Source organism: Chelon labrosus (assembly GCF_963514085.1).
Source record: "Chelon labrosus genome assembly, chromosome: 21".
Classification (NCBI taxonomy): domain Eukaryota; kingdom Metazoa; phylum Chordata; class Actinopteri; order Mugiliformes; family Mugilidae; genus Chelon; species Chelon labrosus.
In genome coordinates this window covers 13,405,454-13,693,811 of record NC_140354.1, presented here as the reverse complement: position 1 = coordinate 13,693,811, position 288,358 = coordinate 13,405,454, and the positions used below count along the sequence as shown (strand labels likewise).

At 43.0% G+C, this 288,358-nt stretch overlaps 8 protein-coding genes across 10 annotated transcripts; 2 read left to right on the top strand and 6 right to left on the bottom strand.

The window, feature by feature from the left end:
* Positions 1-146,155: 146,155 nt before the first annotated feature.
* LOC311507250 (ADP-ribosylation factor-like protein 4D) lies at positions 146,156-149,454 on the bottom strand. Its single transcript, XM_084571524.1, has 3 exons — positions 149,317-149,454; positions 147,559-148,248; positions 146,156-147,132 (listed from the first exon to the last, which is right to left on the bottom strand). Exons 2-3 carry the CDS (start codon positions 148,000-148,002, stop codon positions 146,968-146,970), a joined length of 609 nt encoding a protein of 202 aa, XP_084427650.1. The 5' UTR covers positions 148,003-148,248; positions 149,317-149,454; the 3' UTR covers positions 146,156-146,967.
* A 10,285-nt stretch (positions 149,455-159,739) lies between these two features.
* LOC311506927 (transmembrane protein 106B-like) lies at positions 159,740-169,260 on the bottom strand. Its single transcript, XM_084571078.1, has 8 exons — positions 169,137-169,260; positions 166,918-167,100; positions 166,747-166,810; positions 166,490-166,643; positions 166,248-166,388; positions 165,912-165,955; positions 162,593-162,646; positions 159,740-160,801 (listed from the first exon to the last, which is right to left on the bottom strand). The coding sequence occupies exons 2-8, from the start codon at positions 167,096-167,098 to the stop codon at positions 160,681-160,683; spliced, it is 759 nt and encodes a 252-aa protein (XP_084427204.1). The 5' UTR covers positions 167,099-167,100; positions 169,137-169,260; the 3' UTR covers positions 159,740-160,680.
* Positions 169,261-170,320: 1,060 nt separating this feature from the next.
* nbr1b (NBR1 autophagy cargo receptor b) lies at positions 170,321-192,485 on the bottom strand. The gene is made up of 23 exons (XM_084571523.1): positions 192,261-192,485; positions 189,037-189,099; positions 188,245-188,263; positions 188,136-188,158; positions 187,701-187,889; positions 187,403-187,480; positions 187,049-187,317; positions 186,271-186,396; positions 183,707-183,913; positions 183,397-183,556; positions 183,199-183,282; positions 182,877-183,062; positions 182,680-182,796; positions 181,892-181,967; positions 181,326-181,436; positions 180,066-180,242; positions 179,595-179,870; positions 176,975-177,182; positions 176,617-176,868; positions 176,394-176,473; positions 176,210-176,288; positions 175,981-176,074; positions 170,321-174,951 (listed from the first exon to the last, which is right to left on the bottom strand). Exons 1-23 carry the CDS (start codon positions 192,360-192,362, stop codon positions 174,778-174,780), a joined length of 3,150 nt encoding a protein of 1,049 aa, XP_084427649.1. The 5' UTR covers positions 192,363-192,485; the 3' UTR covers positions 170,321-174,777.
* A 944-nt stretch (positions 192,486-193,429) lies between these two features.
* Positions 193,430-210,646, top strand: LOC311507041 (oxysterol-binding protein-related protein 6-like). Of its 3 annotated transcripts, XM_084571236.1 has the most exons (23): positions 193,430-193,572; positions 200,760-200,979; positions 201,471-201,614; positions 201,814-201,867; positions 202,002-202,115; positions 202,212-202,379; positions 202,626-202,767; positions 202,902-203,020; positions 203,165-203,254; positions 203,398-203,554; positions 203,692-203,825; positions 204,957-205,049; positions 205,459-205,642; positions 205,740-205,814; positions 206,590-206,804; positions 206,903-207,040; positions 207,121-207,184; positions 207,272-207,350; positions 207,507-207,651; positions 207,788-207,938; positions 208,096-208,222; positions 208,330-208,452; positions 209,483-210,646. In XM_084571236.1, exons 2-23 carry the CDS (start codon positions 200,812-200,814, stop codon positions 209,589-209,591), a joined length of 2,793 nt encoding a protein of 930 aa, XP_084427362.1. In that variant the 5' UTR covers positions 193,430-193,572; positions 200,760-200,811; the 3' UTR covers positions 209,592-210,646. The 3 variants fall into 3 exon arrangements, with proteins under 3 accessions (XP_084427362.1, XP_084427363.1, XP_084427364.1); XM_084571237.1 differs by lacking the exon at positions 204,957-205,049; XM_084571238.1 differs by lacking the exon at positions 200,760-200,979 and having other exon boundaries at positions 193,435-193,572.
* A 3,904-nt stretch (positions 210,647-214,550) lies between these two features.
* LOC311506019 (TANK-binding kinase 1-binding protein 1-like) lies at positions 214,551-228,174 on the bottom strand (the record flags this gene model as incomplete). Its single annotated transcript, XM_084569884.1, has 13 exons — positions 214,551-214,679; positions 215,058-215,285; positions 215,378-215,458; positions 215,533-215,817; positions 215,908-216,098; positions 216,653-216,759; positions 216,842-216,909; positions 217,640-217,833; positions 218,444-218,594; positions 218,682-218,786; positions 219,385-219,516; positions 219,632-219,872; positions 228,101-228,174. The coding sequence occupies 13 exons, from the start codon at positions 228,172-228,174 to the stop codon at positions 214,551-214,553; spliced, it is 1,986 nt and encodes a 661-aa protein (XP_084426010.1).
* A 9,265-nt stretch (positions 228,175-237,439) lies between these two features.
* Positions 237,440-244,639, top strand: aoc2 (amine oxidase copper containing 2). Its single transcript, XM_084571522.1, has 5 exons — positions 237,440-239,039; positions 240,575-240,693; positions 241,060-241,226; positions 242,047-242,179; positions 242,264-244,639. The coding sequence occupies exons 1-5, from the start codon at positions 237,467-237,469 to the stop codon at positions 242,543-242,545; spliced, it is 2,274 nt and encodes a 757-aa protein (XP_084427648.1). The 5' UTR covers positions 237,440-237,466; the 3' UTR covers positions 242,546-244,639.
* A 6,172-nt stretch (positions 244,640-250,811) lies between these two features.
* On the bottom strand, positions 250,812-257,183 carry ube2z (ubiquitin-conjugating enzyme E2Z). Its single transcript, XM_084570974.1, has 7 exons — positions 256,222-257,183; positions 255,542-255,614; positions 254,205-254,392; positions 253,959-254,070; positions 253,686-253,798; positions 253,483-253,573; positions 250,812-252,551 (listed from the first exon to the last, which is right to left on the bottom strand). The coding sequence occupies exons 1-7, from the start codon at positions 256,677-256,679 to the stop codon at positions 252,369-252,371; spliced, it is 1,218 nt and encodes a 405-aa protein (XP_084427100.1). The 5' UTR covers positions 256,680-257,183; the 3' UTR covers positions 250,812-252,368.
* Positions 257,184-258,558: 1,375 nt separating this feature from the next.
* Positions 258,559-264,243, bottom strand: atp5mc1 (ATP synthase membrane subunit c locus 1). The gene is made up of 5 exons (XM_084570725.1): positions 264,153-264,243; positions 262,665-262,713; positions 261,551-261,631; positions 260,538-260,716; positions 258,559-258,988 (listed from the first exon to the last, which is right to left on the bottom strand). The coding sequence occupies exons 2-5, from the start codon at positions 262,701-262,703 to the stop codon at positions 258,874-258,876; spliced, it is 414 nt and encodes a 137-aa protein (XP_084426851.1). The 5' UTR covers positions 262,704-262,713; positions 264,153-264,243; the 3' UTR covers positions 258,559-258,873.
* Between the last annotated feature and the right edge of the window lie 24,115 nt (positions 264,244-288,358).

Genomic DNA, 288,358 nt, shown 5'->3' with positions numbered 1-288,358 from the left:
TAGTTTGTAGCTTTACTGCTGGACTGGCAAGTTTATTCATGGCTACATTTCCCTGTCATTAAGCATTAGTCAGCCCTGAGAGTAGTGAGCAGTGCTGAGAGAAATGAATTCCTGATGGGTGAAAACATGTCAGAAAGCACCTCCTGGCAGAATGTCACTAAGAGAAGGTTGTAAATACAGTCAGAAATGCAGCCAGAAAAAATCATCCTGTCTGTTTCAAGAGCCCGGAGACAGCGTGAGCATGAGACTAATAAACAGGATGTGGAATTAGTCGTTTTTTTTGTTTGTTTGTTTTTTTAAATAAAATGCTTGGAGTATTTCAAGTTTACACAAGAAAAGGCCTCAAGGAGAAGACTAATCATTGGATAGTATCTCGGGCAAACTTTCCCCAACAAGATTCGGGTCTGTCTGATAAAGTGTTTCTTATCTTTGGAAAGTCTTTTGTTTTCTCGCAAAAACAGTTGTTGGTCATCTCACGATCAAGGTCATCTTATATTCCAGCCAATACAGTATGCTAGTCTGGACCGAGGCGGTGAACCTACAAAATGACTGATCTGACACTATTAGAGTCACGCTCTAAGCAGGTGCAGTTAAAAACTGAAGAATAAAAAAAAAAAAAAAGAAAAGAAGAAATTAATAAAATATCTGGATCAGCAATGAGAAGCAGCCAAAACTTCACTTTGTGTCTGAAGGCAGTTTGCTGGTTATCTCTGACAGAGGAAGAGAACACTTATGGCATGACTTTGAAAAAAAAAAACTAAAAAAAGCCTGATCCACACTGCTTCGGTCTCGCAACCCTGTATGGCTGCCAACTGATAAGACTGACCTGATACTCTGATTTTTGGCTGCGCAATGTATTCACAAAATCATGCCACGATATAGACGATATATTAAAGGTTTACAGATCCTGTCCTGTCCTTCTAATGCAGTTTTTACCGGGAACTCAAGGATAATGAAGCAAGTTAGTGAATTCACTAATTAAACTGTGATATCCAATCACATTTTTTATATGTATTTTGTTAGACTGCCTTTATTTATAATGGTAAATCGGATCCTGCAGTACATGGACTATGGCACTTTGTTACTACTTTAATTTGAGAAAAGATGTTCTACTATTATTTACACATAATTAATTTCAACTGTTCTTTGCTGGAGGGCTTTTGTTCTGCTACAGTACAATTTATAATAATCCAAAGGTATTTTATACACCAAACAGCCACAACATTAAAACCACTGATAGGTTAAAGGGGAATTACCATTTTTTACAACCTATTTCTGGCATAAAATACGATTGTTTACTCACCCATATAACTTTGGTGTCATTTGGGGTCGTTCTGACGATATTTAGATCCGCGTATATCCATAAAGTGGGAGTGACTGGGGCACCGTAATGCAGCCTCTTGTTTACCTGTAATTTGCTACTGCTAGTTTTTTGCAACATGGCTTAATATTTTTACGATTCTGAGGTTGTGGACGACAACTTTGTTTATGATGGACGTCCTTACCATTTTCAGACAGTGTATATGGATGAGGAGCTCGTTGAAAGGAGGATGCGGAGCCAGAGAGAGGAACAGTTGGCCAAAGAACAACAAATCACTGCACGTCTGCGAATAGATAACAGGTAACTCCGGACTCAATGGGGAATAGCACTAGCGTATCATAACAAAATATTGGTGAAATGAACGAGTTTTGCGGCAGATAATGCGTTATTTAGAGGCTGCGTTTCGGTGCCCCTGTCACTCCCACTATATGGATATATGCGGATCTACATATCGTCCGAATGACACCAAAGTTATATGGGTGAGTAAACAATCGTATTTTATGAAAGAAATAAGGTCCAGGTTGTAAAAAACAGTAATTCCCCTTTAATAGCATTAATCATCTTGTGACAATACAATGTTCTGCTGGGATACTTTTGGACTTGGCATTCGTGTGGATTTTACTTAGACATGTACCACGCACCTAGACCAGACCAGCCAATCCCACCCCATAGCAATGAAACTCCTTGATGGCAGCACCTGTCCCCAGAAATATGCAGCCTGACACAGGCACACACACAAAAACAGTTTAGGAACAACTCAAAAAACATGAAAAACTGCACAAGGTGTTGACCTGGCCTCCAAATTCAGTAGATCCCAAACTGAACAAGTATCGGTGGGATGCACTGGAACAAGCCTGAAATCACAGAGGCCATTTTGCAAACGTCCATTGTAATGTCCATTCAGGTGGACAGAGTGCACAACCATTTCCATGTAAGAGCCTTTTCACCAGCCATCAGCAGTACATTTATTAAATATTTATCTCACTTTGACCTGTTTTTAGGCAAATATCCAAGATTCGTGCTTAAAATATCTCGTAGGGCAGCGTGTATCCCTCTCCAGTAGTCTTTAATAATAGAGCAATCCCCAAAAAATAAGGGTTTGCATTCTGGTATCCACAATCTCTCCAGCCAATGGGATGGTTTCTATGGTAGTGGCATTTCTGAGAGGGAGTGATAAAATACCAACTCCCCATACTTCCATTGAAACCTCCATATTGGAGTACATGTTTTAATGGCATTCATTAAGAATGTATTATTGTAAAAGTCCAGCCCAGGACCACACCAAACATGCTGGACCCCATCTGGTTCCAACGCCAGGCTTCCTTTTGTGCTAACCTTAGCCTTGCAGTTGGGTATTTGTGCCAAGTCAGAGTCACTTTTTTCAGTTTAATGTTGTGTACATAGCAAATTGAGCCAGACCGGAGTATTTATTTTTCCTTTTAAAGAACACTAGCTGTCCCTTTCCAGAAAACAACACTCTCTTTTAAATGGACCGTGTCCCCAAACACAGAAGGGCACAACCTACATCACTGTTTGTAGAACATACACTAGAGTCTGCTACAGTGGCATAATTATTCAGTGTTATTGCTGTCTACCCCTTAAAAAAAGCTTTAACAGTTTTAAGCTTATATTCAAATGTAAAACACAAATTTTGTGCATTATTATAAACAGAAAACATGAATGTAAATGGGTGGTAGAGGAGCAGAGAGGGATAAAAGATAGGGTGGGGGCGGTGAGTAAAAAAAAAAAAAAAGTGAGAGTGAGTGGAGAGAACAAGAACTTCCTTCTCTAATTCCACACACCATTAAATTGTAATTTCACTGCTTGATATATTTATGCATTAAAACATTACTGCCTCCTACCCAACCAATTACTATGCATACTGAGCTCTTACTGTCCACACGCCCAGCCCCATGGGCAGGATGGGAAAAGGCCCTATGTATGAAATATACACGCTACCCCACACAATACCACTCAATGCATCAGTGAGGGATTTTTATTTTATTTTTACAGTTTGGAAGATGTGAGAAAGTTTACAATTCAACAGTGCCCTCCAAAACTGTTTGCAGTAGAGTGACATTTTCTGTTTTTTTGCATTCAGGTATTTTGGTTTGAGTAAAAAGATGGATATTGAATTAAAAAAACAATAATTTTTAATGACTGTCACATCTTCATGTTTCAGTAGAGGATGTGTTGTGCACATTACATAAAAACAGCTCTTCTGTAAGAACAGGTCATTGAAGTGGCCAGTTACGTAGTTAGCTTGTCAACTTAAGCGCAGTTTATACCTCTGCGGGACATGGACAATGTAACCTGAGCGTGTCGGTGCGAGCCATTTATACTTGTGTGCTTGTCAGTCCACTCGCTCTGTAAAAATTCCAACCAAACGCTCGTCGATGCTGTGTCTTTTTTGCCAGCCGGGTAAATTTTTGCTTCTACTTCCTGCTTCACTTTCTACTTCCTGCTTCACTTGCAACAATGGCGACTGAAACGTTCGCCGAAATTTCCACGAAGACCAGTCATGCAAATGCTTGTATCTCCGAATCTCCTCAGTTAACTTTTCCTCAATGTGTTCCATCTTCATTGATCCAAAACAATCAATGTGGAAATTGCGGAGATGGAGAAGCAGTCGTAAACCAGTAAACTGCACCACTACCAAGTGGACCAATCACAGTTCTTGCAGTCTGCGTCGCTGTGATACATAATTACATTTCTTGGGAGGTGCACATCAGGCTATAGCGTCAGGTTACTGCATAGTGTCTGCGTAGGGTCTGGGCTGACAACGTAGCTACGGCAAATTGACGTAGTAGATGAATAAACCACACATTGTATGTTTCTGAACTGTGTCACAGAACAAACTTATCACAAAAATGAACGATTGAACAAACATCAACATGATGAGGAGTACTATATTTGATAGGAGGTAACATATTTGGAGAAAATCGTGGCGTACTTTGATTAGATACAACTTGGATGGCGAGGGGTTTGTGACCTATACTGTCACCAGCCACCAGGGGGCAATCTACCTATTTTAGCTTCATTTTTAGGGAGCTGTTATGTCACCTATCTTCAAGTATCATCTATACTATAATCCAAAAATTACTTTTTACGGTTTTCTAGTTTTACAGGAATAGTATGTCTCTCTATTAGCATAGTGTCCTATGATTTTAGTTAATGGCTGTCAAAGGAACCATTCTAATACAATTGCGACGTTCACTTGGACCCCGAGGAAGCTGAAATGTTTCTGAATTACTCGTGTTCATAAAACGTCGACTCATTCCGCTCTAAATTTAATTTTGCAGTGCAGTCAGATAAAGTCACTGAACTTTATGACAAACTTAATATCATTTCGTTCAAAACCGAAAACTAAAAATGCAAATTTGTCATTAATCCTCTCCTGACGGTATTCAATTCTCTTCGTTGTTTCAGTATATTCTATATTTTCAGTGTTTAAAAACAAAGACTGCACATAAATATATATTTGAGTACAATTCTCATTCATTTCAAGGTAATTTTCATTTCCTCCAGATGCCATGAGGTCCAATGAGACTCATTGTGGCTGTGTGTGTGTGTGTGAGAGAGAGCGCTCTCAGTTCATGTCACACAATCCATCACTGGTAGCTCTTCTTGCGGGTGGATCACTGCAGGTTACGGTTGCGCTCCCTAAGCATTGTGGGAGCTTGATGTATGTGCTGTCGACTAGCAGTTAATGAAACAGCAGCTACAGCAGCCGGCCTGCCTTCCACCGCTACTCCCTCTCCCGACTCCTCTGTCCTCCTGCTAATCTCCACCTCTGTTTCCTCTCTGTCTCATTTGTCTCCTCCTTTTCTCTTCCCCTCCGTCTCCGCAAACTCAAGTCTTCCAGAAATCAGCAAGAATTGGAAATGTCTCCGGCGATTCTTATTGTTCTGACAGTTATTTGAGGAAAAGGTTGCGCGGCAAAACAAATTACTGACATTTCCGCGTTTCGCTTTGCTCCAGTGTACTGACCGACTTAAAAAGAGGTCAAAGGATGTCAGAGACTGACTGTGACATCAAAAGTCTGGTTCGTTTTTTCCTCTTTGCAAAATGGACATCTCCATTCAAAAATGGGAGATGAAACCAGTTAATGTAGCCATAGAAACCGCATCCATGACTTAACAGTAAAGGGTAACGTTTTGCATCTGAAAAGTTTGGTACAGGACTCCTTGCTGCTCTTCCGGTTGAACATAGTTCTTTAGAAGTGGGTCTTCAGGTTCAGGAATCTGGGACCAATAAGATGCCTCCATGATGGTTTTGCTGGATGGATAATAACCGAGCATCTAAAGCATCCATCTGTGTATGTTTTCCCCACTGGCGTAATCCTCTTCTCCACATATGCTGTAAAGTCCTTACGTTGTATTTGTGTATGTTATTTTATTATTCTCATTAATTTTCATACATGAAAGGGTGCTGGTTTCAGCTGGCCTCCACAGCTACGCCTGGCTGACTAATAATGTTCAGTTCTTGGTGAAAAAAAATAAATAAATTGAATATGTTCCCCTCTAACAAACATGTGGTATGATCCCAGAACGTAAACAATTCGATTTTAATCAGAGGCAAAAGTCAATAGCATATGTGGAAAAAATACACACCATAGAGCAAAGAGATGAATGCATCAGCCTAATTATCTTCAACAAACACTATGTAGCTACTAATGGCCACCAACCTGCAGCCAGGTTTCTGTGAAGTGACCAGAAACCTCAAGGTAGCAGCAAGGTACTCATAGTGCCGATCCAATAAAAAGTCCATTGCAAGCGCTTCATGAAACGTCGCCTTATCGTTTTACATTGAGGTATGCGTGTGGATTAAAACAGTATGCAACAATATTCATCAAAGAGCTTAGAAATGCAAAGTCAGGTGCAAGCCCTACATCGGGCTTAGCAACGCCCTACATCTGGCTTATGTGTGTCGTCGGGCATTGCTGGGCTTTTGATAAATGTTTCTACCGGTTGCACCGTCTAAAACTATGACTAGGCGCAGCTGCACCTGGCGTAGAAGATGCGCATCCACGCTGACACATCCTAGTGCAGTAACAGTGGCCGCAGATGTTACGTTGCTGTGTTTACTTCCCTTGTTTCAATTTAAACTAAAAAAGTACAAATACATTAAATGACTCAGATTGCAAAAGAAGAAATATATTGAAAACTTTAGACCTGCCTCTGACTAGGTGTAAGGATCAGATGTAGCACAATGCCTAGATGAGGCAATAGATATTAAATATTCTTCCGAGGCATTTTATGTCCAGTTTTCTCTTACGACCAGGTGTACGTCCAGCTGGTGCACCTGGCTCCTGGTAAGTTTCATTGAAACTGTATGTTTGATTTACAATTTTACCATCTCAAAATTAATCTATTATTTGAAGTGAAGTGGGATTTAAGTTGATTCTGTGTACAGTAAAATTATAAATAAACTGCTTAGACTGACTATGATAAAAATGCGGGTCCCCAAATTACATCTTTGATGCAAATTAATTATGTTTACTGGTGATCACTGCAGTAAAAGTGAAGAATTACTGCATGGACAAGGTTATATGGACATGACAGCTTTGTCAGTTTTGCATGAGTTGTGTCCCATGAAACATGGCTTAGGGTTAAGAAACACGGGTAGGCGGCTCTTCATGCCTTGGCATGTTACTCAAACAATGCGTTGATAGATGTTGACAGGCTGAAACAGGAGGACAGAGCTATGAGATAATCTGACATGTTTGACAAGATCTTTAGATCCCCGCACATGCGGCAGAAACTAATGTGGACATAAATTTAACTGATCTTTCCATGACGGCCACTGAACGCTGGCTATGGCTCTGCACTGTCTTTTCCTTTTTTCAAATAGTCTTCATGGTCTTAGTGGCTAAATGCTGTCTGTGTAAATAGGTTTGATGTTAGTCGTTGAAAATTACTACTTCATTAATCAGATTTGAAGGCTGAAGTGTGGCTGTTGCTTGACAGTTGTGCTATTCTTGGCTCCCAAACTCTCAGACACAATCTTTCAGTAAATGTTTAATGTTTGCTATTGACTATTACACCTGCCCCTTAAAGGGGAATTACCGTTTTTTACAACCTGGACCTTATTTCTGGCATAAAATACGATCGTTTACACACCCATATAACTTTGGTGTCATTTGGAGTCGTTCGAAAGATATTTAGATCCGCGTATATCCATATAGTGGGAGTGACTGGGGCACCGAAGCATAGCCTCTAAATAACGCATTATCTGCCGCGAAACTCGTTCATTTCACCAATATTTTGTTATGATACACTAGTGCTATTCCCCGTTGATTCCCCGAGCGACTCCAAATGACACCAAAGTTATATGGGTGAGTAAACGATCGTATTTTATGCCAGACATAAGGTCCAGGTTGTAAGAAATGGTAATTCCCCTTTAACCCTAGAACACTAACGTTGGGTGATTTTTCTCCTGAGCGATTGTTGTCACGTGATTTTCGTTGTGTTGCTGCTTTGTGATTTGGGTGGGTCCTTGGGTACCTTCAGGCTGCTTACTGACGTCATCGACGTTAGGAGTGTTTCCCGCTCAAATCCCTGTTGTTTTCTACAGGTATGTGTTCAGCTTGGATAATCTGGCATACCAACTAGCTAGCTAGCTACGCATATTTATTCTTTGATACTAGATCTAGCTACTTGGTCCCGGAACGTGTAATTCTAATTTAGTGTTATGCTTATGAATAAATATAATTTAGTGGCAATTTCCAAGGGAATTCATTTGATCAGAAACAGTTTCTAGCATGTATTGTTGTATTGTATTTTTTAACGGGTATATTAAATTGGGTAAAATATACCCAACGTTAGCGATCGTGTTACTAATTATAACGTTAGTGTTCTAGGGTTAAGGTTGTCTCCAAAAGCAAGTCAGTCCCCATAAACCTCCATGATGAAATGTCTATCTTTACAGTGGAAATAAACCGATTTGGACTGCACCTCTTTTCTCTCATTCTTGAATTTGGTCACTGCCAATTTGAATTCATTGCGCTTCAAAACCACTCTTCAGCCAACTTACAGGTGATGGCACAGAGAACTCGTAGATCTTTATATAAAGTCAGCAACTCAGGGTGGCTGGTAGATTCCCAGAGCTTGAAAGGCCCTGCATTTCTTACTTGGAATGTCCTGGTTCCAATTGAAAAGATGGTACCAAACATAAACTGTGCTTCATTTGTGCTTCAAATGAGCTCCATTGAGGTCTCAATGAAGGGTGAGAAAAACAAGTGAGGTGTGCTTTTCCTTCACTTGTCCCACTAATTAATACGAACCTAAATAAAGGCAGGCTGAGTGCTGGGAGGATGGGCCTTGTCAACTAATGGGTTGCCAGGGAATACGCCACCTGCCCCCCTCCCACCCATTCCGCCCATCCCCTTCTACCCCTCTGCCCCTGAGACTAGCAGATAACCACAAATACAGACAGAGACAGATGGAGAGTCGCGGGGAGAAGAAAAAAAAATAAAAAAATGAACACGTTGGGGTTGGAAGTTAGCGAGGTAGCTCAGCACTGCAAACAAAGTCTCAGTGGCTGGATTTGAGGAGGATAACGTAAAGACCTTTACAACACACATTTAACTGACGTCTGAGGCTGCTTTAAGCAAGATTCAAAGGAAACATCCGGTCGCTATTTGAACACTTTCATAAATCATCCAAGGAAAGAAAGTTTATGAGCATATATATCTATATATATATATATATATATATATATAAAATCTGCCTGGTGTGTGTAGAGGGGTGTGTGTTTGTTTGGTAACAACCCTAACCCCAATCCTGGAACCCTGGTGTCATTTGCGCATGATCAAACATGCTACTGCAACCAGATGTAGCTACTCTCAAACCAGAAGTTGCACATGTATCATCAGATATGCCCTGCTGCCTTCAGGTGGACATTTAATGAAAAGGCTAGAGTCTACTGGATTTATAAAAAAAATCCAAATTGAACGGTATTATTGGTTTATTTACATCACTGAAAGTGGTTGAACCAACATCTGATGCCGCCATTGGTGTGCTTTCAGGTTGATTACTCACATGTGAAATGGATTTAATGGTACAGTCAGAAAGTAATGAAAAGTCCTATTAGATCTACTATTTTCATCTACCCTGAAGAACATTCGCTCAGATTTTCCCTGCTCATATAACACTGGACTAACGGTTGTTAAAATATTTCTGCAAAGTAATGGCTTCACTGCATTATCGCATTGCAAAAGTAAAGCTATGCAAAATGTACTCGCACAGCATTCATGCCATTGTGAAGACATTCACCTCCTAAGTCCAAGAACCCTCTATACCTGCGTCTCTCACTGCTGCTTATTCGGGGGTGGAGGTGGGGGGTGGTGGTGGTGGTGGGGAGGTGTATTGTGAGGGATTATTGTGGTCAGTATACATTCATCAAGCTACTCAGGGGGAAAGCGAAAGAGTGACAGACAAATATATTACAGTGTCATTGGTATCACGAACGGCGTGCATAACAAGGCAGGACGTCTACTTAAGACAAAGTACTGCCGGGCGCTGCTCACGAGAACCGCAGCGTTTCAGAGAGTTGCTTTTGGGGGTCTAGGAGCTTGTTAATTCAGTCTGTCTGGGTATGATAGGCTGCAAGTTCCTGTTGTCAAACGTGGCAGCCAATTGTAGGAAAACTGTGAGGATTATTGGATAACCTATTTTTTTCTTGGGACTATGAAATCTGGGAGTGTGCATTGTGAGTTATACATCAAATTGTAGAACGTGGCGTTTATATGCATATGGTCCATCTAGCCATCCTAAAAGTCACACCACTTGTGCTTATACCTTTACCTTTCCTATCCCTTTCACTCTTTAATCTTGTCTTCAGTCTTTCCTTCCTCCTAAACAAAACTGAAAAGACATTTGCAGTCATGTTAATGAGTTAGGGATTCTCTTGGCAATTAGTAGCTTCTTGTTCAGTTTTTCACCGTAGTTTTCTAGAGACTAAACTAGAGAGCTGCCATCCTCTGGCGACTGTACAATCAAGGGACCCTTCTGTGAAACTCCTGAAGTTTGCAGACGACACCACCGTCATTGGACTCATCCGGGACGGCGACGAGTCTGCATACAGAAGGGAAGTGGAACAGCTGGTCCTCTGGTGCAGTCAGAACCACCTGGAGCTAAACTCGCTCAAAACTGTGGTGATGACCGTGGACTTCAGGAAGAGACCCCCATCAACATCTCCTCTCACCATACTCAACAGGACAGTCCCAACAGTTGACGCATTCAGGTTCCTCGGGTCCACAATTTCACGGGACCTGAAGTGGACCTCCCACATAGACACTCTAAGGAAGAAGGCCCAGCAGAGGCTGTATTTCCTGTGTCAGCTCAGGAAGTTCAACCTGCCTCAGGAGCTGCTGATCATCTTTTACACTGCAATAGTCCAGTCTGTCCTGACCACATCCATCACTGTCTGGTTTGGATCCGCCACCAGGCAAGACAGGGACAGACTGCAGAGAACTGTCAGGTCTGCAGAGAGGATCATCGGTACTGATCTTCCCTCCATCCAGGACCGGTCCAGGGTCAGGAAGCGGGCCAGGAAAATCACCACAGACCCCTCACACCCTGGTCACAATCTGTTTAGACTCCTCCCCTCAGGCCGGCGTTACAGAGCACTGTACGCCAAAACCACCCGTCACAAGGACAGTTTCTTTCCCCGGGCTGTCGCTCTGATGAACTCTGAGCAGTCACAGAGTGTGAGTCCATCCACATGAACAATAATCAATAACTCTGCAGTGTTGTATATACTCACTGTACAATAACCCTGGTTTGGTGTATATACTATCCTATATTTTATGTGTACAAATTGAGATTTATTTTATTTTTATCTTATTTTATTTTATTTTATTTCACTTATTTAAGACGCTTCTGTACTAGAGAGAAAAGTTGCCGGAGTCATATTCCTTGTATGTGTTCATACTTGGCCATTAAAGCTGATTCTGATTCTGATTCTGATCAAGTGGTAGACTGGTCTTTCTTGCCACACAGGTCCTTCTGGTCCAGTCCAGCTGTGGATAGGCCATGGAAAAATGATTTCCGGTCAATAAATAAAGGTTTGTTAAACACCCACAGCGAATGTCTCCGGTCGCTATAGCTACCCAGCAGGCTAACTAACAAGCTAGCTTCTGAAAACATTCCCAGTTAGCCTGTTAGCTAAAGCTGATGATATGTCGGTCAACACCAGGAAAACGGCTTAGGACTGCATGAATCTACAAGAGAGGTGAGCGATACAAATCTAGCCCCAACAAAACAAGTTTTTAATTGGAGGTACATCTGGCAGGTCTTCATGCGTGTCATACGGACACATGCGTACAGTTTGAGACAATTTAAAACTTCTGGATTATTTTAGGATTTGCATTTGCCACTCATCTAAAACCATTAGTGAGTTGGTGCAATCCGGACTAGTCAGCCAAATGGAAAGACTTTGTGAGAAACACCCACCTAGTCGGTGTTAGGAAATTACCAATACCTGGACCCTAATTTGGATGAATCAAACCAGTGGACAATGGTACACCTAAGGGTATAGGTTAAGACCTGCTAAAGGTTTCAACTTGAGAATGGGTAGTATAATTCAGAGTCTAGACATGGCTCAGAGTCTCTTAATCACCTTTTGACTACATACAGTAGTATCATCAGGAACCTTTAGACATCTCCAGACCACTTGAGCATCATAATAGAAGACTAATACTACGTCCCATCAGTCCACTAGTCTCTACGTGGACTGATGGTACAGCATGTGGGTAGTAAAATCCAGCGACCACACTTGTGCCGATGGGTAGCCTACACATCGTTAGAAATTCTGGAATGTGCCGTGTTCATGTAGGCCGCAGAGTCCAAACCATTATTGTCTTCGGTATTATGCTGACTGCCTCCTCCAGCAGTCACATTCTGCCTGTAATATGAGGCTCTTCCCGCTTCTTTCTCCTCCTCCATATCTCTCTGTGGCTTCCCTTTCATCTTCCTCCTCAAGTTTCTAAGCTCTTAATCAGCCTTTTCTCATCCTTTGATTTGTCTCCATGTCGTCACCGGTCTGTTGGCTGAGTGGGTGTGTGAGCATGCGCCCGTATGCATCGGTTTAGTTGGCGGAGTGGGTGTGCGAGCGTGTGCGCGCGTGCGTATAGATTTGCATGGCAGTTAAAAACAGAAACTCAATTAATTTAAGCCTTTTTAATTAGCCCAAGCCTTGGTTTTCCTGTTGTTTCCCCCCCCTCTCCTATCTCCTCTCGCACTTTCAAACAGCACTCATGTTTTAGCTTTGTTCTAATGAGCCTCTCTCCCTTTCTTGCTTTCTGTTTTCTGCAGCTGTCAGCATCTCAGCAAGGCTCTCCCTCACAATACAAAACCGAGCTAAAAAGAGGCTTTTCACGTGACATATGTGGGAGTCCTGCAGGGACAATGAGATTCTCTTACTGAATCCTAATTCATTCCAATTATTTTCAATACTGTAGGTCGCTTGTTATACTAACTTTATACAGTATTAGTCAAAAGTTTGACATACCTGGTCATCGGGTGTGGTCAAACAGGCCTGAATGTGTCTTTTCTGCTGCCGGGAAACAAATGATGATGCCACTAAACACAAACCAGATGGGATGGTGTATTGCTGCAGAATGTTGTGTAGTCATGCTGGTTAAGTGTTGCACTGAATTCTGAATAAATCAGGCAGCCCTGCCAAAAGAATAAATAAATAAATAAAACAACATACAATCATACACCGATCAGGCATAACATCCTAATATTGAATAGGTCTCCCTTGCGCCTCCAAAACAGTTGTGACTCATCAGAGAATGGACATGTGCCGTCTAAGGCTGTTGTGGATGGAGGACTTTGGGTCCTATGGGTGGGGTGGGGGGGAGGGGGGCTCTGTGGATCAGGCTTGTTCAAATGCATCCCACAGATACTTGATGAGTTTGGGATCTAGTGAATTTGGAGGCCAGGTCAACACCTTGTGTGGTTTTTCGTGTTTTTTTTTGTTGTTCCTAAACCATTTATGTATGTCAGGTTGCATCCTGCTTTGGAAGGCTGCTGCCATCGAGGAGTGTCGTTGCTAAGGGGTGGGGGTGCCTGGTCTGGTCTAGGTGGGGGGTACATGTCTAAGTAACATCCATGTGAATGCCATATCCAAAAGTTACCCAGCAGAACATTGCACTGTCACAAGATGGGTATTCGCTTCACCTGTCAGTGGTTATAATGTTATGCCCGATCGGTGTATTCGTAAGTTTATAGTTTGAGTTTAACAGTTTCGACACAGACGAGGATATACCTGGAGAATCTTGTGTGTGGGAAAGCTATGGAAAGATGCATCCCTGCAAGCCCTCCCCCTCCACCTTCTCCCCACTTCCTCCTCGCTTGCAACCCAGTTTCTCAACAAACCCCCAAACTGTCAAACTCAAAGCGGAGACAAAACAGAAAGAAGAAGAAGAAAAAAAAGAGAAGATAAATAATTGATGATGTGATGCAGTTAGGGATCAAGTTAATCTCTCTGTGGTGGATCAGTGTTTTTATTGCTGGGAGATGATGGGAAAGTTATTTCATCCCTGTGACCTCCTGCGGAAAATGAACAAAACACATCTTATGTCTTTTTTTTTTTCTTCTTTTCTTCTCTTTTATAAGGACAGATTTAGTGGTTCTGCCTCGAAACTTAATGTAGCTGTTTTCGAACCGAGAGGATTTTCTGTATTGATCCAAAAAAAATGTGACTAAAATCTAATTTCGGTGGAAATTGGTCGGAGTTTGCCCTTGATGGGAAGCTTTATTATTTCGTTTGCTTTCTGCTACACATTTTAAGGAGTGAAAATGCACAAAGAATTCAAATTTGAGTTTGTTAAAGGCAGACCCCACGTGTGGTGCAGCGGTTTTAATAGTGCAAACATCAGCAGTGTCCGACATTACTGCATCACAGGTAGATTCTGTACACTCTCTCTCTTTCTCTGTGTGTGTGTGTGTGTGTGTGTGTGTGGGGGTGTGTGTGTGTGTGTGTGCGCACGCGCATGCATTGCAGCATCCCTAATGATGTCACAACCTCAGTGATAACAAGCTGCTAAAAGTGACATGCCATCAGTTGGCATCGCTCTGATGACAGAATGGCTGATGAACACACACACATGTACACACACACACACGCACACACACACACGCACACAGAAAGACGGTGGAGTTGAGGCCTAATGGAGAGGGGTTGGACCTTCATCCCTGTGCTGGTAGCTTCAACACCCCCCGCCCTTCCTCCATCGACCATAACAGCCAGTGTTCACCTTTGATCAGGACCCAAAATGGCAGCGCTGGCTCAGCTGACATGTCAGACAGCTGCCAATTAGATCAGCTCAGCCTCAGGCGACTGGATACCAGCCTAGCTGTTTTCCATACAGGCAGTGGCTGTACAGAGGTTTCTCCTGCCCACTGCAATCACGGTCTCCGCTGTCGGGTTGAGCAGAATTTTTTCCCCCCCAAAAACTTTCTGAGAATTAATATTTATCATTGACAAGCGGGCTCGTCCGTGAACAAACCATCCTCTTCACTTGAGATGTGTCATTTTTCTGCCCTCCGATGCTCATAAATTATTTCGTCTGTATCACTCTTATGGGACAGATTTCCTCACGGAGGACTGGGTCAGTATATTACAGGAGCGCCACTGCAGCAAATGTGGCCATTGCCAGCAGCACCGTCAGAACAAATTGAAAGTACTTTGTATACCGAGATAGTCTGTGAACGTCTGCCGGATGCGGCATGTCTGCGTGATGCGGCATGTCTGCGTGATGTAATGTCCATTGTATCTTATTAAAATATATGAGTAATAGCACAACAAGGGCCAATGCAGATATATGGGTATTTCTCACACGGCACGACTGGAAAAGATATACATTCACTTTCTGCGAGCATCTCTGGCCTGGAGCTACATGAGTGTGATCCGTGGAGCTGCATGTTTCGGATACGAGGTCCTGGCCCCGCCAACTCGCCCAGAGTTCATTACTTACAGTTGTCCATGTCCATTCCTACAAAACTGTTGAGAATACTTTACTGAAAAGTCTTATATAAAGGAAGGACGCCATCCAACTCTCCTGTCATACAATAGACACCGATCAGGCATACCGTTATGACCACCTGGCTAATATTGTCTAGGTCTCCCTTGTGCCTCCAAAACAGTTTGGACTCATCAAAGAATGGACATGGGCTTCTGAGGGTGCCCTGTGGCGTCTGGCAACAGAATGTTGCTAGTGGGGGCCTTTGGTTCCTATGAGTTGAGGGAAGGGGCCCTTGTGGATCAGGCTTGCTCCAGTGAATCCAGGGAATCTATGGATTTAGGGAATTTGGAGGCCAGGTGTGTGTGCCTGTGCCAGGCTGCATCCTGCTGGGGATGGCTCATTGCTATGGGGTGGGGGTGCCTGGTCTGGTCTAGGTGGATGGTACATGTCTAAGTAACATCCACATGAATGTCAGGTCCAAAAGTTTCCCAGCAGAACATTGCATTGTCACAAGATCAATGTCAATGGTATTTACTTCTCCTGTCAGTGGTTTTAATGTTGTGGCTGATTGGTGTATCACATATAAGAATCATGCAGTCATGTTTTTATCACGTATATGTGCTGCATGTATGGTTCATCCATATGCACATACCAATGCATCTCTTCACCCGACTTCCTTAAGCCGATAGGTCTCCGAATGTGAAGTGTGTTTTGCACAAGGTCTCTTCCCGGTAAAGGGGAGCCTTTATTTATTTATTTTTTTTGCCATCATTGCGCTAGTGTTTGCACATGATGGGAGACTTTTCTAGATCATGTCTCGATATGAAAGAGAGAGATAATGGCTTCACTCGTTGTTCTGTTGTAGTAAAGACACTACAGATGTGCAATAAGAGGTCAATGACGCTGTGTGTCCTTGTTACTCGGGGCAGTATACTCATTGCAAGTCTGGCTGTAACCTGTTTAACCTAGTTTGGCTTGTATTTGCAATCGCTGCATCTGTCACCTCTAACCAAGTTATTGCAGCTGGGCACCACATCTGCTCTCTCTCCCCTGGAGTCCTGGCTTTTTACTCATTGTTAAGGGTTATCATTGGCTATAGAGGAGCCAATGCACACGGAGCCTTATTTTAAGTAGCTCATACCTTTCTACTTGTCTTTACATCTCCCACGAGACTTAAACTGGAGTGTTTCTGACACCAAAGAAGTCGTTTTTTGCCCATTCATAGTAATCTATACCGTCAGCCCTTAGCGCTTTAATTTCAGGCACGTGGGCACACTGCTGGCTCGCCAAATTGGTCAATGCTTTTCGCCGCAGGGTGCTAAAAGGAAGAGAAATGCTTGTTGTATTTGGGGTAATTAATGACAAAAGTGGAGATGATGTGAAGCCAAAGCACGTGGTATCTATTCAGAAGATTACAGCATCATGATAAATGTTGTACTTTGTGGTATCAACAAAGGAGGGCTACCTGTGGGAACCTCCACCTACTGACATGGCTTTACATACCAACATGAGATTAGAAAAAGCCATGCAGACAAAATTAAACGTATTCTACGGCATATGCATTAAAGATGCTTTAAGAGTAATATGGGTCTGCAGCAACAATAGTGTCTCTGTGCATTTCAACAAACTCTAATTTGTTTTTTAGTGGTAGTGGTAAAGCTCAATATATCCCTAGATTAGATAGTTATCCCTTGGCATCTCATAACTATATCCAAACAGGATTCTTATTTTTAATCATTTTTTTTGGTTTATGAACAAACACAGTCAGAAGACAGCGTGTGTTCTGTCCCGAAAAGTTCCCACAAAAACTTTTTTTCTGCACGCCAGCCTTGTTGTGACACAAAAGTCAGTAGGCATCCTTGTCTGGAAAGCATCTATGTGTGAACCAAACGTCAAGTAAATCTACCCAGTAGCTGCTGAGACATTTCTGTCTCGACCAAAGTGTTTGACAGGTGACAGGCTATAATGTTTGTGTTCATTTCTTGGAAATCCCTGTTTTTTCTGCTCAGTATTTTGTGGGAACAGTGACAACAGCAATCTTTAAGGACAGCCGTGCCATGGTCTTGTTCCTGTCTCAGTCATTGCTTTGTACTTTGTGTAAACTACATTGCTTTGTGTTCAGCTCACTCTGCGACTTAAAGTCAGAGGCTCTCTCTCTCTCTCTCCCTCCCTTCCTCCTATCTGATTCTGATGTTGCATTTCACACTGAACTTGACTTACTCGATCTTCCTGCAGCAACACCAGCTTTGGCGATTGCTACAGGTGTAGCATGAATCGTGCAGTGTGTTACTCCTGAAACATCATCAGGGTACCGTAATCCTAGCTGAGCAGCTTTTGCAATTGTTTAGAGTGCCAAAAGTCAAGATCCTGTAGAGGAAACAGGGCTGTCTTTGCCTGGAGGACAAAAAGACTCTTGATGGAACTGGACTGAGAGGGAGATTATCTGCACCCAAATAGCATGTTAGCTTGACCTTTCAAAGCCATTTGTAGCTAAAGAGCCTAAAGCTACAGTGGCGAAGTGAGCCACGGACAGGAATGCTATAAAGCCTTTTAATATCCTTGTCACAGAGTTAAGGTCTTTCCCCAGCCCTCATTGTGTCTCTTTTTGGCTGAATTTCAGAACCATGCGGCAAGCTGTGCTGACAAGGAGCACGCTGCCAAAACGCTGACGTCATTTCTCGGATATAGGTGTTTTTCAGTGTTGCCTTTACTCTGCCTTTTTATAATCAAACAGCGATCTGATTTTTTTGAATACAGACTAGTGCAGAAGAGATCCAGGGACCCTAATTAATTTCTTTACTGCATGCAGCCAGAGGAGTGGATCAGTCGCCGAACATCACAAGTAGAGTTTAACATACAACTACGGGTTTCACGAGCAAGAAAGTTTAAGCTTTAATCTAATGCTGCACTTTTCTCCACAGTTAATCAAGATTCATAATATTAGACTAAAATACCCGTAAGGCAAAAATGTACTTTTGCAGAGGACTACATGCAACTCCTAAGCACTGGCTTGGAAAATTCTCACAGTGGATTTTTACTGGGCCCTAGCAAATAGGTTGTTTCAGCCATATGTACAATATTGCCTACTTAAGTTCACTTTATACATCAGCTGGCATTGCATTGTTTTATTGTTTTAACTGAACCAGGAAGAGAAGGAAGAAGAAACAATACCATCAGCAATGCTTTGCTGGATTTATAACATAAATTCTTAATACCGGGTTTTTCTGCCATGACCATCATTAATCTACCTACCTTCTCTCGCTGAAACAGTTGTAATTTGTTAGAAATAAACAATGCACTCCAACTGGCAAGAAGCAGCCACAAAAATCAGAAATTGTATACCGTTTCTTCTGTTTTCTGTGGCTGGCTCGCTTGTGATTCCCCCCACACATGCCCACACAGTAGGAGGAGAGTTACTCGTTTTGGCATTTCAGCGTGAACAGAGATCCTTGCAGACACAAGTTGAAACACCTGCTGTGGATGCATCTCGCTTCTGCAGAAAAAACCCCCCAGCATTTTACATATATTTGGTCGGCTAAACGTACGTATTCGCAAGCCGAGTCTTGGGTAAGCCGCACCATGTTCGCAGCTATCTACGCCTTTCGTCGGTGCTAGTCATTTCCCAAAACATGCAGCTAAGGTACATTTTAGCATTTGCAAGATGCGTCTGTGCAAAATCTTATTGTGAACCTGCAAGTGAGCTCTGGAATCGGGAATCTGTACTACAAAGAGAGTTCATCCACTGCATCATTGTCTTGCTTTAATGGTATGTATGCACATTAGGCTCTCGGGATGTGTTTTGTACCTGATATACACATCTTTTACTCAGTTAAGCTTCTTAAAATAGCAGGAGTAGGAGGCCCTCTTAGTTGGGCACCATAGACCACTGCTTACCTTGCCAGTTGATTCAAGTCCATCCCTAAAAATACATAAAGCTTTAAAGAGAGACAGAGTGAATAGCGATGCCATGTATGCTTGGAGGTTCACCCACTTGATATGCGAACTCTGCGACTGCCGATGTGCTCCTTCCCACTCAGAGATCAATACATGACTGGGAGCAGAAGGCAAACTTTACCTCAGGCTAGGGCATAATCAATAGCCATGTGGGTTCTCGCTAATTAAACTGCCACATTAATATATCTCTCACTGAAAGCTACCTCTAGACAAGAAGGGCTGATGAGATCAGATGGGAAAGGAAAGAGAGGAGAAATGGCTAAAGGTGGACTTGAGTCCCGCAGTAAAGGGACGACTTTTTGTGTACAGGTTTATGACTGACAATGCTAATGAGTAGCTTGGTAATTTGAATGCCAACAGTTAGCAGCGAGGGCATAGGTCTGGTATTGGTTTCTGTCCATGTCCATGAGGCTGCAATGCTGTCTTGCCAAAGAACCTATCTTGTGTGATTGTTTTTAAGTGCAGTTTGAGCCACTGAGAATGCTCTCTCAGTGGACAGTTAACCAATTTCTAATGGCTGTTCCCGGGATGATCATACCTTGGGGATGTGGTAGACCAATCACCACCAATGAAGTTTTCCAAATTCTCGTGAAATGCATGACACTGCAAACTGATCAAAGGGAGGCCTAACCCCAGGGATTTGTAATCAATTGCTCAATGAATTTACGCTGTGAATACAATCTAATCTAAAGTTTTCCCACTTAATCGAAGAGGATGCTGGAAATAGTTCCTTACAGATGACTGTCATGAGGAACCAAGACCAGACCTGGGAACCAGAGTCAAGTCAGATCCACTTGTAATCAATCCCAGTCCAATACAGGCTTTTCGAAATATGTTTTTTTTATTTTTTTTGATATTGACATGAAACAAAAAAACTCCAGCTATTACACACTTCGCTGTGCAAAATGTACAAAATGTGCAGATGAAGTTGGGACACACAGATAAGTGACGTATTTAAGTCTAGGATGTAATCATACTGTCAAACTTTTTATATTGTTTTATTTTATTTTATCTATCTTTTATCCGTGGTTCTTAAGAGTATTACTGCTACTGTGACCAAGCAATTTCCCTTGTTAATGAATAAAGTTTATCTAAGTCTAAGTCTATGTCTAAACCATATGGAAAATGAACGTCTGACTCGTCTAAGCAAACCTGAGTGGTATATAGTTCCCTCAAAAATGATTGTGACCTTTGGTGAACATAAATATAAAACAGCCCCAGCCAGGAAGCTCCAAAAGGGACGTTGCTGAGCCCTGTAGCAGGACAATGAAACAACACACACCCTAAAATCTACAGAAAAAGGGTTCACCCACTGCAGAATAAAGATTTCACCCTGGCCACCACAGTTCCAGAGCCTAAGACTGTAATAACATCTACAAGATTTTTGACAAGCATCAACCTTTGAGTGTGAAGGTTCCAGAGAGATGCTCTCAACAGAATATTCTCATTTGAATGAGTAAACGATTGTGAAAATGAACAAGAAACGTTCTAACTTGGACTAAAACGTGTTAACTTCTAAAGTTTAACTCACGTCTCCATTAATTTGTCATTGTACCTATTGCAAAGGCGCCTATGAACTGCCTTGCCACGCCGCTCTAGACAAGCAAAAAAGAGGGAATATGCGGATTTGATATTCATGTAGTTCAAGTTAAGGTGAGTCTACTGGATCAAGAGATATCCTGAGTGATATGCAAATGAAAGCAAAAGAAAAAGGCAAGAGGAACGGAGGACAAAGATTACAAACTATGGCTGCAACATCCTCGCTAACAAGGAGAGAATAAGTGCTACACGGAAGGGGAGTAAGGAAGACACGGGGAGTAGGGCAGGCAAGAAGAAAAGAAAAAGGGGGAGACGAAGGGAAGGCAGCGCGAGAGCGAGGTTGGTGGATTAGTGTAGAGCAGGTGGGGTGGCGGAGGAGGCATTAATATGTAATTTATTGGTGATGGATAGAATATGCGGACGGAGCAGAGTAGAAGCGAGGCGAAGCCGGCGTGCCGTGGAAGTCCCTTACGCTAGCAGTATGCGCCTTTCCATTTACGTACTTCATACATACTAATACATTCACACACACACACACACACACGCGCACACACACACACACACAAAAACCAACTTCCATTCCCCCCAGCCATCCCTCTCTTCCTCTGCTTACCCCTTCCTTCAAGCACAGCGCTGGCAAGAGCTGATCTGAATCTTGGCCTGAAAACTGCATTTATCTTCCCTGTGCAGAGCATAAGATGAGAAGATTCATGTCATTCTTTGGTCTGGGTGTTAACTATAACATGAGGCAAATAAGCAAGCATGTAGACTCCACTCACTTTCTGTCCATAAATCACCATCAAAGCCTCTAAATCTCAGTATTTCAATTGACTATTTCTTACACAAGCAAAAAAAATGTTCATCTGCTGATCAAAATAGACCATTGTAGAGAAGGATCAATGATCAGAGAGGCTTCTGTTGACAGGTTAAAATTTAAATAACGCTGAAATCCATGTCTTGTGTGCAAGGAACGACAATCAGAGCAGGATTAGATGACTCAGCCACTAACAATGGGAACAACTGCATGGAGAGGTAATTATAGAATATAATTACATTGAGTGGTTATTGCTGAAACAAAATGCCAAGCGAAAATGGCATTTGATATTATGACAATTCTGAAGTCCCGGTGTATCAGTGTCAGGTTTGCAGTAAACGCAAAAGCTGTAGTAAAACTGGGTCAGTTCAACGGAGGACGAGTCTGACTTGTGACTTGTAAATGTAAAGCGTGTTTGATTACAATTTGGATTAATTTACAGACCACGGGGGCTTATCTTTCACCGCCAGACTGTATTGTCATCCAAAGTGCCAGAGAAGCACAGAAACTGTAATAATGATCGTGTTTGATTAAACACTCGGAGCAGAAGACAAAAAGAGGCGAAGAAAGGGAAGAAAAGGAGGAAGACGGCAGCGGGCGGCGAGAGGAGGAGGCTGCTAATTGATTAGCTACAGAAAGAAAGTCAGAATCTTCATTTGGCAAAATGGTGCTGGAGGTATAAACCCGACCCACCCTCCTCCTCCTCCCCCACAAACGGGATGGAGGCAAGACACAGGCAATTGATACACTCTGTTAGGCCTTATCAGCAGCACTGCGATCAGCCGCACCTCCAGGCTGTTCTGAGCAGTTTAACACCACCATAGAGACAGCTTGTGAGTGAGTGTGTATGCGTGTGTACAGAGGCTTGCACATGTCTTTAACAAAAGTATACTGCGTTAAACTGCGGCATGTGTACTGATGCTTTAAAGATGGAGAATGTATAGAGAGAGGTGCATGTGCATGCAAGGTACGATGCAGTGGTGTTCGTTCATGTTGTACGTATTTTAAACCGAGTTGGTATAGATGAAAATTAGAATAAGGTTTAAGGCTAGGTTAAAATAATGTCAAGTCTAGGATTGAGATAAAGTTATACCAAGGCTAGGATATGATTAAGTTTAGACTAAGGTTATGCCAAGGCAAAGATTGGGTCAATTGCAGGTTGAAATAAGGCCATGATTAGGATTAGGTCAATTTAGAATGAAGTTATGTCAAGGCTAGGATGAGATTAAGTTTAGATTTAAATTAGGTCAGGGCAAGGATATGATTAAATTTAGACTGAAGTTAGGTCAAGGCTAGGATAAATTAAATTTAGACTGAAGTTAGGTCAAGACCAGGATACAATTAAAGTTAGACTGAAGTTAAGTCAAGGCCAGGATAAAATTAAGTTTAGACTGAAGTTTGGACAAGGCAAGGATAAGATTAAGTTAGGTAGGTCGAGGCTAGGACTGGGTCAAGCAGAGGTTGCAGTCTGGCCAAGACTAGGATTAGGTTCAATTTAAAGTGAAGTTAGGTCAAGGCTAGGATGAGATTAAGTTTAGACTGAAGTTAGGTCAAGGCTAGGATAAAATAAAATTTAGACTGAAGTTAGGTCAATGCCAGGATAAAATTAAGTTTAGACTGAAGTTAGGACAAGGCAAGGATAAGACTAAATTAGGTAGGTCAAGGCTAGGATTGGGTCAGACAGAGGTTGCAGTCTGGCCAAGACTAGGATTAGGTTAAATTTAAAGTTAAATTAGGTCAAGGCTAGGATGAGATTAAAATCGGCCCAAAATTAGGTCTAGGCAAGGAATATATTAAATTCAGACTGAGGTTAGGTCAAGGCTAGGGGATTACGTTGACATTAAGGCTAGGATCAGATTAAATTTAAAGTGGAGCCAGGTTAATGCTAGGACTAGATTAAGTTCAGTCTGAAGCTAAGGCTGGGATACGAGTCAACACTGAAGTTATGTCAAGGCAAGGGTTAAGCCATGTTTAGGTTGAAATGAAGCGAAGGCTAGGATTAGGTCAAATTTAGCCTGAAGTCAGATCAAGGCAAGGATTACGTTGGGTTTAGGTTGAAGTTATGTCAAGGCTAGAATTAGGTTTAACTGAAGATGGAGTCAGATCAAGGCTATGATTACATTGGGTTTGGACTGAGGTTGGGTCAAAGATAGGATTAGGTAAAAAGCAGAGATGGATGAATGGGTGGGTGGGAAGGAAGAAAGAAAGAAGTAAGGACGGATGGATGGAAAGGTACTAATCTAAGGTATTTTGAAGTATTGGAAACAATGTGTGTGTGTTTGTGGTTTACTGTATGTGAACTGAAGAAGAAATGTAACCATTATTTTTTTTTTTCCCAAGTGGAAAATGACCTACCATTAACTGATAAACAGCAGCAATGGAACAGATACCGATGTGTTTGATTTTTTTTTTTGGCTTCCTTTTGCACCACAGTGACAGGAGCTGCATTATTATTCCCACCCACGCATGTTCCTCACAATAGCAACATTAATATGAACACCTTATGTAATGTTGGCTTTGAGCTCCATTTCCTTTCCAGATAAATGAAAGCTGCACGCTGCGCTTTTATTTATTATTTTTTTTTTTTTATGCGCTTCAAATGGCACACTTCAGAACGAGAAGATGCACACGATCATGCTGAGCTGCGAGACTGTCACTCGCATGACCCCAGAAAAGCAACGTTTGTGTAAACAATAAAGCCCCAGCTCGTGTGGGCTGGTGTTATAAACCAGACAATCCTCGCTGAAAAGAGATCATATATCACAGTCACAGTAAGCCACTTCGTGCACCTCAGGTGGATCATATCTGACATCCTATAATGCAAGTGTAAATGCAACCAAGAAGAGTTAGACCCAGTTTATACTTGTTATTTCAAAGAAAACACCCACACAATAAGACCGGATGAAAACACAAGCACATTCTTTCAACACATGTGTTCAGACCGTAAACAAAATTACAGGATTATGGTGAATTACACCAAGCATAACATTATGACCACCTTCGTAATATTGTGTAGGTCTCCATCGTGCCTCCAAAACAATGGACATGGGCCTTCTGAGGGTGTACTGTGGTGTACGGGAACATTATGTTGTTAGTGGGGGCTTTTGGGTCCTATGGGCTGAGGGGAGGGGCCTCTGTGGACCAGGCTTGTTGTAGTGCATCCCACAGATACTTGATCAGTTTGGGATCTTATGAATTTGGAGGCCAGGTCAACACCTTATGCTGTTTTTCATGTTTTTTTGAGTTGCTAAACCATTTTTGTGTGTATGTGCCTGTGTCAGGCTGCATCTTCCTGGGGATGGCTGCTACCATCAAGGAGTGTCATTGCTATGGGGTGGGGGTGCCTCTTCTGGTCTAGGTGGGGGGTACATGTCTAAGAAACATTCACATTAGTGCCAGGTCCAAAAGTTTCCCAGAAAAACACTGTATTGTCACAAGATCTTGGACATGAGCCATGTTCGACTTCTCCTGTCTGTGGTTTTAATGTTGTGGCTGATCGGTATATGTACATATTGTATGCCACACCTCAATTCACCGAAAGTGAAGAAATGAAGGGGTTGCATGGCCCAACAGTTCCATGAAACAGGAGCGGGGCTGGGGCAGCTGCAGGGTAGATCTTGGGGAGTCTTACAATGGCATAGGGGGTGGGCAGGAGGTAAGGGAGCCATGGGGGTCTTATTGTTGGTAAAGGATTGTGAGAAGGACGTCACCCGTGCAGGTCTAACCTGACGTTCCAAATCCAGATGAAAGGAAATATTCTTTAATTTACTACCAACTTCCAAAACAACGTTCTTTTCCCTGGTCTCCAGGATGCGGACCAAAATACGAAAAGGAGACTGCAGGTAGTTTGCCGACTGCAGACTTACATGGAAGTGACGCTATGGGGATAGCACATTTAAAATAACTATGTTCAACTTAAGTGTAGACCAATCCTAATATACCAAAAAACTGATCAGAAAAGTGGACAAATGTAAAATCATGGAAAATAATAATAATAAAAAGAACAAGAACAAGAACTGACACATCCAGTAATTACACCAAATAAGAGGTTGAATGGTTGGCAGGATCAGGTCCATGCGAAAACTAGAAATGTAAAATAAAATGAAAATCACAAAAGATGCAATTAGTTAGAGTGATAATATCACGACTGTCTGAGGCTTTATACAACTCCTGTACATAACACTGGTTTCAGATCTGTGTGTAAGATTAAAGCAAATGACCAAACAAACTGATAAGGTTCCAGACTAAAAGTGTCCTGGCTTTCATCACTTAATGAAATCAGTCAAAGAATAAAATGGCTGCTTTAGCTCAATGTGGCACAGCACTTAAATAAGGCTTAGTTACTGTGATGCATTTCGAAGCACATTAAATTCTTTAACGGTTGATCACAATACTTTTATGCAGATATCCATATGCCATCAATGTTCACCGTGAATAGATGGTGGGTGCGTCAGATCAAAAGACAAATAAGCTGGGGACACGCTACACAAGTTTCAGTCTTTGCAGATTCTGTGAAGATTAGGAGTACATACTAACAGACTTGCTTTAGCACACGTTGGTATGAATAATGAAAGACTGAAGGATCACACACTTAACAACTGCGCCTGAGGAGGGATCACAGACTACATGATTTGTCAAACCAACTAAAGCCAACTGAACGCATCAAACTCTCATGCAAACTCTTGCAAAGGCGACAGTTGTGGTATGCACTGCAACCAACATTGTGTAGACACTCATGCTCCTGCCACAACTCAGTTAATCTCTGCTCCATATCTGTGGTTTAGGTTCACTAGGTTCGCCACTCTCGCACTCTTGCTGTTCGCTAGGGGTTGTACCGACTAGCCGACTAGTCGACTTTACTGCTGTGCCATGACGCTCAGTGGGTCCTTGCAGCAAACTAGAAGCGGTACATCAAGTGCATGGAAATACTTCACTTAACCCGTAGAACACTAAGGTCGAGTGATTTCTACCCGAGCGATTATTGTCACGTGATTTTCATTGTGTTGTTGCTGTCTGATTTGCATGGGTCCTTGGGTACCTTCAGGCTGCTCACTGGCATCATCGAAAGTAAAAGGCATCGCTAATGCTAGCAGAGGAACGGTCCAAATCCTCTCAACCACAGTCAATTAACAACTTCACCAAACGTCCTGTGTTTATTATTATTTTTGGACTTTTAGCTGCAATACACGGAAAAGGCTTCGGAAATATACTGCATGTTTTTTATCCTATTATTCTATCTTACAACATGTTGTGACGTACTATTAAATGCTATTGACTGACTGGTACAGATTTAGATATGCTAAACCTATCTGCAGTGCACTGTATTGATAAGCTTGTGTTTATGTTCAGTTCTGTTGTGTTCTGTTAGTTGGCATTGTTGCTGTGGTGTTTTTTTGTCCTTGATGTCAGTGAATGCACCACGCAAGAGACAGAATATATGGTAGAGTTGAGAGTTTGCTGAGTGACAGCCACATATTAGAAGTGTCAAACAATTCAAAATACCCATGCCGACTGTCCCCAACTAGCGCAGACTGGTGCAGACTTTGCCCAACTGGGAATCATGAGTAAAATCTACTAATCTTGTAGTGTGTCTTCAGATTTAGGGACCACTTGATGTATGTTTAATTAGGAGGGCAGTTTTGTATTTTCTTAGGTTGAAATGGGATTACATGTGGGTTTGAGTTTGAGAGGCTTGAAGGACCGGCAACGTCATTTTCCAAAAAACAAAACAAACTAAAATAGACTGTCAGTTTTGCTTTCATCTAATTAAATGATTTTTGTGATGCACTGTGTGGTGCTCCCCATTAGAAGCAGAGAGTTGTTCTTCAACTAGCTCCTCAAAATGGAGAACGGAGAGAGGAGGGAGGATTTGTTTACTTTCAGCGAGGCTCGAACTCAAGAGTGTTGCCCCAAATTAATCTTCCTCTCCATACATGTATGTCTGCTGCTTACACAAACGCGCACGCCCACCCTCCATGCGCAGACAGAAGGGAAGGGAACAGACGGATCCCGCCTCACCACTCGGTGACCGTGGTTTCAACCCTAAAACACTCGGCGCTGTCAGATGGAGCAGCGAATTTGCCCCTTCTCATCTTCTTAGTGCCTAAAACCAATCTGAGCGCAGTGCTTACGCTGCAGTTGTAAATGGCGCCTGCATCTTATCGCAAATGACTGTTACGGGCAGCCAAATCTGTAAGTCCTGCTGTCCCCTCCTCAACCCATAGGATCCTGCACTGGTCGCGAGTATCATGTTTGATTGGCAACATAGACATGAGAGGAAATAGATACCACGCTGGAAAAATTGCAAATGTCACATACACCGATCAGCCACAACATTAAATCCAGTAAATATGTTCTGCTGGGAAACTTTTGGACCTGGCATTCATGTGGATGTCAGTTAGACATATACATCCCATCTAGACTAGATCAGGCACCCCCACCCCACAGCAATGACACTCCTTGATGACAGCCGCCATCCCCAGCAGGATGCAGCCTGACACACACAAAAGTGGTTTGGGAACAACACAAAAAACATGAAAAACATCACAAGGTGTTGACCTGGCCTCCAGATTCACTAGATCCCAAACTGATCAAGTATCTGTGGGATGCACTGGAACAAGCCTGATCCACAGAGACCCTCCCCTCAACCTATAGGACCCAAAGGCCCCCACTAACAACATCCTGTTGCCAGACACCAAAAGCTTTGAAGGCACAAGGGAGACCTACACAATATTAGGAAGGTGGTCATAATGCTATACCTACGTATAAGATATACCAGTGTATATCAAGACAGATGGGAAGGTGTGTTTGATCAGGATCGTCACAGCCAACAATTTATAACAGGTGATTTAGGACACAGTTTAAAGTTTTGTTTAAGAAAACAAAAAGCAAATTTGACACCCACACGTTACAAGAAACAATCACGTCCACAATAAATTACAACAAACTACTCAAGCAGCAACTGTGTGAAAACCCCAGCCGTGCGTTGGTGAAACACATTTTAGTCAAACTTAACAATTTTTTTATTTATTTTTTTTAATCACTGCACTCACTCTTGAGAGGATAAAAAGTTTCAGAAAGCTGTTTTTCAATGACAATGGAAATATTCTGCTAGCAGAGGAATGCATTGAATCTGGCCCTCAATCCATCTGTCTCAGACCCATGCGCAGACTTCCAATGCCATATCTCCCATATCTCACTTATGAGCAGTGGGATTAGCATACAGTTTTCAACATGTATACACTAGAAATGCACTCATCACAATACCAGTATCCAAAAACCTGACAACTCTTTACCGGTTTGCTCTGTAAAAAAAAAAACTGATTCTTCAATGCGAACAATTTAATTAAACTGAAAGTATTTCCAAAGCAGGCAGCAAAGAAGAGTAACTTTGCAGCAAATAATGGAGAAGCTAGTGAAAAAGTCAACTATTGGTCTGCCGACACCTTGTCCTTTATGACCGGCCATAGTCAGGTGCAAAAAATATACGTTTCTTCTCAGCGTAGTAGAGCCAAAATACTAGATTTGCAGCCATCAGCGAAACTGCTGCTGCACGATGCCGTCAAGAGAATCCAATCATCAACTTGTTGCAGCTTCACCACTAATATTTGGACTAGCGGCACCAGCCCAGTGTCTCTCATCAGTTTAATTGCGCAGCGGCTTGATGAGGACTTTACTCCGCCGAGGGTCGTTCTGCATGCAAAGCGGGGCCTGCGCGCTAGCCGAGCCGTAGCAGGTGCGTTTGATGACACGCTTCAGACGCCGGGGGCCTTCCGAAAAGTTCCGTTCGTGGCGTCGCGCTCTGGGACGATGCCAAAAGACACGGCCGAGGCCGCGAGCCGACGCCGGACTCCCCGCGTGTCGCTCGCACCTTGCAGCTGGCTGCTAACGAGGGCCTTTTGGCTCAGGAAGGAGCGTCGCTGATGATGCGGCGGCAGTCGCACGTAAAGCAGTCGGACGTTTTAAACACGCCGCAGAGGGCCGCTAGGCAGTGAATGGAACATTAGTTAAAGCCGTCAAGAGATGCTTCACTGACACAGACAGAAAAAACACTCCACTCTACCTTAGGTTGAGCGCAGATGCACAGCAGCAAAGTGTAAAAATGTGTGTGTGTTTCTGTGTTTGAAAGAGAGTAAACAAAATGAATTTGAAAATGTCAAATGAGCCAACAGAAATGCCATTGTTCAGCTTGTATTATTATTATTATTAAACACTCATGTGTGTACTCAGTATCAGAAAGTGCTCAAATGTAAGTACTTGTTCAGACAAAAAGTGATATCAGCGCAACCGCACAAAAATGCTCACATTCATCTTTGGAAATCATTTCTGTTACAGAACGAGGCTTCTGCAAAGGCACACAAATCCAAAATAGATGCTTATTAGTATATTTTTTCCCCCCACTGATAAATCTGAGCAGCCCTACCACAGATTCCCTCCACTAAGCCTCCCTTGTTCCTTCCCTCTAATTCTTGCCGCAGAAAGGGAGGCGCTGAGTGGTCATTTTACCCTGGCTCTTCTCCCAGAACACTGATTTGACTGATTGGATTCAGAGGCCAAAAAATCAAAAGAGGGCTTCCTGTAGTCCTGCTGCAGAGAGAGACACTCAGCTAGAATCGATCCGAGATGCTTTAGAGCTTAAAGTGGGAAGCGCGTGTTTCGCTCACTCTCGCAGAACTCTCGCTTTGGGCCGGAGCGTACCAAGCAACGTTCGTCAGTCATTTGCGTTCACATATTGTTAGTTGTGTGTGGGTTTAAATGTGAAGGGCAGGGGTCAGGACAAACGCTGAGAGGTCAAGAAGGTAGGCCAATGGACGTTTATAGGCAAGGACCAACACAATGACAAATGTCCATGGTTGAGGTTGCCATAGCAACATGTAAACCATGGCGTACAGTGGTGATGGTAAGAGATTAAACTGTATTCGTGTTCAGCTAATGGTAAGTTTCTTCACCGTGCGGAAAATCAAGCTTCCTGCATTCTGTAGTCTCCTAGGAACAACCGCGTGGCCCGGAAACGCCTCAGCACTGACGCCGTGAAACACAAACAGCAAGAAAGAACATTCAGCGACGTGAGAGGCATCTTGTGCTCAGCGGTCTGATGATTTAATATCATTATGGTTTTTACGTTCCGCGGTGCTTACTGTATGTGGTGTCACCAGATTCCTATCAGCTATGTTAAAACGCCAGTAAAGAGATTAAATTTGCATTCCTGAATAATTTGAAACGTCGTACTCGTCCCGCTTGCCGACAGAGACTTCCAACTTTACATGGGCGCTGAATAAAACGATCTGGTGAGATATGGACGCTAAAAAAAAACAACCAGAATACAAAACGTTTGACATGTGAAAAGTGGCTCTGCCCGCTGTGGAGCATCAAATCTGACGGAAATGTAAAAGAGGAAGCAGAAGAAGACATTTCTTCCCCATCTTTATTGATAACATAGAAGAAGATTAAGTGAATAAGCTTTTAGTTTTGCTATACACTGATCATTCATAACATTATGACCACCTTCCTAATATTGTGTAGGTCTCCCTTGTGCCTCCAAAACAGTTGTGACTCATCAGAGAATGGACATGGGTCTTCTGAGGGTGTCCTGTGGTGTCTGGTAACAGAATGTTGTTAGTGGGGGGCCTTGGGGTCCTATGGGTTGAGGGGAGGGGCCTCTGTGGATCATCCCACAGATACTTGAGCAGTTTAGAATCTAGTGAATTAGGCCAGGTCAACACCTTGTGCTGTTCTTCATGTTTTTTTTTGTTGTTTCTAAACCATTTTTGTGTGTGTGCCTGTGTCAGGATGCATCCGGCTAGGGATGGCTGCTGCCATCAAGGACTGTCATTGCTATGGGGTGGAGGTTCTTGGTCTGGTCTAGGTGGGTGGTACATGTCTAAGTAACATCCACACGAATGCCAGGTCCAAAAGTTTCCCAGCAGAACATTGCACAGTCACAAGATGGTCAATGTTATTGACTTCTGCTGTCAGTGGATTTAGTGTTGCGGCTGGTTTGTGTAAAACGCAAAAAGGTCGGGCTCCTACGTATCTCCGTGATCTCCTACAACCACATTAAGGTCACTCAGGTCTGCAGACCACTGTCTTATTGTTGTTGCCTATAACAAGGTTGAAGCACGGGGGAGATTGTGCATTCTCAGCATGCAGTGACCAAAGACTTTGAACAGTTTGCCTCTGCATATTAGGCAGGCCCGAGACACTGCCTTTTTATAAATCCCTTCTTAAAACAATCTTTTATTCTTTGGCATTTCATTCAGTTTGAGAACGGCTCTTTGCGTTGTGACTTTTTATTGTGTTTTAATCTCGTACACAGCCAATTAAAGGGTTTGATCCCAATAACTTCCTCCTACTCCATTCCACCCTACACTAAATCTTCTCCCAGATGTATGCATTTTGCACATGGATAATGGAAGAAGGACAACTCATCAATCAACTGTGCAAGTAAAGAATTAAGTTATCTAAATGTCTGTTTCTACTTTCTACTGCACACCAGTGCCGTAAAACCGCCATGAAACCTCAACACACCCTTCGGGAAACACTGCTTCTTCACCACAAACCCAAAGCTAAGCAGCCATAGCCAGCAACCCTCTGCACCCTCTGCAGCACGGCCAGCAATCAATACATGACTTCAGCATTTTTATAAATGACAAAATCAATAGTTTTGTTTTTTTTTTTTGTTTTTTTTTTAATATTTTGCTATTCTAATGAATTCTGCCGGGCACCTCCCAGGGCAGGGGAGCAGAAATATGTAGATGACGCCAGCATCTGGGGTCCAGAACATTCATATGCCAGGCCAACATCTTCCTTTCATTTCCAAGAGTAGGACTTTAAGCCAATTCATCACACGCTGGACAGAAATCAATAGCAGAAATGCAGCACATTTTCATAGAGGAAATAAAACATATCAAGCTTCCTTACGGACGGGCCTCGAGAAGTGGGTGTACTGTGGAAGGGCACCTTTAAGTACGAGAGTGTGATTTAAAGTGAGGGCATGGAATTCAAGCTGTGGATGTGTGTGCGTGCGTAGCGCATAAAGTTTTGATGTAAGAGCTCACACACACCGTCACAGACCTGCAATTAATATCCACCTTTGTGTTATTAACCATGGCCGCAAACTTTCCATAATTACTATCATACTGTGATTGCAGATGTTGCAGCGAGAGAGAAGGCTTTGACAATTGAGGAAAAAAATCAAAAAAATCTCACTGTTAGGAACTTGCAGAGTGAAGCATTCTTGTCTAGATGCTGTGCTGACCATATTCCCCTACCAGAAATCCGATCCAGGCTAAAAACGAATTTATTGAAATCCTCATTATCACTCTCAGTTTAGTTTTAGTTCTGTCTCAAAAAGACTGCTAAGGGCTGTCAAAGGTTCTAGCCTCCACAGCTCAGAAACCAGCCCGAACTTCCTCCACCCACCAAAGTTCTTTCAGGGAAAGTTGGGACGTTTATCTATACCATGTATGCAAAGTTCAGACTTTTGCACGTAGTGGTTCTGACTTGACAAGTTCGATTGTAGTAGTAGGGACTCTGGAGGACGGGAGGACACAAGACCTGTCTGCGCCAAGTGCACACATCCCGATTCATCCTCGATAAAACGTGCAGGGTAAGTACACATCCGAGTTTTTGGACTGGACTTGGAATGGAACCAGATCCGGCTCTAGTCGTTTTGGTGCCCTAGGCGTAATTATGGTTTGGCTTTCTGAAAGCCGCACTTGGGGACTTGGACGGCCTTTTCATGATGACAATACCTTCTTCTTTTTCTTTGCGGACGTCCGCCACCTGAGATGCGCACCGATAGCTCGCCCCACCCCCCACTTCCACAGTGCATCGTGCAGGACAGGTTAAGGGCTCGGTCCATCAGTAACAACATGCGACCGCCTAAATCGCCGATGACAAGAGGTGACTCTGAGTGGAACAGGACTTGGGCAGCGACTGATGAAATTTCACAAGAAGAGACAAGAACTTAGTAAACACCCTTGGGCTGGAGTATAGACTGTATATAAATATGGACAACATGTCGCCACTTCCTTGCATTGGCCAAACTACTACGCTATTTTCCCGGGGATACTGCAGCACCATCTTGTGAGTTTGGAGCCAGGGTCTGCAAAGTACGGTCCAACAGTGGAGCCACACGGAGCAGCGATATCGATGACCCATCAACACTTCCTCCAGACTTAGTTGCGTTTTCGTTTAATTAATAGTACACTCTGCTCTAGCTCCACCAGTTACAAGGAAATGTTGGATTATACACGGTACTTCTTATGTTTTATTTTATTTTTTTTTATAACTCTCATGGTCTCACGGGATGCTTTATGAGCGGTTGGCATGGCAACTTATAGTAGCCACTTTGTCACATCCTGTTTCTATAGCATCAAATAACTAAAATAAAACTTCTCCAAACACTTGAACATGCATCAACATTATATTAACTATCTAAAATGACAGAAACCATCCTTGAAAAAAATAATTATTTGATGTGTATTTTAGTGTTTTAGTTCGGCCCAAGTCCCATCCACTAACATGGAGGGGGTGGAGCTTATGACCTATACTGCGACCAGCCAACAGAGGGAGCTCTCTACTTGCTTTGGCTTCACTTTTGAGGAGCAGCTCCGCTGCCCATCTTTATATTGGTCTGGAGTCATTCTGTTGGGAACTTATCATGCCCTGGAAAAGATGTGCATCTGGGCATGGCTCCGATTGGTTGTAGGACTATCCAATTATGTGCAGAGGTATTTTATTCTCTGTTCTCTTTCTCTGAAACCCCAATGATGTGTTAGCAGACTCATATTATGGTAAGAACTGAGTCTGGCTACGGCAAGACTATAGCCTCCAAGATTTAAATACAAATACAGACTTGATGACAACATTGTCAACAAGAACAAAAGACAAAAAACTGGCACAAATGATGGCGCAAGCTAGGGGACTAGCTTATCGACTCTAAGCCGGGCTAGCCTGCTTGCACAGTCGCCAGCTAATGAGCCAATTCGTGCACTTTAGCATGAAGCAGTCACATTGCATTGGTGTGGCCTGACATGAAGATCTACATGAAAATCGTTCAACAATATCACTGAAAAAAAAAATATATATTCATAGATGCCACCATAAACCATCACCAGACGGCCATTCTTCTCTTTTATTTTCCCCTCATTCCGCTCTCTTTCACTTCAGATCTGAATCCTCGATGCAAAAAAAAAAAAAAAAAAAGCTCCATTGCGCCATTAAAGAGAGGAACAGCCAGTGCTTTTAATGCCACATTGTAAGACAGCGTGCCCTGTAGTCTGGTTGTGCCAACAGACGTGTTAAGGAAACTAAAAAGGGTCTGAATCTGTCTGCTGGCAAACTTTTCTCCGCAGCCATGGAGGAAATGAGAGTTTCTTTAATCATGTATCCTCCTAATAATCTCCTGGTCTCAGGCCGACAACTTGAGCATCCATAACCAGCACACTTCAAGGGGAATAGGCTTATGGAGGGAGACACGGATAAGGGGAAAAGAGTGAGGGAATAAAGAGAGCGAGGGAGTGGAGTAAAAATAAAAAAAAGAGAGCGAAAGAGAGGGAGAGAGAAAAAAAAAGAGGGGAGGCTTTTTAAAAGGAAAAAAAAAAAATGAAAAGATCTCCCTGCAGTATAATTTGCTGATACAGACGATACAGTGAAGACAGTGAGCGAGACACATGCACATAGAGGGAGGGAGAGAGAAAGAGAGGGAGAGAAATCCCCAATGGGAAGGCTAAGAGTAAAAAATAGGGAGAAAAACTAATTAACTGATGAAGTCCCTTTGTGGGCGCTCTCCCTCTCTCGCGCGCACCGACACACACGGATTGAAAACTGAAAACCTCCTGCCCCCTACTGGCCCCTCTCTATCTCCGTCACACACCCAGCCCCTCATAAGCGGTGAGCTACAGAGCGGTGACACCCTGGAAACATGACGATGACGGTTGGGTTTCTGGTTCATCAGCAAGAATCTGATAACTACTAAAAACCAGCATATGGTTTTGGTAGTTATCCACCAGACTGCATATGGTTCTGGTACAGTGTATGATTTGTAGCTTGTTTGCATCTAAGCAGATTAACAGCACTGTAGCCACCAGAGTGATCAATCTCCTAAGAAAACCTAGCATCTGGGTATAGACTCAGCTCTGATCCTGCATTACAGAATCCTGAAATATGGCCCGCGTCGCCCTGTCATGACCAGAACAGTTTGCTTCCTCCACATAATAGCGGCCATGCATATTTTATATTATGCTTCCTATTTTAAGGCACAACAACCTAGCGATAGAAAAATCATTTCAGTTTAGAGTGAATAGACGGATAGAGAGTTGTATAAAGAGGGTGCAGTGTGCATTACACACAAATATGATCATTTAATCAACCCAAAGTACATTCTTACTGACGGTTTGAAAAGTTTCAAACATTTCTAGCATAGTTTTTTGTATTTTTTGTATTTATTTTTCTACTTTATTTTTCTCTTATGTTATTTAGGCCGACTGGGGCCTTTCTGTGTGCCGTCTGCATGTTCTCCTTGCGTCTGCGTGGGTTCTCTCCAGGTACTCCGGCTTCCTCCCACCGTCCAAAGACATGCCTGAACCGTCCGTAGGTGTGCATGAGCGTGCGAATGGTTGTCTGTCTGTCTGTCTGTCTGTCTGTGTTAGCCCTGCAACAGACTGGTACCCCGCCTCTTGCCCGTTGACAGCTGGGACAGGCTCCAGCCTCCCTCGCGACCCTCCAGAGGACAAGCGCTTACAGAAGATGAATGAATGAATGAATGAAGTGAGTACAAATAAAGTCTACTGGGGACAAATAAAGTTTTCTGAACCTGAACCTGAACCTGAATTTCCTTAGTTATTGTAATGAGGGTCCTGTTTAAATAAGCTGGAGTTACATTACTTTAAATCACTTTTTTGCAATTCAAAAAAAGAGTTAATAATCTAAAAATCTTATTATAAAAGGCTAAAATTGCTTGCCTAATTGTCGTTCGGTACTCACTTTGAAAGACAAAAGGCAACAACTGTTCAATCATTTGCAAAAAGTAAAGCAAAGACTAGAGATTAAGACCTGAACACATTACTTGTAGGAGGATGAGCTGACTAAAAGCTCAACTGTTGGAGTACGGTATCACGGCAAAACATTTAATACTCTGGGTTGACTTGAGGACTGTGACTGTGTCAGTAGTAGAAGGAGGTTGATGTAACGCCATGTCAACGAATCAGGGGCTATTGTTGGGGTGGTGCTCACGAGGGTGCCTCAGGAATAACTAAAAAAAATGGAGGTTAACATCGTGAAAGGGTCTTTGTAAGCCTGACCTAAAACCTGACCCGTGTTTTTGTTGCCTAGACAGAGACTAAAAGCGGTGGGAAAAGCGCCACAATACAAAAGTAAGCCGAGGCCTGAAAATGAATGGAGTCAAATCCTTGTATCCAGGGTGAGAGTCCCGTGTGTGATGTACTCCAACCTCCTCAAATGTGTTTCCACCTGCTGATACTGTACCTTCATATATAAATGCTCTTTTTACGCCTGGGCAAAAGGCAAAACATGAAAACGGCATGTCTATTTGGAACGAAACCGGGTGGCAATGCTGCGTAAACCGGTTGTGAATCGACGAGCAGTCGAGCTGACAGTCCAGTGCGCGCGTCCTGGTCGTCCTGCTCTTCTGGCCCGAGATCTTCAGCACTGACTGATGGGCCCGAGGCCCCGTCTCGAGTCAACCCTCCATCCCAACAGGATGGAACGCACTTCAACCTGGAGTGGAGCCACCGAAGAAAACAATCTCCCGGCCCCTTCGTTTCGGTTGATCTTTATCATCCGTAATGGCTCCACCATCTATCATCCTCCTTTCTCCTGCTCGTACCTTATTTATTTATTTTTTTTTTTCCCCTCTCTCACTCGTGCGTGCATTACTCATGTTGTGGGGGCATTAATCTGTTTACACAGCCACATTGTGAGGATTCGCCTCCCTTATAAAGCCATTTACATATATCATTTCATTTCAGGGGTTGATGGTTTGGCTTGCTGTTCGAGCACGGCTTAGATGTGATAAGTCTCTGAAGCGACTGAGACGTAACCGCGCGTGTTTGCGTGCTTGCTGCTGGCGGGTAAAGTGCTCCACTTCTCAGCCGGCTCCCCGCTGATTCGCCTGCTATCCTTCCTCCAAAAGTTGCACGCTGTCCTCCGCATTAAGGGCCCCTCCAGCTCGGAGCGGAGCCGCGGCGAGCTGGAGGACGCGGCGCCGAGGTGAGTTTGTTTAGGCTATCAAAGCCAAAAGCTCCGGCCGGCCGCAATTATCTGAAGTTCAGCAATATCCCCGGGCAGCGTTCATAATCAAGCAGTGCGAATGAGAAAGACCTTTTCTCCCGCAGGTCCCCTAAGGCCCTGCCTGTAATATGGGTCATTTAAACAAAAGGTTCTCCACTTGAAGTGTTATTCTTTTCTTTTTGCTGTTTTTTTTTTTTTTATACTCTTAATACTGTGCCAGATTAACTGAGCGGAGAGTCTTTTCTTCTCCACACATCCCTTGTTTCTATTTATGTAAGCCGGGTAGCAGGCTCTTAAAGTAGCAGCTCGCTGATATTTTCTGCCCACCAGCAGCTCTAAAAGTAGCTGTTCGCTTCTCCCTCCAGAACCAGCTTGTACTCTCTTAGAGTGGTGTGTTAACCGCATAAAGGCCTGAAGCAGCACAGCACCCCCCGCAGGCTGCTACGTTCCCCACAAGAGCCGGAATTTTATTTATTATTTTTATTTTATTTTTTTTATCGCAGGCTTGTGTCATTACACTTATGTCTTTGCTTGACTGGTCATGGTTCTGGCTGCTTGAGTCTTTGTTTTTTTTTTTCCTCAAGGATGCCACCGAGGTATAGTCCTGATACGAGTTTATTCTGATTTTTGTAAAAAAGTCCCATTAGAATTAATTTGACACTCATTCTGCATTCTCTGTGCATGTTGAAACAAATCTGCTTTCAGTCTTTTTCTTTCTTTCTTTTTCCCCATTTTCTCTTTGGGATCAGTGCCGTCAAGCTTACATTTATGCAAGACCTATGCATACTGCGTTATGTTTAATGCCCTCTGCCGGCCCCTCGGACGTCAGTGCAAGGGAAAGTGCAGGATTGTGCAAGGGGTTTCTAAACACTGACAAATGGGACGGGTGCAGTCATGCAGGAATATTAAAAATAAATAAATAAATAAAAATTGAGATCATAATCTCACGCTGCCTGTCATTTCAGACTGAAATCACATACATAGTGCTGGTTAACAACTAGAAATCTCTTATTACTGTCTCCTTCCGTCTTCTTCTTTTATTTATAATGATGCTGTTTCGCTGTCATTCGTGTTGTGACACCGTATGATATGTTGTGGGTTACTCCCTTGGTGAATTGCAGAAATGGGGAAAATGGGCAGAGAACCCTTCACAGTTGAATTAACCTTCAGGTTATATATATATATGTTCATGTGTGGAAGAAAGGCCGCACCTTCTTCCTGTCCTTCTCTACTCTTCGGATCAAAGGAAAGAATAAAAATACACAATAAAAATACAGATTTCTTTTCCCCTTCCTGTGACAAGCTCAACATAAAGTATGCCACCACACTGTGCCACTGTAAATGCCTCTTGTGTTGACATGCTGGGTTGCGTTAGACAGCACTCTGGCTCCATCTAGTGGCCGAACGTTCAGCACCACGGAGAGCTCCTCGTGCCACAAATAACACATGGCCGGGCTGCTGAACGCTTTGTACAGGGTGGTAATGGATTGCAAATGAATTTATATTTACTGTAACCGCTATCACACCCAAATAAAATACAAACTTTTACCTTTAACCCTCCCAACTGAGCATTTTCTTTTTCATTCCAATCAACTTTCTGATGATCTGATGATCGAAGAGTGATGATTCTTTCTCGTCACCAGTAATTTTTGGGTCATGCCTGACAGAGAATCTGTTTAAAATCAGTGCCCACATGAGCATGCACGTGCAGTTACATGCACACACATGCAGGCTGATATTGTTGTAATTATTTCCTGGCCGTGACCGTCCTTTGAAAGCAAAGGTAAACGTTCATCTGTTTCCACCCTTTCAAGAGTTAAGAGTTGAATGGCATATTTGCAGACTTCCTGGTCTGTGCGCATTCCTCAAAAGCGAGAGCTCTCCAGAAAGAAAAGAAAAAGATGAGAGGAGAAAAGAAGAAAGACATGCAACCAGAGTCACAAATAACCATCCACAGCCACGAGGAGAAAAATAAGTCCTTCGACAGAAGGTCCCCCACAGAGACCAGATCTCACGCTCGTGAAGTCAGACTGGGGGCTTACGTGGCGAGAAAGGAGACACCGAGACTAAATCATCTGAAGAACTGGAGGAAGATACCGACATACTTGAAACAACATACCTGTCGAATAGCTTGGAAAAGTGCACGAAGGAGCACCAAGGAGTGCTGAGTTATTACTTATTCAGTTAGTGACCCCAGTCCTTTATTATTATTATTTGAGGCAAATTAACTGGTTCTAGAGACTGAGAAAATCTGTACTGTTATCGGCTGAAGATTATTAAAGCTGTTTTCTCGACTTAAAGTAGTTCAATGGGTGTTTATTTGATAGGGACAGTGCACATTAATGAACATCTATTCAGACAACAATAGACGTAAATATGCCGGATTATAGCAACAATGCTAATTTGCATCTGCAGTCCCTAGGCAGGTAACACAAAAACATGATAAGACACAGGACAGGGCAATATATCACAATAAGAGCACATGACCAGACAGTACATTACCAAGAAGATGAAAGTCAACGGTTACAAGACTGGTTTGCTCTCAACCACTGCTTGAGGTTAGTTTTGTGGGTTTGTAATGTGGGACACTCCCTTATGGAGAGTGGAAGACTGTTCCAGATCTTAGTGGCCTTTACAGAAAGAGCATTTTGTCCACAGGCTGTTTTTCTGTGTGGGACCTCACAGTCCCCTCTAGACAGTCAGACATGGGAGGTGGAGCAAGTCCATGTAACACCTTGTACATCAAACATGAGTGTAAACCTACCAACTTTTTTTAAAGGTAGCAATGGAACTAATGTTTTAGTCTGAACAGTCTTGAATTTACAGCCTTTTTACTACAAAATTGTTAATTTTTTTGAGTTGTGTGACTGGCACAGATGTAGTATCGAATATCATCAAGCTGTAATAAACCACACTCAGTTATGGGACACATTATGTTGGTCCTAATGCCCATATTTTATAGGTCTAGTAGTAGTCACGTAGTCTGAGCTTTCCATTAATGAGATATAATAAAAAAAAAAAAAAGAGGAAAAAGAAAAATCTGCGTCAGTGTTCAAACAGTATGTGCACCTGACTATTAAGACAGACACTAACCAGACAAATACGGGCCTGTATGAAAGAAGCGGAGGTTTGACCTTTCCCCTTAAGCCATTCTTTACATAGCTACTACGCTTTTCATGCGAAGAACTAAATGGAAAGAATACGTGAAAGTACAATACTGCGTAAAGTGTACCTTGCTTGAACACTTTGTCAAGTTTACGATTATAAAAAAATAAATCAATACCAGATGGGCCACAGGGAAACAATGGAATTTGTAATTCTGAACGAGGTGCTAATGTTTCAAACGTAATCTCCCCGTACTGGAATCAAAAGACTAAACTGACAAAAACACTTCAGCTGCCACGACTTCATTGCCAACTGAGAGCCGGGATGCTGTGATGGGCGAACATTCGCTCTTTGCTGGGCAAAATGAAAGCGCACAATTCCCTTTTCACTAACATGCAAAAACAATCAGAGTCTGAGTACTGGACTGAAACTAACTGGTGTGATTATCAGCGAGTAAACAAACAGCAGAGAGATCAAAAAAAAAAAAGAAAGAAAGTAAGTGGCATGGCTGTACTCACCGAGTTGCTTTCCTTATGTCTGGAGCTGCCACTCTCTGTTCTCAAGTGCTGTGAAAAAAAGAAAAAACACAGACTCTTAGCTTGACATAGTAAACATTGCACAGGTGCGACAAACCTGGCTTTGAACGTGCCAGCAATTACGCGGGGCCCAAACGTAATTTGAATTTGAAAAACACACTCGACGCCCGACGTAGAGATTGGATGGAAGCGGGCACACAATGGAGGCGCAAGTGTAAACAGCTGTCGTCTCGGTGCTCCCTCCTAGCAAAGGCTGTCTGGACCGCGGGGTGTTCAGCACATGAATGGACAAATTAATATCAACAATTTATTTACTTTATTTTTTTTAAAATCCTCACGAGTACGTGACTTACCTGCTGAAAGATTGTTAACTCAGGACTAAGGATAGTGGGGAACCATCGTCTTTTAGGAAGAAATGTGGTCGGAAAAAAATCCTGATTGATGGTGATCGGCGATCACTTAAACGTTTGTTGAAATCAAATCGAAGAAAAACCACAGTAGAACTCAGGGCTATGTTTAATAGTGAAAGTAAGAGCATTTCCACACGTACAATGCAAAGGGAACTCAAGGGACTGGGACTGAACAGCTGTGTAGCCTTAAGAAAACCACTAATCAGTGAGGCTAACTGGAAAAAAGGCTTCAATTTGCTAGGGAGCATAAAGATTGGACTCTGGAGCAATGGAAGAAGGTCATGTGGTCATGTGGTTCCAGAGTGATGGGGGCATCAGGGAAAGAAGAGAGGCAGATGAAGTGATGCACCCATCATGCCTAGTGTCTACTGTACAAGCCTGTGGGAGCAGTGCTATGATCTGGGGTTGCTGCAGTTGCTCAGGTCTCGGTTCAGCAACATTATGTGTCCAAAGAATTATTCCATCAATGGATTTTTTTCTTCCCTGATGTTCACGGGCATATTCCAAGATGACAACGCCACAGTTCAAATTGCGAAAGAGTGGTTCAGGGAGCATGAGACATCATTTTCACACATGGATTGGCCACCACAGAGTCCAGACCTTAACCCCGCTGAGAATCTTTGGGATGTGCTGGAGAAAGCTTTGCGCAGTGGTCAGACTCTCCCATCATCAATACAAGATCTTGGTGAAAAATGAATGCAACACTGGATGGAAATAAATCTTGTGACATTGCAGAAGCTTAGTTAGTGATTGGTGTACCCGTCCATCTGCCCCAGGTCCTCCTACCAGATAGCATTGGTGGTATAGTGGATAGCATAGCTGCTTGCCAAGCAGTTGACCCGGGTTCGATTCCCGGCCAATGCATGAACAAATTCCTGTGCACAACATCTGTTTTACAAGATTTATATTATTTATTCAACTCCCTTCTACTATACGAGTCACATTTTAATGAACTTAATATAATATACCAGAATGTTCAGTCCCCAGTACCGTAGCTTGTCTAGCTTGGGTCCAGTGTTTACATCACTAGTCGTCTCATATACTGTAGGTACATGGTTTTTGGCCCTTAATAATTACCACGTCATTGCCACTCTTCGGTTCACTGCCACCGTAAGCGACGGTTGACAAACTGATCCTGACAAAGCCGCCCAGCGGGAGCCACGTTACATTATTTCAATGGGCGGCCCAGCTGTCCCAGTACCGGGAGGTTGTGGGTTCAGTTCCCACTGCAGCTGACGTGAACCTTAGCGGAAAGATTATCCCGACAGCAGCATTGTCAGGATAACAGACTTTTATTTCCATCTCAAGAGGAAGCTGACGTGGCACAGCAGGCGCCTTCTACACTAATAAGCCAAAACATTATGATTATTTACCAGTATATGCAGCTTTTCTCCGTTTCTTGAGATTTGCTATGCTAGTTTCAGTCCGTTCCAGTTTATATATAATTAGAATATTAGAAAATGGTTAAAAAATTGGCAAGACATATCTAGCTGAGGAAGTGACTGATCCAGGACCTTGACTACAGATGCCAAGTTTTTGGTTTTCCATGAATATTTCAGAAAACAGCTTGCTCGCTGGGAAAAAAAGCGCACCTCACCCTGAATGTGAACCGATAGTGAGCAACTTCACCTAGAAAACATGATTCATTCGTAGTAACAACAGCAATCACCGACGCTTATCTCGGCTCAGAAGCTTTCTTAATACCTCGGTAAAAGCTGCTCTCAGGAGCTTAGCAGCTTCTTAGCCAGAACGCCTAGACAGCACCATTAAGGAGGTCTCCTAATTATACGACGTAACGATGAATGTGGCCCTTGATCTCTTCACTTTCCCCAGTCATATCAGTGCCCTCGGCGCACGCTGTGTACTGCTCCCACCAAGTTTACTGATGTTTAGGGTGATAATGAAACCGTATCTGACTTGATCTCTTGATCATTAAGTCATTTTTTTTCCCTAGCAGATGGCCTTATTAAACAGCCGTGTGTGTATGGGGCTGGGTTTATTAATGACATATACATACATCCCACGGATAGGAGATGCTGACACACGGGGACCAAAGCCACACAGCCCACTTAACGCTGATGGGTTAATGAGAAACACACCTTAGCGTTCGCGGAACTCATACTTTATCATTTGAGGTTTGACTCATCTTCCTTATCGGCTCGGTTTTTCTGCATGTACACAGGTAACCAGACCGTCACCATCTGCTGCCGCAAACACACACGCACACACACACACACAACACCCGAGCACCCACACAAACACCCGCATAGTTAAGCTTGGCAAGAACAGCATGTCTGCACCATGTTTGATTAGAAGCGGTGTGTGTGCGCGTGTGCGTTTTCACGTGCGCTCGACCGAGTGTGTTGATTTACAGCGTGTGTCAGGCCTTTCCCATCTGCCAGCGGACCCTCCCCGAAATCTGCCGTCCCTGAATCTCAGTCACACAACACTTGGAGTAGGTCCAGGGACTCGTGCCACTAGATTTATGCTGATGTGATGCTGGCATGTGTGGGGTATCACGGCTCCGTGGTCGGTGGTTTCTCTTCGCAGGAAGAAGGTCGTGGGTTAGATTCTCGCGGTTGGTTGGGATATTTCTGTCTGGAGTTTTTGTCTCCTCCTTTGTGTGTTGCTATGTCTTCTATCACTATGTAAAGACAAGCTGAAGCGGGTAGTCAGATCAAAAACAACCTTATTCAAACAGCTTAACCATGACCTTACCTCTAACCACTGCAAAGTCTACTTTATTCTTGTGTTTTAAAAATGATATCTGCGCACACCATCAGTGAAAGGGTGCAACATTTCTAAAGAAGCGACAAATTGTCAACTTACCGTAACCGTTTTATAAGCGTAGAGAGATGGGAACAGACAGGACTGAGGCGCTACAGACGGACTTTTGAATTCAGTCGGAGGCTGAGCCGTCATTTCCATGACATGGTTGGTTCCTCAATTGCCAACTAGTGTTCAACTCATGTGTGTGTTGATGCAGTTCACCATAACGGCCAGTCCAGATGGCCACTTCCAGTGTTTTTGTTCATTTCGTTCCAAGAAAAGAAACGAAAAGTTTGTTATTTTTGAATATTTTGCATGCCCGCTTTTATTTTTGATGGCACGCTGGATAGATGGCAGCGGTTTCGTTGCCGAACTTTAACTTAAAATACTCCCAAGGTGTTACTGGATTCCAGTCAGATGCACTGGGCATGAAAGCCCATGGTTTCAGTCTGTTTGGGATAATGCTCATGTTGGAAAATGTCTCTCCTTGCCAGGCTTCTTGAGACTGGGAGCCATCTTTTCATTCAATATTTGGTTATGCATTCATAGTGTCATTTTTTAATGGTACCTCCTCTACACATTTTGCTCCTTTCGACATGTATGGTTTGGTGTTGTGTTTGAATTTGAAGTGTAATTTTCAAATAATATCATATATACAAAGTTTCATCACGCCAATGCTGCAAAAGGCTGTCAGAGAAGGTTCTGGAAGCCAGTGAGTCTGGCAAGGGATTTAAAAAAGGTCTTCAAAAGAAATCATTCCAGCGTGAGGAAAATCATCTCTAATTGGTGTAGATTGCCAGTTTGTGGAGGACTGGCAACCAAAGGAAATTTAGCCCATGAGTCTCCAAGAACCACAAAATACCATCAGAACATGTAACTCCTGCAGCATTTGGAGTACAAGGGTTTACAATGAGAAACAGACTTTTACCTCCGTGGAGGCACACCGGGAAGAAGCCTCCGGACAAGCGAACCAAAGACGAAAGTTGTTTTGCCATAGCAACAGTAGACATGTTTGGCGCAGACCAGTGGCAGCTTTTCAGGAGACAAACACAACTTTTAGGCTTGGTGGCGGAAATGTTATGGTTCGGGATTACGGTCTTGTCTCAAGGACTGAACTCAGTTTGCAATTAATTCAACTAGGAATTCTACATTACGACATGTAGTGCTTAAAGATAATGTGAGGCCATTTGTGGGAAAGTTCAAATCTGATAAACCTGAATGATACATGGTTCAAAGAGAATCAAGTGCTTGTCCGTAATATTAAATAACAACTGTGGGATTTTGATATTTATATGCAAACTTTTTGGTACAACCTTCATATCTGCTTTAAAGGGGAACTACTGTTTTTTACACCCTGGACCTTATTTTTAGCATAAAATACAATCGTTTACTCACCCATATAACTTTTGTGTCATTTGCACTCGTTCAGGAGATAATTAGATCAGCATATATACATATAGCGGGAGTGAGTGCTAGTTTTTTGCAACATGGCTGAATACTTTTCCGATTCTGAGATTTTGGACGAACCACAGCAGTGGCAAATTACAGGTAAACAAGCTGACCATCGCGGGTGTGTGGCGCTCAGAGATGACATCATCCGGGTCAGAAGACATCATGACATGATGATAAAAGGTAACTCCGGACTCAACGGGGCATAGCACTAGCGTATCATAACAAAGTATTGGCAAAATGAACGAGTTTCGTGGCAGATAATGCGTTATTTAGAGGCTGCGTCTCGGTGCCCCAGTCAATCCCACTATATGGATATACACAGATCTAAATATCTCCTGAACGAGTGCAAATGACACAAAAGTTATATGGGTGAGTAAACGACCGTATTTTATGCTAGAAATAAGGTCCAGGTTGTAAAAAAACAGTAGTTCCCCTTTAAATCATCACAATCACAAATCAAGCGTATTTGGCCCCATTGCTAAAGATTGCTACACAAACAGCCGCACTTCGTATTTCCAGGATACCCATTTCATTTTGGGTGATTCCATCCAGACTATTTTTCCTTGCCTCAAAGGATATTTTCAGGTCTTAAAATTAGAAGGCAACAATAGTTCCTGATGAAGCTGAATAGAAAGTAAATTTGCACTCAACCTCTGTTGGCCAGCTGCCATTTACTAAGATGGTGTGCTGCAAATGAAATTAACAATTGACAAATACTGACAAAATGAAATAGCATCAGCTATATACGCATTGATTTGCAATGAGCTGTTTGTTAGTTGTAATCAAGGCCATCCACAGAGCATCTAAGCAAGCTGCACAAACACATTTAAGATGTCAAAAAGCATGACAAATATCTGAAAAAAAACAAAAAACACTCTGTATCATAGCATCAAGCTAGCTGTTTCTTAGCTGGATCCTGGGTCCCGTGAACATGAGGTATTACTTTTCATGTGACTCCTATCACGGTATATTCCAGCTTCAATCGGACATAAATGGCGAGATTTCTGTCTCGCCAGCTAAATAATCAATGGTCCCGAGAGCATGATTTTGATTAATGAGTTCCACGACACACTGTCAAAATGAAAAGTAACTCAGCTAGGCAGAGAAACTGTACAACTTCATACAGAAGATAATAGCACTGCTTCTAATCTCTCGATATCTGCTTACTTGGGGTTTGTGTGTTTGTCTGAGTAATGGCAAGAAAGCAGGTCAGTGTTCGGAAGCCGTTTGTGGTCCAACTTTGTGTCCTGAGTCTGACTGAGGGGGCAGATGGCACAGGCCTGAAGACACATACATACGCAGTCGAGTTTACGAGTTACGGATCGTCTGGGACTGAGCCTTGCTTTAACTTGAGCGCATAATCATCTCAAAGGAATCAAAAAGGTGGGCTTTTAACTTCTTTTCTTCTGTCTGGACTGACTGTACATGCACCGTTACTACTTTACCTCAGGTAACTAACGACAACTTAACTCTGAGTGTGTTGGAGGAATGCAAAAGACGAATGGTGTTGCCAAGGCACTCCTCTATAGGAGCACTGTTTAGCCCTCGAATAATAATGGAAGAGATTAAAGTGCCTGACTGAGCACCAGAGTGTAGGATATTGCCGGCAGAGCCCAGCAGACATTCAGGCAAACACAAAGACAACTTTATAGGTGATGTCCTCCATACCTTGTGATATAAATCACCTTTGTAGCAGACCACGAAACTGAGAAAGGTATTATTTGATGACCCACGAGGCCCAGAAATGGCGCTGTGGCACTGCTTACAAAAAGTAAGAGCGGTTCAAGTATGCAAATGGTATGTCCACAATCTGGAATGAACAGCTTGAGCAAATCTGTCTGCACTCTGACCAGATAACAAACAAGAACTGGTATTTCTAATTTAAAACACTTAAACCTTTCTTAGAGGAGACAGGAACTCAGGATGTGATTAATAAGTGACTGCTAATAACCCTGGAACCTGTGTTTGAAATTGCCCTCGGCTTCCTCGACAGCGGGGGGGGAAGTGAAATCCCGCTGTGCACCGCAGTTAACCTCAAGAACTCATCTTCAACATACACACGACTCACTTAGAGGAGCGGCATATTCCTTTGACGTGGTATTAAATATACCTCTGATTAAAATACAACTTTTACTTGTTAACGTGGCGTTTCTTACATGCTAGAATATCTTGGGGAAAATAAGTAATCGACACCATGGCTAAGGAGTTCCAATTTGAAGCTAACAGAGCACCTAAAATAAAGTAAGTGGAATTGCTCATCCAAGTGTGGATTTCCCAGTTCTAAAAAGACTATAAGACCTGGAACCTGGAAAGACTGAGGAACATTTTGGATGGGAGTGGACGCATCACAGCTTTGTTTGAAATATTTAGCGTACAAATAACTTCACTTAGGATTGGTTCCTTAGCTTTGTTACACACAAAACCCCCAGTGTCAGCTTGAGGAGTGGTGCTTTTTATCCAGGCTACATATTGGTATTCTGAAAACTAAATTGCACTCGAGATGTGTCCAGTTTTTTTTTCAGTTTAAGTTTAGGGACTGCATCCAAAGACAGAAGATAGGATATCTGCCCGACAGTCAACACCAGCAGATCCTGGATTAGACTTTGTACTGCTTAGTCTAATCAGCTGCCAGGCCTAAATCATATTCATAATTAGCTCAACATTATTGTGTGCCCACTTTTTGGTGGCGCGGAGTTGTCTACATGAACACACAGTGATGAGTTTTGAAAGATCCCATAATGAAAACCTTGCCATACACCAATCAGCCTTCCTAATATTGTGTCGGTCTCCTTGTCCCTCCAAAACAGTTGTGAGCCATCAGAGAATGGACATGGGCCTTCTGAGGGTGTCTTGTGGTGTCTGGCAACACAATGTTGTTAGTGGGGACCTTTGGGTCCTCTGGGTTGAGAGGAGGGGTCTCTGTGGATCATCCCCCAGATACTTGATCAGTTTGGGATCTAGTGAATTTGGAGGCCAGGTCAACACTTTGTGCTATTTTTGATGTTTTTTTAGTAGTTCCTAAACTGCTTTTTGTGTGTGTTCCTGTATCAGGCTGCATCCTGCTGGGGATTGCTGCTGCCATCAAGGAGTGTCGTTGCTATGGGGTGGTGGTCCCTGGTCTGGTCTAGGTGGGTGGACCACATGAATGCCAGGTCCAAATGTTTCCAGCAGAACATTGTATTGTCACAAGATGGTCAATGTTATTGACCTCACCTGTCAGTGGTCATAATGTTGTGGCTGATCAGTGTATACTTCCCAAGTAAGTAAGATGTGGCTCAAAGATTCACAAAGAGAACTTAATAAGCAGCTCTTTAGAGGTAATATTATTCTGTTAAACAACAGTAGCGTTTTAACCTTCTGAGAGGTTTAAGTACATTCAGCTAAACGGAGACAATGAGGTCATACAACAAGGGGACATTAGCAAAAAGATGGTCCAAAAAAAAATAAATAAATAAAAAAAAAAAACTCCAAGATACTCATATTATTGTCCTCTCTCCTTGTGCTTTCTTTCCCTCTCTGATGCTTTCTGACAGACATGGCGCTGGCCTTGATTGGACCGATCTGTGCAATCAACAACATTTATCAAACTTTAGGCCCCTTAATTCAGTCATTTATCACTCTGGTCATGCAGCATGATTATAATTAAAAACTCTCATCAGTCAGACTGCCTCTGAATTAGTACTCTAATTGAACAAGTAGCAGCGCTACACAGACTGATGACTTCTCCTTTCTTCTCAAGACATTCAAAGACTTTCTCTCGTAAATTATTCCCTCCCCGGGGTGGGCCGCGAAGTCAAGGAAAAAGCAACAAGGCTTATTTGACGGATATGTAATCAGTTGCATTTTGTGTGCAAAAAAAAAATAAATAAAAATTTTTAAAAAATGGGCACCTCATTGAGAGTTAATAGGTGTCAGGCTGTGTGAGGCTTGTTTGAATGCGTATCCCATTTCCCGACACCTACCGTACGACAATACCCAGAAATCACATTACAACACACCCACAATGAAACACTTGTGCGGTGAATTAGGCCTGAATTGTCAGTGTGAACGGGTTCGCCGTGCGCGTTCGGTTAGAGCCTCGAGCTTATGTAACACGCAGCCTTTTTGATCTGCTTACCTTCTGTTTGCTTCCTCCCATTTCACAGTTGACATGAGAGTTTTATCATGATTCGCTCCGCTTGGAGCCAATCTCGTGGAACAGATGTGGCGACAGTAACATGAGTGATTCGCCGGCGTGGTTCGAACATTGTGATAGCAATGCAGAACGTCTCGGCTAATGCCAATGCTGACATGAAACACGCCGATAAACCAGCTACACATATGAAGTGTGCTGGTAACACTGCTGTGATGACAGTGTTTTTTGATGCTAAGAGTTCTGCTCTGTGACTCAACGGGGTTCTCACCTACACAAGCACACACACTTGTGCTTCTATCTGTGGGAAGAGTCTCATGAAACATAATGCAGTCCTTCTTTTCGCTCATCGTGACCTTAACCATGACAACGAAATACCAAAACTAGGGATGTCCCGATTGGTATCAGGGCCGATGCAGTGATTTTTAAAATTATGAGATTGGCTACAGCCCGATCTTTTGTAGTTTAGGTCTGCCATAAACCAAAACCACATCCCTGTAGTGTGAAAACCTCTTCTTCTTCTGTTTTAGCGGTTGTTGGCTATGTTCAAAGCTGCCAAAAAACAAAGAAGAGGAACCAAAATCACATGACTAAATGTGTGGAAGCATTTTTCTGTTTGGCAAGGTGGTAGCAGGAGACCGTCATTCAGTACTAATAATCTGATTCAGAAAGTTTACTTGAGACAAAATATACAAAGAAGGTCACGGAGTTTATGCCGTTGGATGACCGGCCCATTTTTGTAGTTTTTCCTCTGTCTGTTGGCGCTCCTGGAGCCAAGGTACAAGCGACTCTCTCAACACTACATTAGTTTTGACAGTCCAATTTATTGTACTTAATAGGAGTAATACAAGTAAGATAAGAAAAGCCTCAAGGAATCACTAAGGGAGAAAAGGTTGTTCATTTAACATCGGGTCGGGACTCAGATCAGCCAATACTCAATAATATTAAATGATAGGGATCGGATCAGGGGAATCTAACCTATACCCAAAAACACCTCTTAAGCCTTGTTGTGAATTTCCCCGAGCTGTCTCAGTGTCAGCTCCTGACGGCCGGAATACCCTGTACAATTATCTGACCTACTTCTTTCACCTGCTTGAAATCGCAGACAGGTGACAAATTAAAGGCAAGCCATGAATAAACGAGAGAGGAGAAACAAAACCGAGGTGCATTCTTCCACGCAGGTGCTCCGCATGGTACAAATAACCAATTAACATTAAATTACTCGGCATGAATAAAATGCTGCAGAGGCCCTAACTACCTTCTGTCTGATAAGTTTGATTCAAGATGCCAAGAGAACCAGATATATCTTGAAGAAAAAAAGGGGGGGGGGGGGGGGGTATTGTTGAGAAACAGATGGCAAGTGGATCAGTCGCAAAGATTCCTCAACTGGCAACTGGCTGCTTTCAATATGGGCTAAAGCAACGTCTGCATTTAGATCCGTGGGAAGGAAATTGGTAAACAAGAGTCAGACACTGTGGTCAGCAGCTTGTATTTTGTGGAATATCTTCCTTAGGTGACTGAGAATGTCCCTGAGGATGTGATCAGACTTAAAGGGGACAATTTTCTGGCGTGGTTGGCGTCCGCTTATCTCCTTGGAAGTAAGGGTCACCGCAAAGTTGTTGTGAGTGTTCACAATGGTCGACGAAACATTTGTAACCTGATGGACACCATCTTCCACAAGGCACAAAGGGTCCCTGAATGGGTCGAGCATGTGTTCATGATGTGAATCCTTTGCTACGGCCTTCACAGTCACCAGATGTCTACCCAGCTGAAGACATATGAGAGATGTTGGACATAAAGGGATGCCCTGTATAAGAACCATCTAAAAACTGTCCTATCCTTTCCGTAGAGTTCCAGAGACGTGTCAAGGCGCACCGAAGATGGTCTGCACATGGTGGCCCAATGTCTTACTGAAATTATTTCCATACAAACATAAACTCTCGGCAATGTCTAAAGCCTCAGGTTAGGAAATTGTATGGAGTTGCATGGAGCTAGTCCCTGAAGGCCTTACTGGATGTTATTACCAATAGTAATTGTTCAAAATGACAGACTTTGGATGTTCTAATAAAATACAAAAGTAAAACCAGGAACCGAGAACACATAGAACAGGTCAGGAGTTATTTTAATGTCTCTTTATGATCTATTGTCTTATGTAGTCCTAAACCCATTCTATGTTAAATCATAGGTCTAATTTGCCTAATTTGTAATCTAACCGATAATCTAACATGATCTGTTATCTGCTCGTGTTTACTCTTCGCTCAGTAACCTTTGTTTTCCCCACTGCCAATCTTTCCTTATACAGCTTTAAGACATTTTATGGATTTTTTTTTTTTTTTTTTTTTTTTCAGTTAGAGGAGACAGTTTGTTCTAACCCCACACTGCTCCACCCAAGGGCAATGTAGCAGCAGCAGTAGCAGCAGCAGCAGCCTCCAGAAGAAGAACAGATAAATGCAGAGGAAGATTATCTCCAATCTATACCCTCCATCGTCCTATCCCTCCATCCCTCCATTTCAGTCTATTCCTTCTTCTGTCAGCTCTTTATATACTATATATATATATATATATATATTTTACGTCTTGAAGCAGAAACTACTTTCTGCAAAAAGAAAAAAAAAAAAAAAAAAAAGGTCAGTGTCTGTTTTACATTTTACATAATACAACCATCTCTTTTTGTGTTATACATCAGCGACAGCCTCTTTAAGCTGACGACAGTCTTGCAAAACTTTCACGGCGCACACTGCCTGGAGAGACAAGCTGTGTATGTGTGTGTGTGTGTGTGTGTGTGTGTGTGTGCGCAGTAGAAAGTATATACCGTTTGCAGCGTGGGATGGGCTCTCATCTCCAAGAACTAAATCCCACTGAAGAGTAGATGATTGCCTCCGGGCCAGACAGAGCTAACGGCGTCTCTTAAACACTCCCTCTCACCCACATCTCCTAAATCTTTCACTTTCACATATTCACAGGGCAGACAGTCTTAATGGGTATAATCCGGGCTGCAGTTCCTCCATCAGACGCCATAAACTGGTCAATGTGCTTCAAACCAGAGCACCTGACGTGCCACGACGCTGTTTGATATGGAGAATGCGAATAGCAACAACAGCACACACGTTCTGACAGTTTCTCCTCAAAGACAGTAATGAGTTTGCACAGCTAAAGCCGTGCCTACTATGACAAATAAACACACCTGGTGAGTAACAATGTGAATTTGGCAAGGCTGTCTTTTGGAAAGTACATGTTTTTTTCCTCTATTTTGGAAGATCCCTTCAGACGTGACTTCATTTACACATTACTAATACTCGCAATACCAGATTATATGTGTCTGATGTGTCTTTACCAAGTAGATATATAAATAAATATTAAGAATTCATAAAAGTAAAATCCTTTAAATGGATGATAACTGCAGATTTTTCAGATTTATTTTATTTTTTTTACTTGCAGAATACAAATTTGTCTTCTGTGAAAGCATACTGGATTCGCCGAACAACAATTATGTCCTAATTGTGACTTGTAAATGTGAATATTTATGAGAATATAACACAGGAAACAGCATCAGTAGGTTACGGCAAGATTTTAGGCTACTTTTTTTCTTTAATTTGACAGTATAATTAATTGGGTTGGGTTGTTCTTTATACTATTAATACAATTTATCTATAAGAAAATGAACTATTTTCCATAACTATAGACTAAGTGTATAGGAGAAAGGAAAAGACAGTTTTAATCAGAATACATGGACATTTAACTGATCCATTTTTAGATTTGTAGAGCCTTGCTCTCCCATTATCATTTGTTTAGAATGAAAGTAATTCAGTGATAGTTTGTACATCCACTGCTATACGGAGAGGAGAAACTGTTGGCTAATGCTTTTAGAAAACAAAACAGATTTAGGCTAAAAATAAATGTCGTTTCAACTTTATGCTCTTAAAACCATGGCAACATCATACTTTCTGTTTTATAATTACAAGATCAGACTCATATTCATTAGGCCCTTTCCCAGTACGCCAGTCATAATTATGTGATGTGGAAATTGCACATTAAGGCCTAAATTGTCTTATTTAGTGAATGCAATGCACTCCCACATTTTCCTACTTTACTGGAAGATCCATTCAGTTGTACTTAAAATGCTACAGCACTTTCAGTTGAATGCTGGACCATGACTGGGTCCATACTGATTGTAGTGACATAAAGTATAGCCCTGAGATACTTTAGCAAACTACGCAAACTCCGCATTTTACTCAAATTAACTATACATAGTTAAGTCTCTGCTACTTTCCGCTGCATGTCAGAGGACATTTTGACACAATCTGGCAGTACTGAATATTTCCCCAGGTAAAAATAGTCCCATGCAAATTGGGTTTATGCTGGTAGGCCCAATTGTTGAACTGAAACTTAATTTGCAGATTAAAGGGGAACTACTGTTTTTTACAACCTGGACCTTATTTCTGGCGTAAAATACGATCGTTTACTCACCCATATAACTTAATTATATTAGTTATATTTTAGCATTATGTAGAGGCTGCGTTTCGGTGCCCCATTCACTCCCACTATATGGATGTACGCAGATGCAAATATCGTCTGAATGACTCTAAATTACACAAAAGTTATGTGGGTAAGTAAACAATCGTATTCTATGCCAGAAATAAGGTCCAGGTTGTGTAAAACGGTAGTTCCCTTTGATGTGGAAACCCGTTTTCCACAGCGACACTCAAACACAAACCTGAAGGAACACAAAACAAAGGGCGCCTTTGAACGATGGACCGATCCTGATTTTTATAATTTTATATTGAGTATCGCTGATTGGGACATGCTTAGTGCTTTCATTGGCTAAATTAGAGATGTACGTTGTATGTAAAAGGCAGAAAAGCCTTAAATCCTCATTTTTGAATCCGGTCGAACACTAATAAAATTCCCAGTGTTTGTAATGAGTCATAAAGACTACAGATTTGTGTTTGCTTTGGAAACAGACAGGATTTCTTAATACTGGTTTACTTGAGGGCTTTTTTTTTTTAACCTGTGATGTCTAAATATAGGAATGCACAGAGGTCGGAGTCACTGCTCTGACAACCCACTTCATCAATCCTTCATTCATCTACCACTGGGCCACGATACTATATGCACAGCCCAGAGTTTAATTTGGCTGGGATGCCAGAGCCTGGTCATCATTAATGAACTACTTCAGATGCCATTTGTGTAATAATGACATTTAACATAATGCAGCAACATCTAACACGGACATCCGTCTATTAATGTACCATCAAAACAGAAGTTTAGGAATGAGCGTGTTCCGCGTTGACCCTGTATTGTTTTCATGCACGAACACCTCGTATTGCTACAGAAAGGACCAGATTTCACCTTATTTGATTAAAATGCAGACGGTGTACTATTCTAGAGGCAAATGAGAATCTGAAGGGCAGAATATGCTGGAGAAGAAGGCCATCGGCTGGAGCAGATGGAGGGGTGAAATCAAAGGAAACCTTTGTTTGAGTTGAGCGGACTCAACCGTCAAGCAGGCGGCTTTGTGTTGGTTCGATCTATTTTGTCATGTAGCATGTAGTGTATGTGTGTGCGTGTCCCTTGCACAAATAGTGTGGCTTCACTGCGTTCCAATGTGTGTATACATGTGTAAATAGATGCAGCTTTTGATTGCAGCCTGCAGCTATTTTCTAAAGTACAGTTGTGCAGGAGCAGTAATTATTTTTTGGCCTTGAGTGGCTAATATACATTTAATTGGTTGCCATTTCCAAAGGAAGGGTTTTTATCTCCCCTGACGTGATGCCAGAATTGTTAATCATTTGGCCAAGGTGAAAATGCCAAGGGGATTTTACAGTGAAACCTTTCAGTGCGCTGTGCAAAATACAAGTAGCCATCTTTGATGAGTTCCTCAATTATGCGAATCCATCATCACAAGACCCGGAGGAACTGAGGCTCATGTTGCACTATCAGGCGATTTCAAATACCATCTTCCGCTTTATCTAAAAATACTACAAAAAGTCTTTGGTTCAGAATTACCCAACAGCGATAACAGATGCAGTTTTTAAAAAGGACTTTCAATCAGTCTGTTGAAAAAGTATGGTGATCTTACCAAGCTCTTGTTCTCATCAATGTCACCAGTGAAAGTGTAGATATGGGCGAAGGATTGGAGACTTATACTTAGGATGGAGCGCTAGATCAGATGTTCTCTCGACATTCTTTAAAGCCAGACATATCAGTTCAAAATACTTCTCAACGTTTACCGGTCTAGGGCCGAATGAGTCGGACTGCTCCTTATACTATCAGTTCTGGATCTGCACTGAAGTGGTAAACATCTTCAATACGTGGAACGTGAACCTGATGAAGCAAATTGCGAAACGCGTTGTTCACGCCAAATAAAGTCAGCAAAATACTCTCCAGTGTGCGATGTATACTACTTTTTGATCTTCAATATGATATTCAGATGTATCTCCACCGATTATCACGCCGATTTTCCACTCTATCTCCATCTGTTGGTAGAGTACGGTCATTCCCTGAAAGAAGAGGGGCCATTCTATAAAAATTGAGATCAACTACCGCAACAACTCTCAGTGTGCCGTGTTATATCTTAATTACTTTGATCTGTTGCCTTTTCCCCCATCTTCACATTCATGAATTTGTGTATGTGGCGGATTTTGTAATGTTGTGTGGAAATGAACCCTGCTCTGTTCAGAGATCACACAATTATCCAATAGCTAAATGTATCCACCTATTTAAGTAGCGGCTCAATATTTTAACTTATCACAGGTCTGTCGAAGTGAATGATAATTGACCATCTCATTGCAATGCAACTTTCTTCTGGGACTTTGGATCCCTGTAGATGTTACCTAGACACAAACCGTCCACTTTAATATTGTTGCAGACCAAGCAAACCCCTTCATGCCCTTCACTCCTCAACGGCAGCACCTCCCATCAGGACAATGATTTACCATCTCATCGACCATTGACCATCTCATCGTAATGCAACTTTCTTCTGGGACCCTGGATCCCTGTAGATGTTACCTAGACACAGCCCACCCACTTTAATATTGTTGCAGACCAAGCAAACCCCTTCATGCCCTTCACTCCCCAACAGCAGCACCTCCCATCAGGACAATGAGCCCTGGCACCCCCGGTTGAGGTCCCGCTTCCCAAATAACCCCCTACCAATACACCAGTGCCAGACACCATAGGATGTCCCCATAGGTGCTATGTCCATTCCCCGACAGGCAGATAATTTGGCTGCACTAGAGGAAGCTTCACGGTGTTAGGCATGTGCATTTAATGATGGCTGATGGCAGTGAAGAAATGCCAAAAAAAAAAAATGCCCCAGCAATACTGCAACACACCTAGATATCACTGCCCTGAACAAAGTCACCCCTACAAATTTGACTTCTTCTAAACTAACAGTCAACAGCCATTTGAAAAAGGGAACGCCATGAATCCACCCATTCCCCTAGCAGAGAGAACATTCTGTATCCCCTCCACTCCATCCCTCTCTTGTTTGTCTCTCACTCAAACTCCCTGTCTCTGCCTTACCGTGGTTTTGATTTCTCTTGTATGTATTGTTTGACCCATCTCCCTCTCAATCACGGCTTTCTCTCTCTCTCTCCAATCCATTCTTCCTACACCCTTCCACCTGCTCGTCCCTTTGCGTCTATCCATCTCGCTGAAGGAGTGCATGTGCGCCTCTGATTAAGTTTGGATTAGATAGGCCAGAGAATAGGTGGCTTACATGTGAAGCTTCGGGGAAGGGTGGTGGGAGAATAATGATGAGGCTGGAGAGACGGGGGACTAGAGTGGGAGGAAAAGAGGATGAAGTGCAGAAACAAGGGGAGCCGTCTTGATTCAGTGCATATTTAAAAAGTACAAAACATCTACAACAAATACTGGGAAGGGAAGTCACATACTTTCAAAATACTGCGAAGAACAAACAATAGGGGTACGACACTAGTAAATGTAAAGACTGTATTGAAATCATAGCTACCACGGTATAAACAGTCAAGAGAGTTTCCATTTTATAATTTCCTACATTGAATAAAATAACCTGGTTATCATTGGTTTATAGTTAACAGGCGAGCCTTGTCAAAAGTTAAAGGGGAACTACTGTTTTTTTACAACCTGGATCTTATTTCTGGCATAAAATACGACCGTTTACTCACCCATATAACTTTTACACATTTGTAGTCATTCGGGAGATATTTAGATCAGCGTATATCCATATAGTGGGAGTGACTGGGTCACCCAAATGCAACCTCTAAATAACACATTATCTGCCGCGAAACTCATTCATTTCGCCAATATTTTGTTATCGTACGCTAGTGCTATTCCCCGTTGAGTCCGGAGTTACCTGTTATCATCATCCGGGGTCTGTAGTTTGACCTACAGATCCCGGATGATGTCTTCTGAGTTTTTTGCAACATGGCTGAATATTTTTCCTATTCTGAGGTTGTGGACGAACCAATAACCTCTGACTGCAGGGGAGAATGTTCATTGGATTCACTAGTGTCAAATGAATAGCAACTTGGACCAAAGCTCACATCAATGCTTCGTAGAGTTCAAGCAGCAGACATCTCAGCATGAATTGTTTCTGAGATGGTTTAGGACAAGCTGGACCGCAGAGTGAAGGGAAAGCATCCAACAAGTGCTCAGCATTGGTGGGTGTTAAGAAAAGTTAGTCATCTCATACTTAGTACTTGGACATACTGTACCAGTCATAATATGTGCTGTACCAGTTTGGATGTATCTAGTCATTTGAGGGTTTTTCAAAATTCTATGATATTTTTTAGAGTGTAGATTCATATAGTAGGAATTACAGAAGTCTTGTATTGCTGTCAACCAGCTTCATGAGGTCTTGGCCCCTAGCTATTGTCAGTGCAACACTTGCTACTGGGTATGTCCCAATGGGCATCAGGAGACTGGTTTCAGGCACAATTCAGGCATTTTTAAGATGATCAGATCAGCATCGGGCTTCAGCCAAACCTCTTCTGTTTTAATGGCACTTCGCTACGCGACAAAGAAGACTGCTTCGTCTTCCTCGACTCAGGGAAAGATTGCATCAAAACGCCGAATGCTGTGTTTAAAAGAAGAGAAAAGCTTCCTGGAGACGTCTTGAAGGTGAAAAATATTACAGAGAGGCCTACACAGTTTATGGCGTTGGGTGACCAGCTCATTTCTGTACCAGAGAACATATGTTTTCGCCATCTGTTGAAGGGTTACGAGCTACCCTCTTGACACTACATTAACTTTGAAAGCCCTATTTATTGTACTAATACAGTCGCGGCTTGCACACATGATTTGGGAGAATACAAGTAATGAAAGAGAAAGCTTTATAAATCTCCAGGGGAGGGAACTTCGTTTATTCAAGATGGGAACGGGACTTGGATCGGCTGATACTCAGTATTAAAGGATCGGTATTGAATCGGGGGTGCCAAAAAACAGACCCAGAACATCCCTACAGGCAACTTAAGCTTTGAGAAATCATCAATCCACCACTTCAATCCAGCTCGTCAAACATCACGTGTTTTTTGCGTGGCACAGACATACCAAATGTATGTTCAGAGAACAGTTCAAAGACACGAAAGATGTCTCACAGTACTGGCAGTAATGTACTGACAAAAAGCTGATTGTATTTGTTAAACAGCAAAAGTTAAATGACACATGAGGCTTGGTTTACCAAAAAATTACACAACCCTCTTCAACTCAATATAGGTAGTATATAAAAATTGCATAATAATAATAATAATCATCATATTTTATACAGCCCCTTAGTGCTTTGGAATACTTACCTTGTTTTTAAAAGGGACGTACTTTACATAGAAATCCTTGACCCTTCACTTTTGCCCCATTCTGCTTCCACTGACTATCTATTTATATTCTTGTACACGACACCTCCGTACTGGCCTCTCCTTCACTTCCCTAGATTTTTCTCCATCTTTTGATGTCTCCTACTCTCCGAGTTCGGTGCTCGCTTTCCCTCGTGTTCCTGTCCAATTTGAATATCAAATACGCCGTCACATCGCCCCTCTCTATTATTGTCTCAGGTAGACTGCAAGTGACTCTTGATGTCACCAACAAACAGCTCTTCGCTTTTGAGTATAAATACCACTGTGGCATCAACGCGGACCACCGGTGGAGGTGCCTGTAATTAGAAGGCCTCCAGGGTATTTGGTGACAGTCTGGATGGAAAACTGGGCGATCGTGATGAGAAATGAAATGATGATTTAGGCGACAAAAGCATTACTGATCATTACCGTAGACAATTTTTCACAGATGAGATCGCTTTCGAGTACTTTATTTTTATTGCAGCGCCCAATTTTATTGCAGAATGACCAACGTGGTCTTCCCAATTCCTTTCTAATTTGGTCCAAAGTGTGGCAGATTTCGCCTGCCCACGTTGGCAAAGGCAACGCATGAAATAACAACTCCCCACTGTGCTCTGAACACTAACAGGCAGCATTTTCGTGATCGCAGAGAAGCGGCTTATTCCCAAGACGGCACACATTGAACAAATTGTGTCTGTTCTAACAGGGTTAATGCCTGGTTAAAAATAAAAATCCTTGTTTATTTTTTAATAGCCGCAGCATGTGCAGACTACCAAACATGTCAAAATATTTCCACAGCCTTATGCAAAATCAACGGGTGGTATAGTTTTCTAAGGTTATTCTGTTTGGATTTGGATTCATACCAGAAGTTGGCCAAGTCTATACTAGAAGATACTATAAAAGACGTAACATTTTTCTGAAGATTAAGTTTGAAGAAGTAGGCATTCCCTTATATTTGAGGACTCGACTATCCAAAAAAGGTTCAAAAAAGGCAACTGGACTTGTAGAGTTTTTTGAGAAGACGTTTCACCACTCATCTGAGTGTTCTCAAGTCTTCTCAAAAAACTCTACAAGTCCAGTTGCCTTTTTTGAACCTTTTTTGGATATACCATGACCTGGATGACTGAGAGCCTTCACAGACATCTTGAGGACTCGACAATTAAATACTGACAATATCAGATTGCTTTATTGTTTTTAGACCATCTACAGTGAGTCTTTCAGAGTCAGTGAGCCCTTAAACTGTTGGGGTAGTCCAGTTTAATCTGGAGAAGTTTCTGAAAAAGAAGGAAGCAGGGAGAAAACACGTCAAAAAGCCAAAAATTAAGCTCAGATGATGAGCTCAAAAATGCAGTTTTAGACGTAAAATGTGCACCATAAATAGCCACGGTGCATTAGCAACTTCCAGTTCCTTCATGGATATGCAGGCAATAATCACTGGATTAATGTCAACGCTGAGGAAAAGATCAGGCAAACCGGCGCAAAACTGAATCATCACTCAATCATAACGGTCCCAATTAGACACTGTGTCAATTTGACAAGCGTTTCACCATGAATGCGAAAACACAGACATGAAATAACGGCGGCAAGCTTTTCCTCCAGCCTCATATCCAAGCGGCTGCTTGATGCCGCAAGAGTTTGTTTGGGAGAGCGCGTATGCTACCTGGTCATTTCTTCAGATGGGAAACAGCACCCGGCGACTGTGCCCATCTATCAGGCCCAAATGAGATGTCAAGGGTCAACTGCAACGCAGCGCATCGCCCTTTCTCCACAGGCTGCCTATTTGTCACCACAAATGAGGAAAACAACGTTCTCTGGGGGGGTTTGACACACACACTAATTAGGCAGCCCACACGTTGCGGAGTGTCTGCTATGGCGGCACACACACACACACACCTAGGTCTTTAGATGGAATGTGTGGAAGACAGAATGCACATTGTTGTTTTATTTGTTTTCAGCTCCCAGCTCTTGCTGCTACATGTGTTACGATATCAAACTGCCATTAATAAATGTTCACATGCCCATTAGCAAATTTTGTCAATACATGATGCCGCTTCCCAATCACGCTTCCAGCCTCACACCAGCACGGTGACGTCTAGCAGCTGCAGTGTCATTTATCCATGTTATTCTTTACACCACAATACTACGCATTGATTATCTGAAACAGTTGTGGTTTCGCCTGTCAATGTGCAGGTATTTCCAATAGTTTCTTAGAGATTTAGGGGAAATAAATGAGTTGGTATTCTGTAATCATACATCCGCCTTCCAATAATGAGCGGCGGAAGGATGACCCGGAGAGGTGGCCTCCGATAACAGATGGTACCAGACGCGCTGATGAGCGAAAACATTATGAGGAAGCGCACTTAGAGTTAGATGAGAAGATTTACACCTCCAGCAGCCAACTAATAGCTTAGCTCATTGAGTGGAAATGGGGAAAGAGCAAGCCCGGCTCTGCCAATGCGACAGAAATCGGTTAGCCCAGCACACCTGATGTGTATCATTAACTCTCATAGATGCTATTTCTGGGAAAGGGGGGATAACTGCACATTATTCACACAAGGTATTAGGTGGATAGATTAAAAAGTTAAACTGTTGGAAATGTTTAAAGAACAGGAGCCTCAAATAAAAACACAAAGGAGAGGTGGACTTACCCAGACTATAAGTGCTCACTGGTAAATGTAGCAGAATGGACATTTTCAGCTCTATTAAGCCACATTCAATGAAACATAAAAAACTTCTTAAAAAGCCTACCACAGCAAGAGGAATTTAGGGCGACTTTTAATGTGAAACGATGCATGATACAAGTCAAAATGCAGTCATTAAATAAAACTTCATCTTTGGGGCTTTATTCCTTTCCATACTGTGTAACGCAATCAATAGCAAGGTGCTATGAAAACTGAAAAGTGGGGAACAGAGGATTAAAGGGGAACTACTGTTTTTTACAACCTGGACCTTATTTCTGGCATAAAATACGATCGTTAACTCACCCATATAACTTTTGTGTAATTTGAATGCCTTTTGGAGATAATTAGATCAGCGTATATCCATATAGTGGGAGTGACTGGGGCACCGAAACGCAGCCCCTAAATAATGCATTATCTGCCACGAAACTCGTTCATTTCAACAATATTTTGTTATCGTACGCCAGTGCTATTCCCCGTTGAGTCCGGAGTAAGCTGTTATCATCATCATTCGGGGTCTGTAGATTGACCTACAGAGCCCGGATGATGTCTTCTGACCTGGATGATGTCATCTCTGAGTGCCATGCGCACCCGCAACGGTCTTCTCATTTACCTGTAATTTGCTACTGCTATGGTTCATCCACAACCTCAGAATCGGAAAAATATTTAGCCATGTTGTACCTAGCGCATCATGACAAAATATTGGTGAAATGAACTCGGCAGATAATGCGTTATTTAGAGCGTTTCGGTGCCCCAGTCACTCCCATTATATGGATATACGCTGATCTAATTATCTCCTGAAGGAATACAAATTACACAAAAGTTATATGGGTGAGTAAACGATCGTATTTTATGCCAGAAATAAGGTCCAGGTTGTAAAAAACAGTAGTTCCCCTTTAACACAGATTTCTGACGGTGAGAACGTAATACAGAGGTTTATACACGGATGAATACAAAGATATCACTAATAGATTCTATATGCTGGATTTCTGTTACGTTATTAACAGAAGACAATAATTTCTTCAACAATGACAGGTTGCTTCTATGAAGAAAGTGTGAAAAACTTGGAGAAGGCCAACGTGGTGAGCAATTATCCCTGAACAAAACATGGCTCTGAAAACGTCCTCAGAATCTGGTACAAAGATTTGGGAGCAGAGATGTGAGAATGGGGGAAAGCAGGAAAAAGCCAAGCTCAGGGCGACAGATGTGAAAGCTGCTTTCCCTCACTCGACAGTGAAGTGAAGTGAACGGCTGCGTGCGGTAATAAGCTTCTGGCTCATACTTGGTAAAGATAAACACAAGCGGTCCAGGGCACTAAGTAGTCATAGTAAGCCACTGAGCACACACGCACCACATACGAGTACAGCCGGTGCAACACACAAGCGAAAGCTCACATCGCCGCGGTCCAAAATGACTCATAGTTTAGTCACCCAGTTTAGCACCAATTGCTAATTGGTTGCCACAACAGTGATTATGTCAGCGCAGCTCATGTTTGGCCTTTTCTGCACAGCAGTCAAGAAAGCCAAAGCAGTCCATTTGCAACACGGACTCAGCAGAGATTTCACACAATGGCTCGGCCATGATTTATCTTTGCTGACTAACCCGCACATTTGTGGCAGTAAATGAATTAAAGGACCGAGCTAAAACACGGCGATCAATATTTGACAGCGTGCAGACGTCGATTTGTAAAAACAAAATTAGATTTGTGAGAGCGAGGACATCTGGACGTGGAAAACAAGTGCTCAGCTCTGTATTATTATGAGTTATGAGTGCCCAAAGTTGACAGTCCATAATTTGCGCTCGGTGACCTACATACATTCCAGATCATTCACTTCACATGAAGATAACTGGAAAAGTTTCCTTAGTTCTGTGAGCAGCTTGGCCAGAACTGTACTCCATATAGTATCGTGGTTGCTCTGAAAGGGTGCAGATTGTCCAACTGTACATGTGACATGCGAGACAGTAAGCGATTTCCTTTGACGGCATATAGCAATATCATTATTTCTCATCACGTCAAATGATTTGCTGACTTATTGCTCAAAATCAACGTCCGGGTTACTGCTGAATGTAGTGAAAGTCTGAGACGCTCAATGAGATCAATGCAGTAAGTTATTGATACCGATGGGGACCGGGTGCTCTTGGTAGCAAAGTCGATAATCCCGGATAAGTTGAAAAATGCCACAAGGAGAAAAACAAATCTTGTAGTTTATGCATCCATTTTGGCCTGGGCAGAGGTCATGGCAAGTTCCACCAGTTTCACTAATATGGCTTCATACGAAGTTCATTTTTACTAGTCCAATTATGGGAACCACCTAACATCTCTTAAACATTCAAGTTGAAGATCTGTTGGGATCAAGTTAATTCTGGAACTATATATACTTTGCATGTAACACATGTCACAAAATGACAGCAAGGGGAGATTTTAGATGATGTAGGTAAGATTTTTGTATGTACAGTATAGGACCACATTCCTAATATTATGTAGATATCCCTTGTGCCTCCAAGACAGTTCTGACTCATTAGAGCATGGACTGTTTTGAGGGTGTCCTGTGGTGTCTGGCAACAGAATGTTGTTGGGTCCTATGGGTTGAGGGGAGGGGCCTCTGTGGATCATCCCAGATACTTGATCAGTTTGGGATCGAGTGAATTTGGAGGCCAGGTCGACACCTTGTGCTGTTCTTCATGTTTTTTTTAGTTGTTCCTAAACTGTTTTTGTGTGTGTGCCTGTGTCAGGCTGCATCCTGCTGGGGATGGCTGCTGCCATCAAGGAGTGTCATTGCTATGGGGTGGAGGTGCCTGGTCTGGTCTAGGTGGGTGCTACATGTCTAAGCAACATCCACACCAATGAATGCCAGGTCCAGAAGTTTCCCAGCAGCATTGTCACAAGATGGTCAATGTATTTACTTCACCGGTCAGTGGTCATTACGTTATGCCAGTGTGTGTACACTGTGCAGGACCCAACATTACTACTGTATGTGAGCTCATTTTTGGAAAGTCTTCTGCATTAATTGGCTAAAACAGTCAGCCAGAGCATGCCACTCAACAGTGATGCTCAGAATAATCACTAAAAACAGAATAAAAATGTTGCAACTCCACAGAGGCCAGGCTAGGCCCATAAAGACGTGTGCATGCAAAATAAAAGAAAGGTGTCCCAGAGGATGCTCTCTCTGCTAAACACTGGCAGTCTTGTAGAAAACCAAGATTGGTCCGCTAATTATCCCCGTTCACCACCACAGCTGTGTCATATGCGTCCCCGCGTCACGTCGGCAGACCCAGGAGGCAAGAAACAGAAAGAGTGCAGGTGATTAAGGCAAGCTGTACCAAATTGAAGCATTATACTAAAATTAAACACCATCCCGATTTACCCCGCACACTACATTCTCAAAAAACATGTTTAGCGAAATGTAAGTGAAAATAAAGTACCTGGACAAAAAAAAAAAAGACAAATTACACCCAGTTCCCATTTTCAAAACATCTTTTCCGCTTTAAAGTGGATTTGCACTGTTCTTCCTGTTGAACCATTTATTCCATACTTTTGTTGTCTGCATACTGTCATACTCATTTCTAAGTTTCTCAACAATGCTGTCATACCATAAACGCGTATCACACCTCATATGATTCCAACAATAGTTCCCCAACATGACAGAAGGCCCATTTACAAGTAAACTCGCACATTCATAAAAACCATAAACATGTTTTCATTGTTTTAGTAACTTGAGTGATAAAATGCTTTCTTTTAGCACATTACCCTGCCAAATCAACAAAAACCTTCACTGCGCATTTTTCTCACCGGACAGATGGTCACACACACACACAAAAAAAAAAAAAAAAAAAGAAAAGTCACAGGCACACATACACACACACCTGAGCTATGGGGACACAATTTGTACAGTAGGAGCAAAGTGTGACACTATACAAGCTGTGCTCCGGATGTTGGTTAACCAGCTAAATAAAACATAATTAGTTATCACAGTGTTGTGCTGTTAGCGTCCCAATTGGTACACAGTGTGTGATGTCCCTGTGATGTCCCCTGTATATTATCCCCTAGGATGAATTCATCAAGTCCATCTCAAGCTCACGGAGCCTCTCTGTGTTAAATAATTACTACACGGAACCTTTACAGAGTCTGCTCGACTTAAAATGCTTCCCAGCGTGTTTCGAATGCAGTCGGCCTGCTTCAAAGAGCCTGTTGGATTGTCAGACTAGGTCTGAAAATATTTCTCAACCCCTTTCCAACAACGGAAATGAGAAACATCTCTTTGAAGTCGTCATTTTTTATTCTTCAAACAACTAACTGAAGACGTCCTGAGCACAAGATCACACCGAGGACAACTTGGGCAAATTTTAATGGACTGCCACTAGGGAAAATAACAGTCGTCCCATTACTGCACTGTGTCTGCCCAATTCTATGCGCTTCTCTAATTTGCGAATGCCTAACATTGCAAGCGCTTGCTCCATATGCGAGCAAGTGGTGAAAAATTACTTGGGCACATTTATGGAAGCGACTCCGCATTCCTACATCAATAATAAAAAAAAATTTGCTCAGTTCCCACACTAACTAATCTGCTCAGATCTTTTATCAGTCGTCACTCTTTCTTATTAGCAAAGCACAAAACATTCTGGAGGCAGCTCCTTATTTTTAGCCAGTGCCGACTGTCACTTGCACCAGATAAATCGACTAAGAGCTCAGTTATGCTCAGTGTCACGTCACAAAGCTCCCTGTAAAAGAGAGAGGACTTTGGCTTAAAGAGTGTTATTCATGCATAACTTTTCCCTTCAGATATGGCTGGATAACAGATTGTGCAAACAAGTTTAATCATACCGTGGCCCTTGTGATCTGTAAACATCACTTAGAAACACATTTCGGTTAATTAATGTACAAAACAGATATAAGAATAAGCCAAAACAATATGGCCCTTAGATAAATCTGATTATCGGATTACGAAGGTCTAAACATAGATCAGGCATAATAGATCATAAATGAAGAGTTTTTTGTCATCAGCATTTGGATGTGGAAATGGTGGATTGTTCCCACTGGGATGGGGGCCAGTTCTTGCCCCAAGCAATGTTGAGTTAAAGTATTTCGGAACGCTGTTCACAAGTGATGGCACGGAGGCCTCCAGACTGTTTGGTGCAGTGGCTGCAGTAATGTGGGTGCTGTATTGGATTGTCATGGGGAAGAGGGAGCTGAGCCGTAAGGCAAAGCTTTTGATTTACCAGTCCATCTTCGTTCCGGCTGTCAACTATGGTCATAAACTTTGGGTAGTGACCAAAAGAAAGGGATTGCGGTTCCAAGCAGTTGGAATGAGGTTCCTCCGTAGGGTGGCTGGGCTCTGCCTTAGAGATAGGGAGAGAAGTTCGGACATTCGGAGGGAGCTCTTAGTAGAGCTGCTGTTCCTTCGCGTCAAAAGGAGCTAGTTGAGGTGGTTTGGGCATCTGCGAAACATGTCTCCTGGGCGCCTCCCTTTGGAGGTTTACTGGTCAAGGCCAGCTGGGAGGAGACCCCAGGGTAGACCCAAAACTCGCTGGAGGGATTACGTATGTCGCCTGGCCTGGGAACACCTCTGGATCCCCAAGGAAGATCTGGAATGTGTTGCTGTGGAGAGGGACATCTGGAATTCCTTACATAGCTTGTTCAATCAGCTTGTCAATGGACAATGAGTGTATACCGGAAAAAATCTCAATGACGGAAGCAACTCTCAAATTGAGGCATCTGCCAGTCATGTCTTTGTTAGAAGATACCAAGGAGTCTATGCCTTGGCAGGTCTAAGCTGTTTTGATGTCACATCAAAACTGAGCGAAAATATTTAAGTCATTGGTAGTCATAACGTTTCATTAGGTAGATGCAGACGTTATCAATCATTAGCTGCCGATACCCGCAAGATGACAGCTGATGTTTCACTCACATTTCAAATTTGTATGCGAGAAACACATACTGCAAAAAAACAGTTGATTTCAGTACATTTAAGAAAATATTTTTGCCTCTTTTTAGTAATCTTTGCTGAACTTTCACAAACAAATTTGCATCATTGACCAATGTGAGTGCCCCGGATGACTTCCTGCCAACTCCCTGCACACATGAAAGGCAATCAAAGCAATTTACTCCCTTTTCAGTTCACTGCAACCTAAAAGAAACTCTGCAAGTGACAGCTGATGCTTCAGAGTGTGCTGAACGGCCTGCGTAACACACCATGTTTGTTTACAAGTCCGTCAGCGCCGCTTGCCTGATTTGCAAATGTAGATGCCTGTGATCAGATGTCTGATAGAGCTCACCGTTTAATACCCGCTGGAAATTGGGTCCATTATTTGCGACGGAGCGAGCTCTCTTCGCCATCGCTCTGATGTGAACATGCTTTGTGACGGACTGGCATTTCAGTTTTCTTTGCATTACATCTTAATGTGTTTGTACTCAAACTGAAATGCTTAAATCATTGGTGGATTCCACACTGACCGATTTGAATTTTGAAGTCTGAGCTAAAGGTATAGGTTTAATCAAATGCTAGGTACCGTTACACCTTCATTATTTAAAATTTGTGATCTGGTACAAGTGTATAACTAAGTGTAGAAAATACTTCCCCCTCGATGATGCAGTTTTTGTGAGTCCTGCTTGTTCCCATGGTTACTATGAAATCCTCCTCCCTCCTGCATTTATAAGGCCTTACTTTACACCACATAAAATCCAGTTCTGATCCCATTTTCATTCCAGGTGGAGAGGTGGTTCCACGCTGGATTATCTTCAGACTGATTTTTAACCAGAACACATCCTTCTTTATGCAGCATCATATCCCGTGTCCAGGGTGGCTGCAAGTAAACCCGTCCTCACACAGATCGAAGAATGCGAGTGTGTGTACAGTGCAGTAGCCATCGTTCCGTGGAAATATAGCCGGCACTGACAGCTGTGGCAGTTACAGTTATTGAGTCGATGGGTAATTGGTCTCACAGGAGATAAATGAGGCAGCTTGTGTGTGTGTGGGTGGGTGTGCACTCGTGTGCCTACGTGTATCTCGCATGTCTACATGAATGTACCGTGCAGGCGTGCATCCGTCAGCACCGGGAGGAAGACGCTGCGCCATCCTGGAGATTACCCAAGAGGAGACAATCACAAGTGAACACTTGGATGCTTGAGCACCGTTTGTCATCCGTTTAGGAGACACATAATGCGTGCGTTCTTCCTCACGTGCCATGAAATATGCTTGCTGCTTAGTTATCGTCTTCTATTAAAAAGGTAGAGTCGCATAGAGAGCCAAACCCGACTTGTAATACACTGTAGAAATAACTGAAAATGCAGTGGTTGAGCCAACATTTATGATAAATGTTCAGGGGCTTAGCACCTGTTAGAGGTCTCAACCTTGGACACTTGACTGCAAAGGTTTATGCCTTTGCAGTCAAGTGTCCAAGGTTAGTTCATGTGTGGCTGATAGGAGCAGGACAATCCAGCACTTTTATTTTTAGCTAAGTGTTAGTAATATCAAGATAATCAGGCTTCTCATTTTTCTAGGACACCGGGACACAGATGTCTCAACTCATCACAGAAAACCAGAAAAATGGCGGGAAACACCACATAGAATTTTACACGGAGTCGGTCCAACGAAGGCCGATTGTGCAGCGTCACCTGTGACCGGACCAAAGCTGCTACAGTTAACAGGCATCTAGCACACAGGTTCTGCACCTGCATCAGAGGATTTCTCTCCATAACAGCAGGTGGCAGTAGTAAGTATTCCTCAGTCAAAAGGGGAAACCTGAAGAACCGGATCAGCTGGGATGCTAGGAAGCTACGTTCAGCTGGCCTTTCCCGAATCATGCCATTTTGTTAGTCTGCATTATTTTCATTGCAGATGACCATATGCTTGTGAAAATGTAGCTGCACAATGGAATGTCCAGATGAGATTTGGATCAAAAATTAGACCCGCCTTCGTTAAATTTTGTCACTTCTTTTTTCTTTTTTTCCACCAATTCAAGTGAGCTTTCTCAGTACCCCACATAGTCGCCAATCTAGGGTTATTTAGACATCTCAAGAACTTAGAACTAACCACAAATCATTCCACAACTGCACATAGCGTCCAACACATACCAGTCAAGGTTGTTGAACGGCACATATTACCCAAAATGTGGATTTTTCCAGCATTGGTCATTTTTTGGGCCCATGTAGCATGCAGAATTAAGAGTTCTTCATGTCAAGAAAGCTGAATGAATTTGCACGTGAGACTCCTGCAAATTAGCAGACTTCCTGTACCCTCACAATACATGTATCAACAGGCAAACAGGTAAATCTACAGACTTAATGAAGACAAATATCTATGCAGAGTAATTTATGGAGGTAGAATTTGGCTTTCTCGGGTCGTCACAAATCCCAAACACAGTTGGATCTGACCTTCCTTGTTTTAACTATTCTAAAATGTGTTTGTCAGCAAATCGTGAAATGTTCTACTTCAGAATAAGATGAAGACACTGGTTTCCAGCAAAGAAATCATATTGCTCTTGGGTTGACATAGCCAAGCAGGAATAGGTATTCTATTCTTAACTTCCGGACAGAAGCATGGCACTGATACCAGGGATGCACCGAGAATTTTTGGCCGAAAACCGAAAATGCACTTTCGGGCCATTTTCAGCTGAAAACTGCCACGGTTGTTGCTTGCACGTGTTGTTTCGGCGAGAAAAGTCCGAAATTTTTCATCCGAAAACCGAAACTGCACTTCCAGGTTATTTTCAGCCGAAAACTTGTCGCCGAAACAACGCGGCTGAAACAGGATGTTGTGATGATGCAAGCAACAACCGAAGCAATTTTCGGTTGCATCCCTAACCGATACTCAAGAGCTCTGTACATTCCATGTGAGTGTTTAAGCATGCACACTAGTGTATGAATTCTGGGCGTATCACATGGATGAACTGACTAAACGGTTGTCTGCTTGAAGATGGCTCAGTTATTTACTGGGTGGATTTCAAGGTGTCAGCCTTCAGGCTAGCTGAGAAAGAGTCTTAGGAAGATCAGGCACTCAAACGCACACATATGCACACATCTACGCGCACACACAGAGTCTTGTATTATCAGTGGTCTCCGCTGGCAGAGACACAGAGCTTCTGTTTGTATCACAGCCGAGCCTTTTTGATGTGCAGGACCATTTTGCATGCTGCTGTTACTTTTCCCCTTTCTGTCTTCTCTCCTCGCATACCCAGTGCCAGTTTAGGGAAACGTCCAAGTTATCTAATGTGTTCAGTGCATGTTGTGCTGCCAGACTCCATCTGGACAGAACCAATCCCTATCCGGGGACTAGCCAGGATGCAACATCAAACGGCATATAAAACCCTCTTACTGGATGCCTGGGAGTGTGTGTGTGTGTGTGTGTACATGCAGAGATTTGCAAGTCATGTTGGGTAGATATTTCTAGAAAACATTCCACAATTTATATTGTCTGTATCGCTATGACAGCTCATCGGCCTCCACTGTATTTTGAGGTCGTAAAAATCACTTTGTATTATTTAACTGACAGCGTCCCTTGACTGATGTGTTAAATTAAAGCGAAAGCCAAAAATGACTAAAGACCTGCTGGCAGGTGCACTGGGATTTTGGCATACCGAATAAAGTCAGACTTTGATGTCAGTGTAATGTGTATTGAACTCTTTTTTGATGAACAGACTTTAAGAAGTACACGCTGAAATGACTGAATGATAGTTTGGCATAGGCTTATTAGCCAAATTAGATTTCCATTTGGGTAAATGCATAATACCAACAAAAAAGAGTGCATTCAGTTTTGCTGTGGAAAAAGCTGCCATCAAAATCCAGTCCAGCACCATTGGAGTAGCATCTGATTGTCCTTCATTCATGAAGACCGAGGAGTCCTGCAGCAGACGGTCTGGCCACGGAGACAATCTGCCCTAAGTCGTCCACTGATAATCGGAGTAATAGCATGACCGGAACAAAAATGGGTCGTAAAACCACCTCAGTCAGAACTGACCCAATCTGACCTAATACGAAGCATCCTTACCCAACATGGGGAACACGATAACGTTCTTGGAGGGACAGAAACATGGTGATACCTAAAAGGCATAAGAAAAACAACAAGTTGTTCAATGAAGAGTTCGAAAGAATGGACACAGCCAGTCTTCTTCTTCTAGTATATTTCCAGAAGACTTAATACTCCATCACAGACTGAACCATTTTGCTCAAGACTGAGGAAAGTTCCTATTTGAGTGTTTGGACCAACCTACCTGCAAAGTACCTTAATAAATAATATGTACAAGTGTATTTATAATGACTGGCAATGAATGTATTAAAAGGCAATCGGTTTTACTGTTTTCGTCTTTACTTCCAATGCTTGCCTATTGATGTATACCCACCGATGAGTGACCTCTCTTCCAGTCTTCCCACGTGTGAGTAAAAGGCTAATAGGAAATTAACCGATTTCAGATGTGGTAATTACGTTGCAAATGCGACGTGTCCTCTGCGTCAATCACTTTCTTTTTTAAACCGCTCGGCCCTGAACAAAGGGGCTCAAGTGGTGACGCCTGCCCGTTTCTCCAACATCCAACATGCTAAGAGAACTGATTGTTTATTCACCTTCTAATAGTGGATGTTACTTAGACATATACCACCCACCTAGACCAGACCAGGCAGCCCACACCCTATAGCAATGACACTCCTTGATGGCAGCAGCCATCCCCAGCAGGATGCAGCCTGACACAGGAACACACACAAAAACAATTCAGGAACAACTCAAAAACATGAAAAACAGCATGAGGTGTTGACCTGGCCTCCAAAGATCCCAAACTGATCATTTATCTGTGGGTTGCACTGGAACAAGCCTGATCCACAGAGGTCCCTTCCCCTCAACCCACAGGACCCAAAGGCCCCCACTAACAACATTCTGTTGCCAGACACCACAGGACACCCTCAGAAGGCCCATGTCCATTCTCTGATGAGTCACAACTGTTTTGGAGGCACAAGAGAGACCAAAACAATATTAGGAAGGTGGTCATAATGTTATGAATAATACAATTATGAATGGTCTTCATGTTTTGGTTAAATCAAGGGTTCAACTAATAGTCAGACCCTCATCCTACCACTGTAGGACATTAAACTGCAAATACAAATCATGTCAGTTTTTGCACATTCTGGAGTACACTCCACTCCACCGCGTTCCAAAAATGCATCCACCTACTCATATTTCATTCCCGGTGTCCCTTTACATTCTCTCCTCTTAAAGCTCTCACTTAAAACGATAGAACGTTTGAGGGTGCCGTGCAATATTCACTCGGCTCCAGTGCCCCTCACCTCCAACAACAGCGCCTGCATCAGAATGAAAAATGCGCCACAAGCTCCACCTGAGCATCTGGTAATCCTGCCGGGGAGACGGTGCCACTTTTACGCGATGAAACAGGCGGATGTTTAAAAATGCACTCTTCTTCTTTTTTTTTTTTTTTTCTCCCAGCCTCCTTTACTCAGGAAGACTAATGTTTCCTTTCAAATGCATTAGCATTTTGATAAGCCCAGCTGAAGACCTCTCCCCGTCTTCCCTCTCCTGCCGGAGCGATAAGGAGATGCGGTCCGGCTTTATGACAGTATGAAGTAATTGGAACGCAGCATGGAAGAAGTCAGCTTTTAGAGAGGAGGAGGGTGGGTGGGCCTCTTTCAGGTGGATAAAGTTTGCTGATTCAGTAAGTGAGGAAATTAAGAGACTGAATGAAAGGAGTCAGAGTTTCGGCGTGAAAGTGTAGGCAAAAGAGTGGCAGGATGAGAGGTGTATAAGTAAAGGTGGATGATTCAGTCACCGGCTGATGCAGAGAGTTCACTGACGGTAGCATTCAAGCCCTCAGGCTACGTTTGTCTGCAGAGAGCTTTCCACCCATTTGGAGGTGGCTCTGCACTAATTATGCAAAGATGCGTGAAAGGTGAGCATCAGCTCTAGGTTTTTTTTGTTGTTTTTTTTTGCCCCTCTGGTGTCAGGTCTTGATACCTGAAATCCCCCGCACACACCAAACCTCCGTTATACCCTCTGACAAGCTTGTGTTTATGCAGCGCAAGAGCATGTAACACAAGGCGCACCTGCCCAGGCTGCACAGCTCTGTGACCTAGATGGAAAAAAATGGAAAATTATATTCGGATCCGTCATTTCCCAAACGTCAATGATAGATTATTAACTTCTCTACAAAACTCCCTTGACGTCCGACGCACAAAAATGTCCAAGAGTTGTCACTGTTCTAATTTTAGATGGTCATCAAGAAATATATATATTCACGTTTTGGTTGAATTAAGGGTTCAACCGATTGGCAAACCCTCATATTCAGTTGGGGTGTACGTAGCTACCGTCATGATGCTTCGTTTAGATGTTCACTATAGTTTTTAATAATTTAATTTTACCACTGTAGGACATTAAACTGCATCACGTGACCAGCCGATATATTATCCTACTTCTACTTATTGCAAAGAGGTTGCATACATAATCCATCCCAAATGTTCCATAGAGAAATTCTGGTGCACCCTGGTGGCATACACTCAACCCAACTAGAAACTGAATCTAAATGACTTTGGTGGTCCTATGGCGTCACCATGACGTCGATATTTGACGATGAATCGATCCTAAATATAGTTGACAGTTCATTCTCTTGATTGACGTACTCATTCAACCAATTAGTCGGCTTTGGATTGTTTGCAGAGATTTCCAGAAATTATACAACACAGCATCCTACATTGCTGTTGTACCTTGAAGAGATTTCTTGACACCGACGTTTGAACACACTTTTCAAACTCTTCCCTGCAGCTTTTGAGGCAACAGCGACCCACGTCTACATTTAAATCCCGTTAAAACAATTGTCCCAACCACCTGCCTCAACCTCAACACGAAGAAAAACTAAAATAACAAATGCCTCATGAATATGTACATGCACTAAGAAAATGACCCCAAAGTGACAAAAAAAATCATCGTCAGCCGTGGAGATAGACTACGGTGATGGCTGCACACTGCATTCATCATAAGGTGATGGCTGCGTCAGATGCCGCTTTTTTCCCGGCGCCGTGGAGCCCATGAAGATTAGTCTAATGCCTGTTTATCAATGCAAACCGTGTCTGGATTCAAAAGCCCAGATCTGAGAGCAAATCCATCATCACATGAAAGGTTGCTCCACCTCTGCTGGAGATACTGATACCAGCGCTCGGCTCTCTCTCACTCACGCTCACTCACACATTCTTGTTAACATTCTCTTCTGTTTCCCACCTACTGACATTGCTATTGATTACAGTGGGGGACCTTAATGACCCTGCACAATGAGAAACCACCATAAATGCACAATTTCTTCTTCCCTAACCGCAGGGTAGACTATCTGCCCCTGTGGGAGAGTGTCAGAGGCTTATCGAGCTGGAGAATGCAATTTTTCAAGGTTTGACACACAGATATTTTACATTTCTGTTCCTGCAGGGTTTACCCAAGATGGGAACTATACAAGAGCGGAAATAAAGATAAATGCAAAACAGGTTTGTATCGATTGGTGATCAGATCTGTGACTGAAGATGAGAGTTTTTTTCCTTGCCTGTGTTGGGGAACAGGGACAATGATTAGCAAAAACTGCTCTGCATCTTCTGCATCTTCACATGGCCAACACAGGACCCAAGTTGGACCAGATTCAAATTTTTCTCAGGCTGTTCAGATCTTGTTTTACAGTCCCCGGTCTATGTGTCAATATATCCAATACTTGAGAGAGATCCGTACGGACCTGGATGCTATGATCCTCGTGTAATACGAGGCAATCGCTTCAGGAAGGAACGGCGTGTATCGAGTGGAAACAGGACATGTCTTTGAAACACAAAGACAAATTGTTTCAATGACTCTTCTTGTATTGCTGCTCTTTTCTCACCGCAGCTGCTTGTTAACTTGTGAAACTACCCGATTTGCATCGTGCTGTCATCTTCACGTTCACTTTCTTTTTAATCTGGATAAATCCTATTTGGATATGTCTATTCAAATCGGGTCCGTGGTCAGGCTCCCCTCTGATGGGGTCTCCAAAATTGCAACTTGTCTGCAGTCCCTTTACTGTGCACCTGCATTGTGAAATATGACAAAAAAAAAAAAAAAACACATATCTTCATTTTCCATATGCATGCTCACCCAAGTTTTGTTCTCCATAGCGGGGATCTTGCAGTAATTCGCCTGGTACAATATTAATTATTCTCCTGATTATTGGAACCAGTTTCTTATCTGATTGCCATGTGCTCGTTTGGCTCTCATGTACTCACTTGTCTTGTAGCACATGTAATAAATGCTTGTACTGCTTAAGACAAACCACCACCATGCAAGGCCAGGCATTTTTCTAACTGTATGAAACTAACGGGCACATCGAATTCACGCAGCAAACATGTATACTTCACTCAACTACTGTACCGGTTAGCTTTCATGGGAACATCCATCAGCAATGCCATCACAAAAAGGGAGCAGTCATACATACTGTACAATGATCAGCCACGACAATGAAAACACTGCCGGGAGAAGTAAATGACATTGACCATCTTGTGACAATGCAATGTTCTGCAGAGAAACGACTTAGACTAGACCAGGCACCCCCACCCCATAGCAATGACACTCCTAGATGGCAGCAGCCATCCCCAGGAGGATGCAGTCCAACACAGGAACATGCAAAAAAAAAATTTTTTAAAAAAAGTTTTAGAAACAATAAAAATTTTTTTGGAAAAACAGCGTAAGGTGTTGACCTGGCCTCCAAATTCACTAGATCCCAAACTAATCAAGTATCTGTGGGATGCACTGGAACAGGACCCAATTCATAGGACCCAAAGGTCCCCACTAACAACATTCTGTTGCCAGATACCCTCAGAAGGCCCACGTCCATTCTGATGAGTCACAACTGTTTTGGAGGCACAAGGGAGACCTTCACAATATTAGGAAGATAATCATAATGTTATGCCTGATCAGTGTATTTGTCCAACTAATTGCTTCCTGTCCGTCACCCTGCTTTGAGTAGGTTTGTTCAAAATAGGTATAACCACTTTCGTAATTAGACCTTGCTAGAGAGCAAACCAAGCTCTTCACAGACTGATTCCTTCAACATTTTTCTCCTGAAAAGGTGCCAGATTGTCTTTGGCAAATAAAAAGTTAGTTAACTAAATGTTTACGTGGCCTGACCCTTCTCTACACGAAATGGTTTGTCGGAAAAAGGAAATGCAACATGGATACCTAGAGTTTCCAAGGTTTTTAATCCATATTCAGCTCATCAGCATGTAACAAAGGTCTTCATCTTCTGGGCTCAGCTGCTGCCGTCTCTGCCAGTGGGTTCCTCTGTGGCAGCGGCAGGCACATTTTAATCACTTGCTGGCAGACAAAAAAAAAAAAAGAAAAAAATAGATGGGGTGGGGTGCTGTGGCGGTGGTGGTGGGGGTGGGGGTGGAGGTGGAGGGGGGGGGATTAGGTGGGAAAGAAGATGAGAAATATCTGCGGCTTCCTGAGAGAGTGACAAAGAGGGGAGAAAGCCCCTTTAGGCTGAGTGGAGAGAGGAGAGAGAACCGAGAGTGTGCTCTTGTTGACTCTCCAGCAACAAATATTGAGATGAAAGATATTATTCACCTTGTCGAGTGAGGAGTAGGGGCCACTGGACATTTATTGCCTCTGCCAAACATAGTGGCATGTGAGAGAGGCTTTGTGTTGAGGCAACACCTTTGACTCACCATTGCAGAGGCTTATTCAGATTATAATACACAGAACGGACCTTTACACAACTCACTAATGTAAGGTTTAAGAGTTGTACACAATACCGACGTAATATCTCTGACACACAAATAACAATTCATAGGATTCAATTAGGCCATGCATCAGCACGCAATCTTGTCTGGAACATTAAGAACATAGGAGCGCAGGTGTAAATGCTCTGGGTTCAGAGAAGCCAGATTAAATCTGAAGGTCTGGGTCTGGCTTGCGTAATGGTCAGATCTCAGTCAGGTGTGAAAAAACAATTTGAACCTCATTCTCGAAGAAAAAGTAAGAATTCCAGCAACATGACACTGACCAAAATGTAAGTAAGGGGTACTGGAACACAGCTTAACAGCTGCTCATGCAACAATCACAAAATCATCAGCATCATATGTGCCTTAGCGTAACTATCTAAGATATAGAAGATTCCCAGGGATTAGCCGGCTCATATCATTAACGAGTACAACAGCAAAAAGGCCAGCTTTGCAATCATCTTGCAGCAAGTCTGTGAAGGTTCTCAGTCATCCAGGTCATGGTATATCCAAAAAAGGTTTGAAAATTGGACAACTGGACTCTACAAGCCCAGTTGTCTTTTTCATCCCGCAACCTTTTTCGGGATACATCTTGTAGCAAGTTATTTTGCAAACCCTAACCAACTAACTAAAAGATTTACTCTTACTTGGTCACTCTGTCTTGTGCTCATCTTAGCTTCCTTCATAAATGTCCTAGTCTGTCCTTTTGCCCCTACCACGATGTCCGCACAGAGAATACCCTAGGCCTAGCTTCTTCTTTCAGGTAGCTGAAGGCCAGTAATTGGCGTTGTGTGACGTGGCAGTGCAGAGCAACGCATGCTATACCTGGGGAGCTGTACCCGCTCGAACAAATGCCGAACAAGGTGCCACTGTATCATAAGTCAGTGTCCTATCAAAATTATATGAAAAAGGCAATCTTGAAGATGTCATTATACCGAAACAGGCAAAACATATTACAGAGAGGGTTACAGACTTCATACCTTTGGATGACCATCCCATTTTTTTTTTCCCCACGATCCGATATCGATCTTTTAATATTCAGTATCGGATGTTCCGGATCTCGATCCGAAATTTTGGCGCGGCAGGGACATGATTTGGTTTATGGCAGACCTAAAATAAATAACTACAAATGATCGGGACATCCCCAGAACACAGCTTTTCACCATCTGATGGAGCTTCTGGAGCCAAAGTACGAGCTACCCTCTCAACACCACATTAGCATCGACAGCCCTATTTATTGGACTTAATGCAGCCACATGGCGCATACCTGATGAATACAAGTAAGATAAGAAAGGCCTTTAGCAATCTCCAGGGAAGGACATTTTGGATCAGATTGGGGTTCGGCGGATACTCAATATTAAATGATCAGGATCGATCAGGGAGCAAAATAACTTAATCAGGACATTGCTACTTGGTATTATTTTGTTGTTTTCAGCAGCTGCAGCTGCCATTACTCCACCTTGTTGTCCAGGGGCAACACTCAGACGTGTCAAAAACTATAAGGAAACGTCACCACCTCAATATATTGAACTGCCAGCATGTGTGTGATAAGAGAAATGAAAATGTCGATTTTGGCTTTTTACACATCGTTCAAAACAAACAATTTTACTGATCAAATTCATTTAATATATTGACTGGCCCTAATTGTAATTGTCATGTAAGGCATCAGACTGAACACCTTTCCTATTCAACAAAGATGGAAAAACGCAATGTTCATGCTTTGCATTGTTTTTAATAGTTTTTAAGTAATAATGAACAGTGGCGCTGCAATAGTTGCACACTTTCTCTTGGTATTTTTCTCTACAATGATTATAATATGTAAATGATGTCTTATAGAATCTGTGTGGATAGCATGTCCTCAGTTATGTATGCAGAGTACATAGCCTGGATTCTTCAGAAACTCATCTGCTTACATAAAAAGATTCTGATTTTTAACTTTTTATGTTTCAAGTGTGACGGAATGTTCCAACACAGCCTCAATAAGGGCCTCCCCGCTGACAGATTTCCACTGATTTCCACATTGATTACCATCAATGGATCAAGTGTTTCAGTGTCAGCAGGTGGACATGTTTTGCTTCAGCTCCTCCAATATTAACTCAAACCTTGTAAACAGTTTCAGTAGCTTGTAAATCCTCTCCCCGGGACTCACTGTGTACTGCTCAATTATAGCCCGCGCAGCCTGTCAGCATGTGATAGTTCTTTCGACAGCAATACAATTTCACGAGGCAATCAATACATGGTCCCGGTCTACATGACAGCCAGCTTGTTGCGAGCCAAACAGCAGATGCTTCTCTGCCTCGTTTTGCATATTCACCGCATGAAAGATCGCTGCAAAGTAAAGCCTTCTCTCTACAAGGTTCAAATAAGTTAAGGCACAGCGTTTAGTTGTTCTGAATCATTTAATTTGTCCGTGTTTTCTCAACATGATCATTCTCACAAGCGTAATTGCATGCTTTACAATGCTATAGTCATCAAGACACTTTTGGTGCACCACACCATATCTTTGCAACAGAATTTCAATCGCATGGCAATGGGCATGCGTGGAGCATATTCACAGTCTGCAGAGGATGATTCCTAATTATTAGGTGACCTTTAATGTAGCACCACAATAAGACCAAAATTTCCACAAGCCGAAATGTCAAATCTTAAAATAATAGGCATCGAATTTGCTGTGCAGATAAATGATAGAACCCTTCTGATCCTAATGACCCCATTATCTTTTTCCCCTAGCCTCTTTGTCACCGCAAACAAATAACATAAATGATTAACTCGGCTGACTCCGATTGTGAGTGCGTTGTGTGTTCAGAAACAAACCATCTCTGCAAAGAATACCACTGCCTCTAGTGGGGATTTCGTCTCCTGCGCTAAATTTCAAGGCTAAAATAGGAAAATGCAAAGAAATTAACAAATAAGCCGGTTCCTCTGGTACACCAAGCCAAACTATTCCTTTTAGAGACGTTATTTTTATATATGCAAATGCTTCGCAACAGTTATACTGAGCCTCATTTGTATGCACAACAGAGAAATGGTATTTTACAACGAGTCACAAACCAGACTCATGCAGCACAGCGTATAATGCAACTCTCAACAAATGATTTAGTCAGCTCACATACAGTACAGTAACTTATTATACAAATGATGGCCTGCCATTTTAGATGAACTACTTAGAATGCAAACACACACAATAGAACTTGAGTCAGCCAAAAGTTTCCTCTTTTGCAACTACTAACTAATGGTGTGCAGGTGCATTCATAAAGGAAGGTCTACACAGTAAAAACCTAAGCTCCAGAAACTAAATTACGGCAGTGAGGCCACCGAGCACATGTTAAACAGTCCATCCACGCTAAAACCAACAATCCGTCAGTCTGTCTCTTGATACTTTGTGACTTCTCTACAATCTCCATTGCAAGCCCATGGTTTTCCAGCTAGAATGCTAAAGCTAATGGTCGACAACTGGTGCATTGGTGCAAAAAAATATTAAAGGTGGAGACTGTACTCTAGAAATTTTGTTGTGGGAGTGCAGGTATACATAAATAGATTTCTCGATGGTAGATATGTCATACCAAACATTGCATACCAAACGCACAGCCTTTTGATTATTATACTATTATTATTATTATTATTACATTATACTGGTAAATAATATTAAGAGGTCAAAGAGGCATTACGTTAACGACAGGTATTTGCATCAAAAAGTTTCGGTCAATCTGTTTACCGAGCTTCAGCATTAGCTATTTTCGCAATGGGCCAGATGTTGTTGTATGCCTTTTAATACTTCCTGACTTTTCCCAAGTCGACTGGTTTGAGGGATTACAAAATTGGCTTGGTATTAACATTCACTGCGAGAGCCACATGAAAAGAGAACTTGTGACCACATACAACGGCAAAACTCAAACTCAATTGTTGTTTGAGTCAACACGTTGTACGTGTTGAATCAAACAAGTATATGTGCAAGTATATGCTGTACATTAATAAAAAGCGACACTTGATCAGACCACAAAGACTACAGCCTTAAAGCCAAAAGAAATTAGAAGAGATACCATTAGCTTGGAGGCTACATGCTGGCCTCTCAGTTCAGAGGCTCAGAACTAGCTTCTCCCATTAGCTCCACATGGTAGTGGGTTCACCGACTCATAAAGTGTGAAAAGATAAGTAGATCTGGCTATGTAGTGCAAGCGACCACATTGTACACGTTTAACAGAATTTGCAGCATCTGTCGAGGCTACATAGCTAACCCTGCTGCCATGCTATAGCTAATGGACTGGTGAACAAAATGTTCAGGGTAGAGGTTGGCTCCAGGGGTTCACAGAGATTTTTGGGTAGTATATATCATACTAAACATTGCGTACCAAATATTTTGGGACAAATATACACGCTGTACATCCCTCTAAACATGAAAATCATTGTAATGAACAAATACGTTCAGTAAAGATCACGCTACCAGTACCCTAGCCATGTTACATCACACGCATTTGTATCAAAAAGTTTCGGTGTCTTGATTCGGAACTTGATTTCAAATCCGAGTTTTGACCTTTTACAGCTTTTGCAAAGGGCCAGATGTTGTTGTCCGCCTCTCAATACTTTTTTCAATTTCTCTAGACTTCCTAGGGCCTTCAGTTCCCTTCATTGGTTCAACCGATGACAACTCCTTTTTAACAACATTTTTGATATTTTCATCAACTCATTACACTTTGTAGTAAATTTCCACCGACTGATTAATCATGTGTTGATGCCCTCTTCAGTATAGCAAGAGGACAAGTGTGGGACTCAGATAAATGTGCTTGTGATAAAGAGGGTAGGCCGCATGTCAGCTGGTGCAACAGAGAGGCTCAAATGATGGATCTTCTCTGTGGTGCAGTAAACATTTCCACAGTTCCTCTCTCTACAGGAGGCAGACAGAGACCTGAACATAACCGCACAACAAATTCTGCATTTAATTGTGTTTTCAAAGAGATATTTATGGACGACATTTGAAAAAAAAAAAAAAAGAATTCTTAATTCTGCAAATCCGAGAACCCATGTGTATGCAAAGAAGACATTATCATATGTGGGATTGTTTTTGAATGTGGTGCCACCATGCCTATCCCTGAAGGTCCACTCCACCACACTGAAAACTCTGCAGTCACATCTCCAGTAACTACGCAAAATAAGTCAAGGTGAGGTGACTGACAGAGATCAATGTCTTCCCTTCAAGCTGATGGAATAAAAACAACTTCACCACAAATCTTGCATCGCACGTGAAGCCCTTCCTTCACCATCGCCTGCTCCCCTGAACCAGAATACACTCCGGGCAACTTCGTCTAAAACAATGCATCATGGTGGAGACGCAGCGGCCACGGCCAACGCGCTGCAGCTGACAAAGTAACATCGGATTTCCCTCCGGTGGCGGCGACCAGACAGTTGGACAGGTAGGAAGCGACCTGCGCCTGTCAAACACCTCACCTTCTTACTTCATCGCCAAGCTTCACGATCGCGAAGAAGTGTGAATGAACTGGGGGCCAGCACTAGAACCAGGAGAGAGGGGGGAGGACGTCGCAGGTTTCGTCCCCGACTTTTCGCACCGCGATCGCCGCTTCACTCACCTGGCTGCGTGCTTCTGGAGGCTCCGCGGTGAAGACAGCTTCTGGGAGCCGCGCTCTCTTTCTCTCCTCTTATCCTTTCTCAGTGAATCTCGCAGCGCCAGCTGAGGCGGTGAAGCTTGTCTCACTGAGCAACGCACACCGGAAGCTGGGAGGTTTTTCTTCGGAATAAAAGTGGGATTTCGAGGGGGCAAAAATGACAAATAGGAGGTTTTACATATGGTTATACACCTATCAGGCATAACATTATGACCACTGACGGGTGAAGTGAATAACACTGATTATCTCTTCACCACGGCACCTGTTAGTGATATATAAGCGGTAAGGGAACATTTTGTCCTCAAAGTTGATGTGTTAGAAGCAGGAAAAAAATTGGGAAGCGTAAGGATTTGACCAAGGGTCAAATAGTGATGGTTGGACGACTGGGTCAGAGCATCTCCAAAACTGCAGCTCTTGTGGGGTGTTCCAGGTCTGCAGAGGTCCAAGGAAGGAACAGGGGTGAACCAGCGACAGGGTCATGGCCAAGACCCACTGATGCACGTGGGGAGCGAAGGCTGATCCAACGTATGAGTTACTGAACGAGTTAATGCTGGTTCTGATAGAAAGGTGTCGGAATACACAGTGCATCGCCTGACCACAGCCGAAAACGCCAACAATGGGCACATGAGCCTCTTTTACATCACGTGGATGGTCGTTTACACGGGGAACACATATCACCAGGATTCACTATTGGATGAAGGCAAGCAGGAGGACGCAGCGTGATGCTTTGGACAATGTTCTGACAGAAAACATTCATGTGGATGTCACCAAACCACCTAGCATTGTTGCAGACCATGTACATGTATTCCCTGAAGGTTGTGGCCTCTTTCAGCAGGATAAAAAAAAAAAAAAAAAGTTTGGGAATGGTTTGAGGCGCACAATAACGAGTTTGAGGTGTTGACCTGGCCTCTAAATTCCCCAGATCTCAACCCACATCTGTGTGATGTGCGTGAAGTTCTGTCTGTTTAGTATACATGTGTATGTACATGTGTACCAAAAAGGCAGTGCAGTTTAAGCCACTTGCAGAACTTAATTTAAAAGTTTCCTCCGAGCAACTTTTGCAAAGGCTCTGGTGTTGTCCTCACAAATCTTGCACGCCTAATTATGCTGAACACAGATAAACCAGAGCTTTGGGAGCATTACAGTTTCTCAGTTAACTACAATAACAATGGAAAAAGACAGGATAATCAGATGAAAGCTATACTCCCTCAGTCATCTGACATGGCATCACCTGCAAGTAAAAAAACAGAGTGGCTCCCAAAAGGCATTTAAGCAAATTGGCAGAGGAGTTAATTGAGGTCCTTGGACACCTAAAAATTCTCAAAACATTTAATGGTGACGCCACATCATCAGTTTCCAGGATCCTGTTTCTAAAATGAATCAGCAGAATAAAAAGCTAAAGATAGCCTGACTGTGGGGAGAACCTGATGGACACATAACCTGACCCTGCTCTTAAGGACTTCCGTCATATATGCACAGGTCTGCATCTGAAGATGTAGGCCTGTTCTTATGTGGACAACGCCATCACTGAAAGAATCCACAACAGCCTCTTAAATGTATTTTACCCGTGTATAGATATTTTTATTGCAATTGAAGTTTTGTGAGTACTTCAAGACTGACGCGGGAAACAAGCCAATATTGCAGCTGATGATGAAAGAAGATTCCTCATACGTAACGATGGGCAGCACCTCTCTGGATTCTGAGCAACTTGCATGGTGTAGAACAAGCCCAAATATCCTCAGGTTGTCATGCACAAATGATGCAGCCCTGGCTGGGATAGAAAATCAGTATGGTACAGAATATATATTTGCAAGTGTCTATGCATTTTGTAAGAAATCCAGGGTAAAAAATAGCTGTAAGGAAGAAACAAATGAGTACTCTTGGGGCTATCTAATGCAGCCATCGTGATCTCCTTAGTGATGACATGTTGTCATTCCACATTTGCAGAATAGATATGACTCCGCTTATATTACCTTGTAATATATTCTGTTTAATATCATACAAAGCAGCTTCTTCGGAGAAGGCAAGGTGCTTGAGATTTGCATTTCAGTTTCTATTTAAATATCTGCTTGCAATCCCCTGGATCAATTCTCTGATGGTGCGAGTGTAGAATTAGATCAAGCTTGCAATAAGTTCACTGGCCTACATGCTTTGCCCCTGAGCTCGCCTAGTCAGAGTTACAGATGAGGAAGTGCGCACATATGCCAAAAATTTGGCAAAATTTGGGGATTCTTGGAGATGTATACCTTCAGGCGTACTTCAGTTTGGTCTTTAGGAATATCTATCCCCCATAACTTTCGCTAGGCATGAAGAATAGTCCCTATATTAACCAAAGTTCTGAATTGTTTGGGTAGGACTATGGGTAGGCTATCATTTTTATCGGAATCGTCAAATAGAACAAAAATAAAATGTTGTGTACAGTGTCGCATTCAGTCGTCAGATGCTTTATCACTTATTTGTCTGTTTAAATTTGACATTGAGAACACATAACCATCAATTTTCAAGAATAGCATGCAACGCTATGCAACGTTCCCAACTGTCCGCCGTTGTTTTTCACTATGCCAGGCGTAGATCAATGGCACTTTGCGTCGTGACAAGGCCCTTGAGATATTTTTTTTTCTTCCTCCGAATGTAACTGAACCGAAACCAACACATCTGCTGCTAATGACATGTTTACTGACACTGGTACCGGGATGCGGTTGCAGCTATTTCTACTCCTTCTTTAATCCGCTGGAGATGTGACGAGACGTGGCTCTCTTTCCCATGGAAGTCAAATGCAAGATGCTTTGAACAAAAGTGCCCGCAATGTGACAATGATGAAATTTATTTGTGAGCTGACATTTGCTGCCTGTTTCTTATAATGATGTTAAAGGCCAGGAGGTGTTGAGGGCTAGGTGGGAAACCCTTTCCAAATATAGTTCCTCATAGAGAGAGCTTTATTGGCATGCTGCCTGATAACTCTGTAGGCTGTCTCGAAGCAATTTAATGCTTGGATGATTATTGACTGCTGTAGGCCCTAAAGACTACACTCGCATTAGGATTCCCTGGAATATAAATTAGAAAAAGATGGGTACATGCGAGTACATATAAGATTAGCTTCATGTGGCTTCGCAGTCTCCTCCGTTGTATTATTTTAAGAGAAAGTAAAGTGCAAAAAGCAGTCTCTTATACACATAAATCAGTTATACGACTCCTCTTATGGGAGTCCTCCACGAAGGGAACAACTTGTGTGTGATAGATAATCTGTATGAAGCAGCAAGTAGTGTTACATAAGTGCAGCAGTGCCCTTGAGTTGTCTTCCTTAACCTTGAAGGCTTTACTGCATCCATGGGCATTCAACCGAAATACAGTTCATTTTAACTTTTTGTTAAGAAATAATACAGCTATTGCGACCTTTTAAGGCACAAGTCACGGAAAACATCACATTTTATGTGTCATCCAGTTCATTTACCACTATGTTTGAAGCCTAATTATTTGACCCCCTGTCGTTTCCTTCAACATTTTCATTTGTACAGTCAATTAGCTTCACATCTACTACATGCGTCAGCACAGAATTCAGTACACGTTTCCCATGGGATGAATTGTAACAACTATCATGTTTATCTAGCATTACAATTCTGTGATCATTAATACTGAAGTGCAGAACAACTGAATATCCATTTGCCTCTGGCTACGTCCATACCAGTACATTCTAAAACAGCATGTTAAACTGAAATCAGCCTTCATCGAGATGAGCTTTTTAACATTATACTATGTCAGAAATAGTCTCCGGAGGAACCTGATGAAGGCCAGGAGCAAAAACGCTACCAGTGAAACCATCAAAGGAATGAGCAGACGTTGACACAGGCGGGAAGCAAACACGAACAGGAGGTAAAACTAAATATGACACACAAGGAAAGGGATTCAATCTAAATAAACAGGTTACCTACTACAACCAAGGAACTAGCATGTTAGAGCATGCATTTCTTCTTTTCTCTCTCCTTAGAAACGTACCATGTGACTTTTGCAGACCCTAACGCCGTAGCGTGACGTGCACCTCCCCAGAAAAGTAACTACGCATCACTGCGACGCAGACCGCAATTTTGATTGAATTGATTGTTTTGGATCAATAAAGATGGAACATCGAGAACATCGAGGACTCACAGTGAAGTCTATGTGCGTAAGCTACGTTCGTAGGTCACATCGTCTAAAAAGCTAGTCGCCGCTGTGTCTTTTTTGCCAGTTGGGTTCATTTTTGTTTCTACTTCCTGCTTCACTTTCGAACACACGTACACGTGCTGTATGAATGTGAGTCATACAAATATCTGTATCTCCAAACCTCCTCGGATAACCTTACAGATTCTTCATTGATCCAAAACAATCAATTTGAAAATTGCGGAGATGGAGAAGCAGCCGGAAATACTAGAGCAGAAACATGCTAGTACTATAAGTGGACCAATCACAGCTCTTGCTGTGTTGTTACATTTCTGGGGAGGTGCACGTCAGCTATGGCGAAGGTTGTGCGTAGGTGGCTGCGTAACAGTCACCATCACCTGTAGTCTTGGACTGACTCTGGTGCAATCCTTCATTTAAGATGAAAAGAAAGCGACTGGTTTTAAATTCAAACCGTGCAAAGTACACGGAGAGCAGTTTTGAGCATTTTCATTCTCCTTGCTTCAAAGGGGAAAAAATTTTTGATTTCACGCTGCGAGCAGGGTTCGAACCTGCGCGGGGAAACCCCATTGGATTTCAAGTCCAACGCCTTAACCACTCGGCCATCGCAGCTGTGACGTCGCACGATTCTGTTACGATTCACACTGGCCTGCCGCATACCATACAGAAGACCAGGGGAGGGTGAGGTGAGAGAGTGCTGAAATGAATGATCCTGTGTCAGGTTTCATTTGTTTTAATGTACGTAGGTGCGGCACGTGTGTGTCTTGTTAAGTGAATGGCAATCCATTAGTTGTATTGTGCGCAAAGGTGACATAAATCACAGTGGACAGGCCAAACGAGGTGTGTCGTGGCTTCACCATGCAACTACATGTCTAAGATACAGCTATATGTTCCATAGATTCTCAACCGGGGGTCCGCGGACCCCTAGTGGCCCGTGGTGTAAGTGCAAGGGGTCCGTGAAAATAAAATATCTTTTCAAAAAGATCCTATGACATTTATAGAAATAGCATTATTTTTATTCAAATGTGACTGAGACACAACTGAAAGCTCATGTTTGCCTCAAAGAGTGAATAAATGCCATAATGCAATTTAAAATGCAGTTTCTGCTGTTTCTATCAAATTGCACTGCCACCCCCCAGATCGGATGGGGGTTCCTCAGGGCCGATCAAAAATATGCAGGGGGTCCAGGACCCCAAAAAGGTTGAGAACCACTTACGCTATATATACTCTAATTTATTTGCTTCCAATTGCAATCCATCTTATCTGCTGTCTACTATATATGATTTTATGATGTGATGCAAAGTAACAGTGCATAGTATAGTGTGTGATTATAGTTTTTTATTTAAATCCTGTTCTGGTTCTTTTTTACACCAAAAAAATAAAAATAAAAAATGTGATTGGGATCACAAGGGAAGGTGGTGAAGCAGGGATCACCTTCACTGAAGTGAGCAAGGAGTGACAGATTTACGACGTGCGGTTGTATCTTTATTCGTACGGGTGTATTTAAAAGCGAAAGCACGCGTACGGATGTTTTATGAGGCTGCCACCCTTGCACAGCGAGAGGGTGAGAGAGAAATGATGCATGGGACGCGCTCGGGGTGCACGAGTAATAGGATGCATTTGGCGAAATGGTGTCATCATTGGCTTGACAGCAAGGGATGAGTGAGGGACATTTACCTCCCAGCCGTACGCACAATCACATCCCACGCACACACACGCAGTTTACGATTCCAAAAACTTCATTTTTTTTTTTCTTTTTTCAGCCCAGTTCCGCACTGCTGCGTGCAGGTTATACACGGCGCATGCATGAAATGAATACTGAAATGTCTACCTTCATTTTGACAGGAAAGGATTTCATGAGTTTACAGTTGGGGTTCAGGGACTCCTTGGTGCAAAGAAGAACAGCACTGAGCAGGAAGAATATAGTGAAATATGCATGCACACGTAGCGTAATTCAAAAAAAAATGCAGGGATTGAGTATGTTGTGTTGTATGTATGTTGTGTTGTATGTATTCTGGTAACTACAAAAGATACTGTTACATTTAAACTTCAAACTCGACCGTTCTTCCTCAGCACCTGCACTCCTGACTCCTGAAACGCCCCATCTCCTTTACAGCAGTTGCCAGAAATGTAAAATTAACTGAACTGTCCAGACTTATTGGCGTATATAATAGTGATATTATGCTTAAAAATGAATTATTATTATTATTATGCGTATACGTGAGTTGCTAAGTAGGTGAACCCTCGTTTTCAGCATCTGGTGAGACTCGCTTGCGCAGCAATAACAGCAACAAATCATTTCCGGTAACTGCTGAACAGTCACCTGGCGTGGCTTAGAGGGATTTTTAGTCCGTTCCTCACTACAGAGCCACAGAAGTTCTAAGATGTTTGTGGGTTTCCTCACATGAACTGCTATACATTGATGGATTTATTGAATTTGGAGGCCAGGTCAACACATTTTCACGAGTTGTTTTTGTGTGTGTGCCTGTGTCAGGATGTGTCCTGCTGGGGATGGCTGCTGCCATCAAGGAGTGTCATTGCTATGGGGTGGGGGTGCCTGGTCTGGTCTAGGTGGGTGGCAAATTAAACGTCACTGTATATTAGAGAGTATCAGATTATATATCAATAGTAGGCCTCTAATATGCTGGACACAGGATCAGCAACAAAGTGAGGGTCAATAGTCAGGGAAGAGACAAAACAGCACAAGTCAGACCAGCTGAAGGATAAGAACTGACCTCACTTGTTGTCTGCTGGCAAAGCTACTGTCCCATGTTAGTAGCTGATGCAGACTGCTGCCAGTTGATTTAAAAATAAAAATTAAAAACTCAAATCTCACATTTACAACGCAGTACTTTGTGGATTTGTGGCAGCAATTTCAACTCTGTGTCCCCCCTGGTAAGTCTCCACAAGCTTTGGACACCTGGATTTGGGCAGTTCATCCCGTTCTTTCTCTCAGATCCTCTCAAGCTGTGTCGGATTGGACGGGAAATATCTGTTAACTGCCATCTTCTGCTCTCTAAAGTCTGGGCCATGAAGAGATTTCTCTCTCTCTCTTTCTCTCTCTCTCTCTCTCTCTCTCTCTCTGCTTGTTCCGCTCTGCTGGTATTTCTGGCTCCTGAGCTGCCCGTTTTCTGACCTCTATTTACTGACCCCACCAACCTGCTCAGTGTTTATTGTTTTTCAACGCTCATCTTCTCTCTCTCTCTGCTCTCCTCTCGCCTCAGCCGGTCGAGGCAGACGGCCGCCCACCCCGAGTCTTCTTCTCTCAGAGGCTTCTTGCTCTAAAAAGGGAGTTTTTCATTGATTGCTGAAGGGAGAATTGTTCTCTCAGTATTATTTACGATTATCAAACTCACTGCGGCCTGTTCCCCAAAAAAGTTGTCACTCTAGGTATAAAAACTATTCAAATCTGTGTTGAAACTGAGAAATTATGTCATTTTTAATATATGTTTCATTTGAATATGATGCCAGATTATACTTCTGATTGTTCTGTCATCTAATAAATAAATAGTTTGATCTGTAAATGTCACTATATTTAAAAAAAAAATGTGTAAAATAATTTGTAAAGCAGGTGTCCATAGAGAACAGTGTTCCTGATTCATTTGCTTGTAATAACACTAATGGGACACTAGAGGTCTCTCTTTGACCACATTATTTTCAAGTTGTTTCTGGAATGAGCCAGGTCTGCACCAGGGTCAGCTGATCTTCTTTAATGTATTGCCGATTAAAGCACTGGATTACCTGACATATAATAAAAAAATATGTATATATGTCTGAAAATGTCTTAAATTGTAACCAGTTTTTGTAAATTCACATACATAGAAACAAGAATGTACATAGCTGCTGATCACGCCCAGGTAAAAGAGCTCTTGGTGTGCATATTTTATTTTAACTTTTAATTTTCTTTGCTCTGTCTGAACAAACACTCTTACCTGGGATTGCAGTGTTTTAAAGAATCTTAAATAGTTTTCAATATATATTAATATTTTTTTACATGGTTTGTTATGGGCCCCTGGGCTACTACTTTACTGTGGCCGCATCCTGAAAACAAATCCCCCACCTGCAAACGGCCAAGTTCTCTTGAAGTCTTGTGCAACCAGACCTCCTGTGCTGAGGCAACACTTCCCTTGGTCTGTGGTAACTGTGTTTAACTGTATGCATAGGTTCTACTACAATAACAGTATATATTAGCACACACCTGTTACAGTGCAAGATTGTTAACTAGTAACTAATTGATGACGCATAATGTGACGTATTGTATTAAAAAAATGCCTACTGATAGCATGCAGTGAAACTTTGCATGTCACTTGTGTTCTGTTGAATGATGACTGGCTTAGTTAAGAACAGGACAGTATCTTTAACCGGTATAAATTTGCAATAAAACAAACGAAATAAAATATTCCCAAGTAACGAGTGAGAAGAAGCAGCACTGCCGGCTGCTATCATTAATTGTCCGACGGCGTGAGAGTTCAACCACTTCCCCCCCAGATGATGTAATGCAGCAAAGTGTCCAGGAAGTGAATGTTAAGTAGCAGTCCTCTGAAGGGGGTGAAAACACGTCCGTGTGTGCATGACATCAGTGCCTTCTTGTTAATGACTATGGATACATGCACGCGATCCCCTCAGAAACTCAAAGGTCAGTTATTGATCCCGGCTGATTTGCTGTCCACAGCTGATCGGTTGATGACTTATTGACTATGGAGAAAGTAATGATGATGATCCCCGCTACTGACGCCAGTTGAAAAGATGTAACGGATTGCTTATAATCTCCTAACACCAGATGCAGATGGGACTCATTTCTCATGGGTGTGGGGATGATCGTGGTCAGTGATAGGAAGCACATCCGCATTTTTTCTCCCAGCCGGCTTGTCCACGATGATATCATGCAGTCTTATCTTATGCTAATGCATGATAGCAGGTGTAGCATGGTCTATATCACATTGTGCACAAGCCCTAAAACTCCCAATAATTAAAAAATAAAGTACTTGAAAAGAGACAACTAATTTTATTACCTCGACAAAATGATTTTCTTACTTTCGCAAAGTCTCTATTTTTTATTTTTTTTTGGTCTGAGGTCATTAGGAGATCCTGATATGATGATGGAAAGCAAGCTAGCGGAGAAAACCCCCCGCTGCAAGACAATCGCTGTCCCCTGAGAGACAACGATGGTGGTGGTAGTGTCACCGTGTGTGCGTGTGTGTGTGCCTGCTCTCAATCCATTATGGATGAACGTATCTCCGGCTCTCTCCGCCAGCGTCAGATGCGCTCTGGTTCTCTCGGCCGCTCCGATTAAAAATCCCAAGCCCAGATCATATCTGATGCTAATGTGGCGTAAATGCTACAGTCTGAGTCAGGGAAGAGGCCAGGGATGAGTCAAACTTTCGGATGACTCATGCAGGCTATATCTCGCACGATTGCATTTGATCCTAAACGCAATTCTGGGCTAGACCACAATATGTATAATTCACTCAGTTAAGCCCTCAACTCTCTGGTAGCTTGGGGTATGTAATAACATAAACTTTTTTCGCTGTTGATGATATCCTGGATAAAACTTCTCAAACTTCTCTCGGTGCTTCCCTTGGATGACTTCCCCCTGGAGGGAAAAAAAAAAAGTGATTTCCTCTTTTCCCTATAGGAGGCGATATCAGTGGCCCTCTCAGACACAAAGCAGGTCCCTGCAGTGTCCTCTGTACGCGTCACTTAGTCCACTGGGCCACAGGCTGTGTTTGGTGCGCTCGTGTGTGTGTGTGTGTGTGGGATATGGAGAGAGACGTTATGCATGTCCTTACGTAACAGGCCAATGAGCAGTGTCACAGAAAGTCAGTGGAAAATTTGGGTCTGCAACGTCGCACGCATCCACACATTCGGTCACGCACGCATGCACAATCTAGCAAAACAACATATTGGGGGAAGCTTTCCAAATGAACGGGACGTGTCACACAAATCATTTTCAATTGCCTGCCTCTTGGGTAAACACAAATATCAGAGCCTTGCATTAGCCCGTGCGGGCCAACGTGGAGGGAAATCAAACCGCTGCCTCTTCATCTGCGCACAATGGTTTGGGTGCGATTCAAGATGCGTCATACACGCGGTAAAAACAGCAGCTTAGAGAATGCAGTGAAAGAAATATAAAAACCAGCAGACAAAAACAGGGTGCAGGAGACGTCAGTTAATGAAAAGCTTAAAAGCCTGAGTTTGAGAAAGTGCAGTGTGCCTTGTGCTACAGCTCCTGTCAGTGTGAGCGATGTTGAAGCGAGGCAGTGTTGTACGAACTGTTCAGGACTCGGATGGCCTTAGGGCAGAGCCTGTTTGTGAGTCTCGTTGTCCTTGATTTTCCCCCTCCTGTGGCGTCTCCCCGGCGGCAGGAGTGTGAAGAGGTTGTGTTGTGGGTGGGTATTGTCCCTGGCGGTGTTGTGGGCTCTACTGATAACCCTGGTATCTGTAAATGTCCCATAGTGATGGGAAGGCTGCTCAAGAAATGAAATGGCCTGAGCAGTGCCGGGTCGTTGGTGAATAAGCTCTCCACTGTGCTTCGGTAAAATCTGCTGAGGATTGTTTACATGCTCATTAATGCGTCTTTCCCGTCTAAACAGGAGGTATTCAAGTGTTTTGGCATGTAATAAATCACTTTATTTACATGCATAAAGCACAAGAACTGCATGCAGAGATGCTCAAACCTCCGTGAAGACTCCCATGACTTTTCCGAAGACCAGTTTGGAACCTCAGTGTGGCAGCCGTCAAGGTGAAGCGTCAGTTGCCACCTAGCCAGACAGCAAGCCACCTGTGATGGCGCCCACCTAGCCCCAGATTTAATACAAGTGAAGTTGTCACAAACAGGAAATGTAGCTAAAGAGATCACTTTTTACGCCATGCTGTCTTCATTGCTGTCGTAGGAATAGGCATTTTAGCAGGAAAGTCTATGTGGATTGACTCATTTTTGATCTAGCCCCCCAGTGGCCATTGATGGAACTGCAGTATTTGACATGGGACGTAACCTAAAGCAAAAATAAATAAGCTTTAGGTTACATCCATTGCGTGATTTGGGATTGCACGTGTCTGTGATCATATCTACTCCATCAGACAGGCATAAAAAAACAAGACTAAAGTACTATTAAACTGTTCAGGGAGAGGTGTTTGTTTTTATTGAGAATTATACAATTCTGTAATACTGTGTCTAAACGCATTTTATTTGAGATTATTTCCTTGCATCTGAGTGAGTGGCAAGATAAGTTCTATTCTACACCATGTCAATAGTGTTCACTGGGCCATGGCGTGCCTCTGTGTGTCTCATCCCTCTCCTAGTTCTTTTATGTTTTTTTCCCCCCTCTCCTCCATCACACTGCATTCATCTCTCCCCCGCCAAGCCTCATTACCATCACTGGACAGATGAACTGGTTAAATGTGGAGATGGATGAAGGCGAGTAAACGCAATCGATAAAGGAATGGGAAGAGGCAGCTGACCTGTTTCCTCACAACAATTAAAGAAGAATCTGAGGAAAGAGGAATGGTTCCGGCGCTCCATTAATCATCTCTCTCCCTCCGCCACTTTCTCATTGTTAACTCCGCGTTCCCTTCCTCTCTTCATTTCCTGCCCCTCAGTGAGCCCGTTCATACGTGAAAGGACACGAGTGTCCTGGTTGGCAGACATGCTCGCAGGTCAGCCATTCATTCAAACGGCATCAGTGGAATTGCGTAAGCAATGCCCTGAGCTTGGTCTAGTTCTTTATTGCCCGCTCTCAGTGTTTTTCTTACTCTTTCTGTTTTTTGGGTTTTATTTTTATTTTTTGCATAGCATCTTTCAGTGTCACTTTTGGTTGATCCTCCTCTGTGGTTCAGTCCAAAATATCTCAAGAAGCATGCATTGCTCATGCATTGCTCATGATCCCCAGAGGTCCATTGTAATGAGATTGACCCTTTGACTTGAGCACTATCATTAAGTTAAAATTGTAAACTGCCCAATAATTCTACAGCTGAAGTCCAGCTTCAGAGTAGTAATGCAATTAGTTTTTAGTGACTAACCACAAATTGAAGCAATTAAAATCTCTCAAAACCAGCTCTTTTTTGCAAAGATACCATTAGTGGGGTCAAGTAATAAGAGCTAACCTCTAAAAAAATGTCTACTTGCTCTTCTGCTTGTTGGATCTGTACAGGCTTCTTCAAATGACAGACCTTGTCGTACTGCGATGACGCCCAGTACATAATATGCACATACAGATGATACTACCATGCTGTCTCGCAAATGTTTTTGCATAACGGTTGTCCAGGTGATTTTGTTGTGGGGTGTTTTGATGGGTCAAAGAAGTGATTGGCGTCTAAACCACACAAGTGGTTCCGCAAGGTTCTTTGCCCCAACTGTTTTCTTCCACAGCACAACAGCGCTTTATGCTGTCTCCATGACCATGGCTGAGTCACTGCTACGCTGAAGACACACAGCTATTCATGTTATTAGCCCATGTGGCACTTAATCTTATTCTATGGTCGCCCATCATCTCTAGGGCGTAGCTACAGCGTAACTCTACACCCTACAACGTAGTCCATGGTATAACCTGACGTCCAAAATGCACTTCCTTGTTCAGGTGTCTCTATCGGCTGTACAAGAATAGAAAGTTCTCAGATGTTAAGCTTCCTACACACCATCTACTCAGATGTCTCAACCCAGACCGGTTGCAGGAGTATGAACCAAGCTCATGTCTCGTATATGGTTTTGCATGAAAGTTGTTCAGGTATTTTTGGTGGTGATGTTCTGATGGGTCACTTCTATCAGGTGACAAGAAAATGACTGGCATCTGAACCAAACAGATTGAAAACGGGCCTTCCGGGACTCTCCTTGACCCACCCCCCTTCTTCCACGACACAAGGACGCTTAATGCTATCCCAATGTACATGGCTTTATCACTGCTATGCTGATGACACTCAACTATTCCTATTATACATCTGACACCTAGGACGAGATATGCATTGCTGCATGCCCACTTGACATGCTGAGGCAATGCTTATCTTCCACCAGGAGAAAATGTTTGCATCACTATTGGCAATACCATAGTGGTGTATTCTTGGCAAACTTCTTTGGAAGATCGGGAACATTCAACATTTTCTCACCTGGAAGGCAGCTCTGGTGCTCTTCCAAGTATTTGTCTCCTGCCTGGAGTGTTGCAACTCCGAGCCAGCTGTAGCCCCAGAGTCTGCTGACTGACCCTTGCAGCTAAACCAGGCTGCTGGAGCTCACCTGATATGCAACCCTCCAAAGGCTTTCTTTGAAACTCCTCTCATCCATTCGAAAAAAAAAAAAGAAAAAAAAAAGCTTATTTTTTTTGGACCACATTTTAGAATCAAACCATTAAATAAAACAAGAATAGGCAACAAATGTATTTGGTTTAGTGGTTTCAACAAATCTCCCACACACTGGCATGTCCTGATGGAACCTCAAACCAACCATATCATCAGATGTGAGGGACTGCAGTTCATAAACATGAAATCCATGCAGAAACCCACTCACTGCCCTCAGCTCAGCCTCAACATCCATCAATCCCTGTGCACGTGCACATAAAGGAGGCAGAGCGAGTTAGAATGCATGCGTGCGAGTTTGGAGGGGTGTATGTTTGTAAGAGTGTGGGTGGAGGTCACAGAAAAACACAGCAGAAAAGGCTCCTTGAAATCTAAATTAGTCTTGAAAGTGAAACTCAAAGGAGTGCTCCTTTCAATGCTGACCAAGTTCAAAGTTGCGGTTAACTCTCTTCAAGGCCTTCGTGTCCTCAAACAAACCAAGTCATTTTGAGGGTTGGGTTGCTGCGGGCAAAAAGTCTAAGTGACAACAGTAAGCACTCTTGATCTTCTGGCACACATTTCGGTGCATTAAAAAACACATTGTCGGGTTTCGTCTGAAGGAGTTTGGAATGACAGTCATACTTAAATTGCCGCAAACGGCAAATATTTGCATTTTTTATAATGAACTGATTATTTTCTAGGAGGCATAGTGAAGAGATGACGAAGAGATGACGAGTACCCTCACCTAACCTGTAGAAGCTGGCACCATATCCGAGTGGTTATTGATCGGGGCCTTTTTGAGCCTTCACATGTGGTAGCGTGGCCGAGCGGTCTAAGGCGCTGGATTAAGGCTCCAGTCTCTTCGGAGGCGTGGGTTCGAATCCCACCGCTGCCAGGGATCCCTTTTCTGGGGTCAGCTATGACCAAGGGGTCAGCAAAGCAGGCTTTTTTCTGGACTTAAGAATTCACAGCTGAAATGCCATTGGGAAAGGGACCTCACCCAAAAACTGCTTCGAGTGTGCTGTCTAGTGTGTGTCGATAAAATGCAATGGCAACAATTTTCTAATGTGCAGAAACATGTGGACCAAGAAGATAAAGATCCTTCACTATACTGCAGAAGTTAGGCTCAAACGGCCAAGAAATACAGCTGCTGCACATGATGAGCTTAAAAAGACCAGCTGCCTGTGACTGATAATGTGGATTTGCGGTCCACTTTCAGTAAACCTCATCTGAATGGAAATCTTAATCACCTCTGGGGTACATTAATTACATAACTTTAAGCGTGTTATTAATAATGTATGCTTCTGTTTATATTATGTGCAAAAGTTAGGTCATGAAAATGTAACATAACACTGTTATTAATCACGTATAAATGAGGTGCTATTATCGTGAGGACAATTATTCCTGCTTCTTTTATCTTCCGCCCTTACATCTTTGATCTCCTTACTCATGACGTGCATTATGTCTCTTTTCATATGCTCAGGTCACCTTTGGTATCAGATATCAAGCCTCCCAGGCTCTTTGCCAGAGTACACTAATTAGAAACCTATTTGCATAAATGTTTCTGCCTCTGGGATTAGATCTTCCATTGTTCTTCATCTTCATGTTCTCTAGTGTCTTAACATGATGTACGATATGTTGCTACCCAAGCATGAACATGAAAGAGCTGCTCAGCGTGACTGAGAGCATGTGACGATCTCAGCTTTTTTTTTTAAACGCTCAGAGTATTCCCTCCTTTTTCACATTTTTTAGATCTAAAATGGAGAAGATATTTGTTTGTCTGTTTGGCCTTCACATCCCTCATACATTACATGCAGGGCTTCTTTCTCTCTCCACTCAATCTTTTATAAATATGCAGAATCTTTGGCATTGGAAAAATTCTTGTATCCTTGCGTTGAAGTGCCTCCAGTAGTAGTGTCAAACAATCAGGTTTGAACAGCTATCTGAAGAGCAATTATATTTCGCACGCATATGTCTTTAAGCCGGTCTGGTGGCTTTGAATTGTTACCTGAAAGGATGTGACATGGGTTTAGAAAGGCACGTATGTATGTGCAATTCACACTGCATGTCATGGCACAAAACCTAGCCACCAAGCCCTAGGAACTCCCTGTAGACCTTTGTGAAACAGTTGTGACAATGCAAAGTTTAGGGAAAACCCATTTCTAAAGATTCTGGTGTTCCCAGAAACACAGTGGCCTCAGTAATTGTGGCTTGAAAGAAGTTTTTAATCACTGGTACTCTTCACAGAGCCGGCCATCTGGCTAAACTGAGTAAGCATGGAGGATCTTGGTCAGAGAGACCAACAGTGACCAAAAACCCAACGGTGACCAAAAACCCAACAGTAACTTCGGAAGTCTTCCGCAGAGATGGGATACCCTTCCAGAAGTTCGGACATCTCAGCAGCACTCCATCAGTCAGACCTTTGTGGTTGAGCTGCAAGAAGTCACTCTGAGTAAAAGGCACGTCAGCCTCTTGGAGTCTGACAAAAAGCTTTTAAAGGAGCACGAGGTCCAACTCATGTTTCTGTGAATGCACTGGTGCATTGATGTGAATTCTGGTCATTAATCACATTATTGAGAAGTTGCGGCTCCAGCAGCAAAATAAGTCATTCTGTTGAGACACATGTCATTAATTATTTTTAATTACAGTCCATAATGTTTGTGGACATGCTTCAGAAGCCGGTTTCAGTGCAGCTGGGATATTTTTCAGTCAGAGGTTCCTGGATTACAGAGTGGTGTTTAAGTGGCTACTGGAGTTTGAGGCCACCTTCCAAACCACAGAGCAGCAGTCCAGCGCAAAACTGCACGTACGCCTCTGAAAATGATTAAGAAGTTGAATCAGCACTCTGGTTTACGTGGATAATTCCTGCTCTGCTTTACATGTGAGTTTAACTCCCTCTGTGTTAATTTATGTGGTAGGGAGCATACACTGATCTGGCATAACATTATGACCACCTTCTTAATACTGTATAGGTATCCCCTTGTGCCTCATCAGAGAATGGACATGGGCCTTCTAAGGGTGTCCTGTGGTGTCTGGCAACAGAATGTTGGTTGGGGCCTTTGGGTCCTATGAGTTGAGGGGAGGGGCCTCTGTAGATCAGGTTTGTTCTAGTGCATCCCACAGATACTTGATCAGTTTGGGATCTAGGGAATTTGGAGGTCTGTGCCTGTGTCAGGCTGCATCTTGCTGTAGATGGCTGCTGACGCCAAGGAGTGTCATCGCTGGTCTAGGTGGGTGGTACATGTCTAAGTAGCATCCAGACAAATGCCAGGAGCAAAAGCAGAACACCGAATTGTCACAAGATGGCCAATGTTATTTACTTCTCCTGTCAGTGGTCATAACGTTGAGGCTGATGGGTGCATATGTAAATATGTTGAAGGGATTTTCTTCTAAAAAAGGTAAAGAGTTCAACTTGGATTGTTTCAGATTCCAAGTGAAGCGCAATGAAAGTGAAGACCAAACCTCCAGACTTATATGGGGTTAAAGAACCAATGATGTACCTCATAAAAACCCATTCAGCTGGAGAAAAGGTTTCCTCTTGGTTTTTACAACCAGTGTGTTAGGAACAAATTAAGAAATATATATATATATATATATTATTTTTATTGTTATTTTTACAAGAATGCATTTCAACCAGTATGGTTAGGGTTAGCTTTTTTTTGTTTGATAGACTTTTATTTTCTGTGCCTCTAATATTCTCGGACTTATTAGTAATGCTTGCTATAGGTAATTTTTTTTTCTCCTCTCGAACATACAAGAGGAGAATTTTACTCGACTATTTGACACACATGCACACACACACACACAGTGCCTGTCACGTCTATGTCCACAGCCGTCCCAGAGGATGTATGTTCATCTCACAGCCCATAAGCCACAGCTCATTAGAAATTCTTAGGCGAATGAATAAGCCTTTCAGCTTCCTGTGCAGAGGGGCATATGGATGAGCTTGATGTATATTTAATCCTGTTTTCCAGAAGCAGGTTTTTTGGTCCTCTGAATCAAAGCTAATTATATGCTTTAGGGTTCAGAACGGAGGAGGAGCAGGAAGGAGCATTCAGAACCACGGCACAGACCAGAAACTGGAGATAGGTCTGATGGACAAGTCTGATATCAAAAGATGATAAACAACGCAGAAGATATCAGTTAATGTTGTAGCTGAAACTAAACCATTCAGTTGGGTTTTGCAGAGGCAGTGATAATATACAGCAAACAGCACTGTTGGACTACTGCAGTATTCTATATTATGGATAGAACAATTCAGTTAAGTAATAAGCATCATTACCTTAAGACACAGCGTGTGTGTCTTAAGAGAGGCAGAGGTAAAGGTGAAGGGACGGTAATAGCTGTGATGGAGTTAAACATTCATGAAAAAATACTGCCTGACATTATCAACAGAACTGCACAAAGAATCAGGCCTTTATCTGAAGCGGGCTTACACCAATCAGGCATAACATTATGACCACCTTCCTAATATTGTGTAGGTTGCATCCTGCTGGTGATGGATGCTGCCGTCAAAAACTGTCATTGCTGTGGGGTGGGGGTGCCTGGTCTGATCTGGTGGGTGGTACCTGTTGGTTTTAATGTTGTGGTAGATCAATGTATTTTCTTGTCTGTTTCAGTAAGAAGTTTGCATGTTCAGTTATTTATCCGCTGACTGTTTCCGTTCTCTTTCAGGTTGCGATCTTTTTCGGTTGCTGTTAAAAAGTGAAATAAAGCTCAACACACCAGACATTTGTGTCACATTGAAATGCTTACAGTGGTATAATAATATCTGGCAGGCTATTAACTTGAGTAAAAGACAAACGGAAGCAAGATTTAAAATGTGAAACGTTCAAAACATCTCCAGTGACCATACCAGATAAAAGAAAAAAAGACGAAAGCAATGTGTACTGAATTCCCACAGTGGTGAGTATCCCGTGAAATGTTGCTCAAATCCCCCTGATATCACTTTGGGGGAGAGACATCGGAAGAAAGCATAAATCATCAGAGTGGAAAGCACCAACAGACTGAATCCCCAAAGGATGACATGAAGTACCACCAGTGTTGCCAGATCGGGGGGCTTCAAATGTTAACTAAACGAGAACTGTTGTGGCATTCATTAATACTTCTCAGTTCTTCTTAGGTAAGATCAAAACGCGCAAGTATTTATTTACTTTCAATAAACATATACTTCATTGAGAGTGTCATTAATTTGTGAATAAGCAAATGAAATAAGATGGAGAGTCTCTCTTATTAAATTAATTGAATTACTTTTAAATTTGAAGATTTAAAAATGGTCTTCTTATGCTGCTGGGATGTTTCTTACATGGGATAGTTGCAGTCAGTTCAACTGTTTCCTGGTCTCACCCTGTGACTTCAATAGCTTGCCTGTGAGCACTGGCATCCATTTTCAGATTAAATAGATTTTAGAACAAATTCATACATCGACGCAGATAGTTCCGAAAGGTGTACGTTTTCATGTCACCATACGAAAACTGAGCAAGCGAACAAAGATGACGTTTGATTGAATGGAGATGAGGTAAGGCAGGTTCCCCCCTGAGAGAGTGAAGTAAACCAGATTATCCCTGTGCATGGTTAACAATGACATCAGAGGGAAAGAGAGGAGGGAAGGGAGTAACCATATGACTGTGTGAGTGATTGAATAGGCCAGTGAGTAATGTGGGTGACCTTGGGGAAATTGACAGCAAGGCAACACAGATTTATCAATCACAGACTTTATAAATTACCTTTACATTAAAAAAACTGTAAGTCTTTGTAACATTAATGTCTTGATTGAAAAACAAAACATATCAGGATGTTCAGGATCTTATGGATCTTACTGAATTTGTTGCAAAAAAAGGTGCAGTTCCTCAAGTGACCACTGGAGGCAGACCCAAGAAGCAAGTCAATCCCCATGGAGCTCCATTTGCATTAATTAGTTGAGTGGCTACCTCAGCTTCACCCACGCTCCGCCTCTTTGACCATTTTTGAATTAGCCAGGAGTTTGGCATGTTGTGTTCTCACTACCAGTGAGAAAGAGAAAAGCCGGCCACATGAGGCGACAGGCACATGAGACATCCAACACTTGTCGCTACACGTCGCCGCTAACTTGAAAGTTTAGCTGGCTTTAACTTTGGCTGGCTTCATCATCTGTCACACCTCAACTGATCGTAAGTGTTTGCTTCACCCATTGTCATGATATATATACAATCAATTCCTGCTGCAACAACTTCGGTGACACGAGTAACGTCACTGACCGAGTTGTAGCTTTAGCCACTCGTAGTGTGAACGTCTGCATCAGGCTCTGGCAAGATGTCAACCACACTGACATTCACACTCTCACTCTCACTCTTAACGAATCATACAGGTCATACAGGTTTATATGCACTTAGTGCTTCCTTGAATCATCCTCTCATTATTGATCCTTACTAATCTGTCAACCGAACCCAACCAAACTTTAGGCCTGGGTTTGGTCATGTACAGTCTTTATCCTGCATAAGCATTCCCCAACAAAGACTGCACCGATTAATCAAAAATACGTGAACATTCACATTGCTGGCAGATTAATTTGTCACAAACATGCAATATTTTAAGTGCTTACCCTGTAACTCTCTCTTCCACCAAAGTTTAGCTGACTCTGAGCAGATTAAAGCGACTTACAACGGCTGCAACAACACGGCGGATTCAAAGAAAAGGCTAGGGATATTTATTTAAATTGTCCACAAATCTCATGAAAAAGCCAAAACCAACCATGTTGGCTCTAGTCTGTCGTTCTCATCTAGTGGGCCACTGGTTCCCAGTGAAGACATAAATACATCTCACAGATGTATTTGTAATTTATGATTTAGTTTTATTTTAACAATCAAATTTAATGGAACAGCTGGGCACTTTGATGTTTAGCAAATGTCACTTGAACAAAAGGAAATTGTACTCTTTCTGGAGACTATATTCTCATGCTCCCTTACCACATGTGCATGTGTCATCCGTCGGGCATCTTCTAAACTGATCTAAAAACAAGAAAACCATCTGTTTATTGAAATGTGAACCTCATTTACGGGCCTTTATGAATCATTATTGAGCAGCAGAAGCTGCAGACGGCCTGCAGACTGATATTCCTGCTGCTCTCGTGGAAACAAAAATATCTTGCAGTGCAGGAAAAATTTGAATAAAGAGAGTATGTCCTTCAGGGCTTGAGTTTTTAAAATGTGGTTTGGGGATCATAATGGGGTTGCTGGCCTAATTGTGGTTTGCTCTGGAGTCTGAGCCTCGAGGAAAGATTCTTCCTGTTTTTGTTAGACCCACTTAGGGCTTACAGTCTCCGGTTCATAACCAAAAATACGTCATTAAAAGTGTACTAAACTTTAATGTGATCTTGGTTAAATCTGGATTTAAATAAAGAAAAAAGAAGATGAATATAAAGAATGTCTGGCTGCAGAAAATGCATTCATGTATCTTCTATTATAAGATTGGGTTTCAGCTCACAACTAGTCCACTTGTATAATAATAATAATAAGTGATAATAATATAATACGTGCTGTTCTTGAGTTCTGCAGTTTGCCATGGCTGGCTGCCTTCTGGATGAATATTTAGTGTACTTGTTTCACTGTGAGTGTCTGCTTAATGCAGCTTTGCCTTCATTTTAAGTGGGCTGGCTCTCACACACTCGCTGTCTAGGCAGTTGCACCTCTGTTCATGCAGGACAGGCTGTGGTGAGGCGTCTCTTTCACAGTGTGACGACTGTCTTGTCTCTACATTTTTTTTTATTTTTATCTATGGTTTTGTCTGTTAACTGTTAATTGTGTGTGTTCTTTGTTAACCACAGATGACCATGGTGGTGTTGATGCTTGACCATGGTGGTGTTGATGCAGCCCAGTGTGGCGCTGGAGCCGTTAGTGCTCATGTATTCATTAAACAACTCTCAAACGCCGCTTTACGACAACATGCCATGCCTTTACTCACAGAACCCGGGGTTACAACTTGTAACCAATTCCAATAAGCGTAAGAGAATGTGAAGAAAGTATGTGGCATCAGGCAGGTTAGCTGGCTCAGCTGAAATGATGCCAAAGCAATACTTGATGTATGTATGATGTCTGATGTTACCTTAAAGAATACAGCCAATGCCTGCTAGCACATGCTAGATGTCCTTGCACCTGGGTGAGAGGAAATAACTCCTCAGCCTGAACACTATTCATCAAGGAAAAGCCATTACAAATCTTGAAACCTCTTGTTATATGTTTACTCAGATGTTTGTCATTTGCAGAAATTGCAACCAGGTAATACTGTATGAGGTGACAATAGGTCACTGTGTTACACTGTATTTTTAGCAACCAACACCCACACGTGCAACCACAAAAGCATGACCTGAGCTAAAAATGGAACGGTTCCAGTGGAGCAATGGAAAGGTGACATCAAATGAACTAGGAAATGATTAATGGGAGAAAACGATAAACACATTAGCACATCCATTGGGCTATCTGTGTTTTTCCAGTCTCCACAGATTCTCTTCCTGGAAGGAAAATTCTGCTTTCCCACTTTTCATACAAGGCCATTTGCATTTGTGAAGTAATAATGGCTGTAGGAAAGTGTGAAATGCAAAGTAGCTGGTTATGGCTACACCGGCTGATTTGCATACCCACACTGCGTCTGCAGCTGATTTATGCTCACCAGCTAACAGCTATTGTCTTGTCAACACAGTTGTGGGTGATATAACCATCTTTCGCTTATATGGTTTGATAGAGAAGTTTTTATTCTGCCTTGTTGTGTGTAAAAGGTATGGAGAAGGATTTTTTTTGCCGTTGTTGGGGTGGAAGGAAGAAAGGGAGCCACTCACTTCTAAACTCTCTACACTACAGAAACCGCATATCTATATATCTTCTTTATCAATGCATAGCCAAAAACAGAGTCTTTGAACCACACTCAGAGTTTATACACTTGGCTGCTTCTCTATTAGCTCTGTGCGTTAGCTGTAAAGGTGGAAACCAGTTAGCAGGGGCTATCCTAGGTTCTGGAGGGCCCTGGGCAAAGACGTACAAGTTCTACATAAGTATCTCTCTTAGAGTAGACATAAGGGAACCCCCACAGGGAGTTGTGTAGTATCGATGATGCACAGTTTTAAGAGGGTTTATGCTTGATATTGCAAAATATGCCAAAAGGTAGATATCTGGAGGCCCCTTCATCAATTTTCTTTCATCGGGCCCCAGACAACTTACCTAAATTGTATTAATATTTGGCATTGGCGTATCCATGGTGACTGCTCATAAATGAAGTGATTAATGTCAATTATCTTGCAAGCGTGGCACATGTCAAGATGTTGGTGAAAAAAATCCATTTTAAATCTCGCCTTCAGTCCACAATCTGCTTTCTCAATCAGACAAACATCGGAGTCTTGGTGCCAAATGCCACAGGAGAAATTTGGAGGCCTTTAAGAGCCAAGGCTCCAGCAGCAGTGGCCATAATGTTTTGGCTCATTAATGGGCAGTAGTTGTTTCTGATTTTGATATATGAACACATTTCACAACAGCTAGTGTGCAACAAGCATACAGACTTGTGTGTATACAATTAGTAATCTCTTGGGGCAGAAGAACAAAAACAGACTCTTATTGGAAGCATTGGGCTCAAAAACTGGATCTGATTAACTTAATGATTTAGTGTTACTTTTAAACATTTAATAAATAAATAAAAATAAACTAAACAAATTCTTCTCAAAAATCTCATGCTTGTTTACCGCCTGTCTTTGGTGGCAAGAGGGTTGACTTACTCAGATCATTATAATTGAATCCTGCCCGTTTGTGAATGATATCCTTGCTATTTCACTGACATGCTCCTCCTAAATGTATGTAAAGCAAATCTCTCATATAAATACTTACCTTGTCTGAAATCTGAGTTAATGGTTATGATAAATCCAATCTAACGTTGTGTTTCTGGAATAGCTGCCCAGTCAGGGGAAAACATAGATCAGGTTGGCATGAATTACACCGAGCAGTGGAGCACAGCCAACAGAGATGCCAAGCAAGATTGATTCACTCCTACCAACTCCCATGCTCTCACACACACACGGATGGAAAATATGGATTGCCAGAAAGTGAACAGTAATGGCTCATCATTAGGCAGTTGACTTGTAAATGGTGTCAGTTTCCCCAACAAAGCAATTAGGGCGGCAATTCTAACGAAGATCATCAACAAGCAAAAAGTGCTCCTGGCAGCCGCGTAGCTTAGCATTTCTTCTTGTTGACACGGTGAGGTTGTATCCAGGGTGTGAGTTGTAGCAAAATATGCTGGATTATAAAAAGAAAGACTATAGGAAGAAGCAACCGTAAAACAATAGAAAACCTATCTGCGTCTTTCACTGCCAAGGTATGCTCTAGCCTAGGCCACCAAGGGGTTCAAAGGGCCTTGGGCCAGTGCATGTTGGGCCTGTTCCATGTTAAGGGATTTCATTTAGGCTGGTCTTCTCTTACAGTTGCTGTCACAAACATAGACAACAAAATCTGAAGCCACATATTTCTCCCAAAAAGAATAATTTATGATGAATAAAATACAGGCTTAAAGGTACACTCGATTGCTACAGCCAAAAACCAGGATGGAAAGCTGGCAGAAGATTGCAGACTGTGCGAATGTTAATAGGCTTATTAATATCACTGCCACCTCATTAGGGCCCAAGACGATCAGGCTATAATTACAATCACGTATTCCATTAAATTCATGAGCTGTTTAGATGTGTTCTTGTTGCGTGTATAGCAATTTTAGGCTCACCCTTTCAGTTTCAGCCCTGGCAGTGTTAAACAAATAGACTGTAAGAACATCATTCAAAGCGGTAAGTAGGTTTAAATGCAAATCTTACAGGGTCAACAAGTACACGGCTTTGATGCTTTAATCAGTCACTCTTTTAGGATTATAACAAAGGCCTATAAAACAATGAAATGGCTTTGATGTGAACTGAAGCCAAGAGATTTTTTTTTTTTTTTAATAAAGAAGTCATGAGGGGGGGCCTCCTCCACAGGACATTTCTGCTAAGGAGCTGGAATCTCCAAAGTTTCCTGCACAGTCTTATGGTAGTCTGTGAAATAGTAATGATTAAAGGGATATGTGTTTTAAACACAAATTTTTTTTCTCGTCTTAATATATTTTGCACTAAACCTGAACGGTTCTCACTATTAGTGGCTTGACTGGCTGCAAGTCATTTTTGATTTAAATGGACGCCAACCACACGGAGCGATCAACTCATTCACTTATGTGTTTGTTGCCGTGTGACAAGAGTCACACGCTACAAATCAAAGCTAAGCTGGCTGCAGCTTTTTTTTCCGAAGCTCAAGTGATGCATGTGTCAACTAATCACATGTGTTTGTTTTAACCGGTTCATTTCTAAATGAACGATGACTTAATGCCAACGAGAGTTTGAGCAACATTTCAATGAGGACTCTGCAACAACAGGGCTGGCCATGCTTGGCCATTTTGCAACTTTGTCATTTGTGAACGTAGCTCAGCACTTTGTTAGTTTTGGTCTTGTCATGGGATGATGTTTGAGGACAATGAGAAAATATCACCAGCCATACAATATAAGGTATGTCATCATAATGTTATGCCTGTCTTTAAAAACACAATATCCTACTTTCAACACACAGATACACCCATTCACACACACAAGTTTTATTTTTATCTTCAGTACAGTCTATCTAACAATCTATCTTTACAGTGAAGTCTAACTATAGCAGCAATCCTCCGTGGGCAGGACCAAACCCGCTGTACTTCTTGTTTTTGTAGAGGATAAAGATCGAGATAAAGCTGAAGCATGACAAGTTAGAGGCTCTGCTTGTGTTTTTGTATGCATGTGCAGGTGGGATACCAAGGGTTCTGAAGCAAGGAACATGTGGCTAAACAAAACAAAGACAAGGCAGGACGGGGCATGATGAGAGGCTCTTTGTGCTGAAACCAGTTTTGGGTGGATTTGGGATCGTGCCTTTGACACAAACACACCAAAATATGTTTTTCCAACATTTTTGCACCATGATAAAAAAAACAACAACAAAAAAAAACAATAACATTTTGCAGGGAATAGTGTAACAATGCTAGAACTTGTTGGCTGAGTTGTGTGGTATAAGGTTTCCCACAAACAACTACCTCCTCGCCAAAAACAGCAATAAGTGCAACCTACTAACAAACAGGTATTAGGTGTGTCAAACCATGATATATCTTACATCTATGTGTCATACAGCTTGTTGTCCAAAAACTATTGAACTCCCACAGACACCGCCCATGCAAAAGGGAGGCCAGGGAAGGCACTCAGACCAGTCTACAATGCTGTGGGATCAGGTGTTTACAATTTAACTTAAAATATCAAACTTTAACCTATAACGTCATCAGTCACTGTTTGACATAAGCATCTGACCAAGTACGGTCCAAATGCCCAGATGTGTTTTTGACCCACCCGTTTTATCGAGGATGCATCAGGAGATGACTCGTGTGGACATGGGGCAGCCAGGAATCCCAGAATGCATTTTGCAGACGTCATCAAGTTTGTCAATCCTGTAATGACTGTACTGCATCTTCCCGTAATCCGGATTCTGAATTTCAAAGTCAAACTTGTTAAGTTTGAGCTGCCAAGTACCCAAGTCCAAAGTCTGTGTACTTCTATGGATAGACAAAAGATCCTTTACAGACTGACCTACAGAACCCGGATGATGTCTTCTGATCTGGATGATGTCATCTCGCGTACCCTACTGCTATGGTTCATCCACAATCTCAGAATCGGAAAAATATTTAGCCATGTTGAAAAAAAACTAGCAGTATGCGTTATTTAGAGGCTGCGTTTCGGTGCCCCATTCACTCCCACTACATGGATATATGCAGATCTAAATATCTCCCAAAGAAATATACAAATTACACAAAAGTTATATGGGTGAGTGAACGACCGTATTTTATGCCAGAGATAAGGCCCAGGTTGTAAAAAAAAACAGTAGTTCCCCTTTAATGTCTGCCGTGCATTTTGAAAGTCAACCCAGTTTGGTGGTAGCTTGTGAAATAATCCAGAGATTATGCATTTTTTTGTTTACATGGACATAAATTTCATTTTTTTTTGTGACACAGATAACAACTTGCATGAAGGTTCATTACTGGCAGGTAGAAAGACAAACAGGAAATGTCCAAACTCTATCTTTTGGCGACTGGAGAGGAGGAAATGGTTCCAGTCATTCAGTGTTCTTACACTGAAGAGGCTAGGGTTATAGTCTTGTATGGCAGCATTTTTCAGCGTCACACAAGCAAAACAAAACATTTGGTGACTATTCCACAAACTTCCACGTGACTGGGCTGGACAGGAAGCCAACAACCCCTTACCTGCATGACCCTTTACTTGTTGTAATTATATCGTCTGCCGCTAACAACTGTGCACAGTTCCCTTGGCACAATCCGCTCTTCTGTACTAGAGTCAAACTCTCAGAGGTGTACTAACAGTGCGCGCATTGTTATTGTCTGCCAAAGGAATGCGACTGTCTCCACCACAAATCAAACGTGCGCTACTCACACTGCGGCAAATAGCAGTTATTACTGCTGTTGTTGCAGACAGCAGAGAGAGGACCTGTGGTCAGGAGGTGGATGGCGGCGAGGACAGAGCACAAAAACAACACACATGCGTTCGCTCACACATACGCGAGCATGCACAAACGGGAAAAAATAAATACAATGAATCATGAAGAAATCTTTTTTCAGCCCGTCTCCAGAGGCAGACAGCAGCCAGAAAACCGAACAAGGATCTAAACAAGGACTGACATGTTTAAGGAAGTGTGTATGTGTTTAGCATATTCCTATTGTTTATGGTGGATGTTTTGTGGTGTGTGTGTGTGCGCGTCTGCTTCTGCACACGTGTACACTGGTGTGTTTTTATTGTCTTCCTATTGTTTCGGCAGTCGTTATATTTAGCCATAATGGCTGAGTTACTGCATCTGTGCGGTTTGGACATTGCAAACACAGAGCAGCCGATACAAAGTCTTACTGTAGTCCAGTAGGCAGATATTTCTTATGAACTGTTTTTTGTTTTTCGGTTCGTCGTAACAATTGGCAGGAATGAGTCTAAATCTAGATTGCTCTCTGTTGAGTTCAGTTTTGTTTTTCGTCATGCATTTTGTGGGCATAATATTTTCCAAACTGTCAAAAAAAAGTGGTTCACAATGGATTTCACTGCATCACCATTTACTGTGATAAGTTCCAAGCCACTCCTGGTTCCTTATGACCATGCGTGTAGTGACCTCACCAAGAGCTCTGCTAAGCTCCATCTGATGCTAACACTAGGGATAACCCTTGATGAGATTTATTAAATTTCGCATGTTTTCACACGAGCAGTACAGCTCCCCAATACCTTGAAATTCAGTTTACACTCTATGCTCTCCAGCTACTAACCACATGTCAGATTGGTCGAAGAGTTGCAGCCCACGCACTCCTTTCTGAAATCAGAATTGGTTTCGAGTTTCTGGAACTTTTTCAAAACCAACAATTCAACATTCACTCCCACTTGGTAAGTTGTAAGCTGAATATGAACTTCTATCTCCATGAATTCTTATGTGCATTATGAACTACCGCAAAACTGAGGTGTACCAGCCTCAAGACTTCCTGTTTGGGCCGTCCCGTATAGGTGGACCGTAAACAGTCTTAGAGATAAATCAGGAAGTTCATCACACGATGGTGCTGCTGGAGGAATCTCATTCACCTGGTTTTTGGTTTAGTTGTTTTCTGTTTTTCCGATGTCAACCACGTGACATTTCTACTCATTCAAGCACACACTACACATCTGATAGTACTTGATGTAGACACAGATAACACCTTCTGTCTTAGGTGTCCGTAAAAGAAGATGAGCAGCAGCTACAGCATAAAACTTAGACAGACTTTAATCATCTGCAAGGGAAATTGCTTGGTCACAGCAGCTTGAGAACCACAAGTAAAAAGAAAATAAGATTAAAATAAAATATAAGTAAACTCTAGTAAAGAGTCAGAGCAGAGTCCACCTCCTCTGTATTTTCCAGTAGCTGAAATGCTGAGTTTTGGAAGTTAGCACTGGGAATAGTCATTTTGAGTAGGGGGGTTGTGCTAAGTTGGAGTGAAAAGAGGTGCCCTTCTCTCTCAATGTACCGTCAAAAAGATTTTGAGTTACATGGTATGTTGTCCTTCAACAGAGCTGTGACTAAGGTTCTCTGGGAGTTAGCTAGATTTGGGGGCCTTCGCATTCCCAAGGGTTCCACTATATTCCTGCATGTGCCTGCATGGAAAAAGCATCCAGGAGGCTGCAGAATGCCTTCCACTGCAGCGGCATCCAAGTGGGAAAAATCACTGTCTGACCTGGAATACATTACCTATGAAATGCACATACCATCTGGCGGGCGGACGTCTCAGGGTCCCCGGGTAGCTTCGGAGAGGAACTTGATGGCTTCTTTAATCAGCCTGCTAACACCAACACCTAGGCCCAGATGAGTGGAAGGTGGAGACAGTAGAAACTCTAGTGCAGTGCCAGCAAACTGGTGCACTCGGTCTCTTAATATGGAAGTAGGCCAGCATGACTGGCAGCTGAGCTTATTGTGCAACCGAGATGTATTTAAATTGATGTACAAAAGAAGTGATTCTAAAGATTCATGGCAAAAACTACTTCTGATATATTTACATCCATCCATCGGGATTATTTGGGGCATGTAAACTGAGAAAGGAATATGTTTCTTGACTCATCAGGCTTTGTATTAGGAATGTTCTATGCGAAACTGGATTTTCCTTGAAGAAGGTAGGTGAATTAAGGAGGCGGTGGAGTGGTGGTCCTTGTTTGTGTTTTGGATCCTTGCTCAGTAAAAAAAAAAAAAAAAACCTGTTGCCATGAAGATCATCTGCAGGCGAGTCTGGATTTAAAGGGACTTCCTCTTCCTGCCTGCTGGCTTCAAACAGCATAATCCCACAAAGGCAACTTTTATTCGTGAGAACTTAATGAAGGTTCAGTGCATCCCGCACGCCGGGAGAGGAACATAGAGGGAGGCGGCAGGAGAAGGCCGACATATGGGAATAGAAATCCAAGGGGACTCCTGAGAGGAAAGGACAGAGTGATGGGGGGCACAGTTAAGCATGTGGGGCAGAGGTCATGGGCCGTAACTGCAGCGAGGGGGAACAGAAGGTTTGAGGGTAAGGGAGCTATTGTGGGGTAGGAGGAGAGGCAGGGGTATCTGTGTGAAGTGTGTGTGTGTGTAAAAGGAGTCAAACTGCATCATGCATTAATTAGCCACTTAAAAAACAAAGGCTAGATGGTCACCTTGAGCTTCCTAATGGCACTTATATGTGTGTTTGTGTCTATTGTACCACCCTTTAACCCCTGTGTCTCTGTCTGTCACTCATAATTAGTCCAGCAGTGCTTAGCATTTAGGCTCAGCTGGTGTGCGCTCGACACAAAGACACTAAAGACCTCTGTCTGCCTGTCTGCTGCGCACATCCAGCCCTATTGTGAAACATAGCATCTGTGACAATGCATTGTACAACATGAAACTGGCCTGCATTTTGTACTGATCTTTCGCAAAAAGTCACAGAAAGGGTTGGACACAGGCCTGGTTCCGATGTCAGAAGGGTTTGGAGCAAGTTCTCTGCAGCGCTGCAAAAAAAAAAAAAAGTTAATTTGTACATTAATCTTTTTGCATGCTTGTCCTCTGGCTGAAATAAACACCAAAATTAACTGCCCGGAACAGCCATTTCGCTAACTGCATTAGGGGCTGTCATCCAGCAATAGTTGCCAGTCTGACCTAATCACCTACCATATTCATTCACACATAATTTGTTTACTTATTGCCCCATTAAGTTCGCTTTTGCACAACCCATTGTCTCCGTGAATTGGAAACAGAGCCGGAAATGGGTAAAGCAGCAGTGTGTGTGTGTTTGAGACGTTAAGTTACCCAGTAAAACCAGAAAGATGCCATTAAAGGAAAATACATAAGGTTGAAATGAGGCGGAATAATCCTTCGACCATAACCCCCAACCTAATTGTCTGAACGTCTGTAAATGTGACGTTAAAAACTCCGCTTCCCTTGTTTGCATGTGTGCTGCATCCCTTCGCAGAATACCACAATTTATAGGAGAGAAAAACAGAGACACTACTTAGCTGCGACTATGACATCATTGCAGGACCGCCAATTTGTGTGTTTCCCATGGGGCCCGCTGAGTGTCTTCTTCCTGCATCTGTCTCCGCTAACTACGTCCAGGGATTTACGTTGGAGACCGAACAAAATGATAGAGTGCAGCCGTGGCAAACTGTGTCTCAGACTGCTTCACTCGGAAGCAGTGAAAAGTGAAGCAAATGGTTGAAATTGCGTTGAGATTGTGCGGCTGAACATAAGCAACGATACTGATGGGCGGAACTCTTTTTGATGACTTGATTTCTCAAAGAGCAACGTCACCAAGCAAGTACCTCATAAATACGCTAATGATTACACTTCTGCGTCAATTCGTCGCTAGCTACCGCATCAGCCCAGACCCTTTGTAGACCCTAAAGCCATAGCCTGACGTGTACTTCCCCAGAAATGTAACTACGCGTCATGTCATGGCAACACCGACCGCAAGAGCTGCGATTGGTCCGCTTGGCAGTATCGTGTTACCACTTTAGTATTTCCGGCTGCTTCTTCATCTCCACAATTTTCAAATTGATTGTTTTGGATCAATAAAGATGGAACACCTCGACGAAGTTCCGGAGAATGTTACAGTCGCCATTGTTGAAAGTGAAACAAAAATTAACCCAACTGACAAATGGCTCGCACCAGCGTAGGCTACGTGCGTCCGGTCTCGTATGTAGGGACGTTGCATCTACCTGAACTCCTTGGTATCTCTTTCCCTCTGGCTAGCTCTAATGTGATCTGCCACAAGGTCTCACAGCGAGGGGGCCCGAAACCTCACACACACACAAATGCTGCAATATAACCCGGCCATTACTTGCAGCAGCGGAGCCTCGGTGTGGTCTAATCACAGGGAGACATGGGTGACTTCCCCGCCCCGGCCCAAGCACTGCAGGGAAATGACGGATATTTTTGGAATGTGTGTCAGAGTTGAAGGTAGGGACAATCTCGTAGTCCGTGCCACGCGCACGCAAACACACCACTTAAGAGTTATTTTTCGCTCACTACGCAAAGGTTCAAGAGTAAGCATGATGCACTGACTGTTACTTCAAGCCAAGGGTGTTGGTGGTACTGAATTTACTTTGTTGTGTTGCCTGAGTGTTGTGGAAAGGCTATTCCTGTACTCCTTTGGTAAATACTGGCAACAAATCCGTCATTTCTGGTTAAATCTCCTTGACCATACTGCCTGAATGCTATCTTGGTAAATGTTACAGATGTAAGTGCTAAGAAAAGCGTTGACAACAGCTATGGCCTGCACAGGCATAGCAATAACTATTGCTCCGTAGTTGAGTTGAGACCTCTGACCATATCACATACACTGATGAGGCATAACATTATGAACATCTTCCCAATATTGTGTAGGTCTCCCTTGTGCCTCCAAAACAGTTTGTACTCATCAGAGAATGGACATGGGCCTTCTGAGGGTGTCCTGTGGTGTCTGGCAACAGAATGTTGTTAGGGGGGGGGTCTTTGGGTCCTATGGGTGGAGAAGAAGGGCCTCCGTGGATCAGGTTTGCTCCAGTGCATCCCATACTTGATCAGTTTGGAATCAAGGGAATTTGGAGGTCAGGTCAACACCTCGTGTCGTGTTTCATGTTTTTTGAGTTGTTCCTAAACCGTTTTTGTATGTTATCCTGTGGCAGGCTGCATCCTGCTGGGGATGGCTGCTGCCATCAATGAGTGTCATTGCTATGGGGTGGGGGTGCCTGGTCTGGTCTAGGTGGGTGGTACATGTCTAAGTAACATCTACAAGAATACCAGGTCCAAAGGTTTCCCAGCAGAACATTGAATTGTCACAAGATGGTCAATGTTACTTACTTCTCCTTCCATTGGTTTCAATGTTGTGGCTGATTGGTGTATGTCAGTGCACCATTATCAGATGGTAAGAGTTCACACTAGTTTGTTGCAGAAAACTCTTCTAAAAGCTCTGAAAGCTCAGTTATAATGACTGCAAATTATATATTTAACATTTGAAAACATAAAAAAATTTTCCTGACTTCAGATGTTCCCTTAGTACCTGGTAGAATTTGGCTAAACTGAGGTTTAGAAAACTCATTTGTGTGGGTAGTTTAGTAAACACCTTCAGAGTGAACTCTTATTTTTTATGTTTTTTTACAGTGTAACTCTCAGAGCTCTCGGCCATCTTCAACTGCAGCTCAACTCTCTGGAACATCCTGGATATCTGTGCCATCTCAGCCATCTGCCCGGCCTGTTCTCACAGGTCATATCAGCAAAATCTCCCCCCTACCCCGTGTTCCACTGCTTTTATCACCTCCATAAATAGACTCTCGCGTCCCTCCGCATCTCCCTTGCTTCGTCTCCCCCCTTTCCCCGCTCGGTGAGCGCAACTCGCTACGCTTTATCTCATCTCGTCTGCCTCTCCCCACTACGCCGTTTTCCTTCCCTCGCTCTCTCGCTCTCTGTATTTAGCTCCCCCCCTCCTCTCCGGTGCCCTCCTTTCTCTTATCACTCTATCAACTGTATATTTTACTCTCCTCCTCCCTCCCCTTTCTTCTCTCTTTCTCTCTCCCCCTACTTTCTGTTCTTGACGTTTCCTCTTCCTAATTGCTGTATTAGCTATTCTTGGCGTCTTGCTCTCCTCCTAATTACCCCCGCCTCTCTCGTATTCCTGCACAGAAAGAAGAGCTCGCTGAAAATATGAACATAAGTGCCACTGCCTGGAGCTAAACAACCTAAGAGTCTTCTCTCTTAGATTCATGATTTATCTCTGCAAGGCTTTCCTGTTCTGTGTAGGTGCTCTGCCACAGTGAGATGTGGATGCGTCGAAGCCACAGAAGTGTTGTCTTCACACGATAAAATCACAGACCTTTGATAAGCTGCAACAGGCTACACGACGGCCTTTGTGCGCATGCCAGTGTGCAAACGCGTCCTTTGGAGGAGTCATTGTCTTGGTGCAAAAATGCTAATCAGCATTAACACTGTGTGTAAAAAATATCCAACACATCCAAATATGCTACCACGCATGTCATCCATCTCATCGTCCTTTGCGATTTTGTTTAGATGGTTCGTGCTTTTGTGTGAAACGGTCCGTATGCTACGCAACAACATCTTGACTTTGTACCCAAACAACTGTCCAAACTTTGATTTATAACGCAGCCTTCGAAGTTCTTGAATCGAAATGGGAAGAAACAAAACTGCAGGACTAAGATCCCAGATGACCTCTGCAATTGTTACAAATGACCAAAGGTCCACAGTCGTCGCTGAAGCCAGCATAAAACATTTTCTAGATGATACATAGTTGTCATTGAAATTATGTGTTAACAGTGGGAATTGTTGGACAGGAACGCAACATCTTCAGACATGATAAAGGCGGTTTTGGACATCCCGAATGTAACAAGAAAATGGTTGAGGAGGACTCAAATGCACAAGTCAAAGACGGAGTCCAATAAAAACACAAGGAAGAGAAAAGGTTCCAGGAACAGACAGGAACACTTCTCAAGCGAAGCACGAAGACAAACTGGCAAAGCGGGAAGGAAACACAGAGACTAAATACAGTGGCAACAATGAGGCACAGGTGAAGTGCATCAGGGCGGGGCTAACAATCAGGGGCAGCAAATACTACGGGGAAGTGAAGACATCTGAATTGACAGAGAGTTAGGAACTTCCAAAATAAAACAGGAAATGCCCCTAACAAATAAATACAGTTATTCATGACCAGTCACCGCAGAGCTGGATGTGACACCGGATCTGTCCGTGAGAGCGGTACGCTACTTCTTCTCTGGAAGTCAGTTTACTTACCCTTCTTTACACACAGACATTGGAATCCCCAAATCTTTCGGTCAACAGCCTGTAACAGGTAAATATGGGACAGTCACCTCTACTGTGTTGCCGCCTTTGTTTCCTTCCTCGGCTGTTGAGTGCGGTAACGACTGACAAATGCTCAACTCATACTATATATGTGTATGACAAGCCAAGAGCAATAGAACCGGCCTTCTTCAAGTTGAGTGTTGATGTAAATGACGAGCCTTGTGGAAGCCAGAATCTCCCTCTAGACTCATTAAGCCACCTTAACCAAAGAAGCACAAACAGAAATTGTTCCAAGGCACACCCTCAAAGAGTCCCGGGTGTCCTCAGACCCCTTGTGACAGAGATCGGGAGAAGGACATGGATGCTGCCACTGAGAACTGACCAAAAGTAGCAGTAGTTCAGATTTAAAGTAGTGTCTATCAGTCACATACTCACCACAGAGTACTGTTATATTCCTATTATCCTATTATATTGTCCTTTTGCAAGGAAATGTCAATACCATACATACAGACATACAACAGGGACATTCTATGACATTTAGTTCTTCACACTCTCTGATTTGTATGATTTTTTGCCTGGAAATCAATCTCTGCCGAACAGAACCCCCTTTGTTTTGACACACCTGTAGCAGAAGCATTAACCGTCAGCGCTCTGTTCCACAGACATACGCTCCATTGTCCTCCACCGTAGCATGTCAGAGTTTCAGGACCAATTATGTTCCAAAATGACCTTCCCTGTAATCACATCATTATTGTGCGCTGTTCCTTGAAGCCGTTACGGCGTTTTTTGTGGCTTTGCACTCACCGAGACGCCCGTGTGTCGAAGAAGAAGAGCGTGGCATCCGCACACCTGCTTGTCTGACATGAATAGCTGCTGTGTTTCAGGGCCCGGGATGGATGAGAGGCGAAGGGTGGCATGTACAGAGCTGCTTAAAAGTATTTGCACCGCTCCGAATGACTCAAAAAACAAAAGGATGTTTAAAGAACAAAATGTATGTTTGGGAATGGCCAAGTCAAATTCCTGTCCTTAAACCAATAAAAAATGTTGTGGATGGACCTGAAGCAAGCAGCATATGTGAGGAAACCCACTAGTATGCCAGAACTGAAGCTGTTATGTACTGAGGAATTGGCTAAAATTCCTCCAATGAATTGGAGATTACAGATCAGCAGTTGCCGAATATATGAATTGGAGATGACAGATCAGCAGTTACCGAAAATACGAATTGGAGATGACAGATCAGCAGTTACCGGAAATCTTCAGAGCTCAAAGCCTGTTATCAGCATGGTGAATTTGGAGGTGGGAGCCAAAGCTGTGGACAGTGTTTACCTTGCGGTTAGCATTTGCCGAACACTGTGCTGGCGTCAAAAGTCAGTCATCCTGATCAGATGCTCCCATTGATGCTCATTTGCATCACCTCAAAGGCGTGATCATTTCTGACCGCTTGGCATCGTCAAAGGTTATTTCACCTGCAATGGCGACAACCCATTGAATTTCTCTAATGGTCCATCGCCTCTTGTCATTTCCTGCTCTCTTTATAGCAATAATTCAGGGTTTGATTGCCACAGCCTCTCTGAGTATTGCAGCTCACCATATGCACCCCTTTGCTTTTGGCATGATAATGCACCACGTCATAAAGCAAAAGTTACCTTTAACTGGTTTCATGAGCCTGACGATGAGTTTAATGGATTGGAATGGTCTCAACAGTCAACAGATATAGTCCCGTAAAATGTGTGAGTGGAAATACAAATGCGCAGCTGGCCAACTGAATGACTTCGAGGACTGAGCTTGAGATAACACAGAACCCGTAGGGTTGTACGTATATTTGAACGTGTTTTGGACTTACGTCTCTTTCTCAAAGACGGTTGCAATTGAAAGCAATGATATGAGAAACCGGACAAACCTTTCCATGCCGGATTTTAGCGTGACCTGTAAGGATGTTAGAGAGGTTACCAAACACATTATTAATTTTGTAAAACTAGGATTTCAAACTTGTTTTCATGTGCAAAGATCTGAGGATTAAATTTAAAAAATCCAAATGAAATATAGCCAGAGGCAGCCTGTGAAATCATCAAACAAAAAAAAAGGACTCATGCAGCCTACATCATGATTTATATCCTCCAGCGCAGAGCCTTTGGTCTTTTTCACCTCGAGGCTGTAAATCTAGAGTTTGGCTTTCCGACATGAAGATTGCATTGATTTCAGTCTGATTAAATCTCATATTTCCTTTAAATAATGCGAGAGTAGAATCATTTATGCATCTGACCTTACCTATTATAAACCGACATTCATTTGATGAGTTTATTTATCAGAATGCAAGAGGTGTTGTACTTCACCTTTCACCATGTCTCACCATGGCAACACAACAGCTCCCGTATGTGTTCTCCGCTGAACTGAAAGCCATTGTGGAAGCAAATAAGGGACTCTTACAAACTGCCTTTTTCTTTCATTGACTTCGGCGGGTTTTTGTTCAGTAATGGGAGTAAACTGATCCCGTCTAATGTTGCTTTTCACGTTTGACTCCGTATCATATGACCGAAGCTCAAAGCCAAACACAGGCCAGCGGATGAGTGACACCGCTACACCAGATCCTGCGAGTCACATGGGGCTGCTTGTTTTTTTTTGGCAAAGCACAAAGTCTGTTTGTTCTTGTCGCAGACAGGAAATACAAAGGTGCAAAGGTGCGGAGGCGAAAAGTCTTGTTGCCGTGTCGTGTATTTGAAGCGAAAAGTTGTTGGAGATGCTGCAGTCGCATTGTGTTCCTCTGTGTCGTCGTGTGGAAATATGTTTTTTTAATCTTTGCGTGTGTGCTCATCTGCCAGTTAAATCAAGGGTAAATATATCAGCGACAGTCTAGACTGCTTTGGACAACCGGGGCTCATTTTCCACTCTACTGATGTCCAAACCAGACTGCGACTAAGCCAACAGGAAAAAGGCATTAATCTGCAACAGAGGCGTCGCACTTTAGCATCCGTAGCTCTCCTTTTTTACGTCTAGAGTCGACGTGCCACATTAGGTCGGGCGACGGCAATTTTAGGGAAATGAAATTCCCATGTGACGAGACTCTAAGGCTCACCAGGCATGTGGTAGAGAAATGGCTTTAGTATTGCAGAATGACTATTCTTAGAAGAGCTACGTTACTGATGAGCCAAATAATTATGCCCTGCTTAGTGTGCAGTTTGTCCTTTGTGTGCCTGCAACATGACTGGCCAAGGAACATTTCGCAGCGCACCATTTAATTATTTATGAACCCTCACAATTTGTGCACCAAATTACCCAAATTAAAGATGAGTCTTGACACTTTAATCCGTGATTTTGTCTGTGAGCGTTCCCAGGCATCCAGGTCATTGTATACCCAAAAGGACGCCATTGTTTCAGCTTGCTTTTTGGACCAATCCATGATTTTATTTTTAATTTAATGCTGAGAACCACGGAGCCTAAAGTTTCTGTAGTTTACCAGTCAACCACCGCAGTCATTGCTACAAGACACCAGAAGTGATTTTTATCGTTCCAAATACTTTAAAGCAACCGTAGTGGAGGTTTTATTTAACCCTAACCCTAACCCTAACCCCAAGTCTAAAACAAAACTGCACTCTTAGCCCCTGCTTTCAACGAATGATTGCGACGTGCAAAAGTCGTTGCAAAAATCAGACGGAGTGAGCTGAACTTCCCTCGTTGCTGGCTGTTGCTGAGCAGATTCCGCTGCACGCTATTCTGGTGCTCCCATACCAATCATGAATGATTGATAAACAAAGCCATCACGTCTCACTGCATTACGGAAGACAGAAAATCGTGCATGCCGGGATCAGCTAAAAGAACTCTTGTTATCTGGTTGCGTGCAGCCGAGGCTGATGGGACTGGTCACTGACAGGTATTCTTATGAGTAGAAACTGAGATAAGTACACCACGCGAAATGCCAAAGCGACAAAAAAGCTGATGGTATATGTTGTTAGATGATACCAGGATGACCAGTCTAACTAGAAGAATATCTCGCATTCTTTGTTATTATGCATTTATAGGGGAATTACCGTTTTTTACAACCTGGACCTTATTTCTAGCATAAAATATGATCATTTACTCACCCATATAACTTTGGTGTCATTTGGAGTTGTTTGGATGATATTTAGATCTGTGTATATCCATATAGTGGGAGTGACTGGGGCACCGAAACACAGCCTCTAAATAGCGCATTATCTGCTGCAAAACTCCTTCATTTCACTAGTATTTTGTTATGATACGCTAGTGCTATTCCCCATTGAGTCAGGAGTTACCTGTTATCTATTCGCGGGCGTGTAGCAGTTTGTTGTCCACTAGTTATATGGGTGAGTAAACGACCGTATTTTATGCGAGAAATAAGGTCCAGGTTGTAAAAAATGTAACTACTACTGACCTGCTTTTCTTTTCATTTCATGTGCACAGATTTAATGCTACAATACTATGAACTGCCTGAGTGGTTGTATATATGCACATGCACCAGCTCTTGTTGTTCCTCATGTGAGCATTCGTGATTTATCACACCTCTGATCCCCGCATTCTCTTCAGTGCTGAGCGGAGCCGGAGCACGTGGGAGCTGGATTCCCCGTGACTGCCTACTCCCGTGGCATCCTTTTCAGCGAAATGGAGCCATTTACACACCGGCTCGCAATACCGTGGGCGTCTGTGCGTGTGCGCGCGCTCCAAGGCCGCGTTGTGTTGATGGCGGCAGAGCGATCGCCCCATCTGAGAGCCGTTACAGATAATTGTGCGCGGTGCGTGAGGTCGTCCGACACTTTGTAAAGTGCGTACACGTGCCACTGCTGTGGAGGGGACGTGGTGTAGAGAGAGAGAGAAAGGGGAAAAGAGAAACTTCACAGGCATGAAACACATGGATGTGTGTCATTTGAAAGGTGTTCAGATGTATGCTCTGCAGCAGCTGCAGGTGTAGTGCTGCTGTCATTGTACTTACGGTCTTACCTGAGGAAATCTAGCGATCTGTGGTAATTGCAGAGTTCGTCGGTGATCTCAAAGCAGTGCAAATCTTGCGTGGTTCTCTTAAATCATCTCCTGTGAAGATAGAAGCCACCTGGTTATACCAAACCTGTGATAATGACTCATATTAGATGCACATTTGCCCAGCTCCTTACGCTGACCACCTGAAGAGGAAGTCTTCGGTTCCATTTTTTTTGTCTTTGGGGAAAGCAGTAATCATCATGTGATCAGTTAATCTGCATAAACAGATGTCACAATATCACATTCATAAACATTCATTGTTCGTTTTATTCAATTTTAGCTTACATTCTAATTTAAAAGGTGAAGTGGTTTCTACGAATTGCGGTATCTACCATCCTCCAACACAAAAAGTAAAGTGCTGGGAATTTTTTGATACACGTCGCAGACCTTTAGAAAGTCCCGGCCAGGGAACAAAAACCCTTGAGGACGAACTTGCCAGTGTTTCAACTGGCAAACCTCAGCTGTCTCCCTGAAGAGACACCAGACAATAAACGTATTGTTGAACTGACTCACACTGAGCCTAACAATTTTCAGTGATTCATTACATTCAATGTTCTTCTCAGTTTACCACTTGCTTTATCTTGTTTTTACATCTGGAGTAGAAAGGACTTTGGTTTGTTTTACACTGTATATATATTTTTGTTGTTCTGTGTTCTGTGCATAGCAGAGGAGAAGAACAAGTTCAAAGTAACTTGTACTTGAAAGCATTTGAAAATGGTATGAAAACCAAACTGCAACTTCCGTGGCTGAAGCCAACGCAAAAATGCTCAAAAAAAACAAACCTGCAGTTCCTCAGATGACCACTTGAGGGACGCTCCACAAGCACGTCAATCCCCGTAGACTGGGTTAGCGTTAGGGTTGCTAGGACAGGTTGCTAGGGTAAGGGACAGTTGGTTGCTAGGACATTCCTTGCAGTGGTTACCTAGCTAACACTCTTGTATATTTTTTCCCAGCCCAAATGTTTCAAGCAAAACATAATAAAAATAAAAATATAAATGGCCTAGTACTTCTTTTTTATTTTAGACTGACATGAAGTGTCTCCAAGAACCACCTTCTGCTTGAGAAAGACCTCATCCATCACTCCTAGCCTGCTATAGGCATAATACATTGTTGTTGTGTTTAAGTGTTGACTTAAACGATGAGAGAAGCCACATCCTGTATGTACAGTACGTAATCCTACCACAGCAAACAGATCGCTGCTAGAAATGTCACATGAATGCGTGTGTGCAGTATCTGGTTTACACGCCAGTCACTCAGTCCGCCTGTGGAATGTCAAACAACACAAGGAAGTAGACATACCAACAGGGTACAGTTGCACTTCACGCTTACTACAACACATAATTACTTTTCCTTGACGCTTCTGTCATTCGCTGATGAGACGTCCTTTCTTTAGATGAACAGCGCTTCTGTCTGCTCTCTGGCCCTATCTGCAGGTATCTGTGTCTGCCCCAGACACCTTTTCAGTCCGGTTTCGTTTAAAGTTTCTTCTGGTTAAAAGGGAGTTTTTACCCCACACTGTCCAAATATGGTGAGGTTAAGTTTCTCCCAGTGCCTTTGTATTTAGTTAATAAACTCATAGAGACAAATACTAAAAATTTATGGGGTGTTCATCGCAGAAAGTCTATAAAATCTGCCATTTTTTTGGTTGTGTTTCTTTCTTTGTCTGTTCATAAAGGGTTAAGCAACCTCACAGGTGTAACAGGAGCCTCTTAGTAACACTCTGCCCTCAGACAGCTGATTTAGACAATACCACGCATTGTGCTGCAAAGTCACTGATGAGCTGTCACATGGCAGGCTAGCATGGTGATGGTGTGGAGAAATGAAACGGAAAGATTAATGTCTACTTTTGGACAGCGTTTTCAGATTTGTTCTTTAGGTTTTACCTTCATTTTTTTTTTCTTTTCTTTTTTTCTAATCCCTACTCTACACGGCATGAGAAAGAAAATATCCTAAACTGTTACAGCTGCAGAGTTCCTACTGGAATCGGACCAAAGTGTGACTGTGCCAATGTGTCACTCAGCTCCACTCTATCATTTACTAGACAACCAGTTGTTACGCGTTGACATATGATGACATATGAAATCACAAAGCACAATAGAGTCGTAAAAAGTTTTGTTTTTTTTTCCTTTTTGTAGACTCAGCATTCTACTACATAATAAACTCTGACTTTGACTTAACCTTGACATTTGTGAACCTGTGTTGTAAGCAATTAGTGCAAATGACTGATGGGATTCATAGCAATTCATCCGAAAGTTAAGATGATTCATCCTAGACAAAAGTGCTGCTATTGTCGAAGCGCGTTCTTAAACTATTGCTACAAACATGGCTCTGCGAGTGTTTCCCAACCATTGTTATTTTTTTTGTGCATTTCCATTGTTATGGAAAAAAAAATACACAGAAACGTGACATACAAATCACTACTTATTTATATGTCCTTAAAGGGGAACTACTGTTTTTTACAACCTGGACCTTATTTCTGGCATAAAATACGGCCGTTTACTCACCCATATAACTTTTGTGTAATTTGTATTCCTTTGGGAGATAATTAGATCAGCGTATATCCATATAGTGGGAGTGACTGGGGCACCGAAAGGCAGTCTGCTAGTTTTTTTGCAACATGGCTGAATATTTTGATGATGATAACAGCTAACTCCGGACTCAAAGGGGAATAGCACTAGCGTACAATAACAAAATATTGGTGAAATGAACGAGTTTCGCGGCAGATAATGCATTATTTAGAGGCTGCATTTCGGTGCCCCAGTCACTCCCACTATTTGGATATACGCAGATCTAAATATCTCCCAAAGGAATACAAATTACACAAAAGTTATATGGGTGAGTAAATGACCATATTTTATGCCAGAAATAAGGTCCAGGTTGTAAATAAACAGTAGTTCCCCTTTAATGTGAAGATTGGAGCACGGAAACAGCTTTCCACTGTCAAATTCTGCATTCAACTTGCTTGTGTAGGCCAAATGTAAAAATGAAGCGAAACCCTTAGTTTGAGAGGAGGTTGTTTCCAAAATGCTGCAGCGGCGAGCTTTTACTGTAAGTAATTAATGAGCCTCGAAGGGACCGGGGCTGACTTCTGTACAAGGCCTAGAAGACACCTCCTGATTTTGCACATTTCTTCTCACAAGACAAAATTAGTATTTCTCGTTAAATGTATGCTGCTGTAAATTGCATACACGTAGTATGCAGTTGCTGTTTTTTTCAGTCCCTACCATGTAAACACATACAATCATGTTCTCCCTGATAACTTTTTGTTTCATTTCTCACTGCCTCCGTGTTTGCATCCTCTGTTTTGTTCCCTTTGTCTCTTTCTATCCGCCCTTGTTGTGCCACAGCGTCAAGGCTGTCAGCCCTTGTTTTGGCTGGACCACATCTTGACTGCGGACACTTGACAGCCTGTTTCTAAATCCGACACAAAGTCTATTGTGCTGGGAAACATACACAGGAAAGAAGTCACACAAAGTCACGCTTCTGGCACAGTGTGCAGTTTGATTACCTCAGTTCTAGTACGTTTAAACGGAGATCTTGTGCTTGAGATGTAGTACTCTTTTTGATTGAATAAGAAGATAAAATTTAATGTAATTAACAAAATAACTCCTAAAAAAGTCCTAAAACTCCTTTCGAAGGTTCATTAGATGCAGCATCTGTAGGCTTGTGTTGTCCAGACTCACTCACCCACTCAAGCACTTTTAAAGAAGCACTGGAAATGTTGCACACTACCTTCACACTGCCTTCACATTCTGCACCTTTCCTCACGTTGTCGCTTCTCTTTCCTCCTCTACATTCTCCTCTTAATCCACCCCCTCTCTCCCCTCCCCCTCATGTGCCACACAGAGGCTGGCTACCTCTTGCTGAGACGGCAATTGCTGCAGGAAATTAATTAAGATACGGAGAAGGAGGGGGCACTGGAGTGTATAAAACACACACAAACAGAAAGGGCAAACATCTGTGAAAAATTGCTCTCCACATAGAAAACACATCCATTTTAGGTCTCTCAAAGCTCTTCAGCCCCTCCCTCCCAGTATTTCCCGGACTAAATTGAGGCTAAACTAACGCTGTAAAAAGTCTGCTCCCTTCCGCACAATGCAGGTCGAAGTGTTTATGAGCGGGCCCTTTTAAATGTCAGGGCTCTAATTGCAACACCAACAGAAGAGCAAGACAAAGAACACAGAGCGGCAGAGGAGAATAGGAGGTGTTACCTCTCAGTGAGTGGCTGTAAAAGTACGGCATCGGGGTCCCTCACTTTATGACCTGTGGGATTTGAAGGATTTGCGTGCACGTCTGTCACAGGAGAATGACTGATGTCACGTTTTCACCTTCCTGGGTTTATCAGAGGTCACGGGGACCTCTAAAGAGGATGAAGCCAGCAAGCGCAACCTTTTGTGCACGTCGTCGTTAGCGGGCCGTGTTGTCTGTGCGGAAACCACACTAATTACTTCCACAGGAGACAGGATGTCTCAGGGAACAGCAGCAACAGAGTCTGTTGGAGAGTAGAGACAACTCCACCGTGAGTGGGATTTCGGCTCGCGTGGGGAATCCCCATTGGATTTCAAAGCCGACATCTGAAACACTCATCACAGCCTGGAAGCAGAAACTCAGCTTGATGTTGTGCTGTTCAGATCCTGCTCCTGGCGGGGGTAACTACTGTATGTTGACATAGATTTCATGGTGTTCTCTAGATGAATTCTGCGCAATCCCTGCTCAATTATCTTCTCACATCTGAAGATCCTGGAGGCCGTACATGACCAGTTACTATCTGCAATATGGGAAGCAAAAAACGTTGCATCATTGACAAGTGTTGAGTCGGCCACTTCTGACAGTGACTCACGCGCACAATGTTCAGTTCCTCAGTCGCTTTAACAAGGAAACACTTCCTTGGCTCTTCTTCATTTTCCCTGATTCTCAGAGAGGGTAAATTCATAGAAACGTAGTTACATTGGTAACTTTGATTTCTCCACCATAGGCTCTGCCTAGCTGCTGTAGCCGTACTGCATCTTCGTCCCTTTTCAACTCTGGGAAACAATCGTCCTTGCCTGGTAATGGACATGGTACTTTGCAAGTAAAAATATACAGCCTTAAGTGCGATTTGTGCCTCTGCGGGACTAGACGCTGTAACCTAGGCTGGTGTGAGCCATTTATACTTGCGCGCTCGTTGGTCTGGCTCGCTCTGCATAAACACCATCCAAACACTAGGTGGCACTGTGTCTTTTTGCCAGTCAGGTAAATTTTTCTTTCTACTTCCTGCTTCACAATGGCGACTGAAACGTTCGCCTAAATCTTGTCTAAATGTCACCGAAGATGAGTCAGTTTTTGTATCTCGGAACCTCCTCAGTTAACTATTCCATCTTTATTGATCCAAAACAAACAGTATGAAAATTGCGGAGGTGGAGAAGCAGGAAATACTAGTGGAAATACACTACTCCTAAGCCGTCTAACTCTCCTACTTTCTCCTTCACACGATCTTCTCAAAATCTTTGCTTTGGCTAGATTACTGGCCAGTTAGCGGCGTAATTACAGAACGATGCCGACACACCAGCGCACAGGATTAAACAAATACAATGTGTGTAGGTTACGCGCTTAGGCTACAATGTACAGTTTCAGGACTGACTTACATATTGTGCGAGTCACGGTAGTATGGGCTTCATCTTTAGTGAAGTATTTCCACTCGCTTGAGGAACTGCTGCTAGTTTTCCGCAATGGCCCACTGGGCTCCTCACTTGTCTTCTCGGAGGCGGCCATTTTGTTATTGCCATGTGACCAGCAATGTTCCCTCTAAGCTGCGCGCTTGCGCAATCGCGCACTGCTCGCACGTTCTCCGCGCACAAGAAAATCAATGCAGCGCATAAAAAAATCCAACATCAACTGTAAATAAATTAAACAAGTAAATTGTTATTTGTTTATGTACCATTTTGCAATGTAACTCAGTGAGTGACAGCTGTCCAGCCAATGATATGATGCGGTTCACTTACGCTGCCAATCATGACAGTACGTGCCCCCCCCATATCCACCGCGGCGCCGGTGTTTTGCAGGTTAGCTGGGTAACAGTGCGGCGGAGTTAAGGCAGTGGCGCATCCACTCACCAAGACAAAGTAAACATTAAATGTAGTTCTTTTAAGATGGAATGGCTGTCGGAGTGTGTGCAAACAGAAGAACCAGCGGTGAAACTGGGTAAGATTTTTCTTTTTTGAGAGAGAAAGGTCTGCTCTGCAAAACTTGGCGTTGCCAACAGTCCCTTGAAAAACAGAATCGTTCCCTTGAAAAACAGAATCGTTCCGTATTTAGAAACAAAAGTACGCGTCCCGTATTGAGCTGAAACAGGACGCACTTTGTCCCGTGTTACCGTGAGAATCAAAAGTAGCGTGTAAAATGTCAATGTAATTAACGAGTAACAAGGCGCTTTATATGAACATTTACGGTAAACTGTGACCAATAAGCTGACAGCGGGAATCCTGCTCATCTCATTGGTCGAGGTACTGTTGCTTGAGAAGAAGATACCGGAAGACAACAAAGCTACAACTTTTCCTCAAACTTTCTGTTTGAACTTTTCTTATTGCACTATTACAAGAGGAATGTTCTGCTTTCTATTGTTTTATATTCATTTATACAGTTAGACTTAGACTTCGTTAATGTCCATAAAACTTACATAAAATGGAAAATTGTCTTTGACAGTGGCATAAAGACATACAAGCAACACACACACATCACAGACAGCACTATGCACAATAAATAGATGAATATAATATATAGGTAAAAAGAAAAACTTTTAAGTTAAGCAGGACAGGTTTCTGCTTAAGAAAGATATTTATTTTAATCTGTTAATATTAATATTTTTTTAATACAGGGTTTATTTTATCTCTGAAAGGTGTACATGTGTCAGTTCTTCCAGAGCAGGACTCTTCCTCACCCAGACAAGAGCAGGACCCTCACACTGACATATAACATACTACACAGCTCATGAACAACAAGATTTTTGTCCTTTTTATGTTAAGTGGGCCAAATCACTTATATTAAAAGTAATGGAAATTACTGCTATAATGGGATTCTTTTGATAAACTATGTAACTTGCTATGATCTCAGGTTTTGGACAGGTGTGATACTGGTGTGTGGCCCCAGTGTGCACGTGTGATGTTGCTCACAGTGGTCCACAGTGTACTCACAGAGTTTTTGTGTATGCCCAGACACATGAAAAATTAGAGGGAACATTGGTGACCAGTGACTAGTCGACTTGATGCAGGGTCACCAGCTTGTCACATGATAGAAAGGATCACATTTCCATCAGATTGCAGACAAAAACAAAACATTAAATACATGCAAATAAGAGCCGATAAGCTACACTTTAAACCCATATTCTTTATATATCTGTAACTTGAATCTAAAATAACACAAAAAATGTGTTAATGGACCTAACTAAAGAGTTAATTACCAGTAAAAGAATCCTAAATTTTTTTCAAGTGTACGCACATTACACAGAAGTGGCTATAAATACACAGCTGACATATTGCCGCTTTTAAATTATGGCTCAGTGCACAGACAATATAATTAGCTTAGAGGTCCCATGCTGGGATTTGCTCCACCCCCACTATGTCTCTAGGGACCCCCAAATCCTCTCTGCCCCCTCCCACCGTCACATAAACTGCTTCGTCCAGCAGTTTGGTCCCGGTGCAACCTCTCATTAGAGTTGATTTGAAAAGGGTTCAGCGTGATGTGGATTTTTCTGAAACGCTTTGTTTGAATTTGGGGGGTGACGAATATCAGATTGCCACGCTGCAGTTGTAATCACAGAAGATTTTTTTTTTCTTTCTATTTCTGCTTTTGTGTTTGCCTTCACTTTGAATGGTTAATGCGCCGGGCTTGGATCTGTAGTGGGAAGTTCCCTGGACAAATCCAAGTGTAGCAAAGTGCTAGTTTGGAGTTAAGGGTAAAATTAAATCTCTCAGTGAACTGTAACGCTTCAGACCTCGTAAAAACTATGCTCTGAAACTAAAAGGCTTTGCTGCGAGCGTGTATGCGCCTAATGCAAACAGCCATGCCTTGCATCACGTAGTGCGCACATGAAATAGTGCAACAGCGTGAGAGTATCTGTGGCCAAATGGTTTATAAGAATGGGAGCAAATCTGCATAAATATGTAGAGCAAAAGGAGAGGAAAGAGAAAGAAGAAGAAGAAGAGTGTATTAAGACGACGGGAAGAAGATAAAAGGGTGAGATGTGGAAGAGAAAAAGGGGTCAGAGAGAAGCGAAACAAAGTGTGAAATCAAAAGGCAGCGAGACAGAATGAGACTGTTGATGGCGCACCATAAAACAGAAGGCAGGCTCTCGCTGGTGTTTACTGTGGGTAGCAGCAAGGTAGTGTGCCTTTGATCTCCAACAAATCGATCCATCTTACCTTTCATCCTGCTTTCATCCAGCCAGTTCTTCCATTCTCGGGCTCTGAAAGCTGAGTTTCTCCTTGTTCATATATAACCTTGGCGGAATAAAGATCAGGCTGCACAGGCACAAAAGACCTGCCAGCAAAGTTTCTGCTGCGATTCCGACTCGCTGTTTCAGACGTGGTACGCTAGATGCACACAATGCACTTCTGTTTGCAGGCATGCAGACAAATGCATGGTTAAATAAGATTCAAGTTTGCGAGAAAGTGACTGTAAACAGAAATCCTTGTGTTCAAAACAAGTAGGAACAATCTCAACTTAAACTGTAAGCTAGTGCAATACCGCTAAGAATTTGGTTGGCTCCAAAAAAAAAAGAATAAAATGAAGAAAAACGGTTTAAACGGTTTTGCTCTTCACTTGTTTTTGTTTCTTCATAATTACAGTTTGGTCTTTGGCTAATTGCGAAACAGACCTTAAAGGGATTCTGATTTCCATTTCTTTCATTGTCTGTGAAGGTTCTCAGTCATCCAGGTCATGGTATATCCAAAAATCGTTTAAATAAAAAAAAACGTTTTAAAAGTCCAGTTGCCTTTTTTTGGCCATTTCATTCATTAAATAATGTTCTTAATGGTTTCCAATTCGATATGCTGATTATAACTCTAAGTAGAATGTGTTGTAAACTATAGCTTTGCTCTCCAGTCAGGTGTTGCCCCACTGCTCCACCCTGCTTCCCATGTTTGGAAGGTCCCCGCTCCAACCAGAATAGACGGCATTGATTCACCACCAATCTTGTGGAAAACAATTAAGAGTATTCTGTCTACGTTCAGATTTGTCATTATGGTTTCAATTATAAAAGGTAAGACAAGGTAAGACAACACAATTTACCTGACCTTCTTAATTGCTCCCATCACAATTACTGCAGTCACTAGAGACTAAACAAATAAGGCTTTGGGTCATGTGCTGAAACAATAGATCCACCAAGTGACAGCTAAAGGTTGTAATACAAGGACCAATTGTACAAATACCTCATCCCTTGACGTCATATTGTTTTGGCTTATTCAACCTTGCAGAGCTTGGTACCGTAAACTTTAAAACAACCTCCGCTGCCGTTACTTGCCTGCTGATGGTACCAAAGCTTTTTTTTTAAGGTTCTTATCAAGAACCTTCTTATCTGCCTGAAGAGCTAAACACAAATTTGGAAACAGCTCCATGGCTTTGAGGCCAAAACTTAATGACCTTTGCCTCAGTTGATGGGATACACCTTGGATTTTGGATTTTGAAATGACAGGCTTAAAACAACAAATGAAACACAGCAACACTGCATTCATTTTAAGCACGGTATTACCAGATCATTGTATCCATACTCAGCATAGAGCAGCCAGAAATATCACTCCATGTTATTTTACGTTCAACGTCTGTGTGCTCCTTTATTGATATACAATATACATGAGTACACAATTATGTCACCTGCTGTGTACAGGGTACACATATTACATCAGCCTTTCTGAAAGGTGAATAGCACGTGTATACACGTGCTGCTCTTTTCTTTACCCTCATACGTTTTAGTTGAGTAAATATTGTGGATAGACAAGACTGTGCAATGAGTGAATCTTTGGACAGAGTACCAGGAGTACTCCACACAGAAAGGCCCAGTGGGCCCATGGATCCAAACCCGGAACCTTGTTGCTGTGAGGCATCAGTGCTAACCACCGTTTATTTATCATTTCTGTCATTCTTATCTTATATTAAATAGTTTTAGCATCGAGACCAGGCTTTATCTTTACAATGAAACGCAAGCTGCAGTCATTTATTTTGTAGTTTTGACTGAATGGAAGCTACCTTCTATTGAATCTAAATTTGGAATATGCTGTTTATGGGATTGGCGTCCAAATACGGCGTGTCATTTCTCCTTTGAAATACTAATGTCTTTACAATTGTTGTCACATAACACTTTAATGTGTTTCCACGCTGAGGTAATGTTTTTTGTTTTACCTGGATACACTGGCCCATTCACCGGCCCGACATCCTCGCACTATGTTTCAGTACGTTAAATGTGGCGTTGTCATGCTTTGTCACTGCTAGGCTGGCACCCAGCATGAATTGTCGGCTGCTGAATCACTCAGCAAAAACAAGTAAAGCATACTTGGCCGTGAAAGGGCTGAGAAACAAAGCAGAGTGTGCGAGGGAGAGTTTTATTTTGTCGAGGTATGCGGACGTATACACCAGACATGCTGCATTCCTTGAATACCAGGCACACTCAAGCTGGTGGAGCCTGTTACTGGACAAGCAAAGCCGAAACTACATGTCTATTTACCACATGTGAATAAAATAAAGCAATATATACACATACACAAATGCTGAGCACTTGCCTAGCTTTTTATGACTGTGCAATTCGTCTTATCCCAAATCTTCTCCGTTGGGTGAGTTACGTCAATGATTGTGGCGGCCAGGTCATCATTACTCTGCTACTTGGTCAGGCAGAGATTGCTGAACCTGGAGGAGTGTTTTGGTCCATTGACCTGTGGAAAAACAAACCGGTATCTAACATTAATCTCAAAAGATGAGAACCGACAACGAAGGCTGACTGCGACTCCTCCTTACGTTGCAGGAGGAAGCCTGCAGCAGGAAATACTGCACCTAAAGAAACAACTACCATTATATTTTGTGTTTGCACGAGAGCAAGGGCCTGTTCAGATCTTGCATTAAGATCCGATATGGGCAATCCGATCTCGTAAAAGACAGGTGTGAACACCCGCAGGACACACTGAGATTTGAGAGATCCTTCCTTTGGTAGTGTGAACGAAGGTAGTGCAAAGACTGCCTGTACTCAGCCGGGGTGAGATCGGATCTGGAGACGCATGTTAATGCCAAGTGTGAACACAGGTACCCAAAGCTGGTCACTTGCCCAGATCGGATCTTAATGCCGGATCTTCACGCAAGGTCAGGCGGCGGCACTCAGTGAACTGGGGCAAACTGGAAGATCAAGGATTACCTGAGAAGCTAGTACAGATAAGATGAAGAGGAAAAATAAGTAGCGCATCCTGAGTGTGCCCTTGTTACTCTGCTGCATGCTCACTTTCACAACATCCATTTCTCGTGTTGTGGTCTCATTCTCCGGGCTGATGAGCGAATCAGGGTAATCTCTTTCACCGATGCATGTCAGCACTGGTTCGACATGCTCAATCAGCTGAAACGTTGCCAGTAGGCCCCTTGAAGTAATGACAAGCCATCACATGTCTTTACTTGGGCTATTTAATATAGATGAGTCCATTCAACAGTAGCTGAGCAGGGCTGTCAGACGTATACTACCTTGATACAAAACAACCGATGGTCTCAGACACATGAAGAGGGCAAGATAGTCCATCAGTTAACCTTTGACAAGCAACACTATTCTCATAAAGTCATATAAATAATATGACAATAAAGAGAAATTAGAGTAGACTGAGCTCAGAGGATCCTCCCGTGCTACACTTCAGCTGACACTGGTTTTAACATTTACCGAGTGACTGGCATTTTTCATCTGAAAGAGCCACACACTTGTACACACTGTGGTTTTATATCTGCGCGATCTCCCGTTCTTACAAGACTGGAGCCATTTGTTTTGTTCTCTTGTTCTCGTCTGTGCCCCTGACTCATCTTTTCCTTGAAAAACAGACCTGCTGCCTTTACCACCAAGGTCTGCACGTGCACCAGAAGCACACACGCACTCGCTCGCAAATGCCATGTACACCAAAAGCCAACACAAACACAGACACGGATGAAAATATCTCAGTATGATGAGTTGTCAGTGCAGAGTTTGTTTTTTGTTTTCTGAAAGTGCTCACGCATTGCACATATGCGCAAACACATTTACAGCTTGAGCACACTGCCGCGGGGCTATCGGCAGAAAAACAAATCATCAGTCTACCTGGCCAAACGATCAAGTGCGTACACACACACACACAAACACAGACACACACACACACACACACGTTTCGATTTAATTCTGCAGTTTTTGGCATTACATCATCACTCAGAGGCCTCAACAGCTGTTTCCCACATGAGAATCTCAGACTGTGTGTGCAGTGCTGACCATCTTTTTCCAGACAGCTGGTACACAGAGATTAAGCCGTTCAGTTTTGCTTTAACGCTTACTGAAATACTTTTGTACGGGCGCCTTCCAGTCACAGCTATAAATCCAACCGTTCTTAAGTGAGAAATTAGATGTTTTGTGCAGAATGACTTCCTCCGCCTTCCATGAAATCTAAATAAGCATTTTTTTTTTTTTTTGGCTGACTGTAGGTACTGATACTCCAATCAGACATAACATTATGACCACCTTCCCAGTATTGTCTAGGTCTCTCTTGGGCCTCCAAAACAGTTGTGACTCATCAGAAAATGGACATGGGCCTTCTGAGGGTGTCCTGTGGCGTCTGACAACAGGATGTTGTTAGTGGGGGGCCTTTGGGTCCATTTTTAATCCCTGTTTTTCTCCAGACTCGTGGATGAATCACAATTTCAAGGATATTTTTTCCTCTGCACACGTGCCGACTTAAAATGAAACTTGTGAGCGTGCGGTTACAACATGCTTGGCAATAAAGTCTTTTCTGATTCTGATTCTGAACATTCAAGTGGAAACTGCCATACCTTGTCAGAGCTTGAAAGCTAAGTGACGTAAACAAGCGGGTAATGTAATGTAGAAACTGGAAGCAAGATCATCACGTGCGCTGTTTTTCATGTTTTTGCGCTGGGGATGGCTGCTGCCACCAAGGGGTGTCATTGCTATGGGGTGGGGGTGCCTGGTCTGGTCTAGATGGGTGGTACATGTCTAAGTAACATCCGCACACTGCCACGAGGTGGTCAGTGTTAGTTACTAATTTGGCGAGTAGCACACAGTACCTGGGTTAGGTGCCAACGACTATCCCGACGCTTCCCCAAAAGACCTTGTTGGATGCTGTGAACATGATTCGAACCTGTGTGGAGAACCCCATTGGATTTCAAGTTCAACGCCTTAGCCAATCACCAAATAAAAGTTATTATAAGCTGTGCGTGTGATAGATGGTGAATGTGGAGGATGTTACAGACGAGCAGACAGATCTGTGGATTTGCGTACTGATTTTAAATACAGTCAGATACACAGTCTTCTATGCTGACCTTGGAAAGCTCACCGGAGTTCTACCTTCTTGAGCTACAGACCACTCTGAGTAAACCTTTAAATGCAGTGCCATCAATATAATTACTATACGACATAGTGTCATTTTCATGTGATGTAGCACTCTGTACTTTTTCCTCTAAAGAGGATCCCGGACAGAAGCACGGGCTGCGACAATACATTCGTTTCAGTTTGAGGGTCTCCTCTGTGGCCTTCTGTTCCGGCAGTGACTGAACTGAACGGACTGGCAGCGCTCCGTCCCTCACCCCTGCTCCCTCCCTGTCCATCCTGGCACTCATCTCCGCTGTTAGGTAATCATCACATGCCTATGTGTTCTCCCCCAGAGGGCAAAGAGACGGGAGGGGGGGGGGCCAGAGTGATGGGAGTGTCCACTTGATCTCTTCAAATGATCTGAGTAAAACTCAAATGCATCTAACAGTATGTCCATGCAAGCAGGGTAAATATATCCTCTTGTATGCACAGAGCAGCTCTTTGGGTTATCTCTGCATACATAACACCTGCTTTTTATTTATTTTTCTAGTTCACAAACCATGTTTCCTTCTCCCTCAGCGCACACTGTTTGTCTCTGCCTCTCAGTCTCATACACAAACACGTTGAGCTGACTCATTCTTTCTGAGAGTTCCAGAGAATACCCCCCCATCCCCTCCCAACAGACACTCACACATGCTGGTCTGTCACCACAAGCCTGAGCCACCACCTCCATTAATTTAATAGCTGTTGTCATGGAGATTCTCAGGAATAACCTGGACAGAAGTCTGAGACGGCTTGATGAGAAAGAGAGCCGACGGAGAGAGGACTAACCCTTTCGAATGTGTAACGCTGCAGCCACATCGAGCCTTCAAAGGGACAGTTTTTTCATCTGGACGTTAATTAAAGACCCATAAGCCTTTGCATGTATAGCCAATGCAAAGGGTTCCATCCAGTCGCTTTCAAACAAGTCAGAAGATGCGTGATGAATTGAGCTTGGAGGATCCTCTCTGCAGGAGATGTCGGCCACACCATGGACACGTCTTTCAAGCTGTGATGGCCGAGTGGTTAAGGCGTTGGACTTGAAATCCAATGGGGTTTCCCCGCGCAGGTTCAAATCCTGCTCACAGCGTTGTTTCTTTTCCCAAATGATCTTGCAACATCTCAGTCAGGATAGTTTTCATCCCACTATCCTTCTAGGGCTCCCTTGTGCCTCCAAACCATAGTGACTCATCAGAGAATGGACACGTGCCTTCTGAGGGTGTCCTGTGGTGTCTGGCAACAGCATGTTTTTAGGGGGGGGGGGGCCTTTGGGTCCATTTTAACCACAGTTTCCCTCCATATTCATGGATGAATCACAATTTTTATCTTTTCTTTTTCTCTGTACACATGCTGGCTTAACATTAAACTTGAGAGCATGAGGTTGTGACATGGGAAGTTGTGTACAGAAATGACTGGAATTCAAATGATAACATCATACGTACTTTGTCAGAGCTTGACTGCTAAGTCATAGTAATGTAATGTAGAAACTTAAAAGGTATAATGAAGTAATAGGGTGGTTTGCAAATATCAACATGTTCCTCAACCATGTGGACTCCTCTCAACTCCTTTTGACAGCAGCGGCACAGCTACAGCAAGATTTGTCCTTTTTCTTTTACGCCCCTATATGTTGTGAAATTCTCTTGACAGTAGACCGACAAGAAAATGCTTTAGTGGTACAACATGTTGCCCAGATTATAACAACCCTAAATCCATTTTACGGCCCATGCAGTGTGTATTTCTGATTTAATAATCATAGTACTTTGGTACTGGTACTTTCTCACTGAGGATCAGCTTAGGATCAGCTTGTTGGTTGTCTCTGACTCTGACCACTTGGCAGACTGGTTCTGGATATAGTTCCAGCCTCTACCATTTTGTGATTTAAAACAAACAAACAGGTACAACAGGATCATGTAAAAGGTGGTGGGTTGTCAAGACACCTTTATGATCAGCTGAAGCATGTCAAAGTCTCTTTCGCCATTCACTTTAGGAATTTTCTGGAGCAGATTTTTTGCCGTGTTACCCGTGCGGCAACAGCTGTGATGGCCGAGTGGTTAAGGCGTTGGGCTTGAAATCCAATGGGGGTTCCCCGCACAGGTTCAAATCCTGTTCACAGCGCAGTATCAAAGCAATTAACTGGTTTATTTCTTGGCCTCCCAGGTTCCCTCAGTGCTAAGTTGACGTTAAATGTCCATACATGGCTTTGAGGCGAATGTTGTATTTTTGTGGGAAAAAAACTGCAAAAGTCTTAATGAGGTGGTTATTGCTTAAGCTCATGACATTTCCAGAGCTGGCGAATCCTTTTACCCTCAAAGACATTGGACTCCTCTAGGCAAGTATCTGAAAATGTAGCTAACAGATGCCTACAAAGAGGAGAAAGCTACAAAAACATATGAAGCCACTTCCAGCTCGCTGTTTCCACTGTCTGGAATCTCTTCAAGAGCAAGAAAACATTCAGCCCAGAGCTAAACCATTGCTCCAATGTGTAGGACTAATGCGGAAACAGGACCTACATGAAAGAGTTAACAGAAGGAGTATCTATCTATCCATCTATCCTGAGGTGACTGGAAAGGGTGCTTGTGAGAACTCCCGGTGAATTCGTTGAAAGGACTACATGTTGCAATCCCTCGTGTAGCACCACTTATAATTCATGGGAAGATCTTTACCATAAGACCAGGTACGAAAATTAAAAAGTACTACATAACAGAGAATGCTGTCCCACCCACTAGCTGCTCATCAGTAGCATATTTCTGAGAAACCTCAAAAACACAATAAAAACAAAACAACAAAATCAATTCTACTAGGCCAAAGTGCAACTCATCTAAGACTAACAAATGTGCAGATCCCCAGAGTTTGTTTTGCTTTCATTGCCTGTAGGGATGGGGTTGGATATCTAGCTCGGCCTGTTTCCAACACCTGCATTCAGCTGACAGTTGGGTGTGGCGCTGCAGGGCTGGGATGGTGGAATGGCCCTTTGACGTCAGTCCGGTTCTCCTTCCTGCCGTGACGTGCCAGCTGTGTACAGCCAGAGGAGTGAATGACAATAGGGAATAAGATGAATCACAGAGGAGGGAAGAGCTGTCGTACCAGCTTAGCGTTATCTGAGTAGCTTCGAAGTGGAACCGGACGTGCTGGGATGTGGGCTATCTGTCAAGATTGCATGTATTTTCCAAATAGTTTCTATGATTGCTTGTTTGGGAAGTGATCCAGTTGTTTATACTAGAGGAATGTTGACACCACACTGACTTTAACCTGCCCTGAAATCACAGGTTTGCTCAATATAACGTGGGTCTACATAGTTTGATCAGTTACTCATTTGCACGAGGCCTGCTGTAGCAGGAACTATGATGGAGTCTTCATCTGCTAGTGTACTCCCTTGACTCTTGTTTACAATCTAGTTTTATAGTGTCAGCATATATATATGCCACACAAAAGATCCTGGATGGTAAAACTGTAAGGATGCAACTGTCTTTGTATTGATTAGCAATACACTTGACAATTATTCTTTATTTTTAGTTACAGAAAATGAATGAATGAATGAATGAGTAACTGACCAATCCTTTCTAGCTTATGTCTCCTGGTTGTTTTCTGGGGAATTGGAGAAAGAATGAAAAGTACAGTGAACGTCAGTGTGCAGGACCCTGAAGGTTGGTGTGAAGGTCCAGTCTCATATAATTTCTGTTACTTCTAACAGCTTAGCTTAACACAAAGCCAAAGCAGGGGGGAAACAGCCACACTGGCTTGGTCCAGGGGTAACTTAATCCATCTGTTAACCCTTTACATGTTGTTTATCATGTACAAAAATCCAAGTTTCAAAGAAACATAAGCTTTGCTTAGCCGGATGCTGGTCGTAGCTGGTTTTCTGAACCAAGGTGGAAGATGGACAACCTCAAACTGTTAATAGTCTATTTCAGAAGTGAACATTTTTGACTAAATTCAGCTCATCAGTTCATGCAGCTCTAAATGATGTGTATTAAACCTGAACGCTTTTTGGGGCCCATGGTGGCATGGAGACCATTTGCAGCTGGTTGTTTAGGGATCCTTAACTTTATGACTGCACTGCAACTTAGCTTGTGGAAACCAGACAGAGCAGGTTGTCTTACAATAAATAAAAAAAAAAGAATAGCAAGTACACTGCAAAATAAGAATACATCCGGCAACAAATGAGTGGCGGCTTTTCTCGGCCTGTCCCGGGATGTCCTTTATCCACAACTTCTCAGTTGCGGCCAGTTATGGCAAATTAAGTACCCAAAGACATTTAAGTGGGTAAGTAGGCCATTTGAGGCCTTGCATTACAAAATTAGATTTAAAAGTTGGTTTTCATAATACATCAATTGAAAAATGTCAATGTTTTTCATAGTAGGTTTAATAGAATGAGTTGTAGAGGTAGCCTTGCGGCGTTTGTGTCTTTTTAAGTCACGTGAAGCTGTAATACCTGAGAAAATAAAGTGCTGACACCGAACAAGTGGCCTTCTAAGATGAGCTGCTATAGGTGGCTCCCTGCAGGCATGTGGTATGAACGGTGTCAGAGAGCACATAGCTGAAATCACTGACATGCTTGACATTCTGGGGAGCAGCCTGCAACACTGAGGACACTCCCTGGGATAACCTTTTCTTATTTATAACCTGTGGATTAACACGGCAGGTCAGACCTGAAGACTCAGAGGAGGATTCCTTCCATACGCATCATTCCAGCTCATTGCCAACGTGGGCTGAATGTAAGGGAAATAAATGCTTGTACATGGATGGTTGCTAAGCTAAACATCAGCATGCAGCAAACCAAAATGATGTATTTGAATGAAATGGAAAACTACATTGTGTGATTTTCCATCAAAAAACATAGTTGGCAGCGATTCAGCACACATTGAAAATGTGGCCTTGGTGTGGAGATTGGAGGGTTTTAGCGCAATGGTTTAACTCCCCAATTAGCGGTAACATTAAGTTTTGGACGATGTTCTATTTTGGTAGGCATGTCTCATCTGAAATTGTGCGTAAAGCTGGAGCCTCCCTTTAACTGGCCTGGCCTTGGACTGACAGACTTTGGAGATACTCATCAAAAACCGCAGAGCTGTCTAGAATTACCGTGCTGCTGCTGCTGCTGCTGCTGCTGCCGAGGAGGAAAACGTGGCCGGCAGAAACGCTGGGAGAGAGGAGAAGCGGGGAAGAAACGGGAAGCGGCAAATCAAAAGTGTCTCCGCACGAGGGTATGTGAATGCGGGTGATGCTTCCCTGATTTGACGTCTCCGTCTCTGTGAAGTGCTGGCCACCGAGACGGCACATCTATAGCACGCGGCTCCCGGCGTCTCTTTAGGGGAAGCAAAAAGGAGAAGTTAGGCAGAGTTGGACGTGTGGATGCGTTCAGACCACATTCTAAAGTTAGATATTGCGTCAATCTCACACACACACAGAGAGAGAGAGAGAGAGATAGCCCTTACTGGAGACTATGTGAACTCAGCCTGCAGTCTGTACTGTAATTATGCAGGGTAAGAAGGGTTCCTCCCTAAAAAATTGCAAAGATTAAATGTTAAAAGCAACAAACAAACTATAAAGTTTCCACCTCTGTGCCCCTCGAATGCCAGGTCAAAGGAAAATGAAAATAAAGAAACCTATTTTTAATTCTCGCCGGCCCCGAGTGGCCTCCAGACGTCTCAGAGACGGCAAAGCGAGCCAGGTAAATAAAGCTGACATGAAGACAGATAGCCCGAAAGAGGCAGACAGGACCCAGACCGTAAGAGAAAAAAAAGATAGCGAGGGCGCACACATGAAAGGAGAGAGGTGAGCGAAACGGCTTTATTGACCGCGGAGTGAGGGGGAAAGAGACGGGAAGGTGCCGAGTGGAGGGGAAAGGAAGCGGAGCGAGGGGGGGAAAGAAAACGTCCGGCGGAGTGACTGACGCTTTGTGGAACGCAGCCTAACCAAAGAAAGTGAAAGATTTAATAATCAAGCCTGGCCAAACAGAAGTCGCATGCAGAGGGTTCCCCTGTCCGTTCTGCTGACTCACTAATCCTGCTACTTACTTACTTACTGCTTCAACAGCTGAGTCGCAGCAGGAGGGAGCCTCCAATCAGGATAATTGGATTGACTGAGCAGAAGCCGAAGTGGGCGCGGGGAGGGTTTGGACCAGTGATTTAAAGACCATAGGGGGATGGGAAAGAGGATCTAAGCAGGATTTATGCTCTCTCTCCGACGTACATGTTGGTTGGATAAACATTAGTAACCTAATTGGGATCTGCATGCTCGGCAGTTTTAGTAACTTCCCAATACAGGTGATCAGGTATTGGCAACTCAAGGGGGTAGTTGTGCATGAGGGAGCTGAGACAGGGAAACAAGTTAGAACCAAAGCTGAAGGCCCGGTCTTCGCTGGTGTAAGATTTTCAATTAATTCACTCCTTCCTGACTCATCAGAGAATGGGCATGGGTCCTCTGAGGGTGTCCTGTGGTGTCTGGCAACAGAATGTTGTTAGTAGGGGCCTTTGGGTCCTATGGGCTTGTTCCAATGCATCCCATGCTTTGGTATGTCTGAAAGCACGCCATTAAATTCAGCATTATTAATAATTCGCATGGGAATACATTGCACTGCACCTATTTCCTTGAGTCACCCTTAAATTACGTTGCTGTGGGAACTGCTTCTTTCTCTGGGAGAATGTAGTCCTGCTTGTTGGTAGGATTAAATTAATTGGTGTTTGCTTTTATTAGGGTGTCAACACGTTAGAAAGGAAGACAGGGCAGGCAGAGTCATGTCGATTTACACTCTGGTCGTATTGCATTTCCGATTTGAGACTGCAAAAATGCCGTTCAACAGATTTCCAAAGCTACACTCTTGCTTTCACGAAAGCGTATAAATGCGCCCTAGTTGTAAGGGTTAGGGTTGGGACAACAGTGTAGGTGGCCCCAGGTCTTGAAGGATCACATGTATGGGATGATAGTATCACTGTCAAGGGATGGAAGTCAAACAAGAGGAGGGGGGCTTTGGGGTTTGGTATCAGAGGATAAACCCAAGCCGGTCATGTGGGTGGGGGCAGGGCTTTCGCATTCCTGTGTGACTGAGCTCCACCGGCTGAATTCCAGAGGAAAGACCAATAGAACCAGACAGGACTGATAACGGAGATAAACGACTGAATGGTACCAGGAGCTTCATTAGACTAATGGCGTCGGTGTGAATTTAGCTGTACAGTATTATGTCAAGAGTTTTTCCCGAGCCCATTGTGTAGCTTTTTACATTTCAGACACAGGTTCAGTAGCCTTGGTGTCTTGACCCAAGGACCGGGCCGTCAGTAAGCATCTGTGACCTTACCTCTTTGTGGTGTGGTGTTGCACAGAACATTGGCGATAGCTGGCCATTGGCTGTAGTCTTTTGCGTTGCATTTAAGTGCAACTTTCCAGTCCAGACCTCCTCAACCAACTGAGTTTGTCAGGTTGGTTTGTACGGGCCTTGACATGGGATTGTTTGAAACCTACTACCAACCTACCAACTCTTGGTGCTGTGGAAAAAAATAGTACGTCCGGCACGACTTCACCCGCTACCAAGGAAAAGAAATTGATGATGGATCAAGACTGAAGCAGCACTTGTAGCAAATGGAACAACTTTATTAGAGCACACCTTGCAGATGCACTATTGGCTTATATGTATACATCGATCAGCCACATCATTATGACCACTGGCAGGAGAAGCAGATAACATTCATCATCTTGTGACAATACAATGTTCTGCTGGGAAACTTCTGGACCTGGCATTAGTGTGGATGCTACTTAGACATGTATCACCCACCACCCCCACCCCATATCAATGACACTCCTTGGTGTACAAGGAGGATGCAGCCTGACACAGGAACATACAAAAACGGTTTAGGAACAACTCAAAAAAAAAAAACATGAAGAACAGCACAAGGTGTTGACCTGGCCTCCAAATTCACTAGATCCCAAACTGATCAAGTATCTGTTGGATGCACTGGAAAAATCCTGATCCACGGAGGCCCCTCCCCTCAACCCATAGGACCCAAAGGCCCCCCCACTGACAACATTCTGTTGCCAGACACCACAGGACACCCTCAGAAGGCCCATGTCCATTCTCTGATGAGTCTGAACTGTTTTGGAGGCACAAGGGAGACCTACACATTATTAGGAAGGTGGTCATGTTACGCCAACTGGTGTATGTACATGATTGGTTGTTTCCATTTAAAATTGCACTTTTTTCTTCATGCATTAACGTAATAAAGACTCCCGAAATAGTTTCCTGAGGAATTATTTTGTGGTGCAGGATACCCTGTGCAGCAAAAACACCGACTTACTACAGCGCTCTAGCACAGATTGGAATCCCACATTTATTGATTTCTGTTGTGCCAGCCCGTGTGTGTGCACAGAATGCTTGTTTGAAGTCCACCCTGCACACAGCCTCGCTTTTATTTCTCCTTCAATTATTCAAGAAAGGCCAGACCTCTCATGTATTATTCTTGGTAGTAACAAATATTACCATAAACCCACACACTGCAACCGTCTCCATGGGAGAGATGCGGCACACGCAGATGAAATGGTTTCAGGTACGACTGCTCACCACTGACGTCACGGAAACTGAAGCAGAAGCAGGCCGTGGGTTTCACGCTGGGGGGTAAGGACCCCACCTGAATAGACTCTGAAGGGAACAGCCTCCTCAAAAGAGGTCAGTGATATGAGCCACAGCACTTGATACTATTATATGGCAGAGGGAGGCGAGAGGGAGGCGGGTTGCTGAAAGAGAGAAGCGTGATAAAAGAGATGTGTGTGGGAGACATAATGGAATGACCTTCTGATGAAACTCTAGCCCGAGGACGCTGACATGAAACCCGTTTGATCCAGGCGGGGTACTGCCCGTACACCCACCAAACCTCGGCACAGTGCACCCACTTCCAAGTTTTCTTAGTCACTTCGCCTATAGCTACGTATCTGTGGGTATGTGGTTTTTCTACTTCGAACCCTACATGGTACGTGCAACAACCTGCAAGTATGAATCACTTGACGCTCATTGTTCCCCAGGACCATTTAACTTCCAGATAACTGCAGAACGTGATGTCTCTTTCAGGACATGTTTTTACAACGCTGACGAGCTCAGTTATTTGCACCTGACAGAAATTATTATGTCCTCACATTTTCCCACGTCCTGACGATTAATCACAACTCAGGTTAGCCAAATTCTCAGCAGTAAAACACAGAGTAGCGCAAAGTCAGTTGTGTGTGTGTGTGTGTGTGTGTGTGAACGTGGCACCTGAAAATAAAGACTCAAGCTTCCATAAAGTAATGCCAAAGTTGCTCAATAATTTATTAAGTTGACATTTTACAAAACAATATGTACACAATGTAAAAACAACTCATTTCTTGTTTGAACTTCACCAACCACGTTTAGCCACCCCTGAAATACACCGAGCTGTGACGAGCAAACCGCTTTGGTGAAAAAGTGAAAAAAAAAAATATTTCAACTTGTTTGGCTGGACTCAGCAGCTTCAGTGTTTCAGTATTTCGTAAGTGTTAAGTTGGTGGCACGTCTCGCTATAAGTCCCAGTGGCGTACCTAACTGAACACTGGGCGGTTCCCCTAACCTAGAATACTTTGAGAAGTCTTCTTTTTGGTCAACACAAGTGTCGCTTAACATTCCCAGGCAGGGTGAACATCATGCAACATTAAGATTTTGGAGTAAAGTGTAACATTAAAACTTTGTGGAGGAGAACAGGAAGTAGGCTCGGGCCCAGGCCTGCAGGTCTTTGTTGGCACTACAAGTTCCTGTGAGTAGTAATACAAAATATCCTTCAATATTGGAGTGAGTGTTCATCGTATATTGCACTGCTGTCGATCCCTTCGCCGCGCTCCTCCTAAGGGTGAGAGATGAGGAGGACGAGAAACAATCCCAAAGGAAGCGGGACTGTCTAAAATGTCTCGAGGATGAGAGAGAGAGGGCGTTAACGTTGGACAGAACAAGGTCTGAACTCGACTGGAAATGTTCCAACTCGAGAGGGCTCAAGGACCCACGGGCTCCATTCGGCTTGCAAAAGTGTCACAGATTATGACTACTGAGAAGTTCCTCAGACGGGGGGGAAAGCCCGTGAGGTTCCTTCATCTCTTCTTCTTGCTGTGTCTGAGCATCTTCTTCCTCTTCAGGATCATCTCGTAGAGCTTCTCGAGGCCTGCCTGCAGACCCTGGCCGTCCAGCGCCGAGCAGCCTTGCGTGTGATGCAGCGTGGACGAGCTCATCTCGTGAAGTGACAGGACCTTCTCCACCTGAAACACAGAGACAAGTGAGAGGTCAAAAATCTGTATAAACATAGACCAATCTTATTAGATTATGTGCAAAGCTCCCCGAAGGCTGGTGGGAGTATTTTTGTTGCGCTTAATCGAGTGAAAACCCTTTGTCTGAAACTAATTCTTCACTCACTTAACACTCTTCACTAATGGAGGAGGTTTCTCTCTCCAATGTGATTGTCAACTATCATGTGAGAGGTTTTGGACAAGCATTATATTTTGGGAAGACACAATAAGGGAGAAAAACCATTCCTGATGGCATGGTTCACCCAGATGTTAAACCCAGTAATGGTAATAATATGTGGTATACCCATCCCCAACCTTAAAATTGTTTTGTTGTGTCCGATCATCAACCAAAAAGGGAAGGTGGACAAACCCAAGCTATTTTTACATTACAATAATTACCTCTGAAGCCGACATGGCTCCGTCCAGGTCCTGCTTGTTCGCCAGGACCAGCACGGGCACCCCCTGGTTCTCCGCCGACCGGGTGATCCGGTGGAGCTCCACCTTGGCCTCCTCCATGCGCTCCGCCTCGGCCGCGTCCACCACGAACACCAGGCCGTCCGTCCTCCTGGTGTACGACTTCCAGAGCGGCCTCAGCTTCTCCTGGCCGCCGACGTCCCACACCTGGAAGGTGGTGGTGTTGGCCTTGGAGTTCCCCATTGGCACCTTAATCCGCTCCATGTTGAACCCCTTGGTGGGAATGGTCTCGACGAACTCCCACAGCTTGAGTCTGTAGAGCAGGGATGTTTTTCCCGCCGAGTCCAGGCCAATCACTACAACGTGCAGTGACTGGAAGCTGGGGAGGAACGGGGTGTTGGGGGCGATCTCTGTTAGCTGGTTCCCCATGTTAAACGTAACCCGATAGAAGGTTTTAGGAATAAACGGAGCTCCCCTCTGCTCCTTTACAATCCCACTTTCTTGTTGTTTTGCACTTGCTTCCTGTGTCCTTAGTAGTCAAAACTCAAGCGAGTGTGTGTCAGGGGAGGTTTTGATGGCGGCTGGAGGGACGGGAGAAGTCCGTTCACACTCCTGGCCTCACTTCAAAGGCTGGTATAGGAAGATACAGACCACCTGGCTGCAGTCACAGAGGACCTGGAGAGAAGAGAGGGGGGGAGGAAAAAAATGAGTCAGCTATTTTAACAAGGGCACCGGGCTGTCAGTAATTAGACTTGCTCTGACTTTGTGCAGCTCCGAACCACTGCCTCGTGTGAAATGAGCAGACGGATTTTTCTTTTTATCTGATTGTAGGTTGAAGCAGTTAACCAGGGCTAATAGGAAACTGTTGATTTGATAAAGCTTTAATTTTGTGCCAGGGAACGAGCAGAGCTGCAGCTTCTGCACACTGCTGGCAAGCTTTTGTCCTGACTCACGGTGACCGTACAGTGAATGGTGGGCAGGAGGCACTGTCAGCAGCTGCAGTGTTTTTTTTTTTTTGTGTTTTTTTTTTTCTTCTGTTTCTAGCTGGATCACGCACAGAGCTGGAAAAACTGGGATCAAAAAGAGCTGCTGAGAGTAAAGGAATCCTGTCGTGCCTGTTCTTTTGATCAGACTCAGGCACTGATCCAAACATGTGCAAACTATTTTCAGACAAACAAAACATTAGTTGGATGGGTAGATTGTTAGTTACTTTGTCGTGGTATTAAAAGGAACTTGATTTATGATAACTAGAAATGCCCCAAAAATAGCAGTGGTTCAGATTTTTAACATTTTAGTTCACATTTTTGCGTAATTTATTACATATAATTCTAATTTAGCTACTTAACATAACATTTTATCTTACAATTTTTTTTATTTTAAGAATTTTTTAGTTTTTTATATATTTCTATTTTTGGCCAAAATGGGCTTCTGTAGTCCTATCCCGTTTGGAAACAAGCGTAAAACAAGCAAAACACATAAACAGGATTATAAAAATGCACATTTTAAAAACGAATAAATAAAAATAAAGTTACGTGCTTTACATGATTTATGTGTAAAATAAAGTTACAGTTTGGCTTGTTATCGTTTTAAACGTTTCTAAACCGTGAAAGGTCTGTCGTCGCCGATACTCCTGCAAAAGCGGAATCTTCAAAGGACTGGGGTTAACAGCACATTCGAGCTGCAACAAAGTCAACAAAACCTTTGTTGCGTGGATTTGGGGGCGAAATTGTGAAAATGTCTCACCTGTCAGCAGTTCCACCTTGCACAAACTAGCCAGCATAGTTGCCGGGCGGCGAATTTCACAGTAATATCCGAGTTAAATCCCGACTGAGTCGCTTTTTTTTTTTCGAAGCCGCTGCCACACGGAGCTGAGTGCTTCTCTGCCTGTTGTCCGGAGAAGAGTGGAGGCAGGAGGGAGGCAGCGCCGGGGAAAAGCTTCACCAACCCCCAAGCTCCTGACGTAACGCCAGCGGGAGGGACAAAGATGGGAATCGATGAAACCTGTGAGTCCTAGAAACTTTTCGAGACAGACGTCTGATTTTAAAGATAGTTTGTCTGTTTTTTTGTTACTATCATTGTCATATTTATCTTTTATTCCATTTCGTAGTTAGTAACTAAACGTCGACTTCCCCGAAAGACGAAGAGTAGCGTAGTGGAGAATGTTCGAGAAGCGTCAGGTTTTTCTGTGGTTTCATAATTTTTCAAAATGAACACAGTTTATTATTTTTTTAATTAATATAAACAGATTATAGTTCTAAATTAAACTTTATGGGTAACAGTGTCTATATACACTACATGTGTAATGTGCAATAAGTTATATCAACAAGTGCAATAACTTCATAGCAGTTGTTATGTCATGCCAGTGTTTATAGTCTTATAGTTTTGTACATATTCTTTTTCATTTCTTACCTTATTTATATTTTTATTTTATTTTTTACTGCACGTAAAAGGGGACCTCTGGCCACAATGACAAATAAAGACATTCTATATATCCTTTTATATATCATTGCATATATCTCCTCTTATCCTTTTTCTCTCATTTTATTTTTTGTGTACAGTTTGATATTTTTAATTTTTTTTATATACTTATTTAAGTTCTCTGTGTTTCTGTACAAGAGAGCAAAAGTTACCAGAGTCAAATTCCCTGTATGTGCACACATACTTGGCCAATAAAGCTGATTCTATACGTAATTTCTGATACTATTTGAATGAGACCTAAAGCTGTGTTACATCTTTTGAAGGAGACATTAAACAGCAAATATTGATCAAGACTATTGCGTTGACAAAATGACGTAAGTGTGTGCAAACCATTTCCTATTTTTGAACCTATTTGTATAAGCATTTATTCATAAATGTCTGCCTATGAACACAGTGAAACAGTCTCCTTGTATAGGTTATAGATAACCTATGAGTCAAATGTCCCAATAACATTTATGTGAGGAAATCACCTTAAGGGGGTGTGTGAAAATGGTTTGCGTGGGTGCAAAGAAATATAAGTGGGTCATGTGGCACAAATTGGCGTTGTCTTACAGTGAGATATCAAAGGAAGGGTGTCCCATCTTTTCAGAATTGACATTTTAAAATGTCAAGATGGCCCGAGTGAAACCAGAACTGTCCAGAAGTGAAAAGGGCAAATCTCAATGGTCGTGTTTACTCCAGAGTTTTATCTTGTTTGTGATGATATTCAAGATATGGCTTGCCCAAAGGAATGTGGTAAACATGGTTGTTTGGGTTATGAAGCAATCGTTTCGAGTAAGTTGCAACTGTCGTGATTTGTCACCTTCCCTGCCACTGTACAAACAACGAATATTGGGAAACCTAGATCAGGTCTTTAAATGCCATGGGTGCTGCAGGTTGTGTCTTCATGTTACTCAAAGCCGGTGTAGAGGCTTATTCAGGTTTCCGAAACCAAGATGTTCACATGTGTAGCAACCAGGATACTTGAAAAACCTGACTACAACCAGAGCACAGTGTTCCCGTAAACTCATTAGCATTTATACTTAAGCGTTTGTTTCTATCTTAGACGGATCCGGGAACCTAAATCTAGTTTTGAGAATCATTGTGGTGTTTGGTTAACAAAATTATGCACAGAGCAATTAAAAGCACGGAAGATATGAAGACAAGTAATCTTACTGCCAGGTGGCAAGCTTACAAAACAACATTTTTGGCAGCGTAAATAACCATATCTGTAATCACAGCCAGATAAATAAGACTGAACGTTCGTAGGAGCTTTCAGCTAGGAGAGGTTAGATGTAGGAAAGGTTTAATAATTTTTTTGTCAGCTTTAGAAGTAACACAGATTGTGATGAAGCCAGGCCATACGGGAAGTGATGTCTTGGGCTGTCAATTATTTTCACACACTCCCTAATAAATACTGCAAAACTTGTTAAATTAACAATTATATTAAAAGATCAATACTACCCCCTTATGTCAAAGCAACTGTTCTCAAATTACAAGGGGCCTTGTGTAACAGCTATCTATTTTGGCTACAGCAGGTCAGCGTGTCGTCATGGGTCACTACGGGCCATCCATGACATAATGGGTCATCTGTATTGTTTTGCATGATAATGGCCAGCACGGTTCTTGCCCTGATACCCAGCACTCATTATGATAACGACGTGGGTGTGGGCATATGTATGTCAGGGGGATGTGTGTGGGACCGGAGCCTGGCTGACTGACCGCCTGCAGCAGACATCTGACGTTTAGTAGAAGGGTTTTGACGGGACAGATATGTTATGACGCCAAATGACTCTTTGACGGCAGCAAGAAAGGTGTTTGGATGCTGGGTGTCTACGCGCACACACACCCAGAGCTAAAATGAAAGTTCAAAGGACCGTTACAGATTGGTTGTACCTTGTCTGCATACCTAACAAGCCTCATTCTGTTTCTTTTTCTCAAGAAAAAAGTCCCAGAGGGATTTTGGTCTTGGGCAGGGCTTGGTAGTGAATAGCAATACTCTTGGATACTGGATCTGGCAGAGGTATATCTGGATGACATAAATATAATTTAACTAATATACCTTCCGGCTCATGTTGGTCATTTATATAGCTGATAAGGCCAAGAAAGCATTTCTAAAAAGGCAACTGGACTTGTAGAGTTTTTTGAGAAGACGTTTCTCCACTCATCCGAGTAGCTTCTTCAGTTCTAGGGGACTGGTGGGAAGTTTGAGGTTTAAAATGGAAACTTCTTCTGGAACTTTGTTTGTTTGTGTAAACAACCAGTAAAAGTTTCCTACTTAAACCTTAATCTTCCCACCAGTCCCCTTGAACTGAAGAAGCTATTTTTGGATATACCATGACCTGGATGACTGCGAACCTTCACAGACATATAGCTAAGGCCTTAGTAAAGTCATAACCCTGCCTTTATTTAGTGCAGTAAATTTCTGTGCTTCAGGGCGTAAGGGTAGAGGGAGGTAATGACATGCAACAAAGGTCGGACCATGGAGTACGCAGTAGTCTGGTAAGGGCCTTAACTTTTAGGTTAGGTGTTCATATACTGTTCATCCATGTAAGATATCAATACAATGAATCACATTATTGATATCAGTACTAAAACTGTAGTATTACAGTATGGTACTTTTATTATAAACGATGTTCGAAAGAGTTTAGAGGAGGTCCGTTCACATTAAATCATTTTAGAGCATCATTTCAATAAGTTATTGGGAAATATTAGCTTGACAGCTTCACTTACTGGTATTTTCTGGAACTTCCAAGCACGTCTCAAAGACTTCATCAGCAATATGGTACAGCTTTGTTCCCATAGAGATTGCTGAGTTCAGTCCATACATGACAAGTCGAGAACAGTCAGCCGTACAGCAAATGCCATAGATCCTCATTACACAGGGCAGCAGCGCACCCTGTTGTTGGCAGGAGGAAGAGCAGCCCCCGACTGACATTGAAACACCCAAAGAGCCGCCACAGTAATAAATAAGTAAAATATAATATGAAGTGTTACGTGAAATATTTGCGGTGCTTTGAATGATTTAAAAGAAAAGCAGCAGCATAATCTGAGATGGATGAGCAGTAAAATTAGGCTTGGTTGTGGGACACTGGTTGTTTTGAGGTCATAGAGGGCTGATCTGGCCTTCAAGTTGCCACGGAAGCCTAGGTTGCCCTAGTCCCAATAGACTTTGATGTTTTGAGGGTTTACTTGGGCTTAACCTCAGGTTTAGACTGTGACATTTAACAAATTGTAGGTGGTAGATTTTACTAGATTATAGACATTTGTACCAAATATTTGCAGGTCTTTAATCCCGGTCTGGACATTGACTCCCATTTTAAATTAAATGAAACTCTACATGGTTAGGGTTACCCTGCTGATAAACGACATTTGAGTAGAAATTTTACTTCTGGCTCTTGATCAGTTTACTTGACCAAGGCTCTAATGAGTAGATGCAGTCCACCAGAATTTCATCTTAACTCTGCCTCAGTGGAAAGATGTAACCCAAGGAAATCTTTCAAGGGCATTGACATGGTCACTACTCCACTATGTCCAAAACTTTTTGTTCTTAAATCTTAAATTTTGAGATTCCAAGTTTCCATTAAAATATGGCTGAATGTTGTTGTAGTCTAACTGTCGGCAATTGCCGAAGTTGCAAGGAGTTCACTATCTTCTATCCTAATATCAGAGAGAATACTGTGGATAAGGCCACAGGCACGCAGGGAAACGCAGACACGTGGGCGCGGGACCATTGTTAGTGAGCCACAGGAGGTAAAAGGCAATGATTTATCCACCCCGTCCCTTTCTGTTTCCCTCTAACAAAGCAGCCCGGGAGAGCGTTATGTTGCCTGGAAACTCCTCTTAACAAGGTCAGAGATGGGAGACTGACACCTACCTCAGCCTTCACCGGTCCTCGACTGAGGCTGCCGCATTCTTTCCAGGGCTCAGTTCAGGTGAGTAACCGCTCTCTTTTTCTTGCTCATTAGTTCTCAGACGCCACTCTGCCCGGTCGTATCGCCTGCTCTAAGAAACACATGTCAATCCATGTTGTTGTTTCATCGCATTTTATGCTACTATTATGCAGCTCGCATGAATATGTTAACATTACACACTAGGTGCATCTTTTTCATGCATATCAAATAAAAACCCTGAACTATATACATACGCAATGTTTATTCTGACTCGGACACTTTTAGCTTTAGCAACAAAACATCCAACGTAGAAACTACAGTGTGATACTTACTGCTGTCGTTTGAAAATGCATTCAGTTCTGCAAACAGCTGCAGGTTGGACATGCACGCACTTCAATAAAATGGATCAAACTAGCCATTAGTTGTGACAGATATTGAGCGCATGCTAGAGGACATAAGTTGCACCGAGAGCAGGTAGTACAGGAAAGATCTGGTAATCAGAGTAGCTGATGGCAGTGGTTGGGCTTTAGAGCGTATCGGGTAACTATTGTCAGATTGACAGATGTAATAGAGAGCAGTTAAGAGAGGGAATAAGCATATTCTTGTGTTGCGAAAAGCGTATGCCTTGTATTGTAACTGTAAAGACAGATGCTGCTCTTGGATAACCTGCCCAGAAGTTTTGAGTTCTCAGTATTAAGCGGTAATTTAACACCAGGCCCATCAAAGTGGGTTGCACCTTCCAACTGGGCTCTGGGTGACCTCCAAAAAAAATCCAGCGGCAGAGTGCCCGTTTGAACCAGGTGGGCGTAATACGGGCTTCAGGTCAGTGTAGCAAACAAAACAGCACGTGCTTCTTGTGCCAACTTGACTCACGCTGTAGGCAATAACAGCTGCAAGGTTAAAGGTCGGAGGCGGCCGGAAGCCTCTTCTAAGGTGCTCAACAAAATAGACGTTCGACAGCACAAAGAACATTCATTCATTCCTCTTGGAGGAGTTCAAGTTGTGGTATATTTTCCTCTGGCTGTGCATGAAACATGACTTCAGGACAGCTTCTCTTTTTAAGAAATCCTGACTTTTATGCCACGTTGTCGTACGGGATAGAAGGTCACGATGTGGGAAGATTTGCATGGAAATGTCAGTTTTTACATGGTGTCCCCTCTAGCTGCTTCACATCAAGATGTCTGCTATGCACTGGGAGGCCAGACGGCGTCAGAATGCCCTGGACCGCCGCATGGCCCGAAACAAACAGCAGGTAAAATGCCCATTTAGTTTCAAAGGCCACCTATATGAGAGGAAATAAAACCGCCCTCTTCTTTTGATATTTACTGCTTACGGTGGATCAGTGATGTCTTACGCCACCTTTAAACTTGTAGACATTTGCACTCCAACCAGAGCCACATTGACAGGTCTGGTACACTCTGGTTTGCTTTGTTATTGGACGAGAGAATGGAAAACCCGGTCTGGAAACTGAGCAGGGACATGCGACACCCGTGCATTGGGTTAGACCTGTTTCCTGCATGAATCCGACAGCTTGTATCTTGTTTCTGATTTCCAGGTCGCATTCAGAGCCACACACAAATATTTCAATTTATTTTTTTCTCCCCCAGTTTATTTTATTTCCTACATTATATTATTTTAAAGTAAAGCAGCATTAACTTTAAATTAGTAAGGCTTCTTTTCCACATAAGACACCACTTGCATCACTTACAGGTATATTATATTCTTCAACTATTCAGTTAATCAAAATGGCAATATATGTCTCGTGACGGGTCCCCGTTTGACTGATTTACTCTCTTTACCTACAACAAAATGTGGCTTATTCTTTTGAAATGTTCTCTTTTACTAAATTTTCTGTGTGTGCTGTTGATTTAAGTTCCCCTCTCTCTTTACAGCTGCTGCAAAAGGACTCTGAAACCAGCTGCAGTGCAACCGAATCAAACACAACGCAAGAGCAACCAGGTATCCTGACGCTTGACGTGAAATAATTAATATCCTCTTGCGAGGCTAATGCAGCTGCAGCCTTGGCCTCTCTCCGCTGCACAAATTAGAAGACAATGAAGCAAAAAGCCATCTTTGCGTGCAGTACACAAAAGGTGCAGCAGCATGTCAGCGGAGCAGAGGCTCTGAACACCTCATGTGTAACGCAGGAAGTGTTTAGGTAAAGTTTTAAGCTGCCGGTCAAGCTTTTCTTTCGAAGCACAATAAGCGGTGGTTATATATGTAAAACACATGAACACAGACTTTAACTTGGACCCTTCATGACTACAACTCCTGATCGCGGAGGAAGCCAATTTTCTGCATGAGAAACAGCTGTTTGCATTTAATCATCCACTGAATCATGTTCAAACATGTCTACTGTACTTCTGTCCACACTCACTTTCCATATGCAAATGTCCCCCGCTTTAACAAAAGGACAGGATAATGGTGCCTTTGTTCCGTCTCTGGTTGAGGCGAATCTCTTTGACACTTGAGCGGTCTCCTCGGTCAAACAAGAAACAGAGCTTGCGCCGCGTTAGCAGCTCATCCACGCGTGAATTTAACTCGAGGAGATCCATGTACACAACGCAAAGATGAGTCACCGCCGTGGCAACGACTGCGCGGCGCACAGTGTGCTCAACCAGATCAACGGGGTCTCGCATTTTATGCTCGAGCCAAATACTGCACACACAGCAGATAGGCCGTCACGGTCCAGAGTGTTCTCATTAGAATAAGGACTGCTGAAAGATTCATGAAGGGCCACGCGGGCCCGCTCTCACATATCACCAACCACAGATTTGTGACCTGGTAAGGATTGATGGGAAAGTAGTGTGACGATATAGACAGGTGTTATGTTAATGCATAAATATTTTTTAAATATGTAGACAATTGGAAGAGATTTGCCTGATGAACGTGTATATAAGCTCCCATATGGTCTAGCGGTCAGGATTCCTGGTTTTCACCCAGGCGGCCCGGGTTCAACTCCCGGTATGGGAAACTAGATATTTAGGCATCATATGCAGCATTTTCACTGGCTGAGTCTGAAGCACAGTAAACTTAAATCCACATATAATCCGAATATAAATACCTCATTAGGATTTTTCAAATCGGATTCATAGGGGAGGACGTAAACCTTCAATAATCCATTCGCTAGCAAAATACTAACGCCTCTAAAACCCATGATCCAGTTTCTCTCTGGTTGAAAGGAATGCCTTCTCTGTGTACACATCTCCACTAAACTCATTCCTAATTTGACGACAAGGGCTTAAAAGTGAGCGTCACATCTCCATATAAACTCACCGATGAGTTTAGCAGCTTCAGCACGAGGAAGATTAAACATGCGTCCTGTATCTGATGTGTCGTTTTCAGCTGGGAGTCAGTGTCCGCACTGCAAAAGCGACCTGGAGGCGGCGGTCCGCGACAGCAGCAAGGTCCCCAACAGGTACTCGGTAGGTATCAGCACGTTCCCGCCACGTGACACCTAGAGTGGATCACAACTTCTGCAGGTTTAGGAGAATGACATATCTCAGCAGCTTGTCTCTAACTATAAAGCGTTTCATGTTAAGTATTTGCTTTTTTCCCCAGTCCTTACAGTACACCCAGCAGTGGTGAGGATCACTGGACCACATCTGGGAGCCCTGAATAGCACATCTGTACTGTGTTTAGTCCTATTTGTGTGAGTGTGAGTTTATCACACTGTAATAAATGAACACAAACCCAAAACCGATGTCAGATCGCCTGGAAAATGTGTCTTTCTTTAAGCTGTGTGGCTTTTGTTTGAATCAATGACCAATGACAAAACAACTACTCACTGTTTTAGTCAGCCGCAACATCTGACTCTATGTGTGCAGATGTCAAGTAATGAATACACAGCACAATGATGCCACCTACTGACTAAATGAGGTTACTGCATCTCCTAAAACCAAGGACATGCTCAAGACGTTTTGAGGGCCGACAATGGTGTCCCCCAGTAGAGGGTGAAAACCATTGTCATGTATGGAAAGTATGTTGGCTAATGATGAAAGAGCAAGCAAAGTAGAAAAGACACATTACAGTGGGTTAAAGGGTATACCAAGGAATCTATATTGAGATAAATCATGACAAACACCTAATGTGTTCCAGGACAATAAGAGAAAACATCATGTTGACACCAGGAAAACAGGAAAACAGTGGTTTCTCCACTTTTCCCCAGAGCCTGTGAAAAGATTTTGTAGTGCACGGGTGTCGCATGTCCCTCAATGGAAATACCTATGTCAATATGTTATTTCAGTTCATCATTTATAGTAAATACATTTGATGCTGTAAAAAAAATCATTTAAAGTATTTTACTCTCAGATATGGAATATGCACCAGAAACACAAGTCATACAGGGTCTGTAATGCACAAATCTGAAATCCCCAAACCATCGGTTTGATTAAAAAAGAACTGATACTAGAGGGTGCTTTTAGCAAGTGAGGCAAACAAACGAACTGGAATTACAGGTTTTCGATATTTTTGAATGGATTTAATGATGCACATTTTGACAAAATGGATTGAGAATTTGTGAGGAAAACATGACACTTAAACCACCCAAGATTAGATTCACAAATTCAGATCCAATTTTAAATATAGCCCCAATCTCCCAGTTGGGTGATTGTGGAGATCACTACCATTGGAGGTAGGCATTTCATAGCATTAAGATAATACTTTACCAAACCATTAATAAACCTCAACAACAGAAAGACAACATAAGACCGTATAGACAAATGTGTGTAGGCTTCTTCCTGTCATTTCTGGTACATTGCAATTTAAGTCCATGTACATTATACAACTGTAACTGTAACATGTTTTGATAATGGCTAAAATTGTCTCCAAGCATACATGGCCTCAATTGTACATACGCACAACCTAAAATCATGACAACATTAACACACCAGTCAAAATATCCCAACACCAACAATTAGCCACGAAGCTCCATATGGCTCCATCCAGTGACACTGTTCACACTACATACGTGATCCAGAATTAGTATAAGCGTTTCTGCTCTTTGATGTCCTGGTAACTTGCTTAGACGCAACCACACGTTGATACAGTATGAATCATTAAGGCAACAAACATGCATATATATATTGTATATATGTATAAGTACAGTACAGTAAAGTTACTGAACTGCGATTGTCATAGCATGAATCAGCAGCAGCATTGGATTTTAATGGGTTTTAATTGCAGATCTGGTTTGTGTTCACACTGATAAAGCAGTGTGTTGAACCCCATTAGGATAAAAAAATAAATAAAGAAATCCAACGTACGACAAGTTAGTAAACATTTTGTATTGGTTAAGTTTATGTTGTGGCACAAAGAAGAACAGTATATAGTATATAACTACATCCATGTATCCTCTAGAACAGAGGTCTTCAACAGGGGGTCCGCGACCCCTAGGGGGTCCGCGGAGGTACTGCAGGGGGGTCGCGAAAATGTTTTGATTGATTAGACATTTTTTTATATTCACCTCCACAATTTTTTTTAAACACACATGAAGTTCTTTTTAAATGTTATACAGCTTGGGGATTATGGGGAAAAGAATCAAGGCTCTAACTATTATATAACATATATTTATGGGCGATTTCCTGATAGTAGTGATCATAAACGGCAACAGAGTCAACCATCTTGATGTAAATAAACGATCTATGCTGCTGTGCCACTCACGAGGCCGTATGTGACACACTCTGTCAGGTTCCCCGTGAGCTCATTCATGCTAGTAGCTGGCAGCTGTTTTGAAGAGAGAAATGAAAAAATGGATCGATTTTTAACACGCCAAAAAAAAGATATCACAAGCACAGCAACAGCCTCCACCTCATGAATATATTAACCTGTTTGTTATTTTAATATCTTAGTATTGAATGCAGAACAACAAGGTACATTTCTACAAGGCACTATAGGACCGGTTTAATATAAAACACAATTTTATACAATATATATATATAAGTAGGGGGTCCCCGCTCCATCTCTCCATCAGATTGGGGGTCCTTGGCCTGGAAAACGTTGAAGACCCCTGCTCTAGAAGGTTACAGCCACATTAGATTCAGAGCATAACCTAACATACAGTAGGTACCTTGTACAGCAATAATCTGGACCGTGGAGTCTTTCTGATGTACTTAAAGGCCCAGTACACTGGATTAAGTGACATCTAGTGGCGGGATTGCACACTGCAACTAAATAAAAACCCCTCAGTTCACACCATAGGAGAACATACGGTGGCGGCTAAAAATTAAAAAAATGCCCTCTCAAAAAGCCAGTGTTTGGTTTGCCCATCAAGGGCTAATGGCAGGCTCTATGAAAAAGGATATTTCTTGTGTACAACACATATAAAGGGCTCGTATTTATGTAGAGTTGTATTTTTAAGGCAATACAAAGAGATACCCTGTGGATTAAATGCATTTACGTATCAGTGTAAAATCCCTGCACTCACATGACGACATGCATATTTTACAACGGTTGCCACATGATTCAAATTATTGTAAAACTGAAAGCATTTAAAAAGATGGTCTCGCCGGATTAAACACGAGGTTTCATTTGTCACGTGTTGGTCGTGACGAAAACCAAATCTAAAACCACTCTTCAGTCGTTCAGATTCATTTTCCCTTTGCAGATGTCTTCATCCACCTATCATCTTATTCAACATTTTACACAGTTCATGAACACAAAAATCCAGGTCAAACTGCTCCAGCTCACAAACAGACGGTGTGTCCGACGTATTTCTTCATCTGTCCCGCCACCATCCACGCATCCATTCATCCGTCCATCAGGTGGGCGGAAGCTGAACGCTGTGCGGTTTGGTGCTGTTTGCTCCACAGTCTATGTATTCAAACGTCTCCACGGAGAGCTGCTCATAGTGGGCCAGGTAGTAGACTGTCATTGACATTCTGCAGTAAAATCAAGGCAAAACGCGGTTGTGTGTTAGACATGAGTTACAGGAAACTTCTCACTCCTTTCTTTGGGAGAAAGAGGAAAAGTTGGATATCGATCTGCGAGTTAAGTATGGATCTGGACTCAGGATGTGGGTTTTTTTTTTTTGTGTCAGGTGTTGATCTGCAGCCTTATGTTCAACTAGCTGGCTTTGTGCGGCAGCATGTGTCTGAGTTTCACTTGCAACCGATCTCCACCAAATGCACTGAGTAACAAAATGGATCTTTGAAAGCAAATCAAGGTAAACACAGTGATGTTTTTTTTTTTTTGCTCTTTCCCACCCTGGAGTGTGTGACTGAGACGGATTCACCCAGGAGTCACGAGTTTTGTTTTCACAGAACAAAGTGGGGCAGAAGTCACCACATATACTGTACATAGTTCTCCTCTGTCCTCACCCATTAATCACTTAACGGTGGTAATAGTGAAACTATTCTCAGAATGCTACTGGATAACTTCTGTTTATAGACCTAAGAAGAGAGAACAATTTGTGCAGGGATATACACAGAGAGGCAGAAGTGTGGACAGCTTAAACCATTCTTCACTTAATGTATTAACAATCAGTCGCTTAGTTAAAAGTCCCACATTATAACCCTCTTTAACAGCTTCTCGTAACTGCATTGTATATATGTATTTTCAGCTTAAATTTCAGCTCAAATACTGTACGGATTTTTCTTTTTCCGCCATGTCTGCAAAGCTGGTTCAGCCGCGTTTAGCTGTTTCATTGTGTGCTGCACATATCCCTTTGTGGAAGAAGACACTCAGCAGAGCTCGGGGAGTTGCTCAAAATTAAGCTGACACAAACATATATGTGTGTGAGAGTCATAATTTTATGCTCATCAAGTTCTCTGATAAAGAAATGTAAAAAATTTTTTAGCTTTTACATAAAATTTTGTTTGTTTTTCTTTTATGTTTGTTTTTCAATGTCTATTTTTCTGTAAATCAAAGCCATGCAGGATGAGAGCGAGCAACCAACCAATATATATACCAGCGGCTATTACTCACTGAGAACTAAAAGAAAGTCAAAAGTAGCTCCATCTTGAGCAGCTAACTGTAAAACTGCTTATACACTGATGCACTGTTATTAAAAATCTATGCCTTTTAATAATGGCGCAAAATAATGTCTTTGACCCACTACTTTTGCTGCAGAACAAGAACTTTACACTGGTGTAGTGGTACTTTGTGTTACAGCTCATTCCTGTAGTGAAGGAAACCAGTCTGTTCTGTTAATCTTGCTGTGTCTTGAGGTTTGATATTAAACTAAAGATGTTAAATATCTGGTAAGATATGCAGGTGCCAGTAGTTTCCAAGTTCATTAAGGAAGTTTGATAAGGAAGTTCAATAAGGAATATTTCCCACATGTTTCATCTCTACTTATCTGCAGCCAATGTACATGATTTCTGATGCTTTGTTCCCTATGTTACTTCTGCTTTTTTTATGCCGTCATATTAGTTCTAATAATCTACTAATCCGTCACTAGTCCTTTTTCTTTTAAATTCATTGTTATGTTGTCACGCTGCATAAAATGAGTGTTTGCACGCTATACTATCAGATTTCTTTCAATGAAATCCAAAGCTGTGTTTACCCTTTTGAGGAACGAGGGCAAAAGTTAATCGCCAGTACTTTTCACTTCCTCTGGGCTAGTAATGATGTGTGCAGTTTTCGGTTTGTCAGGTAGTTTGAGATTATTCGATTACACACAACTTTATTTTAACATACTGTATGTGTTGGGATCTTAACCGTATACTCACTGCAGGTGCAGAAACAGGATGTGGACAGGTATCGAAGGTTTCTTGCAGTAATCGCTGCAGAGAAAAAGGGCGTAAAAAACAAGCAATTTTAGAAAAATGCCAACAACAGTGTTTACCTATATCACACTGATCATCTTTGATTAGAAACACAGAGAGAACAGATGGTGATTTTAAAAAGAAGAGAAGCATGTCCGGGGGCGAAAAAAGCTTTCTATTACCAGCTCAGCTGGTCTAACAGGGTGTACCAGTGTGCAGCTTCCAGTAATTCAAAACCAGCAGCTTCATCAGATCTTGAACACAGAGGTTTAATGAGGAGCTTTTCAACCAAACAACTTTCTCTGTTTCTTCTTCAAGACCTGATTCAGTTTTTCTTGAAAAGCCTCAAAGAAACTCTTATGTAATTTAATTCAATGTAACTAGAAGACCGTATTTCACATCCATCATCAAAAGTCAGAAATAAGCATCACGATACTTCAATGAAATTGCTAAAGACTCTGCGTTGGCCGGGAATCGAACCCGGGTCAACTGCTTGGAAGGCAGCTATGCTAACCACTATACCACCAACGCTGTGTGCAAAGAAACCACACTCTCAAAACACATCAGCGCTCAGTGGAAAATATAAAACACGCTGGATTCCTATACTGATATGGACTTAGTAACATGTTAGGAACAAAAGGATGCCACATCATTTAATGGAAATGAAAAAGCTCAACCTACAGAGGGCTGAATTAAAAGAGACCCAAAAATTATGCGGCAGGCTTTTCCATTTTGATAAAATGTCATTGTAGCAACTCAAAATGGTACTCAGTAGAGTTGTATGACCCTGACGTTGTCAGGCTGCAAAGCTAGGTTAGGGAAGCTCCTAATGAGACGACGGATGGTGTCCTGGGGCATCTCCTCCCAGACTTGTACAAGGGAATCACTGAGCTCCCAGAAAGTCTGAGGTGCAACCTGGTTGCATTGGATGGACTGAAACATAATGTCCCAGAGGTGCTCTACTGGATTTAGGTGAGGCGAGCATGGGGGCCAGTCCATGGTATCAATTCCTTCATCCTCCAGGAACAGCCTGCATACTCTTGCCACATGAGGCCGGGCGTTGTCGTGTACCAGGAGGAACCCAGGACCCACTACACCAGCACAGGGTCTGACAATGGGCCCAGTGATTTTATCCCGACACCTAATGGCAGTCTGGGTGCTGTTGTCTAGACTGCAGGGGTCTGATGGGTTAAGGGCCTTCTAGGGCCGTATCCAGCTCTCTGAGAGGAACTGCCTGTCTCCTCTTTGCTCTTGAGGCTGTGCTGGCAGACAAAGCAAACCTGGGAATGGCATGTATTGATGTGCCACCCTGGAGGAGTTGGACCCAACCTCTGTAGGGTCAAGGTATCGCTTCATGCCACCAGTAGTTACACTGACCCCTAGCCAAATGCAAAACTAGTGGGGAAAGATTAAAAAAATATATCAGTGGCCTCCACCTGTAAAACCATTCCTGGTTTGGGTGTAGTCTCATTTTTGCCGCTCTAGTGCACCTGTTGTTAATTTCATTAACGCCAAAGCAGCTGAAACTGGTTAACAACCCCCTCTGCTACATAACTGACCAGGGGCCGTATTCCTAAAGGTTCTTAGAGATGTTCCTAGTGGTCAAAATTTAAGAAAATTCTTAGAACCATGTTTTCTAAGAATTTCCCCTCAAAGTTAAGAGTAGATCCTGGTAAAGATAAAAGGTATTCCTAAAGAATCTCAGCTCTTAAGAGAGCTCCAAAGGTGGCCTACCTAAGAATTGTCTTAGATTTTGGCCACTAGGAACATCTCTAAGAACCTTAAAGAGCAGGGAGGAGGACCTTTAAGAGGCTTAGGAGTTTCTTAAGCTGAGGAGAAAATGGCGGAAAGGAGGCATATTTTCCCATGTCTGCTTCTTGGCTTGTAGTGTGACACTGGGGCCAAATCCACCTCTCAAAACACCTTTATTCTCATTGACCAGTTGATCCTCTGTCCAGTTGGGTTTCCTACTTCTTTTCTTCTCCATTGCTGTTCGGTTTGTGGAAGATTTGAACGCCAACCAACACTGGTTCTTATAGGACGGTTAGCAATCACAGAAACTGATGAGCATGTCAGCATGTGAATACTGTGCAAGAGGGCTTGAGTTTTCACGCATTGTGTAGGATAATTGTAAGGTATAGCTTACTATTTATTTATTTCTTATTTTTTTATGTAAAATATTATTTATAATTACACAGTCTTCATAGATATTAGATTCTATGATTGAGTCTATGGATTGATCAACCAATTACACCTTTTGAAATAATGACTCATACCCAGAAACGGGGTCAGCCACACCTCCTCACCAAGATAAGAGTTCTCTGTCCAATCCTTGCTCAAAGTTCTCTGACAATGTTCTTTAATCACTCCTAAGATAAGACTCCTTGCTAGGATTTTTTAGGCAAAGTTAGGAGCTCTCTGCGAGGACTCTCATTGACTTGATGCTCTACTCTGATTGAAACGTGTTGCTTTAATTCTTTTGCGCAGTGTGTAACATTTTCGCAGTTAATAATAATTTTAGTTGAACTTCACACTGACCTAGGTCAAGTTTTATATTAACCAAGCAGCTCGGTAAACACCTCTCATTACAAAATAACTTGGACCTCGGAAAACCTCGGAACACAGCAAAGTACTCAATGGGTTCCTCCACTAACTCTCGGAGGGGTGGATTCTGGGACAACTTCTGAGCCCAACTTAAGACACCATGACACTGTGGTGTTCGTAACAACGGCTCTGTTCACATTTAGTTTTCTACACGGCAAAGCTGGTCTTTTTATTCCCCGCCTTTGTTGTGTGAACTGCTGCATATCTTGGCACGTTATACCGCAGGGGCGTGCATTACATTGCCCAAGTGCGTGCCTAAGGCAAACAAAAAGGACTCTTTCTCTAACCCGAAACAGGAAGTTTAACACAACCTCCACTAATAAAAGCCATTGAGTAAGTATTGAGTGTCATTTACAGCAGCTTAACCAGAAAATTAAAAGTAAAAGAAAGAAGTTTCTTTAGTTAGTTAACCACTTAGTTACAGAGCAAACCTAATAGTTTCGAAGTGAATGACACCTTCGGTGCTTAGATAGATAGATAGATAGATAGATAGATAGATACTTTATTAATCCCGAGGGAAATTCAAGCATCCAGTAGCAGTTACATACATTGAACATAAAATACAAAAGCTATATAAAAAATAGAAAGTGACTAGAAATAAAATGTTTATACAACTATAAACTATGTTAAAAATATAAAGGAGAGCTTAGGAGAACTGTAAGTAATGCCGCCAACTCACCACATGGCAGGATCTGTCACGTTGATGGGTATCACGTAGGTGAACTGTGGAGAAGGAAAGATTTCTTTTATGTGTTCAGTATGTGGAGTCACAGTGGAATGAGATCCGACTTGTGTCTATTGCTAGTCTGGGGTAATGCTGATGACTATGTAGGTAGGTTAAATATTCTAATTATTCCTCAATACAGTGTAGTATAATATATTTCCTAGGCAAATTACATATTTTATTGTTGGATTTTTTTTTGGGGTGTCATAAATAAAATTTTTGAATTTTCTTCAAGCGTTTACTAAGGCACTTGCTGACACCATGTATTCTTGTGCGGTTGGAATATCTCACCGTATGCATGGACAAAGGTTTGATGGAGGCGACATTTTTGATGGACACCGATCCCACAACGGAGTGATAGTTGAGGGCCTGCACCGTCAGATTGTAGGCCTGCACTTCGGCAAAGTTGTCGTTGGTAATATTCAACACGTTCTACAGAAAACAAACATACAGGAAGAAAAAAATAATTAGGACGTATCGTGTCCGTCCATCCCTCCTTCATTTTCATCAGCCCTCCCCCTCACTTTACGCACCGTGATGTTAATTGCGATACTCTTGTTGGCGATATAAACAAAGGACGACTGGACGGCTACGGGAGACAGGACGACGGCGCGCGGAAACAGGAAGAACAGGACCAGGGCGCTGATCAGGAGGCACAGGCCGACAGACAAGGCGACGTAGAGCTTCCTGAGAGGAAAGAAGATATCAGAAACGGCGTCAGTGCTCGTCTGTGCAATGGAAGTTTTTTTGTTTTGAGAAATCACGGCGCTTCCTGTGTTAGCTGTCTTACGTGTGCCTTGGTTTCAGCCGCTGGTCATTACAGGGGATGACAGCCACCAGCTTGCCTTCCTGACCTGTAACACAAATGCACCATAGCATAAACTATATCAAGGAACACAGACAGAAAGAGGCGAGTCTGTAGTTTTGACACGGTTTGTGTATTTGTGCGTGCATTCCCTACCTCTGGGTATACGTCCAGTGCCCTGGCAGGTGGGACAGTTGACAGACTCTCCTGAGCTGTCGGACCTGCTGGGCCTTTGCTTCCTAATGTCATCATTTTCAATTATACGCTCCTGGTCATTGACTTGTCCGCTCTCACTGCGCTGGAAACGACTATAGCTCTTGCCGACAACAGACCCCATCTCTAAAGAACAAAAAGAACAGTCACACATGTAAATAAATAAAATGCATATAAAATATAACTGCAAATTAACTAAACGATTCATTAAACTCTACATTTTTATTTTGAAGAGTTAAACTATTGTAATTTATGTTTACTCCCAACATGTTGGTTACTACCACAACAGTAGATGCACACGTTACAGAGCGATAACCGACGTTAAGACTAAAAATTTAACCAAACCAAAACGGGAACTTTGCGCATCTGCAGGTGGTAAGAGAGCCTAAGTTGCTTAACTGGATGAAAGAGGAAGGAGGACGTTTAAATATAAAAGTTATAGCGGGTGTTTATTGTGACCAGGTTTAGATGTCGTGCTGTTGGCGCGAGTGCGCGGGAAAGGTTCCTGTTTAATAAACGCAGATGCGCTGGACACACCTCGCAACCTAATGATAGCTTTCAGACAAGGAAACGGGAAATCTGTCTGACGAAAAGTAAACCACAGAGTAAAAATGGCCGCATTTAAGGAAAACATGTGCCATTGATATTTTTTGTCTAAAACTGCACTTACAGGTGGCCACTTGCGATCTGTTGGTTCCGACAGCAAATGCAATGTAATATAATGCCTAACTTTACAGTAGAAATTAGCATGTTCAAAGCCTGATACATTAAAAAAAAGGTTAGGTCTCAGTTTAAATTTTTAAAAATCAGTTTTAATGCTAGCTGCCTGCCACCAGGCTCTGTCTGCGCTGCAGTAACTTCTTTAAGAAAACAGGCCACCACGGGCAGCGCACTACATCACGGCAAAACTCGATTAACCGCGCGACGTCTTCCAACTTCCCCGGTGAACTCACTTCGTCACTTCGGGCAGGACTGACGACTGCTTTCGAGCTGGAGGATAAAGAGTCAGAAACGTCGGGACGTGAAGACGACCCTCTTTGTCACCGACTTTACCTGGGGCATCGGTGCATGTGATAATGCAAAACGCCATCGACACACGAATGTGCGTCTCCTTGCCAGGAGTCAAAGCAGGCACAGCGTGAGCAGTTGCAACCTACAATACTTCTGCAGCGTGAACGTCATTTGGTAGACGACACTGGTCTACCGACCCGTGAAAACCTCAAAAAACACGCTATGTTGGCTGTTGCCCTCCCCCCGGGCCACTTCCTGCTTCAAACCATTTACACCGACATCACTTCTTCTTGGCGTACATTGTGTGCACACAAGCCGAGATAGCCCAAATGGGGCCACAGATAAAAAATATAGAATAAACAATGGATCGTAAAAATCCAGTCCGGAGCCATAAGTCGATTAAACTGCGAGGCAGCTGGTGTATCCCGTGAGTCGTTGGCATCAAGATATCAACTGGTTGAATACAGTCTCGATTGAAAGAATGAATATGATATATATGATAAAGTTATGACAATTGTCAATACCACCAAACTGCCTGGAGAGACAGCTATGGGTTGATAATCATCAGGTCTTCTTGCGGTTACATCACTTCAGAAAGTGTCATAATAGGAAGTGTCTGTCAGTTCTTACAAACTACTAATTAAATTAAGTTTTGTTATATATATAAAACAGTAGTATGGTATTAGTTTCTTGATAAATGATAGATAGATAGATAGATAGATAGATAGATAGATAAAACCACTTTGAGGTTCTTTTTAATGTTTTTAGAATGAGCTTTTAACGATTCTGTAAAAGATCTTTCACCTATAAACGTGTGTTTATTCTTCACAGCTCAACAACGTGCAATTGCCCCGGTGCAATAAATAGGTAATATGCGTTATCTTATCTGGCAAGTCTTAACTGCGCACTTTATTTTCTCTTATTTTTTTTTCTTTGCACAAACTTTACAGTACAGTATGCCTGGGCAACAAGATATAAGATATAAGAAGAATCATTTCTGGTAGCCTCTGTGGTTAGCTAGCTACCCTGTCCAGTGTTGCAGACTCATCACTATTAGCCTCTTCATGTCGCACTTTCATTTCCTCCAAAACCTCGCCTTGCATACGTTTCTCCGCAACAACGATTAAAACCGGACTGTGCTGACAACTCACCTCGTCGGAGAACTTTTGTTTGTTTTGTTTTTTTTCCTTAAGAAGTAGGCAGCGTCTTCATTTTCAGTCCTGCTGAGAGCCGAGCAAGTCTCCTCGGGCGCCTGCCAGTGTTTGTGTGGTGGTGGGAGGAGTGACACGGCCAGCGGTGCACGCACGCACACAGCACGCGCGGCATTCAATCACTTCCCGTCGGAGCTTTCAAAGTAAAAGTCATGACGTCTTCTTTAAGTGTCCGCAGCACTTGGGGTCTGAAATGATTTCTGTCAAAATCACCCCCAACGTGCTGAGTTAAAAACACAGACAGGTTGTGCGCCACTGATCAGATTCAGTGATATTTTGGAGGTAAACTACGAGACCTTGACGCTGACCAGCCACAACATTAAATTCACTGACACAAGAAGTGAATAATATTGACCATCTTGTGACCTTTGGACCTGGCATTAGTGTGGATGTCACTTCAACACATACCAGCCACCTAGACCAGACCAGGCACCCCCCGCCCCATAGCCAGGGTCAAGGTTTTGATCTGGCCTCCAAATTCCCTAGATTCCAAACTGATCGAGTATCTGCGGGATGATCCACAGAGGCAACTCCCCTCAACCCATAGGACCAAAAGGGCCCCTACTAAGAACATCCTGGTCCCAGACACCACAGGACACCCTCAGAAGGCCAATGCCCTTTCGTTGAAGAGTTAGAACAGCTTTGGAGGAACTACACAATATTAGGAAGTCGGTCATAATGTTATGCCTGGTTGGTGTAAGCGGCATCCTCTCTCTGCTGGTGTAAAGTGTGCACAGGAAGTTGCATAAATATGGAAACAAATCAAATCAAAGTGAATACTGGGTCATCAGTAGGTCAGGTCAGGAGCCATAGGTGAAGTCATTTGCAGCTGGTCTATGAAGGGACGACTGTGTGACAAATTAACTGCTATTAAATAATTAAACGGCTCGTAACGTTTAATTAACATTAAATTCTATATCTGGGATTTGTGTGAATGCAAAGATACTGACACAGACAACTGATTGACTAACTGTTAAGGTTGGAGCTCAGCCCCTTTTCCCAGTCTGATACTATGCCGTGGATTTAGTGTGCCTATGGGAGTGTGGCTTTAACCTTTTCACGTAACTCTCTGCAGAAAATGCAAATGCTCATAAGCATAACCCCCAAAAAAGGCCGATGTCCAGTTGCATCTCTAACAGACATTTTTATTTGAATTTGCAGCAGTGGTGTTAGGTAACATACATAATTCATCGTAATCCTACAACAAGTGCCGTTTTTATTAAATTATTTCTTCAACTCCAAACCCAAATCCTTCAAGTTCTCTCATGTGCAAACGAAAAAAGACAACCTTAAATCAATCCGGTAACATTTCTTACCAAAAAACAAACAAACAAACAAAAGAAAAACACTAACACTTACACAGCAGAGCAGTTTCAACCACCACACAATAAGCCTAAAAGTACAACATACACAGCTCATTATTATATATATAATTTTTTTTTTTTTACATTTCCAAACAGCCTTCAAGCATTCAAAGCAAAAACACATTTTCAATTCTTAACTGCGACTAACCAAGTCAACAGAGGCTCTGTATATATTCATACGTCTGTGAAGGAAAAACAACACACATTTCACACCGTTAACACACATTCCAGTTAAAGAGTTCGGAATGACCTTACTTTATACACTCTTAATGCACCCTGCCAAAGGAAGTACACACCCTGGCGGAGTGTCGGCCGCGACACCCAAAGAAGCATAAAACAGCTAACAAAATGATATGAACACATATCACACTGAAAGGATTCAACTCAGCTTAAGACGTCTGAAGATGTGCCCTATTTAAGTGAACAGTCCCTTTAACAGGCCTTTAGTGTCGGCTCTTGGTCACGGAGAAACGCATGTCAAATGTTTTAACTTTTGCGGTGTTACCTTGCATCGTGAGCACCCTTTGAATAATGACAAACGTGTAGAAAAAGGATGTAAAAGAGGCACATTTTACTGCAGTGTTACAGTCGCTACTTTTTTAATAAGGAATCGCCAAAGTAGGACATGTGCTCAACACACCTCGGTTTAACTTGTTTTTTTAATAATGTTTCCGTAAAAATCTACAAACTCATGTGTTGAAGAACTTATGTGTTTCCATCTTTGCAAATGACTTGCTTCATGCTGAAACCCACTGTCTACCCACTGTGGTTGGTTTGTTTTATTAGACACTTTGCACCTGCCCACAAACAAACCAAACACACCAGACTTTGGATTCAGACCTTTCACATCTCCTTTTTACCTATGTAACTAAAACGAGTGTTCTATGTTGGATTCTGAGTGCTTCCAAAATGCAGGTGACCTATGGCTGAATACTGTGCCAGAGTGGTCACCAAAGCTGCTGCTGCTCTGCATACATGCTGCTCATGCTACACTTCCTGTGGAGACAACATTAAATGAATGTTTCTACGGCAGAATTGACCTAATGTGATCGCCAAATTGGGGCCACCCGGAAAAGCTAGGGACACTTGACATCAGAATAGGTATTGTCTGAGCCAGCTACCATGTTTGGGACAACAAAGACATTGTGCAATGTCAAGAGGATGTGTGCAAGAGGGGAAAGTCAATGGTATGAGGAAGATTTAATGCTGAATGAATGGTCCCGTTGCTAGTAGGCTTTTATGTGCAAATACTACAAATCCAAAGTAACACAGGGCTGAACTGAAGAAGGTTGTGACTGATAAACTTTATGACTCAACCAATCAGGCAATCTAATATACTCGTCCAAATTAGGGTCCGGCCAGTTGAAATGCACCTTCAAATGGGGTCACCTGGAAAAGCTAGGGACACTTCACATTTTAAGAACAGCAAGACTTTCAGAATACATATTGTCTGAGTCAGCTAACATGTTCAGGACAACAAAGACACTGTGCAATGTCAAGAAAATGTCAGCAAGAGGGGAAAGTCAATGGTAAGAGAAAGATTTAAAGCTGAATGAATGGTCCCTGTGTCTGGTAGTCTTTTAAGTGCAAATACTACAAATCCAAAGTAACATTGGGCAGAATTAAAGAAGGTTGTGTCTGATAAACTGTGTAATTCAACAAATCCAGCAATCTAATGAGATCGTCAAAATTAGGATCTGGCTAGGTGAAATGTATCTTCAAATGGGGCCACCCAGAAAAGACAGGGACACTTGACATTTAAAGAATAGCAAGACCTTCAGAATACATATTGTCTGAGCCAAATACCATGTTCTGTTCAGGACAACAAAGACATTGTGCAATGTCAAGAAGATGTCAGCAAGAGGGGAAAGTCAATGGTAAGAGGGAGATTTAAAGCTGAATGAATGGTCTCTGTGTCTGGTAGTCTTTTAAGTGCAAATACTACAAATCCAAATTAAATTTGGGGAGAATTGAAGAAGGTTGCGTCTGATAAACTGTGTAACTCAACCAATCGAGTGATCTAATGAGATCGTCAAAATTAGGATCTGGCTAGGTGAAATGTATCTTCAAATGGGGCCACTCAGAAAAGCTAGGGACACTTGACATTTAAAGAATAGCAAGACCTTCAGAATACATATTGTCTGAGCCAGCTACCATGTTCGGGACAACAAAGACACTGTGCAATGTCAAGAAGATGTCAGCAAGAGGGGAAAGTCAATGGTAAGAGGAAGATTTAAAGCTGAATGAATGGTCCCTGTGTCTGGTAGGCTTTTAAGTGCAAATACTACAAATCCAAAGCAACACTGGGCAGAATTGAAGAAGGCTGTGTCTGATAAACTGTGTAACTCAAGCAACTGAGCAATCTAATGTGATCATCAAAATTAGGATCTGGCTAGGTGAAATTCATCTTCAAATGGGGCCACCCAGAAAAGCCAGGGACACTTGACATTTAAAGAATAGCAAGACCTTCAGAATACATATTGTCTGAGCCAGCTACCATGTTCGGGACAACAAAGACATTGTGTAATGTCAAGAGGATGTGTGCAAGAGGGGGAAGTCAATAGTAAGAGGAAGATTCAATGCTGAATGAATGGTCCCTGTGTCTGGTAAGCTTTTAAGTGCAAATACTACAAATCCAAAGTAACCTAGAGGAATGTTTTGCAGTTTTCAGTGGTAACCTAATCATCTATTGCAGGCTGTCCATTCAGAATAGCAATAGACGGGTGAGATTACTTTAAAGCCTCCAGTGATTGACAAAAGTTATAAAACAAAAATAGTTTTAAGACAGACATCAGGCAAAATATACGATTCTTCAACCACAGCGGCTACAGATAATCAACTTTACACCAAGCTCCCAAGGATCATGATGTACTTTTTTTTTTTTTTTACCAGCATGAATGTGTAGCCTGTCAACCAAATGTGATTAAGGTTCATGAGGCAAAGTGGATGATCTCTTCTTGCGTTGGCAAATGTAATTCTTTGAGTAATGCAATATATTCAAATTGATTTGACTAAAACTAGCTGGTAAAAGAAAAAAAAAAACCCAAAAGGAATGTCTGTTTTTGAATAACACTGATTTAAATACCTGACAAATCAAGATTTCCTGCTTATTTGATTGCCACCCTGCCCACAATGAAAGTAGACATAATAAAAGTTACCTTTGTAAAGTCTCTAACTGGTTTCATCATCTTCAGGTTTAGCGAATAATTTCGCCCAATAAAATCTGAATCTGCTTAGTGTTTGGTGTAGCGTTGACTCAATTGACCTGAACCCACCTCGTAGTCCAGACGAGACTCAACAGGCATTGCCAATTTTTGCGAGAGAGACTGTCAGTGATTCCAAATGTCTCTTTCGAATCTTTTGAACAGAATGCGCAAACTCACCGCTAGCTTGGAAAGCTACTGTGACAGCCATTAGCTAACAAGCTACTGTAGTTCATCAACTACCCAGTACAGTCAAGGAACATCATTGGAGCGAGTCAGTTAAATGTAACCAGTGAGCACACGCAAATGTTGCGTTTAAAGCAAGAACATGAGCGTGATAAGTTGCTTGGTGTTTTGGCAAAAGCAGATGACAAATTCTCAGTGGAGTGTCAGTCTACGTCCGACTAACTTGTGTGCACAGTCCTATCATGTGGACATCCTAAGTGCAGATGTGACTACTTGATATCTCACTGCGTTGTATTTCCTTATCGTGCCACAAAAGGGAAAGAAGGTGCTAAATGTAGCATTATATATTTTTTTATATATTACGTTTACTTTTTGCCGCCAACACAACTTAAACTCGCGTCATTACGTTAAATTTGAGGTTTCACTACCCTTCTAAGCTTATACACTTTCAAAACAAAGAAACCAATGTGGTCTTAACTTTTTGAAATGCTACACATAGCTCCTTTTGATACCTAAAATGGATCTATCTTCCTCTCTTGGAGTGGTATGCAAGGAAACCTGGCACAATCAAGATCTACGCTGAGAGAAATACGACAAGACCGTGGGGGTTTAGATGGTCTAGTAAAGGATTCCAAAGAGTTTGGTAGAATGTTCCGTTATATGTCACAGAATGCGGCACTCCATCCAGTTGCAGAGGAGAGACGGACAGTCGGAGGAAGAAAAGGCAGACAAACACAAATGAATCTCTCTTCTCCAGTCTCCCTTTAACCTCCTTGTGTTTCATCTCCTTCTCCGTTTCTGTTCTTCCTCCACTTCTTCCTCCCTCCGTTAGTAGCGCGTGGAGTACCAGTCATTGTCGGTCATCTGAACAAGCTCGTTGACCACGTCCAGCAGGTTGTAGTTGTGCTTGTTCAGCAGCCGCTGGTTCAGCGGCCGGTCCCCGAATCCCATCTCCACCAACACGGCCATCATGGTCTCCTGTGTGGACGCGTCCACTGGAGGCTATATGGAAACAAAATCTGATCAGTCCAGGAAACCTACTACGTATTACTTATAAACCAATCGGGCATAACATTATGACCATGTTCCTAATATTGTGTAGGTCTCCCTTGAGCCTCCAAAACAGTTGGGACTTATCAGAGAATGAGGGTGCCCTGTGGAGTCTGGAAACATAAAGTTTTTGGTGGGGACCTTTGGGTCCTATGGGTTGAGGGGAGGGACCTCTGTGGATCATCCCACGGATGCTTGAGATACTTGGGGATGGCTGCTGCCATCAAGGAGTGTCATTGCTATGGGGTGGAGGTGCCTGGTCTGGTCTAGGTGGGTGCTACATGTCTAAATAACATCCACATGAATGAACACCAGGTCCAAAAGTTTCCCAGCAGAACATTGTATTGTCACAAGATGGTCAATGTTATTTACTTCTCCTGTCAGCGGTGATAATGTTGCATCTGATGGGTGTAGGTTTAAATATTGGGTATTTTTATCTGAAAACATTTCAAAAAGCAAGGAGTATCTTGTATTCAAGGACTAGATAAACTGCAGCGCACCATCGTAACACTGTTACTCTACTCTTCTGTAGAGAATGTTGCTTTATGGGTTGTTTGTTGCCTTATTGTGGCTAGCAAGTATTTTCAGTCCATATCAGAGAATTTGTCAATCAGTCCTGAAAGGGTTTGTACTTAAACCTGCAGGAGAAACATGTGTTTTTTTTATATTTGACATTTTTCACTTATGTTGGATAAGAGGAGACGCTGTACGTTCCCCCTTTTCAGACAAGTTCAGCTCAGAGTTCGGACTAACTTTAGCAGCTGTGTCTTGGTCTGTGGGATTTGGGTGGTATGTGCATACCCCAGCAACCACAGCATATGTGGTTATTCAAAGTGACAGTCACCAAACAACCTACAGATCTAAGTCCGCTTTTAGTCTTCCTTCCTGTGATTGATGTTCTATGATAGCATATCAGAAAAGTATGAACTTTGACTTGAATTGATATGATTGATATGCACATAAAACTGAGCGCTTGCTGACCTGTGTGGGGCCTTGGCCAGTGAACAAGGCCTTGTAGGCAGAGGCAGCTACTGACAAAGCTCCTTTAACCAAGCCACTGGTGATTCCTGGGTGCCTACAGAGAGGAGATGTTTGCAAAATCAGCATTGTAGCAATGACAAAATGTACATTTTTCAATGAAATGTCTCATAAGAGGCACTAAAGAACACACGCTTTTTTATTTTTTGTTTAACCTGAGTGTGTTTCTGACCTGGGGTCCTCAGGGGCATCCTCCTCTGCGTTCTCAGTAGCTTCAGTATCACCAGCATCAGTTTGTTCAGGACCAGAGGCTGTGAGATAACAAACAATCAGATTACGCCAGACTTCCTCTCAAATCGGTCGAGTTTTTTAAGAAACATTAGAAGTTACTGGCAGTGACACGGCAATGTGCTTACCCTCCTCGTTTTGGTACAGTTCAGAGCCCTCTGCTTCTTCACCGGAAGCATCGACGTCTGCTTCTCCACTGCTCTCTGGACTGTACAGTGTAAGAACATGTTAACAATTGTGTCACATTTTCAGTCGTTTAACCAGCGCAACAGCCAATAGGAATCCCAAAATGATCCCAAACATGATATATTTTGCTATTGCTGACCAGTTACGCAACTGCTGCTTACTGACCTTGGTGTGATGATGGCTTTAGGTGGTGCCACCACTTCAGGTGTCAGTGGCTCATCGTCTAGCGTCTGAGACGTACAGAGCATGTCGTTGGCGCTGCTGGTTCCCAGCAACTCCGCCCCTAGGGCTGCAGCAGCTTCTCCCGCCTCGTCCAGCTCTGGCTCTGCACTGGCACTACCCGCATGGTCAGAAGATGGGGTGTCTGGGTCTGTGGGGGTCTTGGCTGGGATGTCACCGGGCTGGGACAGAGCAGAGCTGCAACAGGACGAACAATGGGGATTGAAAAGGAAGGCAGTGGTGCATCTTTTAATGACAACACACAGTGCTTGCGTGGTTGCTCCAAAGACGCTGGGGCTCCTACCTGTACATGGACTCCCCCAGCGGCCGACTCGTGTCGAAGCAATCTGGGAGGATGATTATGTAATCCTCCGAGGAGGTGGAGGAGGAGCGGCTCCTCCCTTCTCTCTTCTCCCCTCCCTCTTTCCCCTTCGCCTCCTCTGGCTCCTTCTCTCGCTCCTCCGCCCCGGACTCCTCGCAGATGCTCTCTATGTGGGACTCTTCGACTTCACCTGGGGCGAGAAAACAAGCAGCGTTGGAGATGGCCGTTTAAAACAGGCCTAGCAAGTGTACGATTGACCGCTTCAGTACAATCAAACAACACAGGACTGGATGAACTGTGAGTCACTAAGACCAGTTCAATAACATGTTGGGAAAGAGGCTGAGGCTTGTTTACTGAGGGGGAGAGACGAGAGGGTCAACATCAGTTTCATGTTTGTGTTGGGTACAACGCTGGAGCTTGTTAGCCTAGCTAAACATAAAGACTGGAAGCAGAGGGGGGCAGCAATCCTGAGTCTGTCCATAGTCCAATAACTTATTGGCTATATATCTTGTTTATGACTGAAGAACTAGCTCTGCACTTTTATTATATTATTTTAGTAAAAAAGTAGCCACCTGGATTTCACTAAGCGTGCCTCCTATTGGATAATTACTACATGGGCGATCATCCTTCAGCTGACAACAAATTATTTAACCCCAACTGATGCAACGAGTAGCTTCCCATTTCTTAAACGACCATGTTGAAAGACACATCCTGTGGTCGTGGAAAAGATGTCAAATCACTGGCACGCATCAAGCAGAGAAAACATCCAAGGAGATTGAGGAAACTTCTAAAATTGGGTTAAGAACTGTCCAACGCATTATTAAAAACTGGAAGGATAGTGGAGAACCATCGCATCAGGGTAAGAAGAGAGGCAGATGAAGTGATGCACCCATCATGCCTAGTGTCTACTGTACAAGCCTGTGGGGGCAGTGCTATGATCTGGGGTTGCTGAAGTTGCTCAGGTCTAGGTTCAGCAACATTATGTGTCCAAAGAATGAGGTCAGCTGACTACCTGGATGTACTGAATGACCAGGTTATTCCATCAATGGATTTTTTTTTTTTCTCTGATGTTCACGGGCATATTAAAGATGACAATGCCAGGATTCATGGGGCTCAAATTGTGAAAGAGTGGTTCAGGGAGCATGAGACATCATTTTCACACATGGATTGGCCACCACAGAGTCCAGACCTTAACCCCATTGAGAATCTTTGGGATGTGCTGGAGAAGGCTTTGCGCAGTGGTCAGACTCTCCCATCATCAGTACAAGATCTTGGTGAAAAATGAGTGCAACACTGGATGGAAATAAATCTTGTGACACTGCAGAAGCTTATAGAAACAATGCTACAGCTAAAGCTAAAGGTGGTCCAATGAAATATTAACGTGTGTGACCTTCTTGTGACCCTCTCCCCATTCTGCTCCCCGTTCACACACACTAACCTGGGACTCTGATCCCCCCACCCCCACCACCCCACGGACTTATACTTCATCTGAGAGACCAATATTGTAATATACTGTATTATATATATTTATTGATTCACTTCATACCCTTTGCACCTGCCCAACTCAGGGGTCGCACCAGCCACTTTATGACCTATGGCATTAGCCTTAGTTTGTAGTTTGCAGCTTCTATTTTTATTCTATTTTTTTAGGTATGTATGCGTGTAGTATATATGTGTATATGTATATGGGTGTGTATATGTATGTATATATAGATACATAGATATATATATCTTATATTTTTACATTTCATATTTGTACATTTTGTGTTTAAGTTGCTGCACCGTAGGCCTTAGAGGAGTAATTTCAATCCTGTTATGTGTTGCACATGTCAGAATTGACAGTAAAGCTGACTTTGACTTGACTTTGACTGTCGTTCGTTTATTTAGTTCTAAGAAAAAATATCTGAATATTTTTTTGAGGATGGGACAAAGTCATCTAAATACATACATCAGTAAATACATGAATACGATCTATAGCCAAAACAACCTAAAGTCATTTCCAGAGGTCAATACAGCTGAGTCTCCAGCATTCCCCCAGATACCGTGGCATATCAGTTTCAGCCAGAATCAATACGATCGGCTGAAAGGACGAGTAGAGGTGGCCAAGTCATAGTCCATTTTTGTATCTTTAGTAAATACATAGTTACAGATTATTCCTCAATTTACAAAGGAGGACGAGGCAAAGGGTAAACAGCTACTGGCTGTGAGCACAGCTGCTAAAAGCTGTGAAAGGGATATGTTAGCTGTACCGTGGCTAACGTATGCTGCTTCCATTAACATTAGCCAAGAAAGCAATGTGACATTTAGTGCAATGCTTGGACATGACAACCCCCTGTATGCAGTCAGTGTTATTTTTATTGTGACACATGTGTAATATGTTTCATTGTGCCGGATTGATTGAGACTTAGAACAACCAAGGCCGGGTGTCCAATGTCGAATGTGTCTCAGCTAAAAATTTGGACTCGAACGCACAGCGAAGATTAATTATCCTCCGTACCAGAAGGTGGCAGTAGTCTGTAATCACAAAGAGTGTCACTGCCCTCACAATGCTCCAGTCAACAATCCAGAGACTTAGCTCAACAACGAAAATACTTGCTGTCACCTGTGGCTGTGTGCTCCTGCATTGTGGAGGCCCTGGGCAGAACGTGCAGCGGGGTCGGTGCCGAGCTGGGGCCGGGTACAGATGTCGGGGCCACGGACAGAGGAGCAGGCAGGGAGGCTTTCAGCGGGGAGGGGAGGGAAGCCTTGAGAGTGGCTGGCAGTTTCAGGGGGTTGTTTGAGCTGCCGGGGCTGCTGTCGGGACTCTCTTCTGTTTTCGGGGTTTTACTCTTCACGCAGGATAAAGAGGAGGAACCACCCTGAGCGGCCGGACGCACAACTGAAAGCAAACAGGAGGTAGCCCCAATGTTATATAACAACACGGGCAACTTTTTAAGAAACATTTAATGAGTGATATTTGCTCTGACGTGTGACCAATAATAGCCTTTACAAGCACAAGAACCAGTACGGAATAATTCAAGCATAGACTAGAAATGTAGTTGAAAGGACAGCTTCAGAGTCGCCTCCGACTAACCTTTACCTGTCCCTGGACGGGACCCTCTCAGAGGTGTGTGGTCGGGGGCCTCCTCCAGTGTCATTGAGCGAATCACAGTCTCACAAACAAACTGAGTCCCGCTGATGTCGTCCTCTCCTTCCTCCTGAGCTGGGACCCCACCACCTTCAGCTCCAGATCCTGCTGCATGTGGCACATCTGAGAACCAGGAACAGGAAGGTCAGCATTACGACGTACAGGTCAGATTTGTGAGATTCATCTTGTGCTTGTATTGAAATAGGTTCTCAGCGAGCTATGAGACGTTCAAAGAAAAAAGCTCTGACATTATAGTGTGTATTTGGGGGATTGTATTGGGCATTGAACATTTCAGTGTTTAAATGTCCAAGGACAATGCAGTAACTTTGCCTCATCTGTCAAAAATAAGATCGGGGCTGCTTTGAGTGACAGGTGGGTGCCGTATAAGGATGCTAGCCATCTGCCTGGGCATCACACACCTATCTCAGCCCACTTAGGCTCCATCTCCGTGAAAGCTTTTTGAATTAGCTTGGAGTGCGACGGGAGCCCGGCACTGCCAAGATGGCGACTGCCGGGGGCAAGCCGCATTGAGCTTCAAACTCTTCCAAAATCCAATGGGTGACGTCATTCGAACATTAAGAACAAAGTCTTTGAAGTGTACGGTATTTATTTATTTTTTTACCTAAATCCTGGACAAGAATCAAGTCTTTAGAGGACAGATCCAAGTCAGAAGCCAGAAGCTGTAACAGAAAATAATGTAATGTTTTGTTTAGGGGTGGGACTTTAACTTGTTAATTGCGATTAATTGCAATTAATTGCGATTAATTACAAAAAACTGAACGCAGTTACTTGCAGTTTGCATTCCAAACAATGCGGAACGTTTGTCAGTGCGAGATTTCCAGACATTAAAAGGGCTTGAGTTTACAAAATTTATGTCTGTGTCTATTATTTGATTCACTAAAATCCATTTAATTGTTATGCGATTAAAATGCGATTAATCAAGATTAATTAATTACAAAGCCTCTAATTAATTAGATTAATTTCTTTTAATCGAGTCCCACTCCCAGTTTTGTTACAAATCTAGATTCAGTAATAGGTGTTTTTGTCCCCAAGTAAATCTCTTTTGTCCTCAAGTCTCAAGTGAAGTTAAGTGTTCAGGCATTCGTCCAAATCTCAAGTCTACAGCTCTGACACACACGACTCCAGGTCTTATTCAGCAAAAAGCCATTAACTTTTTAAAAATGCATCAAGAGGAAACTCAGTTACCCATGATGCTATTGATGATCTCAGTCTCTTCTTGGATCAGACCCAATGATGGACTACCCTTGTACTGGAGGTGGCCATCTTGAGGCAGAGGGGACATGCAGGGAGTCATGTCTGGATGGGGGGGGGGGAGGGGGGAGGGGGGGATTAAGGAAAAGGACAAAAATAGGATGTTGCCAAGTGTCATTATCAATCAGGTTGCTAAAGTTATCACCAGGTTACAGTGATACAGATTAAAAGAGTGTAAATGAGTGTGGCATTTCATTGATCCACGGTCAGCATTTCAATCTCCTGTAACATCAGACGACGATCGTCAATACCAAACTAGCAGAACCAAGATCAGAACTGGAACACAGGCAATGAGTACCCACGAGACTGGGTATTTGAAGTAACCTTCTAAGTGTGAAGTGATCTACTTGATCATGCAAATTAAGAAATCATGGATCTGCTGCACATCCGATTTTCTGTGCTCCATGGAAACTCCTTATCCCCATATAATATGATCAAAACCAAATCTCGTGAGATCCAATCAGATCCCACCAAAAACCATTGGAAACAACTCTTCTTACCAGCAGGGGTGTTGTTTGGGACGCTCTCCAACTCTTGGACAATGTTGATGTCCAACAGCTCAAAAGACAGGAGATCCTGACAGACAACAGAAGGTTTGAGAAGCAGATAACCCTTATTTTTTTTACCCAAACCAAGTTTTTTTTTTTTTATTGGTCATTTAACCTGTAGGTGTAAAATACTATATATATGTATTATTCAGATTGGAGGACTGACTTACTGGCTTTGACTCAGAACACAAGGCCATTATGCACACACACTGGAAAGTAACTTGTCACTCAATTACGCCCTAGAGCAGGGGTGTCAAACATACCAAAACCAGCCCGCCAGAAGGTCCAATCTGGTCCCAATTTGTCTACTAAGAGTTGTGGACATAACACAACACTGATACCCAAAACTAAACTGTAGATGGCAGCATTTTCACAATGTACTTGTACTTCTTTGCACCAAAACAATGGGAAACATTTGGAGTTGTTGTTATTTATAGGTTATTATGCTATTGTGATCTAAATGGGTTGTATGTGGCCACCGAACTAAAATGAATTTGACAACCCTGCCCTAAAGCATACTTTGCTTTACTGCCTATTGCCCTTTACTTTGCCATTGGACCATTTACAAACAGAAACAATGCAGATTTAAGGCACTTCAGCATGGGCTTCGCTTTCCAGACCTGAAGCTGCTTTTGTTGGATGTGTCAGTCAGTGTGGGTGTACATCGGCACGGGGGAAAAAAAACATTTGGATAGAAGTGCAGCAGTGAGTGGAAGCAGAATCTTTTAAGATGATATCACCTGTGCAGTGAGTAGGTCTACAGAGGGGATGTAGTATTCTTCTTGGTCCACTGACATTAAAGGTTGCTCCCTAGCTGTTGTGCAGGTTTTTCCATCCTTTGAAACTGGGTTCTTTCCCTGTAGACGATCGTCAAATGTTTAATTTAAACACATACATAAAGTTTGCATGTACGTGTCTGTCAAATCAGATTTTCTACCTGCGGTGTGACACAGGGCGACACGAGTATTCCATCAGCCATCATGGGTGCCGGGGCCAGAGGGTCGACCACGATGCTGCACCACACTCTCGGTCCGAACTGCTCACCGGCGTGTGCCAGACGCCAGTGGGAGGTGTAGGAGCCCTCCACGGTGGGAGCGCACAGTGCGACGCTCACTATCCCAACCTGCACACGCATACACAAAGTGGAAAAAGAAAGCGAAAATGTGCTGACTGCGTCCATTTGTCTTTCGTTTTGAAGTGGGATCAAATTCGGGGTGCTTTTTCCAGTGGTGAGTGAAACAGAAATCGTCTCATCTTACCTGTCCTGGCTGTAGGAAGGGAACGGACACTTCCCTCCAGCGGTCCCCAGATCCCACTGCCAGGTTTCCCCACATGAACTTCAGCTGCAGGAAACACAAAACATGCTCACCCAGAAGTAGTTTACTGAACTACACACCGCCCTGTACTATCTTATAGTTACCCTGACAGTAGAAGCTCAAAATGCTTGGTGAATTTACCTTAGTATCAGCGCTCCAGCTGATTGTTCCAGTGTTCCTCATCTTCCAGTACTTGATAAACTTGGTCCCAGGGCGCAGTCGGGTTCCATCAGGGAGGTTCTCGTCCAGAAACGTGGCCGTCATGGCTGGAACCACCAGAGGACAGGGGCGCTTTGGGCGTCTGGTCAAGAAAAGTAGAAATAAAATCCTGTTATCCTGCTTTTATCTTGCGTTACGCTAACAATGTTCAGACTATTTTCAGGTTTTTCCATTTTCTATCAATATTTGAAACGTGCCCACGTGTTTAGGACGTGTCTCGTTAGCAACTCACTCAGGGCTGTTGTGCTGGGTGGCACGAGGCTGCAGCAGAACGGGGGAGGAGCTTCCGTCTCTGTGGGAGGAGCTCCACTGTATGCCCCGCCTCTCCATCCTCAGCTGTTTCCGGATCTCTTTGACCTCAGCCTTCAGCAGGCGCTTCTCCGCTTTTAGACGCTGCTTCTCTGCCTTCCGGAAACTGCGATCGCCTCGCCTGTAGAACCTGAACACCAATGGGCAGAGATGAAGATGGCAACATGGAGATGGCAACAAAATCTGGGAACTCGGTAATAGGACAATTCTGACCCTTCATGTCAAAATCTCATAATAAAGATCTAAGCTACCCTTAAATTCATTTAATATTTTATTCTAAAGTAAAGAAATATAGAAAATACCAAACTTGGACACACTCCACAGGAAAGGACAGAGCCGTCTGTACTTCCTGAGAAGGCTGGGGCCCTTCAACATCTGCAAAAAACTGCTGCGGATGTTTTACCAGTCTGTGGTGGCCAGCGTCCTCTTCTACGCTGTGGTTTGCTGGGGAGGAAGCAGCAAGAAGAGGGACGCTGCTCGACTGGACAGACTGGTGAGGCGGGCTGGCTCAGTGGTGGGCACAGAGCTGGACATCTCCGGTGACAGTGGCAGAGAGAAGGACCCTGGACAAACTGCTGTCCATACTGGACAACGCCCACCACCCTCTGCACAACACCTTCATCAGGCAGAGGAGTGTGTTCAGCGGCAGGCTGCTGTCTCAATCCTGCTCCACCAACAGACTGAAGAACTCTCTCGTCCCCCTGGCCATCAGACTGTACAACAGCTCTCAGTGATGGCAGGAGGCACAATAGACGATGGACAAATCTTTTTGCACTACTTACTGGACACTCTGTCATTGCCATGTCTGTCTACCTCTGCTACATGTGGTGACTGTGACTTTCATTCATTTATTCATTTCATTCATCTGTTTACAGCCTTATTTAATTGCACACAGTCCTCCCCATTTGTAATTCTCATATTTATAAAAAAAATAAAAAATAAAAACCTTCTACCTCTACTGGTCACTTTATTTTTTTAACAGGTCACTTTATATTTTTAACATAGTTTATAGTTGTATAAAACATTTTATTTGTAGTTACTTTCTGTTTTTTATATAGTTTTTGTATTGTATGTTCAATGTATGTTACTGCTACTGGATGCTTGAATTTCCCTCGGGATCAATAAAGTATCTACCTATCTATCTATCTATCTATCTATCTATCTATCTATCTACTCAAATTAGCATGCTAACCTGCTACCGCCGGCCCATTCTGTCTTGTATTACCACTTTGTGCCTCAAGGGGTAACATCAACGTGTATTTTTATCTCACAGTTTATGATTTGGAGCCATCTAGGGTTTGTATTTAGCCTCGTACAGACCCTTGCCCTCTTGCAACGCCCCTTGCTTGCTTGTACAACACTGAGTAATCCAAGGTCACGAATGAAAGAAAGACAGGCTAAGCTAAGCAAAAACAGTAGTAGTGTTTAGGATCTAACACAGTCACATCCAATTTTGCAAAATTCCAGCCCAGCTGTTAGGTGGTAGTTGCTAGTTTTATTCATAATCATTCTTTAGGCTGCTTCTACAATGATTAAACTCATAGCACGTAACGCTTTCCGGGACATGATTTTTGACTTGGTTTCGGTTTGTCTATTTAGCAGAAAGACTGGAGGTCCTTTCTAGAGAAAGGTGTTTCCCACATTTATATAATTTTACATATCTCTCCTTTAAAATCAGAGGTGGAAAGTAACGAAATACATTTACTCACGTTACTGTATTGAGTAGTTTTTTTGTGTATTTTGTATTTTTCAAGTAGTTTTTAAAATCGGTAATTTAAATTTTACTTGATTACGTTTTGAGTGAAGTATTGTATTTCGCTACATTACAAATCTCATCCGTTACTGAGTAAAAAAAAAAAACGTTGACTAACGAAAACCGAAAAAAAAAATCGCGCCCGGAACCACGTAGTGAGTGACATATGGTCAGCATGTAGGCTACCACTACCAAGCGCCAAGTCTTTCTGTAGGAGATTGAGAACGAGATGGAGGTGGATCAGAAGAGCGACGACGGTTCAGAGACAGTTTGATTGACAGTTGATTATTTGAAAAAGTTTTATGGGATGGTCAGAACTAAAATTGCACATTATCCCTTTCTAAGGGTCTTACATGTCATGTGTGACATGTGTTATGTTGTCATTACATGTGTATACATTTGTATAGATTTTTATACATTTGTATAGATTGTTCTTTAATTAAAAACTAAACAGTTTTGGATGTATGACCCCTTGTCCTATTTTCACTACATGGGAGAGATCCCCCGCCCCGTTCTACAGGTTTTTTTTTTAAATGTAACTAAGTAACTTTTACTTAAAATACATTTTAAATTAGCTACTTATTACTTTTACTTGAGTAATTTTTCAGATGGGTAATTTCATTTGTACTTGAGTAATATTTCATCCAAGTATAGGTACTTTTACTTGAGTACGATATTTTAGTACTTTTTCCACCTCTGTTTAAAATATTGGTAAGAACGCAGAGGTGTCTTACCTGCTGTGATCTGGGGCTGGTGATCCGTGCTCCGGGATGGACAGAGGAGTCCTGGCTCTCACCAGGTTGTGACTGGGATCATGAGAGAAGCTGCACGGCTCGCACAGAGTGCAGGACGTACACACACTGAAGACGCAGGGAAAAGAGAAAGGATAGTCAGAGACTTACAGTTTCACTTTCCAAAGGGGTGGAAAATCCCTGAGAACCCTTCCGGACACAAACCACTGGCATCTTCTTTTGTTAATGGTATTATGGATTTTCCCGTAGCTCCTTACTACTGCTGCAGCTCATGTTCTGTTGCTCTCGCACCATCTTTCTTCGCCATGATATCTGGTTTCTTAGTTGCTCAGGCAATTCTTTACCACATGTGGTGTCCACAGGGTTTCATGAAACGTTGTTCATTCAATTAGTCTTCATGGTGTAATAACTTGTGTTGCAGTGTACATAGGAGTCTGTATATTTTATTCCAGATAACCCAACCTGTTTGGCTCGTTTTTCAGTTTTGGACCAGGAAGGAGAATGTGCGCTATTAAAGAGATTGTATCTCTGGTTTCGATGCAAAACTTTTGATCTGGTTCATTGAACTGTCCATCGTGAGTCCAAAGGTTAGCAAAGTGCAACAAACAGTTACGTTATTTTTCACAATCGGGAATGTGCTTAGCCTAGCTTAGCATAAAGACAGTTTTCATGTACCTAGCTCTGTCTGATGGCTCAAACAAAGGCAGCAACATTTCATATACATCCACAGCCTGATCCATAGCCTTCAAACAACGCTTACCTGCACTGGTAGCCTCCTCCGGTGGTCTGCCCCCTGCAGGACGAGCAGGGAGGAGTGGAAGAGGATGGAGCTCCAGGCAGGGTGGAGGAGGACACCTCAGGGACCTGCTGGGCGTCAGCTCCCCCCACCGCTTCGGCTCTACCTCCCCCCATGCCCCCTGCTCCCCCTGCTCCTGCTCCTCCTCCGCCCAGGGGCTTGTGGATGCAGCACTGTCCAGAGAACTCCCGGCAGATCTTCTCCACCGCCTCGCGGACCACCTGGTCCTTAAACTGGAGGGACAGTTGGTGTCTTAGCAATCGGTCGGACAGTTGCTCCAGCAGAAAACCCAACTCGCCGTCAGGTTGTTCTTCTTACCTTCTCCATGTACGAGGTGAACCAGGCAGGGGGAGTCTTGTCCTCTTCTTTGGTCCCTTTCACTTCCTTCAAGATAACCTGATCAACAGACGAGAGTATTCATTCAGCAATCAGGAAGCAGGAAAGCTCAAATGGACCGTCATGCACTCTGAGGAATATTTATCATCAACTACATTCAATTTGTAATAAAATTATGGATACTACATGGAAGTGCCCAGGCTCAGCTCTGCCCACAGAACCGACACAGTCAACATAAAGCAGGAGAATGCTTCTAAACACTAGCATTACGCTTTCTTACCATGCCCTGTTCTGGCACGGCGGCCTGAACCTTGCGGCTAACCACCTGAGCCAGGGCTGGGCAGTGCTGGGGGGGTCTGAAGCCCCTCTTTGGCTCTGTTCCGCTGGCCTTGGTGGTGGGGACCCTGGCCGGCTGTCCTCGGGTCTCGTACACGTTCATGTGGAGCCGGTTCCCTTGCCTCGCTGCGCTCTGGAAAGGAAGCAGAACCGGTTGTCAATGTCAGAAGGTTAGGATTTAATTATGATGCTCCCCGGAGGTTCTCGTGCGGAGGAACAGGGAGGAGACCCAGCACAAAAATAGGTACATATAACGGCATGCACTCCACTTTTGCAAAGCCTGGATTGAAGTAGTTGAAATGGATGAACCTCTTAAAACTGGCTTTGCCATTTACACCATTAGCACGGTCATATATTCAAGCAGAATAGATCAGCTTACCTTCAAAGCCTCCTCGTATTCCACTGGAATAAAAGCAGAACCAGAATTAACATGGGTTTAACATGACGCCAACATGGCATTAACGGATTTTTGGTTTACGTTGACTTACCTTGGCTGTTAATGGACACCTAAAGGGACGACAGGATAAGGTTATGATGGGAATACAGTATAAGGTAAATTCACACTCATTTTTGCCAGAATTAAAGGGCCACTCCACCATTTTTACACAGTTCACACAGTTCTGTCTGCTCAGAAATTTGAAATCAGGCTGCAGGTTAGCCACCAAAATTTAGCTTTTAAAACAGAACGTTTGTGTTAAGAATTGAGGGTGTGGAGCATGTTCTTAACACAGATAGTGGGCCTGATAGCGCCATTGGGTCCTCTGTGGATCAGGCTTGTTCCAGCGCATCCCACTTAAATTAAATTGAGTTGTTCCTAAACTGTTTTTGTGTGTGTGCCTGTGTCAGGATGCATCCTCCTGGGGATGGCTGCTGGCATCAAGGAGTGTCATTGCTATGGGCTGGGGGTGCCTGGTCTGGTCTTGGTGGGTGGTACATGTCTAAGTAACATCCATACGAATGCCAGGTCCAAAAGTTTCCCAGCAGAGCATTGTACTGTCGCAAGATGGTCGATGTTATTCACTTATCCTGTCAGTGGTTTTAATGTTTGATGTTCTTCAATGAGGTTGCCCGATTGCAATTTGAAACCAAAACAAACAGGAATCAAATGCATGCAATGCAACTTTGGTTCTGACTTTCTTGTGGAAAAAGGTCCTCTGTTGCAACTGGTCATTTGCAAGCTATGCATAAGGCCAGAGCTCAGTTGGTGGGGTGCACCTTTAAAATAATAAAATGCGCAAAACTCTGCAAATAACACCAGAAGGCAAACAGCCATCTCTCACCTCTTCATTCTCTTCATCAAAATACGTAAGCTGGAGGCTGCAGAGGCCGAAGGAACGCTTCACCTGTAACAAACAAAAATAAAAAAGTCACAGAGGGACGTTGTGAGGACACAGGGTGATGGGCCAGCTGTCCTTTACAGATGAGAGAACAAATTCAGACCTGCAACATCCATTTCAATTAGAGTGATCTCTGTGACTCAGACACTGAGATGTGTGTGTGTGTGGCTGAGCGTGGAGGAGGTGGGCGGGTGTGGCGGTGTTCGGTTTGGGCTGCTCATGTTTCAGTTGCCAAGGGACCGAGAGTTTGCCTCCGTCTCCGTGTGTCCGGGCATCAAAAATGTCACCTCTGAGCCGACTCGATGGCTCGTCCCCGTCACTGGGCAGAAGGCTCCCTTCACATTCCCGCTGGCTCTTCGCCCGCCCAAAGCCGGGACGCGCTACCCCTCTGCGGGCTCTCTGCGTTCACTTCATTGTGCTTCCAAACACAAGCCGATAAGAGCTCGTGCCGTATGCGTTCTTCAGCGGTTCTCATCGGATGAAAAACACATAACACTAAACCCTGTACGCTGGACCCACTTGCATCCCTCTCGACGACGAAACAACAGCTGTGACTCAGCAGCACTCAGACAAATGAACTCTTTCGGGCTGCTCTGGCCGAGAGAGATTTACCATAAAAATCAAAAAGCGCATGGCTGCGAGCCTGTATTTCACCTTCTCTTTATAGACATACGGCCTTTTCATCGCAGCTGATTTATAGACTTCTGGACAGGGCTCCAGACTAGGAGTTCACAGTCACTCATAGCACCTTTCCACCAAAGTGAATCAAGTGCTTGTTCTGGCCTGGTGCTAGTGGCAGTTCACAGTGGGTTTGACTTCTAATAACTGATTTCCCTGGGCTAGAGAGCCATCATAGAGCTATTATTATCAATGTATACGTTCACAGTCATCTCTGTTTTACTGTCTCCGTTTGAGAATAATCTGAATCTTTAAGTTTAATGCCTGTATTTCAATAGTTGCCAGTGGAGAGAGAAAATTGTTGTTAAACTGCCTATTTGGTTTCAAAATGTCTTTCCGGGCCGGTGATATTCAGCTAACAGTTGGGTGACAGCTCAGCCACGGTCCAGCTGCCTGAAATGTGACTTGCATTATCCCCGGTGACTCATCGCCCATGTGGCTCGGAACGGCAGCCACCGAGACAGATGCAAGTCTGATTCTGTTGCCCACATTCACACTGCTGCACACGGGCCTTAATCTCAAGTCGCTGAGCCTTTTGCTGACTGTACACATGTCGAGATACCATCACGGGGCGCGTGGTATGCATAACAAATGATTTAATGACTGAAAGAAGGAGGGGGGGAATAAAAGAGTCCACAAACAATGCTGTTATGTGCTGTGCTGGTAGTTCATGTAGAGTGTTGCCTGGGTCATGGCGGTTTTCTAAAAGAAAGAAACATGTTTATGTTTCCAAAGAATCGGGCATCACTGACGCTTTTTCATGTAAATGCTGTAATATGAGTCCTCCTCTTCCACAGAAGGGGACGTGTAGCAAGACATAATTTCAATAAATTATAAAAAAAATTAAAAAAAAAAAGAAACGCAGTGGTATCGGATAGGAACCAATACTTAAAGACACAGCCTAAACCTAAGCACTAAGCAGCTGGTATAAAACAACAACATGCGCCAGCTGACCAATCAGAGCGGAGTGGACTCTTTCGAAAGGAGGGGCCTTAAAGGGACAGTAGTCAAAACGGAGCGTTTCGGACACAAGGTGAATACAATAGCTGCAGCAATGCATATAACGAGTAATATAATGTGTTTTTAGAGCACTAAAGTATGTAAAGATAATCTACTTGACCACCCGAGAATATATATGTATTAAAAATGAACCCGTAATTGAACATAATATGGCCTCTTTAAGATCTCTCTGTGCTTGTTTTGCGTCCATTTTGGTCCTTTTGAATGAAGTTTCAATTGACGCACACACTACAAAGACAACAGCCAAGTCGCAGGTATGTTTTGCACCACTACGGGAGGAAATAACAACGCATACCAGCAGGCGGCACTACTCCGTACTCACCATCCAACATTGGGAAACTAGAAGAGCAAGGTCAGTGGATATGCAAAGTGCGGGACAGGGCGGGCCCCTTTTGAATCTTTTCAATCAGTTTGTTTACGGTTGTTTTTCATTCCAAATGGTCACGTCATTGTGAAAACACTTGCCTGCCGGCATGTTCGCGTGAGATGACGATGAAAATTTGGACGCAGCCCTCAGTGGGTGCCCTCTAAGAGTTTGGTTATTTGCATGGTTTGCCACTTCCCCTCTCCGCCGTGGGTTTGCCAAGCTGAGCAGCCAGTGGCTATGTCGCCGATTCGACGTGCTCAAGCGCCCGAAAAGCCTCTGACAAAGTGTCAGAGCGGGACACGCGTCCAGTGTTGTTTATACCCCCGCACTGTTGAACATTACACATGCTGATTTGCATCAATAACAAAGGAAAACAGAAGCAGATCAGGACAAAAAAAAACACCCGTCATAGTGTCCTGAAGACTAAAGTCAAACACTTAGTTTAGTCTGACCTGAAGAGAAAAACTTAAAAAATATATATATTAAATTTAATATAGTATTTATGCACAAAAGACAAACAAATTCACTGAGCAGCTGAACTCAGCCGACCTGTTGTGTTATTTTCTTACACCAATTATCATAACACAATTATCCGTCGATGACAAATCAATTAATGATCTGGTCTGTTGCCAAAGCAGCCGGTCATCTATGCACAGACCTCATTCATTTGTGTGCCATGTGATTTTTGCAGTGTTTTCATTTCTAAGGCCTACACACACACACACACATACACACACACACACACACACACACACACGCACACAAACAGGTCTGTTTCATAATGGATTCCATCTACCTGACTGTCACTGCGCAAGATTTGCAAAAACCTCCTTTCATACCAGCAATGCTGAGCTGGTAAACAGTGTTTCCATGACGACAAACACTATAATAATCCAGTGAGGACCTGTGGTGTGTGCACTGCCCGTCCTCTGTGGTGTGCTGCAAACCTGACGGACTATTTCAGATGGGCAATCGTGCACCCTTTGTAACACAGCCCTTGCATCTGTAGTGTTAATCGAGTGTGTGTGTGTGAGGCTGCTTGGACCGACTGTGTGCGGTGGTGCCTTCATGAGCAGGCCCGGTGATTATCCCCCTGTCTTACCATGGCCTCCATCGACTCCCAGCTCTTGGTCTCGGATCCCGACAGGAGGAAATTCTTGGAATTTCCCCTGAAATTCACCTTCAGGTTGATGTAGAAGTCCATGGCGTCGCCTGTCTGCGCCTTAACGCATATTACAGTGAGCGTTTTCCCGGGTCGACGACGGCTATTTGGGTTAATCTCGCCAATTCAGTCCACTGGTGCCTTATCCGACGGAGGGATGAGGCGTTATTGTGTGTTTACATCAGCGCCCTGGACACGCCCACTCTGCACCATGTGTCCGGAAGAGCTTCTTCTTCTCCTTCTTGGTGCTGGATTATCAGGGAGGCTGGATACAGAGCTGCCATCTAGCAATCTCTAGGGTTTCTACAGTTTTTGTGTTGGATGTGTTGTAGCGACACCGATCAGGCATAACATTATGACCACCATCCTGCTATTGTGTTGGTCCCCATGTGGTGTCTGCCCTATGGGTTGAGGGGAGGAGCTTCTGTGGATCAGGCCTGTTCCAGTGCATCCCACATATACTTGATGAGTTTGAGATCTAGGGAATTTGGAGGCCAGGTCAACACCTTTTTAATGTTTTTTTTTTTTTAGTTGTTCCTAAATTGTTTTTGTGTGTGTTCCTGTGTCAGGCTGCATCCTGCTGGGGATGGCTGCTGCCATCAGGGAGTGTCATTGCTATGGGGTGGGGGTGCCTGGTCTGGTCTAGGGGGGTGCTACATGTCTAAGTAACAGAACATTGAAAAAGAAAAAGAACATTGTATTGTCACAAGATGGTCAATTTAGATTAGTTATTTACTTCTCTCTCAGTAATTTTAATTATTTGATAATAATGACCCATTGGACACGACCAATAGATGAATGCAATGATCAATTTTACGAAAAACATTTGTTTTTATTTTTATTGTTGTTATTATTATACACACCATACTAATTGCATGTGATAATGATGCACAGTTGTGATTATGATTTGTACATTTTTATTTATTTTTTTGGTTTTCTTATAACCTTTACAATAATTCTAAACGTTGCCATAAATTAATTAATTAATCAGTATAAATAAAAAGAAATACAAAAGAAATGCGACGATGCTCGTTTCCCATGATGCACCTGTTCCGCCCGTGCACCTGCGAAAGCCGATAATTATTACCTGAGCCGCGCGCGGGGGTAGGTGTAGCAGAAGCGAGGAGCTGCTGTGGAGGCTACAGGCTGTGCAGGCGGGCGGGCTGCTAGAGGGCTGCTAGAGGGCTTTCATCACCTGAGCGGGTTGTTTTCAGTCGGGCAGGGCGAAACTTCACAAGAAAAACTTAAACTGGTGAGTTCTTGTTTGGGAAAACTGCACCGTTTCACTCGAGTTAAATGTTTGAGCCCAATTAAAAGTTGTGGGGTTATAAATGTCTTTAACGTTCGCGTGTGATTTAACGGTACTCTTATTTTCTTTGTATGGCGAAGTAACCTTTTTTTAAGCGTTTTTTAAAATTTAATTTTGTGACTTGACAGCAAAAACAAAGACGACGGCAGTTTGGCGTGTCACTTAACGAAGCAACATGCGTGAAACAAGCCTCCGCATGTCGTCCATATTTAAAATAAAACGTCTCTTACAGTTTCTCACGCTGTGTTGCGCCGGTGGGTGTTGTTCGCTCGAACTGAACCTGTTTTTATTGTAGGTCATGTTTTTTTTTTTTTTCAATCAAAGCCAGTTAGGTGTGTTTGCTTGTGTCTTAACAACGAAAAGCGTTCTCCTGTTAGGAGATTTCCAAACTCGGCAGTGATTCTGATAATCAAAAAACAAAATATGTCCAGTTCCTACAGCATCTCAAGTGGGCCTGCAGTGATTTTTGTGCTTTGAAATTAAAAATTACCTCAGATTAGGCCTTGTTAGGATGTAATTATTGACAGAATGGCAGAAAAGGGTGCCCTAAAGGGAAGTCATAGAAAACTGAATATCTTGTCGTGGGGGAAAAAAGAAAAAGTTGGCTTGATATGTTGAACATCACATTTGCCATTTTTCTTCACCAATTTCTGTTATTTTGTAGATAAAAAAGTCAATTGGGTGTTGGTTTGGGATTTGGCAACCACCTCAAATCTGAGAACAATTGGGATATTAAATCAAACTACGCTCACGTTTACAAAGACAGGGTCATTGGTTAATTTCGTAGGTTGCTGCATCTTCATACTTTTCCTTATGAGGACAGAAAGACACATTGTGGGCTAACTTTTGTGCCAGATTTGACTTTGGTTGTAGATTAGTATCAGATACAGTCACTAAAAGGAAATAATATTAAAATATAAGAATTCAAATATACACAAAAATATTAAAAATGTCACCAATTTGTCTCCTCAAACATAACAAATCTCTATGCGGTTTCAGTTTAATCTGGTAAAATGGACACAGTACATTTAAATAAATCTAGTATATTCCAAGTAAATACAGCACAAATATGCGTTCTAATCATTATATATTTTTAAATAAATTCTCTAAATTTCTTATTAAAGGTTATTCCTATGGCTAAAAAAGCATGGAAATATTTGGAGACAAATTCACTGTAGATAAATTCACACAAAATAAAATATATTTTTATACAGCTATGTTGGTGAACACAAAGTTCTTCATCCTGAATTTGGTACATGGAACCAAAAATGTATTATCCTGCAATGCAAAACCACTTCTTTAAATTCTTTTACTTGTTTATTTATCGAGTTATATGTCATCTCAATATTGGGCACCACCCCAATATTAATTGTTCGTGGCATTACAGCATTATCTAAGATACTGCCACAAAAACAAGGAAACTGTAAATTACATTGAGAAGGGTTCTAATATACACTGCCTGGCCACAAAAAAAGGGCTACAGACCATATTCTTGTATTTATTGATGTATGTATTTAGATGACTTTGTCCCATCCTCGAAAAACTATTCAGATATTTTTTCTTAGAACTAAATAAAAGAACTAAAGGTCACACACACTAATATTTCATTGGACCACCTTCAGCTTTAGCTGTGGCATTGTTTCGATAAGCTTCTGCAATTTCACAAGATTTATTTGCATTCATTTTTCACCAAGATCTTGTATTGATGATGGGAGAGTCTGACCACTGAGCAAAGCCTTCTCCAGCACATCCCAAAGATTCTCAATGGGGTTAAGGTCTGGACTCTGTGGTGGCCAATCCATGTGTGAAAATGATGTCTCGTGCTCCCTGAACCACTCTTTCACAGAGTTCTACTGTTGTTTTTCTTTGATTTGATTTCACCAAACGTTTATCAGGATTTTTTTTCCAGATGACGACGATTGTTCCCCACTATTATTCCAGTTTTTAATAATGCGTTGGACAGTTCTTAACCCAGTTTTAGTAGTTTCTACAATCTCCTTAGATGTTTTCTCTGCTTGATGCATGCCAATGATTTGACCCTTCTTAAACAGACTAGCATCTTTTCCACGACCACAGGATGTGTCTTCAGACGTGGTTGTTTAAGAAATGAGAAGCTGCTCATTGCATCAGTTGGTGTTACATAACTGCTGAAAAATAATCGCCTATGCAGCAGTTATCCAATAGGAGGCTTGTACCTATTTGCTTAGCTAAATCCAGGTGGCGACTATTTTTTTTTTTTGCCCAGGCAGTGTATAACACCACTACCTGTCCACAGTGTGGAAGACAACGGGTTCAACTTTTCCTTCGGTTCAACACACTGTATTGCAAAACTGCCTCACGAGCTGGAACGCAGGCTTGTAAACATCCCCGTAAACTGAGCTAGAGCTTCCATCGCAGTCGCATGTGAACGAACGGCCCATGCATGTTGCTCTGGCGCATTCCTGGAAGGAGGAACGGACTGAAAGATGGAGGTTAGAGAGAAGAGAATGAACCAGTTTGTTGAGGTGTCAGCCTTGTCTGTGGTGACATCACATAGACATGAATTTGTCAGAACAGATTGTTCTGGACAATACTTGAGTACTACAGTAGTGTATCTAGGTCAACAGTGTACAGTACAAAGTAAATATGAAAACAATATCCATCATCAGAAAGATTCTCTTTGGCATGAGTCAGCGTTTTGCATTTTGTTACATTAATGTACTCGTGGAAGGAACACATCCTCATAACTTATTTTAATTCATTATTAAATAGCGAGACCAAAAACCCTCAATGAACACAGATGAAAATAATAATGGCATATCTCACCATTCAGTGTCCCAGTGTCAGACCGATGGATTTATTTGCACATATTAAGCATAGACTTGGAGAAAACATGATGCTGAAGGAGTTCATGGAATTCAAACATGATGTTCTTTTATTAGCTAGCACAGCACCTGGTTTTCTGCTCAGGGGAAGTTGAAGTTTTGCTCCTCTGTGGTTGACTGGTCAGACGGCATACTTAACATGATTGTTGCATACTTAACATGAGGTCCTCTGTCCTGCTAAATGAGTCATCATAAAAGTGTCTTACCTGGGTTGTGACATCAGCTGTTAGGTATTTTTTTTAGACTTGACAACGTGGGTGACCAAGACAACTAGATGGAGCACAGATAAGGTGTTTAATGCACGGATCACGTACAACATTATGACCACTGACAGGAGATGTGAATAACATTGATCATCTTGTGACAATACAATGTTCTGGTGTGAAACTTTTGGACGCGGATGTTACCTAGACTTGTAGCACCCACCTAGACCAGACCAGGCACCTCCACCCCATAGCAATGACACTCCTTGATGGCAGCACCCATCCCCACAATGATGCAGTCTGGCACAGGAACACACATGACTGGTTTCGGAAAAGTTCAAGAAACATGAAAAACAAGTGTTGGTCTGGACTCCAGATTCAGCAATAACATGCTATGCACAGCCTTAGCTGTTTTTTTTGCAGTATATGCATGGTAGCTATTGGGTCAGCCCTCCTGAGCTCTTAAAGATGCTGCTGCTCCTTCTGCAGGGTTAAAAATGAGTGGTTCAAGGCGTTTCATCCTTCCATTCATAATGCCCTGTGTTACTGTTCAGGGGAATTGTTTGTCAGTGGTGGTTCTGCCTATTCTCAGTGATATTTGTGTGTCCGTTGTTAGGATTTTACCTGTACTGATACAAAGCAGTGCTCTTATCAAGATTCTTCTTCCATTTAATAGGATTAAAATGTATAACTAACTACACCAGTGATCAATGTGAGCCCTTTATTTATTGTAGAAAATCATGGCTTTTGTTAATTGTTGAACGGAGTTTAAAAGATCCATGCATTTTTTTTGTGTGTGTGTGTTTCTGTGGTGAGATATGCAAATAACTAACTTACAGGTACCAGAGAAAGTATTATAATAAACCTTTTCACTGATATTTTATAAAGCTAAAAACTATAAAGCTGTTTTATCCAATAACAGGTGTTACTTTGGCTTGACCACTTTTCCCAGACAATCCTAAGCACCGAAATTATATCCTCTTCCCAGCTTTTCCACTATTAAAGCCAGCTATTCATAAAGTATTATCCTTTGAGCTTTGTTGACGGTGACACCCATTCAAGTATTTTCCAGATTTAATTAACATTAAGCACACAAACGAATTACTGTAGTGCACGCTCCTAGATTTTAAGGATAGTACATTTCTGATTGACCAAGAACTGGCACCAATTTAAGACCTGTCCTTTGTACCTGCCCTTAGTGTAGCGGGTTTAGTTTATTGAAAGAGGAACTGCTGCTGAATTTTTAAAATGCCTTTGTTGAGCGATCTGAGGATCATAAACAAAACGGCATGTACCTCCACTGCAATGGAGGGGACAAAGGCTCTTAGATTTACATCTGAGATTTCTAAGTTATCTGCTTTAAGAAATTTTGTTTCCCCCCCTCCCCCCCCATGTGAGTGTTTGTGTCATGTAAGCATTATTTAAGTCTGAGCATACTGTAAAATAATGCCAATTCACATAACGAATATAAACAAGCAAAAAAGGCAGGAAAAAAAAAATGCAGTCAAATAAATTCGCCTCCCTTTAAGGGCTGCGGCTCGGCAGCACTGTAACTTGTATCTGTTAAAAAATATATTATGAAATGATTCTGTAACCAGGCGATGCAATTAAAACAATGACATGTAGTGCAAATCATGCAAGGAATGTTTTGTCTAGTTAAGTATGACTGGTCTCTCACTACTGAAAAAGTTCCTCCAAGAACTAAACGTTTTACTGGATTTCTGGCATCCAATTCCAGATGTTTATCATATTTCTCTCTCTCTCTCTCTCTCCCTCTTCTCTAAATCATCCTGTCAAAGGTGTGGCAGTCAACACAAAAGCAGCATAAAAAGCTGCAGGTGGGAGGCAGTTTTGATAGTGAAAGTCCGTTGCTTGAAACATTACATGCTGCTAATATGGAGTGAAATCAAACGACACACGGACGTATTTTTAGACCAAGATAAAAGAATGAGGAACACGGTTTGTTTCTAATTTTAAAATTTAACGTTAGAAGTTGTCAGGTACGTTTTACCTGAACCGGCACCATTGCAGTGTGTGTACACGCGCCGTTACTGAGAGTGCCATGTTGGGTTGACGTTAACCCCCCACTAAATTTAAAATGGAAAAGCCTGTCACGCTCTGTTTTCATTGTTAAAAAGCCGACACGTAGCTGGTGTTTGTACATTCCTCAGTACTCTACCCTATCCTACCTGTGGCTCTGACACAAGATGGCTGATTCTTGCAGAAGTCCTGAATATTTTTTATGATGCTCACATTTTTAAAAAGGCTCAGTAATTACTTCATAAGGAAATTTTGCAATTTGCGTCTATTGTGAGCCCTTTTTTTTTTCTTTTTTTTTTTTTAAGTCCAAGTATTTTGAGGGCACTGAACCAAATGCCATATTGCAGAATGAAAGTGAAGTTGGTGGCCTTTTTAAGGCATGATTTAAATTTATTCGCCTTTATTTACTTGACCTTTAACACACACACATCACAGATTTGATTTTAAGGCTCCTACTATTTGTGTCGCGCATCTACTGACTGCAGATCTGCTAAAGAGCTCTGTCATTCTTGCGATGACAGAGCTGGCAGGCCTGTTTGGCCAGGTAGAAGGAGAGTTCCTCTACTTTCAGCTCCGCCCAGATACCCACACCGGTTTTGATATGCACCCGTCTGACAAGCACATCCTCACTCAGGTGTGGCATTGTCTAACAGAGAGGACAGCAGAAGGGAGCTGCTTCTTTCAGATGCTGAGAGACTTTTCATAGGAAAGTCTCTCATTGCGGAGCGGGTTTTTCTTTCAAAGCGCGTCTTAGAGAGGAATACCTGCAACTCTTCAATTTATACTTGAGAGAAAGCTGAAGGAATTTGCTGTGGACTACTGGGGGAGAAGCTTGTTAGACATCCAGCCAACACAGGTGTGTTTCATTTGTTATTGTGCCGCTGTGGCTTTCCTGATTTCAAGTGCTGCCTTCCATTGATTTATTTAGTTTGATCTACTTTCTACACAGCTGTGTTGTCATCAAGTTTTCTACAGTTGTGCATTAGTTCATTAGGTCTCAGTTTAGTTATATGGATAAAGGTTATTATCAGGTCATTTTGCATCATGTTCTATCAACGCATGTCCTTTTTTTTTTTAAATATGTAGCATTGCATTTACTCCTATTAAATGTAATCCATGCTTACATCTTGGCTTTAATTGGAAGAGGATTATGTGGATGTTGGTAGACGAACCTAAAACGATGTTTCTTGAACAATTTAAAGAAAAAACCAAACCAAAAAAAAAAACACTTGCATTTGTAGAGAAATAAGGTCAATGTGTCTCTAAGAATTAGTGCCTTGAGATTCATCCCAAACCCAATCAGGAAAACATCCAGATTTCCTCTATGCACATGATCATGTAATCATGGCTGCCTGCCAGAAACTTCCAGAATCCGGTCGGACTTCTTGAAACTCAAGGCTGGAACTTTACCAGCAGATGCTTCGCCTTACGGGCTCGTATGTGCAAAAATAGAAATCGGAATTGCAGCACTCGGAATGAGCTGTTTGTATCTCTTCTAGGTGTTTCTTCTAGATTCTTTCCTCCCGGTGAAGCCCGAAAGAAACCATTGCATAATTAATGAGCCATCTCTTGGTTTTATCCTAAACATGCATTCCATTGTCCGTCTTCTTTACGTAATGGTATTGTCACATATTGTAACTTCCCACATCCTGTAATGCTTGAATAAATGTAAGTAGTTGTAAAGTAATTGTAATCAACTCTGAATAATAAAACGGGGCTAGTCGGGTGAAGTCTAAATTAAGCTTCTTTTGTTCTTGAACGAGTGACTTTAGCAGTAAGGAATCTGGTGGAGCACATTGAGCATACGTTTACATGCATGGTTTCCTTAAAAGGAAACGTCCTCCTTTGCACGCGTCCTTGGAAACTAGTTTGGATCTTGTTCAATGTTCAGTGTAAATCAAGATGACTAATAATTGTATTAGTGTGGTGATAAAGTAGTGCAATCTCACTTTTTATTTAAACTCAATTGTGTTTCTGTACATTTATTTAATACTTATCTCTGACAATTTTTTAACTTTCACAGTGCCGCGTGCTTTGCAATGAGATACAACTCGACCTGAAGGCCCTCTCTCTCCATGCAGCGCTATCCTTATAACTTTGTGCCGATGGACCCTCAGGTGTGTCCTCCACCTCTGAGCAGCAGCCAGTCGGTGATCAGCGGCCTCGATAAATCCCCAGTCAGCACGTTCAAACCGGGCCATTCACGGAACAACAGCTCTGGCTCGTCTAAGCATTCAAAACAGGTTAAAAAAAAAAAAAAAAGTCTCGACATAAACATTTAGCATCTAAGCTAATGCTGTACAATGGCTTTATCAATCTCCATTTAGAGAACATTACTGTATGTTGTATTTTTCTGTCTACTGAAAAAAGATGAGCATGTTGCGCGTCACTGAGATTCCACAGTATAGCTATGTCCTAAACAAAGAACAGTTTTCATCACTGCATACATATTTGTTTCTGTCATTAGCTCTTCACGTTTAGGACTACCCCTCTGCAATTTAGAAACACGTGGAATATAAGGAACGAAAATACCCGATGGCTTTGACTAGCAACCGTTTTTAAGCACTTACAACCCATTGTTGCGAATACGGTGTCTCAGAAATGCATAGAGTTAGATTTTTATTTTATTTCAAAGGGGTTGCAAACCCCTCCGTCCTTTTGGTTCTCGTGAATGCGATGTTTCCCCTGTGTCTTTTCAAGCCATTTGTTAAAGCGTCCTCTCTGTCTGCATCAGTCTCGACACTGGGAGGTGATGGACGACTTGCAGCACCTGGATGCGTGCTCGGTTCCCAGCTCCTCTCTGGACCTCACCATCCCTGGGATCTGCGAGGGCTATCTGATGAAGAGGAGGAAGTACCCACTCAAAGGCTGGCACAAGGTGAGCATGTTGTAGAAGAAATCTAAGTAGCTGATTATTGTCAGTTGATTTAATGATGTCGGATCAAGATGCAAACATGTGCTGGGTTAAGATCACCTAAGCAGAGATTTTAAACTACTAACTAGTGGGCAACACCAGTGTCAATGCTGGATTGCCTTTGTTTTGTTTCTAACGTTTCACTGTCATTGGTTCTCGGCAGAGATACTTCATGTTGGAGAAAGGCATTCTCAAGTACTCAAAGGCACAGCAAGATGTAAGTAACCAACAAAAAAAACTACTGCCTCACATCCATGAAGTCTTTTCTGGTGTGTTTATTCAGTTGCTGTCTTAGACTTTGAGTAGATGGCAAAAGATGGTGACCACATTGTGCCATTGTTTTGTTTTTAGATACAGAGAGGGAAGCTACATGGCTCACTGGACGTCAGCCTGGCTGTAATGTCCGTGAACAAGAAGTCCAAACGCATAGACCTGGATGCTGGAGACAACCTCTACCACCTTAAGGTAGCTACAAACTTAAACATGTATTCTCAGCATTCATAATCCACTCCCTTAGTTCTACTGTGTCTTATTTGTTTTCCTCTCTCTCCCCCATGTAAGGCAAAGAGCCACGACCTCTTCTACATCTGGCTGACCAAGCTGTGCGCCCATCGTGTGTATAGAAAAAACGAGGCGATGAGCGTCCACCGTGGAGTCCTCCACGCTCTCTCTGCGGGCCAGAGCACTTTGCCATCGATGTCCGGTCTCGCCCATCAAAACAGAGCAGCGGTCAGTATACATACCTACTCTAGTAAGTTATCTGAAAATGTAGATGAGATAAAGGTCCCATCTGATACAAAACAAGGCAGCCTGCAATTATCATATCTTTGAGAGGCTAATGGAGCTGAGCACTACTTCCTGTTGAGCAGGTTGAGACTCGAAGAAAGTATATACAAAAATATCTGTCCAGTGGCGATTAATTAATAGCTGTGAGGTTGCTTTCTGTGATTTAAACTGTGGTGTTTTATCCTCCAGTATTCCCAGTATGCCAGCATGGCATCAGTGTACCACCCAGAGATGGCAAGCCCCGCTCCAGCTGTTGCCTCTCACCCAGGGGTGAACAGCAAGGTGGCAGCCTGGCTGCAGCAGACTCATGACATCGACGCGACCTCCAACGGTGAGGACCACCTCTCTGATTGATCATATTTCCTCACATTTGAACAACGAACAGCAGATACACAACTCTTATTTTTGCACGGCTGTTTGTTCTCTTCATTTCTAAACTGCGGCCTTTGTCCCACTATCTGTCAGACCTGTCTCGCTGTCAAGCAGAGCTGACTGAACTGGCTCAGCTCATCCAGAAACTTCACTGGCTGGAAGGCGGCCTGCCGATCACAAACACAGATCTGGAGATGCGAATCAGCATGCAGGTAAGTACTGTGGTCACCAGTGTGAACACGAGACTCTTCAAATAGAATTCATTTGCGTAAATACCACTGGGCTTTTAAGACTTTTATGAACTGTTGAGCAGTAGAATAACTTTAAAACGACTCTATATTATGGTCTGTTTTCAGAATCTTACGCTGGAGAAACCCAAGAAAAAGTCTGGGAGAGTGTCGGGTCACTCCAGGACCTTGTCCCGTGTTGAAGCAATGGGAGGAATGGTGAGAACTTTAATAGTCTTAATTAATCTTGAATCATTTGAAATGTTTAGCTTCATATGCAGCGTTGTGATCCGTCCTGTTTTTGTTGCATCTTGTCTTTTAGTGTGAAATCAATCCATTTCTCTCCTCTCGTTCTTCTCCAGTTCACTTCCAGCCACCTGAGTACAAACTGTAATTCTGGAATGGGGGCTTCTGTTCAGTCCATCCCCAACTACGTTTACTCTCAGCTGTCCAACCCGCAGGGCACTTCACCTGAGGCCATGAAGCTCCACCAGGACATCTGCACCGTCTCTCAGAGGGGTACGGCCTGTCTGAAATTCTCAGAATAGAAGGAGTCGGTTGACTTCTTAATCAATTTTGCAATTTCAGGAAGTATATTTGGGTTTTTTTTCCTACTCTTGTGAGCCACCGTGAGTAATATGTTTTATGTGTTGCAGTTCATGCTTCACTCAAGTCCGTTCATGACGTCTTGACCATGGAGAGAGAGAGACTGAGGCAGGCCTGGACCGGCCCGGACATGAGGCAGAACACCTCACAGCAGCTCACCACACTCTGCAGCACATTGTCTGAGGTAACACACACGCTAAGAAGGACGCACAGCTGGGCTACAAAATAATAAAAACAACACTCTCCTCCGATTCGTCTTGATTGATCAGATACAGACACAAACGTCACCACTCCCTGTTACATGTTCCTCATTATCTTTGGATATAGAACACTGATTATTGGCACAAAATATAAGTACCAACTGTGGAAACAAACTAAACAATGGAGGCCAAGCCCTCGCTGTCTGTTGGTGAGATGCTGTGTGAAACTGTTAAGCAGGTTTGGGCTGTTTCTTGTCAGGATAGGCGCAAGTTAGCACAGGTGTGACCTGACGGAACACACCTCGAGTGTTTCTCTCTCACTCTCCACCTCTCTCCACACACACACACACACACACACACAAAAGGACTGTCACAAACTGAAACTGCATTTGTGTCGGACGAGTTTCCCTTTTTAGTTCCTGCTGCCAAGCTGACAGCGCCAAGTCTCCTTTTTGTTCGGTGTCGCATGAGCTTTCTTCTGCTTGTTTCCTGCCCACACTGCATGTGCTTGTGCGCTTGGACCGTCCTCCATTCAGTTGCTGTGATTTTGGGTTTTATATTGTCGTTGGTTGCCTAGCAGCTGGTTGTGATTCTGTGTACACAGTGAGCAACACATACTGCATTCCTTTGTATGCTGTTGTAAACTGCAATTTCCCCATTGCGGGACAAATAAAGGTTTTCTTAATCTTAATAGAAAGGGTGAAATGACAGTGCTACTGAGTTGCATTAAGAATTACTAATATGGCTCCAGTTTTTTTCTGAGCTCATGCTAAACGAGGGATTAAAAGTCAAGATATCTCTTCCTCCTCCTCTAATTTCAACTATTTAAATCTTGCACAACCCCTGAATTTATTGTAAATTACTATATTTCTGGGGTGCGACCTAAAACCTGATTGATTACCAATCACCCAACACTCTCCCTTAAGTAAGACCTCAGCAACACAGGGTAGTAACTGACCGACTCCTTAGCGCCCAGTGCTCTGCGAGAGTTATGGAGTCTGCAAGACATCCTGATCATTTTTTTTATTTTTCATTTTCTGTCTTTTCTCTGCGTTTTGTCCTGCATGGCTGGTCTGTGTATGTGTGCATGCATGTGTGTGTGTGTGTGTGTGTAGCTTGACATACAGTCCCGTCTGACCAAAGTCCACTCACTTTCCCTGTCCTCTGAGTCTACTGAAGAATCCTTCTGCACCGTCCGTCCGGACCAGGTGTGTACTGCGGTACTGCAGTGTGCTGGTTATTTCTTTTTTTGACTCTTGCAGTCATTTTCAAAATCAAGGTGAAACTGATTAAAAAAAAATCACTTCATGGAGCATCTTCCAAATGAATTCCAATAATTACGAATCAAGGACAATTTTGTGGGGTGGTTGGTGTCACTTCATCCACCTATGAGTCTGATGACAGAGCAACGTGCACAGACGTTTTGTGGGTGTGTTTGAGCTTCGTGTATCTGTCCTCTTTGTTTCTTGCATGCGTGTCACTCCATCTGCCTGTTGGCTCCTGATCAGAACTATCTCTTACTCTGCTATGATTCTCTGCAGACTTGTCACTGGAACAGATTTAAAACTACAACTTAAACTACAAATCCCGTTCTCCCTCATTTGCTCCCCCTTACAGAGGACGCCATCCATGTTGAGCCGCCACAGCCACCGTGCGCCCTCGGTGGCCGATTCCATGGCGGAGTACTTCGATGCCAGCGAGGTGATAGTGTGCGAAACCTCATCGGAGGCCGAGGCTTCGGACGAGTCAGGCCTGAGCGACATCACCACTACCAGCACTTCAGAGCCTGAAGAAGGACACTGTGAGTGATTACCTAGCTTGTTACATGCACCAGTAAATCCTCCTCCCAACAACAAGTAAAACAAAACAGAAAAAATAACCAACTCTCCCCTCCATAGCCACTGCCGCCCTCCACTACAGAGCCAGTCTGAACAGCGCCAATGACAAACCCAGACTGGTGCCCGCCGATACAGGTAACATCACCGCTTATGTTGTCCAACAGGAATACGTTGTCTAAAGTCTTTGTCATGGACATGTTCATATTCAAAAAGCCAAAACGAAAACAAAGTTCTTTAACTGTATGAAAGAACAAGTCAGACGAAACGAAGAAAAATCTCAACCAGTTTCAAAAGTACATCTCGCACTACAGGCACAAATCACTTCTTCTGATCATGTCAAATGACTTTTAATATTGTATAAGAAGGTAAACATAAAGACAACTAGAAATTCCGTCGTCAAACAGGACAGTTTTGCTGCTGCTGCTGCTCGTAAAAGTGACGGTATAACTCAGACATGCATGTTTGCGTGATGCGTTTCACTTAAACAGTGATCAGATAAGCTTGCTGTGGCTGTCGGGCCAATATTTAGAATAGTTTTCTAAAAATCTGGCAAACTGTCGTGACAGAACTGACTACTGATGGGCAAACCTACAAGTTTTGTCAATTTTAAACCAGGTAATATTTGAGCTGGTACCAAACCCTAACCCTAGCCCTAACCCCTGCTACCAAAACTTTCTTTGGAAGCCCCTAATATGAGCTGCTGTATTGGAAGCATTACCCTAAAGGTTGTACCCTCTTCTACTGGTCCTAGGTTGTATCCGGTTGTCTTTAGAGACGCGCAACGTTAAGGTTGTGTTGTATCTGTGTGAATTTGACTTTTTGTTGTTCAACCGCTTTTGTTAATTTCCTCTGATAAGGCGCTTTTAGTTTCCTAGAACGCCTTACATTGTTTTGTGTTGCTCCGATCCAGGTCGCCGCACTTCCCTCCCTGCCCCAGGAACAGATAACGGCCACATTGGCATCATGACCATCCTGTACAACAACATCGGCAAAGATCTGTCCAGAGTCTCCATGCCAATTGCTCTCAACGAGCCGGTGTCTTTGCTGCAGAGACTGAGCGAAGAGCTCGAGTACAGCGACCTGCTGGACATCGCCAACACCATTGACGATCCTTACGAGAGAATGGTGAGTTTACTTAAGATTCCGAACGAGCTGGAGTTGAGATGCAGTCGCGCTTAGTGCAAGGTTCGTGAATGACTGAGGAAAATTCCGCATGCTTCTAGGTTTATGTGGCAGCGTTCTCCATCTCCGGTTACGCCTGGGCAACGTGGAGGTATCGCTACAAACCCTTCAACCCTGTCCTGGGAGAAACGTACGAGAATCACAGAGAAGATCGAGGATTTCAGTACGTCGGCGAGCAGGTAATTCGCCAGAAAGGACACGACTAAACTTCGACATTTGGTTTTGAACGGACTCTTGATGATGTGTTGAATGCTTTCAGGTCAGCCATCATCCACCCGTCTCTGCCTGTCATGCAGAGTCAAAGAACTTCACTTTCTGGCAAGGTAAGAGTGTTTACTAATAAGCGCTTTATTCTTATGTACTTTGAGCCGGTGGAGTCGAACCCAACCGTTCGTTCTTTCTGTTCTCAGATCAGAGATGGAAGTACAAGTTTTGGGGGAAGTCGGTGGAGATCATGTCCTCTGGAATGGTCAATGTTAGCCTCCCCAAGTAAGTCGCTACATTTAGCCACACCAGTCACACAGTAATGCAGATAATAGCAGGTCTTGCACCACCCATTTTTGAGGGAGAGGTGTACATACACAATCTGCATAAATTTCTAAGTAAGTTTAAACATTTCTGCATCAACTATCTCTGTGTGCATAGGTACGATGATCACTATGAATGGAACAAGGCAGTGACGTGTATCCACAACGTGCTGAGTCTGCAGCGCTGGTTGGAGCACTACGGCGAGGTGGTCATCAGAAACAAAAACAGCGACGTGTGCACCTGCAAGATCACCTTCGTCAAGGTCAGGACACGGGACAGATTTTCCCTTCCTCGTTTAGCCAGCGTCTCCCCTTCACTGCTTTTACAGAAAGAAGCACAATATACATGCTTGTCCTCAGTCCCTGTCTAACAATGACTTTCTTCTCACCGCGTTCCAGTCTCGGTACTGGAGTTCAGACAACAGTAAGAACGAGGTGCAGGGCGTGGTTCTGGACAAGGCCGGAGAAGTGGTCCATCGCTTCGGAGGCCTCTGGCATGAAGGCATCTTCTGTGACACTCTGCCTACACCAAAGTGCATCTGGAAGCCCAGTGAGTCGCATTGCTTCAAGTCAAAGTCCTCAAAATACCCTGTCACACTATTGTGATATCGCAATTCAGTTGTACTGTATGTCCTTCAACATCTAGACTTAAGATTTGTCACAGTCCACCAGATCTTCTAATATACATGATGCTATTTCCTGTTCAGATGTGCAACCCGACGACCACTTCCAGTTCTACGGCTTCTCACGTTACGCCAGAGAACTAAATGAGCTGACTCCAGACTTGAAGGATGTCCTTCCACCTACAGACACTCGCTTCAGACCAGACCAGAGGTACAAATAATGTTTTGGAGCACATTTGATTTACTGGTTTTCACCTCAATTGCTGCCCCCCCCCTTTTTTTTTTTTTTGTATTAATTCCTTCGCTTCTTCTCATCAGGCTCCTGGAGGAGGGGAAAGTAACTGAGGCCGATAAAATGAAGGACGAAGTGGAGCAGAAGCAGAGAGAAAGAAGGAAGGAGATGGCCAAGAAAGGGGAGGAGCACGTTCCAAGATTCTTCCGGTGAGGAAATCTTAAAGTCGTTTTATATCAACTTATTAACAGTTAGTCCTGTTACGCGGGGCTTGCGAGAGGATGGAAAATATGTTTAAATTTAAAGCTGCAGAGCATCTTGTGTCTTCTTCTTCAAGGGTTTAACGGTACGATGATGAGGTGTCTCTTAACAAACCATAAATTTCCTTTTTCTTTTGCAAATGTGCGCTTTGTTTAACACAGGTTGCTAAACACTGAATAACATTGTATGGCATTAGGATTATTTATCTCTAATTTGGTTGTAGCTTATTTAATTTCTTACAAAGACAACAATATTTGATGGAGATATAACCAAAGGTTGTTGGTATTTATAGTGATTGAACAAAATAGTCAGGCTAGCTGTTTTACCTAGTTTCCAATCTTTGTGCTAAGCTAAGCTTAACCAGATTGTCACATATAAAAGCTTGTGCTGCACCTGATATATATGTTGTAAAGTTGATCGTACCTACATTGTCCTGACCAAGTCCTTACCTTTCTGGTCTTTTTTCATAAAAAACAAAACAAAAACAGTTTGAAAACAATTATAAATGACTCATAGTCTGAGTATAAAAGATGTTTTTTTTTGTTTATACAATAACGATACTTGACCTATTAATGTACGTAGTTTTAGGTGGCAGTCACCAGTGGGTAGTTCTAAAGCAGGGATGTCAAACTCATTTTAGTTCAGAGGCCCCAATTTGATTTCAAGCTAACCGGACTGTGAACATTTTCCTGATGCACTAAAATGCTCATTAGCTATCCTTTTACAAAACGACCATGATGAATATAGGACATCCCATATTCTTAATGAACCTTCCCAAATACCAGTAATCTTCTATGTAATTTCTGCAAGTTCATGCTGCGGGCCAGATTAGCTCCTCTGGCGGGCCTGTTTTGGCCTGCGGGCCATATGTTTGACACCCCCGTACTAAAGCCTCAGTAAAAAGATTTCTTTTCTAAGCAGCGTTGTCAAGGTGATGGCTAGTCACTAACGGCTTCCTTTGTGCGTCTGTTTTCACAGCAAATCGCTGGATGACGCCGGCAACGAGGTGTGGCGGTACAACGGAACCTACTGGAAGCTCCGCAAAGAACCGGGATTTTCCAAGACGGAAAACCTGGACCTGTGGTAGAACAAACGCCGCACCAAGCTCTTGGTGCCAAGGCTGAATGAATCCAGCCGCGTGGCGAAACGATAAAGAGGAAGAAAATAGAATTGTAACCGTGTTAGATCAATAACCTGTGTGTGAAAATACTGCCGTGACTTGACGTCAAGGAGCCAGAGGTGCGCTGCTATCATAGTTACTGCTGCATGGGTGTAGAGCAGAAGGGCTTTTAGAAGCATAAATGAACCTCTCATAGTTTTATTTTTTATTTTTTTTGTACCGTGAAGAGGTGAGGTGCCACTATGGAACAAATGAAGACTGATTTAGACGAAGCCGGATGTCTTTCGTGCCTTTCGCCTACCTTTACCCATAATGGAACCCTTTAATATCATCATTCATGATTCAAACGCATATATTAACTTGAATGCCTCTTTTTAAACCCTCTATCACGGCCATTTTTGAAAATTGTGGGCAGAAATACTTTTGCCACAAGTGTCTTTATGTAAAGTGTCTTATATCATATTTGTGGGATGTCAGATTGTGTATTAATTTTGTGAGTTTTAGCTTACCTGTATAATTATTTTTAGTTGTCGACTGTCGGATAGGAATAGTGTCGGAGGCTTACTTCCTACAGAGGAATCCAGAACACTTAGACATAGCCGCCCTATGTCTGGTTCTTGTGGGATGTATTGCAGGTGAACTGGTGCTGTCTCGCTTTCTCTCCCTGTGGGCCTTATTGTTTAAACTTACTAACGTCGGTATGCATTTTGTCTTTTTATATATATGGTAAACACATTGGTGACGCGGTTTTTCCAAAGTGTCTGAATGCTGAAAATATCTAGCACCGGTCTAGCCGTCTTCCTCTCTCTCTCTCTGTCTCTCGCCTATATGACTTGTCCAAAAATGAGCTGAACAGAATAGGGTTGTGTCTCTCGGACGTTAATGTTCTCGGTTGATGCGATGAAGTATTTTTATTGATGTTTCAACAACGGATTTTAATAAGGAAAAGAGACTACTGTTAAATCCCAGTGAAATGTCTTTCTCTTAATGGTTTCGTTTGAAATAAAAGGTTCTATAATCGACACGGTTTTGCCTCTCAATCGTCAACCCGCCAGCTCTGCGAGCTTGGAGTTAAAGCACCCAAAGCATGCTGGGAAAACAGGTTGGATCCATGAGTTAATGCTGTTGATTTGGATTGCATTGCACCAGTGGTAGGTGTGCAACAAGATGTTCACAATGCTGAGCCACATCGCTTTGTGACGTCCAAAAAAACAAAAAAACACAAGTTAATTCAGATTTGAAATTATTCTTTATTATTCCAGATCATGTACAGCACAAAAACCCATCCACAGCTCTAACGTGTGATGTATTAGTTCACTCCGCCTTCCTTGCTCATGTTGTAAACAGTGAAGTTAACAGTGAGGTATTCAGGACAACAGGGAGGGCAGTGAGCGCCCCCTGCTGGCTGGGTTCAAATCCTCGTTGGAAAAAAAGTAAAGCTTAAAGAATCCAATCTTTAAGAGTAGATACCTCTAGTCGAAACTCAGAAACACAACTAAAATCTACAATAAAGTTACCTGCAAAAAGAACATAGTAAAAAGTCTATTTGTCTCGTAATACACAGTTAAGAAGTAAAAAAAAAAAAAAAAAGTCAGTTGTGATAAAGTGAGATGGAATTTCTATTGTTTTGGATTCACTATTGCCTCGAAGAAACCTCCTAAATCCAAGAGTACAGAGGCTTACAAAAGAAGACTGAAAGATGTCGCTGCTGCTGCTGGCTTCTACAAAATACTGAACTAATGATCTGAATACTTTTGCTAACGAGATGTCTGTGATTTTCTAATGTTTTAATTTTCTCGTTAAGAGCCACTAAGTGCAAACCTAAGGAAAAATATGCTTTTTTTTACATTTAAATTCATGGCTACGGTAAAAAGTGTGCAAAAAGCAAAAGGTTTCTGAAAACGGTTCTTAAACTAGATTAAGCATTAGCATTAAGAAAAAAAACTAGAAACAATCGTGCAATGAGATGACGCCGGCTGCGACGTTCTGATCACACCCGTTCTCGAACAAGGCCTTCGTTTCGATCTCGACCACACACCTGAAAAGTCTCATGCCTGCATTTTGCGCGGTCGTAATGCTGTTGACAAAATCCACAGAGACGAAGAAATGTAAACACCTGCCACATGACTGAAAGTCACATTGATGGTAGTTCCCTCTACACTAGATGTTTCCAGGACCACATTTAACCATGAGGACATCCACTTACATAATGCATCCCCCTAACCTAAAGTCTTGACCCTTAAACAGCCCTTTACTGTGGGTGCAAGAAAGTGAGGATGGGCCAAAATGTCCTCACTTTACCAAAAATGAGAGAGGAAAAAAAAATTCCCTTTTTTTTCTGGAGGGTTTAAAGTGACAAACATGTTCATCCATAAAATGATTTCTCACTCAATAGCCCTAACCTAGTATTCGTACTGTATGTACAATATAGCAATGAAACTACATACATGTTCACTATGTACACTGGTGCACCTGCGCTTAAAATCAAATGTGTCAAATCCTCATTTTCAGTTTGGCATGATGGCAAAACGCCACGTTGTATTTTCTTCTGTATAATGGATGCAGTGTAGAGAAGAAGTGACACTTCAAAAATCAGGACTTCTCTTGCAGGCTCATGGGGCTGTCTTTGCAGAGGTGGTTCAATTCCTCCTCCCACCACCAGGTGGAGACAAGTCTGCATGCTGAGGACGACATTCAAACAAAAACAAAGAATCTCATTTAATGCAGCAAGGTTTTGTTTTGGCTCTTGTGTCATCTCGGAGATTTCTGCCTCCCACTCGGTTAACTAAAAAAAAAACAAAAAAAAACTGGTATAGGTTCCATGAAATTTAAATTAATTTAAAATTGTTCAAAAAACAAGGAAAACAAGGAAAAAAAGGAATCTCCATCCATCTCCTGGATGTACAGGAGGGGAGGCGGAAGTCTCAGGCACGTCCATCTAACGACTAAAGGTCCTCTTTCTAGCTTTATGTGGATCTTTTAACTATATCTCACGGTCTTCACCCATCCATCCGTAGCAGACAATGATGGCGACACAATGTGAAACGGTTGAAAGCTCTTGAAAAAGCTGGAGAATAAAAGATCAGTCTGGAGAATTTCTCACAGCTAAAAAGAAGATCGCTGGTATCTACCCTACACAGATCTATATACAGAGGGTTAAAGTGTGACCAGGGTCCATTCATTCATTCATTCATCCATTCATCCATTCATTTTCTGTAACCGCTTGTCCTCTGGAGGGTCGCGGGGGGTGGACCCTATCCCAGCAGTCACTGGGCGAGAGGCGGGGTACACAGGTCTCCAGTCTATCACAGGGCTAACACAGAGAGACAGAGAGACAGACAACCATTCACACTCACACCTACGGCCAATTCAGAATCACCAGTGAACCTAACGAGCATGTCTTTGGACGGTGGGAGGAAGCCGGAGAACCCGGAGAGAACCCACTCACATCTTAAAATACTAACTTGCTCAGGACTTGGCTAGTAATTATGGGGGATGACAGGACGCTGTATCACGACAGACGCTGATCCGGAGCCAGCTTTCTGACGGGCTGCATGGAAGCAGGACATCAGTTGGTGTCCTCTGGCTCCGTTTCCCGACGGCCAGAGCGCGTCAATCCACAGACGAATGTTCCAGTGTCCTCGAGCAAGGAAGCAAACTCTTGACCTGCTGCTCGTAATACGTGTCCAATCTCTGCCATCCCGGGGTAATGACTCACTGTGCAGTTATAGTGAAGACGAGCACTCTGGCACGTTTAGGGTGGTGACACTGTCGGGATGAATTTTCTCCCAAAGCTGGTGCAGTGTAGCATCCTCCAAGTGTAAAAATGTGCATCAGAGCTAAAATATGTTTTGCTTTAGGGCAGGGGCATCAAACTCCTTTTAGTTTGGGGGCCACATACAGCCCAATTTGACCTCAAGTGCTCCGGACCAGTAACATAACAGAATAATAACCTACCAGTAACGACAACTCCAGACTTTTTCCATTTGTTTTAGTGCAAAGAAGAACAAGTAAATTTGCACTAAATTTGCAATCTTCTATGTGATTTTTGCACTTTAGCAAATTCATGCTGCGGACCAGATTCGACCCTCTGGCGGTCCACTTTTGGCCCGCAGGCCGCATGTTTGACACCTGCGCTTTGGGGATAAAAATGGGCCACTTTAAACTGATTTATTTCCAAATGAATGTGGTCACTGTGGCTGTATATTTTCATTAAAATAGCGCTGAAATTGGGAAGAAATTGACTAAGTTACGGAGTGATTTTGACCAGATGTAATTAAAAGACTAGAGTAGTGGAAATAACCCATATTCAGAGAGAAAGACAATGTGAGACAATGAGTCTTCCTTTCAGAATTTACGTCTAACCTTCACTGTGACCAAAATTTCCACAATTAAAGGTTACAATTTGATTAATCTGAACATTTAGAGATCTTTTGAAGTCTAATTGATGTTTCTAACTCTAATAAGATGGTTCCAGTGCCTCTTCTTTCTCAACAGCGTATCGCATGGGACATTTCGAAAGGAGGGTCAGCTGCCCCTGCCACTGTTACAGCACTAGTTTCTACATCTCCCATTTCCTCTACATATAAATGAAAAGTCTGGTTGTGAGAAGAGGAGAGCCTCCAATTGATGCAGAATTGTTGATATGGTGCCTTGTGAGCGATACCAGGCAAACGTATGTTCTTATAGGGAAAAATGCAGAGATTTACAATCTGGAAATGAAAGCTTGGCGACTTATTCTGCGGCTGGAAGTTGTCTGGCGCCCCTTGAGCGAGACACGGTTGGATCGGGGGCTAAACGCATGCAGCCTAATCAAAACGTTTCTACGTAAAACGTTAATAAAAACCAATAAAATAGACCCGGTGCCCATCTCGGGCGAAAAGAGGAGTAAAAAAAAAAAAAAAATGCTCGTTAAAGAAAAAAAAGTCAGATCTTGCTGTTCTCCAAGTGGGAGTCGATGTGTTTGATGAGGGCGTCGTCGGGGTAGCCGGTCGGGAAGGTCAGCTGACACAGAGGACAGCTACGGACGGCGCTTTCCTCCGACTCCATCCATAGCTGCAGAGAGAGGGCAGAAGGACGGAGGAATCCAAAATCAGTCAGTGCACACTGGTCTGTTTTAATTTAGATTAATTCATTAATTTAAAATGTACAGTATACCTGTACATATGCACATACTTTGCACCTATTGCTTCTGCACTTCTGGTTGGATGCTAACTGGATTTCTTTCTCTTTTGCTGAAAATACTATACACCTTCCTCCTCGCTTAATTAATGTCTACGAACAGTTCTTATTACATTTCTGCCTGCAGTGCGATGGTCTTTGCTGGTCTGACGTGCATCCGTGGCTTTCTGCTTCTACAGCGAGCCCCACAAGGACTGCAGGGAGTCCCTTTATAGCTTCATGTAACGCTGCGTTGCCGTTGCCTCTACTCACATTAATAGACGGCCATGACTGAGCGTGCTCGGTGCTCATGTAAGGAGGCAGATGGCAGGAAAGGGTGGCAGGGCCCTCCGGGGCCGAAAAGGAGGGATGGTGGGGCTGTTTCCTAGGAGACGGAAAAGAGGGGTGCAGGGGCTGTTCCCTGGGCGACGGTGAGCCGATCCCGATCGCGCCGAGCGTCCGCGGCGGGCTGGCGGCCGGCGACAGGTACGGGCACACGTCCTGTGAATGTGCACAGCGCGCCCGCGTTAAATAGAAACAATGACTGTTAAAGCCGGGCGAAGAGCTGCAAGGATCGGCGTGCACGATGTTACCTCTTCGTCATCGGAGGAATGCGGCGGAGTCACCAGTGGGGTGGGCTCAGGCGGGTCATCGAGGTGGCAGAAGTGGTGAACCTGGATGAAAGAAGGGTAGAGTTTGAGGCATTGGGAATAGCAGTTCTTGCTGAAGACCTGATTGAGTGTCTCACCTCGGCAGCCAGAGGGAAGCCCAGGTCCAGAGCGCAGTGATGAGGACTGCTGCTCAGACTGCCGCCCCCGCCTCTCTCTCCCCCCACTCCACCTCCCCCTCTCTCCCCTCCCGCCCCGTGAGCCGACGCCGGTCGGACCAGGCCCACCAGGGAGGTACGGAGCTGGGATTTGGTTTGCCCGTAACCTTGCGACTCCCCGAGGATGGACCTGGGCTTGGGGAGGGTGGACACTGGATCCCTCATCAGGTGAGCTAGAGGCCTCTGGATGGCGGACGGGTCAGATACCTTAGGAAGGGGGAGGGGTGAAGGGGTCAGGTTGTTAAATAAATTGCTGTAATAGCAGAAGAGCACAAAGCATAACTGCCCCAGACTTACCTCGGAGTAACTACGGCGACCCTGGAACTTAGCTCGTAGGCGGCTGCTGGTTGGCTGGTGGGAGTAGGACGCGGGGCCGCTGCTTGGGGACAGAGGGGGTGATGGAGTAGGGAGGAGCCTATCAGGGGACAGACAGGGGCGCTGGGGGGAGGTGGGAGAGAGACGCTGAGGAGCCGGGGGAGGGCGAGACACTAAAAGAGCAAGAGAGACAAAGAGAATGGATTTAGCCTTCGATTTCATCTTAAACCAATAATCGTGCAATACCAGTGATACCATCGAGCCGGTAGACATTCAGCATTCAACATCTCTGACCATACTACTACCTACGTAGGTCCATAAACAAGTAAACCCTACAAATGAACGTGCAGAGCCTCTTTGCAAAGGATTTTGGTAACAAAGGGTTTCTGAGGACTCTTGACCAACTATTTGTGGTGGGCTTTGGTTAAGAAGAGGTAAACAGTCCATGAGGAGGGCAAAGGAGGCAGAAGGCCCTCTCATACTCTGCAGAAAACAAGGTAACATGCTGGAATACCTTCAACAAAAACTGTAAAGTGACTACAATCCGGCTACTTCTGTCTATCACAGGCATTGTCTCTCAACTCCAACTCCATCCTTGGATCTCAAGTTGCTAGTTGGACTGTAAAACCATGAAGTGCGGAAGTCTTGGCTTCGATATTCACTTGTCCCATTGTCTATAGCCGACGGGATGCCACATTAATAAACCAGTCCGTGTCAGGAGACCTACCAGACTCCTGTGAGACGTGTCGCAGGAGGTCAGTCTGTTTCGCAGCCAGACTGCGAACGCGACCCAGCTCCTCCGTCAGCTCAGTGTAGGCTAACGCTAGGTTCACCCTGAAGGACGCAAAAAAAAGGATGTATTACTGCAAAAGAACGACAAACACTAAAACGGTCTGCTCTTCGAAATAAGACTCACTGCTCGTCCCCGGCTTTTTTTATCCATTCTACGTTGCAGTGCTCACAGTGCGAAGACAGGTCCTGTGACTGACAGAGAGGGAGACACATAGGTTAGGGTTGTAGCACAGGAAAGAGATGGGAAAAAAAAAAAGGAGAAACGGCCGTGAAACAGTCTAAGAGGAAAAGGTCTGAAAAATAATTGAGGCAATCAGGCAAAGGGCCTAAGAGCCACTTCGGCAAGGCTTTCTAACGGTGGAGAAAAGCTTAAAATGGATGTGGTAATTACTCTATTTCTAGTTGATACATGGGTAGTATTATTTTTGCTAGGTTTCACAGAACCATATATGCTGTTGTCGCTGCATTGTTAGCTGAAGCAGCGGGAGAGTTGTGCAGATCTTTGGTCTCTGGGACATCTTGTCCATACTGCGTGCCAATTCTTGTAACAGAAAATTGTAGTTTGCTAACTCAGTACCTAGATAATTTTAGCTATCTTACTCACACATTGTTGTTCACCCTCTCTCGTTAGTGTTGCCGCCTTGAGAATGCGCATCCATGAATTTTGGAGGCCTAGCATCTGACGTAGCGCTAGCATCAACAGTCTTTCTCAGGAAAGGCTGACTCCACCAAGCTTTAACACCAAGCTGATTGAAAAGTCTGCTTCCCCTTTTACTACACCTATCAGGTTGCTTTAGTTTAACCTGTAACCATACCCGAAAGTGACGTACGTCAGAAGGTCCTGCGGTCTACTTGTACTTCACTGCAGCCGCGTGAGTAGTTAAACCAAGACCTTCAGGTTGGGTTAAACTGTAAGGTCTACCTGTCTCTGTGCATCCTGCAGCTGGGCTACCTCTTGCTGTAGCCTCTGAAGCTCATTCCTCAGCTCCTTCTCCCTCTGGCAGGCTCCCTCGACCTGGTGCCGGGCCCCCTCCAGCTCGGCCTCCAGCCGCTGCAGCTTCAGGTCCGACAGGGCGTCGAGACTGCGGGAGCTCTGCAGCGTCGGCCCACGGCCCTCTGACACACCAGAACCAGACAAGCGACAGCTTTATTCTCCGCAGTTTTCCGTGTAAGTCACCTCTCTGTAGCTATACCCATCAGTGGACAAACAAAAGTCTTTTTATATGATTGCGGCTTACGGTAACTCTGCGTATAAGGTTTAGTCAACAGTCAACGTACTGAGGTACTTGAGGCTTGCCAACCCTGGCAATGTGAAAAAGAGTTTGGATGTTGGTTTTCTTTTATTTTAACTTTCTCCACAACAAAGTACAAAATAGTTTTAGAAGATCTGAGTGCTAAAACAAAGGCAAAGAGCTTTCACCTGTCATCCAAAAGGCTTCTTCAGTCCTTCAAAGGTTTGATAAGGACCAGCAGAGTGAGAACAGCAAACATCCTCTATAAACCTACAAAAATACCCGGATACATACTACAGGAGATGGTTCTGAACAAAGTCATTTTGACAATAACCCTTTAAAAGGTTCAGAAAGGGAGACGCCACAGTGTGTTTGAGGGGAAACTGTTCAACTCTGTGAGCCTATGAGGTTTCAACACAATTTGTGTGCGCCGCAAGAAAACAAGAGACCGATGAGCAGCACCAGGGTCTACTGATGATCCAAACTGAACCCACCTCTGGGTACGTCCAGGCTGGCGTTGAGATGACTGTGATGCGTGTCTCTGCTGCGCAGCTGAGCGCTGAGTTTCTGAAGGGAACTTTCTCTCTGCCTGAGAGCCGACTCCAGGCTGCAGATCCTTTCCACGTGCTCCTCCGCTAGAGTTGTCTGCAGCGCAAACACAAAAAAAACTCAAAATTTCACGAAATAAAACATTCATCATAGGAAAACATTTTTGTGTTTGTATGTGTTTACCATTTTGTCCAGGTCTCTCTGGACATTGCTTTTCTCCAAGTGAATTTTCTCGTAAGCCTGGATGACCTCCTCCAGCCTCTCCTCCCTCTCTTTGCTCTTCTGAAGCTGAGGCAAACAGAAATTACCTTTAGGGCACAGCTGTGGATAAAGTTAGCCCATGCTTTGTGCAATCTGGAGACACAGAATCATGTACACCAATCAGTCATAACATTATATCCTATTATTGTCTAGGCCTCCAAAACAGCTGTGACTCATCAGAGAATGGACATGGGTCTTCTGAGGGTGTCCTGTGGTGTCTGGCAACAGGATGTTGTTAGTAGGGGCCTTTTGGGTCCTATGGGTTGATGGGAATTTGGAATTTGGAGGCCAAGTCAATGCCTTGTGCTGTTTTTCATGTTTTTTGAGTTGTTCCTAAACCATTTTTGTGTGTATGCTTGTGTCAGACTGCATCCTGCTGGGGATGGCTGCTGCCATCAAGGAGTGTCATTGCTATGGGATGGGGGTGTCTGGTCTGGTCTAGGTTTCTGGTACATATCTAAGTAACATCCACATGAATGCCAGGTCCAAAGGTTTCCCAGCAGAACATTCTATTGTCATAAGATGCTCAGTGTTATTTACCTCTCCTGTCAGTGGTCATAATGTTATTCCTGATGAGTATATGGCTTCATATGTAACTGGTGATGCTGGTAATATTAATGAGTACCTCCTGAGTGAGGGAGTTGACCCTCTGTTGCAGGTTGGTGGTTTCTGACTGGATAACGCTGGTGTCTTTGATGATGGGCTCACAGGAGCAACACAGTGTCCTCTCCTCTCCAAATTCACTGATCATAGGAAACTGTGTGACAGGAAACACAGAGAGGAGGCTGACTTTCTAGAAAATAATGCACTCCCAAATTATGACAGCGTCTATGGTGTTGTACGAAATTTTATTTGTGCATGTTGCTTTCCACCTTGACCTCGTAGTGTTTGAGCTTCCTCTTGATGCTGCTGTTCTCCCTCTCCAGGCTGGCCAGCCGTGTTTTGATGTCATGATAGGCGGCGGCCAGGGCCAAACCGGACGCCGGGTACATGTCCTCCGGCAGCCGACTCGCCGACCAGCTGATCCCTGGCACGCCCATGTCATCCCTCAGCCCCTCTCCTCCTCCCAGCAGCCCCAGCTCTCCTCTGCCGAACAGATCCATCATCAGTAAGCTGGAGGAGGAGAGGGAAGGAAGAGTTGTGCGGCAGTTAATCACTGGGGTGTGCAGCGCAAAAGGCCCGGGCTTGGGTCGACAGACGAAAAACGGCTAGCAACGGCGTCAGCTCAGCATGCCAGTTTGCACTCTCCACCTCACGCAGCAGGAACACAAGTGGCAATAAAATCTGCCAAACCCCACGTCCTGGCAGAGGTGACAGCCAGATAGAAAATGTGTGTGTGTTTTCAAACTGCAACCAGGAGCCAAAGGTTTGGTGTTTTCCATCTGCTGTCACATAGTAATTCCTCTCTTCTCCATCCCCTGCTTCTCACTGGCGGTTTCCATGGTTATGGGATAAAACTGATCTCTTACCATAAAAAAAAAACTCATTTCACGTGCAGGAGACAGGATCAATAACATAAGGCCTTATGATTCTACATTCGTCTTACATCCCAGGGCTGCTAAATGGTGTCAATCTATAGCCGTTGTGGCAGATTTGCCGGTCTTCTTCAACACTGCCAGACTGGATTTGGTCACGGTCAATAGAAACGCCGTTGAGGAAGCAGTAGTGCCGGAAACCTGTTACTTCTTTGGTTCTGGCTGCAGGCATGCTGATAATTTTATGTGTTGCTGCCACAGGAGATTTGGAGATTTGGCAAATCCAGTGCAGTCTTTTGTTTTTATAAATATTCTGTGCTTGGCCATGTGTTGTAACAGGTTGGACGCATTGCCGTGGGCCTGAGCATTCATAGGCCTACCTGGCGTCAAGTTTTCAAATGTGTATTCGCGTTAGTTACGTCAACTTCCGAGATTTCTGATTTAACGTGAATTGGTACTAGGAATTACTGAAGTCACTTGGATGGTACCCTTGAAAGTACAAGAGTTCGGTACCCAACTCTTGGGAAAGACAAGAAGATGCATAGCAATGCCCCTTTATATTAGGTTAGGAGGTCAGGGTGGATGGTTGGGCTAATAAAACATCTAACTTTGACACGTAAAATGTTGAACTCCCATTTATTTCAGTTCCTACTTATCTCACAGGCTAGGGAGTAGTAGTAGTAGTAGGGAGTTATCCAAGATCAGAGGTCCACTTTGCTTTTTCGTTTAGTAGTTTTCTACTTAAAATACTAAAAATAAATTCTTATACTGTACAAATCACAAAAGCAGTGGCTGAAAAACTTTAAGGACTCCCCAGTTGGAATCAATCTGCATATTTAGCAAAAAGGTCTAACAATCTCGTCCCAGTCCTGGATTTCATACAGTGCCAAGTATTACACATGCTCGAAAAGGGATAATGCAAACTCATATCCCATCCCCCACTATAAGAGATACAACCGTGGGAGCAGCTGTCCGCTACAGTGGCGCACCTGCCCGAGGCCCGGCTCCACCTCTGAGGCAAGTGAGCATAGTAGTAGGGAACAAAACTATTCAGCTCTGATCATGACAACTGAAGTGATCCCCCTCTTTCTTTTCTTCACCAGTACACTGCCACTCTCATGTTCAGTGTGCATCTATGTGTGTGTAAAGCCTAAAGACAGCTGCAGTAGCAGAGAGGAGGAGAGGTCATCACATCTCTCTGCAGATAACTCCCACTCTCACAGCCCACATACTCTGTCTTTCTCTCTCTCTCACACACACACACACACAATCAGCCCACATGCCGCCCGTGTCTATCGTCTATTTCGCCGGCTCATCCTCTATACTCCCTCTCAATTTTCAACCCAATTCACTCAGCTCTATTGACTTTTTTTTTTTTTTTGCAGGGGCACTCACTCAGTGGCAGCCAAGGGCAGATCCGATCGGGCCCATATGTCTTCCTCACATGGTTGTTTCATTTATTAATGGGCTAACGGTCTGCGTTTCCCACAACCCCCTGCAGTCAAACACAAAGCCCAGTGTACTGCCTCACCCGCCACGCCGCGTGAACGGGGGGCGTCCATGCTGCGTACAGTGGCTTTACGGATTCTGCAAACGTGAATGTTTCATACTAAGTACCAATACTAAGCATTACTGTCAGATGGAACAATGACGCAACTGCCAAATGTTCTGTGAGAACAGAATGATCCACAAAAGTAAACAGATAGCAACAGACACAAAAGATCACTGGCGCCAAGCAAGTATTATTTTTTTTTTTTTCTATTTGTCACTGTTACCATCATTTTACATCCCCAAACAACTTCTCATTCTGCAGAATATCCCAAAAACCTCAAAGACAAAATACCTAAAGACATGTCTCGTCAGTCTCCTTGGTCTTAGTCAGGCTAAGTCAATCCCGAGTTGGAGGCATTGCGACGATGCCAACATGCTGTTCTTTAGAGATGCAACTGCAGACCTGGGATAGGTTCCAGTTCATGCTGGAATCTGGGTAAGAGGCATGGTACACCCCAGACATGTCTTAGGTTCATGGCAGGACTAACACACAAATCAACCAATCACACTGATTTAGAAACACCTATTAACCTAACGTGCATGTCTTTGGAGTGTGGGAGGAAGCCGGAGCAAGAATATATATCGGTTTGCTGCACCCTCGAAAATAGCAGCACAATACCTTGTCTTGGTTAGGTCAAGAACGCTGTAGCAACATCAGTACAACCAACTAACAGAGAGGCGAACAAAGCCTCTGACCTTTGCTGGACAAAGACTGCCTAGCATCAAAGGGTTTACAGTATTGGTAACAGAAGGAACGCAAGGTTAAATTAACTGAATTAGAAAGAAAGAAAGAAAGAAAGAGTCCATGAGGACATAGCACCATATCTGTGAGCACAGCTGAGGGCTAATTCTGTGTGTGGCGGGTAGTTCACACACACACTCACGCACACACACACACAGACAAAGGGAAGGGCTAAAAATGAGGGTGACAGAGAGATGAGAGAGGAAATTAGAATAACCGAGGATGATAGAATATGACAGAGAGGCGAGAGAGAGAGAGGGAGAGGAATGAGGGGAAAAGCGAAGAGTGCTTCTCTGTCCCACAGTTGGTGCTTTTATCTCATTGTCTATATGCTGTTTAAAGATGGATGAACACAGCGTAACACCACCCACGCGATTCCTGAAAAGCGGTTGTGAGGCTTGGCTACACCCGGCGTCCTAAAGAGCAGGAAACAACTTGTGAGGGCACAAACTTGAAACCTCACTGCAAGCTGGAGATTGACTCGATTTCGGAGCTAGCCTCTAGTGGCCGTTTGAAGAACTGCAGTCGTAGGCACTTCCTTGTTGGCTTCTTGTCTCAGCCTCTGTTTTTTTTTTACACGATGCTATACCTTTTCTGCCCTTATCTCTGTCCAATCTATGGTCACTAGGCCATTTTCTTTTTTGGTTTCTCAATCCTAATCGTATCTCTTTCCAAACAGTTTGATCCACCACAATAATATACTTCATAGTTCGTCAATTGGTGTTATTGTTGCCGACAGGTTTTTTGACAATGACGTCAAACACATGCCTCTGCTCTGCTGGAAACTTGCAAAACATTGCAACGTATTTGAAATTCCATGCAAGAGTCCCGACCTTTTACATGACGAGTGCCATCCTCTAGCTAGCCATCGGGCTATAGCCAGTTTGGGCTTGCCCATCTGCTCCCGGCCTCACAGAAACTGGAAGATCAGGAATCATTCAGGGAATTAAAAAAAAAGAGTGTCACCACTGAGCCAGATTGATAGCGGCATTACCATCCATAAACTCACATCATCATCCATCCATTCATCTTCCTGTTCAGAGGAGTTTGTCCTCCCCAGAGTTGCCAAAGTGCTTGCTCATGGGGAATTGTGGTTGCTTTCTCTCTATAATATTTCAAGCCCTGGACTTTTCAGTGTAAAGTGCCCTGACTTATGTTACTATTTGGCGCTATATAAATAAAATGATATTAAGCTGAATGTACATGTAAAGCAAAGCTCTGTGCTACTCTTGGCCCTGTTGGAATTGTTCCAGCTGCTGTGCGGTGAGAAGAATGACTGAGTGGACCACCCACCTCCAGCTAGTTTTAGTTTTTCAGATGGAGAGGAAAGTACAGAGAGGAGAAGTGGCAGGTAAGGCCAAATTAGTCTCAGAGGTTGTTTTTTTTTTTTTTTTCATGCCAATTTTTGCTTTTAAAAAGTACTTATATAAGGGGCAGATTCAGGTAAATGCATCAAACAAATGTCCACACATAACTATCACCAAATGCTATCTGTTTCTCCTAGCTACTTCTAAGCCTAAAAAAATGATGCATTAGTTTGTTAATGTGTCAATGTCAATTTAAGTTGTCCAATGAAATAAAGTTGCATTTAACAGGTAGCTTGAAGCCTGAAGACATTATTAGTGTCGCAGCTACCCATGTATAGCACAAGTGACGAGTGGGATGTTACACCGGCGGTCTGACAGCTGCGCCGGCTGACGGGCTGACTCAAAAACACGGCTGAAACGCTTTCAGTATAGATGAAGTCTGAGTCAGTCGTCAGTCAGATTTGTCCAGGACGACATGGTGGGTCGCCAGAAAGTCAGAAACAGTTGTGTCAAAAAAGACAAAACCCAAAACTTACAGAGCTGCTCAGGGACCTCCAACATGGCTGCCGCTGACAACACAGCTGAGTATTATCAGCTGGGTTGTAAAATGGAATACACAGTCATAACATTATGACCACCTTCCTAATATTTTGTAGGTCTGCCTTGTGCCTCCAAAACATTAGGGACTCATCAGGGAACGGACATGGGCCTTCTGAGGGTGTCCTGTGGTGTCTGGCAACAGAATGTTGTTAGTGGGGGCCTTTGAGTCTCATGGGTTGAAGGGAGGGGGCTCTGCTGTTCCAGTGCATCCCACAGATACTTGATCAGTTTGGGATCTAGGGAACTTAATTTCTATGTCATCCTTTTTTCTCACTTTCATTTGCTGCTTGGTTGCATCAACGCTACAAAAATACTTCGGTTTTGGAAAATAAAGGGAGGTTGCAACATTTTAAATACATGGTGCAAACACAAAAATCTTACGTAAGTCTGGGTTAGAGACATGCGCCTCGAGAACTGGGTTGATCAGCGGAATCAATTGAATAATTCACAGCTGCGAGAGAATGTCTGGAAATAAAGTGACAGACAGGCCATTAATCGACCTGTGTGTGTGTGATCGTGTGTGTGTATGTGTACACTAATGCATTCTGCTCACAAATTGCAGGAGCAGCATGGTTAGGAGGTCACTGTAAAAAAAAAAAAAATCAAAATAAATAAATGAAAATCTATGTGACCCCACAGTCATCACGCTATTCACTGACGTGGCCAGACAGGGAAGCAAACCGGGTCACTGATGGAGCGACAGGAGGCACAAAGCAGATGGGGATGAATTTGGGTTTGCTGTCCGTGTGCCTGAAGTAATCCTCTTTTTAATTACAGTAACATCTGATTCAGTTAAACACTTTCAGTTACACATTTTATTGAGCTGCGTCAAAAACAACATCAATGAAGCCCACTTGACTAGAATAATGAAAGAGAGACAATGCACCGACACACTGGACAATTTCACAGCATACCCAAGGTAAATACTGTTTCATTTGACCAAAGATGCATTAGGGTGCATAGTTTCTTTGTAGCTTTATCTGTGAATACAGCCATGATGCTGCCTCCACCATGCTTCAGCTCAGTTAGCATGCATTGCCTTTTTTAATTCATACATACATGCTGTGTGTTCTTTGGCATGAACATACAGTAATTAAACAAATGATTGACAAATGATTCAGATCAGCAGCTCTAATGTAACATATGGCATACTAGACTTTACATCAGTAAACTAACTACTAATGAAACTACCATACTAATGGTTGAATTCTGCAAGACAAAGGCTAATATGTACTGGCTATTGTGCATCGTTGATTGCCGGGCTTTGTTGTCCTCAGCTGACATGTCCTGGCAGAGTGTCTGTACTTTCCTGAGTCAAATGCTTCAGATATAATCTGAAATAATTAGCTTGGATGGCTTGCTTGCAAGGCACCTCACCTGACCCCTACACTTCACCCTGTAGGTGGTGAGGCTTCTGGCAAGCCGGCTTTGTGCTAATGAGGTCAGACCAAGTCAAGTCGAGTTTATTTCATGACTTTGAACTGCAAACCTGAGACATTAAGTGCTGGCCGTATCAGTCCATAGTGAAGAAAGCAGACAAGTCGAGGTGAATGTGTAATGTTTGGGGCCACAAAGCGGTGCGTATCAAACATAGCACGAAGGGCAGCTCCTCAAACAGAAAAAAAAAAAGATAAGTATTGGCATGTTCAGCAGTAAGCTCAGTCTCTGACCCCAGACTCAATTTTGCTGAACTCTTCTGTCAGATACACCACAAGACTTTAAACTACAGGACGGTATCAAATGGAACCCGAATTAAACAACACTGCAGTTTACTGCAAGAAAATTAGTTACAGAGACAGAATTTCTAGAGATGTAAATCTCCCCATTAGTTGGACGGTGCTGCTTGGTTTGTATATAGTCGTATAAGTAGAATAATAAAGTGACATTTAAATATTGATTAGTGAAAATGACCCTCACCATGCAACATATGTAATCCAGGACGATGAGGACAGATTTGACGGTTGAGTGCCATTAAAATCATTATGTTATGAACTCTAGCTGCTAAGTGTTCATAAGCATTACTAATAAGGAAGTTTCCATCTTCCTCCCAATATTCGATTATGTCCAGGCACGGATCATGATGCTACCTCCTCCATGCTTCAACTGATTTTTATGATCAGCAACAGCTTCATCTCTAGTGTCCTGGCGTAGGCAACATTATGCCTGTTCGGTGAAGTAGACTAATGAACCGAAATGTTAACCAGTTGCAAGGTGTTCACAAGCATTAGAATATGATAGAATAGAATAGACTTTATTGCACAGGTACATTTCTTGTGCAAAGTTCCCTGTGCTGGCTTTTTTTTATAAAAAAATCTTTAAGGGGAACTGCTGTTTTTAAGCAAAACTTGTTCATTTCATCAATATTTTGTCTTCGCACGCTAGTGCTATTCCCCGTTGAGTCCGGAGTTACCTGTTATCATCATCCGGGGTCCTGTAATTTGCTACTGCCATGGCTCGTCCACAACCTCAGAATCGGAAAAACATTCAGCCATGTTGCAAAAAACTAGCAGTAGCAAATTACAGGTAAACAGGCCGACAGTCGCGGGTGCATGCGGCGCTCAGACTACAGATGATGGTAACAGGTAACTCCAGACTCAGCGGGGTATAGCACTAGCGTATCATAACAAAATATTGGTGAAATGAACGAGTTTCGTGGCAGATAATGCGTTATTTAGAAGCTGCGTTTCGGTGCCCCAGTCACTCCCACTATATGGATATACACAGATCTAAATATCTCCCGAAAGAATACAAATTACACAGAAGTTATATGGGTGAGTAAACGATTGTATTTTATGCCAGAGATAAGGTCCAGGGTGTGAAAAACAGTAGTTCCCCTTTAACTCTCAGCGCTGTGCAATGTTGCACACAGGGGAGCACCATCTTGGATGGCTTCATTAAAGCGGAAGGAACTGCTGGGTGACTTGAGAAAAAGTCATTAAGCATGGCCGATCCAAAAAATAGCATCATGTTTGAGTCAGACAGATAGACTGTTACAGTGGGCCGACACAAATAGAGTCACCTGAACGTGAAATAGGCTGTTTAAAAAAAGTGAGCCGAACAAAATTACGATTTTTAAAAGGGGCCCCGTCCCCCCTCTCCCCCAGCGGCAGCTACGCTCCTGCGTTGCCGATATGTTGCAGAAAATCGACAGTACTTGAACGCAACACGTGCAATGCTCTAAATTACCCCCGTTAAACCTTCGCCACTCAATAGCCCGTGCTCCAATGTTCCAAGTGTGTGCTATTTTCGAAACGGCGAATAATCACACAAAAACATAGATGCCCCGACCAGCGTACAGGCAGTTGCACCGTATGTCTCGTAACGTTTCCACGGCGCCGCATAGCGCATCTGTGGGACTGGAGAGAGAGTTTCCATCAACCTCATCCAGGGTGATGTTTTTGTCTCCTTTCACAATCTCAGTCCTTCATTTTCGCAACGTCCCTGTAGGTGACAATGGTCCCCTGTCTTTCTAACGTTGGTTACAGCGCCGCTGCCGAGCCCGTTCCCCGACAGCATCCACCGCTGCGCAACCAAAACATCCCAGCCTGACCCGCTACGGGAAACATGAAAATCTTTTCACCGGTAAACAGATGAGGTGGATACGGGCAGGCTGCACGGCGAGAAGTTGAAATGGGGACATAACGACGGTATACATGGTTTACTTACGTCTCAGGAGAAAATGCACGAGGATGATGGTGCTGATGGTGCTGAGGAGGGTCGACATGATTGGAGTCTGACATCAGCAGCGGATACTGCCGTGTGTGTGTGTATGTGTGTGTGTACTTCCCCACTCCCCCCTTTAGACCGTACAACAAGATGGGGAGGGTGAGAAAATAGATGGAGACTTTCAGCAGAGGAAAGGCTACCCATATTACTATGTTCTATTAACTGAACTGATCTAATCGTCATCTACTAACATGCTTTTTCCCAAAACAAAAAAACAATTCATCTCATTCTCAATGCAGAAAGTCACTGAACCCATGGATTATATGCTTTTTATATGAAGAACATTCAAAGGGATCTGTGGATCCTTCTTATTAGCAGGATTCCTTCAGCCCATACAGACTAAGGTACAAAAAGCCGTTTTGACATTATTCCGCATATTCATCAGTAAACTTCCCATTTTCCTCTTGATGGTGGCGATCTGTCCTGGCCCAGAGGCAGTAAAGCAGCATCAGATTGTGATGCTGCCTCCACCATGCTTCAACTTTGTTTGTATGCCTTTACTCCATACATAGCGCAGTGTGTTCTTTCAAAAACAATTCAACCTTAGGTCTGTGAAAACAATCTGAAACAAGGGCAACTGGACTTGTAAAGTTTTTTTTTAAGTTGTTTCACCACTCATTCAGGTGCAGCCTTTCGCTCTAAAAGACTGGTGCGCAGTTGGGGTTTAAACATGAACATCAAATATGCATGGCCCAACATCATCTGTGCACCTACACCTGAAGGACAAAGGACACTCCTTTGAGGACAACAACGGAAAAGACCAACAGTTTGAAAGAGGAGTAAAGGAAGCCACTGACGTCAAATCGGAAAACCCTTCTCGGAACAAGGGTTTTCTCTGGCCTGTAGCCAAAATACAGATAGAAAAACAATCAGCTGAAACAAAACCGTTGTAGAACAGATCAGTAAAAATAAAACTCATAATAAGGAGAAACTGGGCTGCAGTGAACCGATCCGACCACAGTCCTGGTTGGTTTGGAGTCTCGGTGGTTTTGAATGATGGAGCTGATGATTTGTCAGCTCTGCTGCTATCTGTGTCAGCTTCTCAAACATGAGTCACGTTGAGTCCGCTGGCCTACATTAAGCACAGATTCCCCCGACCGGCACTTCAAAACTGAAAATAAACAGAGCCCAGCGCACAGGCTCGGGAGGAGAGAGATCAGACGAGAGGTGATTGTGATGGGCGGTTTACAGTGACAGTATTGCTGTATACAGTACATGCGTACCAGGTTTATTTTTAGTACCTCAGCAGATTTTTTAGCTATGTCCAAGTACAAAATACAAATACTATGTCTTTCTCCAAAGTCCACTTCCTAGTTTAGGATGGTACTCTCAAGACAAACACACAAGAACACCCCTTTATCCACCAGATACAGGAAACCTAGGCCGTACCAAGACTGAGGGAAGAAGGATTTCCTTGTAAATTTACTTTTGCCTTTATATTATGCTGTGAAAAGGCTAATATTAGTAAGATCTCTCTTGGATTTAATTCATGGTTTTGCCTTCTCTAATGATGGGAAGAGGAAGATTTGAGGTCTCAAAGCTTCATCTGACAGTGACATTTTAAATACCGAAGCCAAAACATTACGTGACTCATATTCAGTCATATTCGTGCCATAAGAGTCTCTTCTAAGTAAGTAAGGATGGGGAGGAACAAAGCTCTCTTCAAGTGTTTGTGTTGTGGGTTTCAAATGCAAAACTGGTGACATCTGCTGGCCGATTTTCAGTGCTGCATTTGTAGAATCAATTAACTCTCAGACATAAAAATGTGCAAATACAATACAATAAAAAAAGAAAAAAAAAGAAAAATTAAAAAGCCAAAGCAAATTCCATTTCAGGTGTTAAGCCTGTCATGCTGATTAAGATATTCCAGTTTGCAAAGCTGTCGTCCAGACAAAAATCTAAAATATGAGGCATATTGTGATTGGTTTATAGTATTTTTTCTTATTACATATTTGCAATAGTGTTATCTGATTTTTTTTTAGATGTCTTCAGTTTTGTTCTACACTGTAAAAATACCAAAAAATTAATGAGAAGGTGAAACAAATTGACAATGTTTTGTTTTACAGTGCAGCTGAAGCTCTTAGCAAGGCATATTTACAGATCACTTGAAGGGGAATTACCGTTTTTTACAACGTGGAACTTGTTTCTGGCGTAAAATCCAGATAACATGTAACTTCGGACTCAACGGGGAATAGCACTATCGTATCATAACAAAGTATTGGTGAAATGAACGAGTTTCGCGGCAGGTAATGCATTATTTAGAGGCTGCGTTTCGGTGCCCCAGTCACTCCCATTATATGGATATATGCGGATCTAAATATCGTCCGAACGAGTCCAAATGACACCAAAGTAATATAGGTGAGTAAACGATCGTATTTTATGCCAGAAATAAGGTCCAGGTTGTAGAAAACACCCTGTAATTCCCCTTTAAAGCACCTGCAAATGTCCAAACAACTTTCACTGCTTGTCCATGTTTAACGCATCTTTTGTGAGAAAACGCATGCTCGTGGTCTGACGGAGGGTGTAGCCTTGCCGTGATTTGTGGGACACATTCCAATCATTGCTCCTTCTTCTTCTTCTTCTTCTGTGGCAAAGACCAAATAAGGTGCTGTGGAAGAATGAATTTTAAAAAAAGGGTCTGAATAAGTGGGTTCTCCTCAGACACTCCCACCATAAACATACACGACCAGGCATAACATTATGACCACCTCCTAATAATGTGTAGGCCTCCAAACCAGTTGGGACTCATCAGAGAATGGACATGGGCGTTCTGAGGGTGTCCTGTGGTGTCTGGCAACAGGATGTTGTTAGTGGGCGTTGAGGGGTGATTGACTAAGTGATTTCTTCAACAACTGCACGATGTGACATTGCTGAAACTCTAAAAGAAGCACAGCTCTGTTTCGTAGGTGATAGCAGCACACGCCCAATGATCTTAATCCTCCTTAATCCTCCCTCTGAGTCTTTTCCCAAAATGGATCTGTAGCAGGAACTGAAGTAAAATGTAAATAGTTGCGTGGATATAAATCAGCACAAGGGAGGATCGGGAGGTCAAATTGACAAAAGTCCCGCGGAGAAAGACCAGACTCTACAGAGTGCTCTGTATAAGGGCTGAATGATGGAGGGTGGCAGACTGAAGTATACGCAGCTTCGGCACGTAACAACGCTGACATAAGTCTGCTCTTGTTACGTCGCTTTCCACTGTGGAAATATAGGAGGACCAGCGACACATTAGCCAGGGGTGGTCATCCTCGTTGAGATATACATCAGCTGCATTATCTCCAGGTACAATCGCATTCCATGCAATTATTGTCCTTTTAAAAGGTAATTATGGGTCATTTCAAGTGGAAAATAGCCGATCTAGTCGGGTGATTGTGATCTTGCTTCGTTTCAGGCTCAGGAATGAAAGTTTAAAATGAGTCAGGGCCGTTTTAAATTCAGTTTTACACACCACCGGAGAACGGGAAGAAATCTCGATAGGAAGAAGCAGACAGATAAATTCACACATCTGGATAAAGCGAAACATGATACAAGATGCTATGTCATGCATAACACATGGGAGGTCGATAATGGATAGAAAAGATGGTTAAGCTTTGTTGGCATGAAGGCATAATGTGAGAAGTGTGAGAAGCAGATCTGAGTATCAGGCGTAACGGTTTGGTAGCAACGCTTATTGCTTTATTCCAAAGCAACAAAACACCTGGGGGGGAGCTAAGACCACAGATGAGAAACATGCAGCCCTGCAGATCAGAAAAAAATGTAGCTCCGGGCCAGAATCATGCTGCGTTGTCATATTTCAAACGTAGACCAGAACTTTTTAAAATTCCTAATGTGGTCCGCAAATCCAAATCCAAGAGAGGCGGGAGGAGCCTACGTCTGCGTTCAAGTCAGTGACTTGTTTATTGAGAGATAGGCCAGCAGTGGAAACGGAAAGGCTTCAAGGATCTCGTGCTTATCACCACAGGACAACTCACCACACACCAAGCTTTGACCTTTCCAGCAATACCATCCCCACTCTTGAAACTAGCATTTCTCAGCCGCCCATTTGCACTCCTGCAGATTTTTTTTTAAATGTTGCGTGACAAATGTTCACCCGAGTACGCAGATTGTGGAATGGGAGTGGGAACAGGCGGACGGGAGGCGAGTTGGCTAATCGCATTGTGGAAGGGGAGTTTGAAATCCTGCAAATGTACATTGTGTGCGTCAGAGAAGCGAGACAGAGCATGTTTTCTTGTTGCTTCAAGCCATTAATCATTAAATCGCAGGGTTCAGTTAGTGGTCAGCGGTGCTGTTCTCTGCATGCTCCCAACAACGGAGGAGAATGAAAAGAAAAAAACAACAACATTCAATTCAATTCAAATCAATCCAGTCGTATGTACAGTAAGCTCCCGACAACGCCCCTTTGACCAAACACTTGGCAACAGCAACAGCACATTTGGAATTAAGTAATAGGACTCTTCCAAAGACGTTTGGGATTTGTTCCGCCATTAAAGACCTGCACATAACCAGGGCTGCAGTGATGAGCCCACGCCATCGATCACTGAAATACGCTGATTTGTGTAGACCGTTTTGATTTTTGTGGTGGCATGAGTCATCAAATACAAGATACTCTATATATTTCAACAGAACATTATACTCATAACTGCTTCCTGTTAAAGTAGTGTGCACTGCAAGTTAGCTGGAAACAAGTTTGTTAAACTTATTCATTTTTGGTGCTGGACACACAGTGTAGCTTAAAGGGGAACTACTGTTTTTTACAACCTGGACCTTATTTCTGGCATAATATACGATTGTTTACTCACCCATATAACTTTGGTGTAATTTGGAGTCGTTCGGAAGATATTTAGATCCAGATGTATATCCATATAATGGGAGTGACTGGGGCACCGAAACGCAGCCTCTAAATAACGCATTATCTGCCGCGAAACTCGTTCATTTCACCAATATTTTGTTATGATACGCTAGTGCTATTCCACGTTGAGTCCGGAGTTACTATGGGCCTGTAAATTGACCTACTAACCTCTGACCTGGATGATGTAATCTCCGCGCGCCGCACACAACCACGTCGGTCGGCTTGTAATTTGCTCCTGCTAGTTTTTTTAAACATGGCTGAATATGTTGTGGACAACAACTTTCTTTATGATGGACGTCCTTACCATTTTGAGCCAGAGTATACGGATGAGGAGCTCGTTGAAAGGAGGATGCGGAGGCAGAGAGAGGAACAGCTGGCCAAAGCACAACAAACCGCTGCACGTCCGCGAAGATAGAAAACAGGTAACTCTGGACTCAACGGGGAATAGCACTAGCCTATCATAACAAAATGTTGGTGAAATGAACGATGTTTTGTGGCAGATAATGTGTTATTTAGAGGCGGCGTTTCGGTGCCCCAGTCACTCCCACTATATGGATATACGCGGCGCTCCACTGGATCTAAACATCTTGGCTTTTAAATTTACTTTTGCACCTCACTGATATGTAATATTGGCTCATTTTTCTGAATAAACAAATACAAAAGCATAATATTCCTGTAGCGATACTTTGATTGGGTTCTCTTTGCCTACTTTCAGGAAAATCTGCTGATGTTTTGATTCTTTTTTATGCAGAAATGACACAGCAGTGTATGCTGTGTCGTGAGACATTCACTTACTGTAAAACTTGAAGTACGCGATACATTTAGCGGCCCATACTTGGTATACACTGAGGGAGCCTCTCAGTCGTACCTTACCACAGCTGCTGAGCCTGACTCCCTAGACTGATGCTGATACCATCAGCAGAGCATAATTGCTCTCATACTTTACCGCCTGAAAGACCTTTTGTAGTGTATACGTCCAAATACGGCCAACTTCTGTGTTTATTCCAAAGGATTTTTTGTTACTTAAAGCTGAAATGTATACATGAGCTGGTTTATGGTAAATCTGACACATTTACTATACATACACATGTTGAAGCACATTCAAGTGCATATCTTTCTCGGTCTTAATTTATCTGCACGGTATTTCAGTCGGCTTTGACTGAAATCTCTCACTGATAGAAGCATTCAGACCATTATTCGCTGTGTGACTGGAGTCCACCTGTGGCAAACTCAATTGATCATGTTCATGAGTTTTTGCTGACATTTTCAGAAATTTCAGAAAGAGTTGGATGGTTATATACACCTGTCAGGCATAACATTATGACCACTGACAGGTGAAGTGACTAACAATGACCATCTGGTGACAATTCAGTATTCTGCTGGGAAACTTTTGGACCTGGCATTAGTGTGGATGTTACTTGGACATGTACTGCCCACCTAGACCAGACCAGGCACCCCCACCCCATAGCAACGGCACTCCTTGACGGCAGCAGCCATCCCCAGCAGGATGTGAAATGAGCAAAGCTTGAAACAGCGCAATCGCCTGCAAATATAAAATGACATATTAAACAGCGTGGAACATGGTGAGCATAGTGCTATGGACTGCGGATATTAGGCTGCGTTTCATCGACAACACATGGTACTAAACCACAAAATGCGTACTGATCCCTCTAACGGATGGGAGAATCTGTTATAAGCGCGATCATCTCAGCAGCGCCATCAATCAGGGCTTTATGGCAACTAGTGGTTGATTTTCCCTGAAAGTCTTTCCCAAATGTGTACACTTGTGAGCTTGAAAAGACTTTCACAGGGAAGATGGGGCAGTTGGGACTTAAACAGTGTTTGAGGCTTCAACAGCTAGAGCTAAACTAAACTACACAAGATTAAATGAAAGCACAAAGATGAGATATCATGCTGCATTCCCAGCAAAGAAAGAGAGAGCTCTATGATGAAATAAACAGCTGGATCTGAGACTTGGGCTGGGAGTCTGTTCAGTTGAAAGCTGGAATGTATTGAACCCCCAGGGTCAACCTAAACAATCATTTATAAAGTTTAAGTGGTAACAGACGCGGGTGTGTGCGTGTGCGTGCGTATCCGAGCGTGTGTGCGCTGGACAGAAAGCTAGCAGCCCCCATTCGTCCTCTCGGCGCACTTTTAAATATTTACGACGAACGAGTCCCTCTCAGGTCAGCTGCTGTCACAGGCCAATCAAAGACTCAGGGCTCTGCCAAAAACCCGAGAGTGGAGTTACACAAGCAGGGTGGGAAAGAGAGTCGAACGCGTTCCCCTCGTGTACTGATCTGCAAGATCTGCGTAAACAGGGGGCGGCGCAGTGGGTGTGGTGTGGTGGTTAGGGCCGATGCCTCACAGCAGGAAGGTTCTGGGCTCGAATCCATTGGCTCTTTGGGTTAATTGGTGATTCTAAAGTACCCCGCCTCTCGCCCAATGAAAGCTGGGATAGGCTCCAGCCCCCTTGCAACCCTCCAGAGGACAAGTGGTTACTACTTAGAGAACAATCATAGTTACTCAGAAAGTACCTCCCCCTGGGCAAGTACTGTCCAAGCACAAGAGGAACCTTGGGGGACGTAAACGGTTGTGTGTTCACTGATCGGTTGGAGACACGATAACACGAGGAAATGGACAGCGTAGTCCAGGTGTCGTGACCTATGTCGTGTGTCCCGCAGAACTGCTGTAAGTTCGCTGCGTTACTGTAAGAACCACAACAAATCGAAACAACAAAGTAATCTCGCAAAGTTCTCTGGGGACCTCTTCAGTGGGCAGTTGCTCTCAAAAGCCCGTGAAAACCGTTTGATCTGAAAGTGCCTAAAAAGGGCCGCAAACGTCCAGGACATGCAAAAAGATCCTTAAATGGTGATAGCAATGAGCAGACAACAACAACATCAATAAATCTAACTGACAATGAGTGAGAGGATCGACCAGGAAGAATGGAGTAAAATACTCTAGCCTGAATACTACTGTAAATGTTGCAGAGCATTATAACGTGCAAAAAAAATGTAATGTATGAAGGGTTTTTTTTTTTTTTATGAGGGAATATGCAAACTAAAGCTAAACACCTGACAGTTGCACATGAAAACATCCTACTGCAGGACTTTCTTTATCCAAACTTGCTTTTGTCTTGCACCCATATGTTGGAAGTCTGGAACTCCCGTGGCTATCAAGCACATCAGTACGTGGAAGAGAATGCTGGCCTCATGCCTGCTCTGAAAAGAAAACATTTCCCATCCGACTAGCAGGATGCGGGGCGACTCAGAAGCAGGCGAATTAGGACCTGCACCCCCACCCCCCCCAACACCACCCACCCCAACCCCCTCCTTTTTTTTCTGTGTGACCTGACAGGACCTGGATGAAAACAACAACAGGAGTCCCGTCCATTGTCGGCCCTGCAGCCTACGTGTCCAGCTTCAGTGATAGAGTGGCAGTTCAGAGAAAGGCAGGATAGGGATATGCTAAAACGTCCAGCTAAAAATATTCAGCTGATTACACGTATCTCACAATGAGGAAGCGAAATATAAATTACAAGGACCTGCTAGTACATTTCTCTACGTGCGCACATGCACTCAACTTTGTGCAAAGTACAAATTTGACATATCTCTAGAAGAACTTCTCCAACACAAAGGTGAAAGTCCTGAGCTGTTTTATTTGGGACTTTCATGAAAGGATTATTAGGAAAAAAAGGAAATAAAGGCTGAAACAAATGTGGAAATTGCTTCCATAATTTGTGAGGCATCCCTAAAAGGAATCATACCTGATCACATTATAAATGGTAATGGCTCTTTGGACTTGCCAGATCCATCTGCGCTTCCCCAGAGTTCTGCAGGACATGGGTCCAGGGTACGTACAGGCACTGCGATGGAAAAGAGGAAAGAAGCAAAACCAAACATTTGGCGATATATGTAATGCACGGCATGAAACAGCTGAATTCCGCACTGCAAACCATTTCCTGCTTAGAAACAAATCTATTTATCGTGCCCTGCCAATGCCAACCATCGCAGCTAAGTGTAGGTGAAAATAAAGAAGGGAGCAAGTTTTTGTGTGTTTACACAATTGAGTGTGTACATCAGCTCCGCCCATGTGAAGGAATTCTGCTCACAAAACCTCCTTTTGTCTTTTCCCTTTCCTTTCTTTCCTCCAAAGCGTTTAATCGTGGTGATTATCACACAATAAATGTCGTGCGTAAACGTGCGGAAAATAACCCGAGAACCAGAACAGAGGCTATATAAAACCGCAGTTCCATAATTGTTCCCTCCAAAAGGGAGGGCGGGTGAAGAGGTTATGGGATCTGTGCAGAGAGGGAGGGGAAAATTAAAAAAAAAAAAAAAAAAAAGAGAGAGAGAGAGTTTGAAGGGCGCGCCTCCCCTTTCCAAACTTTGCCTGCCCGGTGCCTCTTGCGCAGAGCATTCCTCTCCTCTCCTCTCTCTTCTCCAGGCGCGCGCGTAATGGTAGAGCGGAGGATGAACTCTCTGGTGAAGTGGGCGCTCATCCTTTTCGTCCTAGTCTCCATCATCCTCAACATCGTCCTGATTGGCATCCACTCCAGCAGGGCGCCCAAATGCTCCGCTCACCGTGTCCACCCGCTGAGGGGCACGCACGACGAGCGCAGCCTCGTGTTCGCTGACCTCACCCGGGATGAGTACGTGCAGGTCCAGCAGTACATGGTCAAGCAGAAGGGTTTGGACATATCCACCTCACAGACCACCAAGCCATCGGAAAATTTCCTATTCTTAATTGACCTTTCCCTCCCAAAGAAAGCTGAAGCGCTGGCTTACTTGGATGGGAGAGGCGACAAGCCGATAAGAGAGGCGACAGTGGTGGTCTTTCACGGGGCCAAAGGCTACATCAAGGAGTATGTAGTGGGGCCTCTTCCCAACCCGACATACCACAGGGATGTCACTAATGAGAGATACCACAAGGATCTGCCCATCAACTCGCGTACGGTCACCGTCGGGGAATATGTCTTGATTTTTAAGTTGTTTGAAACTGAGGTTTTCTCCAAGTTGGGGAAGCTCCTGAAAGAAAGCTTTGGCGTGGGGCTGGAGGAGAACCTGAACGCGTTCGAGCAGATGCCCCGTGGGGTTCGATCAGGAGACAGAAAGACTTGGATTTCGTTCTTTAGGGATATGAGCGGCATGTACATCCACCCGGTGGGCTTCGAGGTGCTGCTCAATCACGAGAGCGTGAACGAGTCCCAATGGAAAGTGGAGCGAGTGCTTTACAACGGCAGATACTTTGACTCATTGGAGGATCTTCAGAAGCAATATGATAGTGGGACTGTCCACAAAATAGTTTACAAGAAGTCGCCTGATTATGGCTCCCTGAAACCAAAGACCGGGCCTCTGCAGATCGGCCCGCAACAGTTTTACGCAGAGGGGAAGCGCTACAGCGTCAAAAACAACCATGTCCTCTACCTGGACTGGAGCTTCGCCTTCGGACTGAGCTCTCTCACGGGCATGAGGGTGTTTGACGTACGGTTTAAAGGTGAGAGGATAGTCTACGAGCTGAGCGTGCAGGAGGCCATGTCTGTGTACGGCTCGGTGACGCCTGGGATGATCCTCACCAAGTTTCTGGATTCGAGCATCGGGATAGGGCGCTTCGCACACGAACTAGTCCGCGGCGTGGATTGCCCCTACGAGGCGACCTACGTGGACACGTACCGTTACATCGATATCCCAGCCCCGATGAGATTCAGGAACTCAATCTGCATCTTTGAGCACAACATGGGTCAGCCCCTGCGGAGGCACTTCTCTGACTTTTTCCATAACAGTTTTGGAGGGATGGCGAACAGCGCTCTGGTGTTCAGGACCATCACAGCCATAGGGAACTACGACTACATGTGGGATTTCATCTTCTACCAGAGCGGAGCAGTGGAGGCCAAGGTGCACGCCACCGGCTACATCTCGTCCTCCTACCTGGTGGACGGCAGTCAGAAATTCGGACACCAGGTGGCGGAAAATGTGCTGGGGAACATCCACACCCACTTCATCAACTTCAAGGTTGACCTGGATGTGGCTGGTGAGTGGCCTGCCCATTAGTTGTCAGTGTCCCCTGCAGACATCTCCACTTTAGACTGTGCCTTTTGAGCGTTTATGTTGGCTATTTGCAAAGGTTTCCTTTTTTAGACGTTTCAACTTGTCAGGGGCGTCTCTGAGCAACATGGGGCCCTGGGCAGGACTGGGGCCACCTTACTTTTATTGAGATCTTTGAAACAAGTTGTACTGTGCAGGAACATCATTTTTCTTTCTTTTTTTTCTTTTTTAAAAAAAAAAAGAAAAAAAAAACATTTGTGCTTATTAGCTCTAATTTACAACACAGTACATGACATATAAAAGAATCATAGTTTTCTTTACAATGACAAGTAAATGGAGATTGATTTGTATTAGATGGAATGATGCAAACCACCACCAGAGGGCGACATAACTCCTTTACAATTCATCTTGAATAAACCTGTAGCTGTAGCCAGCTCAGGCAAGTGTCATTGATATATTATGTCTGTTTTATTTTGATTTCACTTCTGCAAATCACATTATCATTATCAGACTGTACTCACTTTTCCTCTTCATTGTTCTGGGATATCTTATGATGACTGGGATATCTGGTGAGTGAACAAATTCACTAAACTAATTAAGCTAGCTGTTCACCACTGAACTGCTAAAGGATTAATTCTAAATTCATGCAATCAAGAGATCACACACAAATTGCCAGGCTATGAGCTATTTGCTCGTGATTGATCCAATTGGGAGAACCAAGCAGCGCTCCGTGAAGTATTGCTATCAGCTATGGGTGGGTATTAGGTGTCGCAATGGCACAAAAGGGAATATAATGCACAAATGTTCTTTTTTGCTGATGGCAAGATTTGTCTGACAACATATTAACTTCAGAGCTAGCTTCACTGACTGCTTGTTAAGTTTCAAAGCTCCTCGAATGGTGGGTCGGTTTGGTCAGTTGGTGCAGGAGCTGTGCACCATCCACTGACGTGATTGGCATGCGTCAGAGTGATGTTGATTAGTTTGACTCCATCTAGCCATTGAGTAGTAGGGCCGCTGAGCTAGGTCGCAGACTTTGATTTGCTGACTTGCAAAGTATTTACTAAACAAAACAAAGGCACGAGGGGCCGCATGTAAACGCGAGTTTAGCATATAGGGGTGAGTAGAAAGTAGCTCTTAGGACCACCTGGCATTGCATAACAAATGTTTTACAAATCATAGTTCAAATGATAAGTGCTAGTGCTAGTTTCTTATGCCATAAAGCCCTCTGACTGCTGTCAAGCGAAAGCAAGATTATTCTTAGCCTAAAATATCCAGGTGTTTGAATGAGCATTTAATGTTCATTGTAGTTTGATTACAAACTAATGCAGGAGTGCGAAAATTAGCTAAACGACTCTAAAGTGCGCAGAGGATTTCCAGAGTTGATGCTCATTCTTAAAAATTCTTAAATCTATTAACAAATGCATTTTCCAAAACTGCCCCCCCTGACATGGATCCACAGAAGCTTTAAAATGCAGATAAATTATGTTATTAAAAACATTTTTTTAATTGTCTCTTCTGCAGGTCTGAAGAATGTATTCCAGACCAAAGACATGGAGTATGTGAATGTGTCGTTGCCCTGGATGCCCGATCACTATGCCATGGTGCCCCAACTGGTGGAGAAGCAGCTCAACACAGAACAGGTCTGCATTGACCTTCCATCACATGTATAAAGTCTTTATTTTTTATGACGTATAAACAAGAAAACAGGAATGAGTACTAGCGTGTAAAAAGGTCAGGAATAATGGACCTAAGTCTTTGGTATGGAGCCTGTTGATGCCATGGTCATACATACATGAAATGATACTACTTCTCTGTATTTTTGTTTAAGAAAAATTGAGAAAGGAATGAAACATGTGCATTTAGTTTCACAATCTACTGTATAAAGTCAAATTTATTTGATATCACCATCTGTCGGAAGAACCTCAACTTACCAGTCAGTTGACTCGTTGTTTGGTTACGTCTTGAACATTGACTCCGGGACTAATATCTGCTGTGACACTCTGCAGGAGGCCGCCTTGCGACATGACACTAAGACTCCTCGCTACCTCCACATCGCCAGCAACAAAACAAACAAGTGGGGCCACAATCGCTCCTACAGACTCCAGGTGTACAGCTTTGCAGGCGACCACCTCCCGGAGAGCCAGGTTGAGGAAAGGGCCATGTCCTGGGCCAGGTAAGACTAGACAGGTGGAGAAAAAAAAACACACTCATCTCAAATATAAATGACTGCAAATATGTCTTTTGCCAGCATGTTCAAGTCAAACATGCTGGCAAAAGAAAAGCATAGCCAGTCAACCAGAACATTCAGATGATTTAAGTAAAGTTGATGACCCTGTGAACATGCCATGTGTCAAGATCTTGGATGTGTTGGAAGCCAATTTAGCGATTAGTTCTAATAGTCAATGGGTTGGATGTAAGAAAAATGTACAGGTGTGAGCACCAGAACAACTTTGACAAGGGCCCAGTCATTATAGCTAGAAAGCATCTCCGAAAACAACAAGGTTTGTACGGTGTTCCCACACATAGCAGTGGTGAGTCTCTGCCAAGAATAGTTAGAGGAGGGGAAAAGTTGGAACTGAAGTCTGATTTGTGGTAGGTCCAGCTCGCAACTGGGACTTACAGGTCCAGGTTCTGCTTTGGTCCAGGTACCACATGGCACTTTAGAGATCTTGTAGTCCTCAGTGGGTTGAAACTTTTTTGGGGACACATGGAGAACCAAGCCTATTAGGGAGATGATTGTACTGATTTGGCTCATCAGTGTATATTTCACCTATATGCAGATGACACAATGCTATATGTCACTCCAAAACCAGGGGATCTCATTAATATATCTTGCAATTTCTGTGTAATAAATGACCTGTAAACATTTTATCTGAATAAGTGATGAGACTTTTTGTCAAAGTCAACATTTTTTAGCCTTCCCGAATATGGCTTTTCAATCATGATTCTGCTGCAAAGCCATCTCTCTCTGCTCATCTTGTCTATGTCTCCAGGTATAAGGTTGCTATCACCAAGCATAAGGACTCAGAGCAGACCAGCAGCAGTCTGTACAGTCAAAACGACATGTGGTCTCCAGCTGTTGACTTCAGCACATACATTAGAGACAATGAAAGCATCGTTGACGAGGTATGTAGTACCTGCATGAAAAAAAAAACAAAACAACAGTGCTAACTGGGAACAACTTAAATAATTTGCATGATGTTTCTGCAGGACCTAGTTGCCTGGGTGACTGCTGGTTTCCTCCACATCCCTCACGCGGAGGACATCCCCAACACAGTAACCGTGGGCAATGGGGGCGGGGTCCTGCTGCGTCCCCACAACTACTTTGATGAGGACCCGTCCGTCCACTCTGCGGACGGAGTGTACTTTAAGCCAGGCGCAGAGGACAGCTGTGAGCACAACAGGATGGCCTGCCTTACTCAAGACGCCTGCAGTCCTGTCCTGGAGCCCTTCACCTACCAGGGCTTCAAAGGAGTCCTGAAGTTTAACTAGGTCTGAGTTAATGTGCACTGCTGGGTAATCACTTCCACGATGAAGTTAGAGGTGTGCTCAGGATTCTTTAACAACCTATCAAGAAGCTGTCTTTATCGATGGCAAACACTAACATTGGCTTTAAAGCTGCACTAAGCAACATTTTGGAAAATGTGCAAAATTGAAAATTGACACCCCTCACATCCACTGTATGTTCAAGTGAGGTCACATTCAACTCATTTTTGCCATTCCCCACAGATTGTCCCACAATGTCTCAGTGGCCATGATGAATGTAAATTTATTTGACAGTACGCCCCAATTTTTTTTTTTTTTTTTTTTGCTAAACTAGGGACAACTTACGGCTCTTTCTTTATATCATGCTACACCGAATTCTACTGCCGCTCATCTTTTCTACCTGTAATTAGCTTGCTAGCACTTTTGCTGACATTTTTCTACAATTTCCTCTGGCCCTTTTTTTTACTATCAGCCTTTTCGCCTCACGCTTAGCGCAACGTCCACTGGTTGTGACTCAAGGCATAATAGAGGTGGACATTGGGGACCACATTTGACCTGAGAATGTTGCCTTGATCTTCACTGATTGGCCGGGTGAAAATCACATGCTTCTAAACCTCACTGAGAGGAGCAGGGACGCAATTTGAAATGTATGCTGAAGTTACCAAATATATGGTAGCACGTGCAGCCTCACAAATCAACTAGCGTTGACATGTCTACCGTGGATGCATGGAAATTGCTATCTGGCAAGGAGTTTTCTTGCTGCTGGCTTTGCCATCTTCTTGCGCAGACAAGCTAAATAACTCACAAACAGTTGTAGGCATTGGAAAAGATCTTGTTTGTAGAGCTTTTCGGGAATTCTCTTATATAAGCTTGTTATGATCGTTATAACAGGGGGGAGTGCCTGTACGCTCTGCCAGACGTACATGAGATGGACACCATAATTATCATAAACTAGTGCCCCACTGTTGGATAAATAAAGGATGATCTTATCTTACTGCAGATATTTAATTAGCAAGAACTGTCGCCTTTTCATTGCCATTTCTTTTTCAGCCTCAATCTAAACCAACTATCCAGTTTTTATTGGGAAAAGCGTGATTGCTTTTCTTAGTTTCTTACTGATGAAGCACTGTGATACAAACTGTGATGTAACGCTGTAATGGTCAGATAAATAAATGCACTGATAAATACGACCATTAAGTCCAAAGCTTGGCCGCTCCTATGTGTCTCTAGGCTGGGACTACTGAGTATCTGACTTGTGTTTTTCCGCATTGCAACATTGTGAGGAATGTTTTATTTTGTGATTGCTGTTTTCTTCCCAAATAATAAAAAAAAAAGAAGCGATTATTTGTCTCATGCGTCGATTTGAGGAATGTTAAGGGCACTGAAAGCATTCCTTCAGAGAACAGAAGTCGGAAGATTTACACACGGATGCGTATGCCTTCCAAGCGGTGTCCCAGGAGGGAGAAAATTGAAACCAGACCGGCAAAGTAGCCTGAGGGGTAATCCACCCCGTGCTCTTCATGGGAACGGAGAACTGGATACGGGTGCACGTAAGGTTCAGTGATTGTGTGCGAGTGTCCCTCGGTGAAGTGGGAACACGGCTCTCTGCCTCAGAAGTTGAGTGAAATATTTCTCTTAAGAGCTTTCACATTGTTTTATGATTTGCACTTGTTAAAGAAAGGCAGTGATGGGATGTGAATGACAAAGCAGAGCAGTGAAATACAACTACGCTCCATTTGAGGCCGTACAGTAAACATACAGTATATACGCATATCAGCCACAACATTAAAACCACTGACAGGTGAAGTGTATGACATTGACCATCATGTGACAGTTCAGTGTTCTGCTGGGAAACTTTTCTACTTGGCATTGGTGTGGATGTTACTTAGATATGTAGCACCCACCTAGACCAGACCAGGCACCCCCACCCCATAGCAATGACACTCCTTGATGGCAGCAACCATCCCCAGCAGGATGCAGCCTGACACAGGCACACAAACTAATATGGTTTAGGAACAACTCAATATACATGACCTCTGCAAATTCACTAGATCCCAAACTGATCAAGTATTTGTGGGATGATCCACAGAGGCCCCTCCCCTCAACCCATAGGACAGACCCAAAGGCCCCCACTAACAACATTGTGTTGCCAGACACCACAAGTCAGTTTCTGAGGCAGTGCCACCAAGGTCCCAAAGATCACCTCCTCACCTGTGTCCCTCTATGTGCAGGGTCACATACTGTATATACTGTATATACAGTATGTGTTTCAATACGCAGACCCCTTTTGTGCACCGTGTCCAAAAATCTTTCAAGCAGTATTTTGGCTCCTAGCGTACCCCATTCAGGTTTGGCTCACAGCAGCGCTTCAGCCCACTTAAAAGCAGCAGACTGTAAAATGGCAGTTCATTGCCAGTTTCTCACAGCAGCGCCAGCGAGCGCAGGACACCGCAAAGTCTCGTCGAGACGCCGTGTTACAGCTCAAGGACATCTGGACCTTGTTGGCGGGGTCGGAGCTGACCCAGGGGAGGTTTTTCCTTTTCCTCTTTTGATTTTAAAGTCCCGAGAGGCATTCGGAGAGCTGTCGTAGTGAGAGATAAAAACTAATATTTGCTTCCGTAGTGGGCAGTTAGTGGCGGCTGAGTAATCCGGGGTCAAAGCATTTCACTCATTTCATGCCAAAAAACAAATGTGGCTGTGAACGATACCGCTCCCTCGTCGACTCATTCACTGCACCATATGTAATGGACACTCTGCAGTTCAGCCAATTCTGAGCAGTAATCTCAGATTTTGGACACTTATTAATCAACATCAGCTTTGCATCTTAATGGGAATTGATTTTGGGGTTGTGCAAAAATCATTTTGACGCCTAAATCTGGGGAAATGGCGTCGGAAGAGGTCCGCAGGGGTTGGCGGTTGTGCGTGTATGTTGTTTCAGACGGTTGAAATGGGTCAAATGTTCTTGGTAATTCCAAATTCAACCAATAAAATAATAGTAACTGTAAAAGTAAAGAGATAAATTAAAGCTGGATCAATGGCAAATACAGCATTTAGCATTCGGCCAAAACTCCAGCAGAAAGCAGGGGTTGACCTTTCGCCAGGTGTTTCATGGAAGCCCTTCGGTTTGTCTTTTACAACCTGCAACTGTGACCCTGTGCGCGTGGCCGTAAACATGTTTTCAAGCCGCTGATAGTGTTCGTGATGAAAACAAGAAAAGGAGCGAGTGGCGCTAATGTTTCCTTTCCTGGGCTGTTTCCTGTCACACACAATAAAGAACAGGGTTTAAGAGCGGGGCCACATGCGGTGCAAAGAGAGCGAAACAAAGGCAAACGACAACAAACAGACGTCCTGTCCTGTGAAGTAGGACTCTGCATGCAGCTCGTTTCTTAGAAATGAAATCTAGAGCTGAAACCACAACAAACGAGGGGTCATTTCACAAACCGCCAGTTTTGAGAAGTGTGAACGAGAAAACAAAGATAGCAGACATTTGACATTTGAGCCTAATCTGGGTTCAACTGAGCTCTGCAGACATGGCCCAAATGGCTTGAGCAAGGCAGAACATAGTTTATGGTGTGTTGAACCAGACCTGACTGTAACAAGACAGACTTGAGTAATCTGAATCAATCCTGGATTCATCTGTCTCATAAAGGCAACTGAAAGCTGAGGAGATATAACAAAGACAAACGGTTCCTCTGTGAAATAATTGCATATAGGAATCTAAAATCATTATGAGACATTAATTTGAATCTCAAATTGTACACATGTTTTGCAGTAACGGCTAATAATACTACAAAATGAGAATATACATACTCATATCAACCAAACCAAGGCAAATGCTGTTCTTTTCAAATAATGACATTTTTAAATGAATTTTGTTTCAAGCATCACTTCTGAATACTCGTCAAAGATTGCAGTGTGCACTCTATTTGTCCTGTGAAATGCAGTATTATCAGGCAGAGACCAACAGTACGATGAAGAGAACACGTTGACCAGTTATTTTACTTACTTATACTTTTGTAAAGCAACAACAGAAGGTGGGGGGAGGGGGCAACAGAAAGTGCTTTGAGTTTGCGGATGGCGGAGAATCTATTGGTGGATATCAGTGGTGTGTTGTTCAGTTTATTGTCCTGGCTGAGTCCAAGCTATTTGAAGCGGTCCACTATCGCAACCATAGACTGTATAAAGATGTGCGGAACTGCTCATCAAAAGTGAAGCCAAAGCAAGTAGAGCTCCCCCTGGTGGCTGGCTGCGGTAGAGGTCATAAGCTCCACCCCCTCCATGTTAGTTGATGAGACTTGGGTCAAACTAAAACACGAAAGTACAATAAATTAATAATAATAATAATTTTACATTCCAAGGATGGTTTTCTGTCAAGGAGGTTTTGTTTTACTTATTTAGTTAGTTCAGATATTTGAAGCTATAGAAAAAGGATGTGACATCATGATCAGGTTCCCATGCCAACCGCTATTATGCACAGTCTATGATCCCGACAGTTTCATTATTGTTACAGGTAGGGCTGTTAGTGGAGTTGTTAGTGGGCTGTGCTGTGCGTCCCGGAGTTGTTAATGACCAGTTGTTTTGTCTTTGCTGCATTCAGCTGCAGGTAATTGGCTGTGCACCGCTGTGTGAAATGGGAGATGAGGAGTTTTGAGAGCCTTAGACCAATGTATCGTCATTAAGTGGTGCAAGTATAACAGTGTCATCAGAGTATTTGAAAGTATATGGTGATGGGTGAGGGGCTGATACAGTCATTGGTATAGATGGTAAACAGGAAGGGGCTCAGAACAGAGCCTTGTGGTGCTCCAGTGTTGGTGCAGGTGGTCTACTTATAGTTTATTGTAACCTGCTGCTTTTTCACCGGAAATGAGGAACACAGCAAAAGAATCAGCTCCTGGCAGCAGCATCTCTCTCTTCTGGAATAGTGTCACATCAGGGACAGAAAAAAAAGCATTTTTCTCCATATTGTCTGAGTCTGAAGAAGAGAGGTGAAAGAAATGCAAACTGATCAGAATATTATCCCAGCCAAAGGTGCTCTTGTTTCTCTTTTTATTCCACTGGCCTGGAGAGCTTGACAGATGTCGTTTTTGTCTCTTTGAAAACAGTAAGTGGGAGGGAAGGAAACCGAACACAATGGCCAACCAATAGGGCTTATCAGTGTTCGCACTGAAGGGCTGCGGGGAAGGTAGTCGCTGCTACTTCAGTACAAGTTGGCATATTGTGAAATATTTGTGTAATGCTTCCTAATCTCTGCTGCGCAAGTGCCAAATTGCGAATAATGGCTGCGTCCTGTGTGTGGTTTTCCTTTTGCACGTCAGGCAAACCAATGTTTGAGTCGATGGCCAAAAGAAACATGCACTGTTATTAATACATGCATACTATCAACCTGTTTAATGTTCACACTGCCTGCGTCGTTTCCAGTCTGTTCACTCCACTCAACATTTGCCACCCTACTAGACCCATGACATCAAATCTCTTTGGTGCCGAGTTTGGAGAAATGTCATTTAACTGAAGTAAACAACAAAACAGACTAATACGTTTTCGGTACTTACCACCGAAACAGCATCAACACTCTGGAGCAAGAACTTTGCAAGACCTCTGAAGGTGTTCCTTAATGACGCTGATGCACTGTGGCCCTTTATAAAATGAATCAAGAATAAAATTATTAAGAAAAATGAGTAACGTCCACAAAACTGATAGAATACTAGCAGCTTTTGAGGTGTTTTATTCCACAGACAATGTATGATATAACTATTATTTGTTATGAGAAGCATTAGCCCCTGAAGTTTGTGTTGTACAAATAGAAATCTGCAGGTCGAATAAGTCAAAGGTGCTTTGTAGCATGACCACCAATACGTGTCTGAACAAGTGGGTCCTTGTTTTGCCTTTGTTTAGTCAGGCAATTTGAATTCCTTGCCAGTGGTTTCACACTACACTTCTTTTTTTGGCGTTCTTAAAGCTGCACGTCAGTATTTTTATACTAACAATGGAACACATGACTGTGTGCAACGTGAACGGGGTTGTACCTAATCTTTTTGGAACTTGTTAGTGTCTTTAAGCTCAATGTTTTGTTTCGAGGGCATCAGAAGTTATTTTTTAGTTCTCATCAGATCTAATAAAACTTGTTTAGAACAGCAGGCAATATTGTTTAGTGAAAATGTTTCCGATAAAGTAATTTTGCTGAACCTGTTTGGCAAAGTGCAGACATGACGGTACATTAAGCCGCCACGTTTTTTCTCAGATGTTGGTGAGGACCAAGCTGAAGCTAGACTTATATTAGCCAAGTCACCGAAGACACAATGCCGGTTTAATGTCTTCCGGCTCTGTGAGTAAACAATTGCTGTTTGGACATTTGCACGTACCTTTTAATACGGTACATATAGTTTGAGGTCTTAGGCCTCCAACGAGGTTAGGGAAATCAAATTAAGTGTCTTAAGAAAGATTTATGCTTCTCTCATTTCCATTCCCTATGGCACTGACATTTTAATACAGGTCACGGTCTAATAAAGTCGTTCCATTTAGTACAAGTACTGCAGGAGTCTTGACCTTTCTACAATTTCTTTTCCTCTTCCATGTACCTTGGTAGCAGGTGAAGTTATGGTCGAAATACTTTTTTGTTTTTACTACAGGTCACGGCGACACAGAGCGCAAAAACAGTGAAAATTGATTCTCTTTTGCGTCAGTCAGTTCAGCGGTCGTAAACACCGTCTCCTCGGACGTCTTCGATCTTTTCCGAGGTGCAGAGATGTCAGTAAATTTAACTGTTTCTTAGCTACGACTCCAGCGTGAGCTGTTGGCTTTGCCGTTGTATGAAGTACATGAGGAAACGCAGCGCAGTGAAATAGAAATCAAATAGGCTCTCTGTAGATCTGTAGTGGAAGTATAAACCAAACCTTAGTTTCCCTCTAACCTGCTTCAGGTTTTAAAAAATAGGGGTAATATGAACCCCAAAAACCCAAACCCCCCAAAAATAGTCATGTACATCAGGACTGAACTTTTTATTCTGTACTTTTCCAGAACTTCTGTACAATACCAACATGTTCAAGGCCCAGAAACGACCACTTCCGTCAGCGACCCCAAGCTTTGGAGAGCCACAGAGGAACCCTGCTTTAAGCACAACACAAGACAACCAAAGCAGGGATAGGATCTCTTCTTTTCCACTTTACAAAGTGCGGTCGCGGTCGACGTTTCAGCAGTCACATACATTTTTTTTTAGAAGCGGCTTCTCATAAACATTCTATAACGTAATAAAAGGAAAATTAAAAGGAATGCCCTATATTAGTGACCGATGCCGATGGATCATAGTGGGCTGCCAGCAGAAGCAAACCGCTGCCCTTCTTCAACGCTAACGTGACTGTAGGGAGCTAAAGGGAGAGACTGCGGGGGAGAAGGGGAGGCAAGAAGGAAATCAAACAAGCACAACAGTCGGTTATTTCTCAGACCCTTTGTCTCACTGCACTGAAACACTTTTTGGAGGTTATGATAAGGGCAGTATATACCAAATTTAATGTCTATATTTGGATATGCTGGGGAATATACCTAGCTACAGCCAGCATCTAGTTAGTTTAGCTTAGCACAAGGACTGGAAAATGAGGAAATGGCTAGCCTTGCTCAGTCCAAAGGTAACAAAATCCACCAAGAAACTTCCTGGAGTAGGAAATAGTACAGCAAACACTTCTTATCTGTATGTTTATACAGAGATTAAGGTTGTTTATTGTGCTTATTGACACTCGTGCCAGCGGTGCACCGCTTCTAGCATTTATGCTAAGCTAAACGGAAGCTGGCTGTAGTTTCATGTTATTTTTAAAGAGATGAACGACTGGTCAAACTGTTGCTTCAAAGGTTCGGATTTGTTCGGCTCCACTGCGACGCAGCAACACGCGAGTGGCAAAGACTGGTCATTATAATCGTTGCTCTTGTCCCTGCTGGCTGTAAAGATAGCTCTCCCTTGCAGAGTTGAGAGGAAACTAATATAGAGCTCCAGCAGCCCGAGTCCAATCCCTTGATAATCTTCCAAATTTGCAGTTCTTTACTTCAATATTTGCCCGTTTCTACAAACAGTATCTCCTTGCTAAGCTGTTGCGTATTATAAACAGTATCATGAACCTGCACTCGATGACCAAGGCCAAGATGTTGATGCTTGATTTTTGTAAGCCACATCTCTGAAGGACGACCGACTTCAGCCGAAGCTGGAAGGAGGGCTATGGATTTTGTTCCATCTCTTGGCGTCATGCTCGATGGGTTTATTCAGAGCCTGAAAGAACACGCAGAACAATTACAGGAGCCAGCTACTCTTTAATAGATACGGGATTTTGAGTGTCGTTTCTCCAGTATCTTGCGTCTTTGTCACACTCAAGCCTGTGCCAAGTCTGACACCTGCTGGTAAAAACCATGCGCTTACCAAGACTACTAATCATCTGAATTAGTTTTTTTTTTTTTTTTTTTCTTCTTAAGAAAAATCACCTATTCAGCAATAGCCATCTTTAATTATTAAATCAAACTACGCAGAAACCATTAGCTGAGAGCTTGAGCAGAGGAGAGCAAAGTGACTGCGCTACTTGCAGTGTGAACAGCGCGGAGAGTTCCTCTTGTCTGTCCTCCATTAGTACCCCTGGACTTAGGTGGATCTAGCTAAAGCACGGGATGGTTTGGTTTTATCGTGACGTGTTAATCACAAGAGCCGGCAACCCCCCCCCCCCCAAAAAAAAACAAAAAACAGCAGGGTTTACAAATAAACAATGCACCCTACACACTGGAAATTACCATTACTTTCAGTAAGACAATGAGAAAACAGCATAACAAAAGGTATAAATGTGGATGTCAATGAAACTGACATTTGTCTATCGGCTTCTTATCTGGTAAACAGATTTACGGTCAGTTCAACTGCACTGAACTGAAAGGTAAGCAGAACTTTTTTACTTTTTCTTTCTTTTTTTTTTTTTTTCCAATACACAGGAATCAGAATATTCAGTTTTCAGAAATCCAGAGGTGCTGATGTTTCTGTGTGGCCTGGCTGCAGACGCAGATGAGGTCCAGTCTGAAAGAGGTGCGTGGCGTGGCCAGAGGAGACAAGGCACATGACTTGCAAAGCCTCCGCAAACAGTCACTTCAGTCACTACCCTCCACTGTTCTTGTATTTCTCACTGAATACAAAGAAGACGAGGCTGCCTTGCGTGACAGCCGGCTACAACCAACACCTTCATCTTCTACTGCTTCGGCCAACTCGGGCCAATCTCCTCGACTTTCCCAGGGTAAGGTCCCTTCATCTTGCCCAAACCTGCCAAGGTCTCCTCCTCCTCCTCCTCCTCCTCCTCACGGTGACAAAACACTACCCTTCCTTGGGAAAACAATATAGAACATGTTTGGGCTTGCTGATCGAACAATTTCTGGAGTAATCTTATTTTGTCCTACTAAATATTCAAAGGCCCAAGCAATGAAACTAACCTTCTGCATCCCCTAATCTATGCAGAGTCTGGGGAGCTGTCTTGAGTTGTGGAGTCAATCATGTCATCAACATGTATCTGGGCAGCTACAAAAGGAGCATAAATGCACCGCTATGGGTCAAATTTGCCAGCATTTGACTAGCGGGTGATGTTTTTCGTTGCGAGTGCCACCGCAAGAGCAGCTTCGTTAAATCGTTAACCCCTGACTCAAACGACTCATAAAGCCTTAATCCTAGGTATCACATTCTCTTCTGTGATGTTGATTCTCCACTGCAAACAAAAAAAAAAAGAAAAAAAAAAGAGAAAAAGAAAAAAACAAAAGATAAGAAGAAAGAGTCCCTTTGTCTTTAGCTCTTGGTCTGGCTTTGAGTCCCGCACCGTCCAGGGAGTCAGGGCTGGGAGCTGCCCTGGCTGTCGGGGTCCGTCCCAGAGGAGCTGGTGTCTGAGTCTGAGTCGTCGTCGTTGTGGTCTTCCTCCGCCAGGTTTTTCTCCCGTATCCGCCTGTGGGTGGCGCCGAGGCGAGCCAGCAGGCCCTGATAGTCGAAACGACCGCGCTTCTCGCCAAATGGATCCTGGGGAGAGGCGACATTGACATTGGAAGAGAGGGGGAATTGAAAGAGCCTAGGCATGCATGGTGTGTCAGTGACAAATAGTTCCTGGGGTGGAACAAGGAGACTCTGGTTAAAGTGCATACACCAATAAGGCGTAACATTATGACCACCTTCCTAATATTATGTAGGTCTCCCTTGTGCCTCGAAAACAGTTGTAACTCATCAGGGAATGTACATGGGACTTCTGGGGGTGTCCTGTGGTGTCTGGTAACAGAATGTTGTAAGTGGGGGGACTATGGGTCCTATGTGTTGAGGGGACGGGCCTCTGTGGATCAGTCTTGTTCCAGTGCATCCCACAGATACTTGATCAGTTTGGGATCTAGTGAATTTGGAGGCCAGGTCAACACCTTGTGCTGTTTTTCATGTTTTTTTGAGTTGTTCCTAAACTGCTTTTTGTGTGTGTGTGTGTCTGTGTCAGGCTGCATCCTGCTGGGGATGGCTGCTGCCATCAAGGAGTGTCATTGCTATGGGGTGGGGGTGCCTGGTCTGGTCTAGGTGGGTGCTACATGTCTAAGTAACATCCACACGAATGCCAGGTAGAAAAGTTTCCCAGCAGAACATTGCACATTGCCACAAGAGGGTCAATTCTGTTCACTTCTCCTGTCAATGGTTTCAATATCGTGGCTGATCGGTGTACAGTATGTGATATTTTACCACGCCTATGGTGTACAAACATCATTAACTATACTGGAACATTAAAAACTAGTCACAGAAGACGGAATTGAAATAATAACGGAACCCATAACACGTGGGTTAAATTGACGTTAGAAGGTAAGTACCTAAACCTCCAAACACCTTCACTGCATGTTATTCCTCTGCTCTCTACACCCACATTACCTAACCCTCCTACGTACTTCCAAAACTAATGTCGCAAAACAAAACATCCTGTTACCTGCATGTTCTGTCCCTGCAAATGCAGCCTCTCTTTGCAGACTCCCTCGTAGAAGTCGTAATACTCGAGGAAGGACTTTTCCATCACACTCCTAAGACAAAAAACACGCACTCAATCAGTTCAAACGGCAAAAATAACAGAATGGAGTGAAAAATTGAACTGAATTGAAAATAAAGGTAAGCTGGGTGATTTGTGCGTCTCACCACAGAGCCTCAGGACAGGGAACTTTGCCCTCGAGCATGTCACACACAGCCACCCTCATGGTTTCGTGGCGGATGCACTCGTTGTAATTCTTACTGTCCCCTGGGTGACGCTCCTGAGAGACACACAAAACACAGTTATTTACCCGGTCCCTTTACCAGAAGTCCAGAAATAAACACACAAACCATCAGGGTGCGACAGTTTTTAGCTGATGCGTTATGAGCTCATATATATTAATTTCGGAAGGAGTGGATTAGTCAAAAAATAGGTGGTACCTGTTCAAAGCCGGGTTCATTGTGGTAGGGGTTTTCTGTCATCAAAGACTGGATAGAAATGAGGACAGAGGAGATACTCTGGGCTGGACTCCATGCTGGGCCGGTCCATGTCCTGTATACAGATTACAGAGACAGTTTACGTGTGCCCCAGTGAGTTAGGTTGGAAAAATTCACGTAATGGATGACTCCACTACTTCTTCTGCAAACAAATATAAACATATCAAAAAAAAATAAATACCGACTTACCCCAGGATGCTGAGGCAGACCTTGCCGTTGCGGTAGAAGTTGGGGTTGAATCGGACGGTGTTGTGTCCGGTGGTGATGAGCTTGACCCGCGGTGGGTGGATGGGGTAGTCAGGGGGGCAGCGGAACAGGAAGAGGAAGAAGCCGCCCTCGTATGGCGTGTCAAAAGGTCCCGTGATCAGGGCATGGATCTGAAGGATGAGGCAGTCAGTGGGAAGAGGTTTGGGTTTAATGGATGTGAGCAAGGGAGGCTGGGAGGTGGATACGACACGGTGCATAGGGTAACATAGGAAAACAGCTGACAAACTCCCCGTTAGAATTCGCTGAGAGGAAGAAACGTACAGATGAGAACATCAAGTGTCTCTGATTCTGTGTTTTTAATCTTTCTATATTTGTCAGTCATCATGTCTTTTCATTCTTTTCCCCATTCGCATAAACATTCATCCTCGACCAGTTGAGAAATTTGTTTCTCAACTGTAGGTTGAGAAAGTTGTTTGTCAGTTTCAGAGTTGAGAGAGTACTTTCGTCCTGTAGTTTTGTTGACAACCTTTTGGACGGTCTGACGGCTCGACTCTTGACTCTCCTTCCAGTTGTTGCATTGCGTTCCCAGATCTCAACAATTATAGTTCTGCGAGTACAGCGTTATCCGTATTGGACGGGAAATTGTGAGCTGTTGGAGCACTTATCCAAACCCTGATCAGCTCAATGACGCGCTGATCTGTACGGTAAGGGAGTGCAAAACTTTTGTGTCATACATGCAGTTAATCCATGCTGAATAGGTTCATGGCTCTTGTGTAACATTTACTTCAAGTGCTTGACCACCACCTGCTGGATGGGGCTAGAGTTGACAGCGATCTGCACGAAGCCGCCTTCAGAATCAGGTTTGTGATTTGCTCAACGGTTGAGCATGTTAAACCCAATCTGGATTTAATCCTTAATTTGAGACACTTGAAATATGATGTAGGTAACTCAGATTTGTGCCAATAAAGAAGATCAGATTTTTCATTGTTACCCCCAATAGCCTTTGACAATGTTGACAGCGTACACACACTCAACTACAGCATGGATCAAAGGTGTTAAATGCAACAAGATGATCGACCTACGTTCAAAAATAATGACAAGAGAGTTTGTTTGAACATCATACTGTCATTCTTATTACACAAATATTGTTTTTGTCATGTTGACACCTTCTACACATTGTTTTTCTTAGCATAGCAGCTTAATAGACAATTATACTAAGACTAATGATAATATACTGGACTATGAATCATCATCACCACCACTACGGCAGATGGATCATGGTGTCAACGTTTTGTCAGGTTGGACTTTGCCCTTTTTACCTTGGTCATGTCTTGGGGATCAGGGACTACAAACATGCCTGGTGGTGGCTCCTTGTAGATGGACATGATATCCCTTGAGAGACAGACAGAGAGAGGGAGACAAATGGCGTTTGTGAAATTATAACCTTACCTTGCTGCTTTGTGACTATTTACATAGCTGAACGTAGGTCTACGGAAACAACGTCTGAAGTGAAATCTGATTTCCATTGTTTTGTTTAAAAGAATTTCCACTCCTCCACGTCACATGACAGCGAGAGTCTCTGAAACAGATTTCTCAAAACCACAAACTGACATGATAAACGTTTTGTAATTTGCGTGAACTGAGCCTTTAATAAAATGTCCCTCTTGTCTAATTAGGGAGGGCAACATGACAACTTTTAAAAGTGTAAAAATGTTATTTACATATAGGTCAAACCAGACTTATAATATGTATTTGGAAAAAAAAAAATGTAATCTGTTTATTACTGTCTAAATTACAGTAAATGTTCTAGTTCCTTGCAATTTCCGCTCATTGGTAAAGTTCCTGTTCAAGTTCCTGAGGGTGTCAAGTGATGGAACAAACTTAAAGGAAAGCTTTCACTTTCGATTTTACTCACCTCATAAATATTTTAGGCCTCAGCTTACCTGAAAATAAACACCTGTGATTGATTTGTTTAAAAACAGTGTAATGTTTTCGTTACCTCTTTATCCTCAGGATGCACTGCTGAGAAGCCTTCTCGTTGTCCCAGTCCGTACTTAGAGTCGGGTCCCAGGAAGTAGCGTGGATTTGGGACAGGAGGCCCGCTCCTGCCACCCCGGCTACCCCTAACCCGACACCGGGGAGAGGCGAGGAAGTGTGTACGGTGGGAGACACGGCCACGACAGGTGGCGAGGAGCCGGGGGTAAAGGTGTTCCCGAAACCGACTGGCGTAGCAGTGACAGCGGACATAGGGGCCACCACGGCGGTTAGGCCACTCTGCGCGGCCGCTGCGGGGTGCGGGGAGCCCGGGCTGGAGCCGGAGTGAGCACCGCTGACGGCCGGGTGTCCCCCCGGCAGAGAGTTGGTCAAAGTCGGCAGCAGCGAGGCTGCGCTGCCCTGTCCGGTAACGCCTAAACCAAGGGCACTGCCGCTGGACTCCTCTCCGAAGCTGTCCGCCATGGCTCGCAAGCTAGCAAGCTAGAGTAAACCCGTCGGTGTTGACTAATTTATAACACCGACTGTTAGCTGCATTGACAGTTGAGTGCGAAGTTACCTCTGCTTGTTTTGTTGCCCGGTCGGTTCAGAGAGCAGGGAAACAGAGGAGAGGCGAGGCCAGAAAACAAGGCAATTCTTCCCACGACATGGTCGGCTATTTATCGTTAGCTTAACTGTGTTTTCCTCCGGGCCTTCAAAAAGTACTTTAGTCTTCGGCAAAATTACAACACCCACCTTTCCGCGGCTAACGGACCAACTGACCAGCTGTTAAAGTGTTGCGTTAAAAGAAAATGGTGTCAAGAATATTTCGTTTAACACCGACCACATCCCCACCAGTGCATTAACATATCGTAACTTCAAGATCTGATTTCTCACCAGTTAAGCGCAGTGAAATAATAAAACACGACACATCCGGCCGTGACTTTCAAAATAAAAGTCCCAATTTAAATGTGGTCGTCACAATAAACGCTACTCAGAGTGTACAAAAATAAGATTTAAGTCTGTGTAAAAATAAATAAATTAAAAAAATGTGTCGATGTAAAATAAATATTTTCACGTAATAATACCAGTCATAGCTTCATTTTATTATTTGTACTTACAAGTGCATTTCCAAAAAAAGGTGCTCCACAAATGACATATCAAATTAAAATAAAATATATATATGATAATTCTGTGGGTTTTCTTTTTTGTCAGCAGCACGGTCCCGAACTGTTGGAACAGCCGCAACAAATAGTTAGATAATTTCTGTCATGCTAAAAAATAGACCTTGAAAATCATATGTAATGCAAGCGGCTGCTACTGGGTTTAAAACGTGCAGGGGTGCACGAATATGAAGTACAACGAGGAGAAATGGTTCAACAGTTTCAGAATAATGCTTGCCAAAATGGCCATGACAATTGCAACAGAGATTCTAAGCAAACTCTGTACGTAAGGGACGTCGGCGAGGAAGTGATCTTTGGGACCTCGGTAGCACTGCCCCAGCAGCAAACTTAATTCTACACCGATCAGGCGCCAATATTGTGTAGGTCTCCCTTGTGCCTCCAAAACAGTTGGGACTCATCAGAGAATGGACATGGGTCTTCTGAAGGTGTCCTGTGGTGTCTGGCAACAGAATGTTGTTAATGGGAGCCTTTGGGTTGAGGGGAGGGGCCTCTGTGGATCAGGCTTTCTCCAGTGCATCCCACAGATACTTGGCCTACAAATTCACTGGATCCCAAACTTTTTCAAGCTCCTAAACCGTTTTTGTGTTTGTGTTTGTGTGTGTGTGTGTCAGGCCACATCTAGCTGGGGGTGGCTGCTGCAATCAAGGAGTGTCATTGCTATGGGGTGGGTGGTACATGTCTAAGTAACATCCACGAGTTTTCCAGCAGAACATTGCATTTTCACATGGTTATTTACTTCCATTAGTGGTTGTAATGTTGTGGCTGATCAATATACATCTCTATAGCTGTATCTATATAGAAAACTAGATATATAGACATACTGCATATGTTCTGCCAGCACAGCAGTTCATAGGCATTGAACTGAGTGATTAGTGTGAAATAAATCCCACAACTTAAGTGTGATGCAAAATGTTGTGTACATATGTAATATGCCCTTCTGTATTTTTGTTAGTTAAATTCCATATTTTTATAGGGTGAAATCAAATCAGATACTACAACTCATTGAAATTTGGTCCATTTTTTGACAGTACTTATCTACATACTACACGTATCGTGATCATTTCCAAGAAGAGCTAAAACTGGACCAATTATGGGAAGAGAAATACAAAAAGTATCCGACTGTCCTCACTGGATGCAAAATCAAACTTTCTTTGGGATACAGATTAAAACACACCACAACATTTTAGTTATCCCAACCATTTATTTTGGACAGATCATTTATACCGAAGTGAGGTCTTACATAAAACTTCAGAAAAACAAAAATAAGTTTAGGAACATAAAAATGAAGGATTTGAGGTTTGTTAACCTCAGATGTAAATATTTTTCCTTTAGTATTCTCTTCTTGATTGGAATGGCCTATCACCTCGTTCGGAGATCCCGCTGTGGACCCTTCCCCTCCGTCCGAACGGAAGGGAGGGAGAAGGGAGCAAGGAAGGATATAAAGAGGGGATTTAAGTGAAGGGGAGAAGGGGGGAAGCGTGGGCGTGTTTCCTGATTTACATGGCGAACAGGATGAGGAACGCCACCATCAGACAGAAGAGACCCATAGCCTCAGACAGGGCAAAGCCCAGGATGGCGTAGGAGAAGAGCTGCTGCTTCAGAGAGGGGTTCCTGTGGAGGACACAGCAAGACATACAGCCATTTAAATTATGTTGCCATAACAAATGGACACATGTATGCAACAGGCCGAACTAATTTTAGTGCTATTCGACTTCTGCATCCACCTCCTTCATACTACACTTAGGTTTTACTCATGTTTTATTTTGTTAAAGGATCCGTCTCACTTCAGGTCAGTTTGCCTTTGATAAGCAGAGTCAGAACATCTTGTTACACCAGTAAAATTACATTTATTTACACAGAACTGAACGGTTCACTTCACTGGTCGACCAAGCTGAACAGATCCTTGTCATTTGTTGCTGGGAGGCACATGGGAGGCATAATCAAACGCAACCTATTGAGTGTAAAAGTCCTGGACACACGAAGAAGACTTTGGAAAAACTACAGACAGTTAAAGGCCGACTGAAGTCTGCCTCAATAACTGAGCTTTCCTGAACGATACTCTTCTGTTTATATCCACTGTCACGTTTTGAGTGTAAAAAATATTTGCATTCTTAATTGTTCAGATGTAATGGCGGGGGCTTGACGGAAAGAGAGGGCATAGCATGCAGCAAAGGGAACAGACTGGAACTGAACTGCGGGGAGGACTTTAGCCTCAGTTTATTGCGCCTACTTGACCAGGTAATCCATTTGGGTGTGACATATTTAAAGTACAATTAGGCGGTTGATTCAGTATACGAGCAAACACGTCACAGGGAACGTCACCATAACTGACAAACACTTAATCTGGGCACATGTTGGTCATTTCCGTTCTTAAATTACAGTGTAGTTCTACTCCAGTCTGACACTTTTTCCCTTCCTACAGTACATCTCTTTAAAAGCAGGTTATAATTTCTATTGGCGATTATTCAGACAGAATAACTTAATGGTCAAGTTTCCAACGACATCTGCTGGGCTCCGTCCTCAGGTGGAGTTTAGTTAATAGGTGTTGCTGGGCAGACATTTGTCCTTTTGTGTGGAGGACTACTTCCTCAGTTAAGAAAAGCTCCCAAGTGGATCCCGAGTTATTATTTTTCAGCTGGCTCCACAATCATGATGAGACTTTGATATTCATACTCCTCTGGTGATTTAAAGGTTTTGAAATTAAAATTTCCAGATTTCATTTTAAATTTGATAGTTTTAACAGTCAACATTTTCAGGCTGATGAAAGAAATCCTGTAACATCGGAGCAGCTTGAAGCGACTACCCGTTGCATCCATCTGATCTGGGCGATTAGACGTTTCATACAATAGCCCTTAGAGGCATGAATACAGAAGTGAACATGCAAAGGATTAAAGCAAATCCAGAGTATGAGCAAGAGGTGTTAAAGGATTTAATTAAGAATCTGATAGCTTGTCTAATTTTAACTGACAATTAATCGTTTCCTTTTAAGATTTGTTTAAAATCCGTATTTATAGAGCGATCAGGACGGGGTTTGGATGGCACAGTCCGTTTTGACGCAGAGCCAGAACTTTAAACGTCCACAGAAGTTGGAAAATCGCCTCAAAAATACCGCGCAACCTGCAAGTCGAGATGCCAAGCGGCCGGTGCGCGACAACGTTACCTGGCGTAGCCAATGATGAGGCTGCCGAACACTGTTCCGATTCCAGCTCCTGATCCGGCCACACCCACTGTGGCAGCACCGGCACCAATGAACTTGGCGGCAGTGTCGATGTCCCGGGAGACGGCGCTGGTCTGGAAGGAGCGGGTCAGGACTGCAGACTGGCTGACTGGCAACAGGGCCTGAGGAAGGAGGAACAGAAAAGACTAAGTACAGCGCCTGCCACTACTACTACCGTATTTGTCAGGAACCTGCGAGTTGTAAGTGTTTACTATGACTTTGAGATACAGAAGGCGTTAAAATGAAGATTCACTTCACTTTTAGGAAATATATTCTGACTCAAGTCAAAACATTTACAATAAAAATTCATTGTCAATCGAGCTGTTAAGACACTATAACGTTGCACAAAATTGAACTGCAGGGAGCAGCATTTAAGGGTATAATTACAGAAAAATAATGAAACCTGAGGCCTAAAATGTCAAAACTGACTTGTGCTCAGCTACATCCATTTGAGAAAATACTTACAGCAGCTGCCATAGATTCAAGTTAAAGCAGGTACATAACTATGGTAAAGTCTCAGCTGCTAAATACAGGATGTTAAGTGTGCTGGTGGCTCGCTTGGAAAATATTGCCACTATAAAAACATGAAAGCTTCTAGAAGCTGTTGATGTATCGAGAGCTGGGATTCGGAGCTTGATGCTTCTGCCTGAACAGTTAACATACTGGTAAAGATTCAGTTCCACTGTGCATGCCATTCAGAAGTTACAGTAACACGATCTTAACAGGATTTTGCCATGTTTAATGTTTCCATTTTCCAAAGTGAGATTATTTCTACTCATTTGCTGACAGTAAGCATTTCTAGTAAAAGAGTTTTATCCCTTTTGTGGATGCATTTCATAGACAAAATCCTGCACTTTGCAAGGTAGCGCTCCAAATGACCACAACGTGTCCTAGAAGTTGTTGGATGTGTCGGCAAAAGAAGTGGGTGTGAGATAACCGAAGGTGAAAGGACTTACCTGCTGCTCCACTGTGGCTTCAGGTCTGTTGAAGAGGGAGACTGAGACTGGCCGTGCGAGGACTCTGGACCCCCCACGCAGCTGGAGACAGACAAGAGACGCATATATCAACTTCAGCTCCACAATGCTCCATATTATGGACTTTCTTCTTAATGAATAATGGAACCAAGATTTAAACTGAAGTCAGGCGTAATGGGGAGCCACACAGAGCTGCATGGTTTCACCTCTGTATTTAGGGTCTTATGTGATTGTTTTATAACGCTCAGTTAACATGCACCATCACCTGAATTAGATGCATTTAATTTCCAATCTGTTGCTAGGTTTATATGTCTGAAGTCATATCATTGTCATACGGACCTGGTGAAAAGTAGAATTAACTTCCAGAAAACTGCTGCTTTCTCAGTAAGTGTATTGCAGGAAGCTGCTCAAAAGATTATTTTATTTAAGCAGGGTAGTTTATGAGATTTGAGTAAATTTACCCTTGAGGCAGTTTATTTCAAAGTTTAGTGATATCTGATCGTGCAAAGAGCCACGTTAATACCACATCTAAACAGCATTAGTGAATTTTGTTCCCATTACATTTGTGTGTGTTACAGGCCTGTAGGGATCCAAATATATATCATCTTACAAGTGGTGGAGTGCTTTAAGACACTAAATTTGACAAAAATCCAACCTCAGGACTTGGTAAAGCCTGGTATATACGCAGTAACATGCCTATTTATATGACTGTACGCCCATATAGATTTTACCACACCATTTAGGGTCGCTACTAATCAGACTTTATTAATATCCATTAAATTTTGCTAAATAGTGTGAAAGGCTCAGTTTCCTAAAGCAACCGTCCTGACATCAGGTCTCCCATGTAAATGGTGAACTTTGTCCCTCACTGTGCCTCCATAACTGAGATGTCCAGCATGCTGCAGGGTCAGCTGACATTGAAATGCCACCGACTGTGCAACTGTAGCGAGAGCACCGACTAAACATGGCTGTCATTCACCCATGACAGCAGATCCTAAAAGTTTCAAACTGGACAAATACAATCCACTGGAAAAGCTGGCGGTTCAGTTTCAGCAGGCACAAAGAAATCATTCCAAAAGTATCAGAGTTGACGTACCACAGCAGGAGAGGTGACGAACTTGGCGCAGGCGTACATGGTTGGGAACCTGGAGAGAGAGAGAAGAGTTCAGGTCAGTGTCGTGACACTAAGTCACTTCTGGTTGTTGGAGCAGATTTGATCAAAGGCTGCGTGTTCACAATGAGTAAACCTGAAACTGTACAGAGAATGCTACCGAGACGCCAGCACCTGTCAGGCATGCGTGTGCATGTGTGGGCTGACAAATCACAACAACGTTAGACATCTAATAGCAAGTTAAAACAGAACTGAGCTCAAACTTGTGGTTTATAACTTATTGCAGTCTTGACAAAGTGAATATACTAGACTGTCAACGTGGAGACCGCAGCCTTGTGCCATTGCTTGTCATTTATTTGCCTGCAGATTTGACAGCTGATAGAAGTCACTCAGGTCAACTCCTCGGTGTTAAAGTGCAGACAAACACTCATGTTAAATACACTTGAAATCAACACAAGTTAAAAATCCGTTTCTGGGTAATGTCAAGTTCCAGGAGAGAAATCCTGGAGTCCTCCAAGATCAAGTCTACTAACAACTTGATTTAGATGAGAAACTGTAGTCTGCTGCTTCCAAGTGGTTCAGCCAAGAAGCTAATCCAATCTAAACGATTACTGCACGGATAAACACCGGATAAACCGCTAAATATCCAGACATGGTGCGGAATGAATGGCTTTAACATCCTCCTCATTTTGGGCTATTTGCTATTAGCAGAGCTCCGGAGGACGTGTGTGTCAATTAGTCCGACTATTTTATTTTATTAAAACACTAATGCGATTTTAAATAACGTTTTCTATATAGCTTGCATGGCTGTGTCCCCTGCTTATACCAGGTACTGGCTGACTTTCCACGCAAGATGAAAGGCAGCACGGGAGCTAGGCTAAGTTGCTAAGCTAACCAGCCTGCAGAACGTGAAGGTCAAAAATGACCCACAGACCGTCATGCGGGGCCCGGGGAGCAAGCACGGTGCACGACTCGTTAAAATCCTAACCCCCTTCTTGAAATCACAGGTGGTTACATGGCACAGTCAGTCTCCAACAGCAGCGTCCTTGCAGCGGCGGACTGATTCAAAGCCCGGTAGGCCCAGCCTGTCAGACATTTTACGTTCCAGTGTGTGTCACAGCCGCTTGGTCGTGCTTCGCCCGGTGCGTGACCCGCTGCTTGCACTGGCACAAAGGCAGTCCCAGCGGCAGGCAAAGTCCCACTCTCCCAGATACTGATAGCCCACTGCCTGTCATGCAGATACACGCAACATAAAACACACAAATGGGATCCAATGTCATTCCTGAAACCCTAATCGTTGAATGGCCGACCTAGCTTGCCAGCTAACGAACGTTAGCAATGACAGCTAGCTTCACTACCGTTCCCTGACATCCCCACGCGCAGAATTTTCAAACGTCAAAACGCACGTGCATTCACAAATGTGTCAAAATTCAATGTCAAAGAAGAACGGGAGCAAATAAACGAATACATTACCGGTGTGTTACGGCTTTAGGAGGGTCCGCAATTAGCTGTTCTCACACACAGCGGCAGTCAATGAATGGATGAAGCAGCCTGTCACCTTGTCATTTATAAGCTAAGCGTCTACGTCCTAAAAGCCCATTGGCCCAACTCAGTCCTACTTCCGCATTTCTGGCCTATCGGATTAAGTTTTATTGAAGTGCGCGATTTTGATTGGTTTGTATGTTTTCTAAGGCGGGACCAAATGAGTGTTCAAAAATTTAATTGGATGGTATTGCCGGGAACGAAGCGCTCAGGAGCGCAGACCCACGGCTCTGTTTACACCGGAGCGACCTTTCAATGCACATCCAGTGTCCTATGTACCAATTGGTTGGTCTGCGGGAAGTCTCTCCTAGGGGAAAATTTATTGTTAAATCCAATATTGATGACAATATGAACGAGGGTCTGCATGGTTTATCAAAAAACAAATATTTGAATGAGCTGTATAGCTTATATTGTCAGAATTTCATATTTTCATACAATTTTGTGTGTATACGGAATGATATAAGCATATCTTCTCACCCTATGTCACAGTCTGTAACTTGATAGCACTTGATAGTTATTATTCCTTTGCCATTTTATGATAAAATAGTCTAAACTGTAAATAAAGTAACTATATGATGAATACATAAATATATAAATAAATTAAAACACAATTATAAGTCAGGAGGCAAAGATTAAGATAAAATAAAGTTTGTGAACTTACATAAAGAGATACGTCAAGCCACTGAAACAAACATTCACTTGGATACAACATAGGATATGCAGTCTGATATGCAGACTTAGCGATGACTGGTGGAAGGATGAGAGAGAGGGGCAGATTTGGCAATCAATATTTCTCTGTAGACTAGGGTGAGGTAATTGCACTATTATCAGAATGGATTTAGAAGTGGGCACACCCAGTGCAGACTGAAAAATAAGTAGTTATACCATGTGTATGTCAAAATACCTTGCCCCTTACCACTGTTCTTGGCTGACATGTCGTCACATATTTAGAGTCACACATTCTCGCAGACCAAGAATGCTGACAAAAATGCTTTAATGCATAGTGCACTGGCTGCCACAGACTGGTAGGAATGTAAAAAGTATAAACTAGGAGGGATAAAAGTACATAATATAGACAGATGCAATGGCACATGGTTACAATGAGAGCTGGCTGATTACAGTGAATGCTAATTGTAGACCAAGAAGAAGAAGACATGTTTAGTTAGTATAGGTGACAGTTGAATTATTTATCACATTCTTTTCAAGCTTTGGACCACTGCAATATGTGTGTGCAGAATCCTGTTTGTGAGTGTATGTGATTTATACGCGCACATTTACTATCATGTCTTCTGTTTTTTTAACTTTTTGATAGCATTGGAGGAACGATCAGCGCCCTCGCATTGTTACAATTTCCATTCCTGTGTTTATTACTTATGTGGGAGCCATTATATATTTTGTATTTCTCGTTAATTTTAATCACTGTGTTCATGTATTGACATGCAGTTCCGGGGTTTTACCTAGGGGGCGCACCATGCATAAAACCCCGCACGCCACCTCAGTGTCTTATTTAAGTTTGTTTGGTTTGCTTTAAGTCACTACAACTTACTGATTTGAATTTAAGTTTATGCATTATTCAGACAATATGAATGCATCAACTATAGATCTCTGGATCCTTTAACAACTTGATTTAAATATCTGCAGCCATAGACTTCCGTGCATTTCAGCCGTTATCAGACGCTGTGACCTCTGACCCCTGCACTCTATGCTGTCGTTTACTCCGCTCATGAATCCATAATTCTGCCTCCTCCAGATGAAAGCGACATCTAAATGTTCAAAATGTAAACGTGTGCAGTTTGGGAAATAGTTCTGTACCTCTTTTACTGCCACCACAGAACAGAAGCGGCAAGCTGTCATCTGATTTATGCTTACCTTGCTGTCAGCTGATTGGCTAATCTCAGACGAAGGCCCTGCTTATAAATATTCATTATATCCTGTAAAAGAGTAATGGATTTACTTCAGAGACATAGGGCCAGTGTTGGAGCGCAAGGATTTACACTGTGGAGCAGCAGGGGGCGCCAAAAGATAAGAGAGTAGTCGGTTACAGGCTCAGATTTAGTTTTAGTTGGCTTCAGTTTGGCTTGGTTGATTTTCAGGGTGGGGTTACAAGAGTATTTTGTGTATATTCGAGACTGTCACTATTCTGATTTCTTCTGCTCATAAGAGATCTTTCCTCCCAGTTTCCCATGTATGCAGGTTGTGTTCAGACTAGCTTAAGCTCACAGTAAGAAAAATATAACTGTATGTATGATGTTTCTGGTCATTGAGATAGTGCTGCAGTGTTCGAAAATTAGAGAACTACTTTATTTATCTATCATGCTGTCAATACGGCTGTTAGCATAGCCCAAATTCTTTGTGCTAGACCAAACACAACAAATAATATCTTTAAGAATTACTTCCTTTCTTGTGCTCTACATCAGCTGTATCAAACATTGAAATAATTGGGGTATAGATTTGTATTACTACTTATTTTAAATATGTTTTTGACAAATAATAATCCTCCATACAAAAAAAATATTGTGTTTGCAGTTTTTTCCATAGATTTAGATTTTAAATTTATGTTCATATTTTTGTCATAAAATACAATGTGCCAGCGACCATGAACTGCGATACCGGATCTCTGCGAATACACTGGTTAGCAAGATGTTATGCCCACAGACAGAACTGGTGGTTGAGAATACAACGCAGTGTGTGCATGTTAACGGCACGATGCAGTGGGTTTATCACAAGTTTACAGCGTGTACACACACACACAGGCTAAACTAGTTTCTTTGTGTCTACTCTGACATCGGCATTGTCAAACACCTGAGCTAATACTAATACTTCTTTCCAACTTCCTGACAAACAACAAAGAAATGGATGGAAGAGTTTTACAAATGTATCAGAGATTACTGAGTTTTCCACAGAATGGACTTCCAGTTGACTTGCATGCTCTCATGTTTTGTGGAAACGAGACATGAGGCATGTACATTCCCACATACGCTGCGGCATTGACTTGCTTCAAGATCTCAGTCGCTTAAAGAGAATACAAGATATGTATCCACATTAGCTAATCATTCTTTTGCAGAATGTGTTGCAATAGCTGACAACTATGTTAACATCAAAATATATCAACCAAGGATATTAAATTGAAAACTGGCAATTTTTGAGTTACTTTAATGATTAGAGAGGTCTCATCCAATATGCACTTTTCAGTTTTCAGTTGTTAATGAATAAAAGCACACAGGGTCAATTAACCACTACTCCCAACCTTCCGCAATGATAAATGCACGTAACACGCATACCGCTCCCTCTATGATCTGGCAGGTAGGCTAGGCAATGAGCTCAGACCAAATACTCCCACAGACATCCATTATGTGTCAGTCTTGTTTAAATTAGAAAAAATGCATCAGTCGTTGCAATAAAACTGTATTTTTGTGGCCATTTCATGTGTGAAATTCTAGCAAAGTGCATATCTGGTTGACTAGTTATCTAGTATTTTTTGTTTCATACAAGTTTAGCTCAAGACGTTCACACATTTAATCAAAATATTGGGTTGGGGAGGTGGGACTGCGTTAACCGTTTCTGCACTAAATATATTAACTAGCCACTGATGCACAAACAAACAAAACGATTCAATTTAGTAAGTGCTGGATATTTGTACTATTGATACTGGCACCAATAATACACTGTATGTCGCTGCCAACCTAGTGGTCATGCTTGGAAGGCCTCATTGAAGCGGATCCCAAGAGGACTACAAAGTTTATGAACAACTATGCATCCATGGGTGCTGCACATGCGTGCGTCTTCGACTGAGTTTAATTGAGGCCCTATTAGGAGCGGATCTAATTAGACACAATTTCCAACCCACGTAGACGTTGCATCAAACAATCACCAACAGCGCCTTTTATAAAACGATGGCCCCGGACAACGATAACGCAGGGGGCGCTGTCACCGCAGAAAGGAGAATTAGGCTTGTCAGCAAACAAGAAAACTCTTATTTTCCTGTTTTCCCACTGAGGCAGACATATTGAACCCTCCTCCTTTACTGTCCAGACATGTCCCTGCAACACACACACACACACACACACACACACACACACACTGGGAGAGACAACCATCTTCATTAGTGCTGAGTGCCAGTGTGGCCTCTGGATTTATTGGCAGGCAGAGGGGAAGCAACACCCACACATACAGACGCACACAGGACACACACACACACACCTCCTCAGAATTCCACTCCACAGTAGCCTAGTAATAATGACCAACCTGAGCGTGATCAATAGACTGGAGACGGATGAGTATGGTTAACAGACACGCACACACACACTTCACCACGCTGGTCGCCTCTACGCTCTAGGAAGATGGATTGCTGCATTCACACTGCAATTAATAATGTTTTTACAAGCTTGATAACGGGGTGTGTGTGTGTGTTTGAGTGAGATCTATAGGATGATGGAAACATGGCTGGTTATTTCTCCCTATCTCCCTTCCTCCCTCTGGCCCATCCATCCATCCATTTCCTAAACTACTTCTCCTGTTTATGGTGACAGCGTTCTGGAAATCGTCCCAGCGTGCAAGCCTGCAAAGCTGCATATAGCCCAGTGTGTGGAAATCAGATCATCGGAGAACATGATAGTTTCCTTCCTTTCTTTCTTCCTTCCTTCCTTCCTTCCTGCAGCTACTACTTCCCACTATTCTTTGGCTACTTCTGGAAGTGAGAGTTTGATTAATACGTGCCACAGACGACTGACAGTAGGAGCCCTTATGCAGTCCGTATGAACATTATTTATTACATCCAGTAGATTATCGTTTGTTTAGCTCCAACGGAATGGGTAAGTCCCGGGGGCAGTGACGGCATACCATCCCGACAGTACAGTGGCTGCTTAAGAAATACGACCAGTGAACTCATGCTCTCAAGCTAAATCCATTATTTATTTATTTTTTGCTCACATAGACACATCTCTTCCAAAATACAGTTATATGAACTGTGACTTTCTTCTGAATACATCTTCTCTCTGCGTCGCGCCGCTGGCTGCTCGTGTGGGACAGTGGGATGCGTTCTAATAAACTCTTTGTTGGGTAGCTGTCTGACTCCGATGTCACCGGAGGCTAAGACACAGACTATCACAGCCTTATAAACCGCGCTAATAAGACACACCCAAATAGTCTCATTATCAGGCCAGAAACTCCGAGTCCAGATACCGCAGTTTCATGGACTGCGGTGAACCCTGTGATCCAGTACAGTGAACTGAAAATATGACGTGCCCTGATAGACTTTTTACCGGAATAAGGCGTCAAATCTTTTACAATTAAACGTCTAAATAAAATAACAAGGTAGTCCGTGTGTCAGTTTGTCTCAGCATAGTGGTGCACCTCCTGGGGACTACAAGGCATTCCAAAACCAGATGAGATATAAACTGATCTGCCACAACATTAAAAACCACTGATAGGAGAAGTGAATAACGTTGACTCTTGTGACAATACAATGTTCTACTGGGAAACCACTGGACCTGGCATTTGTATGGATGCTACTTAGACATGTACCAACCACCTAGACCAGACCAGGCACCCCCACCCCATAGCAATGACACTCCTTGATGGCAGCAGTCATCCCCAGCAGGATGCAGCCTGACACACAAAAACGATTTTGGAACAACTCAAAAAAAACACCACAATTTGTTGACCTTGCCTCCAAAATCACTAGATCCCAAACTGATCAAGTATCTGTGGGATGATCCACAGAGGCCCCTCCCCTCAACCCACAGGACCCAAAGGCTCACAAATCAATAATAATGGAAAACACCGTAACCATTCCAAGAAGATTCCACTGACTTTCGTCTCACAGGAAGCCGAGAGTCTTGCAGCTTTCCTTGAGCATTTGGAAAAAAAAAGACGAGCTACAGATTCTCAGAGGACACGGCTTATCTTTATCAGCTTCCCGAGCTTTATATTGCCAATTCCACCAGGGTGTGATGTTGCACCTCCTTCCGCATTTTCCATCAAGGTGCGACTCCGGTTATTGGAGAGGGCCATCTTCTCAGCAGGAGCGTGCTGCTGTGTAGGAGGGCTCCCTCCTCTCTTTATTTTCTTTTCCCGTCGGCCGCAAGCACAGTCAAAGCAGTTTCCTTTCGTGTGCATCGGTCTCGTCCTGCGACGGAGATGGTTTTACGGCGCTGGAGTTGCAGCTGAAAGAATAAGGCTAACACTTTCATGCATCCCGGAACATCTAAACAACACATTCGTCTAATAAAATACACAAATAGTCACATTTACTTGTGCCCTAACGATGGTGTCTAATAACTCATGCACACAGTCTGCGCGCCTTAATGCCAACTTCCTGCATTTGGCATCTGCAGCTGTGTTGCTTTGAAGCTGGATTATGTGTGTGACTTCTTTGTATATGTTAAATATTATAAGTAGCTCTTTGTCTGTAAAATACCACCCCTTTTATGTGAACTCTTCGAAGGCTTAGGTTGGGAAAGGCAAGTTGTTTTTAGGCTCGATGAAGTCTACGTTTGTTGAACTTTTTGATTCAGCAAATATGCTTGTGTAGTTGGTGTCAAAACAAGCGCACACCTTTGTGTGCAGACTGATTCTTTCTAGTCCTAAAGTCAAAACACAAGTATAACGTAGCATTTCATCACACGTTAATGTAGTAACATTGCCGATGCCAGTGCATGTTTGTGTGTTTGTGCGTGTATTTGTGTGTGTGTGTGTGTGTGGATGGCCGCGCGTGCGTGCTCACGTGGTGCACGTCACACTGCCTCTGTATATGTGTGGAGGCTGTGAGGTAGTTTTACAAGCAATCTCTTTACTGCTTTGTGTGGTGCACACCTACTTTTACTAGCCTACCACAGTGAAGAAAGAAGGGAACACACACATGCAGATCCACACGCGCACACACACACACACACACCCACAAACACACCCACAAACACACCCGCAAACACACACCCACACACACACACAGGCCGTTCCAATAAGCGCCATGTGAATGATATGAGCCGGTTGGTTTGGTATTGAGTTCTCTCCGGCTCAGTTTATGAGGAAGCTGCTGCGGGGGGGAGGGAGGGGGTTGAAGGTGGGGGTGGGTGGGGCAGAGAGGAGGGGAGACAGAGGCATTAGTTTAATTGTAGTTGGGGTCTGAAAGTGAGTGTCTTACATCAGTTTTGTACAGTGCTCTCTCTCTCTCTCTCTCTCTCTCTCTCTCTCTCAGCATCTTACCCGCATACAATGAACGGCCCTCAAAATGCCATTAAAAAAAGTTTCCCCCTAGCTTTTTATCTTGCCTAGCGGTGCAGATAGCTTTGTTTTTATTTGCCCAGTCGTGTGCTAGATTTCTCTGCAGCCAAACTTTATTTATGAGGCTCATAGCATTGACGATGACACTGGGAAAATTCCACAACAAAACGCCTTTTCAGAAACGGTGTCTCTGTTACTATGGATACATTTCAACACAAAGTTTGGTAATTAATTGCTAAGCCCCTAAGACCATGGCTTTTCATTTTTAAACTTGTACTGAAGAACTCTGCACTACGGACAAAACTATATACCAAATCTATGAATTAGAAAGTGGCCTTATTACAGTGAGTGAACAATACGGATGTTAACTGAATTCTCAACTGCTGCAGCAATGAAGGTCACTGTTGTTAGTCCCATTTAAGTTAAAAAGTGGTACGTAGAACCAGACATCCTCTCCAACCTTCTAAAAATGGTGGCGGGTTTCATTTTAATGACTGATATACCCAGAACTCAGATAGATTTATACTTTATGAATACTCAGAGTACAACCCAGATACCACAGCATAGGTAAAAAAAATATGGCAGGCATAAAAAAATGTATTGTCCAGTAATACTATACCCTTGAAAATAGGCAGTGAATGTACAAAAATACATTGAGCATTCAAGAAAATGCAGAAACAGAAGGTTTCGCAACAAGTGAGCGTCATTTTTAGAGCTATTTAATGTAGAAGGGAAGCATGCTGCATTAATACTGTACTCAGTTATTAACCTGTATGAACCACTTTTAGTTTTATGCACCATACATATGTTTGTGCTGTTTCCGTCTTCCCCTCCAACCATGCATCGTGTCTTCGGGTAACTAACAGTAGCGTTTGAGGAATTCAGCAGTTATGGGTGTCACGGATTTTTGAAGATATACGAGTCTTTTCTTCTTTTCTGACCGTGCTCCACACCGCTTTCTTTTTCTTTTTTTCTCACGATTTGTTTGGTGCCTTTATTCCCCTCTTGTATGAATACAGTGGACGTTAAAATAAATTAAATTAATGCATTTTGTAAACATCTATTAAAGTATTATAGGCGTATCTTATCTTATTATTTAACTGAATAATGTAGTTGTGTTCAATTCAAATAAGCATATTTCCAGATGTTTTGCTTTGCTCAAATTTTTCACGAAACCTTGAGTGTAAAACAGTTATCACATAAAGTGAGCTAAGGATTCATAGCATTTATTAGAGCACTACAAACCACCACTTGTTGACTTGTAATCATTATTGTGTTTGAAAGACTAGTCATTAAAAATAATGCTACTTAAGAAAAAAAAAACCTAGCTCCTGAACAGCTTTTTATTTATTTATTTAGCTGAACATACTCTGTTACTGTAAAATATATCTATTACTGTGACTTTACCTCAATAAATGCTAAATTCATAGGACAAATTATGATTATTAATGTACTCAGTTGCACAGTTTGGGTTTTTGTGCAACACATAATCCATCACACATTCCAAACTCCGGTAAGATTTAGACCACAGGAACTGAAAGTCAATACGTAGCCTTTAAAAAAATAAAGACATTTGGTGTTGGTCATATTATATTGTGTTAGATTGTGCTTAGTGTAATAAATGAAAGAGCAACCATTATTTACACAGTCGCATTACAGTGTGCCGTGCTGGTGCTTGAGGCCCACGTACTGCACCAGTCCCATTTTTGTTTGCTATCCCTTCCTCGTACTTTGGTACAACTTTATTAGTCAAAATACCACGTGACGCGCGTTGGTTGTGGTTGCGCGTGAGGTTTATGTGAGATCAGTGTATGTGTTTACAAGTCCTTCATGTGGCTTCGTGGTTTGCAGCGTTCCCCGTCGCGGGCTTCTTTTTTCCCCTCAATAAAAAACGCAGCTCCTTGCTTCGTTTGACCTTGATTGCCACAGTAATTAGCGCCGTAATGCAGCTGCATGTACTGTATGTAAATGACAGTGGCTGTGATCGGAATGCGGCTTTTCAGCTTGCAGCACATTTGCCAGACACATGTTAATGTTTCTTTTCTGTACAGGAAGTAAAATACTAACCCTGTGAATTCTTTTAAGATGGGTTATGCACAATATATTTAATGCACCAAGTACAGCTGCAGTCTCCTGTTAAGCAGAAATCAAAACGTATTATAATTACACATGTGCAAGATCAGCCTTTTGAGTGATTTCTGACCGACTTCTCAAAGGCTATGCTCAGAAAACTCTATTCTGATCATACATTTTGGTTGTAACAGCAGCATTGATGGGTTTGTCAGTGAGCAACATCCATCGTACCGCACTCATTTAACATAAACATTGTGTTTTCAGCAGTGTTTGCCAGGAACATTCTTACCAAAAGGTCACAGGGTTGATTACTGCCGCAAAAACTAGAGGAGCCTTTAAGTTCTCTAATTGTATTTTGTTAAATTATAGGAGAAGACAACAAGAACAACACCTTCTTGGTATATATTCGGACGCACTACTGCAACCAAACCACTCCATACACACTGCAGGATTGACTCTAGCTGTCAAAAATAGTACAGCTAAATCAGCGGCAGCTCTTTAATACTTGGGCCGCATATATCTTACAGAAATGTAGGGCATGCTCGTAAAAAAATGCATAACTGGCTCATGTAAAACACTGATAATAAAGTTATCACCCAGTAGTATTCCATATAACACATCGCCTGCATTTGGCCACAGATTCTCACTTGCGTCACACCTTATACCCCTTTCTTGCAAAATGCTGGGAATTTTGCTGCATGTCTGATCCAAACATCTGTAAAATGGCTTGTACATGCATGTTTTTACAGGACCAGGCTTGGTATTTTTTTTTAGAACTTCCATCCATCCACGTGTGTTTCAGCATACAAGCCCATAGTGTGCAGCATAGTAGTAATGGGTAAGTAGTGTAGTACAGCCCAGTAAACAACAGGTGGCAGCACAGATATGTGAGGCCAGCAGAAGGTGAAGGATTTTCTGCTGAAGTCTGGGTTTGCTGACAGAGGAGGGAGAGGCATACTTAGGTCATAATGGGTTGAAAGAGGAACATTCCTCATTCAGTGCCATGCTTCATGGGAAGGGGGAAGTCATTCTACCTGTGTCTACCATCTGATACAGATGTGGGAAGCATGATGGTTTTGGATATTGTACGTCAAGTCACAGTAGCTGTTTGACCTTTCCCAAAATCCCAAACACTAAGTGAACATGACCATAAGGTTTTCTCTCCGTTGTCAGATTTGTCCGTATTTCGAGTCTGTGTGTTATCTCCCACATGTTATATGTTCCTCACAATATGTCTTTTGCATTCCCTGTTAAGTTTTTGAGCCCTTATGTTGTACTTTTCTTGTCCTGCACTTTGTGCTGAACAAACCGTAACCGGATTTCCCAGAAGGAACATTTCTCCAGTTGTTAAGCATGGCGGTGGCATGATCATGCTTTGGGACTTTTACGTGGGTATACGGGGGGAAAAAACCCAGCAAATTCTGGAAGCAAACATAAGCACAACTCAAAATACCCAATGTGCTGCATCAATACTCACAAGCAAAAGGTTTTTATTGTCAATCTCCCAACCACAAAAGAGCAGTGGATGCATTACAGCCCTAGAATCACACAGAACCATGAGCCTTGTGCATGGCAGAATTGGTAATGATCAGACCAAACAGGAAAAAAAAAAAAGATTCTTAGCGGCCTACAAAAGTATTTACAAGTGGTGTGGTCGGATTTTATGCCCCTTTTAATGCCTTTTACTTTTGCATGCTTAGCTATTTACAGTACCAGAACATTTTATTTCAGCACAGTTCCAAAAAGCAACCACCATATCAACTTCAGACAACTCATTTCCCTGAATTATTAAATCTTCTTACAGATAAATGGATAGTGCCTTGTAAAAAAAACAGTCCTCAGAGATTCCAAGAAGGCCAGATATCAGTAATTCAGTTTGAATCCAGAGACAATCCAGTACATAGAAGCAAACCAATCCTTGAACTCAAATGACTGGCACAGATACACTGCAGAGCCGGGTTGGTTGCCTGCTTGTTGACAACTGCACAACCCCTGAGTCTGCTAGAGTGGTTTCAATTAACTCGCAGTGCCACAGTATGGTTTAAGCCAGATGTAACAGACTGAACAATTCTCTGACAGCTGGCTAGTGTTTATAATGACACAATTGCATTTTCTCCTCCAAACGTGATGGGGGGAAACCACACTTAAGAACTTTTTATTGTGTTAGTCTACATTTTGTGCTTGGCATGGCATTTATCAAAAGTCAGTTGGCAGTGGGCTGATGGTTGGTTTGAGTTATCTGCTGCACTGCAGCAAATCGTCAACTGTGTCCACTTAAGGCACGGCAGATTAATAACCCGAAGATTCCCTCATTGACTTCCATGCTGGTAGACCAGCAGTCAGGGAGGAATAGTGGGACAACGCAAATGCTCCAGAGACACCTTGAAAGTGTTTGCTCTATTGTAGCGTAAGCGCATTAAATAAAAGCACCCACGACTTCCAGATGTTTCTCATAGGACTTCCTGACATTTTTGTATTTTGGGCATCCAGGATCAGGAGTTCGACTGACACGAGCACAAATAAGACACACTCAGTCTCTATTTAGAGACATCCCTCACTAATTAAACTATTAGTTGTGATTTAAGCATTGACCACAGACAATACTGGCTCCAACAATCTGGCATTAATCTCTAAACCCTGAAACACATATCAGGCCTAACATTATGACCATTGACAGGTGAAGTAAATAGCACTGACCATCTTGTGACAATACAGTGCTCAGCTTTGAAACTTTTAGACCTGGCATTCATGTGGATGTTACTTAGACATGTACCACCCACCTAGACCAGACCAGGCACCCCCACCCCATAGCAATGACACTCCTTGATGGCAGCAGCCATCCCCAGCAGTATGCAGCCTGACACAGACACACACACAAAAACTGTTTAGGAACAACTCAAAAGAACATGAAGAACAACACAAGGTGTTGACCTTCAGATCCATCAAGTATCTGTGAGATGCACTGGAACAAGTCTGATCCACAGAGGCCCCTCCCCTCAACCCATAGGACCCAAAGGCTACCCTTAACAACATTTTGTTGCCAAAGACCACAGGACACACCCAAAAGGCCCATGTCCATTCTCTGATGAGTCAGAAGTATTCTGGAGGCACAAGGAAGACCTACACAATATTAGGAAGGTTTCCATAATGTTATACCTGATCGGTGTACAGCCAACAATAAAGTGTTGGTAGGTGTTTTTTCCCGACTCCAACTTTTTGTGGTCAGTCTGGAAAACAAGACCCTTCCAGAATGGGGGCCATTGCCTCAACAGAATAATGGCACACATTCACTTCCACATCTTCAGCAGTCTGGCCGTTGTTGTATCTATAATGTGTCGCATGCATTATTGCATTTTTTTGGAGGGGAATCACATCCATGACCTTGTGGTTTGCAGGACACCCACCACTATTTGGTGTTTTCCCTTTTTGACCGATGTGGATTCTCCTCTAAGAGCCCTCTCCTTGGTTCTATCTAAGAGGCTCACTGCAGTAAAAAGGAAATTTATTTGCTTTGCTAATTTATGCTTCAGTAAATGGCACAGACAAGCACAAGGTTAGGTGTTACTTATTTGGCTAATTGGAGCGGCCAGTCTGTTGATTAAGCAGGATGGAATTAAATGGAAGACCGCGGCTCTTCTTGTTGGTATGAACCGCACACAGTCCGTTTGATGGGATGTATTCAAACTTTATTTAAACTAAAGTGCTATTTTCAGTTGTTAAAATAAAGTTGATTGCCAACTTGACAAAAGATACGGTGCTTTTTTTGCTAGGTGTTACCTTATCTTAACATATGATTACGGAGCAGCAACGTCCTGGAGTCTCCTCTAATTGCTACAACATGACGGAAGGTATTGCATTTTCAAAATGCTCAATTATTCCATTAACAGCAATACATATATCAGTAAAACTCAAATTTTGCAGTGAAACAGCACCACGTCTTGTACAATCTCTCTTGACACAAGCCCATCCAGCTGCTCACATGGATGAGGACCTCCAATATGGCCACCAGACGGTAAATTATATCACATGAAAGACCTTCATTCACCACTTACTTCTCTACATCCCACCAGAGCCAGTTCTGACAGGCCTGTCTGCCTCCCCCTCTACTTATGGCTTTTCCGTGATTATACCACATTATTATCAGAGCAGTACCCTCTGTGCATCCCGCCATGCTAAGCTCTGTTCAGACGTCCGCACCTGTAATTAATCCCACTGCGTATTGTCTTATTACACACGTTGCGCAATAATGGCTATCACGGTGAACAGCTGTCCAGGTGAGCTGGAAATCAGCGCATGGTGTCTGAGGTTTAAAGGCGCACCTGGTGGCTTTAAAATCAGCAAAAAGCACAGGACTGTGGAGTCTGTTGATTCAGCTCCGGGGTTCTTATAGCCACATCAACCAGCCAGCCACAGCAAGAACTACCAAGTCCATCTGGAATCAGCTCTCCTAAAGGGTATGGATATTCATAAGGAGCATAAGGAAATCATATGCTTCACTTACATCTTTATTTTGATTCTGTAAATGTTATATTGATTTGTCAGTAAAGCATAAGTCCTGGACTGTAAACGGCCTTACAGTGAGCACACACAGCTTTATTCGTGTTTTGATGTGTTCGTGCCCGAGCTTGTGTGATTGTTAAACTTAAGAGTCCATCTCTGAATTGTACATCATTGTTCTCCTGTGATCTTTGCGAGCTGAGAGCTATTAAATGAAGTCTGATAAATTCAGGCCCCCTGCTGTTGATGAGCACAGTGGAGAATTTGATTTGTATGGGATATTTTGTGGGCATGTGCCAGTGTTTGCACACTCAGTGCAATCAAATTACCCAAGCCAATGAATAAATGATCATTCGGTTGTTCAATGGTGAGTTTCCAACAGTCTTGAGGGCATTCCCGAATCTAATGTGCACATGTTGGCTGCTTATTGTCCTCACTTTGCTATCAAATGCATCCCAAACCACGTCAGTTGGGTTTAGCTCAGGTGATCGTGGAGGTTGGGTCTTCTGGTTCAGCACCCCAACTCTCTTCTTCCTGGTCAAACAGCCCTTACAGAGCAGCCCTGCCGTCCATACTCCATGGTAGGAACATTTGGACTCGTCAGACCAAAGTCCAAATTCCTTGTGGTTCTTGGTGAAAGCGGGAACTGCTTTGGCCAAGAACCACAACTAACGATGGTATGTTCCTACTGTGGTATGTTCTTACTGGTCTCGCGCAATAGTGACTTCTTTGGAACAGTTTGATCATGATGACCTGATTGACAATTTCCTCCCAACAGTTGATGTCGAGGTGGACCTGCTACTTGAATTCTGGGAATCATAACTCTTATCTATCCATTATTTCTGAGGCTGGTAACTCTAAAGAACTTCTAGGAGCATAAGTTCATAGCAACCACACCTCACCACAACACAAGGCAAGACTCACCTATTAACTGAAGTGAGACATCATGAAGCTGGTTAAGATATTACTGAGTGGAACATATGGAAAACTAGTATTACATAATGTAAATTACTCTACAATGTAGAAAATACTTGTGCCCAAACTTTTGACTCAAATTTTAATTTGTTCCTGGTGGTGAGGAAGACTTTGGTTAACATATTTATACCAAGATAACATATATAAACAAAGATCCAAAGTGCTCTCATATTAATGTGATATTAAAATGTTTAAGTGTTGTCTGATGCTCATCTGGTCGTTAGCTGTGTAGGAAACTGAACTCATGCAACAGGAAGTTGCATCGTAGTAACGTTGAGTTTATTAGAAATAAAACATTTTGGCCGGGGACTGTCGCTCGATGCCAGACAAAGGCCTATGACACGTTTATTGTATTTCTAATAAACTCAGTGCTGACAGTGTGTGGGCTTTCAACTCTTTCTATTAATGAAAGGGAAAAGGAAGGGTCTTTGGAGCCAGATAAGAAATACTGCTTTAGCCTCCTCTGTGTGAGAGGAGCTGTAACTGTAGCCTATAAGCCAAGCTCCAAAAAAAGAAAGAAAGATATTGTTAGTAGCACTGGATACACCAAGGATGCACCATTATCTTGAATCTAAATTGACCCATTTTGGTTTTACGTATAACTTTTCACTGTATCCATGTGTGTATATTAGAAGAGGCTAACTATATTAGCTCGAAAGCTGCCTTTTTGATTCAGTCGAGTTCAGTTCAATTACAGCGGCAATAACAATCCAAATTGTTTCAAGACCCTTTACAGAACCCAGGGTCTGAAACCCCTGCAGCTACCACTAAGACAATAGGGGCAAGGAAAACCTCCCTTTCATTAGGAAGAAATCCAGAGCAGAACCCAACTCATATGGGGGGGGGGGGGGTTCCCATCTGTTTGAGGCTGGCTGAATGGAGAGAGACAGAGAAAAGAGGGAGGTGGGAGGAGGAGAAGAGAGAATAAGAACTGAGCGGATGAATCCATACATGTACGCATGCAGCTCGTGTACTGTTCATGATGGATTACATGATGCATACTGATAACAGAGAGCCAGCATTCAAAGTGATGATTATAGGACGAATTAGTGGGTAGACAGTGAGCTCATAAGATCCCTGTTATGAGGACAAACAAGAGCAAAGAGGCTGAAAACCGTCAATAATGATAGTCTTTGATATTACAGCCGAGTATGCTGGCATAAAGTGTGAATATCAGATGGATCACAAGCAGAGTGGGAAATTATTTGTACCAGTCAATTTATTTCTACACTCAATGTCATGATAACAAATACACCACGGGGAGTTTGAGAATCTGCCTGTCCTTGCCAGAGAACTCTCTTTATAGACATTTTTAATCTGAGTTTATTTCTCCTGGATAAATAAGTGACAGCGGTCATAAAATAATCCCCTGTGACAATGATATTGTAATAATGTTTTAACATAAGGACACTGCAGTCTGAGAAAAACTAAGGTGGAATTGCCGTGTAACTTGCAAAACCAGGGACAGGTTCTACGGTTTTCTGTGAAGCCTAGCCTAATCTGAGAAGTGATGACAGGTTCGGCTTTATGTCGTCACTCCATTGCTGGCTGTCAAGGTAGTATCAAGCGTATAAAGTGGTCTTTATAGACAATTGGGTAACTTTCAACGCCTCTGGCTGCCTGTCCCCGGCACTAACAAGGTAAATAAAACTTGAGCTTCACTCTCTGAAAGTAATTTAGCCAGCAATACTGTCATATCAGAGTTTTCATAATTGCCAGTTTCTCACTTGTCACAATTACGACAGGAATTTATAGCTCTGATTCACAGATCATCCACAACATTAAAACAGGAGATTAAATAATCAACCATCTTGTGACAATACAATGCTAAGCTTTGAAACGTTTTGGCCTGGCATTCATGTGGCTCTTACTTAGACATGTACCACCCACCTAGACCAGACCAGGCACCCCCACCCCATAGCAGAACAGTTTAGGAACAACTAAAAAAAACATGAAGAACAGCAGAAGGTGTTGACCTGGCCTCCGAATTCACTAGATCCCAAACTGATCAGAGGCCCCTACCCTCAACCCATAGGACCCAAAGGCCCCCACTAACAAGATGTCTGTTGCTAGACACCAAAGGACATCCAAAAGACACATGTCCATTCTTTGATGAGTCACAACTCTTTTGGAGGTGCAAAGGAGACCTACACAATATTAGGAAGTTGGTCATAATGTTATGCCTGATCAGTGTATATCAACTATGACAATCTTGTCAAAGGAATATAATTAATGTCAATGGGAAAATTACCACTCAAGACCTCAGTTTAGAATTAAAATGAAGCAAACAAGAATTGGGTTTGTTATTTTATTGTTTAGTTCAACATCTTATCAAAAAGTGACAGCCAGTGTTCAATAAAACCCATTACGCGTCCTTCGTACACAGTGTTTGTTTGCTTTGCGTGTCACAATAAAACATCATTATCCTTCTGATGGTGTGAGTGCAAAAGGTTTCATTTTATGACACAAACTTTTCGAATAAAACCCTTCCAGTGTGTGGAAACGTTAATGAGATTGCTATGTCGAGAAATGAAAACTCTCTGGTTGCGAGCGTGGTGTTAGCAGTGAGACACACAAAAAAAAATAAAATAAAAAAATAAAGTTTCCCTCTGTCGTGTGGAGTTTTTACGGCCGTTAGCATTGGAGGACCGGGCATCTGGTTTGTGGTGTGAACAGAGGTCAAAGAAAACATAAAACGCACACAATATTTTAAGACTTCAAGTTTTTTTTTCAATATAAAGTGTTCAGTCACATATCAGGATGCTTTACAGTTCAAATGGAGATTACGTCTACTTGAAAATCACATTATCTGAAATTAAGAACTCCCTTCAGAGTCCAATATGTTGGGAAATGTGCTTTTCGACTTTCATGAGTAATATTAGAAGATTGCAAAAAACAAAAATTGTGTGCTTTCCAAAATATTGGATGCAGATGCTAGGCCTAGCAGTGGATGTAGATTCCCTACAAGATTTATTTTTAGAGTTTCTTCAATGCACATTAAACAGATCACACTCAGTCAGTAAATGTGTTAATAACATCTTGGAAACCCTAGAGGCACACTCGGAATACAGCATCGCACTTGGCTTTCCTACCCTAACTAGGAATTTAATGCGTCCTTGAATCAAATGTAAACAACTACAACTCTCCTCTCCATACCCTGAAATGGCCAAAGTTGTCAGTGAACGCTACTTAAAGCTTTATGGTTATACAAATAAATAGAGCAGTAGTTATTAGTGTTACAGCAGAGAAAACAATGAAAAGCGACACCAGAACTATAATACGTACAATAAAGTCTTCACTTGTGCTTTTACAGACACTGACTTCAGAAAATGTCCCTTTGTGTTAGTGTGTGCGTGTTTGTGTGTGTGTGTTTTCACCTCTTCATCCTTTCCCATTCTCAACCTAATCTAAATCTGAATCGCATCACTCGCCACAAACTAATGTGTGCATACTTATTGTGGTTTTCTATTGTTTTTGTCTCTACTCTCCAGGCCAGTGGGACCTGTTAAAAAAAAATAAAATAAAACACCCCTGGTTATTGGCACATGCTGTAGCAAGGGTTAAAGAATCCCACAGACTGACGATGCCTGTCGCCGAAACTGACAAATTGGAGAATTTAGAAAGGCATTCGGTTTACATGAAACTGTGGGAAATGCCAACCATTCGGAGGAGATGTCCGCCAGATGTTGGCGTGGAAATGGAATGAAAAGAGGTGAATCGGAAAATGAGACAAAGGCAGTTGCGTTTAGAGGCAACGCAGCCAACTGTAGACATGTTTGCATGTGCTGCAAACTGCAAATGTTATAAAACGAAGTTGATTTAATTTGACGATATGTAGAAATTTGAGTGAATGGGATACCAAGCCATGCAGGCCATAATACCCCGTTGTGTTGCATGGTTTACTTGGTTGTCAATCTGCATCCGAAAGTCTGTAAGTGAATGTATGGTGTTTTTGTAAAGGCACAATGGTGGGATTGCTACTGAAATAACAGATTTGTGCTTATCTCAAATAACTCAGCAATGATCAAAGCAATGTGATTTTTGTCATAGAGGAGAACATTTGCCTGCGATTAACTGGCATTCCCAGTTCATTTTACAAGACCTTTGTGTTGCACATTTACAGTTCTTTCTAGTTCCAGCTGCCGTTGAGACTTAACTTATTGGAAGTCACTGTGCTGCTATTTGCTTGCAGTTGTCGTCTGGTTTTACACCATCTCTTCCCGACGCTCCAGACCAGCAGGCTGGTTATTGGCCTTAGGACTATGAGGTCGGCTCAGTCCCAGCCCCTGCCCTCTGGCTTTGAGCAGCTGCTCTGGTCCCCAGTGCAGGCAGAGAGGGCACGGACACGAAGAAGGATGGTGCATGATGCTGGCGGCGGGGTAGAAGGCTGCCGTAGACAAAGGCAGCCCCCCTGGCCTGTTGTGGTACTGGGAGAGGTGGAGCGCATCCAGCGGCCTTATATGCGCGCCATAGGCACTGTGAGCCGAAGACGCCGTTGACGAGAGGCCCAGGGGAGAGTAGTGGTGGAGGGGGAGGTGGGGGAGGTGTGGTGGGATGAGCGGGTAAGGCAAGGTGGGTGAAGACGAAGCGCGACCCAACAGAAGCGCCCCCAGCGGGTCGACGAGAGGGTGAGGCCAAGGCAAGGAATGTCTCTGCCGTTTGTCTTTCATTCTCCTGTTCTGGAACCACACCTAGAAAGAGGGAAGGAAACAAAGAGGACATGAGTAAAATCAGGAGAAATGGGAGCAGAACTGAGAAAGGAGGGAGGCAGTGACAAAGATGAGAAGATGATGGTGGAGATTTATCCTTTTTGGCGAGAACATGATATGGATGAACCGTCCTAAAATCTACACCCCAGAAGTTGACATCAATGGTGATTATGAGAACCTTCCTATTCCTATTTTGTAGGTCTCCCTTGTGCCTCCAAGACAGATGTAAATCATCAGAGAATGGACATGGGCCCTCTGAGGATGTCCTGTGGTGTCTGGCAAAGGAAGGTTGTTAGTGGGGACCTTTGCGAGAGGAGGGGCCTCTGTGAATCAGGCTTGTTCCAGTGCATCCCACAGATACTTGATCAGTTTGGGATCTAGTGAATTTGGAGGCCAGGTCAACACCTTGTGCTGTTCTTCACGTTTTTTTGATGTGTGCCTGTGTCAGGCTGCTGGGAATGGCTGGTGCCATGAAGGAGTAACGTTGCTGTGAGGTGGGGGTGCCTGGTCTGGTCTAGGTGGAGGGTACACAGCTACATCCACACGAATCCCATGTCCAAAGGTTTCCCAGCAGAACATTGAATTGTCACAAGATGGTCAATGTTATTTACTTGTCTTGTCCTGGCTGATCGATGTCTCCATAGCACATACTAGTTACCACAAATGTTCTCTCGACACATGGTTTTACCTTGAAGTAACTGTCTCATACACTGCAACCAGGAGCTGCTAATAGCTGACAGCATCTACGGCTGTAGGCCACAACATAAACAAAGACTTCTACAATACCCTGCTTGTTCGGAGCAGCTTGTAAAGACCTAAATTATGTTAATCATTGAACTGTTTTTAGCTAAATGCTAACATCAACATGCAAAAGTTATAGCTGCAGGTTGAAAACATTGCAATGTTTTCTAATCTGCCCTCAAATTGAGGCTGATGGGAAAGTCATTAGTTTTGCACACAATGTATTGTATGAAATAATCAAGTTGATAGCTGAAATACTCCATATCAGTACTGATGTGCCTTCAACGCTGATTTATTTCAAACAGTTTAGACACTTGTGTAGAAACCGCGAATAGTGCGACATCTGCTAAAATGGTCCATCAGTTAAATGGGCCAGACAATGCTGGAGAGTCATAGCCCTTTAATATTTTACAGCCAATCACAATAACTGAACTTAGATACTGGACTAATTAGCTGACAGACAAAAACTGCCATCCCCAGAGACATGTTGCTCACATGTTAAAAGAAAAAACACCAGATTACACGGCACACTACTTACTTTTGCTCCTGTTTTCTCCTGCCTTTCTCCACTGCAGCACCGTCACCTCGGCCTTCTTGATATTTAAAAGCTGAGACCGACAAGGTGTCTGTGTGTCTGTCTAGTCCTCAACAGTTTTACCAGCCCACAGAATCTCCCGGAAGGCTGTGCTTCTAAAACGTCAGGTGGCAGCATTTACAAGGCCTTGCCTCACATTCCTGTTCTTTCATAAAAGACCTACCAGTAGTTGGCAGAAAGGTGGGCGCATTTACTACATATTAAAGCTGCTGCACTGGACGCTGTGGGCCTCCGAGTCAAATGTTAGACGCCGCTAAACCTGTCACTACTCAATCTAGCGTACTGATTGAAAACACAAGGGAGAGGAGGGGAGACGAAACCTTCTTATTCATGGGAAATGTCAAGGTTGCGTTGTCACTTGAATGGGTGCTGCTGTCACAAAATTGATGCCTCCTGTTTTGACCTGCTTGGTTTTATTCTCTGGCTGTGTATATAAGGAAACAGAGCAAATGTGGTGAGACACAAATTTCAGAAAGACTGAAATTCAGTGACGGAGGTGCTGTTGACATTGCTTTTGATGTGTTGGTTTTAGTAAAAGCAAAGGTGTTAAGAATGGAATGAATAATCCCCCTAGGATTGTGCATGTTGGATCACTGTCAGGATCTGGCAAGACGTCTGAATAGTGCAGAGTGCAGTGCATTAATGTCATTAGTAAGACATGGGCCTCTGTAAAATGTTGCCCCCTATTAAGTTGGAAATTGGGTTGACTCTGAAAGGAGATTCTTTTGTCAACTTCTGTTCCCAAAGTTAAAGTGTGGCCACACCAACACCAAAGAACTACAAGCAATCAAGGTCGCCTGTGTCTGGACCAAAGATCGGCACTTGAACACACCTCAAAGACTACAGCCAATAGCATTTGAGTTCTGTTGCATGACAGGAACTAACTCCCCCTTACCAGCAGGTTGCGATGGTCGGTTTTCATCATACAAAAGGGTAAACTGAAAGAGCTAAGAAGCTTGAATTAGTTACAAACTGGAGTACAGACCTGGCCTCCTGTATACTGGAACTGTCAAACGAGTTGAAGATGAAAAACAAGACAGGAATTGAATGTGTATCCTTGAATTTGACGTTTGCGTCACATGCTTTGCTCTGATTCAGGTTAGGCTGGACATGAACTAGGGTCGGAGACACTTACTGACAGCCTGACATTGGCCAACTTCCAGCTTGAGGTGTCATGGAATTCTTTTTGTGTTGTTGAAACATAATTGCAGTGGATCAAATTACCACAACTATCTGCCACAGTGTGAGCCTTGCCATCTGGGGACTTAGGTTATTGCCAGAAGTGTCTTCAGAGTGCTTTCAATTCACCTGAAACCTCAAGGGACCTCTGGAGGTCTTTGGACAGACTGAGTACTGGTATTTGACTGCATATGTCAGATGAAAAAGACACAGGTGTAATTATAACCACTATACCTTTATTGTTGTCTCTGGTAGGTTGAGCGCTGTGGCCAGTTCGCAGCGCCGAGGCCTGGACACATAGCTCTCCTTGCCATACTCCTGCTCCAGACGGGCCAGTTGCTCTCGCGTGAAGGCAGTCCGGTGGCGCCGGCTTTGGTCGAACAGGGCGCTGCGTGGACACGACTCCTGCTGCTCCTCACCGCCGGAACCATGCACAACGGCGGCATCCGGCATTGGCGTCTGTCTGCCCTCAGCCACTGAAAATAAGCACTTTGAATTATTCTTTTATTTATTTAAGGTGCCAAGCTTCATGTGTTCAACTACTTGCAATTTACAGTGAATTGAGCATAGGCATTAAATGGGAGATAATGATGATTCTGGGCCCCAGAGTAAAAGACTGGGGCTTTAAGGTATGCATTTCTGGCTATTGAAGTATCTCCTATGGGTAGTACTCAAAAGCTTTTGGTAATAAATATCAACAATATACGCAAAAATGGCCTTTTGCTCGGATGCTAATTTTTTTTTGGATTAATCTTTCTCATTTAGTGTCAAACTTGGCATTGCTTTTATGAACTGGTTGTGATTTGATTTCAAACTAATGGTGTTTTACTAGATGTTACATCCGGTTCTTTGACATTACCTGTCAGATCTGGTAAAATACAACAAACTTTCACAATGTCTGCGATCAGCATCGACAAAACCTAGCACAACACCTTTCAGATTCCATAGATTTGTAACCGTTTGCTCCAATAAGAAGGAGTTTGACCTATTTGAGGATGGATGGACTCAAAGGTAAGTAACATTTCTAGGCTATGTAGGTTAATACACTTTTTTTTTTTTTTTTACACTTCTAACTAAATAATAAAAGATGCAATTTTTTTTGTTAAATCTTATATGGACATGTAATCATATGGAGATCTCTTATTTGACTGTTTTATGAATTTTCATTTAATTTCATTTTACAATTTAATTTTCAGTTTTCATTTAGGCTATTATTTTCTTTATTGTATTAATTTCATTATGTCAGATTGGGGGCTGCCATTAAGAAAGTGCGTCATTGGTTCAGCTTTTCACTTATGGGTTGGTCCACATCAGGGCCAGGCTCACTCCACCAGAGAACTGAGGCTCATACCCAGAACATCATAATTGTTCTTTCACCAACCTGCAAAAAAAGTCTTGCAATGTCACTGTTAGACACCTGCAAGCCAAACACATTTAATAAATGTCCTACAGGCAGTATTTGAGGGGAGTGCCCAGTTGTTTAGACACTATTGGTATGGTGTACTAACATGTTTAAACTAAGAGCCACTTCGTCCAAATTATTGATCGATTATTAACTGCTAACTGGAACACAATTGGCTGAAAACATTATTTTCAGCCAGATAAGCTTAGCGCCTCGGTTCTCAGACGATTTCCTGGGTGGAGGTGGTCATTTCTGTGTAGAGCCTGGCCTCCTGTGTGGGAGAAAGCAACGTAAAAGGGCCATCCAGCTGCGCTCTCATGTCGATCAACCAATAGGCGAAAAGTCGATCGCATGCACACTTTGATCAACAGCCTCCATCATCGACATATCGAAGCAAATAAATAATATATATATATATATATATATATATATATATATATATAAAAGAAGTGCAAAGGAAAAAGACATAAATAAATAAGTTTGTAGAAATAAATTAAGAGAAATAAAATAAATACACAAAGATACATTTTAAAAAAAAAAACAGTATACAACAGGCAATTAATTCATTTAAATAAGTATAGAGGCAAATAAAAACTGAACTTTATGCCAATATATTATAAATGACTTCGAGTCTATGTTTATTTTTAATTCTCTATTATTATGATGCATACAATTTAGTTACTCAGTCATTTATTTATTAATATATGATTTTGGCACTCTCTGGCCTCAGCAAATCTTGCACACG

Coding starts and splice junctions, on each gene's coding strand:
- aoc2 (XM_084571522.1), top strand. CDS start 237,467: ATGGTAGAGCGGAGGATGAACTCTCTGGTGAAGTGGGCGCTCATCCTT. Junction 241,227..242,046: donor AGGGCCATGTCCTGGGCCAG/GTAAGACTAGAC, acceptor CTATGTCTCCAG/GTATAAGGTTGCTATCACCA. Junction 242,180..242,263: donor ATGAAAGCATCGTTGACGAG/GTATGTAGTACC, acceptor ATGTTTCTGCAG/GACCTAGTTGCCTGGGTGAC.
- LOC311507250 (XM_084571524.1), bottom strand. CDS start 148,002: ATGGGGAACCAGCTAACAGAGATCGCCCCCAACACCCCGTTCCTCCCC. Junction 147,133..147,558: donor GAGCCATGTCGGCTTCAGAG/GTAATTATTGTA, acceptor TCTGTGTTTCAG/GTGGAGAAGGTCCTGTCACT.
- LOC311507041 (XM_084571236.1), top strand. CDS start 200,812: ATGCAGCGCTATCCTTATAACTTTGTGCCGATGGACCCTCAGGTGTGT. Junction 205,815..206,589: donor ACTGGTGCCCGCCGATACAG/GTAACATCACCG, acceptor GCTCCGATCCAG/GTCGCCGCACTTCCCTCCCT. Junction 207,041..207,120: donor TTCAGTACGTCGGCGAGCAG/GTAATTCGCCAG, acceptor GAATGCTTTCAG/GTCAGCCATCATCCACCCGT.
- LOC311506927 (XM_084571078.1), bottom strand. CDS start 167,098: ATGGGGTCTGTTGTCGGCAAGAGCTATAGTCGTTTCCAGCGCAGTGAG. Junction 166,644..166,746: donor CGGCTGAAACCAAGGCACAC/GTAAGACAGCTA, acceptor CTTTCCTCTCAG/GAAGCTCTACGTCGCCTTGT. Junction 160,802..162,592: donor ATCCTGTTTCTGCACCTGCA/GTGAGTATACGG, acceptor ATTTTACTGCAG/AATGTCAATGACAGTCTACT.
- nbr1b (XM_084571523.1), bottom strand. CDS start 192,362: ATGGACTTCTACATCAACCTGAAGGTGAATTTCAGGGGAAATTCCAAG. Junction 183,063..183,198: donor CCTTCCTACAGCCAGGACAG/GTAAGATGAGAC, acceptor ATGCGTGTGCAG/GTTGGGATAGTGAGCGTCGC. Junction 180,243..181,325: donor GATCATCAATAGCATCATGG/GTAACTGAGTTT, acceptor CCTGGTTCTCAG/ATGTGCCACATGCAGCAGGA.
- ube2z (XM_084570974.1), bottom strand. CDS start 256,679: ATGGCGGACAGCTTCGGAGAGGAGTCCAGCGGCAGTGCCCTTGGTTTA. Junction 255,615..256,221: donor TGCATCCTGAGGATAAAGAG/GTAACGAAAACA, acceptor CTGTCTCTCAAG/GGATATCATGTCCATCTACA. Junction 254,393..255,541: donor ATCCCCAAGACATGACCAAG/GTAAAAAGGGCA, acceptor CTCATCCTTCAG/ATCCATGCCCTGATCACGGG.
- atp5mc1 (XM_084570725.1), bottom strand. CDS start 262,703: ATGTACGCCTGCGCCAAGTTCGTCACCTCTCCTGCTGTG. Junction 261,632..262,664: donor TCGTCACCTCTCCTGCTGTG/GTACGTCAACTC, acceptor GTCTGTCTCCAG/CTGCGTGGGGGGTCCAGAGT. Junction 258,989..260,537: donor CTCATCATTGGCTACGCCAG/GTAACGTTGTCG, acceptor TGTCCTCCACAG/GAACCCCTCTCTGAAGCAGC.